This window comes from Garra rufa, chromosome 5 (genome assembly GCF_049309525.1).
Source record: "Garra rufa chromosome 5, GarRuf1.0, whole genome shotgun sequence".
Classification (NCBI taxonomy): Eukaryota; Metazoa; Chordata; class Actinopteri; order Cypriniformes; family Cyprinidae; genus Garra; species Garra rufa.
Window position 1 is genome coordinate 28,627,862 of NC_133365.1, and position 288,358 is coordinate 28,916,219.

At 38.2% G+C, this 288,358-nt stretch overlaps 12 protein-coding genes and 1 non-coding gene across 17 annotated transcripts; 3 read left to right on the plus strand and 10 right to left on the minus strand.

Annotated features, from left to right (window-relative positions):
* Positions 1 to 605: 605 nt before the first annotated feature.
* dlb (deltaB) lies at positions 606 to 5,963 on the minus strand. The gene is made up of 7 exons (XM_073841081.1): positions 5,748 to 5,963; positions 5,352 to 5,591; positions 4,718 to 4,784; positions 4,364 to 4,621; positions 3,513 to 3,874; positions 2,566 to 2,782; positions 606 to 2,118 (listed from the first exon to the last, which is right to left on the minus strand). The coding sequence occupies exons 1-7, from the start codon at positions 5,796 to 5,798 to the stop codon at positions 1,466 to 1,468; spliced, it is 1,848 nt and encodes a 615-aa protein (XP_073697182.1). The 5' UTR covers positions 5,799 to 5,963; the 3' UTR covers positions 606 to 1,465.
* A 13,955-nt stretch (positions 5,964 to 19,918) lies between these two features.
* On the minus strand, positions 19,919 to 27,225 carry LOC141335297 (uncharacterized). The gene is made up of 4 exons (XM_073840718.1): positions 27,148 to 27,225; positions 24,828 to 25,019; positions 24,210 to 24,683; positions 19,919 to 21,914 (listed from the first exon to the last, which is right to left on the minus strand). Exons 2-4 carry the CDS (start codon positions 24,955 to 24,957, stop codon positions 21,472 to 21,474), a joined length of 1,047 nt encoding a protein of 348 aa, XP_073696819.1. The 5' UTR covers positions 24,958 to 25,019; positions 27,148 to 27,225; the 3' UTR covers positions 19,919 to 21,471.
* Positions 27,226 to 27,546: 321 nt separating this feature from the next.
* Positions 27,547 to 36,084, minus strand: capns1a (calpain, small subunit 1 a). The gene is made up of 11 exons (XM_073839812.1): positions 36,004 to 36,084; positions 35,245 to 35,319; positions 34,295 to 34,331; positions 33,334 to 33,426; positions 33,198 to 33,255; positions 33,047 to 33,111; positions 32,512 to 32,580; positions 32,177 to 32,255; positions 29,919 to 30,035; positions 28,108 to 28,166; positions 27,547 to 27,999 (listed from the first exon to the last, which is right to left on the minus strand). Exons 2-11 carry the CDS (start codon positions 35,289 to 35,291, stop codon positions 27,973 to 27,975), a joined length of 651 nt encoding a protein of 216 aa, XP_073695913.1. The 5' UTR covers positions 35,292 to 35,319; positions 36,004 to 36,084; the 3' UTR covers positions 27,547 to 27,972.
* A 198-nt stretch (positions 36,085 to 36,282) lies between these two features.
* alkbh6 (alkB homolog 6) lies at positions 36,283 to 39,484 on the minus strand. The gene is made up of 6 exons (XM_073840939.1): positions 39,211 to 39,484; positions 39,069 to 39,137; positions 38,907 to 38,967; positions 37,101 to 37,252; positions 36,916 to 37,014; positions 36,283 to 36,841 (listed from the first exon to the last, which is right to left on the minus strand). Exons 1-6 carry the CDS (start codon positions 39,271 to 39,273, stop codon positions 36,572 to 36,574), a joined length of 714 nt encoding a protein of 237 aa, XP_073697040.1. The 5' UTR covers positions 39,274 to 39,484; the 3' UTR covers positions 36,283 to 36,571.
* A 10,279-nt stretch (positions 39,485 to 49,763) lies between these two features.
* nova1 (NOVA alternative splicing regulator 1) lies at positions 49,764 to 70,979 on the minus strand. Of its 2 annotated transcripts, none has more exons than XM_073840929.1 (4): positions 70,276 to 70,979; positions 61,465 to 61,608; positions 57,133 to 57,299; positions 49,764 to 56,236 (listed from the first exon to the last, which is right to left on the minus strand). In XM_073840929.1, exons 1-4 carry the CDS (start codon positions 70,430 to 70,432, stop codon positions 55,217 to 55,219), a joined length of 1,488 nt encoding a protein of 495 aa, XP_073697030.1. In that variant the 5' UTR covers positions 70,433 to 70,979; the 3' UTR covers positions 49,764 to 55,216. The 2 variants fall into 2 exon arrangements, with proteins under 2 accessions (XP_073697030.1, XP_073697031.1); XM_073840930.1 differs by lacking the exon at positions 70,276 to 70,979 and adding an exon at positions 66,523 to 66,969.
* A 1,265-nt stretch (positions 70,980 to 72,244) lies between these two features.
* Positions 72,245 to 88,007, minus strand: micu2 (mitochondrial calcium uptake 2). Its single transcript, XM_073841133.1, has 12 exons — positions 87,784 to 88,007; positions 85,455 to 85,590; positions 84,741 to 84,772; positions 84,508 to 84,583; positions 83,398 to 83,445; positions 81,354 to 81,436; positions 80,740 to 80,793; positions 80,495 to 80,589; positions 74,357 to 74,528; positions 73,987 to 74,095; positions 73,691 to 73,848; positions 72,245 to 73,379 (listed from the first exon to the last, which is right to left on the minus strand). The coding sequence occupies exons 1-12, from the start codon at positions 87,976 to 87,978 to the stop codon at positions 73,278 to 73,280; spliced, it is 1,260 nt and encodes a 419-aa protein (XP_073697234.1). The 5' UTR covers positions 87,979 to 88,007; the 3' UTR covers positions 72,245 to 73,277.
* Positions 88,008 to 89,675: 1,668 nt separating this feature from the next.
* Positions 89,676 to 92,848, plus strand: rhogc (ras homolog gene family, member Gc). The gene is made up of 2 exons (XM_073839652.1): positions 89,676 to 90,641; positions 90,945 to 92,848. The coding sequence occupies exon 2, from the start codon at positions 90,968 to 90,970 to the stop codon at positions 91,541 to 91,543; it is 576 nt and encodes a 191-aa protein (XP_073695753.1). The 5' UTR covers positions 89,676 to 90,641; positions 90,945 to 90,967; the 3' UTR covers positions 91,544 to 92,848.
* A 1,952-nt stretch (positions 92,849 to 94,800) lies between these two features.
* taf1 (TAF1 RNA polymerase II, TATA box binding protein (TBP)-associated factor) lies at positions 94,801 to 119,149 on the plus strand. Of its 3 annotated transcripts, XM_073839647.1 has the most exons (42): positions 94,801 to 95,047; positions 95,800 to 95,914; positions 96,755 to 96,878; positions 96,994 to 97,110; positions 97,613 to 97,735; positions 97,814 to 98,055; positions 98,700 to 98,921; positions 99,011 to 99,292; positions 100,561 to 100,753; positions 100,881 to 100,988; positions 101,109 to 101,276; positions 102,085 to 102,212; positions 102,301 to 102,408; positions 102,578 to 102,751; positions 102,877 to 103,050; positions 103,263 to 103,367; positions 103,488 to 103,688; positions 105,048 to 105,189; positions 105,980 to 106,110; positions 106,196 to 106,276; positions 106,378 to 106,527; positions 106,637 to 106,756; positions 106,964 to 107,139; positions 107,539 to 107,765; positions 107,854 to 108,061; positions 108,218 to 108,383; positions 108,486 to 108,697; positions 109,969 to 110,077; positions 110,392 to 110,490; positions 110,572 to 110,749; positions 110,840 to 110,907; positions 110,984 to 111,106; positions 112,029 to 112,121; positions 112,204 to 112,288; positions 112,380 to 112,447; positions 112,535 to 112,651; positions 113,076 to 113,180; positions 114,355 to 114,453; positions 115,411 to 115,621; positions 115,714 to 115,864; positions 117,451 to 118,931; positions 119,050 to 119,149. In XM_073839647.1, exons 2-41 carry the CDS (start codon positions 95,801 to 95,803, stop codon positions 117,686 to 117,688), a joined length of 5,940 nt encoding a protein of 1,979 aa, XP_073695748.1. In that variant the 5' UTR covers positions 94,801 to 95,047; position 95,800; the 3' UTR covers positions 117,689 to 118,931; positions 119,050 to 119,149. The 3 variants fall into 3 exon arrangements, with proteins under 3 accessions (XP_073695748.1, XP_073695749.1, XP_073695750.1); XM_073839648.1 differs by lacking the exon at positions 113,076 to 113,180 and having other exon boundaries at positions 109,969 to 110,083; XM_073839649.1 differs by lacking the exon at positions 113,076 to 113,180.
* A 5,603-nt stretch (positions 119,150 to 124,752) lies between these two features.
* Positions 124,753 to 128,331, minus strand: igbp1 (immunoglobulin (CD79A) binding protein 1). 2 transcript variants are annotated; one of them, XM_073839651.1, is made up of 6 exons: positions 128,098 to 128,331; positions 127,532 to 127,846; positions 126,158 to 126,353; positions 125,914 to 125,990; positions 125,716 to 125,825; positions 124,753 to 125,606 (listed from the first exon to the last, which is right to left on the minus strand). In XM_073839651.1, the coding sequence occupies exons 1-6, from the start codon at positions 128,310 to 128,312 to the stop codon at positions 125,461 to 125,463; spliced, it is 1,059 nt and encodes a 352-aa protein (XP_073695752.1). In that variant the 5' UTR covers positions 128,313 to 128,331; the 3' UTR covers positions 124,753 to 125,460. The 2 variants fall into 2 exon arrangements, with proteins under 2 accessions (XP_073695752.1, XP_073695751.1); XM_073839650.1 differs by having other exon boundaries at positions 124,753 to 125,609.
* Positions 128,332 to 137,377: 9,046 nt separating this feature from the next.
* On the minus strand, positions 137,378 to 139,528 carry wnt11f2 (wnt 11, family member 2). The gene is given in 6 exon segments (XM_073841378.1): positions 137,378 to 137,552; positions 137,805 to 138,097; positions 138,195 to 138,472; positions 138,719 to 138,954; positions 139,318 to 139,484; positions 139,487 to 139,528. Coding segments are annotated over 6 exon segments (1,191 nt in total).
* Positions 139,529 to 140,390: 862 nt separating this feature from the next.
* Positions 140,391 to 140,462, plus strand: trnap-agg (transfer RNA proline (anticodon AGG)). The gene has a single exon. It is a non-coding gene; the product is annotated as a tRNA-Pro (tRNA).
* A 2,471-nt stretch (positions 140,463 to 142,933) lies between these two features.
* On the minus strand, positions 142,934 to 199,435 carry eda (ectodysplasin A). The gene is made up of 8 exons (XM_073840609.1): positions 199,032 to 199,435; positions 154,993 to 155,056; positions 149,681 to 149,716; positions 149,382 to 149,567; positions 148,611 to 148,645; positions 148,434 to 148,485; positions 146,907 to 147,037; positions 142,934 to 146,767 (listed from the first exon to the last, which is right to left on the minus strand). The coding sequence occupies exons 1-8, from the start codon at positions 199,347 to 199,349 to the stop codon at positions 146,507 to 146,509; spliced, it is 1,083 nt and encodes a 360-aa protein (XP_073696710.1). The 5' UTR covers positions 199,350 to 199,435; the 3' UTR covers positions 142,934 to 146,506.
* Positions 199,436 to 215,878: 16,443 nt separating this feature from the next.
* On the minus strand, positions 215,879 to 223,816 carry nalf2 (NALCN channel auxiliary factor 2). Its single transcript, XM_073841272.1, has 3 exons — positions 221,909 to 223,816; positions 221,639 to 221,810; positions 215,879 to 216,578 (listed from the first exon to the last, which is right to left on the minus strand). The coding sequence occupies exons 1-3, from the start codon at positions 222,632 to 222,634 to the stop codon at positions 216,271 to 216,273; spliced, it is 1,206 nt and encodes a 401-aa protein (XP_073697373.1). The 5' UTR covers positions 222,635 to 223,816; the 3' UTR covers positions 215,879 to 216,270.
* Between the last annotated feature and the right edge of the window lie 64,542 nt (positions 223,817 to 288,358).

Consider the following 288,358-nt stretch of genomic DNA (forward strand, 5'->3'; position numbering starts at 1 on the left):
GTTGAGTTTTTTTAATCAGAGGCTTAATAACAGCCTCTAGTAGCTAGCAAAAAAATAACAATTTCCAGGTGACTCACAACCCAGCAATTAAATATTAAAAACAGATTCTGTTGTGTGGACCCTTTTCAATTTTGTATTTTTGATCCAAAACGAAATTTTAAAATATGAAAAACAAGACAATTTTAATTTTTTTTTTTCTGATTCAAAATCAAATAACAAAAAAAAAAAACAATCAGATTTTCATTTTTTGATTTTCATTTATGTTTTTTATGTTTCTATTGTTTGTTTTTTTCAGCAGGGATATGGAGAAAATTCCTAGAATGATTTCCTCAAAAACCTCAATTTCTTTTCGATTGAAGAAAGAAGGACATGAACATCTTGAATGACATTGGGTGAGTAAATTATCAGGAAATTTTCATTCTGTAAGTGAACTAATCCTTTAATCAAACATTGTAAAAGAAAAAAAAAGAGTTGAAAGAATGAGATATTTCTCATATAATTTATTTCTTTCATTAAAGTAACAAATACATGTACAAAATAAATTAACATAAATTTTTTTACAAAGACAAGACAATGATTGAAAGCAAAAGTACAAAAATGCAAAATAGAAACTTAGGCATGAACTTAGAATTAAATTAATAGGAAACATCTGGCAAAGAAATAAACATTCATTAGACATAAACCCCACTGAAGAAAATTAGATTTTATGCAATTTAACATAAGAACCAATGACACATGTCCCCATATCAGTCGAGGAAGAAAACACACTGCTTAATACGCAATACAAAACTGGAGCAAAATCTTACCATTTGGTCTTAAGAACATAGTATAATCATATTCCTGACTGTTGCTTGCTTCCTTTCTATACACATTTTTATTTATTTTTTATTTATTTTTTTTATTTAAAACACCTGTTGCTGGCAACATCCTGGCAAAAAAGAGATATTCTCATCCTTATGAGAGAAAAGTTTTATACAGAGCCCAGAGTTTGACTAGAGAACACCTAATCCTTATGCTCTTCAGTTTAACCTACCTAATTCTCTTTCAATAGAGGTATTTCCTTACTTAGTTCTCTTTGTATAGAGTTATTTTCACTTCTTTATCTTTGTATAAAGATATCAGTTCTCTGCGTATAGATTTCTGCAACCTAAGTTTGTTTCAGCTTTCAGGGCTCCTGTCTGTCTTCATATGGAAACACAGATTCACAAAGCCCAGCACACAACAATGTGCTTGTTTCTTTTAGTTTTTGGTTTACAGAGTCTTCCACCTATACAGATGGCAAAGGTCCAATCCCTTATTCAGTCATTACATACTTAATTCATTCATTCAAGCATTCATTCATATTTTTTAAGACAAAAGCAAGTGCTACATCCAAATTCTTATCCCTGCATGTGAGTTTGTGTGTCTGTGTATATGCTCACTGGTCTACATTAGTGTATGTGTGAGTGTACAAGTGTGTGTTGCCTTATCTAAGTCCTCCTCCAGCACTCCACAGGAAGTCCTGCCCAGCAGGCAGTGTGTGAGAAGCCGCCAGTGAGATTCTGCCCTCAGTGTTGCAGGGTTTCACCTGAGTGAAGTCTCTGTCATAGGGATAGTGCTGCCTGTCTAAATTATTAACCGTCTCCAAATCATTAAACACAGAATCGCACAGCTGCTGTCTGCGCAGTCTATGCCTTCTCCTTCGAAACACCACCAGTCCCACACACACTCCCAAAAACACAGCCAGCACACCTAAGACACATGACACAGCCACTGCTGAAGGTGAGGTCCGTCCAACCCGGGGGGCCATCAGCTCCATACCTCCCTGCACAGGAAACTCGCAGTTTGGACCCATGAACCCAGGCAGACACTGACACACCGGCCCGGAGAAGTGTGTGTAGCACGTTCCTCCGTTGAGGCATGGGTCGGTGAGACAAGCGTCTGCTCGGAGGCTGCAGTTTTTACCGGTGAAACCTAGCGTACAGGTGCAGGTGTACTCGTTAATGCCATCTTGGCAGGTTCCGGCATTTTGACACGGGTAACGGGCACAGTCGTCAATGTTTGTCTCACAGCGAGGCCCGGAGAAACCAGGGCGACAGCGGCACAGAGCACTAGCACCCAGATCTACACACTCACCACCTACAACAGAAGAGAGAAGAGGTTTCATATGAGCAGAGAGGAAGTGTAACAGATACTGTAACAGTAGCATGTATGTTTAGAACAGGAACCACTTAGTGGAAAGTTTAAGATGCTCTTTTAATAGAATCAAACTGAAAGGTGACTACAGTTGTCAAACAATATTTTTAGTGAACTTAAATTGCTTAAATTAAACTATCTTGTATGACTTTGGAAGTGCATGGGTCATGTGTTCTACTTTATGGATTTTTGTCCTTTTTGGAGCTTGAGAGGCTGTGGCCAACCGTTTTTATTGTATGAGCAGTGTAAGGATTCTTTAAAACTTTCACATAAGAAAGGAACCCAACATGAGGATTAGTAAATGATAGAATCTTTGCCTTTGGGTGAACTACCCATTTAAGTAAAATCAATTTTGTTGATGCATTGTCCACAGTCAGCACAAATGCTTACCATTGGCACAAGGTTTGTGGCTGCATCGGTCCAGTCTCTTCTCACAGTTGGATCCGGTAAAGGTTGGGGGGCAGCGGCAGACGTAACCACCAGTGAATTTTTCTTCACATGTCCCTCCGTTAAAGCAGGGGTCATCCGCACACGTCATCGCAATGATCTCACAGTTCTTCCCATAGAATCCCTGAGGACATGTACAGGAGTAATCATTCTCCAAATCCTGCAGGGGTAGAGAAAAATACACATATTAGCAAAGTGTAAACATAATTCCAAGTTTCAAATCATTTTTGATCGGTGCACATTTGAACACATTTACTTAACCTAAATCATGACATATAGTTACATTTTTTTCTTCATTTATTTATTTTGAAATAAAATGCATTAAATTAAACCTGTTGAAATTTATTCCTTTGATTTCAAAGCTGAATTTTAGCATCATAACTCATCAACACTTATATTCTGATTTGCTGCTCAAACAACATTTATTATTATTATTGTGTTGAAAACAGCCAAGTATAATTTTTTTTCTTTACATTCATCAAAGAATCCTGAAACAATGTACTGAGCTGTTTTAAATATTGATGCTAATAATAATAATTAAAAAAATGTTTCTTGAACAGCAAATCACATTAGAATGATTTCTGAAGGATCATGTGACACTGAAGACTGGAGTAATAATGCTGAAAATTCTGGTTTTATTACAGGAATAAATTACATTTTTAATTTTATATCCAAATAGCAGTTTTTGAAATAGTAAAACTATTTCACAGTATTACTGTTTTTGCACTTTAAATTTAAAAAAATGTGTGCTTGGTGAGCAGAAGAGACTTCTTTAAAAAGCAGTAAAAATCCTACTATTCAAAACTTTTGACTGGTAGGGTATACTTTTAACTCATGTCTGTTAAATATGTAAATACTGTTTTATTATTATCATGTGAGCATAGACTTACATTGCAACTACCACCATTCTTGCAGGGGTTGCAGTCGCACTCGTTAATCTCCAGCTCACAGTTTGTGCCCCCATATCCTGGCCGGCAGGTGCAGGTGTAGCTGCCCTGTCCAGTGTTAGTGCAGGTGGCGCCATTAGCACAGGGTTTGTGATTGGTGCAGTAGTTGAGGTCCTGGTTACAGAAGAGGCCTCCCCAGCCCTCCTTGCACACACATTGCCACGGCTGCGAGCAGGTCCCGTGCAGGCATCCCGGGTAATGCACACACTCACTGCAGGATGGCCCCTGCCATCCCAGACGACACTTACATTCACCAGGTGACTCGCAGTAACCGTGCCGCTCACTGCAGTCCGAAGAGCAGATGGCTGTGGGAAGAGACAGAAAGGGGGGTTACATACACCACACACACACACACACACACACACACACACACACACACACACACACCACGCCCCCTGGAGAGGGCAGATGAATGGGTGTGTTAAGTGTTGGGGCCAGCAGCTGGTGAGCTGACAGAGGTAATGCACTCTTTTGTATTTTGAGCTGTGGCAAGCGTGCACACACACACACACACACACACACAGAGTGAGAGAGAGCGAACGACCCTCTAGCATGTATCTGTTGGGTTTCTTTGTTCGGCTGAACAAAAGAAGTGTAGAAGCTCAGCTTCCATCAGACACACATGCACACAAAGATTTGAGAGATAAGGGGATGTATTGCTGCAGCTCAAGTTCCAACACACAAACCACTATCACACTTAAATACAGAGCAATCAGGAAAGGGAGTGGGACTGCTTCTTTTAAGAGTCCCAAACCTCTGATCATCTGAGACACACACATACAGGTGGTACTCACGGTCAGAGCAGTAGTCTCCACGCCATCCCTCCAGGCATTCCCTGTTCCCGTTTTCATCACAGGTGTAGTGTCCCAGCGTGTCGTCACGAGGACGGCAGTAATCCGAACACGCCTCGCCGAAGTAAAACTCATCACAGAAAACATGATACGAGTAACGGAGCTCGCTCTGATCACCAAAATGAACATCCTGAGACCAGTCTTCTCCAATCGCCAAGCGCCTTCGTGTTGCCAAACGACTGATCAGGTTGTTTTGATTCTCTGTTGTGGAAATTAAAGAAAAAATTAAGTTCAAAATACTAATTGAACAAATTGTTAATAAAAATAAAAAAAACTCCACCAAACTGTGTAGCCCACCTGTGTAGTCATGATGCTCTTTGGGGGACTCTGCATACCATGCTTCAATAATAAGAGAAAATGTCCCCTGAAAAGAACAAAATGTTGCTTTAGATCTTAAAAGCAAATGAAAACAGATTTGCTCATACCGAAAAGTAAACATTCTTCATTATCTTCCATTGACTTTCACTTATTTTTGTTTTGAACTGATCATTTCTGACTGCTGGATGGTCGTCTGCATGGTTAAGTGTTTAGGTAAATGTAGGGGCACCTGAATAAATAGGCAGTAACGCAAAATAGTTGTCTTATTCATTATTTACTCAGATCAGCTTACTAAATATGACCCTGGACCACAAAACCAGTAATAAGTAGGCCTAATAAGTAGCATGGGTATGTCAAAATTATTGATTTTTCGTGTTCCATTAAGATATTTTGTAAATTTCCTACCGTAAATACAGGGTATCAAAACTTAATTTGTGATTAGTAATAGCATCGCTAGGAACATTTGGACAACTTTAAAGGCAATTTTCTCAATATTTGGATTTTCAAATAGTTGTATCTCGGCCAAATATTGACTGGTTTTGTGGTCCAGGGTCACAAACACACTATTAAATAATGGAATAGTTTGCACTTAATTTAGTGTAATGAACTTTACCGGCCACTTGAAGTGAAAAGGCACCCGGATGGCTGCGCTGTTGGCTATGGAGCTCTGGTCCGCTCGCAGGACGTTTGTCTGACCGGTTCCGAAGGTGCACGGAGGTTCAGCGGAGATGACGTCTTCCGAATGCTTGAGGCAAATCCTGAAAAAGATGTTGCAGTCTCGCGTCCTCCTGCAGTAGCGGCGTGTGGTGCTGAACGAGTGAACTTTCAATTCAAATACACCCGATGAAGCCACCTGTTCAAGAACAGAAAACCCGTATGTGACTTCTGAATCTTTTTGAAATAATAGGCTAAACAATACTCTACCTAGTTGACAAATATATATACTGTAAACACGAGAAACTTTAAATATGGGTTAAGTATAAGCCATGAACATGAACTGGCTGCTTACCAACTGCAAAAGCGACACCGACAGCAGGCAGTACAAAGACAGATGCGCCATCTCGTTTAGTTAATCCTAAACTTTATTTCAAGACCACACAGGTATCTTCATCCGTTGCTTCTTTCCAAGTTTCAAAGTGTTTGGAGACCAAGAAAAAACAGTTAGATGTCCTGGTACGAAATCCTCAGCAGGTCCATTAAAGTCCACTGTGTCTTCGGAGGAAAAGCGCACTCGTCCTCTTCGTTCTTCAGCGAGTGCGGTTTGTCTTCATTGAGTGTCTTGATGAATGGACACCGTTATATACGTCTTGCCCCCCTGCATGTGACGTCACAGGGGACATATGGCGTAATATTGGCCTGATTAAATTGATCTGCTGCATGTGGCAGTGGTGTTGATGGAGTTAGTTGAAGTTAGCCACACTGCTGCCTGTATCACAACAGGGAATTTTAATTACAGTGATACAGAGCAGATGGGCACAGGAGTTCTCAAGTATGAAAACCTGATGAATCTTAGGTTTTTGTGAGATATTAAAAATAAAATTAGCAAAACAGCAAGTTTTACACTGTTGAATTTCAGAATTAGTTTATTATTCATATGCTTTGCATATACAGTCAAACCAAAAATTATTCTGACACCAGATATAGTAAAATCTGGGAACAAAAATTATTCAGACACTTTGACCTGACCATATTTTGCTGAAGTTTGCTTTTAATTGCTAATGCAACCTTTTTACACCACATACTGAACAAAATTAAGCATTGCTTGATAATTAGTCAACAAAGTATTGATATTTGTGTAAATATTGTCATACTAACAGTTTTCTGAAAATTTGGTTGATTGTAATCCATTGCATTCTATCATTCAAAGCCATCTGACATCATAAAGACGAATTTGTTCTGACACAGTTTAACTGAGCTCTTGTCAAATTTCATTTTCTAAACTATAGTGAATAAACTGTGATATTGTGAGAAATGTTGAAGGTGTCTGACTACTGAAATAATATAGATTAATACTTTTGGATGATCTGTAGTGTTTTAGATTTAGGTTTGTTTTGTTAATTTAACATTTGTCTTCTCTGGAAAATATTCTCCTCTATGGTAAATATTCTCAGCAGGTACAATATGCTTACTATAAATAAAAATAAAGCAAATAGATTTAGAGCTACTTATATTGTCAATCACATCACCTACCTTAAGCTGTTTTTAGTATTTAGGTATTTACATGCTCTTACATCGTTCAGAATTAAATTTGTAATTGTACAGTTAGACTATGTATTATCCTAATGTAAAAGAAGTTTGCAAAGTTTGTTTGAAAATAAAATCTCTGCAACGATTTAGACAAATGTTTTGACACTGAATATTTGTTTTATTATTCATGTTTATATTAACAATTAAATACAACATGTATGTTTTATTAAATTGTTTGTATTATTCAATAAAAAATATATTTCCATCATCATGTTTTCAGTTTTTATGGTTCCTGAGTGGTATACTGTAGGCACGTTTCTGTTTTTAATTATTTCCTCTGTCCCCTAAACACACACACACACACACACACACACACACACTCGGCCATGACTGTGTGGTCGCTGTGGCGCGTGCGGGCAGGGGGAGGCCATACGTTTTTATTTGCAATGTTCTTTGTGTCTGCAGGCACAAGTGTGTGTGTGTGTGTGTGTGTGTGTGTGTGTGTGTGTGTGTGTGTGTGTGTGTCTTTTGTTGAGCAGTATGCAGAGACGCTAAGGCTGTTCTGGAGGATGGGTGGGGAAATATCATGATGACGCTTTTGTGTGGGTCAGCTCCAACAGCTGTATGTTAACAGGCGGCACATGGTCACTTATTGTCCGCCACAAACCGCCCGAACTCGCCCAACCGGCATCTGTTGCAGCCGGTTGCAGCAATTCCACTTATTTATTTTTTTTATAACGTAATTAGGCCTATAGTATTTTCTTACACATAAGAATGTTTACTATTTTTTACCACAGTATTAGGTCTTCGGGATTAATAGAAAATAATGAAATATCGAATAGTTAAGAACAATTGCACCTAAATGCTTATTCAGTGTTCTTAGCTTTTTATAATAATTTATTCGAAAGAATATCATTGTGACGTGTTGTGTTTGTGATCGGTCACGCTGGCTAGAGCTCAGCTGTTGTTATGGTAATAAGTGACGCGTGCCTCAGAACCCTTTCATTAAGCCATAATCACAATGCATCACTTATAATATCTTTTAAAAGACCTCATATATAATGTATCAAAGGCCACAGATACAAGTAAATGAATCTACAAAGTGTGTGAAGACAGAAGTCTGGCAGGGAACATACTCTGACACTGTAAGCAAACAAAATCACTTTATTCAACTACTAATATGATTCTATGCTTAATAAAGTTGATGCTGGGGACAAAGACCAATCAGATGTATTGGTAGAGATAAACCTGTTGTTGTGTGAGGACAGATGAGTTAAAGGGATAGTTCACCCCAAAAATAAAAATTCTGTCTTTAATTACACACCCCTAAGACCTTCGTTCATCTTCAGAACACAAATTAATATATTTTTGATGAAATCCGAGAGCTTCCTGGCCCTCCATAGACACTCCTACCATCTTCAGGGCCCAGAAAGGTACCAAGAACATTGACAAAATGGTCTATTTGAAGTGGTTCAACCATAATTTTATGAACAAAGGTCTTACAGGTTTGGAACGACATGCGGGTGAGTAACAGAACAATGTTTTTTGGTGGTTTAAGGTAAGAACCTTTCAGTGAACAGTTCCTAAAAGAACCATTTTGAAGAACATTTTAAAATCTAAAGAACCTTTTCTGCATTTGAAAGTTTCCATTGATGTTCATGGTTCTTCATGGAACCATCAATGCCAATAAGCAGGGGCGTCGCTGCGTCGTTCTGGGCCCTGTGCACTGACTCAGCTAAGGGGCCCCCGCTGTACTACGTTGATCCTCGGGGGCCCTCCCCACACTTGGGGCCCTGGTAATTTAGTCCCCCTTTTCCCCCAACTACGACGCCCCTGCCAATAAGGAACCTTTATTTTTTTAAGAGTGTATGATTAAAGTTCTGTAGTCAACAAGTAAAGTTCAGGATTAAGTAAAAAAATAAAAATAAAACAACTACAATCAGAACTGAAACAAAAACTGCTGTGACTATGGCATGCAAGACTGTTTAATCCTTAAACGAAAGCTATGGTTGTGTCACAGAGAGGGTCAGACTGAGACGTTCGGATCCATTTGCAGCATTTATTGAGATGTGTCAACAGGCAAGAGTAAACACCAGAAAACAGGAACAACGTAGGTAATCCGGGAAACAGTTCAATACTCAAGCAATGGTCGCAATGGCAGGCAGCAGGAATCAATAACGGGGTACACAGTCCAGAATCATACACGGGAAATCCAACACAGAAAGAAACGCTCAGAATTACGACCATAGGGAAACAATAAGACTTCGCAAGGAAGTGTGTGTGTCTGTGGCTTAAATGCATGTGGGTAAATGTGAAACAGGTGTGTGCAGCAATCAGTTCAGTGGGAAACAAGGAGCAGCTGTGTGCAGTGATTGGTGCAGTGGCTTATGGGGATTGCAGTCCAGAATGTGTGTGCAAGAGTTCATGATGAGAAGACAGACCAGATACATGACAGAGCCCCTCCCCAAGGAGCGGCTTCCAGACGCTCTAACCACATAATACAACCTGGAGGGTGGTGGAGCGGAGGCGGAACAGGGGGAGGGATGGAGGGCCAGGTCCATGTAGGGGTACTGGAACCCCGAACTGAGGCGGAGCCAACGGAGGGAGAAGCCATGGCGGAGGAAGGGTTGGCTCCAGCATGGGGCCGACCGACGGAGGTGGAGCCGGTGGAGCCCGAGGCGGAACCGGAGAGTCGATGGTCCTGGGCGACACAGAGGATCCGGAGGGCCAAGGCGGAACCCAAGGCTCTGGCGACCCCGGCGGAGATGGAGGTCCGGAGGTACGCAGCGGAGCCGGAGTGACAGAGGATCGAGGCTGTGCCCACGGGAGGGAGGAGGTCCACAGAGCCGGCAGGACGGAGTGACGAGGCGCAGCCGGAGGAGTAGAGTCCAGAGGCGAAGGTGGGGCGACGACTGACCGGGGCGGAGCCGGAGAGACGATGGAGCCTGGAGGAGCTGGTGGGCCGACGGCCGACAACGGAGACGAGGGAGCACAGAGCCGGGGTGGAGCCGCAGGGTCGGAGGGCCGAGGTGGAGTCCAGGACTCTGAGACTGGAGGTGATGGTGAGGGGTCCTTCAGTCTGGACACCGATGGAGACTGGCAGTCCCACGGCAAGTCCTCAGCACCGAAGGTGGGATGTGGGTGAGCAGAGGGACTGTCAGGAGACAGAGGTGGCGGGACTGGAGCAGCAGGGAGGGTGGGTGGGAACAGTCCATGCATGAGCTCCGTGACCAGAACCGGGCAGACAGGAATCTCAGGACGACTGGATGGAACCAGCGGAGTCTCTGGAAGGCTGGGCGGAACCAGCGGAGGCTCTGGAAGGCAGGGCTGAACCAGCGGAGTCTCTGGAAGGCAGGGCTGAACCAGCGGAGTCTCTGGAAGACTGGGCGGAACCAGCGGAGTCTCTGGAAGGCTGGGCGGAACCAGCGGAGTCTCTGGAAGGCTGGGCGGAACCAGCGGAGTCTCTGGAAGGCTGGGCGGAACCAGCGGAGTCTCTGGAAGGCTGGGCGGAACCAGCGGAGGCTCTGGAAGGCTGGGCTGAACCAGCGGAGGCTCTGGAAGGCTGGGCTGAACCAGCGGAGGCTCTGGAAGGCAGGGCTGAACCAGCGGAGTCTCTGGAAGGCTGGGCGGAACCAGCGGAGTCTCTGGAAGGCTGGGCGGAACCAGCGGAGTCTCTGGAAGGCTGGGCGGAACCAGCGGAGTCTCTGGAAGGCTGGGCGGAACCAGCGGAGTCTCTGGAAGGCAGGGCTGAACCAGCGGAGTCTCTGGAAGGCAGGGCTGAACCAGCGGAGTCTCTGGAAGGCTGGGCTGAACCAGCGGAGTCTCTGGAAGGCTGTCTTGAGGAGCGGGCTCTGGATGACGCTCTTGTGAAGCGGGCTCTGGACGACGCTCTTGTGAAGCGGGCTCTGGACGACGCTCTTGTGAAGCGGGCTCTGGACAACGCTCTTGAGGAGCGGGCTCTGGAGAACTGGACGACCCCAGCGGAGATTCAGGAGGGCTGGGCGTCTCCAGCGGAGACTCTGGAAGAGCAGGCTCTGAGCGAGCGGTCACTGGAGGGCGCTCTGGCGGCGCAGTCACTGGAGGGCGCTCTGGCGGCGCAGTCACTGGAGGGCGCTCTGGCGGTGGAGACTGTGATTTGACGGTAGCCATCTTGTGCCATGGCTGTGGAAGGGGACCCATCTTGAGAGCAGACTCTGGAAGGGCAGCCATTTTGCGAACAGAGTCTAGAAGGGAGGTCATCTTGTCAAGAGACTCTAGAAGGGAGGCCATCTTGCTTACAGACTCATGCGGGTCCATATTGTGATGCTGGAGAATAAAGCTGCTGGATCCTTGTAGTGGCGAAGTCTTCTGTCACAGAGAGGGTCAGACTGAGACGTTCGGATCCATTTGCAGCATTTATTGAGATGTGTCAACAGGCAAGAGTAAACACCAGAAAACAGGAACAACGTAGGTAATCCGGGAAACAGTTCAATACTCAAGCAATGGTCGCAATGGCAGGCAGAAGGAATCAATAACGGGGTACACAGTCCAGAATCATACACGGGAAATCCAACACAGAAAGAAACGCTCAGAATTACGACCATAGGGAAACAATAAGACTTCGCAAGGAAGTGTGTGTGTCTGTGGCTTAAATGCATGTGGGTAAATGTGAAACAGGTGTGTGCAGCAATCAGTTCAGTGGGAAACAAGGAGCAGCTGTGTGCAGTGATTGGTGCAGTGGCTTATGGGGATTGCAGTCCAGAATGTGTGTGCAAGAGTTCATGATGAGAAGACAGACCAGATACATGACAGGTTGCAAGTTAAGGTTGAGTTGAAAGCAGTTGACACACGGTCTGGGCTAAAGACTAGTAGCAGGATTTAGGCTGTTGAGACCCCTGACATCTGCACAGATGAGAGAAAGAGAAGCACTTATCCAAAGAGAGAATCTCAATATGGCTTTACAAAGGTGCTGAGCTGAAGAGGGTAAACAAGTCAACAAAATAGGAAAAACACTTTCTTTAGAAAATAGTGGAAATGAAGATTTTGTTTACTGTTACAGTTTACAGTTTACAATTCTTAGAGACAATTATTGTTTCTTAAACAATTGACCATTAAATAGGCTAAAAAAAACTTCTATACAGTACAGACCAAAAGTTTGGACTAAGTTTGGTGTTCAAACTTTTGGTCTGTACTGTATATTTTTCTGTGTATTAAAGTTTTTACTCTGATACTCAGTTTTCAGTGGGTTAGTGATATTTTTTAAATATATATAAATTAATAAATAAATATTTTTGAAATGGGTTTTTATAAAAAACTGCTTTTTATGTAAAATTCACTTTATAAAAGACCCACATTTCTAACTTTAATTCGTGGGGATAACATGGATAATTTCACATGGTTTAGTGTAAGATTGTTGCCCATCTTTTGGAAAATCCAGTTTTAAAAGTAAAAAAAACAACAACTACAAATAACTTTTACCAGTAGGTGGCTGCAGAGCTCCACTATTTGCAATTTGCTATTTGACCACCTGAAAGATATTTTTTCACAAGTTTTTTCAGTTGAATTCATATCTACAGTACAGACCAAAAGTTTGGACACACCTGAATGAGAAGGTGTGTCCAAACTTTTGGTCTGTACTGTATAATAATTTACTAATGTTGTTCCAAACTGTATACATTTCTTTTTGTCCATACAATGTGTGGAAGAAAAATTCATTTTACTTATCATATGTGCTTATGAAACAAGTGTCTGCTTTATAAACCTGCTCTGAAGATGACATGAGAGAAAGTTATCAGGGCCCTAAAACATAAAGATTTGAGCCTTGGGAGTATGATATAGTAGAATGTGTTTCTCTGTTTCCTTACTATGTGTGGAAAATTACCGGCTGTTATGAGATGTAACCTTGAAGGCTAGGGAAGAGATATAAACGTGGAGGAAACCCTCCCCTCTTGGTCACACTATGCAGCAACCTGTGTTTCTGTATGACTGTCTGAACTTTCTTGCAAGAAATAAACCTTTGAAAAGACACTAAGAGTGATGCAGTGAGAGTCATTTTATTTTTGCCATTACAAATGGAAGTCAGTGATCACCAAAACTATTACACCAAAATATTTCCTTTTGTGTTCAGCAGGAAAAAAGCCCTACAGGTTTAAACTGACATCAGGCTGAGTAAATTATATGAAATGATAGAATTTTCATTCATGGGTGAATCTCTGAATCTCTCACTTTACTCCACTTGTAGCAGGTGAAATATGGAAAAAGAACTTTCCGAATGTATGACATGATATTACCTGAATTTAACCGTGATAATTTAATTTAATTTAATAAAAACAAATGTGAATAGAAAATATTGAGAACATTTAACTAATAAAACCAAGAGATATGTTTTTCTCATTTTTTAAAGTAAACTTAAATTCTGTCATTAATTACTCACCTTCATGTCGTTCCTAACCTGTAAAACCTTTGTTCATCTTCAGAAACACAAATTAAGATATTTTTGATGAAATCTGAGAGCTTTCAGACAGCAATGGTCCTACCATGTTCAAGGCCCAGAAAGGTACCAAGAACATCGACCAAATAGTAAAAGTAACATCAGCGGATCAACTGTAATTCTATGAATTTACAAGAATACTTTTTGAATGAAAAAAAAGCCAAAAAGAACAACTTTATTCAACAATTACTGTTTACCACCATTATGGAGAATACCACAATGCTTTTTCAGGTCAGAAAGCTCTCGGATTTCATCAAAAGTATAATAATTGTGTTCCAAAGATGAACGAAGTTCTTATGGGTTTGAAACAACATGAGGGTGAGTAAAAACAGAAATTTCATTTTTGGGCGAACTATCCGTTTAAGCAGTTTTGAGGCTTGAATTGAGGAACTGATCAAGCTGATAAAATAAAAAAGGCTACATATTTATTTTAAAAGAACTAGTTTAATCATGCAGTTTTATTTTGCGGTAATTGTTAGCTCCCAGCATGTTTTGCATATGGCCGGATATAGAGAGTAAATTTTAGAGCGTTATTTTATGTATTTTTTGAGTGAAGGGAAACATCTGTTAATGTTCAGTTATGTTTGACATTCGAAAGAGTTTGTGTTATGTTAAAGTTTTAGTTGTAAGTTCAATATTTTTTAACCATTATGTTTCTGTGTTTTTAGTGTTTCTAATCTGAGGACAGGTGGTTTGAGGGATAGTGCATGATAATGCCATTATTCTGATAAAATAATGAGAAATCCAATGAAATGGTAAATGGTGACATTTTAGTGGTCATTTTCAGCATGGAAATTTTTTGTCCATGTCTCAAGAAACAATGATTGGTTAAGCAAAAGTAATCAGAAGATCCTATAGTGGATGCATTTTAATAATATTTCGCAATTATTCCTATTCCTAATCTAATCTAATAAAGCATCTTTTAATCTCATTATTTTAGTAAAAGAGTCATTCTGTGTTTGCATATGTGTGTTTGCATTAAATTAAATTGCATTGTGTGTGTGTGTGTGTGTGTGTGTGTGTGTGTGTGTGTGTGTTTTGACTCATTGTCTGTGTGGTGCAGATGGGCAATGACTGATTTGTGTCTTGTAATGCAGGAGTTGGGGGATGGTGGTCCCTTGAGGTGGGACACAAGCGTGGCAGGAGCATGGGAACCCCAGAACACCCTTCACTCCACATGCATATATCCATATTCATGAACCCACACCCAGACACATCTAATATCACATATGTGCAGCAGAACTGGAAAAAGCCACATCGACAGTCATTTTAGCCATCCTATCCAGTACTTTAAACACCATCATCTCCATTTTAATTAAGATATCATTCAAAATAACATGACTGAAAACCAGTTCATAAACAAAATAAACGTGCACATTCATTTACATAAACAGAGCGATGTCCATTCACAGTCCTCAGACATGAGATATCCGACTTCACGCAGATACAACTTCACACATTCATTCACTCACATCGCCATATCCTCTTTCGAGCCTTTAGATGACACCCGACCCAGGATTTCCACACACGTCATGACATCTGCTCGCCCTGGAGACCAGCTCCCATAGGACACATACACACATACACATAGTTCATCTGCCTACATTAGTGACCCACACTGGACCAGCATCCTGAGGACACACACTCCCTGACTGCATCTGTTGGGCCTTGAGCCCTTTGGGACGACAGACCAGTCCTTTCAGACACACACACACACACACACACACACACATGCGTATACACGCGCGTACAAAATCTGCTGGCCTTGAGGGAAGTACTGACCTTTGCCCGATGATCAAACTATGTAAATGTGTGTAGGATCGGAGCTGCTGTGGGTGTTTATGTATGTGCAGCTGCTACGTTCAAGTAAAAATGACAGGAATAATCTCACAGAAACAGATCTCATATATTCAGACAAGCACACTGTTGAAAACACATTAAGACAGAGCAGTGGTCTTGAGGTCAGTGCGAGTGCTCATGGGAGATTTGAATCTGGCCTGGTACATTTTCTCAGTAGACATCTGCATCCATGAAAAAGAAATTCCAATTCGAACTAATTACTAACATAATTTACTAATTTTGGAGTCTCACAACAGCAAGAACCCTGAAAACATCAACCTAGTTGGTGAAAGTGAAAAACATTAATATGAATATGTATTAGAGGTATTACGTGTCAGAACAGGTGCAGTGAACACACCGCAGCTACACAGCCACACGTCTGGCTCATGCAGCTGAATAGACTGGAATGACATGGGCCCCACCGTGAAGCTCTGAACCTCTGAAGAGGAAAAGAGGGCCTCACAGCAGAGGTAGCGTTGGGTTATTAGAGAACCCAAAGTGACAGATGTAGGATAAAAGAGAGGGCAGGAAAATCAGCAGGGGTGAAAGAGAGAGAAGAAAAGGTGAAGAGGTCAGCAGGCCAACAGAAGAAGGGGAGGAAAGACAGAGATGTACTTGAAAAAGAGAAGGATCGATAAATCTATCCGCTGTTGCTTCACAGTCCGCCTCTTTTGTTCCAGATGGCAGCTGATGTGCAGCAGGTTTGACAGAGAAATCACGTCGAAACACACGTACACTAACATTAGGGGTCAGCAAGTTTTTTTGTTTTTGAAAATCTCTTATGCTCACCAAGACTGCGGTTAATTGATCAAAAATACAGTAAAAACAGTTGTTCAGCTTAATTTTATTGGAAACATGATAATGTTTCAGGATGTTTTGATTATTAAAAGTTCAAAAGAACAGTATTTATTTGAAATACAAATCTTTTCTAACAATATAAATGTCTTTACTGTCACTTTAGATCAATTTCATATGTTGCTGAATAAATGTCTTTAAAAACTCTTATTGTGCACTACCAGTCAAAAGTTTTTGAACAGTAAGATTGTTTATGATTTTTAAAGAAGTCTCTTCTGCTCACCAAGCCTGCTTTTATTTGTTCCAAAGTACAGCAAAACAGTACAATTTAGAAACATTTTTATTATTTAAATAACTGTTTTCTGTTTGAATAATATTTTAAAATGTTATTTATTCCTGTGATTTCAATGCTGAATTTTTAGCATTACTCCAGTCACATGATCCTTCAGAAATCATTATAATATTCTGATTTGCTGCTCAAACAGCTGAGTATTTTTTTTTTTCAAGTTTCTTTGATTAATAGAAAGTTCAGAAGAACAATATTTATCTGAAATAGAAAACTTTGGTAACATTATAAATGTATATAATGTTACAAAAGCTTTTGCTGATCTTTGGATCTTTCTGTTCATCAAATAATCCTGAAAAATGTACTCAACTGTTTAAATAGGGCTGTCCCCGACTAAGAATTTTCATAGTCGAATCAGAATTTTCGAATCTTTCTATAGTCGACCGATAGTCGAATCATCTAGGCTTATGTGTGTGTGTGAATGGGATAGGAGGGACACGACACTATAGTCAGCAGGAGGGTAAAACAATTTTTATTTTATTTTACACACTGCACACAGCAACAACTTTTAATAAAGCGACCAAAACTGCCTGCCTGACTGCAAAACTGACAGACAAACTTATTTAGGTTTAAATAAAAACACAGAACGCGTCTTTTAGTTCTAAGGCCCCGATCACACCGAACACGTCTTTTCGTTCTAAAAACGCGAGGCGCACAGCACTGCCTTGTTTGGTGACTTTTAATAAAAGAGCAGTGTGCTGCGGTTTTTTTATGTTGCTAAGCAACGACCAAAACAGCAGTCCTGTCAGTCAAATCAAAGGATTATAGCGCGAGCGCTCTAAAATCTTAGTTTTTTTGCTGTTAAGTAAACTGTCATATTAGCAGAAACCCTAAATAATACAGCTCCGGGTTACCCACGACAGACACCAAAGGTTTCTCCTCTATTTCTTGCAGTCTCCGGACTTTTTAAGCAACGGTAAACTTTCATCACCACAACAGAAGGCCCGCCTCTCCATTCATTCGATTGGACAATGGAAAAGAACGCGAATGACGTTGGGCGTTTTTCCAAGTATAGGTCTCTGCAGGAAAGTAATGGGAGTTACTAGATCGGGGCGTTTTTAGACCATGGTACCTGATTGGCTGACGTCATAGTGACGGTAGGTTTAGGGGTGGGGTTAGGTAAAGGGAATCATTTCGATATCATGATTTAGAAACACCCAGCAGTTTGAAAACACCCACAAAATTCAGAAACGCCCACGTTTGCTCTGCAGAGACCTCTTCCTCCGTTTTTCCGCTCAGAGTTGATTTTTTTTCAACTTCAGGCGCTCAGAGCGCTTCTGCAAAAACGCGAGGCGCAGCAGGCGGCGAAAACGCGAGGCGCCCGGTGCGCATAAGCGGCGCGCAGAACGCTCACTGCCAACAGAAAACCATTCAAAAGAGGCGCCTCCAACTGCTAAAACGCGTTCGGTGTGATCGCGGCCTAAAAACGCAAGGCGCACAGCACTGCCTTTTTTGCTAAGCAACGACCAAAACAGCTGTCCTGTCAGTCAAATCAAAGGATTATAGCGCGAACGCTCTAAAATCTAGTTTTTTGCTGTTAATTAAACTGTCATGTTAGCAGAAACCCTAAATAATACAGCCCCTGGTTTCCCATGATAGACACCAAAGGTTTCTCCTCTATTTCTTGCAGTCTCCGGACTTTTTAAGCGACGGTAAACTTTCGAAGACCCGAAAGATTGGACAATGGGAAAGAACGCGAATAACGTTGGGCGTTTTTCCGCTCAGAGTTGATATTTTTTTTCAACTTCAGGCGCTCAGAGCGCTCCTGCAAAAACGCGAGGCGCCGGGGACGCATTAACGGAGCGCAGAACGCTCACTGCCAACAGAAAACCATTCAAAAGAGGCGCCTCCAACGGCAAAAACGCGTTCGGTGTGATCGCTGCCTAATCCCTGCAGTCCTCATCTCATCATGGATCAGGGCAAGTGAAAATTAAATCTGTCACAGGGGTGGTTGGATTTGTTCACAAACACGTTAAAATATTTATTGAACGCTTCTTTCTTTTCACTTTTGTTTTTACTGCATTATCATAATCTAAGGCTGTTTATAACTTAATATGTCCGTACAAAATCTAGTAGTTCTGTGTGCAGTTAGACATTGAGCACCCCTATATTGCCAAAATGGTGTGATGCTCGTTTCACCCGCGAAGATTCGACTGTGAGATCGGTGGTCGAATCAGGCTCCGCATATCGATGCATCGAATCTTCGACTATTCGGGGACAGCCCTATAAATATTTATATTAAAAAAAAAAAAATGTTTCTTGAACAGCAAATCAGCATATTAAAGGATTATGTGACACTGAAGACTAGAGTAATGATGCTGAAAATGTAGCTTCTATCACAGGAATAAATTACATTTTTTAAATATATTAAAAATATAAAGCAGTTATTTTAAATAGTAAAAATATTTCACAATATTACTGCTTTTGCTGTATTTTAGATCAAATAAATGCAGGCCTGGTGAGCAGAAGAGTATTCTTTAAAAAAACATTAAAACTCTTACTGTTCAAAACCTTTTGACTGGTAGCGTACATACACAAAAATCCCCAAAACAGTTGGAAAATTGTCTTTTCATTGTTTGTTTGCCTTGAACGAAAAAGGTTTTAAAAACAGCTTCAACATAGACCTGAAAGTTTAGTTACAAGTTACCTATTTAAATTTGCCTAATAACTTAAAATAAAAGCAAGAGAAATAAACCAGTTTCAAAGAACCAAATGTCAAAAAAAAAAAAAAAAAAAGCAGCAGTTTAATGTAACCTAAATAGAAAACAAAACCTATTATTGTGTATCCGGTGGTTCTGTCCATTATAGATGGTTTATGTGATAAATGACCGGTACATTACACAGACATATTCACAATCTGCAGACAGACACAATACAGTACTTTTTTTTCCGTGGAGGTCCCTAACCACACAATAGGGCTACCAGCTGCCGTCTTACACACGCTCAAAGCATTTTTAACCACAGCCCTACATCAGCACACACACGCCCAACACCACTCACCATCAGAAACACACACACACACACACACACACACACACACACACACACACACACACACACACACACACAGCAGCTGTTTAAGCAGAGCTTTTGAGCCCTGGAGAGCTGGAGAACAATGCTCGAGTTCTAATCACATCTCTTTTACTCCTGCCTAAAACTTCCAGTGAGAAGCTGGGTGTCAATGTCAGTATTTCAATACAAGTATAAACACAAAATGTATGTGTGTCCAAAAAGGAACATTAAATAAGTACACACTAAACTTTCGATTCAAACTTTCAATTAAAATTTATCTGGCTCACTTATAGAGCTGATTTCATCCAGAAACCACACACACACAAACTCACACTGCTGGAAAACCCAGTGATTTTGAAGAAACACGTGCAGGAAAAGAATCATTTGAGGACGATTTGTGTAAATGAAACGACACACTGCCCTCTAGTGACAAAACAACAGCATTAACAGATTGAAATATGAAATTCAGTTCCTCAAGATGTACATTTGTCCACTTCCTTAAAATCAACAAACACAAGCATAGGGGAAAAAATAATTTAGAAAGATTTACTGGAAAAGAATGTCCTACAAGACAAAATATGAGAGCTATTTTAATGAGATCCAGATACCTCAAACCTTTACACTGTCCTTAAACACCATTAATGTGACTGCATATAGTGTATATATAGTTTCCTATCTGTGAAAGTTAAGAACATCAAATATAACAGAAGCATCGCTGCTCAAAGAGTTGTAATAAATAGAAGGTTTGCACTTATGTCAAGGATTCACGGCCATATTGGCGATACTCGGATGTAACAACAGGGTTAATGTACTCCTGAATACGTTGATTTGCTGATTTATTGTGTCTAAACCATGGAAAAACATGTGGAAGCTGTTAAATCATATAGAGAAGGACTTAGTAAGCAGAAAAGGGCACAATATTTTGACAAACTAAAGTTAACAGGTGGTAAACATATGTACAAGCAGTATTTAGTGAGAAAATAGGCTAATATTTCACTTTTCCTGACCACTTTCCAGATTCTTGCCCTAGAAATCCTGGTTCGGTTTGGCCAACCACAAACGCCTTTTGTTCCTCAGACAGTTTTTTGACCTCTTCTCCTTGATTTGTTATAACTTTTGGCAGTCTATAGTACTCTAAATATTTCTCCTGGTCCGACCGATTAGTACAGCCCATAACATGACAATAACTGATGATTTTCAGCAGCAATAATCAGCAAAATATGCAAGTTTCATTCAGATCAGTGGCATTGTTTACATCCAGTGTCACCAATATGGACAATTGATGACGTGTTGTGAAAATATGTTTGTGAGTTAATAAAATACATTCCTTGCAGCAGCATTAGGATGATAAACCTGCTACAAAATCTCATTCTCATAACAACCTAGAGATCATCATGACTGATTACAGGACTTTTTTAAACAATGATTTGTAATTCCTTGTCTGTCATCAGAAATGTCTCAGTAATTGTTTTTGTCCATAAAATGTAGATCAATGGTGACCAAAAATATCTTTGAAATATTTTCTTTTGTGTTCCTTAGAACAAAGTAAGTCATACAGGTGTCGAACGACATAAGGGTGAAAAAATGTTCAAAAATGTTTCAAAATTTTGGTGTGTACCATTCATTGAACTTGTTGACAGATACAGTTGCATAAATTTCATAAATCAGGAGTCAAATTTTAAAAGTAGGTCCTGTGAATCTTCCGGCAACTGGTTAATCTCAACAATCGCTGTGTGACGATGTGGTGAATGAAGAAAACAAGTATTATTTTGTAGTAGAAGATGATATTACTATAGACAAAATCCCTTTGCGTTCACACTATTTGTTGATCACTTCACTAAAAACTGTCTGTTCTATTGATAAACAGACATTAGGGACAAATCTTTGCATGTTTGAAAACTACAAAAGCATCTCCTCCGCACTTAATCACAGTATTTTGACATCCTGACATTGCGCCCTCTGATGGTCAGCAAGGTTCCAGTGAGAAGTTGTGTCTGTCTATATCACACAATGTTTGTAGATTGGCAACAATGCGTCACACATTGTGTTGCTTGTTGGTCATCATTTGATTTCTAACCACAAATTTCACAACGCAGGTTTGCCGTTGACCTTCTCTTGCAGTATCGTTAACGCGCCAGAAGCAAAATCTCGCAACACTTGCACAGTGTCCCTCTGTAGCTGCAGTGATTCTCGTGCAAATTCCTGTTGCGTCTCTGCTAGCTGCTGCACTGACTCCGCAAGGAGCTCAAGTGAACGGGAGACAGTACCCAGAAGAGCATTAGTGGTGTGCTGCTCCTGCACGCTAAGGTTTGCGTTGTGCACTAACTGCTCGCGTGGACTGTCGGCCTCCACCCCTGAGAAAGACGAGGGTCTTTTAGTTGCAGCGGTGGCTGTGGAGGAAACATGTCCAGTACTGCCTCTAGGCGCAATTCCGTCCTCTTCAGAGTACGAGTTAGTGACTGACGCCATAGAGGATGATGGGAAGAGGTCACGGTTGTCCTCATCTGAGTCTAAGTGGGATTCGGGATCTGTGATCAAACAAATAAACAGTATTTTTTAAAAGTATTAAGTTACACATCATGTGATCATTTGGCTTTGATACAAACAATTGGGTCAAAAGTTTATATACACCTTGCAGAATCTGCTAAATGTTAATTATTTTGCTTAAATAATAAGGATCTTACGAAATACATTTTATTTTTATATTTAGTACTGACTTGAATAAGATATTTCACATAAAAAAAACATGTTTACATATAGTCCACAAGAGAAAATAGTTGAATTTATAAAAAATTACTGCTCCAAAGTTTACATACTCTTGATTCTTAATTCCGTGTTGTTACCTCGATGATTTTTTTTTTGTTTAGTGATAGTTGTTCATGAGTCTTTTGTTTGTCCTAACCAGTCAAACTGCCCGCTGTTCTTCAGAAAATCCTTCAGGTCCCACAAATTCTTTGGTTTTTCAACATTTTTGTGTATTTGAACCCTTTCCAACAACGACAGTATGATTTTGAGATCCATCTTTTCACACTGAGGACAACTGAGGGACTCATGCAACTATTACAGAAGGCTCAAACGCTCACTGATGCTCCAGAAGGAAACATGACGCATTAAACTTTTTGAACTTGAAGGTAAATTTAACTTATTTTTGTCTTCTGGGAAACATGTAAGGATCTTCCAAAGCTTCTGAAGGGCATTACTCAATTAAAAAATATGATATTTAGGCAAAATTAGAAAAATGTACAAATCTTTATTTTGTTCAAAAGTTTACACCGTTGCGCTTCGGGCGTCCCGTGTTCAAATCCCGACTCGAGGACCTTTCCCGATAACGCCCTCCATCTCTCTCCCACTTCGCTTCCTGTCATGTCTGATCTGTCCTGTCATAATAAAGGCAAAAATGCCAAAAAATAAATCTTAAAAAAAAAAAAAAAAAAAAAAAAAAGTTTACACCCCTGGCTCTTAATGCATTGTGTTTCCTTCTGAGGCATCAGTGAGCATTTGAACCTTCTGTAATAGGTGCATATGAGTCGTGAAAAGATGAATCTCAAAATCATACAGTCATTGATGGAAAGGGTTTAAATACATAAAAATGCTGGAAAACCCCCCAAATTTTTTTTGGCCTGAAAGATTTTTTCTAAAGAACAGCGGGCAGCAGTTTAACTGTTCAGGACTTATGAACAACAACAAAAAAAAAAAGAACACAGCTGTGGATCATTCAGGTAACAACACAGTAAGAATCAAGCATATGCAAACTTTTAAATGGGGTAATTTTTTTAAAAATCCTACTATTATTTTCTCTTGTTGGCTATATGTAAATGTATTTTATGTGAAATATCCTATCAGGTCAGTACTAAATAAAAATAGCATGCATTTTGTATGATCCCTGCTATTTTACTAAAATAATTAACATTTTGCATTCTGCAAGGTATATGTAAACCTTTGACTTCAACTGTATACACACACACAAACATACGTATAGCCTTTTATAGAGTTCATAGAGAAAGATGTGCATCAAAAAAGTCATGTGACATTGTCTGTAATGCTGGAGATATGGCCTGTCATTCAAATGACTGGCTACATTTACCGCCCAGAACTGTATGACATGTTTTTACTATCAGACACAAGGCATCTGCTATTTTGCCTGCTCGCTTTAAAAAAGTAATTTATTACATTTATTAAAAGCAACTGTGGCTTCCCCAGAGGCTACAACTTCCTTTTAGGCCAACTTCTCTAGAAGAGTTTTTTTTTTTTGAACAGATGGGATGAAATCATTGCTTTATATGCAAACTGTTTTACAATATTCAGACAACTTAATGGAAAAATACACTATTGAAATGAATACTTTTATTAAGCAAAGATGCATTAAATTGTTCTTGGAACTATTCATTCATCAAAGAATACCGAGAATTATTAAGTATAACTTTGTTCAATGTTTCTTGAGCACCAAATCAGCCTTTTAGAATTATTCCTGACAGATCATGTGACACTAAAGACTAAAGTAATGGCTGCCATTACTGGAGTAAATTAAATTTTAAAATATATTCAAATAGAAAGCAGTTCTTTGAAATAGTAAAAATATTGTACAATATTACTGTTTTGCTGTGCTTTGGATCAAATAAATGCTTGGTGAGCAGAAGAAACTTCTTTCAAAAACATTTAAAAAAGCCCTACTGAGCCCCAAACTTTAGAACAAAAGTGTAGACTTTAAAAACATGGATAATAGTTTATTATTATGATCAAAGCAAAATATGTGAATACTATAAATTCATGAAGTGAACTTTTACTGGTAACCGATCGCAGTGAACTATTTTGAGTTTGTTTACCTCCAGTTTTGGAGCTGTCATACTGCATCTCACTCGCACCCCCAGATCCACTTGTAGTAGCAGGCATTCCTCCCACATCCATTCCTCTGCTGGGGGAACTATTGACGGACCCTATCCCCACAAACCCTCCATCCTCCTCTTCCTCATCCTCACACGCAGCCTCTTGATCGTCACCGTGACTGCGAGATCTGGACCGCTGAGTAGCTTCCCACGGTCTCTTGTCGAGTTCGAGGATGGATTCCACAATGACTTCCATCGGGGACAGTTCAATATTGGACCGAGACAATCGCTGGGTCACCAAAGCACCGGTCTTCAGGGCAGCCACTTTACGTTTCGTGTCGCATTTTAGGTCAGACCATTTCTTGATCACCTCCATGATCTCTCTGTCACACTCTCCGATCTCATTCACACGCGCCGTGATCTCAGCCCATTTCCTACGCTTCACGTCAGAGGGAACGCCGGCGTTAAACTTACCTATGCACAAACACAGAAAAGCATTGGAACATTTTTTATTTACTGTTTATTGGTTTTATAGGGACAAATAAAATTAATATTTAGTTTACTACAGATTGGTAACTTGCTCAATCAAGTTTTTCTTGTCAAACGGGTAAAACTCACCCACAACAATGTGGCGGTTCTTCCGCACTTCGTCCAGCAGGATGTGCACTTCACTGAAGGAGAAACGTGCCTTTCTCCTCTTGAAGCGCACCATGTTGTCTTGTTTGAGGTAGAGCGAAGGCACAGACATCTTTACAGCAGAATATCACTCTTTCCAGCTAGGGGGAGTCTGTGTTCAGTGAAGAAATGACACTTCAAAAACAAAACAAAACAAAAAAACAATTAGTAATCTTGTTGAATTTAATCAACTAGCTCTCATAAACAAAAAAGAGGCTATTGTTTTAAACCTTATTTATTTATACAGAACCCTGCGCTCCAATTACTTCTACAAACTACTTTGTACAATATTTCAATTTCATTAGACATACAAATAACATTTGCGCCAAACTGCAAATTTTTGCTCACTTTGGGCCTCTTTATAAGAACTGGGTGTTTCGTACTTTTTTTGTTTTGTCTACAGGTTTGATAAACAATTCCATTTTTAAAAACAATATTTTCCAGACTATTATTATCCAGACTATATATATACTATTATTTCATATGTCAAGCTTTACAGGGTTAAACGCATGAACCATTCCACTACCAGTCAAAAGTTTCTGAAAAGTAATATTTTTAATGTTTTTTTTTTAAGTCTCTTCTGCGCAACAAACCTACACTTATTTGATCCAGAGTACAGCAGAAACAGTAACAATATGAAATATTTTTACTATTTAAAATAACTGTTTTCTATTTGAATATATTTTAAAATGTAATTTATTGTGATTTGAAACTAAGGTGAATTTTTAGCATCGTTACTCCAGTCACATGATCCTTCAGAAATCATTATAATATGTTGATTTGCTGCTCAAAAAACATTGATCATAATTATGTTGAAAACAGCTGAGTAGAATTTTTTGAGGTTTCTTTGATGAATAGAACGTTCAGAAGAGCAGCATTTATCTTTAACAGAAATCTTTTGTAACATTATAAATGTCTTTATCATCACTTTTGATTAATTTAAAGCATCCTAAATATAAAAGTATTAATTTCTATAATCTCTTTCCCAAAAAAACTAAAAATTAACTCCAAGCTTTTGAATGGTATAGTGTATAAAGTTACAAAAGTGTCATCAAAGAATCTGAAAAAAAAAATGTACTTAACTGTTTTAAATACTGATAATGATAAATATGCTTCTTGAACAGCAAATCAGCATATTAGATATTAGATATTATATATCATTTCTGAAGACTAAATTATGATGCTGAAATTTAGATTTGATCACAGGAATAAATTACATTTTTAAATATATTCAAATAGAAAGCAGTTCTTAATATTTTACAATATTACTGCTTTTGCTGTATTTGGATAAAATAAATGCAGGCTTGGTGAGCAGAAGAGCCTTCTTTAAAAAAACATAAAAAAATCTTACTGTTCAAAAACTTGACTGGTAGTTTATATACAACAGTTTCTGAACAATTTGAGTTGCATAATTGACTTAACATGACAGTGAACATATAAGCAGTAATCTAAATAAACAGTTTTCATCTAAATAAAACTATAAAGGAGTCCTTAACATTATTTTTTCTATTTATTTACAACTTTTTAATTATTATTATTGTAATACATTCAAGCAATCACTTTTGATTTATGTCAAAGTGGAGACGTTGCCATTTTAAAAACTAATGGCAGGTAAAGTTGAGATATGTTTATATAAATCACGTACAAAACTAAAGATCCGTATCCGGTAAGGTGAGCACGCAGTGAACGTCAGCGTCACCTTGAGAGCGAAATAGTTCACGTGAATTAGTCATGTCAATAATTCATATGATTTCCAACTACAAGATGATCTTAACACATGATGAATGTGCCGGAAGGAAGAGCAACTAAAACACCGGCTCATTCATTCACTCATTGAGTGTAAACGGACTAGCGCATGTTTCAGTCGAGGTGTACCTGGAACTGTAGTTACATAAATACAGCGACATTACGATCACGCGTTCTGTCTTTGTGCCGAGAGGCAGCGCCGTCGTTGTAAAGCAACTGAATTAAACCAAACACAAACATCCCCAAGCAACACTCAACTGTTGTGGAGTGAACATAATTCGTGTTTTTCTACACAGAACATCATTTTTATCAAAACGAAACAAAACGCCTGAATGCGGAAGGACATTTCGCCCTCATTTTCGTATTACCTACATCATCACTGTCTAGCTATTTAAGCTAGCTAGCTATTTTACACGATATGTGGGATCATATTCACTTTGTCGGTCAGTTTGTAAACTCCTAAAACGCTGCAACCATATTAAAGTACTTCAGGACTGCAAAAGCGTGAAATAAATACCTCAAGAGTGGTCAAACGTAATCAAAATTTTGCGTTGCGCCCAGATATCCAGAAACTTCGTAGAAAGCAGCGTATGCGTTGCGCCTGCGCAGTTGCTCGCCTGTTCTCCGTGGCGTAGACGGGTGGGTGCACTTACCAGGTCTGACCGATCCTGTATCAGTGGCGCTGGTGCTCACTAACCCCAACAGGTTCAGCACACACGCTTTAGCTAAAGCTGACGGTAATGGATCATTAGCTAGAAATTTCGCGTTCTTAAGAATACGTTTGTTTTACTTAGAGCTTTTGGAGTTATGCTGGATTTATAGTATATAGAAACACTGACAAAATATTACTGCATCAAAATATACATCACTGATAATCAAATTAATCAATAATCAAACTAATGAAAAAACAGACAAGTTTATCACTTTATCCTTTTTTATTTCATATAAAATTGCATTTGACACCAGTTTATTTGGCTTCATGCAAAAATGGCACCAACTGACATGAATATGTAATACAGTTTTTTGCATATTTGTAGACTCTTCAATTATTTTATACGACACATTTGTTGTAATTTTCTATCTTTGGTTAGTTTTGTGTTGAACAATGCTACTTATGGACTAAACAAGTAAAAAAAAAGGTCAAAGTAAAAGTTATAGAGAAAGAAAATGGCACAGGAAAGTGATCCACATAACCCCAGTGGTTGACCAGCAGGTTTTCTCTGGAATTATTGATTTACTGTGTGGGAAACAATAGAGGGAGCTGTGCAAAGCATAAAGTCATTATTGCATAAGCACTGAACTGATTGTTTCGATCTGAACTGATTGCAGTCCTTCACATCACTCAAGAGTACATTGTCAGCTGCAGCCACTGTGAAGAGACAGAGTTATATTTTATAATTATATATTACAAGCATTTCATCCTAAGTAAATTTGATAATTTTAAGAGAATGTAACGCAAGGATGTCAATTTTCGTACCTCCTGAACATTGACCTTGACTGTGCCATCATTGTCTTTGTCAAGAGTCTTGAAGGCACCTGGAGTCAACATATGACATGAATCAATATTTTTTAACACTTTATTAATGAAAAAATAATTTCATTTATTCTGTATAAATTTACTGACACATAGCTTCATAGTCTTACAATGGCAAAAAAATAAATAAATCACATTTTACACAGCTTTTAAAATATTTTATAAATACACTATGCAAACACAATTTAACTTTCAGATCCAAAGAGAAATCCCACAGTCCAAAACAACCATTTATTAAAACTGTGCTGGAAAACATCTAATTCCAAAATTACTAGATTTTTAGATATAACTTTGATCTTTAATATACATCCTGGAAGAATGAACAAAATGGCTGAAATTTACCAAAAGCCTGCAGGGGGAGCAAGAAGTAATTGTATTGAATAAATTTGATAAAATTCCCCTAAATTCTTCAACAGCTGCCCTTAAAGGATAAGTTCACTTCCAGAATGAAAATTTCCTCATAATTTCCTCAGCCCCATGTTATCCAAGATGTTCATGTCTTTCTTTAGTCGAAAAGAAATTAAGGTTTTTGAGGGTAACATGCATATTAATGGACTTCAATAGGGATCAATAGGTTGAAGGTCCAAATTGGTCCAAGTTTCAATGCAGCTTCAAAGGGCTCTGCGTGATCCCAGTTGATGGATAAGCATCTTTTCAAGTGAAACGACTGCACATTTTCTAAGAAAAAAAAAACAAAAACTTTTTAACCACAAATGCGTGTCTTGCACTAGCTCTGCGATGTGCGTCTATGACTTCACGCATTACATGATCCCATTAGAAAGGTTGGAAAGTTCTTCGTCTGTGTACTCCGGTTCAAAAAGGTAGAATAGGAAGAAAAACACCATCTAATTTTTTCCTCCAACTTCAAAAACAAATTTTTTGACTTTAACACATTCACTTTGTAAACACTGGGTCTGTACCTCCTATCAAGACGAGCATTTGTGGTTAAAAATATAAATTAATTTTTCTTTTTTAAAATGACTAATCGTTTTGTTAGATAAGACCCTTATTCCTCGGCTGGGATCGTGTAGAGCCATTTGAAGCTGCATTGAAACTGCAATTTGGACCTTCAACACGTTAGTTCCCATTGAAGTCTACTACATGGAGAAAAATGGAATGTTTTCCTCAAAAACCTAATTTTCAACTGAAGAAATAATCTTGACCTTGGATGACATGAGGGTGAGCAAATTATCATTTTATTCTGAAAGAAAACGAATCCTTTAAAGATGCATGAAAATGGGTTGACGAACAATGTTTTCTTTATTGTTTTGACACGTTCCAATAGCCTTTAGGTTACACCAGACAGTTTTGACGCTTACTATTGCTGGTCAGAGACATGTGGCATTGGGGGGAGGGGGATTTCTCATTTTAGAAAGCATTTTATTGGACAAACACTTGTAGTGCCTGTGTGTGCAAGCTGAGTCATCACCCAACTCAAGCAGTACACTAACACAAGGCTTCAAAGCAGACATTGACTAAAAGGCACAAATCTTATCTTGAAGTATTTAAGTGTCTTAAAGTGCCTACATGCCATAAGAGCAAACATTATGTTGGCCTTTCAGCCGTCATTTGATTAAATAGCTACTAAACAAGCCATCTTTTAGATTAGGGAAATCAAGACAAGTCAGTGTAAATGTAAATTTCCTTTCCTCACTCTACTTTATATACTCCAGAGCTATTAAACATTGAAAGAAACCAATTCACCCAGCTAAAACTATAAACAAAACAATGCTTTTTCCTCTATTAACACTTACGGCACATGGCATCAAGTCTCACAAGACAGCCGATGTAATTGTCAAAGTCCATGTTTCCACTCTCATCGCTATACCTGCGAATAATCATCTCAAAGAGCTGATCATTCAATGGGAAACCTGTCAGAGGTACAAGAGACAAAATATGATTTAGAGGATGAACACACAGTTCAAATGTAATCACCACAATGCATATAAAGTCAAACCAAAATTTAGACCCCTTCAACATTTCTCACTAATCACAGTTTATAGTTTAGAAAATGGTAATAAAATATGACAAGAACTCAGAGTTACCGTATCAGAACAAATTCATCTTAATAATGTCAGATAACTTTAACAGAAAGGTATGTAATGGACTACAATCAACCAACAATTCCGACAACTGTTAGTATGACAATACTTACACAGCTATCAATACTTTGTTTTACAATTACTAAGCAATGCTTAATTTTGTTTAGTCTGTGGTGTAAAAAGTTCGCATTAGCAATTAAAGAAAAATCACTTAAGCAAAATATGATCAGGTCAAATTGTGCAAATAATTTTTGGTCCCAATTTTTTTTTTTACTGGTAGTCCACTGTAGAATTTTTGGGTGACAGTTTACTTTATGTTGCTATCCTCACTTACATTAGTTATAGTGTCCTGCACCCACTAGTAAAAAAGAAAAAAAAAAAAATATCAAAAAGTATATCTGGTGTCTGAATGAATAATTTTTGGGCTGACTGTATATTACAGAACAAGTTTGCCAATTGTTTACCATCGTTGTATTACTACAATGTCTATATAAATGTGTATATGTAAACAAACAATGTGTATTTTTTTCCCATGTTACTTATACCCAGATCTACTGGTATATTTGTTCTAAAAGTTCCAGGATTGTTGTTAAAACTACATTTTGGTATCACCACTCATTGACAGTCATAGACTGTGCATTGTGGGTGTTGTAGTTTCTCTACCTCTTTGGCAAAAAATAACACCACAGCTCTTTCTCTGTTTTCTCTAATCAAGTTTCATCAATTAAAAAAAAAAGCCTTTCTATGGCATAGACAGCTAAGTTATATTAAAAGTCCATCTTGTCTGCTGTGAATTACCAGCAGGGTTGCCAGGTTTCACAACAAAACCCAACCAATTGCTAAAACTAACCCAATCGTGTTTCGAGGGGAATCCCCCAGTAAATAAACAACAACAAAAAAATTCCGCGGGAAAACCACAGACTTGGCAACACTGATTACCAGCTTTGTTCAGAGAACTCTGGACAAAGCAAAGGACTAAAATTGTCCAAGATTTTTTTTTCCACCAAACAATTGACATGCTATGTCCTCTTAATCTTAAATATTATACATGCGGATCCCCTAAAGAATGCATTAATTGAGATTCATTAAAGGAGAACTCCGGTGTGATTTTGACCTAAAGTGTATTAAATCATGATACCGAGTGTGAACGTACCTTGCATATCTCATCTCGGTTTGTGTCCTGCTGTCCGAAATCTGGGGTCAGTTAGCCGATGCTCACAACAGGTTGTCAATGAGAGTCCATAGGGCATCGAAGAAGCCATGTAAATAAATCACTGTTTTACGCCATTTACGAGGCACAAAGTAGCTCCACACTTCATTGGTAGACTTCCAAGGGCCCTGACATTTAAAACGAGACATTGAGAACTCAGAAAAAGCACCGGTAGTTTATTTACAAGAAGATTTATACAGACAGTACCTGGAAGAGAAAATCCGGTCGCCGCCATCCTGAACTTAGTCACGATAAGTCGAGTGTCGAGCACCAAGGAACTTATCAGGTTATCAACTTATCAGGTTGTAGTTTCCTTCGTGCTCGACACTCGAGTTATCGTGACTAAATTTAAGATGGCGGCGACCAGTCTGTTCCTGGTGGAACATGTCTGTATAAATCTACTTGTAAATAAACTACCGGTGCTTTTTCTGAGTTCTCAATGTCTCGTTTTAAATGTCAGGGCCCTTGGAAGTCTACCAATGAAGTGTGGAGCTACTTTGTGCCTCGTAAATGGCGTAAAACAGTGATTTATTTACATGGCTTCTTCGATGCCCTATTCACTCTCATTGACAACCTGTTGTGAGCATCGGCTAACTGACCCCAGATTTCGGACAGCTGGACACAAACCGAGATGAGATATGCAAGGTACGTTCACACTCGGTATCATGATTCAATACACTTTAGGTCAATATCACACCGGAGTTCTCCTTTAACTCCGCAATTACAGATGGTGATAATGTGATCCATTATGGGTGTTTACCTGCAGCTCTGAAGGCACCTGGAAGCTCATCTGCTCCAATAGTTCCTGAGCGATCCCTGTCATAACTCTTATAAACTCCCTATAAAACAGACAGCTTATTATGTTAACTGGGTTATCTTGATGTTTTTAACATCACTGTTTCAGCCATTAATCTATTTAATCTGAGCACAAAGTTTCTGTTATACAGTCATAGCAAAACATGTAAATCCTAAATCCGTAATATGAATAGATCAAAACAAAGCAACTAACAAATCCAGAGCTTAGTGAATCAAAACTCTATTTGAAAACCACACAAAGGCAAAACTTCCAGCTGTGTTGTTACATCTTCTACTCACCTGCCATTTTTTGATGTTGTTCCAAAGGTGTTTAAACTCATGGAAGCCTAGTTTACCTGTGCTGTCACTCTGGAGCACAGCGTTAAGATCAAACACCATCAAACAATCTCAACATCAGCCCTTAAAGACTTTTCTTATTCATTTTAAATTCATATTGGTTATTAATTTGTTAATTTCTCTTATTTTCCCATTTAATTAGATTGGGTGTCACATAGCAATCAATCAAAACTGTACATTATAATCTTGTGATGCTTAAATTCACGTGTAGCATCTAAAAAAAGTCAAGTCTTCAGACTGACTGGAAATGTCCAGGCCCTTAGACACCTCTGATCTAAAATGACTGATTTTATGTTTTTTATGTAAATTGTACAGCCATTTACAAGTTATCTGCCATGAAAATAATTTTCGCCTCAGTATTTACCAGAATTGTTGTAATAGATTTGCTACTAAAATGACTGTGAAAAATGCTAAATGCAAACTCCCATCTTGTTGGTTTGTATTAGAGCAAGTGTTCAGATCAAATGAGGCAGGATACATCCATGACAGCCACCATACTTCTACAGGACTCGATGGTAAAGCCATCTGTCTTCAGATCACCATCTGCAATAACATAGAGAGCAGAGAATATTAGCATCATATAGCAGCAGGCACCAGGTTCCCCACACATACACACGTATACCACTCACGTTTGGAAATGATTTTGTTGAGGATACTCATCAGTTCGTTGGGGCTTACTTCCATGTCCTGAAACCAAAGGAAATGTTTATGACAACCATTGGACGTATTGGTGTATATATGAATATTTGTTTGTGTAACACTAACTTCGCCAGCGAGCTGCTTGAATACTCTGCGGAACTGCTGCTCTTCGTCAGACTCATTGGCCTCGGCATACGCCATCGGTCTGCGGGGTGGGGGCTGGGCAGAGATGGCCATAGTATTAGCACCTCAAATGCACACATTTCATTTTCTCTCCACACTTAAAAAAATCCACTGACTTCATAAGCACATCCCTAATGCAAATATTCTTAATGTTGCAAGAACTCTCAATCATATTTTGACTAAGCATACCAGTGACTCTCTAGCTGACATAATGGACAGAATGTGCTTTACTCTACAGCATCATCATGATACAGACATTACTTCAACATCAAAAAAATGTAATTAGATTTGAAATAAGATAACCCTAGATGATGTTTCTCTGGCCAATTTTTTTTTGAAAGAACGTACAGCTATATCACTATCTACTTTTTTCTTCAACGCGGAAGAAAGCCCATGTATGAGACTTCAGGTTCATTAGCCGCTGCAGGGAAATAATGAGAAGAATAACAACATACAGTAAATTGTTTGCACTACAAACCAGTGTGCTCATAAATAAGATAATTACATTAACCCCCAGTTTCATAGACAAGGCTTATACCTAGTCCCAGACTAAAATGTAAGTCTAAGCTGTTTCAACTGAAAGAAACTTCCACTGACTGATTTTAACATATATCAGTGCCTTTGTTTTAACTGATTATTTATCAGGTTGTGAATTGTTATGATCAACTATTTACATGCTGATAGAAGATTGCTTGATTGATTTATTGCTTTTCAATTAATTTATCAATCTCAGTTATTTATAAGTTGTTGTTTTTTTACATTGATCCAAATTTAAATTGAGTTCTGCAGCATGAATGCAGATATTTTTATATTGAGGGTTTAAATTGGCTCTTTTTTTTTTTTAGATGTGTCAGAGATGACTGACGACAAGCATCAGACACACTTATGAGCTGCTGTTACTCACAGGATCTGAAGGCACAAATTGGCCAGGGTCGATGTTACTGTGGAAAAAAGCAAAGGCGGCACAATTATGCATTTATATCAACTTGACATACATAAGAAGTCACAGCTGTATAATTCCATTTTGGTTTAGTATTTCCATATCATTAAAAGACACATATAACACCACCATAACAGTACCTATACTCTTAACCTAACTAAGCTCATACTCAAATTCTCCGAAAAGTAAAAACAAGTCAAAATTAAGTGAGTTTAGCTTAAAACATGCAAAATAATCTGCCAATGGGGTAAGAAAAATAATCTTATTTCAAGCAGAAAACTAGATTTTTTTTCTTACCCCATTGTCAGATTATTTTGCATGTTTTAAGCAAAAACTCACTTAATTTTGACTTGTCTAGAAAATCCTTCCTGATTCAAGAATTTTTTTGATATTTTGTCTGGAAACAAGACAAAAAAATCTAAGCAAGAAAAGCAGTTTTTGCAGTGTGAGGCAGAACCTTCTTTTAATGTAGATTTTTCTGTGCATGAACCTATTCTTTCTCAAATGAGTCCCAAAGGGACAAACACATAATCATACACATTCACATGGAAACGTTTCTCCATGAACTGCATCTAAAATTATGCTAAAATGGGTCTCAATGTAACAGTGACCATTCACTTTCCAAAGAGCCTTGTTTTTTTTTTTTTTAGAGATTTTCCAATATAGAGTTTGTAAACCACGAACCAAGCTCTGAGATGATTTCCAACTATACAACATTTGATTTGAAGCAAAAAAAAAAAAAAAAAAAACCACTGTGATGTTAGGATAAAGTTACAAACCTGTTTTCTTAATATCTTTTATGAAAAAATTAACTACAATCCCACAAAGCACACATGAATTAAAATGCCAGTATAATATATACTGTCTTAAATACAGAAGAAAGAGAGTTCGTCTGTAGTGAAATATTGCCCTACCTGACCACATCGATAATGCCCCCAAGGAGTTTTTTGGCTAGAAACATCTTGCGGCACAAATGGTTCAATCACGTCCTAAAAGGAAGAGAGTTAGAATTGTTAAACAACACACACGCATATACATGTCTTCATACGTATTAATAGTAACACAATCAACATTTTAGTCACGTTTGTTTAAAGGTTAATACAAAAATGAGAGTACACAGGGGGTTTGTGAATGTCAATCATCTGAGTGTTGACACAATGCGGACACACCTACTGCAAATATGTCTGCATCCATCCACCACCCACAATAAATAACCGCAAAAAAAAAAAAAAAAAAAAAAAAAAAAACAGTTTCAAAGCGAAGCATGTATAAACTCGCATTTACATACTCTAAACAACCGTTTGCAACAGAGATATTCAACAGTAATTCATGGGCGTTTTCAACTCTTCAGGTCGCTTTAAATACGAACGATACTGCGTAATTATCTTGCTGACAAACGCCAGACAACTGTATTTGTTAGTCCTCTTTAAAAATGGTTAGCATTTATATAATAATCTGGGCAATCAAGTAATCATATATTATTAGATGCTCAGCTAAATTTGGATGCGAGTAAAACATGCTAGCACGCTAAATCAGCTAACTTACCCGACATGACTATGCGTTAAACAAGTAAAAATCGCACGTAACATTAATTTAACGGATACTATTTTTGCTACTACACATGTAAAGATATTTTTATTTCGCTGTTAAGGGGGTAGAAAACTTAAACTCACCAGTTAGTAGCGGAAGGTAATGTAAACTGTCGTTTGTCCACGGCAGTACAGTGCGCATCTGACAGGATACGCGGATTCCACAATAAGTTACGCAAACGGCGCAATGCCAGAGTGAAAACACCAACCCCCACAAGAACGACACGCAAACATCGTAAAGAAAGACCAGCCCATATTTCCAAGAATTTTAGGAGGGGAATACTTAACACCTGAGCAATTGGTTGTAGTTTGCATGTCAGATTATGCAGGATTATACAAATGTATAAAAAAATACTACAACAGTCCATAAATACATCAATTTATTTGTTGCAAAACAGCCATTTGTTTATCTTTTCACTAGAAATGGCCAATGTAGATGTGTTTGTACAGGATTAGACAACTCTGCAGACCTTTCAAAGGCTGCTGCATACATCCAGTAAGGTAACTACAATCAGATAGCCTTACAAACACAAATGCTCTGCATGTACAATAATATATTGTAGACAATTTGCATTTCCACACATTGCTTTGTGGGTGTAAACGTGTATAACCTGTTTGTCTGGTTCACAGTTCAGGCAAGTCTCTGAATATGTCATTTCTTGCCAAGCAATAGATTGGCCCAGATGACTTTAGGAACGTGGCGAATGGTCAGAGAAACTCTTGTGCTGCGGGGCAGCGTGTCGCCCACCTGAGCCCCCGTTGATGAAAGATTCGCCACGTGCTCTGACAAAATATCCTCACAAACTCCATGAATACCGTGCAGATAAATCTTGTACATGTCATCCTGGAGAATCAGCAGACTTCTTCGTTGTACTAACAGTGATAGCATGTAGCGGCTTTCTTCTGTTTGAGGAATTTCAGACTGCAGGGAGAGGAGGAGAACGTTAAGAGATTGGCACGCAGTTTTATAATATGCTTGAGTTTGTCTGCTGCTACCTGAGTCTGACAAATAGGCTTGTAGAAATCCAGAAGTGTATGAGAACCCAGTGTGATAGTTGTTACTGTGGGGTGATACAGTGGTCCGTCCTCATGAGGCTGAGAAAGGGGGAAAGGATAAAATTTAAAAAGGTGGGTTAAAAATTATAACCAGAGGAAATGAAAAGGCAATGCACTCTCTTTACCATAATTCCCTCCCCAGGCTTGTATTCGTTTACAAGCACATGATTAGCTGACTTTCCAGCAAAAGCTCCAAGAGCTGATATTTTCTCTGTGTACTTCAGCAGCCAATCAGGTAGTTTCTCAGCAAGCATTCCTTTGGGATTTGGCAAACCACCTGAAAAAGAAAACTACTTATACTGGACTCTTGTTAAAGTGAGAAGTAGTGACATTTTTTTTTTTAATCTTATTTCATAAATTAATTGTATTCTGAAGAACAGTGTATTGGTGTTAATCTGGCACCTGGTGCTAATTTCCTTAATTATAAAGCAAACCCTATTTCACTGGCAGCATTTCTCCAATTTTGACTGAGATTTCAAGATTGCAGGCTACTCTAAAGTGATTGAAACCCTGCGACAGGAGGCTGTCCAGATGAAGGCCAAAGGGATGACACTTTCTGCCATTGCAAGAGAAGTTGGTCATTCCAAATCTGTGATTTCTCTAATTTTGCAGGCTTACAATGACACAAATTCATTCAAGTCCCCCAAAAAGGCTGGTCCCTCCACGTAAGACAAATGCACAAGAAGACCGGATAATGCAGAGACTCTTAATGGGGAATGGGTTCAACACCACAGCTGGAATTGCTTGCCAGTTCAGTGCTGAACAGGGTAAGGATCTGTCTCTGCATGTTTATGAGAAGTCAGACTGAAAGTACACTGCGGCGACCAAACCTCTCATTAGCAGAAAGAGTCAAAAAGCTAAGCTCACCTTTAGCTGAGGAGCATGTTGTGTGGACAATGGAGAACTGGTCTAAAGTTTACTTTAGTGATGAGAGCAAATTTATTTTATTTGGGTCTGATGGGAAACATTTTGTTCATCAAACTAGGAAAAGACTGAGGCCCAAGTGTGTAAAGAAGTCCGTGAAAGGAGGAGGACGTGGTTTGGGGGACGTTTTCTGCAGCAGGAGTTGGAGTTTATACAGCTACATTGCATGTTGAATGCAAATTTTTAGCAGAACTTCCTTCAGCAACATGCAGTCCATTCCCTGCAAGCATCTCCCAATCAGCCTGCAATTTTTAATGCAAGACAATGCCCCTGTCACACTGCAAAACGGTTAAAGCAGTTCCTTGAAGCTAAGAACACTGAAACAACTAAATGACTGGCCCAGTCCTGATCTAAACCTGATTGAAAATCCTTGGTGACAAAGTTATGGTTAAGAAACCCATTACAGTTACCGAATTGTGGAAGAAGAGTGAACCAAGATCACTCCAGTGCAGTGTGAGAAACTAGTGATGTCCTGTGGCCACAGATGTGCTGAAGTCATTCAAAGCAAGGGTCTCTACACTTCCTACTAATTTCTAACAGCTGTAACCCTCCAAAAAGTTTGATGTAATCATCTTTCATGCTACAGTGCCTACTGTTCTTTAATTTTGATCACTGTGCTTTCCACAAAATAAAGGTTTTTGTTGAAATGCCTTGGTTATTTTAGTGGAACAGTGGTATACCTACAGCTGAATTTCTTGTAAGTTTTGAGCACTTAAGAATAACAATATTTCAGGATATTTTCAGGAAAAAACAAGTATTCTCTGTTCTCTCTAATTTTGATCTCCACTGTAGAGTAAAGCAGGGATCTCTCTTTTTTTTTTTTTTCCGGAGGTGTTATTGCATGGGCTATAAAAGCCTGACACACCAAGCATGATATATTTTTTTATTATTGAACTAAAAGTGAAAAAAGAAAAACCCTGACTATTATTTTATATGTCAGGGTTTGCATTGTTAAGTAAGTATTTGCATTGATTTACTGCTTATGTCAAATCTAGCCTCTTACTGACCCCAGTTCTGTAGTCTCCTCCCTGACAGTTGTGTCCACTTGGGCTTGGGAGCTCTGTATACCTTACAAAAGAGACACAGGCCAGTGTATAAAGCACTGCTGACACGTTATGCAGGTGAAAATATTATCATTACAAACAAAATATGGCATTTAAAAGTCCTACCTGCTGCAGTAGATACTCCTCGTCAGTCTCCGTTATAAAATTTGGAACATAATAAACAGTTGGAGGAGCCTAAGTACAAAACGTTTAATTAACACCAAACATCAAATGACAAAAAATCTAAATGACAAATTTCAAAACCTACCTCCTTCACAATGTACTTTTCCAAGTCAGCAGCAATGTCACATGGATTTGCCATCGTTGTCATTACGTTAATATTTAACCATCACAGATTTAGAGACAATGCAAGAAACTGACAAGTCATGACACGAGTGTCTAATCAACCATTCTACGGCTAAAACTTAATATGCCAAACATAAAAAAGTTTACAGTAATGTTTACAGTAGCGTCTAAGTTTTAAATGACCGAACTGTTGCTGAATGAGCAGGATTGTTCAGTGATGTGTTTGGTTTGGCGTGAAGTGGTTTCGTCGTGTGCTGTAGTGAAACGTACGACTCAACGTCACCGTCTACAGGTTTGGAGCGGAAGTGCACATTTACAGAGGGCGCTGTGACCATTGAAATGATTCGTCAGGAATGTACGCATATAGCATAATTTGTCACAAAAGCAGACTATGATGTGCAGGGAGAACACGAACGAATCAAAATGACTCAAAAAGACAAAACAAACTTTGTTTACCAAATCAAATAAATTTATTTATAAAATTACACAGCTAAAGATGTTTTGCATGTAAGTAAAGTGATCATGAAATACCTGCGTTTGTGGTTACAACTATAGGGGCTACCTTTCTCCACCATTCCAGCTGAAATACCCCCTCCTTCTCTATCTCTTTTTTCTCTCTTTCCCGTCTTTTTCTTCCAACTCCCAATTTGAGCCTGCAGCGCTGCAGCTCTGGTTTCCATGGCAACGCAGAGCAAGAGCCACATCTTGAATCAGCCATGGTTTCCTTCATTAATAGTTATTGATCAGGTGTGATAATGCTAACAACATCAACTCAAGTGCACAGTGCAGGACTGCATATGCCTTCATTGCTTTTGACCACTGCAAGCAGAGAAAGAAACAGACTGGCATGTGAATGTTGATACTGGCCACTGCAGTGTGTGTGTGTGTGTGTGTGTGTGTGTGTGTGTGTGTGTGTGTGTGTGTGTTGCATATACTGAGCAAAACCAACAACTGTGAAACACACCATAAAACGTAAGCATAATAAACAACATGCACCTTTTAATGCATATTTCATGTATTACAAATACAGTGATTTGATGTTTTAACTGAGTGTGTTGCCAGATATGCTGCTCAGCTCTTCATGCATCATTAGAAATGCTTACACTGTGCTACTCTTCTGATACTATGAATCATTCTGACAAAGCAGCTTGAGTGAGTGTTGTAATATGTATTTACCTGGTTGTAGAGTTGCGGTTTTTGGGGAGTTTGGGTTGCCAAGGTTACGCAGAAATAGTGATGAAATCGTGACAGGAATACGCCTGTGTTCTGACACACTCTCCTCAAAGCCATGCTCCACACAAACTTGTCGCCTTGACAACATGATTTAATGATGAGATCCTCCCCTACAACTATCTTTGAAAAACAGACACCTCTATAGGAGAAAGCAGCAAACAGTAATCTCACAGATTACTTCAGTACATCCCTCTCCTATGATTAGACGAGACACTGTTCTGCCATTTCAAAAAGAGAAAGGCTGGATTGTATTGCGCACAAACGGTATTCGTGCAATTCTGATGACCTTGAATGTCAATGAAGGTGACACGGCATGGCATTTCTAACTAAAAATCACATTTATAGCCAAACGGTCTAGAGTGCTCATGCCACTAAAGTTGCAAATTAGTGTAATGCTGTAATTATTTATTATCTGTTATTATTGTGGTCTTGGCACTGTGCTTTACATGTTTACCTGATGTTGCATAAATATATGATTCACAAATATCTAGTACTAAAAAGATTTTGAGATCTTCAGATGCTGTAATGCTGCACTGAGGTTGCTGCTGCAATGTATAAGTTGTGAAATATGACATGTGCCTGAGAAATTATTTATTAACGTTTTGTACTGCTAATAGTCATGTGTTATCTTTATGCAGTGCTGCCAGTATACTGGACTCTCTGTATTTGTGTCTGTGTAAGCATATAAAATGTAGGACAGTAGTGAATGTAAAAGCTGCTACAATGCAGACAGCTCACTGAATGAGAGCGAGAACGAAAGGGCATGGGAAAGTGATCATCCCTATGCCATATTCCCTTCACAGGCATCACCCTTCAGAGCAATTTGCAACAGTGTGTGTGCTGTAAAAAAGACATTAAAAAGACTGGATAAGAAAAGGTTTTCAAAAACAACATATATAGGCCTACATATATATGCAAACTGCTGTCCCACAACCAAAAACACATTTAAAAAGCATTAAGTATTCAAATCTTAGGTCTTTACTAAGATCCTTTTATTATCTATTGAAATCCACAATGGTTTTTAAAATATAAGTAAGCTTAATATATATATAACCATCATTTAGTGGGTACTTGCAATTGGGAGGTGGCTGTCCCGAACCCTAACCCTTAAATTTTAACTTACAAAAATGATATTGAAGTAATTTTTGCATTTTATTCCATTGTTTTCAAAAATATCTTTTAGTATTTTTTGTGAAGTGAAGTTCAAAATAATATTCATTTTATATATTTTTTTGTAAATTATGGAACTTCATGTAAAAAAAAAAAGTGTCATGCATTTTCATGTCTCTACCAAAACAATGTATGTTTTAGTCTTTTGGCTGAGACTGATTTTTATGATCAGGAAATTATTAATTAATGTGTCACTCTCTCTCATAGCTACGCAGACAGGCCCAATCATTTTGAGCTAAATGTGTTCAACAATGTGTCTAATAATCTGTGTGTAACTTAAAGGAATGTCACTACCAAACAACATTTTTCTATAATTAAACACTTTTTTTGGGGAGTTATTCCATAACATTTAGTTTTTATATGTGTACAACTGTTCAGAACTGTGCTAGCTAACCATGTGCTGATTAGCATCTTTGATGTAGGTTCAAAAGTATCTAAAAAGAATCTAATATTGTCACTTTTGGGGGGTTATCCCATATGCCATGACAATTGACAGTGACAAAAGGGACATAATCCTTTATTTGGGGGAAATAAACAAAATTTTAGTTTAGTTTACAGTTATACACATTTTTAGTATTTTAGTATGTTTTAGTATGTGGGTTGAAATAATGTGATGTGGTTGCTACCAAAACGTTACTGTCACTACAGAAAATGTGCAGTCACTACCGAAACATGGGATGCTTTGTCAAAAATAAAGTATACTGAACTATTTAAATCAGTATGATTAACTTTTTGCCTTTTACAAGAAAAATCAGATTCAAAATACAACAAATCTAATAACTTTCACTTGAAATATTGTTAAAAATGTAATTGATTTACCTATATGCATTTTTTTAAATAGCCAAAAAAAAAAAAAAAAAAAAACATTTACAATGTAGATGTAAGCAAAATCTTATAGGCCAATATAATCCTTTTTATTTAATTACTATTACTGTGTTTCGGTAGTGACAAATTTGGGGAGAGGACAAATATTCCAAAACTTTCGGAAAATACAATATGTGAATTAACCGCACAATTACTAGAAATGTGTACCTTGGATATTATACAATTTGCATACATACCAAATTTGTGGAAAAATAATTTTTTTCCCAAACGTTTCCAGTACTTTAAATTGGCCCATTTAACTATTTTTGCTGCTGATTCCAGTATCCAAAATGTATCTTTACATAAAATGTATTTAAAAAAGGGAAACAAATCAGTCTCTTTAGATATGCAGAATTTAAACACACACAGACACATCAGCATCTTGACGCCTAACCAATTAACCATGTTCCAATACAACAGGTGTTGAAATATCAACAAGTTTAAAAATTCATGTCTGTGAAACATTACACTCTCTGGTAGGCCCTTTTTTCTGTCACAGATAGCAGATACCTGATTTATCGGGTGAGTAAGACATGCTTTTAATGAGGTGTTGTGTGCAGAGAAAAGATGTACTTGTCTCCTGTGGGACCTGTGAAGTCATTGTGACCTGTATTAAACAAGACATGGTAAAATAACACATTGGCATTTGTGAGTTTGAGCCCTCACACTCTGCATTAGGCTACCGACCTGTTACATTCATTTTGTCTGCAACGTGGACATTTCTGCATCTAGAAAAAGCTTGACTTACCAGTGCATTTCTTTTCACAAAACACATGCTGCTGTGAGAACGAATGTATCCAAATGCAAAAGTATTAAGTCTTAATTCCTTAAGTTCTAAAGGTTTGGAATCTCTGGGATCCTTAACTAGATATCTTCATAGTAAAATTACCCCCCCCCCCCCCCTTGATCTTTTATTTTCATCAAACATTGGATTTAATAAGTTGTCATGAGCTTTGTGCGGAGAAAATGAGCCCTTGGGTCTGGTATAATGAAATGTGCTGCTACTAAACACCAACAGAAAACAATTGATTTTATGACCCACAGAGTTAGCACCCCCGGGCCTCTAAATTAATTTTAGTTGTCCAGGAAAATTGAAATAAAGCATTTTGTCCCACTGGATGACACCTATTTGGTTAGTGTACCAATAATTAATAATTATTATTATTAAGAATGAAACAAAATAACCAGGCAGAGAGTAAAAGAAAAGGAGAAATAACAGCTCGGTTTTAAAACCCAGTGTTTAATTGTTACTGTACAACCATATAGCCTTTGTGGCTATATACAGTTTAACAGTGTTGAGGAATAATAACTAAAATTAGCGACGCTGCTAGCATACTTTTTAGCTGCGTGTGTTTCAATAACGTCTGAGCTATGGTAGTATACGCGCTCACCTTAGCAGTCCTCTGTCTCTCATCAAGCGCTGGAAAGTTCATCGGTTCGTCCTTAATGATCCTCTTTCTCGTAAGTATCGTTGGGAATTCCAAATTATTCTAGTAATTTCAATTCACTCCTAAATGGTACGCTTACAGGTTCGTTTTAAAATTCGGAAATGATACTAAATTAATTCATAAAAAAAAAAAAAAAAACGATTAACTGAGTCGACTCCCGTCGCTTTTACCTCAGTTATGTACTTAAGGTTGTTTTTTGTTGTATTATTACCCTACCAAAAAATCTGTACAGTATTAATTATTTAATATATTATTGGATAGTTTTATTTTTTATTGATAAATTACGCTTAAATTCGGTTGGCCTCTTTTTGTTTGTACCTGTAAACTTGTAGTGTAGCTAACGCTTTTATCACTACGGATTAGACTTAACGTTAGCTTCTAGCTTGGCCAGGTAACGTTACCATTTCAAAGTAGCTTCTCCAACACTGCAGCTAAGCAATAAGAACAATCAGTCGAGGTATTTCTTCAACATATCAAATAAATATTGTGTATATGTATGTGTATGTGTGTGCAGCAGGCACAAAAGACACTTTACAGTCTAGGCTAAAAGCACTGAGGCCTGGGATGGCATCTTTTGATTCGCTGTTTACAAGCATAATCAAGGAAACATACGTATCAACATCCATACAGAACGCAATTTACAGCAGTCTCACTGCCATGGCAACTGCTGAGGCGGTCCAGAAGTGATCACTTAATTCTTATCTTATGAATATCCCTTCATTATTAAAGAATTGGTGAAAATGGTTGAGAAAATGTTAATAATACTAGACATTTAAATGCTTTCTTTTAATATCATATGTTCTTATGTGTACACTGTCATCCCTTTACAATAATCCCCTTTTTATATTATTTTTTCTCATATCATGTAACACTGCAAAATGAGATAATGATTAATTTTTCAATATCTGCAGATTTACTATTCATTGTTAGCATTTCTAATAACAAGAAAGAAGCTGTAGACATAGTTAAGTTTGGCATTCAGCATTTGCGTGGTAAAAAAGGGTTTGTTAAAGCAGGAAACAGGACAATTGTGGTATGGCTGCCTGCGAGAGGTATCCAAGGCAACCAGGTAACCACTTCAGCTCAGCAGTACAAAGATATATAAATACAAACTTAAATCATTAACATAGTCTCTTCTGCTACTGCTCATTGCCTAAATTTATTAAACTCAGTCTTAACAGCCATACAGCTGTTTTCTGGGCTATAATTTGTGTCAGTGCATTACATAAATGTTGTTTATGCATTTCTCATTGCTTATGAGTCTCACACATACACACACTTTTTGGCTCTTAGCGACCTAACAGCGTCACAGGCAGGCGTTATGATTCATACTGATCTTGCCATTCATCATAATGACACTTCAACCGCGCCGTCAAACTGCAGCACTGCAGGACCGTACCGCTTCCACACAGCATCACCACAACCAACAGTGTGTGTGTGAGAGGGAGAGAGAAGAAAGAGAGCTTTAAAATCAGCTCCTGTTGGCTCTGCTGCACATGCAGTATGCTGTGTGACGCTATTTGGATAAACTGTTTGTTTGCATGTAATGTATTAGTTAAATATACAAACACCTTAAACATCACAAAGACTAAGATGAATTATTGCTACAAAAATAAAAAATCTTATCACAAAAAACAAAAACAAAACATCATAAAGGATCAGTTCACTTCTGAACAAACATTTACAGATAATGTACTCACCCCATTGTCATCCTAGATGTTCATGCCTTTCTTTCTTCAATCGTAAAGAAATTTCGTTTTTTGAGGAAAACATTTCAGGAATTATCTCCAGATAGTGGACTTCAATGGTGCCTGCGAGTTTGAACATCCAAAATGCTGTTTAAAAGCAGCTTCAAAAGGTTCTAAACAATTCCAGCTGAGGAATAAAGTGAAACTATTGGTCATTTCTATAAAAAATAAAAATGTATATACTTTTTAACCTTAAATGCTCGGCTTGTTTAGCTTTGCCATGCACATGCGTACTCTGTGTAATCCGGGTCAATACAGTTGGGGTAGGTCGAAAAAGTCCCATCTCATTTTCAAATTTAGAACCGTCCTACATCGCTGCAGAAATACCGACCCAGTGTTTACAAAGTAAACATGCAAAGAAGGTCAAACACCCTAACTGTATTGACCCAGAATACACAGTAAGCATGCGCATGACATAACTGAACAGGACGAGCATTTGAGGTTTAGCAGTATATACCTTTTTTTTTTGTTTTTGTTTTTTAGAAAATGAACTGGTTTTGCTAGATAAGACCCTTATTGCTCGGCTGGGAGCCCTTTGAAGCTGCATTTAAACTGCATTTTGGACGTTCAAATTCGCGGGCACCATTTAAGTCCACTATATCAAAGCCCCGCCTTCTAAATGAAAGAGCCAATGGTTGATTAGCAAAGTCATCGCGTCACTGCAGCTGCCATTAGAAGCTTCAGTTCCTATAGAAACAGACAGCGTTTGCACACTCGTGTTCAGGACTGCCCATGTGCACTGGCTGCTCTAGCCTGGCAAAATAAGACTTTTTAATGATATTTAAGCATTAGAAACAACAATTATGAGGCAGTTGTTGTCAGATTTCATTGGTGATTTCAAATATGAAGTTTTTTCGTAAGCTTGGTAAACCGTTTTGGAGATGTTTCCCCGTTTAAAAAGATAGGAGCTGCACTTGTATGCCCCAAAGACGTTTCAAAGATGGCCGCCGAGTGAAATGACTTGAAATGAAAGGGACTTTGACTATATGGAGATAATTCTTGAAATGTTTTCCTCAAAAAACATAGTTTCTTTACGACTGAAGAAAAAAAGGTATGAACATCTTGGATGACAAGGGGGTGAGTACATTATCTGTAAATTTGTGTTCTGAAAGTGAACTAATCCTTTAACAAATGTATCTAATTAGATAATATAAATTAATCAGTTATTCCCAAAAATAATAATCTATTTAAAGGCACTATATGTAAGGCTTTTCATGTATTATTCGCTTTTTCAATGTGTGAACAGCTTGTAACCTTCTCAGGTTGTCTAAAGCCTGTAGGCTGCATCCAAAATAGCATACCTGCCTTCTATATAGTAGGCAAAAACAGTATGCAACAAAAGAAGTATGTCCCAATTCACAGTACTCATAAAAAAGTAAGCAAAAAGTAACTGGATGATCTACTATTTCCGGCATGGTTCTGAAGTGTGCATACAATGGACACTTTACTATCCCATGAGGCCATGGGAGAGGATTTATGAATGGCGGTGACGTGACGCAAGTGACGCTGATAGGTCACGTGACAATGACAACATGGTGAATGTAGAGATTACATTCATGTTATTATACTAGTCAATATTTGAAGTGGATCAAAACCTTTTTTCAAAGTTGTCCTAAAACCAAAACAATACCCATTCTTGTCTTAGGACAACTTTGATGAACTTTTTTTGTTCCACTTCAAATGTTGACTACTGTATATAGCATGTACTCTTTCTGTGGTCGTGAAGTAATTGCTTATTTAAAAACAAAAAGTAAATTCAAAAACAAATGTGTATAAATGTTCAGATTAATGCTGAATAGTCTATAGTCTCAGATATACTGTATAATCTATTATAAAAGTGTCATTTTAATTACATTATACATTGACGTGATGCTGGTGCATTCCAGAGCTGGTGCAAACATATGCACTATGATCAGATGCTTACTTAACTGCTGTTTTCTCACCACTGTCATTTCTGTTGTGTGTTTTTTTTGTTGTTGTTATATTTACATATTCATCTAAACAACGCTCTCACCAAGTGTGGATGGCGCCGGGATGGTCGTTACCAGTATATCGCTCCAAAGGTATTTACAACTTCTTTTTACTTAAAAGCAAGAAGATGGTGGTGGTGGGGGTGTTGGGTTACAAGTGGCTGCAGATTAGTTTACTTCCAGAGTAAAAATTTCTCACCCTTTAGTCATCCAAGGTTTTCATGCCTCTCTTTCTTCAGTCGAAAAGGAATGAAAGGGGTCATAAACTGAAAAAAAAAAAATAATTCCCTTTATCTTTTGATATATGACAGTGGTCATTGTACTATAAAAAATATCACGTAAATTTTAGAACTCAAAAGTTTGTTGTTGTCTAAAAAAAAGCTTATATTGAAGACAGTCTGCCAAAACGACAAGTCGACGCTTTTGGAATGTCCTACTCTCTTTAGCCCCGCCCACAGATTCACACATAGTGTTAATGACTGTACACTGTTAGCCAAGTGTCTGTTTATTTCAGAGTCTACAATCCGTCACACCTATTCAAACAGAGTGTTCTGCTGAAGGGAGGCCTATTACTTCTAAAGTATGATGCTTTTTATGTAAAAAATCTTGATAACATTATAAGTGGACCTCAGAGAACAGTACAAAAAAAACAAAACAAAGGCAGTTCATGACCCCTTTAAGGTTTTTGAGGAAAACATTCCAGGATTTTTCTCTATATAGTGGACTTCAATGGGATCCAACGGGCTGAAGGTCCAAACTGTTTCAATGCAGCTTCAAAGGGCTCTACACGATCCCAGCTGAGGAATAAGGGTCTTATCTAACGAAATGATCTGTCGTTTTCTAAAAACTACTGTAGCTCGACTTCACACATTATGTAGTCATGTTGGAATGTGTGACGTTGGTGGAAGTACCAACACAATGTTTACAAAATGAACGTGCAAAGAAAGTCAAGCGCCCTTTACAAAAAAAGTAAAAGAACGATGTCGGACAGTGTTGAATTTGGTCAAACGATGCTGAAGTTTTTCGCCCTACCCTTCCTTTTTGAACCGGAGTACACAGATAAGTATTAACAACTAACTAACTAACTAAAAACTAACTGTGCATGACTGTTTTAATGTGTTGTGTGAAGTCATAGGTGCACATTGCTTAGCTAATGCAAGACAAGGATTTGGGGTTCAAAAGTATATACATTTTTATATTTTATATTTTTATACATTTTAAAATTACCAGTCGTTTCACTATAGAAGACCCTTTTTTCTTGGCTGGGATCATGTAGAACCTTTTGAAGATGCATTGATCATGTGACTTGCCCATCACCATCTGCTTTTGGTGGTTATCAGTGCATTACAAAGGTACAAAACATATTTCAGTACTTCCATAGGTTGGTATATTAACATTATGTCAGTTAATAAAATTACGGTATTTAAATGTAAATTTAAGTTAAATCTGTAAAACCTAAAATGTTGTTACCATATTTTTTATGGCAAAATTCTGACAACCACAGCTGCTAGTTTTACACCTAAATTTTACAGATTTTTTTTTAAAGCGTGGAATGCTTTCCTCAAAAACCTTAATTTGTTTGCGACTGAAGAAAGAAAGACATTAACATCTTGGATGACATGGGGGTGAGTACATTATTAAATTATTTTAAAAAAATTCTGGAAGTGAACTAATCCTTTAAAACGGGCACCGGTGTCGCTAATAACAAGGGTTTCTAATTTCTACAAATAACCCCTGTAATATTAGTACTCTTTTAAAAATAACTTTAATATTAGTATAAAATAACATTTTTCATTCAAAAACAGTATGTGAAATGTGTGCAAGTTTTATAAATTTGGATGACAGAATATATATGCTGCTTGACTGGTCTATTTTTCACCTATTAATTGTTTTTTTATATATATATTTACCTGAATAATATTAAAAAAATGTCTACTTAAAAATGTTTGACAAAAGAAAAAAGAATGTAAGGAAACAAACAGAATATCCATTTTTTGGTGGAGTGTCCCTTAATAAAAAGTTGTTCTTGCAGCCGTGGAGTACATGAGACAGAAAATGTGGGAATTAATTGATAACACAAACTTGTCAGAGGTTTCTGCAATTTATTTTCCATTCCTCTAAACTGAACAGAACGTACAGTTTTAAAAATCAAAAATAACACCTTTCACTTTCAAAGCAGTTCAGCTTCACACAGTTGGCATTTACAATGGTAACAAGAGTGTCTGCGTGTCATTATCTAGACACTCACAAACACACACCCATGCAAACGCTCTCACTCGCGCTCACACACGCACACACACAAGGGAATGTAGCAGGAGAGACAGTGGAATGCAGGACAGATATCACACACACTCTCCTTCTGACCTCTCCTCCCCGAAATGAACAGAAATACAAAAATAAACACACTTTAAAAAAGTACAACTCATTTACAAACACCAAAGAAGGAAAAGAATAAAAACACAACAACAGGAAAAACAACAATATATCTGTCAAAGTTCTCCATGTTAAAAACAGGTTGCTTGGTTCAGTTTTGCATCCAGTAGAAGGTTACACTGTGTGTGTTTGTGATGGGACCTAATGCTCAGTAAAGTGCATTTGATGCATCAGCAGACAGGAAGAGAGAGAAATGAATTTTGGGTGCTAATGTGGCTCTGGGCCTTCCTAACACTGACAGATATGATCGAGCTACATGAACTTTACAACCTCCGCCGTAAACATCACACCTAAAAGACATTTAACATTGAAATAACATTTTGTTTCAGTTTATGCAAATGTAAATACATTCAGAAATTACATGTGGGGTTAGGAGAATCAAGCTGAGAAACTAGAGAAGTCTGAAACTGATGAACGCAACTCCTCGTATGAACAAAACACGATTGTAGCCAAAAAACCCGAACTCAAATGACGTTTTCCATGCATGGGTATTTATCCCCTGAAATTAGAGGCCGAGGGATGGAGTCTCACACGTACGTACACATTCCGCCGTCGTAAACTGGAATCCTCTCGCTTTTATGAATTCCTGATTGACTCCAGTTCCCATGGTTACGCTGCAGTTCTTAGGCCTATGTGTACTGGCCTTTAGAAGACCACACCCATCTGACCGAGAAAAACAGAAGCGGTACAAACCAGAGAAACACAAATGAAGTGGTAGAAAGAAAGAAAGAAAAAAGAGCGCTCCGTTCGCGACACATGCAGAAGTGTGTCCCGGAGCGACGCAAGACGTTTATTTGTTCGTTTTCTTTTTTCATGTTTGTCTGTTTTGATTTCCCACCCCTCAATAATTCACTTGGATATCATGCAATAGAGACGTGCAAAAAGATAACACCTAAATCCACAAAACACACTTTCATAAATGGCTGTGTTATGAATGCGTATAACATGTGTATGCCTACTCCATGCCGACCTACAGAGACAAATATGACTTAAAAGCAGTGCGGAAGCCACAGGTCAAACGAATGCACAGGATGCCTCTACTGAGTGTTTTAAAAAACCATATGGATGCATAAAACAAGTCTTCTCTTAGTCTATGTAGCTATGGGGTCAAAACAATGCTAACATTGCGCTATGTCTCTTTTTTTTTCCTTCGCTGATTATCTTTTCATTGGAACTAAAAGATATTGATTGATTGGCACTTGTTCAATGCTTCTAAATAAGTTATCGATATCTAATGTTTCATCACACACCTACATGTCAAGAAGCTGTGAAGGTCTAGTTTGGCACAGGTTGACTATTATTACTGCGTCTATGTAATTAATATTGATACACCTCGTTTATACCCCTGTCGAAAAACGAGCACAATCCTAATCAACAGACCAGACGTGTGTTTCTTTTTTTTTCTTTTTTCTCAACTAAAATATTTCTGTATATTTCACTTATCAAATAGCAGCATTTTTTAATTTTTTTAAACTTACGGTATTACAAAAAAGTACATGTAAACCTATTCATTCAAAATTTGTAGTAAATCCAAAGGCTCATACAACAGACATAACAAAACACAAAACTTGACAACATGCTACAATATTGCTTCCAATAGTTCTTTACATTTTAAGTCGATCTAAAATTATCAATGACGTAGATATGGACACCAGCACTCCAAAGAGAGCAACTCTAATGCACAAACAAATCGCAAAGCTAATCTTAACCAGGCTTGATTGGCACTTTCATCATCCACACGAGTATAACGGATAATCACACACTGAAACCAACAGCGCAAGACTGCATTTAGACCACAAACTAGAGGAACTACACCAAAGTACACAAAGAACATGAGACGCGACGGATTCCACAGTTTCATTTTTAAAAAAACGAAGGAAAATGCAGAAATGATTTTCGATAGTTCTCAGAGAGAGGAGAGAGAACACAGAGCACAAACGACAGTGACGTCATCGTTTGAGTTTGAGGTGGCTATCACATCCATCTCCCATAGGTTATTGGTTTTTTTTTCGTTTGTTGTTCTTTTTTTTTCTTTTTTTACCCAGAGGTCTTTGCTCTGGGTTTACAAACCTCTACGTTCTCTCAGAGCACAGATTCCCTGTTCTAGCTAGTTTCAGGTAGAATACTGAATCGATCAGGCAGAGAGCACGAGAATCTGATCACATGTATTAATGTTAGACCGTGTGGCGTATTAATCCAGAGGTACGGCGTTCACCACGGGGCGGTATACCCATCGGCCCCCTTGCGGAGACAAGCGCACACCCTCCGTGATAAACACACACACACACAACACATCCGTGGCGACCGGCAGCCTGGAGGGGAAGAAAGCGAAAGTGGAAAGGGGAGACAACAAAAAGCTGGAAAGGTGGTGAGAGAGCAAGACACGAGAGAAGAAAAAGAGGTAGTGCAAAGACAGAGGTAGGACACAGAGAGAGCGAGAGACAGAACTAACCCTAATGTCATGAGCGTCAACAAGCAGTTTTTTCTCCAAATATAAATGACGTCTCCCTTTCTGTTATCGTATTACCCTCATATTGCTGCACCGAGTGCTTGTGCTTCTGAAATCAGGTACACAGTTTGATCTCCAAACAGTATGGAACAATAATTTATACTCTGAGAACCTGATATCTCACGGCTGGTACCGAAACATAGTAAATAGTTCGGGAGTACATTAAGCGCATGGCATATGTTTAAACAGCAATCATGAGAGATGTGAAAATGTTAATATTCCTCACAATTATGTAATGGATATAAATAGGTTACTCTCTCGCCCTCTCTCTCCATCTCTCTCTCTCTTCCCTCCTTTTTCTACGTTTCCGCTTCCCCTCTAGCGAGTAGATTAGAGGGCTGGTAGTTGGAGGGAGATGATGAATGTCTTTTAGAGTGTGTATGTAGGTCAGCAGTAGATTGGGCTGTGCAGTGTTGTTATATATAGAAGTCCAGGGTTCAAATGGAGATCTGCTAATTAATGACATGCCTGGGCGCGGGGCGCGGGGCATGGGGGGGGGGGGAATCGGACCCTCGGCGACCTCTGGTTTTGCGAAAGAGCAAGGTAAACTACAGGTAGACATTCCTACAGCGGAGCCACGCGGCCCGTGTTCTTGTGCTCGCTCGGTTTCATTGCTTTATTCCGTCACGCCGTGTCTCAGTGGGCGCACTCTCGATGGTGTGAAATATGTACAGTACATTCCATAGTTTCGATGGCGTCAGGCCGCTGGATTCACAGTGTGGTTCAGAGACGATCGCTCGCCCTGTACGGGAGCTCCTGCTTACTCTCCATGCAAGAGCCAATTGCTGGCAAGACCGAAAATGCTGTTAGCAGCAAACGTTTTGATGCAGTGTACAACTGTGGAATTAACTAATGAGTAACTATCACCACCAGTCTGTGCAACTGTGATGAGCTGTTGTTGATCAGTGGAAAAGGTGGAGAGCTTGTCAAACTCTCCGGCAATGCTTCAGAACGTTGGGAGCTGTGCGTCTGACGCTACGGCCTGCAGTTTGGTTTCTCAAAGGAAGCAGAATTATGATCGCTTAGCCTGCCAGAGTTCGCCTCGCAGCGAAGTGGAAGGCTGAAGGTCGACAGTCGTTACAGTAGCATCCTCTGGCCTTCGAATGAGTTCAGACAGGTTACAAAAGCTGTGTCGTTTTAGTCTCTCGTTCACTATCTCAACTGCACCTCTGCTGCCAGTCTGACGCAAACAGGGATTAACTGCGACGTGAACGAGGTGGCATCTGTAATGCACCCAAGACTTTGCTGCACTGCATACAAACTGGAAATCTTTCTCCTTCTTCACAAACATGAGGTATGACAACCTGAGCTCCTTTCAAACGAAACAGGCACAGACATTGCCTGGCTCCTCCAATTAGAGGAAGAGGAGGAGTTAAGAGGTACATCTGTCTAAACAGGTCCAATTATTTTTCAAGTTCAGGATTCTAAGGACTTCAATTCCTTGGTAGTGTGTCCAAAGGTTTTCTGTAGTAAGAGTTAAAAGTCAATGAGACGAAACAGCTTTTTTTATGATCCTACCGTTGTGTCTCTGCTCTAGTGGGATCTTTTGAATATCCGCTCGCTCTCAGTCTTGTGAGTAAATCGCAAATCGCCCCCAGTAATTCACGAGGGCTCAGAGAAACTCTCCCATAAATGCTAAAATCAGTAGATATGACAACAAAATCTTTTCAAATGTGTTTTCTTATAGCACCAAAGTGGGATCCCGTGACTAAACTGCACTTGTATGTATGTGTATTACATTCCAGTTCTCTAATGCTGAGTATTTGAACGTTGACGTATGATGTCCGCCTCTGTCTGTCTGTGGCTGAAGGTTAGTTATCTACTCTCGACAGCATCTCAATTTGATACTCTATTTACATATAAAAAACCCCAACAATATCAGGAAGTCTTTATACATTCAGGTCAACCTGGAATTACAGGTTTGAGGAAATCTAAAAGAGACTGACTGTAATGGAGAATCACAGAGATATTAGTAATGTAATGCAGATTGAAAATCTTTCAGCAGGTGTTTGAGATTAAGTCTCAGTCGAAAACAATAAGGGGGGGGGGGTGACCGAGATTACCTATGGAAATGTTTCTTAGGTATCTTCCTTTTCATTTCAGGCCTACACTACAGTTGCGGAGACTGAATTGACTGATATCAAAAGGGGGTCTGCTTCAAACTCCAATCTCCTTGCTCAGGGTGTGGGTCGGGTATGAACTAAACTGTGAGGGTTCTGCAATGGAAGCCAAAAATTGAACATAGAATCCAAAAGACCCTGGCTAAGAGAGAGGAAGTGAGGTTTCATCTCCTCCTCCTCTGAGTGCCCCAGGGCACGATACTCGGACCTACACAACGTAACACAACTTTAAAAATACAGCAGAATTTCAGTCACAAAATATCACATTTCTCCCCAAACAGATTATCTATCCACAGGTCCATCAGATCTTTTGTCGTTTGTTTTGTAATCGTCCTTATTTTGTGTTTAAATATTTGGACATGTTTCTCGCTCCAACCCATCCCGCTCTCCCTCGATTTCATTCATTCAGTCATCTATTCATTCTCTCTGGTTTCCCTCGCTTTCGTCGTTCCCCTCCCCACTCCTGTCCATCCCTAGCCCACCTTCTGAGGGTTGGTGGCACGGACACCTTGCTCGTATGTGATTCGCTGGCTGATGAGATACTGGGCGGCCTGCGTTGCTGCCGGCGACCCTGTGATGGTCACCTTGCGATTGCGTGTGCCTGGAATGAACTCTCCCTTTTTGGAGATCTGAATTCGCGCCCCTGTCAGCTCCTGATACTCCACGAGAGTCTTGCCGCCTTTTCCCAAGATGGCGCCGACCAAGTTCTCCGGCACAGCGATCTCCACTACCTCCTTTCCGCCTTCTGCCAGCTTCTCTGTGCCCAGCAGAGATGATGCCACCAGTGGGGATGAGGGATTAAGGTAACCATTAGACGCCCCTGTGGCGGCCGCTAGGGAGCCCAGCGAGAAGCCCCCTAAGCTAGGTGCGGCAGGGTGACCGCCCCCTCCAGAGGCCTCGCTGGCGTATGTTGCAAGCAGATTGGCCGCGGCTGCTGCCGCCGGATTGGCGCTAGCCGCGACGGCAGCAAGCACCCCGGACGCAGCGGCCGGGTTGAGGCCAAGCCCCAGTGTATTGGTATTGTAGCCATAACTGGCCAGAGTGTTCAGAGCAGATGTAATGGCAAGCAGATCATTACCGGAAAGACTTGACATGGCCGTAGGGAACCCTCCCATGCCCGCGAGACCCGCCTGACCGAGGAGCGTGGAGGCTGTAGCTGCTGCTGCGGCGTTGGGTAACACCTCTGTAGAGTTGGCGAAGGGGGATCCGGTCGGGTTGGAGTTGGCCACGGGGCCGGTGATGTTGGAGTAACTGATATTGAGACAGCTACTGCTCTGTGGGTCCTCCTGGATCTTCTGAACAATGATCTCGACGGCCTTGCGGTTTTGCTCCGGCTCCCCGCTCACTGTCACGACACGCTCCTGCAGATTGATGCCCTCAGGCTTCTGAGAAAGCTGTACCCAGGCTCCCGACTGCTCCATCACAGCCTTAACTGTTGCCCCACCCTTACCGATGATGAGTCCTGCTGTGCTGTTGGGCACGATCAGTTTAGCCTGTGGAGGAGGGGGAGTGTCACTTTGATTGAGGAACAGAATTACATGCATGAGACTGCACACAGCCCCAAAAATAGATGCTGCAATAAGCTCAAGTGCGTCTGTGCTGGTTATGTAGATGTTTGTTTTTTGTCCACACTTACACAGTAAAAAATTGCCATTACATATTTAAAGAGAGCTGCATTTATGATATGTAACCCTGTATGCTTGTGTATGCTTAAGAGTGTATAATAGTGTGTGTGTGTGTGTGTGTGTGTGTGTGTGTGAGTCTGTAAGGTCTGGCTCTTAGGTCAGTGCTTATATCAGCCATTTGTTGATCCCCGGTCTTACATTGCAGCTGCTCTCTCTCTCACTCCCTCTCTGTTTCTCATTCTGCAAGGATCAAGCAGGTAAAAATAACCCACTGCTCTCACACTTTGCTGCCCCTCTCAGCCACTCTTTCCCTGGGGAACAACCACCAGCCTGCCCTGCCCTCTGCCTCCTCTGGGCTGGTATATTTGCCTGTCTTCAGTGTTGCTTATCACTGTCAGATAGCTGACAGTTAGTACGTTCACATGCACTTTAGAAATTGATTTCAGTATGTCTAAAGCAATAATTCACCTTCCTAAAATGTCATGTAAACGCTCATGCACTATGCAAAACTCAATTATACTCAATACTCATTTAAATGCATGTAAATGTACTCACTGTCTGTGCTGTCATTCCATAAACAAACTAATCAAAATATTACAAATATTATGAACTAAGCTGTGCTTTAGGGGAATAACTAATTTGCATGTTTAATTCCTAAACTCCAAAGTCTGATATGTTTAATTCTACATCATTCATTAAATAACTAAGAACTTGTACATCTGGATTTGATGCGGTGTAGTAGTAGATCAACCTCATGAACGAACCTGTTTAACACGGTCAGGGTTAACAGTAGTCTGTGGCTGGAGAATGCTGACTGGTTCGGTCTTCTGACTGCTCTGAGGCATCTCGCGAACTTTTTCAGCGATGAAGTTATGAACTCCATTCAGAGCTTCCACTGTACCCTGAATCAAACAAACGCGCTCTGTCGTACCTGACCAAACACACACAGAAGAAAAAACAACATTAGCATATAGGGTTCACATTTAAAATTTAAATGTAAAAGTAAGTGTAAATGTAAGTTTGGGGTCTGTATGATTTTCTAATGTTTTTATAATAAGTCTCTTATGCTCATAAAGGCAGCATTATATGATGAAAAATAAGTAGATTTATAAAATATTATTACAATTTAAAACAACTGTTTTCTATTTGAATATATTTTAAATAGTTATATTTTAAACTTTCAGCAGCCAGTATTGCAGTCTTAAGCAAGTCTTAAACAAAGTCTTAAACAAGATCCTTCAGAAATCATTATAATATGCTGCTTTGGTGTAGAGCTGCAAAACAATTAGTCGTGATTAATTGATTCATAATAAAAGTTTATGTTTGCATTCTATATGTGTGTGTACTGTGTATATTTATTATGTATATATAAATACAAAAAATATGTTTGATTTAGACTGTTAGATTGTGGAATATTTATATACAGTATAATATAACTATATACTATATATAAGTGTTTTTTAAATATATACATATATGTGTGTGTATTTATATATACATAATAAATATACACAGTACACACATATAGTATGCAAACATAAACTTTTATTTTGAATCGATTAATCACGACTAATAGTTTTGCAGCTCTACTTTGGTGTGCATTTCTTCTTATTATCAACGCTGAAAACAGTTGTGCTGCCTAATTTTTTTCAGGTTTCTTTGATGAATATGAAGTTCAATTTTTGAACAGTAGTAGTATAGTATATTTATTGTATATAAGCAATGCATACATAATATGCATACAGATGTGTTGTTGTATTTAAATTACATTTCTAAATTTGGCAGACAATTTTATCCAAAGCCGTATTCAAGGTGTACATATTATCATTTCATGAATTTTCTGGAAGCTGAACACATGACCTTGGAGCTGTAAGTACCATTTGAAATAGCTTCATACGGTCATGGAAACACACATTACATTTTCAAAAAAGCTATTTCTTTTCAGTATAAATGCATGTATCAGAAATAATGAAAAGGGCTGTTGTAACACAGGGGGAAAAAACAGATGAAGTTGTCTGCATGATGTAATTCAAACTGAATGCACAGAATTCTGAACCTGTCCTCTCTAACCACATCACTCCCATGGGACACGCCACATAAATGTCCAGGACACACACACGCACACAATCTACTAATCTCTGCTATATCACTGTCCTGAAGCGCTTGACCCGTCGAGAATACTGTTGTAACTATGAGAACCCAAAAAGCCCACGCTGGACTGGACCTGTTTGACCATGACTAGCAAAATCTACAATGAATTATTGTTCTGCGTATTGTGTCGACCTGAATTCAAGTTAGGATTTGTTCAGTCTTGTGGTGGAAAGTATCATTCAATGTCCTAAATATACTGTCATGATCATCTTCCATTTCATTTCAGGGAGAGAGATGTGGGAAGCGAAGGCATGTAGGTTGTTGGTAGTGTGTGTGTTTGTTTCCGGGCAACAGTGCGGAGATATAACCGCACATGTGTGTGTTTGCTCCAGCACACATGCATACTTGACCAAGTGTTTGTTCCTCGGCTTTGATTTGTTTTTAAACTAGATCACACTCGTATCTGAAACACAGCACAACACACACACACACCAAAGCCACAAATTCTCCCTCGGTTTCAACATTTGCTCTTCAAGACCTACAAATAAAACATGCTCCAATAAAGCATGTACGAGAGAGAGAGAGAGAGAGTGTGTGTGTGTGTGTGTGTGTGTGTGTGTGTGTGTGTGTGTGTGTGTGTGCTGTGTTAATCTGAGTCCTTCTCTTGTTCAGGACGTGTGGTTTGTGGTAAGAGTCTGCGGTTAAATAAGTTTTAAGAAAAGACTGAATTGTAATTTACATGTGTGACAGACTAGAGTGTGTGTGTGTGGTAAAACACGCTGGCTGGAGTAAAACCGCTCAGCTGTAGGTGAATTCTTTTTATAGCTCTCTTGCGAGCCAGAGAGAGTTTAAATGTTTCCCTTTCACCGTCTCATAAGATAAATGAGGTCTGGAAGAAAAGCTGCTATTATATCAGAGACCAGAATGATTGAGGATGTACTGGTGTTTGTGCCAAGCAGCACTGCTTGTTGTGCTCAGGGTTTGGCAAAATTCTGATTTAAAGAATTAACTTCCTTTTTAAGTTATGAGTTGGAATTTGAATTCAATTAAACTGGTCACAACATTATTCATTATATAAGTAAAATACATTTAACTTAGATAATGCATTCTGGAAAATTACTGTTCTTCCACTTTGGTAAACTATAGTCTATCTTAAGATTAAATATATTACTATATAAACTAAAAAATGGCGTAAAAGGTCAAAAGAAAAAAGCTTTGTCAAGGCAACATGCAAACTTTGCTTTTTATAACAGAGTTATAACACTTATAGCACTTACATGAATTTTCTTGTAAAGATGCAAAATTAAAAATAATTGAAATTCAAATTGCAATTCTGCATCCTGTTTATTACCTCAATTCAAATTAGGATTCATTTTAAATTAAAAACCTCAAATGGAACTTGAAGATATTTTCAATTCTGAATAGTACACAACTCTGGCTAGTTGTACTATATAGTCAAACCAAAATTTATTAAGACACCTTCAACATTTCTCACATTATCACAGTTTTTTTTATAGTTTCAAAAATGGTAATAAAATATGACAAGAACTAAGAGTTAAACTGTGTTAGAACAAATTCCTCTTGATAATGTCAGATAACTTTGATAGAAAGGTATGCAATGTATTACAATCAACTAAAAATTCAGACAACTGTTAGTATGACAGTATTTACACAAATATTAATACTTTGTTAACCAATTACCAAGCAATGCTTAATTTATTTTTCAGTCTGTGGTGAAGCAATTAAAAAAAAACAAGTGTCTGAATAATATTTGTCCCAAATTTTTCCAATGTATAAAGAATGTTTGGGTATATGTCACAGTTTATTTTATTTTGCTATCCTCACTATAATGAACTATAGTGTCCTGCACCCACTAGTAAACAAATATCAAAAAATAATATCTGGTGTCTGAATAATTTTTGGTTTGACTGTATATGTTGTGTGTTACTATGATGTTGTGCGGTTAGGATAAACACACTGAAAATAAATTTTTCAGTTTCTTTGAAATCTCTAAAATAGTTTAAAAATGGTGGAATGATGAAAGGTGAATTTGCAGGATAATGAAACTGCGCAAGCAAGTGAGAAGACGAGCGAGAATGTGTGTTTGTGTGTGTTAGTGCGGTAAGCAAGGGTGAAAGGCAGAACAGGTGGTCTCAGGATAGTTTTAGTTGTAACGGGTGTGTTTAATGAATGAAAACATAGCTATTCACAGACAAATTATGCTCACAATATTCAGCTGTACGCTTCACGGCTGCGACACACACACACACACACACACACACACTTTCTCTCTCTCTTTCTCACATATTTTCTCTCCCTATGGGCACATTTTCCACTGTCATTCTCTGCCGATTTTATTTTTCACGCTACAACATAAAGCAGCTTCCTAATGGCACATGGTGGAAAAGATACTATAGTCAATGACACAAACAGGCCAACATCTGTAAACGGACTCATTCACATTAATTTACCACGGTGTACTCTGTCAGACCTTCTGCATAATATTCAGAAAACTTACAAGCTTGTTTTCTAGTACTATAGATTTTTTACTTGCAAAAATCTACTGGTTTAAAAAAAAGAAAGTTTATCAGTAGGAGTGAAGATTGCACAAAAAATGTACATGTAAAACCTTATTCCTTCATTCCTAAAAATAAACCAAACATATTGATGCCACAGTAGAACCCCAAACATTTTTATCTCTAAAAATCCTTTACAGTGAAAAATAGTTACAGATAAGAAGATGAAAGAAAACCTTTGAATGATCTTTATTTTCAAGAGTGTTTAGTGTGAAAGAGATTTATGCAGGGCACCATTAACTCCACCATATGTTGCACAGTAAATAAAATGATTTAACTGTGAGGATTTATAACAAAGATTTAATAACATCAATTATAAATAGATGGGAACTGTTTAATTCAAAATAAACAAAAAATGACATGTGCTGAGATCTGGAATAAGTTATGTTCATCATTATTAAAGCAAGACAAAAAAAAATGTATTCATACCTGGGTAGAAGTCTTTAGATTTGGACAGTTTGATGGTGGCTCCAGTCTCTTTCTGAAGCTGGACGATGGTTTGCCCCCCTTTACCGATGATTGAACCAGCTGCATAGCTGGGAATCAACACCTTCAGGAAATATTCACCCTCCTCTGCAACACGCACACAAGAAACAAACACAAAGTTAGATGTGAAATGAAAACTTCTCAATTCTAATATTTTTAACAAATCAGATGTATGTCATATGGTATCCCATTGTGGTACAATGAAAAAAATAACAGCATCGCAGAAAGGTCTGAGGTGTTTAATTCTCTGTACCTAACAGTTAATAATTATAATTTTTATTTTACAGTTGTGTTCTACATGTACATACTAGGTACTTATTATAGTGATTACATTAACTGGGTAATAACTAGGTACTAACCCTGAACCTAACTTAGTTACCTTATATTTATATATGACCCTGGACCACAAAACCATAAGAGTCATAAGAGTAATTTTTTTTTACAATTGAGATTTATACAGCAATAAATTTGATTTAAACCTGAATAAATACGTTTTTTTATTGATGTAGGATAGGACAATATTTGGTTGAGATACGACTATTTAAAAAAATTGGAATCTGAAGGTGCAAAAAAATTCAAATACTGAGAAAATCACCTTTAAAGATGGTTCTTAGCATATTTCCAATCAAAAATTAAGTTTTGATATATTTATGGTAGGAAATTTACAAAATATCTTCATGGAACATGATCTTTACTTAATATCCTAACGATTTTTGGCATAATTTTGACCAATACCATGTATTTTTGGTTATTGCTGCAGATATACCTGTGCTACTTAAAGGAGTAGTTCACTTTCAGAACAGAAGTTTACAGATAATGTACTCACCCCCTTGTCATCCAAGATGTTTATGTTTTTCTTTCTTCAGTTGTAAAGAAATGGTGTTTTTTGAGGAAAACATTTCAGGATCTCTCTCCATATAATGGACTTCTATGGTGCCCCCGAGTTTGAACTTCCAAAATGCAGCTTCAAAGAGCTCTAAACGATCACAGCCGAGGAAGAAGGGTCTTATCTAGTGAAATGATCGGTTATTTTCTAAAACTTACATACTTTTTAATCTCAAATGCTTGTCTTGCCGAGCTAGAGCCCTTTGAAGCTGCATTTTGGAAGTTCAAACTCAGGGGCACCATAGAAGTCCATTATATGGAGAGAAATCCTGAAATGTTTTAGTCAAAAAACATAATTTCTTTACGACTGAAGAAAGAAAGACATGAACATCTTGGATGACAAGGAGGTTAGTACATTATCTGTAAATTTTTGTTCTGAAAGTGAACTACTCCTTTAAGACTGGTTTTGTGGTCCAGGGTCACATATTACGATACTTTCTTAGTTAAGTACATTGATTGTACGTACAAGTACACATACTGTAAAATAAAGTGCAGTTGAAATATAATTGAATATTTCTTTTTGTTTTCTGTAGTCATATTTAATTCAGAGGACTTTTGGGATGTGTTACACATTTCTGTAAAACCGTAGTAAGATTATATAACAGTCTGAAAACCTTATAAAGCCAACCAGAGGCCACACGAGCGCACCATCATTACCTCATTACGGCTCCTCCTTTTGAAACAATACACAAACTAAACATGAAAATACCGTCTGGTTTTTTTGTTCACTTCCTCTCCTTTTTCATTTCTCTGTATTTCTTTCTTCACTTTTTCTTGCTCTCTTTCTTTCCCTGATGAGTTCCTACTGATTCTGCCTCTGTCCCACTTTTTCCCCATGCAGAGATAAAGTGACCTGCTTTGGGTTGGTAGAGGTCTAAATTTAACCAAACTATCTCTGTGTTTTGTGTCCTTCACTATCTTCTTCGCCATCTCCCTCCCTCGCTCACACACACAAACGGCCGACCAGCCGACAAACCGCTCAGATGCTCAGCGTGGAGGTTCAGTGTCACAGTCAGAAGTTGAGGTTTAAGTGCGAGTGTGTGGCGGGTGGTGTGTAGGCAGTCTGTAGCGCTTCACTATACTGAGGCCGTGGGCTTGTGGGTAATTGCCTGGAAGGCTGTTCAGGCAGGAGCATATGGATGCTAAATCCTCAGATTTGTCCTGAAGAACCCAGCCAACAGCGCATAAGTCACTCAGAGGTTCCCGGGGGGACGAGGCTTCCCTCTCCAACCACAATATTACACATCCTAAACACAACATATGGCCCAGAGTCCATTGCTAAAGCAAGGGAAGAACCAGAAGGTGATTTCAACACATCAATTTTTTTTTTTTTTTTTACATTGGAGTCATCGAACTCCCTTACCACTAAACATGCAGTCACATTGACATCATACTGCTCAAGTCAATGTTACTGTTGGCATAGCTAAAACGAATCAATGACTATTTTAAATGGGTTTGCAGTTAAGACGGTGTTTCTTATTTTCAGTGCATTAGTGTATTATGTGACAAAATGGAAGAAGGTACAAAAATACATCGTGTTTGTGTACTACATCAGTGTCTTTCAGCGACTGTAGTAAAGCTGAGAGATAAGATGGGTTTCGCAGACTCAAATGCCCCCAGTCTCCAGCAGCTGACCCTTTACCACTGCAGAGAGGAGGAGAGAGAGTCAGAGATACAAGGAGAGAGAGAAAGACTGCAGGATAAGCGCAAAACACGCTAATAATAAATAAAAAACATGCAAAGGATGAGAAAAACATGGAAGGAAGAAAGAAAGGAATATTCGACCGACTGTTCCAGAGAGTGGTAGAGGAAAACAGCGACTAGGAGGGGAGAGGACAGATGAGGAGAAGAGGAGAGGGGAGGGGCGGCAGGGAGAAGGTGAAAATATTATGGTCTCTAAGCAACTCTGATTGACTCTCCTGTGGGAACGTTTGATACATTCAAAATAACAGCAAAGTCCACTACATGTCGTACACGTCACCGCGTTCACCTGTGAACTAATGCTGGCGTGAATCATTCAGCGTGGAGCGACGTGTGCAGTTCTTCCAGAAATGCAGCACACACTCTGACAACTGGAAGGCCAGTCCAGTCAATACATGATCAATCGTCCTATCCAGACAATCCCATTAATACCAGAAAACTGGGGAATCTGGGAAATCCAGAGAAATATAATTGTCAGCCCAGGCATATATAATCAAGCCAAGAGTGGGAGGGCCAGTTAGTAGATGGCATCAGGATCAAAGCGAACATTAGCTTCAGTTGTAATACATTATCTAGTCTAACAGGAAGACAAAAAAAAAAAAAAACAGGGAAGAAAGGAAAGAAAAAAGAAAGAAGCAAGCTCACACGCAGTATAAGTCGCTTAAGCGCAGCTGAACGTGCAGTGCACAGTTAGAAAGATACCCAAGCAGAATTTAAATTGAAAAGACAATTCGATAGAAACATAGAAGAGCCATACGTTCCAAAGGTTCCTACAGAAATGCGTGCAACTCCAGGAAAGGGGAATGAAAACTGCATTCCCGTCTCTGTTATACAGATCTAAAAGCTGTTATCTGCAGCACTGCTATTCTTTTGTTCATCCCTCTCTTTTCTCTCTCCCTGACTGACTGGCTTTGCTCTGTGCTCAGTCACTCCAGAGAAAATCATTTGTTAAATGAATATGTGCAAATGTCAGAGGGTGAGAGAATTATTATTCTCTGCACCGGGACTGACCTCAGGGTTTCTCGATAAAACACACGCAGCATACCAAAATACTTCATCTTGCGACGACGTCATACACAAGGACACTAGCTCCCTTCGTAGGGCCCTGGAGAGGGGCTAGTGGATACAACCGATATCTGGACGGAGCTTTGCAGAGAGGTTCAATCTGTACCTGTCCTCTGCAGCGCTCCAGGTGCGCAGTGGGATACGCATTACATCATTGCCTCACCCGACTCAATGCTCCCTGCCACACACACTCTCACACACACACACACACACACACACACACATGACTGACTGACTGACAGGTAATGATAGGATTCCAGTCCACGATGCTCGCTGCAGCCGAGCAAACACACACACTCGCACACACAGCTGGGCAGATCCCGATCTTATCAATGACCGGTCTGTTAAAGGGGAGGGTGCGAGTGTGAATGGAATGAATGCAGACACTGTTAGAGGGACCGTTTAATGAGGGCAGTTTGCAGTGAACGGAGGAAGAGGACAGGACGCAGTGGACACACGCTCAGGAATCCATGATGGAGGTTTTTGAAGAGCGCAGCCGGAGGGGAGATAAGGAAAGAGTGAGCGCGTTTGTACGAACGGAAAAGATAGAGAAAGGGCAATCAGGGCTCTTGCAATCACTGAAGTATGGCGCGCCAAAGCGTCGCAGGAAAGCGAACCTCCGGCAGCCGTTTTTTATTGAGAGGCGGCGTGGGGACCGTTTGACCTTGGCCGACGAGGAATGGAAAACTTCACTCTCTCCGCTGCAGCCGCCTCGCAATTGTTTCCGAGACGACTTGGAGGTGACATTCGGAAGGCGTGAAGAGCCAACGGGAAGGTCTGCTGCCGCTTACCTGTTGTTAAAAGGAAAACCTAGGGCACATTCTCATGCAGCAGTGATTTGAGAATGGCGAGCGCTTTGGGAGCACTCCTCACCCGTGCGCTCCTGCTTGCGGCGATGATGTAAGGAAAGCTGGTGTAACAGGTTTTCAGCAGTGAGTGTCTGAGTAAATAATACAATCTGTTGCTGCTGTTTGCCAGTGAGCCATACTTACACAGCCGCTAACGCAGTCAGACGGTTACGGGCTCAAACCTATGATTACACACAGCACATAGAGTGTGAACAGAGTGTCATGCAAACACACAGAGGGAGTGGGTCAAGAGGGATTGCATTGTTAAAACCCCCCACCCCCATGCAACACACACACACACACACTCTGCATGTGAAAAGGAGGGCCTGTCCTAGGCACACTGCAAGGACAAGCAAGCCTCTCCTTCCCACAGAATGAATGAAGAGACGCCAACTGAGGTACGGGAAAAGAAAGGGCGAAAGAACGAAAGACGCAAAGCGAAACGGTCAACTCGTCCGCACGCGCATTCAACAAGTCAACAAAAGGGGACAGAATCTCTTACCCATTCTGCTGTAGCGTGCTGGAGGTGGGGTTCAGATAGCCATGGACGCCGAGAGGCTGGACCGGTGAGCGATGCCCGATTGCAGGCTGATCATAGGAGCTCTGCCGCCGTCAAGGAATGTGGCCAGTCAACCTTTTTCCCCAGGTTCGTATCCGAGAGGGGGACAACGTCAGCGCATCCTCCCCTCCATACCCGCAGTCAGCCCCCGTCTCTCTCTCTTGCTCTCTCTCCCTCAATTTCCCTCTCTCTCTCTTTCTCTGATTGTGTGTGATGGCAATGCAATTGCCGTGTGGTGTGCGTGTATGTGTGTGCGCGTGCGTGTGTGTATGTGTGTGAGTGAGTGTTTGAAGCGGAGAGGCTTGGTATTGTTCAGGCAGAGGCGGACTGACGGGGGGAATCTTCCTACTGCATCACCCTCTGCTTTCCTTCTCATCCATATTCAGCGAGAGCTCCAGCCCTGTGCTGCATTCTACAGAGAGGCACCTAGCGTGTCCAATCACCCCGCACCCCTCCCCAGCGTCACACACACACACACGCGCACACACACATACACACCAAGGCTTTCTTTCTCACCCCCCCCCACCCTCGCCACTTTGACGCAGCACTATAAAAGACGTAGCGCCTCGCTCATGTTTGGGTGAAATATGAAAAGGTAGGATGGAGGGAGGCTGCGGAGGAAACGAAAGAGAAATAAGTGAAAGAAAGTGCGAGGGAGTGACCTTGCGTGAACGGAGAGGAGGTATAGAGCGAAAGCGGGGAGGCGGTGGGCTCCTCGGACGGCCATGTTGGAAACACAGCGAGAGAGAGAGATTTCTGAAAATGGCAGAAAGGATCTGCCGCAGAGCGCCAAGGGGCCGGCCAACTAAATTACTGCCTATAAATCCAAAGACGCTATACCCAACCAGCGCGTGCGGGCGCGCGCCGTACGTGGCAGGGGGAGGGCGCACGAGCTCGGTCCCAGGGTCATACTTCATTTGCATAGTAGCTCTTTTCAGCTGAACTTGATAAATTCTCTACATATCCATACTAGCTATATCAACGCGCTCTGCTGGGTGTCTCGGATGCAGCATGCAGAAGTACGGATGCTTCTGCTCAGGCAAACCGATCACGTTCAACACATCCACTGGACATTCTAGAATACATGAGCCCTCTCTCTCTTTCTAGCCCCTCCTTTCTCCACCACCTGCCCAATTCACAGTCAACTCACGTCACCACACACTGCAAGGGCACCTGTGTCCTTCTCTCGCTCGCTTTCGCTCTCTCTCGCTCGCACCTTTTGATCTAATACGGAACCACACAAAAAACACCAACATAAATAGCTCTGCCAAAACCTCCATTAGCAACATTAACATGCCATTTCAATTGCGACGGGTAAGAGGCCACACACGCACACACGCGCACACAGACACATGCTAAGTAACTAACTGTGTGCGCACTGGTGAAATTAGCATCAGCAATCAATGGCTGTTTACAAAAGGGAGGGCATAAAGAGGAGCTCAATCACTGACCGTCCTCTTCGTCGCTGTCTTTGGGTCAAAGGTCATGCAAGGGGGAAGGGTTCATTCATTGATAGGATTATGCTTTAATTAACAAAGCTAGATAGGTGAACACAATGAACGGTGGTCTGAACTGCTAATGAACAAAGAAATAAACTTGCTGACTACATAAATGACTGATCTCTAAACTGTGTTGAATGACATGCTTTGACAAAAGCTGTCATACACACTAGTAAAAAAAAATTTCCCTCCAATTAATAACGGCCACAATCTTTTCTCTAATTTCTCAATTTTTAAACTCAAATATGAGTTTTCAGAGTTTCGGCTTGATTTTATGCATCAGTAGTGGTTGAATTTAAAGTAGTTTAATAATGCAGTGAACGTATCAGGTTAGGTTGTAAGCGCTGCAGTGATTTGTGACCATGGACCACAAAACCAGTCATAAGGGTAATTTTTTTTAAATTGAGATTTACACATCATCTAAAAGCTGAATAAGCTTTCCATTGATGTATGGTTTGTTAGGATAGGACAATATTTGGTCGAGATACAACTATTTGAAAATCTGGAATCTGAAGGTGCAAAAAAAATCTAAATATTGAGGAAAATAAAATTTGCCTTTAAAGTTGTCCAGATAAAGTTCTTAGCAATGGATATTACTAATCAAAAATGACATTTTAATATATTTACAGTAGGAAATTTACAAAATATCTTCATGGAAAATGATTTTACCTTAATATCCTAATGATTTTTGCATAAACAAATTTATAATTTTGACCCATACAATGTGTTTTTAGCTATTGCTACAAATATATCCGTCCCGTCAGGGTCACATTTGAATTTACTTCACTGATTTAATTTTTTGTTTTGTGTATAACAGGACTTTAGCTAGCTAGCCTTCAGTTTATAAAGGTTTAGTAACAATAAACTAAAAAGCTAAACACTATACAGTCCTTACAAAGTTTGTATAAATTATTTTAAAATTACATAATTTGCCACATTATTTAGCCTAATACTACCACTGCTTCTACTAGTACTATTACTAACATGTTATTAATAACACTGCATTTATAAAAAGCATATAGTGAGTACTAATTAGTAAAAAAAAAAAAAAAACATTGGCCTATAGTTCAACTGTCTGTTCAAAAGGATTTAAAGTCAAGGCCTCAACGAATTAAACACATAAATTTCCCTAAACACAACCCTATATATAACACACTTGGTTCACCTCATTAGTTCTGAACAACGACAGACATAAACTGTGCATAGGCCTAATCTATAAGACGAGCGCGGCAGTGTGTGTCCCTACACCGTACTGCGGGGTGATAAAACAGTCGGTGGACAGCTGCACCGGGGCTCCACAGCGGGAACTGCCGCTCCGTGAGCAAAACTCACAGACATGTTCATGCATAACGTTACTAAAACGTTCTTTTCGCTTTTCTCCAATCCTAAATATCCAAACACGCACGTATGCAGTAAAAGAAGCGCTCTAGAACATAACTTTGCGTTTATCACGTGACCTTCTTCTTCGCTATTATTTAAAGAGCAATGACTCAGACCACCGTCTGAAGAAGAAATATGGATCCGAATCTGAACCGGCCACAAAATCCTGCCTAGAAATTGATTATACTATGTCTATTAAAATGACTTAGTATGTAAAGAAAACTAATGGCCGTTTTGCTTTGCGCACAAGTGATTTGCATGATCAGAAACACCTCAAGGAAACTTTTTTTTTAAAATCAAGATGGACTCTAATGCTCTTTTGGATATGTATTAAGAGCTCCACACGACGCTATAGAGAGGGATTCAATCTTTTGTTTCCACTGGAGTCTGTTACTGCATATGAATAGGGATTAAACTACAGCAGCATGTGCGCTTTCTCCCTTTCATTCATTTTCTGCTCAATTTAGCTTGAGTCCCAGAGGGACGGCCACCGCCACACTGCACATCACCCCACCGGGTCATTTAGGGTCAGGCTGGACAGATGCGACTCGTTTTAATTGTCTGTAACACTGCTGTAGCATTTAATTTCACAGGTGCTTAAAACGGCCACTTTACAAACTAAAAAAATATGGACGAATCTGTCAAAACCGTCTGAACCTCCGCAGAGTCAAACAGCAGTTATTTAATGTTAGATAAACACTCGTAAAACTGGAGTAGACACGCGACTCAAGCATACTGAAGTGTGTCGTTTTGACTTGACTTATTTGGAGCAGCAGGCCCGAGCGCTGCCTAAACCCCCGCGAACTGTCGATCTTACCTCCGGTGTTAGAGCGCTTGGTGTTGCTCGCTTCAGTCGGTGTTTCCAGGGGTCTCTTTCGGGAATCGGAGAGATCCGCGTCCATGTGTGGCGATAGTGAGAGGTGCTGAGGAGTAGAGAAGATCCCGTTCTGCTGAACTGCCCCGCCAGCCATCATTTTGTCATCGGCTGGAGTTTACGTCGCGTTTAGCGCACCGAAAGCACATAAAAACCGGTCAGCGTCTCCTGTCCGAGCTGTCCGTTTGATTCTTGAAGCTTTAAATGTCATAAAAATGCCATTCTGCTGGGTCTCTGCGCGCGTCCGTCTCTGCCTCGCTGTCCACTATTTCCCGTTGGGAGAAGAGGCGCATTAACGCTCTAAATATAAAAATCCATTCAGTGAAGTCTATTCATTAGCGCGCACCCGACACTTGAGACGTCTGTGTGTTTAACGAGCCCTCACGCACACGCGCAGCGCCCTCTCCAAAAAGATTCTCGCGACCATTGCCTGACAAACTACGAAAAGATAAACAAATCAACATTCACTCTCAGAAAACAAAAAGACAGTTCAAAACAACACTGCTTCGCTGGCTCCTTTTCGGTCTCCGCTCAGCGGCGCCGGGGTTTGGAAATATTGTATCGCTGTTGATGGTGTCAGTCCGTTTGTTTTGGAGTGTAAAGGAGATTTTGTTTCAGAGATGCGAGAGTCTTGGCCAGCGCGCGGCAGCGGCTGCTCGGGTGACAGAGCTCTCGCGCAGCATCCCTGGACCAATTGTGAGCCAGAGCGCCAGAGCCTCTCCTGACGTCACGAGCCGCAGCTTCCAAAAGAGCTTTTCGACTGCATCAAGTTTCAGACTCACTAGTTTAACAACTTGTATTTCAACTAAATACTGCAATTACAAATGCGAGAATAACAACATAATGTTATGTATAAGGGTTGTTAAATAAAGAGCAGCTTTTGGGTGCTACAATGTGGAATAAATTGCATACATCGAATTCCTGAGGCAACACTGCAGATTATTAACGATTACAGCAAAACAACGAAAACATTTAAAATCCTACCAGTCAAGTTTTTGAACAGTAAGATTTTAAATGTTTTTTAAGAAGTCTCTTCTACTCACCAAACCTGCATTTATTTGATCCAAAGTACAGCAAAAACAGTAACATTTTAATATTTTTACGATTTGAAATAACTGTTTTCTATTTCAATATATTTTAAAATGTAATTTCTGTTATCAAAGCTAAAATTTTTAGCATCATTACTAGTCTTTAGTGTCACATGATCCTTCAGAAATCATTCTAATATGCTGGTTTGCTGTAACATTTTATTATTATTATTATTATCAATATTTAAAACAGTTGAGTAGTTCTTTTTCTGGATTCTTTGATGAATAGAAATATCAAAAGATCAGCATTTATTTGAAATCAAAAAGTTTTGTAACATTATACACTATACTGTTTCAAAGCTTGGAGTAGGTATGGATTTTTATTTAAGATAAATGCTGTTCTTCTGAACTTTCTAAAAATCTGAAAAAAAAAATCTACTCAGATGTTTTCAACATAATAATAATGTTTATATAATAATAATAATAATAATAATAATAATATTTATATAATAATAATAATAATAATAATAATAATGTTTTTGAGCAGCAAATCAGAATATTAGAATGATTTTTGAAGGATCATATGACTGGAGTAATGATGCTAAAAATTAAGCTTTGAAATCACAGGAATAAATTAAATTTCAAAATATATTCAAAGAGAAAGCAGTTATTTTAAATAGTAAAAATCTTTCATAATTTTACTGTATTTGCTCTACTTTGGATCAAATAAATGCAGGCTTTGTGAGCAGAATAGACATTAAAAATCTTACTGTTTACAAGATTTCAACTGGTAGTGTGTGAAACTGTACACTTAATGTCCTGAATATATTTTGCATGTTTTAATTTAATCACTGTCATATTTTAAGTAACTTATAGTCATCATATGATTTCTGTTTCTTTTATTAAAGGGAAATTAATGCATTACTAGCATTTTCTAGCACTGTGTAGTATTTTTTAATATTTAAAAGTGCCCCAGAAATAAAAATAACATGTATACAATACACCAGCTACCAAAAATAACTGAAGAAAACAAAATGCACAGATTGTCCTCACAAATACCACATACAATTGCATTTCACAAGTGAAACTTAAAAAGGACAAAACTCTTAATAAAAAAAATCCCAATGAGCTTACTAAAAATGGAACTGCTAATTTCTTTAGTCACAAAACAGTCCAAAAAGCAACTGAATCCAGTCTAAAAGTGGTCTGTACTGGAGATTTGGGGTGGTAACTACATAATTCATAAAATCTGCATTACATGCAGAAAATCCACAGGGTAATGTGTTATGAACTAACATAACAGCAAAGGTTCACATACAGAGTACATGTAAACAACACCACACCCAAGTCAAATTAAGGATATATATATATATATATATATATATATACAGTAGTCAACATTCGAAGTGGATCAAAACCTTTCATCAAATTTGTCCTAAAACCAAAAAGAATACCCGTTCTTATCTTAGGACAACTTTTGATTAACTTTTTTGATCCACTTCGAATGTTGACTACTGTATATATATATATATATATATATATATATATATATATATATACGAAAAATGTGTTTCTTATTAAACAGTTATTCACACCAAAAAAAAAAAAAAAAATCATGAACTGACAGTGTAAATTTGTTGGACTGTTCACAGGCCATTTCGCAAATTCAAGGCTGAAAAACATATCACAGATTTTCAATAAAACTCATAACCATGAAATAACCCATTTTTATAATAACATTGTTTCTGGGCCATCAGCAATACCATTTCAAAAGCAATATTTTCCTTGGACCATGTAAACATTTTCAAGCAAAGGTTCACTGACAGTACAACTAACCCCTGGTGCAATGTACCATTCTCCTCCATAGAAATATATGGAATCGCAAGTATTACCACATCTGACCGTCCTCTTCCTGTGTCAGACAGGGCTGCCGGTTTCACGGAGAGCCTCTTGAGCTCCTTGCAGTGTTTCTCTTTTCACACATTTCCAAAAACCAGAAATACCATGCTGGGGCTGAACCTACACACAAAACACACAGGTGCAATCTACAGTAAGTCTACTGTCTACTAGTTACTGCACTGAGCCACTTGCACAAAATCATAAAGATTAATAACTACTGTCACAAGTTTTAGTTATAATTGCTCTTTTATTTTAATTAATGTCTATGTGCATTGTTGATGGCATAGACATTAGCATTTATGTCAGATTTTAGTATCAATAACACTAATGATATTTATGAAATGATTAATAGCATAACATTGCAAATTTACTAAATGAAACCATGGGAATTAATAAATAATTATCAATTAAAGGGCTAAATGCTTTCTCACCCGGAGTCCACGGAGTACTCTGTCTTTCATCACAGCGAGGAACTCTTTATGGCTCAGACAGTTGTCCCCGTCCAGGTCAAAGATCTTAAAAACTGTGTCCAGGACGTTCTCTGAAAGTTCATGACCTGTCGCTATCTTCACTGCTCGCTTAAACTCAGCTATGGAGCAAAAATTGAGGGAGAGTGCTATGCATTTTAGTTAATCAATACAATTTTGACCTGTCAAGAAATGCATTGAGGATGATCAATTATTTATTATTAAAAGTTAATAACTAGTGGCATCCAGATCAATCTTACCCATTCCTATTGGCCTGTTGGCATCATTAATCATTTTGACTGAGAAGGAAAAGTCCTCCAGATGGTTGGTAAAGAGACAGAATACTTTAAATTCATCAAAGGTGATGCTCTGACAAATAAATATTTTAAAAAACAAAAGTCAGAAACTTTAAAATATAAAAATGGAATTATAACACTGCCACAAGATGCTATGAATGTGCAATTTTAAACAACATTTCTTTATACTTTATTTGTGGCCCTTTAGAATCTATTCCTCTCAAACTAGAAATAATGACCTAAGATCAGTCTTTGTCCAAGCGGGTTTGTGTTAAACATCAGAAATGCTAATAATATTCAGGATATCAGTTCAGGACTGTTTAAAACATGTTACCTGTCCGGTAGGGATCCTCTTTCTCACGTTGTCCCAGTATGCCTCATTGTTCTGTTCATTGGTGTAGTGAAGCAGCCAATCAGCAAAGTCCTCACGCCTCATGGTCTTCATCCCTTTAGAAAATCGCAGGAACTCAACTTCTTGCACTTCTGCCTGCAGGTCTTCCATAAACCTACACAAAACCAAAAAAAATGTCTTTGCTTTACATCTCTCAAGGCTAAACAAAGTTAAAACACAGGATAGTGTCCTATCAGTTGTACTTAGAGAGACAGTTTACTTTGAAAAATGTTCATACAAGTATGTGCCAAAAAAAGAGGGAAAGTCCATTTATTTTAATTGTTTCAAAAAGTGAAACTTGTATATTATTAGTTCACTACACACAAAGTGAAATATGTCAAGCCTTTATTTGTTTCAATTTTGATTATGGATTAAAGACAAAAAAAATCAAATCCAGTATTTCACAAAATTAGAATATTTCATGTGACCAATAAAAAAAGGATCTTAAACACATGTTGGCCTTCCGAAAAGTGTGTTAATGTACTGTATTATGTCCTCAGTAATTTGTTGGGCCTCCTTTTGCAGTAATTACAGCATCAAGGCCTTTGACACAGCTGAGGTGTTATGGTAGCCCAAGTTGCTTTGATATTGGCCTTCAGCTTGTCTGCATTTTGGGGTCTCTGTTCCCTCATCTTCCTTTTGACAATACCCCATAGATTTTCAATGGGGTTTAAGTCAGGCAAGTTTTTGCCGGCCAATCAAGTGCAGTTATTCCATGGCTATTAAACCAGGTACTGGTAGTTTTGGCTTTGTGGGCAGGTGCCAAATCCTGCTGGAAAATAAAATCATCATCTCCAAAAAGCTTGTCGGCAGCAGGAAGCATGAAGTGTTCTAAAATTTCCTGGTAGACAGCTGCGTTGACTGTGGACTGTGGACACCAGCAGATGACATGGCTCCCCAAACCATCACTGACTGTGGAAACTTCACACTGGACTTTAAGCAGCTTGACTTTTGTGACTCTCCAGTCTTCGTGGCTTGACACATGGAATTCTCCAGCTGTAGCCCATGTAATGCAGACGTCTGTATGTGGTGGTTGTTGATGCACTTACACCAGCCTCAGTCCACTCCTTATGAAGCTCCCCCAGATTTCTGAACCGCTCTTGCTTGACAATCCTCTCAAGGCTACGGTCATCCCTGTCACTTGTGCACCTTTTCCGGCCACATTTTTCCCTTCCTTTTAACACTCTGTTAATATACTTTGATACTGCGCTCTGTGAGCATCCAGCTTCTTTTGCAGTTGCCTTTTGAGACTTTTCCTCCTTATGGAGGGTGTCAGTGATGGTCTTCTGCACAACCGTCAAGTTAGCAGTCTTTCCCCTAATTCTGAAGCCTACTAAGCCAGACTGAGACAATTTAAAGGCTGAGGAAACCTTTGCAGGTGTTTTGCGTTAATTAGCTGACTAGATTGGGACACAGGGAGCCTACAATGACTACGTTTACATGGACACCAGTAATCTAATTAATGACCTTATTCTGAATAAGACAATAATATGATTAAGCTGTTTACTAGCCTGGCTATCACCAGACCACGTTATGACTTCGTCATGATTCGTGGTCTGGGAACCACATGTTCATTTTCTCGTATTTGAGGCGTGGTTTACGAATGCCCAGAGCCGTTTATTGGGCGATACGAATGTCTATCAAATGCGCCTGTGCGTAGCTCATAGCCAATCGTTTCAATTATACCGGATGACGTATGTAGAGCGAACGCCAAAAGTTGCTCTTTTTTCAAAATAAACTTGCGTTCTAATGTCATTTGTCGCGCCGCTCGCGTCCAGTGTAGACCATGTTGTAGACACGAAAGATAACTTTGCGTCTGCTGCCATGCTGGATCCTTCGGTGAGTCGCATAGAAGGCGTCATCGTCTTGCTGCTCCCTCCCCGTTCTGTGATTGGTTCCCTATCTTAGGTGAAAATTAGGTCCATGGTTTCCAGACTGACTAGAAGCGTGAATAAAATCGCGCTGCGCAAGGCAGTATGGGGACACCCAGGCTAGCTGTTTACATGAGTTGCTTTTAGAATATTCCTTTCATGTTCCCGTTTTACATGTTATAGTACATAGATCGATTAATGACACACATCATTGCGTCCACACGCGACGCTATCAGTTCATCTTCCTTATAGACTTTTGGATGTTTGGGTTTTAATTTTACAAAAGCTTGAAGTGGCACTGGACATATGCAACAAATATTTTAGAATGTGTGAGTTAAAATTTGCCGTGGTCGCATTTGTGCGAGTGCGTGCTGTGCTGCTCCAAAGCGTCTGATCCATACAGCGAGCGTTTCAGAGCCAGTCAGTTTTTAGGACAAAAAAAAAAAAAACACGCAAGCACAGTCACCGAAAGCCAGTTTAGTTTTACTTTTTTTGTTTGTTTTCATTTTGAAAACCCTGTTATCTTTGCCGTTTACCTCACATTACGCTTTGGAGGCTTTCTTTTATTTTATTTTTTATTAATTATTTTGATTGCTCAGTGTTTGCGCGCCCTGTAATAAATTGTTTAGTCGGCATATAACAGCATGTGATGGAGTCCATGCCTCGTCTTATTAGTTTTTGTTAATAAATGCTATATAAGCTAGTTTTAATTTATTTTTGTTATGCTGTTTAATTAAAAATAACAAATCCATCTTTTAAGAATTTGTTTTAATCTTAAAATTGATAGGTGTAGCCTTATATATGCAAGCAAAACCAAGATCATGAATTCGATAGTAAAAGTAAAAAGCATCCTAAGACATTCCAATAGCGGAAATCCCGTTCACAAAATTAAAATAAATACTTACAAATTATACTAATGAAAAAGGGGGTTGAATGTTAAAAACGTTTCCATAAAACTAAAAATTATGATAACAAACTAGGCTATTTATCAGCAATGAGCATTGATTAAGCCCATGTTGTAGCAAAATATAAATAAATAAAAATGAAACCAAAGCGCAACCAACTGAGAGCGTTATGCCGCGTTCCAGACAACCCGTTACCCGTGTTTTTTCAAACTTCTACCCGTGAAAGTGCACTGGAACGGCACTCAAACCCGTGAATTCCCACCCGTGAACTCGTACTAGATCGACGACGTACTCCCAGTTCCGAGTTCTGACGTGACATAGCCCGAGAAACAACAATAAAGCTTCTAGGGGTGCGGTGTTCAGTGGCACACGGTGGAAAAATTGAGTTTAGGACAATATAACGTTGCAATCAAATTATTAATACTATAAAAATAATAAATGCTTGGCGTGACTTGCCTGGAACGCTACAAAGTCCTGAGTCGTGGTTTGAACACGTGATTTACGAGCTCAAAAACCTGCCTGGAACGCAGCATTAGTGTGTATCCTGTCACAAAATGTGGCGAAAAGTCCTACACAAGGGGAATAGTCTGATTAAGGTGTGTACATGTCTTCCATAATGCGACTAAAATAGGAATACTCCACCTGTCTTAATTCGATTTGTGTTTACTCCGATTATGACTTTAGTCGGATTAAATTAATCAAAAATCTCAGTTTACATGGTTGCTTCTTAATCAGAGTATTGTCTTAATCGCGTTAAAATCGGAATATTGTTGTCCATGTAAACGTACTCAATGTTGAACTTTGTCATGATATTCTAATTTTGTGAAAAACTGGATTTGTTTTTTTTTTTTATATCTTTAATCCATAATCATTAAAACTGAAACAATTAAAGGCTTGAAATATTTCACTTTTGTGTGTAGTGAACTAATATGACATACAAGTTTCACTTTTTGAAACAAATTACTGAAATAAATGGACTTTCCCCTCGATTTTTTTGTCATATACCTGTATGTTCTGTTGGGGCTGAGTACAAAAATATTGATTCCTTTATTTTAATTGATTCTCATTTTTACGAAACAATATTGATTCTTAAATCCCAAGAATCGATTAGTCTACCTTGTTTTCGGTTAATGAACAGAATATTGTATAGGGATGGGACGATACACCTACCTCCCGATTCGATACGATTCCGATACTTGGGTGCTGATACGATATCTATTGCGATTTTTTTAAGAATTCCGATTCTACAAGTATTGCGATTCGACATTGTAATGTGTTGCGATTTTGTTTTTTTCTCTCTAGACCATATGGAAAAATGTGAATAGTACACAATATATACACAATAAAAAAAAAACATTTTAGCATTTTTCCTGTTTTATTTCAGTTTATAACAAACTAAATATTTCAGCAGAAACAAACAGCCACTAAATGTCCAACAGAACAATACTTCTTGAAATAAAATTCCTTTTAATAAAGTGCTCAAACTAGAAACATTAATAAAATAAAATGAAGAGTCCATAATAGCTTTCTTAGACATAAACTTTAACTTGTAAGCCATTCTGTTAAACTCTGGACTTCAATAAATAAAATATATAATAGAAATAATAACAAAAATGCTTCTTTCTGTCATTCTCTACAACGGCATACGGTCGAATGTCTTTGCATATAAACATAGCAATTGACTGATTGAGTGATCCGCCTTGCCTTTTCTGAAACGCTGGGTAACTTATACAATGTCTCATTTAGAGTTCGTTGGCTTGCAGACGCTTCTGCTTTCTCAGGTTGCTTGGCGTTTAACTCTGGATGATGTCGAGCAAGATGCGCGCTCATGTTAGTATTACCACAGTAGGTTACCAGTATTCGACAGAGTTTGCACACTGCTTTAGACATGTCTAGCTGTTCATTCCCTGGTAATTTGTGAAATTCAAAGTGTTTCCACACTTTGGATTTAAAGTGTGATGGTGCAGGCTGTATATCTCTTGCTGTCCTTCCTTCCGCCATTTTCAATTTTTCGTGTTTGCTAGTAAGAGATGTGACATCACGTAACCGATACAACACATCGCCCTCTGCTGAAATAAAAGACGTAACTTTCGTCCGCCTCGTTTATAAGTGCTAAAATAAAGCAATGTATTTAATATGAATTAATATCGATTCTGGTGTAAAAAACTCTATTTTAAAATCGTAAATAAAAAAAATCGCGATAGTTAGGTGAATCGATTTTTTGTCCCATCCCTAATATTGTAGTGCACCTTTCATCCAATAAATTGCGATAAGCTTTGTTACTTTTGATATAAAAGTCTTAGATTTCAAATTCTGTCAATTTTAGTGCAGTATTCAAACAATAAATGCAGAATGCAGATATGTTGCTGTTTAATATGAAGTGACAGTTCGCTGTAGCACCTCCGTTGAAGAGAAACGGCGGCGCAGACTGATTATCTCCTCCGATTTTAATACCAGTTTTAGCATGGAATAAATAACCAAAGGAGTACAACATAAGGAGTACACCTTACAGAAATGCATTTCTTGTCTCATGTAATCACTCAATCAGTGTTTCAACCGTGGAAAGACGTCAATATAACAGCTTGTAAGCAATGTCACGTAACGTCACATTTAACTAAAAAAAAAAATAAAAAAAATCTTTGACCATATACTGGTTAGTCAGCTAGAAAAATTTACTCTAGAGAGGAGCATTTTGCTAAATATATGCAGCATATAGCATATTCATCTTATTTTTTACTATTCGTCAATGTTTAATTTATGTTTGAATAAATCTCTCAAGTTATGACAGCCACAAATTAAATGTTTATATTTCAAAAAACAAACTGGAGTAGAAATGTAATTATGTAATTGCAACTTTATTAGGCTATTATACAAACTTAATTGAATGTAATTTAAGCGTTTGTATATGGTTAGGTTAAGTTAATTTAACCTTCAATATTAAAGTAATGCAGTACCAGCTGCCTCTCATGTATATTTTACAGCATTAGCTGAGAGATTTTTTCCTTGAGAAAATGTGGCATGTACTGTATCTTATATACATTCAAATAATCTATATCAAATCAAATCGGAAAATCGAATTGAAAGCTTGTGAATCAGAATCTAATCAAATCATGAAATTTGTGTCAAAACACCCCCCTATATTCTATAGATTTATTTCTTATTATTGGTCTAAAGTACTTGTTGCTGTATTCTGCTAATCTCTAATATATTTTTATAGTATACATGATGAAAATTTATATCATAGTTTATATCACACAGAAACTAACATACACAGTTAGTGTGAATTTGGGATAAAGTTATTTTACCTGCAGAAATCTTTGTATTGTAGTTTATCTTTGCCATTTTTCCCAAAAAAGAACACCTGCAGTGTAGTGTTGACCTCATCAACACTGTCTGAAAGCTGTAAAGAAACAGACAAAGCTATTCAATACAACAACAAAAATCATTAATACAGCAGAACTTAGATATTAAACAAACCCAACTAGGCATAATTTCTATAAATATAAAAACATCATATTCTACAGTTCCACATTACATGCAAAGTTGCTACCTCTGTCCCACTCTGTCTTAGAAGCTCTTTCCTCGGTCGAATTACTTTCTTCAGCTTTAAAAAAACAGAACAAAGTTAGTAGACTGCTAGTAGAAGAAGTCACATTCAAATAACTGACTCTTATTTACTCTTACTCTCTTGTGTTTATGCATGTTTGTGTGTTAAGGTACAGTGGGATGTATAACTGCTCTGAAGAAAATGACGAGTCTATTCAAATATCTTTTTCAGCTTTAGTAAATCTTCTAGACTTCAACCATTTGGCACACTGATACATGTAAATAGACTCAACATTGAAATCCAACTAAATTCTAAATAAATCAATGCATTTTTCTGATGCTCCTATCATGCACCAATCATGCATCAACCACTCCCCACATACCTGTTGCACATCGGTCTCATCTCATGCCAGCATTAAAAGAAACACAAAGCAGATACACCCTAATGACCACATTACTTACATTCCAGAACATTTAAAATCCAGCCAGGAGAACTTTCTTAGTTCTGCACATATCGTCATATAATTATACGCATTTACAAGGGTTTTTGAACAACATTTGCATGAGTGTGAAAGAAACATGGTGTCATGTAATCCAATGTGAAAAGACGTTCCATACCTTCTGAAATTCCTTCTTGTCCACATGCTCATTGCCATCAATATCAAGCATTTTGAAAGCAATATGAAATCCTGTTTGAGGTTCTGGAATCATAGTGCAGTTAAATTGAGTAAAGCAATGGATCGCTTTCTGGAATAATCTGTGACCCCTCAACTGAGCAAAACAGACCTCCCCCATCACACACACAAAACGTGTCACGACGAGGTGAAAACTGATGAGTATAAAATAAATTAATGAGATGGATTGGGTGTATTGCAAATCAATGTCAGTCAATATGACTAATTATACAATACCGGTTTTTGAACAATAAGATTTTTAATGTTTCTTAAAGAAGCCTCTTCTGCTCACCAAGCCTGCATTTATTTGAGCAAAAACAGTAAAATTGTGAAATATTTTTACTATTTAAAAGAATCGTTTTCTATTTGAATATATTTTAAAATGTTATTTATTCCTGTGATCAAAGCTACATTTTCAGCATCATTACTCCAGTCTTCAGTGTCACATGATCCTTCAGAAATCAACATGCTGATTTGCTGTTCAAGATTTTTTATATATATATTTTAAAACAGTTGAGTAATTTTTTTCAGGATTCTTTGATGAATACAAAGATCTAAAGATCAGCATTTATCTGAAATAAATGCTTTTGTAACATTATATACTATACCATTCAAAAGCTTGGAGTCAGTATAATCTTTTGAGTGGGGGTAAAAATATAGAAATCAATACTTTTATTTAGCAAGAATGCTTTAAATTGATCAAAAGTGATAAGCACATTTATAAATGTTACAAAAGATTTCTATTTCAGATAAATGCTTTTCTTCTGAACTTTCTATTAACCTAAAAAAAATTCTACTGAGCTGTTTACAACATAATAAAAATGTTTTTTGAGCAGCAAATCAGAATATTAGAATGATTCTGAAGGATCATGTGACTGGAGTAATGATGAAAAAAATTCAGCTTTGAAATCACAGGAATAAATAACATTTTAAACTATATTCGAATAGAAAACAGTTATTTTAAATAGTAAAAATATTTCAAAATTTTACTGTTTTTGCTGTACTTTAGATCAAATAAATGCAGCCTTGGTGAGCAGAAGTGTCTTCTTTAAAAAAAACATTAAAAATCTTCCTGTTCAAAAACTTCTGATTGGTTTTGTAACTGTGATGTTATGGTTACTCCAGTATAGTTTCATAGCAAGCACTAAGCAAACATGCACATGAACAGGATGGAATATATTTAGATTTGTCACTAAATTAGGAAAACTTTATAACAAAAACAAACATAGAGCTCTAAGCATGCCTAAATTGATCGGAACTGCCATTATTGTACAGTTTGTCTTTTTGAGTACAGTTCTATTCCAGTACAGACCAATTATAATCGTTGATTGTATTCAAGCATTTAAAGAACAATAATATGTGCTGCTGAAACTTCAGTGATTCAACTGTGAGTCAATTTTCTTCCTACCGGTCTGCTGTGAATTGTTGGGACCAGGAATGAGAATCATAAGGACATATTCTGATTTCTATTCTGCTTAATGGTTCTGTTTGTCACAAAACAAGTCATCAAATCTCTAATTTAAACTAGATTATATGCTCATGCTGTATCTTTAATACCGCATGCAACCAGTGAATACAATGATGCACTGACCATTTATAGTGTTTGTTTTTGTATTATTTCACAGCAGTCAGTCACTCTCTTATCACACTACAATTCAGACTGCAATCTCAGCCAAAAATGATTTTTTCATGATGCTGTTGATTCAGTAGTGGTGCAGCACAGTGCAAAAGTAATTTGATACAGTATCAAAGTATTAGAAATTAGAAATGTCACAAACACAAAAAAGCCCAAATTGTGAAGTGCAGAACAAGCCCTGTTTACAATAAAGTAACTTTGTGTCCATTTTTGTCTACAAATGACTATGACTAAACATGTGTGTCCATCTGATTATCAAGAAGCTAAAAGCACAGAAGTCTAAGTAGTGACATAGAGACTCTAGACTGGCACTTATAGGACACTTTGTATGACAAGGTTAGGAAATACTTACTTGTAAGAATAGTGAGGAGAAACAGGTACTCTGTGTAAGAGATCAGCCCTGAAACAATGGTTCAGGAGATGTATTAATATTCAATATTCAAAACACTCGATTATGTAAAAAGAAACGTTTTTAAAAACCATACAATTAAAAAAAGCATTAATTATAGCACTTGCTTAAAGGATTAGTTCACTTCCAGAATAAAACTTTCCTGATAATTTACTCACCCCCATGTCATCCAAGATTTTCATGAAATTGCTTTCCTTAATTGCTTTATACAGTCGCAAAGCAATTAAGAAAAAAATTCCAGGAATTGTGGACTTCAATGGTGGCCAATGGGTTGAAGGTCCAAATTGCAGTTTCGATGCAGCTTCAAAGGGCTCTATGTGATCCCAGCTGAGGAATAAGGGTCTTATCTTGCAAAACAATCGGTCATTTTCTTAAAACAATAATAAATGATATACTTTTTAACCACAAATGCTCGTCTTGCACTAGCCCGACCTCACGCATTATTGTAATACTGTTGTAAAAGGTCACGTGTGACGCAGACACAGTGTTTACAAAGCGAACGTGTAAAGAAAGTCAAACGCCCTTCACACAAAAAGGTAAAACAACAATGTCGGACAATTTCTAAGTTGGAGGAGAAGATGAGATGAAGTTTTTCCACCCTACCTTTTTGAACTAAAGCACATAGACAACTACCCACATTGCACAGCTAGTGCAAGATGAGCATCTGTGGTTAAAAAGTATATAAATATTAATCTTTTAAAGAAAATGCCAGATCGTTTCACTAGATAAGACCGTTATTGCTGGGCTGGGATCGTGTAGAGCCTTCTGAAGCTGTGTTGAAACTGCAATTTGGACAATCAAACCGTTGGCCACCATAGAAGTCCACTATATGGAGAAAAAACCTGGAATGTTTTTCTCAAAAAACTTAATTTCTTCGCAACTGAAGAAAAACACGAGCATCTTAGATGACATGGCGGTGAATAAATTATCAGGAACTTTTTATTCTGGAAGTGAACTACTTCTTTAATGATAGGAAGTTAGATGAAACACAGGTACTTTACTAAGGCATGTGAACTCCGGCATATATGAGGCATGTGTTTGCTTAACATTTACCTTTGTCTCCGATCCCTCTGAAAAAGTTATTTCCTGCCTCAGCCCTGGAAGCCACTCTTATCATATCGTCCACATCCTGTCCATGGACCAATCAGATATTAGAAAAGCTTTGACTGTGTCAGTGAGATTTCCAGCAGAATCACACATCATACATGACCTTTTAATAAAAGTATTCATTTAGAACAAATGTTGTTTTGGATTAACATTCATGTAAACTAACAAACTGCACTTACTGCTTTAGTCAGCATCTTTTTCTCTAGTTTGCCTGTAAGAGAGAAAGACTAAGGACTGCTATAACAATATTATGCTGCATAGTGAAAATCAACAGAAAAAAAATGAGGTCTGTAGTGGTGTTTGAAGAGATTTCGGATTACATTACGCCCACTTTATGAATACAAGGACTAACATGTAGAGGTGATTACTTCCAGAGAAACAGTATTTTCACCCAGATGCACGCTCACCAGAAACACCCTTATATAAGTGAGAATGTAAGTGAGAAGAACGTACATGTCAGCATTATAGGGTCTTTGAGTTCTGTGGTCTCTCGCTGTAAAATTGCTTTGATAAGATGCATGTTATGAGAATTTAGTTGATAACAGCTCTTATAAAGAGTTAACATTTTATCAAATGTGGGTACATTTACTTAAAATCTAATGTGGTTAACACTTTATTTTACAGTGTCCTTGTTACACATGTTCCATGTACTTCCTATGGTAATAATAGTACATTATGCATAATTACATGCAACTCTAAACCAAACCCTAACCATGTAATTGTGTAATTACACTATCAGAAGGACACCTTAAAATAAAATGTAACCCAAATGTCAAACAGAATAAGAATGCAAGCTCAATATCATAAAATAATTTATCCATAATACTACCTCCCTAGTGTATGTATGTTTGTTTTTGAGTGTTCACACATCCATATGGTGGCATGTCACTTACGGTCCACCTTCTCCATCAGGACTGAATGGAGAAAGTCTCTGGGTGTCATGTATGGCTCCTCTTCATAGATCATGGAGGCAAACTGGTTAAACCGCAGACGTCTCGTGGAAACTGTTGGTACTGTGATTTCCTCTTTCTTTACAGATATACAAAAATGGAGAGAAAGATCAGATGTTTTATTAATGAGAAGTGCAACTTTATTTAGAGCTGGTTTAAATTGAAATAATGTAAACTGGAAAGTTCAGCGTCATTTTGAACAAAGAATCTGTGACAATTCTATGACTTTAAGCAAGAAGGACAGCAGTGTTGTTATTGATAAAAAATGAGACAAAAATATTTAAAATTAGAAAATTAGAAAACAGCCAAAATAATACAAAAGATAAATATTAGATGACAGACTTTTAAATGTTGCATTGACAAAAATCTAAAATAATTAAGATGAAAACTAAAGTTTCAATTTTAAACTAATTTTAAACTTAAAGTTAAGTTTATTTGAAATATTAAAAACTAATAAAAAGACAAATGCACATAACAAAATTCTAAAACCGAAAATTAAAATGTAAATATACAAGTAAAAACTAATTTGAAATATTAATAAATACTATAATAGTATACAGTCAAAGTCAAACGTTTACATATGCCTTGCAGAATCTGCAAAAATTTTACCAAAATAAAAGGGATTGTAAAAAATGCATGTTATTTTTTTTTTTTTTTTTTACCACTGACCTGAATAAGATATTTCACATAAAAAACAATTACATATAGTCCACAAGAGAAAACAATAGTTAAGTTTATAAAAATGACCCTGTTCAAAAGTATAATTTATTCTTAATACTGTGTTGTTACCTGAACAATCCACAGCTGTTTTTTTTTTTTTTTTAGTGATAGTTGTTCATGAGTCCTGAACAGTTAAACTGCCTGCTGTTCTTCAAAAAAATTACTTCAGGTCCCACAAATTCTTTGGTTTGTCAGCATTTTTGTGTATTTGAACCCTGTCCAACAATGATTTTGAGATCTTTTCACACTGAGGACAACTGAGGGACTCATGCAACTATTACAGAAGGTTTAAATGCTCTCTGATGCTCCAGAAAGAACCACAATGCCAGGGGTGTAAACTTTTGAACGGAATGAAGATGTGTACATTTTTCTTATTGTGCTCAATATCATTTGTTTTCATTTAGTACTGCCCTTCAGAAGTTACAGAAGATACTAACATGTTTCCCAGAGAACAAAATTTTTTAAAAAAGTTAAATATACCCTGACCCTGAAGGTTTTTTCTGAAGAACAGCGGGCTTTTTAACTGTTCAGGACAAACAAGGGACTCAAGAACAACTATCACTAAACAAAACAAAACAAACAAACAGCTGTGGATCATTCAGGTATAACAACACTATTAAAAATCAAGTGTTTGTAAACTTTTGAATGGGGCCTTTTTTTCCATTCAACTATTATTTTCTCTTGTGGACTATTTAACAACTTTTGTGTGAAATCTTATTCAGGTCAGTACTAAATAAAAAATAACCTGCATTTTGTTTGATCCCTCTTATTTTGGTAAAATAATTAAAATTTAGCAGATCCTGCAATATGTATGTAAACTTTTGACTTCAGCTGTATAAATGCTAAAATAATAGTGCAGGAGAGCCAAACGTAGTCAAGATTTCATACTTCTCTTACATTGTTTTGCACAACAATTATGAAACAAAAAGATTTATAATGAATAAAACACCTGTTATCATAAGATTACCTCAAAACAGTTTAAGCTGTTTTTTTTTATAGTTCCAGTAATACGTGGTCATGGATATTTACTTCAATGACACACTCCTGGCTCTGATTGTAACATCTTACTTTCATCAATTTTCCAGATTTTAATCACATAATTAACATACATTAATTATTTAACCTAATTTACACATAGTAGCTACAGTTACTATTGACAGTTTGCTATGACACTACACAGACAGAGCTCCACCTACAAAGTGATGGCAACAGTGTTAGTATCTAAACTATCTAAAATATGCGTACATTAACAAACATTTGCAACAAAAGACATATTAGGATGTACTATGACTCCACATAGGCTACAGTTTAGACACACTTTAACAAAACACGTTTAATAACCCGTTTATTAAATGTAAACATCGGTTGGTCGCACTTTAATATTTAAACTTTAACAGATGACTGCATCAACATAAAGTTAGTAGTAACTCTATGAACAAACAGACGACACGACAGTGCGTCTGTTAAGTCTTTAACTTCACAAGCAACATGACATTCGAAGTAGTTGAGAAGTCATTTGAAAAGTTTTCTCTGATTAGAGAAGTTTGTTTACCTTCGCGTCCTCCGCGTACACGATGTATGGCCAGAGTCTCCATCGCGGTTCATTTTTATAATGAATAAATCCGCTTGCTACAACAGAGCCTAGAAGTCCCGCTCCAACAGCACGACCATACCCTATATTTCTGAGAGGCCAGAAACGTCTGATTGTATCCCGCAAACTAACGCCTAACCTGGCCCAAGTCGCCATTATTCTACGGGAAGTTTTTATCAGTCTACTTTGGTCGATAGTGAAGTTACAGTGATAAGACGCTGTGATTTGGCGCCCCCATCAGACCGATAGAATATCTACACTGCTCATGACAGTTCATTGTAATGGATGTCTCACTAGTTTGTACAGGTAAATTAAACATTGCTGATGCTTTAGTCATTTTTAATCATAGTCATTTGTTGCCACGCCGTGTATATTCATCGTCAGTTTACTCTTAGCAAAGTGATATTAGAAATATTATTTATATACCTATGACAGACATAGTCTTGCAGCTAATAGAGTGCATTTTTTATGTTTAAGCTTGATTGTACTGTCCTCAAAGGGTTTATACTTTCAAAGCATAAAAATGGTTCTTCAGTAAAGGGCCTCTATTTCTCTTTATTTAAAAAAACAGTTTTGGTGGATGCAGTATGACACTGGTGGGTGTGGCCACACCTCAAAGGAAGACTGTCATGGTGAACGTTTGACATAAGATTTTTACTAAATGTAAACAAACCAATTCAATACTACCATCTATATAATGCGAAAATTAAATGCCAAGAATAAAATTGTTTAAAAAAAAAATCTTGTAAGGTTTTCAAACATTGCTGGCCAACTTTGGCTGAATGTGTAAGATAAAGTGGGCCAGGATTCAGGTAAAGTGGGCTGAGCTTTATCCTTAAGTAATTATACGCAAATTCATTAAATAAATCGACATTCACTGGTACACTGGTTATTTTATAGTTGACATGTATACTTTACTTTAGAAAACAGAAATGAAACTGCAATCAGGAAATTCAAATCATAGATGGAAGAAAAGGAAAGAAAGAATAGCAAGAAAGTCGAGCCATAAAGTTAAGTCTGTGGAGTTAAGAAAGAATGAGAGAACAAACACATTGCTTTAAAATATGGACACAACAAAAAATCGTTTTAAGTGTTTAGAGAGAACAGACGGAAAAAATTCTTTTTTTAGCCTATTTGTTGTTGCTTGTGTTATAGTTACATCTTTAATATATTGCAGAGTTCATTATTTTTATCAGTATTCTGATTTCCGAATATTCGGATTTCATCAAATTCAGTGTCAACAAAACATGTTCTTTCAGTTGTTTGGAATTTCACACATGAATGAGATTTGGATTTACACATGATTTATTTTACTTATAACCTGTAGGATTTTTTATGTTGTTAAATATGTTTGTCTGATCATATGTGTTAATAAATCATGAGTTTTTAATTAAGATGCAGAATCATTTTTGATGAATAAGTGATGGCCCACTTTACCAGACCTTTACCTAAATAGAAATTTGTCTGGAGTACATGACCTCAAAATTTTTATTGGTATATATCTTGCAAATAATACTTTATATGAACTGTATTCAAATTGAAATATTATAGCTGGAAGTTAACAAAAGTAATAAAAAAAGAAAAGTTCACCCTACAAATCAACTTTAATTAAAAAATAAAGACAACGTGCTTAATTGTTTAGCATTTATTTAAAATAGTTTCAGTAAAATGCTTTTTGTGGCTTATGGCACAAGTAAAACATTGGTCTGTAAGACTGTGGGAGTTTATGGCTGTACAACTGATAGTCCATGATGAAAAGGAGAAAAGGATGGGGGTAAAGTCCACATTCTGAAACACAGAACAGCAGCTTATAGGTGAGAGAGCAGGTAAAGAGCTTTTATTCACCTATGACAGCACATAGTAGTACATGCCACATCAAAATACAAAATATGATATTCTCTTTTAAGTACTTAATTTGTATGTAAAATTTATATAAAATACAATGATCGAAGAAGTAGCCTATACTTGGGTGAAAATTCATAATGTTTAGGCCTACTGCCTATTTTGTCTAATCACTTTCTAAACTGAACCTTAAATTGGTAAAATTACACGCTGTTCTTGGTGTAATACTTTTAAATAGTACTTTTAAAATTGCGGTTTAGTTGATTCACAGCATAAGTCAGCATGAAAGACCAAGCATGCATCGATGATTTTGTAATTTTTACTGCGAAATTAATGTTACATTACATTTCCCACCGGCCTTGTGTTAAAAAGCGAGCGTAAAGGAATGAGATTCACAATATTTTAATTACATATTAGACCTACATTAAATGTATATATGTGGAAAATGTCATAAAAAGACACCTAGAATATATTCTCATTGTCGTGCTAAACCCATATAAAAGATAATACATCTAGTAAATTAATAGCGCCATACCTGTGTTAATATTAATATTTCATTAATTTGTGACTACATAAATGTAATTACAAACATTTGTAGTTCTCACTCTGAAACTATACTGCGTTTCCCACAGGCCTTTGCGACATGGGCGTGTTCCCCAATGTCGTCTCCGTTACCCGTAAGTTGAAGAATGAGCCAGTGAGAGAAAAGGTCTGCGAATCCCATAGAAGAATTTGTTTTAATTACCTCAAAGGATGTTCATTTGAAAGTATTTCGAGACTTTGTGCGTGCGTTCAGCTTTTGTACGGTTGTTACGCGTAGTTACAGACCTCCGGGAGTTGTTTGTGTATGTTTAATAACTGATTAATGTGAGGCTCATCCGCTAGTCGGTTAGCAAAGCGCCTTTGCCGCTGCGATGATGGAAACTTGAGCAGCTCAAAGCAAACACTCATCCAGCTCTCCAGACCATCCAAACACAGTGAGTTTTACTTTTAAAACTATACTTTTAGCCACGGCGATGTGATGCTGCCTTACTAAATCGCACAAATGCCTGTTTTCGTTAGCGGACCAGCTGCTAACGTACTAGCTTGAACAGATTTATTACTCTGTTTTGGGTCTTTGTTATTTGCAAAGGTCTCTCATTTAAAAATAACTAATATGCTTTCGATTTACATGTACTATACTGTTGTACAGTAGTCTTAACTGTTGTTTTTCTGTCTGGGCTGTTGTCTGCAAAGTCTGGTACATGTATAGTGAGTTATGAAATCTCTCTCTTTCTCAGGGACCCCTGTGCCAGGCAACAAAATGCAGACCATAAAGTGTGTTGTTGTTGGTGATGGTGCAGTGGGAAAGACCTGCCTGTTGATCTCCTACACTACTAATGCCTTCCCAGATGAGTACATTCCTACGGTTTTCGACAACTACAGCACTCAGACCTGTGTGGATGGCCGTGCCGTCAGCCTCAACCTGTGGGACACGGCCGGTCAGGAGGAGTACGACCGCCTGCGAACCCTCTCCTACCCGCAGACGCACGTCTTCATCATCTGTTTCTCTGTGGCCAGCCCTTCCTCTCACGCCAACGTCCGGCATAAATGGCACCCGGAGGTGTGCCACCACTGTCCTGGCGTGCCTGTGTTGCTGGTAGGCACAAAGAGAGACCTGCGGGGGGACAAGGAGACCCTGGAGAAGCTGAAAGAGCAGGGGATGAGTCCAACAACTCCGCAGCAGGGCAGCGCGTTGGCCCGGAGCATCGGTGCGGTGCGATATCTGGAGTGCTCGGCCCTTCTGCAGGAGGGGGTCAGAGAGGTCTTCAACGAAGCAGTTAGGGCCGTTCTCTACCCCAATGCCAAGAAGCACACCAAGAAATGTGTGCTGTTATAACTACGTGAGGGTGTGTGCGTGAGAGAGATTTTATGAAGGGTGGAATGTAAGTTAGTCATGTGATCGTCTCTGCAAATGTGTGTTTGCTACCACTTTTTGTTCGTATCTCTACACTACAGTTAGCAATAGGTGCACAGACTGTTAATGAGAAAGAGTGAGACTGTGTGTGCTTGTGTATTTGTGTTTCAACTTTATGTACATATCACCTAAGACATAAATACGGCGTTGTAATCTAAAGTCGGGCGGACCGAGACCAAGTGGATTTGCCTGAAGGACTACAGGCATCGACGACTTCTGCCTTCCAATAAGGCCTTAAAAACCCCAGCATATTTTTAGGAATCACTCAGAGGATATTTCATGCACCAAAGTGTAAATTCAGTCTGAATTCAGACTGGATGTCTTATGAAGGTGCTGTCTTTCCCGTGCCGCATCATTAACACAATCCACCTGATGTGCATGGTATTTTAATGTGAGACCCTAAGGCTTGATGACCTACGCTTACCACAGCATGCCATTTTCTCTGTATTGTTGCCTTTGTAGGGTTGATTGACTTTTAAATCAGGAAGTGCTGTGGAATCCCAGCGTGCCTTTTAGTGTTTGGCCCCTTCTCTGACATCTCATAAACTCCTTCCTCTCTGCTCATTTCATGTAGGGTGCTACTTTGGGTGCCAGTTTGACATTTATTGCTGGAAAGGGCTGCTGAAAGTTTACAGAGAGCTGTTGTAGCTCACTTGCCTTCTAAAAGAGCTGTAAATGAAGGGATATAGTGCTGTTTTATAACACTCTTGAGGTAGAAATGAAGATCTTTGTATTTGGCCCATTGTGCCTGAATCCTCACGATTTACAAACCTGTTTTTGAAACTGAAGTGCCACTAATATTTGTATTATTTGTATTATACCGTGAATGTTGATCCACTCCAATGAAGTGCCCTATTAAGAACTGATGGAGGAGATAAACACTTTTTCATCTCCGTTATACAATGAAACATCCAGACTGTAGTTAATGTGCACAAACACTAAGAAAATTCAGGTTTAGGCTTCATTTGGGTCCACATTTACATTTTATATATTGAATGTCTCCTTTTTATATGATAAACATCAGCTGTTTTCTTTTTCTTTTCAATTTTTTTTTAGCCAAAGGCTGTTTTCTCAACCGTTTTGTTTTTAGGACGTCAATAACACACCAAAAAATTGGCTCTTTTTTTTTTTTTTAATTAAAGCTGTTTTTATTTCTTGAAACTGTCATTATTTTAAGAATATACCTCCACTTGCATGAGAAAATAAACCAGTTTTAAGTAAAACAGAATGGTTGGCTCCTGTTCTTTGACCTCAGATTTGTTCACGATGCTTTGCATAAACACAGACAGAAAGAGGGAATGAGAAAGAACAAGTGGGAGAAAGAAAGAACAGCTGCATCTCTCTGACATTCTTTACAATGCTTTTACAGATAAACAAATCCGTCAGCTGTGTATGTGTGATTTGTGTTGAGGCATTGTTCTTAGAGTAATGATCTAATGTTTAGGTCTGAATGCTTAACATTTGTTTTAGGACAGGATGTCTTTTACAAATAAGTAGGGGCTGGTTGGCACAGAGTTAATTTCTCCTTAATGGATTATGTCATATTTTAGTGTCTGGTCTCAAACTACTACAAGATTAAAACAAAAAATCCTGTGAAATTATTTTAGAGATTTTTTATTTTAATATATTTTTATTGTTGTTAATTAATAAGGATGGAAACCACTTGTATTTTCATATAGTTGATATACGAGTTGAACGTAAAACATGCCACTATTGTTCATTGAAAAAAAGAAGGTGGTTAAGTGGTAAATGTTTATTAAAAAGATAATTAATAAATCTTGAATTTGTGTCATTAAAAGATGTAGAAAGTAGAAATGTAGAAAGTGATAAAATTATTCAGAATTATATCATTTATGTAAATTTACATTTTTTTAAATATTTTGATTATTTATTAATAACTTATGATCATATAAATGTAAACTAAACAATACAATTTGAAATATGAACTGCATAACATACACAAGTCAGATGAACAGTAAGATGTTTAATGTTTTTTAAATAAGTCTCTTCTGCTCACTAAGCCTGCATTTATTTGATCCAAAGTACAGCAAAAACAAAAAAAATTGAAATATTTAAAATAACTGTTTTCTATTTGAATATATATTCAAATGTTTTTTTATTCCTGTGACTTCAAAACTGAATTTTTAGCATCAATACTCCAGTCACATGATTCTTCAGAAATCACTCTAATATGCTAATTTGATGTTCAAAAAAACTATTATTATTATTATTATTATGTTGAAAACAGCTGCGTAGTTTTTTCAGGTTTCTTTGATGAATAAAACAGCATTTATCTAAAATAGAAATCTTTTGTAACATTATAATATCTTTATCATCTCTTTCAATCAATTTAAAGCATCCTTACTGAATAAAAGTATTATTATGTTAAAAAAGCGTTCTATTTCAGATAAATGCTGATCTTTGGATCTTTCTATTCATCAAAGAATCCTGAAAAAATGTACTCAACTGATTTAAATATTGATAATAAAAATAATAAAAGGTTTCTTGAACAGCAAATCGGCATATTAGAATAATTTCTGAAGGATCGTGTGACTGGAGTAATGATGCTGAAAATTTAGCTTTGATCACAGGAATAAATTGCATTTTAAAATAATTTCAAATAGAAAGCAGCTATTTTAAATAGTAAAAATATTTCACAATATTACTGCTTTTGCTGTATTTTAGATCAAATAAATGCAGGCTTGGTGAGCAGAAGAAACTTCTTTAAAAACAAAAAATCTTGCTGTTCAAAAACCTTTAACTGGTAGTGTAACTTTAGTCATTAAAAAAATGTACTTACATTCACATTGTTCCAAATCTGTATGACTGACATAAAACATTTTGAGATATGTCTCTTTCTTTTTAAATGTTTGTTAGTTGTTTGTCCATACAGCGGAATGCTTTTGCCTAAGAACCTGAAGGTATTCAAGAATGAAAACTGTTACAGCCAACATTCTGCTTCAGCTTTGGCATTACCAAAATAACCTTAACTGGGCGAATTGCTCCCTTTGCAGATTAAAATGAACAGAGAAAATGCAGTGAAGTAATATGCCATCTATTCTCCTTTACGTGGCTGTCTCTTTAGACCTGCAGGGGGAGCCAAACAAACGGGAACAGCTCGAACACACAACAAACAGAAACGAAACATACACACAGACGCTGCTAACCGCGCATGCAGCTGCAACAGCCCATTCATTGCAAAAGCAGTATGACTTATTTATATTTAACTGTTACACATTGAATTATAAAAGCTTGCGTTTAATATACTTGAATGTTTAGCGCGCATGCTTTCACGCGTCTCCTTTTCGATATCTGTTAACAGCTAATCGACCGGGCTCAGGGAGTTCCTCCTTCGGGCAGATTCTCACTTGAGCCCGAGGATCGAGAGGCCTAACAGCAAGCCGGATAACAGCAACAGAGGACCAGGTACGTACTTTTAAAGAATATAATGCTGGATTCATAACAGTGTCTTAAAATGTCTGTAAAAGTAAAATAATACAAAAGTGGGAGGCGTGTGTGAGAGAGAAAATGTAAACACCGTATCTTTCTCTGTTGCTACATCTCAAATCTCTTGTGTTGTCACCAGAAAATTAAGTATACTCTAGTAATTTCTAGTAGTGTAACCTGTGAAGCAGTGGTGTACTGTTAAAAAAATAATAATTTGCTTTATACCTAGACTGTTTCATAATAGCTTAAATGGTAGCACTTTACAATAAGGTTAATTAGTTAGCATTAGTTAACATGATCTTGGAATGAACAATGAACATTATCCTTAATTAATGTTAATTTCAGCGTTTACTAATGTATTATTGAAATCACAAGTTGTGTTATTTAACCTTAGTTAATGCACTGTGAACTAACATGAGCAATAATAAACAACTGCTTCTATTAACTAACATTAACATTAATAATTAATAAGCAGTGTAATAAATGTATTGTTCATGTTAGTCAAACATTAACTAATGTTAACAAATGACACCTTATTGTAAAGTGTTACCTGTTTGAATCATCTAAGAGTGTTGGGGTAAGGAACTCAAATCTAAAAGGTTGTAGGTTTAAATCCCAAAAGGAGAATTTAGATAAGAGTGACTGCTAAATGACTTGACTGTACCAGAATCATAATATCCATGAAGTCTGATTTGCTGGGCTGATATTATATGTTGTTTTTGTTTGTGTAGAATGTCAGACTCAGACAGTGATGAGGACCAGGACCGGCCCTTCCACCTAACAGGGTTTCTGTTTGGAAACATCAATGAGAATGGACAGCTGGAAGATGACAGTGTGCTGGATACGGTAAGAGAATAAATCCCTGCTTTAGATGCAAAATCAGTTGCCATGAAATGGAAATTCACCATATCTATTTATAAATGCATGTTTTTAAAGGGTTAGAATTTTTTCAAAAATGAAAATTCTGTCATTAAGTACTCTCCCTCATGCTGTTCTGAACCCGTAAGACCTTTGTTCCTCTTTGGAACAAATTAAGAAACTTTTTTTTTTTTTTTTTTTTTTTTTTTTTTTGGTGAAACTGAGAGCTCTCTGACCCTCTATAGACAGCAAGGGTTGTTGCAGAATGGAGGGTCAAAAACAACGTAATTTGAAAGGAGGTGATGGAGGCCAAGTATGGTGAGCTATACTCGTAATTTGTGCTCTGAATTTAACCCATCCAAGTGCACACACAGTAGTGAACACACACACACCCAGAGGAGTGGGCAGCCACTCTGCTGCGGCGCGCAGGGATTCGGACTCACCTCAGCCGTGGTATTGAGGGTGGAGAGAGTGCTGTACATTCACTCCCCCCCACCTACAATCCCTGCCGGACATGAGACTCGAACCTGCAACTTTTGGGTTACAAGTCTGACTCTCTAACCATTAGGTCACGGCTGCCCCTGTGTTCCGAAGATAAACGAAGGTCTTACGGGTTTAATTACAGAATTTAAATTTTTGGGTGAACCTATCTTATTGTGGATGATTCATTCATGCATGTGTTTCATTTTGAGCTTTTTATTTGAATTATTAATCAAAATGTCATAACAATCTTCCAGTGAAACCACAGACTTCTTTCCCTGAACGCCTTTAGTGGAGAGAGGCTAGAAAAGAATTTATGCTTATCAAGTCTCTCTTTCTCTCTATCAGGAGTCAAAGAAGCACCTGGCTGGTCTGGGCTCTCTGGGTTTGGGTTCACTTATTACCGAAATCACAGCCAGTGAGGAGGACACAGCTGAGCAAGAGCAAGACCAGAGCAACACTGACGCAGAGGGTCTGTCTGTATTTCTGTAAATTGAAAACTTCTCTCCATGTGCCAGATTTGTGCATTTAGAAGAGAGATGTGATAAAATAACCTAACTTTGTGAGCTATTTGTGTGTGAATGTAGGATGGGTAAGGAGCACAGATGACGCAGTTGATTACTCTGATATCAGTGAAGTTGCCGAAGATGAAACCCGCAAATACAGACAGGCCATGGGCAACCTGCAGCCATCACGGAGAACAGGTACACACAGACACAACTGGTGCAGAACACACTGACATATGTGACCCTGGACCACAAAACCAGTCATAAGGTTAAATTTTACAAAACTGAGATGTATACATCACATGAAAACTCAATAAATAAGCTTTCTATTGATATATGGTTTGTTAGGATAGGACAATATTTGGTCGAGATACATCTATTTGAAAATCTGGAATCTGAGGGTGCAAAAAATCACCTTTAAAGTTCTCCAAATTAAGTTCTTAACAATGCATATTACTAATCAAAAATTACATTTTGATATATTTATAGTAGGAATTTTACAAAAAAATCTTCATGGAACATGATCTTTACTTAATTTCCTAATGATTTTTGGCATAAAAGAAAAATCAATAATTTTGACCCATACCATGTATTTTTGGCTATTGCTACAAATATACCCCAGCGACTTAAGACTGGTTTTGTGGTCCAGGGTCACATATATACACATCTTCATTGCTGACATGAGTATTTTGGTGTGCAGATGAAGAGGAAGATTATGATGCTGATTGTGAGGACGTTGATGCCAAACTCATGCCACCTCCCCCTCCACCTAGTCTGCCAACCCCTGCCAAGAAAGAAGACATGCCTACTCAGAACAGCAGTGGTAAATAAGACTTGTGATTGATCAGGAATCATGAATTTAGTTTGTGTTGTTCTTATTTCATTTTTTTTTTATTTTTAGTGACCGATGAAGGTGATGGCATTATTCTACCGTCGATTATCGCTCCTTCATCTGTGGGCGATAAGGTTGATTTCAGCAGCTCATCAGACAGCGAGAGTGAGAGCGATCGCCCGTCTCAGGGTTCAGGGACAGGAGGACAGTCAGGGTGTCTTACCCTCCCTCTTGCGGGCATCATGCAGAAAGATGCTGCTAAAGCGCTGCCTGGAGTCACGGAGCTGTTCCCTGAGTTTAGACCAGGAAGGGTGAGTGTTACACAATATCTCTTAAAGGGTTAGTTCACCCAAAAAAATTTAATTCTGTCATTAATTACTCACCCTTATGTTGTTCCAAACCAAGTCTTCAAAACAATTTACGATATTTTTGATTAAATCCACAAGCTCTCTGACCCTCCCATAGGCAGCAAGGGCACTACCACATTCAAGGCCAAGAAAAGTACCAAGATGGTTGACAAATTTGCCAAATGCATGTATTGTGGTACTCTCACGAATGCATGTTCACAAGTGACGCAGTAGAGACAAAAATGTGGAATAAAGTCAGTATTTTTATTTTCTTTGCCAAAAGAAGTATACTTGTAGCTTTGTAAAGTTACAGTTGAACCCCTGATGTCACATGGACTATTTTGTGGATCATCTTGGTACTTCTCTGGGCGTACCCTTGCTCTCTATGGAGGGTCAGAGAGCTCTCAGATTTCATCAAAAATATCTTAATTCGTGTTCCGAAGATGAAAGAATGTCTTACGAGTTTGGAACGACTTAAAGGTGAGTAATTAATGACAGAATTTTCATTTTTGGGTGAATGAACTCTTTAATAATACAAAGTTTGCGTTGAACTTTTAGTTTGTTTGCAGCGCTTCATATAGTAATTGTTAATGTTTGGGATCTACCAGGTGTTGCGCTTCTTGCGGTTGTTTGGTCCTGGTAAGAACATGCCATCTGTATGGCGAAGTGCTCGCAGGAAACGGAAACGGAAGCAGAGAGAGCCACAATCAGACACGGGCACAGGTGACAACGAATCACAGCCAACTGAGCCAGGGGCTAAGAAAAAGTCAGGATGGGACTATGAGCATGCGCCACCTCCACCACCGGAGCAGTGTCTATCTGATGACGAGGTACACCAGACATAAGTGGACATGTCCACTTGGCCGCTTCAGAAAGTAGGCCTATACACTTTGTTTTTTCTGTGTCTGTCTCTCTGTAGATCACCATGATGGCTCCGGTGGAGTCTAAGTTCCTGCAAGTGTCTGGTGAAGGTGATAAGGTCTCTGAGGTGAGGCCAAAGGTGGCCGAGTGGCGTTATGGTCCAGCACAGCTTTGGTACGACATGCTTAGTGTCGCAGAAGATGGCAGTGGCTTTCATTATGGGTTTAAGCTCAAAGATGACCAAAAGCAGGAAAGTACTGATACAGCGGCTAAAACTGCAAACCCTCCAACTGCTGAACCAGTCAGTGAGCAGGAACCACCCCAAGAAGAACATGCAGAGGTGAGTACTGTTTTTGATGAAACTACGTTTGTTAAAAATCATTTTCATGACTTAAAATAAAGCTGAAATAAAGTCTAAATATTAGATGAAACATTTAAATGAAAATTAGAAACATGGTCTTGGCAAGTACCTGAAAAATTAATAAACTAAAATACATTAAAGCTAAATAGAAAAAAACACTAATAAAAACTTAAATATAAAATATAAAAAAAATAAAAAGCAAATTCTAAATATTATTAGTTACAATTATAATATTTAATGTTACCAAAAATAACATTGTTTGATGTCTGTCTTTAGAACTTTTTATCAACCTTATTTTTAACATTACATCAACACAGCCATTTGTAACTTAAATGTGCAAAGGTTTCATTCACTTTTTTTACCTGCTTGAAATTACAAATGGGTATTTGTCAGCATGTCTTTGAAATTTATTATCATAATCTTAAACACGATGGTTTTGTGTGTTTACACTACCAGTTGAAAGTTTTTGAAACAGTAGGGTTTTTAATGTTTTATTTTTAAAGAAATTCCATGCCTGCATTAATTTGATCTAAAGTACAGCAAAACATTTAAAATTTTAAAATTTCAAAGCTGAATATTTAGCATCATTACTTTCGTCACATAATCCTTCAGAAATCATTCTAATAGTCTGACTAGCTGCTCAAAATTATTTATTATAATTATGTTGAAAACAGCTGAGTAGATTTTTTCAGGTTTCTTTGATGAATAGAAAGTTCAGAAGACCAGCATTTATTGGAAATATAAGTTTTGTAACACTATTAATGTCTTTATCATCACTTTTGATCAACCTAAAGTGTCCTTGCTAAATAAAAATATTTATTTCTGTGATTTCTTTCCCCCCCCAAAAATTATGCTGACTCCAAGCTTTTGAATAGTATTGTGTATAATGTTACAAAAGCCTTTTATTTCAGATAAATGCTGATCTTTGAATATTTCTTTTCATCAAAGAATCCTGAAAAAATGTACTTAACCATTTAAAATATTGATAATAATAATAATAATGTTTCCTGAACAGCAAATCAGCACAATATAATGATTTCTAAAGGATCATGTGAAACTAAGACTGAAGTAATGATGCTGATAATTTAGCTTTGATCACAGAAATAAAATCAAAAACTTTTGACTGGTAGTGTACTTGTGCAAATTAAGGTTGATAGAAACATATAGTTTTTTCTTTCTCACTAAAATTAAAAGTAAAGTAAATTGATCATAAAAACTCAAATTGAAAATTTCTCCGTGTGTGTTAGGAGGAGGAGGAGGAGGCATCTCCGGTGCAGGATGAGTTGTTTTTAATGGTGACCCAGCTGAAGTGGGAGGATGACATCATCTGGAATGGAGATGATGTGAAACACAAGGGCACTAAAACTCAGCGTGCCAGTCTGGCTGGGTGGCTGCCTACTAGCATGACCCGCAATGCTAATGCTTACAACGCTCAGCAGGGTGAGAAAACAAAGCTGTAATGTAACAAACAAACAGAATGTTACACTGACAGTGCATCACATAAAAAAACACATATTCATAGACATCCCCTGACTGGTCTGTAAATGAATGTACGTATGTTTTCCAGGTTTAAGTCGCAGTAATTCTCAGTTGGTTCCCCCAACCCCGCCTCCGTTGGCCAAAACTCCATCCATATCAGGCTCTAAGAGGGACAAACATAATCATGATCATCAAGGTACTGTCCTGTTTGTTCTGTGGTCATGTTTAGATTATGACAGATGCTGTGAGGTTAATATGAATGTATCCACTTCTTGGGGCTCAGAACACAATCAACTGAATTTGTATCTTCTTACAGTCTCTCATGAGGATGACACCCCGTGGTTCTCCATATTCCCGATTGATAACGAGGAGCTTGTCTATGGACGTTGGGAAGACAACATAATCTGGGATGACCAGAACATGGACCGCCTCCCTTCTCCTCCCATTCTTACTCTCAACCCCAATGACGAAAACATTGTACTCGGTATTATTTGTAACATTTTAAACTTACTTCAGTTCTGTCTTTACAACATTGGTTCTGAATCTTTTAGTATCCAATGCCTCCTACTGTTTACAAAAATATTTTGCTTTTTGGAGTTTTGCTGGATAAGAATTATGGATAAAGATTTAAAAAAATATTTTTTACATGCAATTCCTTCCGCATAAAAAAATTATCAAATATTAAAAAAAAAAACTCACAAAATCACACTTTAGACAAATTAGGTTCATAAATTAGGCTAACTCATATATCCAAGTTTTCCAAGAACACTGGAACACCTGGTTCTTTAAAGAAAAAAAAACAAGTAAAGTGAAATTTGATTTGTCTTCATTTTTAATTGTTTTGGTTCATTTTAATGCTTGTTTTATCTTTATTTTAAAGGAAGAGTTTGCCCAAAAATGAAAACTCTGTCATCATTTACTCAACCTTAAAATTTTCCAAACCTTTGAGTTTTTTCTTCTGTTGAGCACAAAAGCAGATATTCAAGAATGTTGGTAACCAAACAGTTGACAATAACCGTAGTAATTCAAAATATCATCTTTTGTGCTCACCAGAAGAAAGAAACGTATACAGGTTTAGAGCAATTTGAGGGTGAGTAAATGATGACTTTTCATGTTTGGTCATCTTAAGGCCCCCAGGTAGAGAACCAATAATTTAGTTAAAGGTTATGTTTGGTTAAAATTAAAGGGCCATTAAAGAACCTTGAGGAGCCTCTCTTTCCTCTTTTACACTAAAAATCTGTTTTCATAAGTGTACATGCCACCTAACATTTGACTTTGATGTGTGTTTACAGAGATCCCAGATGAAAAAGAGGAGAGAGCCTCTCATTCACCCTCCAAAGAAAACAAAAAAGAGACAGCATTGAAAAAAAGTCGGATTCTTTTGGGAAAGACTGGTGTCATCAAAGACGAACCGCAACAGGTAAGAAGAAGGAGAAGATGTGGAGTGAAAGAGCAATTATGTGGAAAGTGGATAATGTTTGTCATGTCTCTTTCTCATTCTTCTCTAGAATATGTCACAACCGGAGATTAAAGATCCTTGGAATCTATCCAATGATGAGTTCTACTACCCCAAACAGCAGGGGCTCAGGGGTTCCTTTGGAGGAAACATTATACAGGTAGGACATACACTCTAGGGATGTGAATGGGGACCCGGGATCAAGTCTGTTCCTTGTTCAGTCCTTTTTATGTCCTGGGCTTGTGCATAGCTCACTGTAATATGCCTTTCCTAATTTTGCTTGGCCTATTCTCTCTTATTTTGCTTTTTGTCAACATTTCTATCCTCAGCACTCCATTCCTTCTGTTGAGTTGAGGCAGCCATTCTTTCCCACTCACATGGGACCAATGAAACTACGGCAGTTCCATCGTCCCTCCCTTAAGAAGTACTCATTTGGAGCACTGTCGCAGCCTGGCCCACACCCAGCCCAGCCTCTCCTCAAACACATCAAGAAGAAGGCTAAGGTAGACTGACACAGATAATTCATTTGTGTGTTTGTGAGCGACAGTGAGTGTTTGTTTGTTTAATATACATTGACTTATTAAAGTTCATGCTTGTCTATATTTAAAAAATGTTTTTTATCTCTCAGATGCGAGAGCAGGAACGTCAGGCATCAGGTGGAGGAGACATGTTTTTTATGCGCACGGCTCAGGATCTGACAGGCAAAGACGGAGACCTGATTTTGGCTGAATATAGCGAGGAATATCCTCCACTTCTCATGCAAGTTGGCATGGCGACCAAAATCAAGAACTACTACAAAAGAGTAAGTACAGACTTACAGACTTACTGACTTGTCATAGCACAGGATGGTCAATACTTTGAATGCGTGTGACATGAATAAGGCATTGATCTAGCTCTGGGTCTCGTTAATCTGTTGAATAGTCTAAGTCTCGATCATTTGAAGACTTGTTCTGGATCTGGGTGTCCAAGTTGGGTCACCCTTGATAATGGCATTGTTCATGTTTCTGTTTGTAGAAACCAGGTAAAGACCCAGGAGCACCTGACTGTAAGTACGGAGAGACTGTGTACTGTCACACATCACCATTCCTGGGATCATTGCACCCTGGACAACTACTGCAGGTAACGTACAAACACTTTTCTCACAATTCTGTCAAATGCATGTTTTCTTAATCGTATCATACTGAAGTCTTCATATTGTCATTCCTTATGAATTATGTTGTACTTTTGTGTGCATCACAGGCCTTTGAAAATAACTTGTTCAGAGCTCCCATCTACCTACATAAGATGCCTGAGACTGATTTCCTGATTATCCGCACAAGACAAGGCTACTTCATCCGAGAGCTTGTGGACATAATCGTTGTGGGTCAGGAGTGCCCTCTCTATGAGGTGCCAGGACCCAACTCTAAACGAGCCAACACACACATTCGAGATTTCCTACAGGTATCACTCACACTCATAACTGCCTTCCTAGTTTATTCTGGTTGTGTGTTAACAAGTGATAAGATGTAATGTATTGGAAAAAGTGCAATTGAAAATGTAAAGGCTCATTATGTAGGACACCAGTAATATTAGCTGACTATTTGGTGTATTTAATAGGGATGTGTCAGTGTTATCATTATCACAGTATCGCGATAGCAATATCTCAGTATCATCGTGGTCACATGACGATATAAAATGATGTCTTCCGGACAAAAAGTGTCATTTTTAAAATTTATTTAAACTTCTTATTCTAACATAAAAGGTGTTTAAAGTTGTGTTTTGGTCATTTATAGTTTGGCACAGTATCTGTCAAACAAACTAAAAACTAAAGGAATATGGCTTAATCCCTTTATCAAGTCTGTTTTCGCTGCGTCAAAGCAAAGCGCACACTTTGTTCAGGCGATCAGCTCTTGATCCACTGTTTTTCATGCCTCAGAATGGCACAGTTCAAAGTAAATGATGTGAGTTAAGTGTGTTTGGGAATGAAACGGCCAGCAGTTATGCTTTATTTTTGCGGCAGATGATTACAGCATTTGACACATTTTTTTTTAAGCTTGTTTCCTGTTTTTCCCATCTAAATAAAAGCTCTACTGCCATTTCCGTAAAAATAAAAGCTTAAAAGTGCTGTATGAATTGCTGACAGCTAGTGGTTTAAATGGGTAATGTTACTGCAGTCCAAAATCAAAGTATCTGTCAAGTGTAGAAATTAGGAAAGAAGTATTGTAATTTCCCTACTGTAGTGTAAAGCAAAAATAATATACCTAGGAAATATTCATATTCATTTATTGTACAGTGCAATTGTTTTACAATATATGACTATTGCTGTCATAGGAATAACCATAATATAAATTTGTTGTTAGTGTTGTTATTATATTCTAATTTGTTTGGCTTCCTAAAAAAACAGTGGGAATGTAATTTACATTAAGACAGTATACCACAAATAAAAGGAGGATTGAGTCTCTTTGAAGTTCAGGTACAAGTCAAGACTGACTTAAGTTTGCTTTGTTAAGAACATGGGTTGGAGCTCTTACTTTTTGAAATCAAAGTGCATTAGATAAAATTATTGAAGTCTTCATGTGTCATTTTTAAATTATTGCAATAAATATTGTATCGTGGACTTCATATTGAGATATTGTAAGATTTTATCGTTACATCCCTAGTATTTAACATCTTCAGTTGTATGTGTAAGTAACACAATTATGACTTTGTTAGGCCCAACATCAAGTCTCGTGGGACACCTATAGACATTTGAAATCCTGATCTTGTTTGAAATGCCTCTCGTGTTTTTGGAGTGTATTTATGGAATTTCTCTTTCTGTAGGTGTTCATCTATCGTCTGTTTTGGAAGAGTAAAGATCGTCCTCGTCGTATACGCATGGAGGACATAAAGAAAGCTTTTCCTTCTCACTCTGAGAGCAGCATCCGCAAACGCCTCAAACTCTGTGCTGACTTCAAACGCACAGGTGAACTTACACTCTCTATCATGCATGCACATTTATTTAAAGTTCACCTATTGGCCTTCTTATTAAGAATTGTTTTTAAATGGACAAAGAATATAACAGGAAGACAAACTCAGAGAAATGAAGGATGTTTTCAGTCACTGTGTGTGTCCGATGTTGACAGATGCAGGAAGTACTTTTCCTGGTACTGGGAAGGTAGAACAGAAACAGACAATTCTGATAAGGAAGTGCACCAGATCAATTCTTCCTTATCCTTGTTTTTTACGTATACTTGCACCCATTGGTCCTCACAGAATAACAGGGATCCAAACATCCAAACTGTCTGTGCTGTAAATCTATCTAGTTGATTTTATCCACAGTTTGGGTTGAATTTTGTGTAAGATGTGTGTAAATGTGGTGTAAATCAGATTTGAGGCACATGTATTTATTTCAATTACACATTCCCAATTATCATTTTATAGCTATTATTCAAGGAAGTTTATTGTAGTATCCCAGAAATTACTGTTGTTGTTTTAGAGCTGCAGGTTTGTTATGCAGTATAAACACTTGAGTGTAAAAACAGATGCATAACGGATGCAGTTTGTGTAAAACAGGCATTATACAGAATGCCACAAAAAAGAAATGAGAAACTTTTCACATTTTGCATTTTTCAAAAAGAAACCTCCCACAATTAAAATAAAATCATCAGGGTTTGACCATAGATATTTGTTATTACTGATAAAACAATATAGACGTCCTGTTACACTTCTCTCCTGTGTCTTGTACTGAAGCTGTTTCATGTGCAATCTTTCAGGCATGGATTCTAACTGGTGGGTGCTAAAACCTGATTTCCGGCTTCCTACCGAAGAGGAGATCAGAGCGATGGTCTCTCCAGAGCAGTGTTGTGCATACTACAGTATGCTGGTGGCTGAGCAGAGACTAAAGGTTTGCACATGCAAACTTCATATTTCATGTGCATGTGCATGTTTTTTCGGATCCACAAGCTAATGTACACTGTTCTCTCTTCCAGGATGCTGGTTATGGTGAGAAGTCTTTTTTTGCACCGGAAGAAGAGAATGAGGAGGAATTCCAGATGAAGATTGATGATGAGGTCAGAGTTTAAATGAGTGCATTTGAATATTGTGTTTATGATGGATTTAGTCAGTTTTTTTTTTATGATTTTTGATGATATTCATGTGTTGGTATGATCAGGTACGCACTGCCCCATGGAACACAACTCGGGCGTTCATTGCAGCCATGAAGGGGAAGTGTCTCCTCGAGGTCACAGGAGTCGCTGACCCCACTGGTTGTGGAGAAGGATTCTCATACGTTAAAGTCCCCAACAAACCCACACAGCAGAAGGTAAGTGCTTTCTGACCATTTAGCACAGCTCCAGGCAGTTAAATGTTTCAAATGCATGAGGAAATTCCAATCACCTTCATTTCAAACACATTTCCTGTTTTTTCCTCAGGATGATCGAGAGCCCCAGCCAGTGAAAAAGACAGTCACAGGAACTGATGCGGATCTGAGACGCTTGTCACTCAAAAATGCCAAACAGTTGCTCCGCAAATTTGGAGTTCCTGAGGAAGAGGTGACACTAAACTTATCAAACAAACAAACTAATAAAAGATATTGCTGCTAAAAAAGCTAATCACATTATAGTTATCTTTGAATAAAGGTGCTGTGAATTTTGTTTGTTTGTTTTTTGGATCTCTAATGATATGAATGTTTGTTAGTGATAGTTGTGTAGTCTCCTACCTCTGTATGCACTAATTTGTGTATGTATGTGTGTATTTAGATAAAGAAACTTTCCCGTTGGGAGGTAATCGACGTCGTGAGGACCATGTCTACTGAACAGGCTCGTTCAGGAGAAGGGCCTATGAGTAAATTTGCTCGTGGGTCTCGATTCTCTGTGGCAGAACATCAGGAACGTTATAAAGAGGAGTGCCAGAGGATCTTTGACCTTCAGAACAAGTGAGAATTGAGAGAAATGAGCAGCACAGCTGCACGACCAAAAAATTATTTGTAGTAGCTTTGGTTAGGTTAGGTTATCAAAGTTAGGTTATCAAAATAGTTACATTCAAACTGCAGTCCTTAACATTTGGTGCTCTAGTGGTTAATAAACAGAACTGCATGCATCTTGCAGAAGAACATTGTACCTGCACTTCTCTCTGTTTATGTCTATTACGAATCACACAGGTACTGAACTACTCCGCACAGGTTCCTACCAGAACCAAGATGAATATAATATTATTATAGGTGTACCTTAGTTATTTAGGATAAGCCAACTATACTCCTATAGGATAAGGATAGGCATGCTCCTTTATTCTTGTGTATGTAAAATGAGTCAATGTGTGTGTTTTTGTGTTTTAGAGTGTTGGAGTCCACAGAGGTGTTATCGACGGACACTGACAGCAGCTCAGCCGAGGACAGTGATTTTGAGGAGATGGGAAAGAACATTGAGAACATGCTGCAGAATAAGAAGACCAGCTCTCAGCTGAGCAGAGAGAGAGAAGAACAAGAGAGAAAAGAACTGCAGCGGATGCTGATGGGAGAGGACAACGATAGAGAGAGAGGCCGCAAAGAACGACGCAAAGGCTGTACGTGTGTGTGCAATTGAGCTTGTCAGTGCCCAGATTTTTGTCTGTCTCTGTACCTAATGACTTGTCATCTGTTTATGCATTGTAGCAAGTGCCATGTCCACCAGCTCACACAAAGATGATGACGCTTCCTCCGTCACTAGCCTGAACTCTTCAGCAACAGGGCGAAGGCTGAAAATTTATCGCACCTTCTGTGATGAGGACGGCAAAGAATATGTGCGCTGTGAGACTGTACGCAAACCGGCTGTTATTGACGCTTACTTGCGTATACGCACCACTAAGGATGATGAGTTCATGTAAGTGTCTAGTTGCATACTGATACCATAGAGTTATTGTGATACCATAAGTTCAATAGTTGATACTAGCACACCAATAATAATTATAGTATTAAACACTATTTTATAAAAAAAAAAAGTTAAACACAAACAAAAGTAATGTCTGTGTGTCTGCAGTCGCAAGTTTGCACTGTTTGATGAGCAGCACAGGGAGGAGATGAGAAAAGAACGACGAAGAATTCAAGAGCAGCTGCGGCGCCTCAAACGAAATCAAGAGAAAGACAAATTTAAAGGTCCACCTGAGAAAAAGACAAAGAAGGCCAAAGAACGACCAGATTTGAAGGTACAAAATTAGAAATGCCCTCCTAATCATCACTGATCCTTGTTTCTCATGTCTTCTGAAAGTGTCTGCACAGACTGATTCTAATGTTTTTGGTGTCCACAGTTAAAATGTGGAGCTTGTGGTGCTATTGGCCACATGAGGACCAATAAGTTTTGTCCATTATACTACCAAACCAATGCTCCACCATCTAATCCGGTGGCAATGACAGAGGAGCAGGAAGAGGAGCTTGAGAAGACTGTGATCCACAATGACAATGAAGAACTTATTAAAGTAGAAGGAACCAAGATCGTGCTTGGGAAGCAGCTCATTGAGAGGTAAAACAAACAGCTAAAAGGTCCACTACCAGTCAAAAGTTTTTGAACAGTAAGATTTTTTATGTTTTTAAAAAAGCCTCTTCTGCTCACCAAGCCTGTATTTATTTAATCCAAAGTACAGCAAAAACAGTAATATTGTAAAATATTGCATTCTATTTGAATATATTTTAAAATGTAATTTGTTCCTGTGATCAAACCTAAATTTTCAGCATCATTACTTCAGTCTTCAGTGTCACATGATCCTTCAGAAATCATTATAATATGCTAATTTGCTGTTCACGAAACAGTTGTTTTTTTATTATTATTATTATCATCAATATTTAAAACAGCTAAGTACATTTTGTTCAGGAATCTTTGATTAGAACGATCCAAACATTAGCATTTATCTGAAATAAAAAGCTTTTGTAACATTATACACTATACCATTCAAAAGCTTGAAGTTAATTAATACTTTTATTTAGCAAGGATGCTTTAAATTGGTCAAAAGTGAGAATAAAGACATTTATAATGTTACAAAATATTTCTATTTCAGATAAATGCTGTTCTTCTGAACTTTCTTCTCATCAAAGAAATCTGAAAAAATTCTAATTGTTTTCAACATAGTAATAATTTTTTTTGAGCGGCAAATCAGAATTGTAGAATGATTACTGAAGGATCATGTGACTGGAGTAATGATGCTAAAAATTCAGCTTTGAAATCACAGGAATAAATTACATTTTTAAATATATTCAAATAGAAAACAGTTTTTTTAAATAGTAAAAATATTTAAAAATTGAACTGTTTTTTTTGATCAAATAAATGCAGGCTTTGGTGAGCGGAAGAGACTCTTCCTGCTGTTCAAAAACATTTGACTGGTAGTGTATATATTTATATATACCTAATAAAATAATGTATTTATAACTCATAAAAATGGCAAAAGCAATTAATGAATGCCTCAAATTAAAATGAAAACTCATTTAAAATATTAAAACATACTATAATAGTGTGTAAATAACACAAAAATAATACTTGTGGTGTGACGAATGAATTTACAATTTATTTGATCTAGATTCTCAATTAATATGCTTTATGCATTATAACATTTAAAAGAATGACCAAAATACTGTACAAGATGGTTGTAGATAATGTTGGGCATGTCACGTCGCAAGTCACCTTTCCAAATGTTTTGTGAACTGCTGAAATAATTTGAATGCTTATTTGTTTTAGTATTTTTAGCATTATTATGAATATTAATCCATTGGTGATATGTTTGTATGTTAATATGTTTACAGTGCTGATGAAGTGCGAAGGAAATCTCTGGTTCTGAAGTTCCCCAAGCAGCAGCTTCCTCCCAAGAAGAAGAGACGTGTGGGGACGACGGTGCACTGTGACTACCTCAATGTAAGAGTATGTTTTAAGTGTTTTTTTTTTGTACAGCAGTCATTTACAGGTCACTATAGACCAGGGATCCTCCAATCTGGCCCTCGAGACCCACTTTCCTGCAGAGTTTAGCTCTAGCCCTAATCAAACACAACTATCATTAGAAAATCACAGAAAGGTGACTTTGATCAGGGTTGGAGCTAAACTCTCCAGCACATTGGCCCTCTAGGGCAAGATTTGAGTAGCCCTGCTATAGACCCTGTATAAGTAATCAGCATATATCAGCTTCTTGGTGTGCCATCGTCCTTCATTTTCCTTCTCTTCCTTGCTCTCAGCGTCCACATAAGTCCATCCATCGCAGAAGGACAGACCCCATGGTCACACTCTCTTCAGTGCTGGAGAGCATCATTAATGACATGAGGGACCTTCCTAATGTAAGACACATTCATCTTTTTTTATACTTGATATAGACACATGCTGTGAAAAACTGAGTGAATATGGTGTTTTTCTTTCAGACATACCCGTTTCACACTCCTGTGAACGGCAAGGTGGTTAAGGATTATTACAAGATCATCACACGGCCAATGGACCTGCAGACGTTACGTGAAAATGTTCGCAAACGCATGTACCCTTCACGAGAAGAGTTCAGAGAGAGTGTCGAACTCATCTTCAAAAACAGTGCTACGTACAATGGTATTTTCACATGTAACTGATGGAGGAATTTTTGAAATATCTGTACTCAGGTTAGACATACTCATGATCTGATTTTGTGTCTGCTTTCAGGAGCAAAGCATCCTTTAACTCTTGTCAGTCAAGCAATGCTGAATCTGTGTGATGAGAAAATCAAAGAGGTAGATGTCAATCCTTTACTAGGACTCAGACATGCTTGCAGAGAGATTAAGAACTAATTCTTGTCACTCTTTGCAGAAAGAGGAGCGTTTGGTTCGTTTGGAAAAAGCTATTAATCCCCTTCTGGATGATGATGATCAAGTCGCTTTCTCCTTCATCCTTGACAACATTGTCACACAGAAGATGATGGCTGTACCAGACGTGAGTAATGCTATTTCCTGTTTTAGGCTTATATATTTTGTATTTACTGTTATTTAAAGGGTTCCCCAGGTGTTAAGACTTGTATGGCTTAATATGATATAAATGATGTCTCTTACTGAAATATGTAGTAGGAAACCCATTAAAGATTTACGTTATTTAAAAAATCCATGTTGTTTGCTACATATTTTGAACTATGGAGGGTGCCATTATTTTGATGACGTGAAATGGTTGCACTCGGTGAGCTACTGCCGCTATCTGTTGCTATTTTAACCGCAAGACAACACGGAAAATAAAATGCTGATACAATGCCACATTGTGCGGTTTTTGGTTGTAATTTTCAGTCGAAGCACAACAAGAGAAGCGATGTAAGTCTTCATGGCTTTCCTAGCGATAAGAAGAGAAAAGAATGGAAAGATGCCTGTGGACAAATAAAACTTTATAAAAACATGTGTGTTTGTTCTCTCCACTTTAGCCCTGATGCCTTTAAGGCTTTTAGTAGACCACAGCTACTGAAAAAGCTTACAAATGGCACAATAATACTTAATTAATTAATTATTTAAAATTAATTAAAATGAATTTTAAACAAATATACAAAGGGATGGGATGTGAGTGCGCAGCTTAACTGTTTATAGAGTGAGCCAATATCCTTTCCTTCCTCCTTTTCAATATGTTATCCATTAACCTTATCTTATCAAAGGTCTTTAGGCAGCCTGTGAGAGACTTTTTTTTCAAGCTTTATACAAGTAAACACCTAGTAAATTAACATATCAAATGTATTTTGATTTTGACAATAAATTGTCAAAATGTTATGACATCAAAAATCTGGTTTAACAGCTTTAACACTGAAACTGGGGAGGACCAGCTAATCTGTCAGTTAGCAAAAATAAGTGATTTGCTCTTATATCTCTCTTTCTCTCTGTAGTCCTGGCCCTTCCATCATCCTGTTAACAAGAAATTTGTTCCTGATTATTACAAAGTCATCATCAACCCCATGGATCTGGACACACTCCGTAAGGTGAGGAAGATCAGTGTGTGGATGCAAGTAACTTCAGTTAAAATGTGATTTACTTAAGAATCTCTGAACTGTTTGTGTGTAGAACATCTCCAAACACAAGTATCAGAACCGAGAGGTGTTTCTTTCTGATGTCGGGCTCATTCACACCAACAGTGTCAAGTACAATGGTAAGAAACATAATTGTTTTAGTTATGAAAATACAGTTTTGTCTTGACTAAAATTGTGACTTGACTTTTGTATGCATTCTTACTGTTTTAGGGCCTGATAGTCCTTATACCAAAACAGCTCTGGAAATTGTAAATGTCTGCAAGCAGACTTTAGCAGAGGTACGTCTGTGTGCAAGTGGGCTCTTTAAGGTTTTCATGTGCTTTGTTTGACTTGTTTGAGATGTTAAATGTGTATCTGTTTGTTAGTATGACGAACACCTGACTCAACTGGAAAAAGACATCTCTACTGCTAAAGAAGCTGCTCTGGATGCTGCAGACCTCGAGTGCTTAGACCCCTTGACCCCTGGACCGTATACACCGCAGGTACAGACACAGATCGCACTGAGGGCATGATCTCAGATGTCTTAAGCATGTCAGCATAAGAGATTCTGCCAGAAATAGAACAAAAGGCTTGTTTCTCTCTCTCTCTCTCTCTCTCTCTCTCTCTCTCTCTCTCTCTCTCTCTCTCTCTCTCTCTCTCTCTCTCTCTCTCTCTCTCTCTCTTTTGTGCATAATCCAAATGTTATGTACTGCACAGCTGTTTGATTCACATTTCCTCACTGTTCCTGTCTTTTCCCCCTCCCTTTATGACAACCTGTTTGTCATTCTGTGTCTGGGCCTTTTTGTTTTTATTATTTACTTCTTTTTTTATGATCTTTTCTATCCTTTTCTTTTCATTTGTTTCCCTTTTCTTTCTTTCTTTCTTTCTTTCTTTCTTTTTCTTTTTCTTTTTCTTTCTTTCTTTCAGCCTGATGTGTGTGAGAACAGTGTGTCTGTGAGTTTGCAGGGAGATTCTAGTCTGTTAGCTGAGGCTACGCTAATCCCTCCCACCCCTGAGAAAAGAGGGGGGCAGGTATTCCTTTCTCCCTCTCTGCATTCATCTATTCCTCTGTCCATCCATCTCTTCATTCATTTAATTGGCTGGCTTGCTTTACCCCTTTAGATATGTGCTCCCACCCCACCATCCATCCAAGTGGTCACCCACCAATGTACTGTGATGGTTTCTGTGTGCTGCTTGGTTTGCTTTCTACTACATCTCTATTAAAGAATGTCTAGAGTGCATTTTAAGTTGGTCTTTAGCGAGCTAAATCCAATATGTTTCTTTCAAATTAAAGGAACACTCCACTTTTTTTGGAAATAGGCTCATTCTCCAACTCCGCCTAGTTAATAAGTTGAGTTTTACCGTTTTGAAATCCATTCAGCTGTTCTCGTGTTCTGGCGATATCACTTTTAGCATAGCTTAGCATAGATCATTGAATCCTATTAGACCAATAGCATCGCATTCAAAAATGACCAACGAGTTTCCATATTTGTTGTATTTAAAACTTTACTCTTCTGTAGTTATATCGTGTACTAAGACCGGTGTAAATGCAAAGCTGCGAGTTTCTAGGCTGATAAGATTAGGAACTACACTTCCATTCCGGCGTAATAGTCAAGGAAGTTTGCTGCTTCAGCCTTATTACGGCAGCAAACTTCCTTGACTATTACGCCGGAATGGAAGTGTAGTTCCTAATCTTATCAGCCTAGAAACTCGCAGCTTTGCATTTCCACCGGTCTTCGTACACAATATAACTACAGAAGAGTAAAGTTTTAAATACAACAAATATGGAAACTCGTTGGTCATTTTTGAATGCGATGCTATTGGTCTAATAGGATTCAATGATCTATGCTAAGCTATGCTAAAAGTGATATCGCCAGAACAGCTGAATGGATTTCAAAACGGTAAAACTCAACTTATTAACTAGGCGGGAGTTGGAGAATGAGCCTATTTCCAAAAAAAGTGGAGTGTTCCTTTAAGACTCTTACCAGCCAAAAACAAAATTATGCAAGGAATGTAGCTGAAATGCTGTTTTCAGGGACCAATCTGTAGTGGTTTCTGTGTCTCAACCATTAATTGTTCATTTAATCTAAAACTGGTTCCCTCCCTCCATCTGTCCATCCTTTGCTGCATGCATTTCCTAAATGGTCCTCTCTTTCTGTGTGCCACTACACTTTTCTTAATTGTTTTTTGTGTGTACTTTCTTAAGGGTCGTCACGGCAGAGGTCGACTGGGCGAGGAGGAGTCTGATGTGGACATAGAAGGATTTGAGGAAGATGATGATGGCAAACCTAAAACACCTGCTCCGGTAATAATCTGTGAACAAAATGAACATGCATTAAAGGGATAGTTCACACAAAAATTAAAATGACCCTGCATAGACAGCAAGGCTCCTACGGTCAAGTTACAGAAAAGTAAGGACACTGTTAAAATAGTCCATGTGACTTCAGTAGTTCATTTGTAATTTTACGAAGCTATGAGAATACTTGGGTGAGTAATTAAAGGAGTAGTTCACTTTCAGAACAAGAATTTACAGGTAATGTTACTCACCCCCTTGTCATCCAAGATGTTCATGTTTTTCTTTCTTCAGTCATAAAGAAATTGTGTTTTTTGAGGAAAACATTTCAGGATTTATCTTCATATAATGTACTTCTATGGTGCCCCCGAATTTGAACTTCCAAAATGCAGTTTATATGCAGCTTCAAAGGGCTCTAAATGATCCCAGCCGAGGAAGAAGGGTCTTATCTAGCAAAACGATGGGTTATTTTCTAAAAACATTTACAACTTACATACTTTTTAATCTCAAACGCCCATCTTACTGAGCTAGACAAGACAAGCATTTGAGGTTAAAAAGTATATAAATTTACTTTTTTTAATTTTTTTTTTAAATAATCCATCGTTTTGCTAGATAAGACCCTTCTTTCTTCGGCTGGGATCATTTAGAGCCCTTTGAAGCTGCATTTTGGAAGTTCAAACTTGGGGGCACCATAGAAGTCTGTTATATGGAGAGAAATCCTGAAATGTTTTACTCAAAAAACATAATTTCCTTACGACTGAAGAAAGAAAGAAATTAACATCTTAGATGAAAAGGGGGGGGGTGAGTACATTATCTGTAAATTCTTGTTCTGAAAGTGAACTACTTTAATGCCAGAATCTTAATTTTGGGTGAACTATCCCTTTAAGCAATTATACAGCAAAAGTTAAAAAGCTGTAGTATAGCAGAATGTTTCAGTGTCAGAGATTTGAGTGTTGTATGTACTTCTAGGCTGATGAGGGAGATCTGGATGATGAAGACGAGGAGGATGATGACGATGAGCTCCTCATGCGGCCACTGAGGCATATGCATAGGAATGACGAGGAGGAGGATGATGAAAGTTCTAGCCGGCCAGCACAGGCCAGTGTCCTCTACCAGGATCTGCTGATGTCAGATGCAGAGGACGATGCCAGTGAGGAGGAAGGCGATAATCCATTCTCTTGTGAGTTTGTGTGTGTAGTCATGTGTATACAAGTGTTTGTGGGGTATTTTAGCTGTGTATGTAACATTAACTCTCTCTGCTCTCCATTGAAGCTATCCAACTGTCAGAGAGCGGCAGTGACAGTGATGCTGACCTTGGGCATCAGGAGAGCACCCGGATTGGACTAGAGCAGGAAGAGAGTATGATGTCTTATGAGGGAGAGGGACCTGATGGGGTAACACACATGGAGGACAGCAATGTCAGGTCAGAATGCATGCAAAAAAGCATATTCTTGTTTGAGTAAAGCTGATTTTGTATCACTGTTATAGATATGCTGCTGTTCTTCAGTAACTGCAGAATGCCAGAGTCATTATTGTTTGGTAGCCCACTAAATGAGTTAATACTTGTGATTATTTTATTTTACATTATGTACATGATTTACAGTACTAATATGCAGTTCTGTGTTATTCTCTGGGGCATTTTGATAATGCCCTCCGTCATGATCTACAATTGAAGTCAAAAGTTTACATACACCTTGCCCTTGCAGATTCTGCAAGGTGTATGCAAACTTTTGAATTCAATTTATACTGTTCTACGTGAATTGGCAAATATTATTTTGTTTCTAAAGCAAGTCATAGCAACAGTAAAACCAAAATCAGGTCAATTAAGGTTAAACCATTCTAGCTGTTCAAAAGTTTGGGGTCAGTAATATGTGATCCTTTCAGAAGAATCAGGTGACACTGTAGACTGAAAAAAAAATACATTTTAACATATATTTAAATTGTAATAATATTTTAAAATATTACTGGTTTTACTGTATTTTTAATCAAATAAATGCAGCCTGGGTGAGCATAGGAGCTTTTAAAATAAATTGGATATTCTTACAGACCCAAAACGTTTAAATGGTAGTGTACATATGTGACCCTGGACCACAAAACCAGTCATAAGGTTAAATTTAAATTTTACAAAACTGAGATGTATATATAATATGAAAGCTCAGTAAATAAGCTTTCTATTGATGTATGGTTTGTTAGGATAGGACAATATTTGGCCGAGATACATCTATTTGAAAATCAGGAATCTGAGGGTGCAAAAAAATCAAAATCCTGAGAAAATCACCTTTAAAGTTGTCCAAATTAGGTTCTTAACAATGCATATTATTAATCAAAAATTACATTTTGATACATTTACAGTAGGAATTTTACAAAAAATCTTCATGGAACATGATCTTTACTTAATTTCCTAATGATTTTTGGCATAAAAGAAAAATCAATAATTTTGACCCATGCAATGTATTTTTGGCTATTGCTACAAACATACCCCAGCGACTTAAGACTGGTTTTGTGGTCCAGGGTCACATATGTGAAGTAGGGCTGGCTACTGGCACAGATTTCAGATTTGTTTTATGTCTGATTCACATGCTGTCAGTTTGATTTTAGTCTTTCTACCTCTAACTTTTCAGCCTATTAATGCCATACTAGGTTAATACAACACTACGAAACAGTTGACAGCATCTCTGTAAACTGTAACTAATATAAAAAACTATTAACTACACACTACAAAGTGTTTGTCATAAACACACTTTGCTGTGATTGAGAGCTTAAAGGGATAGTTCCTCCCAAAAATGATTTAATTACCCACCCTCATGTCATTACCAACCTGTAAGACCTGTTCATCTTCGAAACACAAGTTAAGATATTTTTTGATGAAATCAGAGAGCTTTCTGACCCTGCATAGACAGCAATGCAACTACCACATTCAAGGCCCAGAAAGGTAGTAAAGATATGCCATGTCTTTTCATAAAATCTAAAATCATAGGCTCTTTCAGTAACACTACCTGTGTGTTACAGCTACGGCAGCTATGATGATGGAGACAGTCAGATGCAAAGGCATATGTCCAGCCCCAGGACAGGAGAACGGGATGGAGAGGAGGTGTATGGGATAAGTGAAGAGGAAGAAGAGGAGGAGGAGGATGAGCGGAGGAGAGGGCCTAGTGTTCTCACACAGGCACAGCTCAGTGAGGATGAGGAGGACAGTGAAGAATTCAGATCCGTTGGCGGAGACAGTGACATGGATTCTGACAACTAACACATACTTACTCCTTTTCTGAGTGGACATATGTTAAGTGTGTAACTCTCCTGGTGGTCATGGTGTTGCACATAAACTGTATATTTCGTCCTGTTCTGATAGTTGTGTTTTAAATGTTATTTTTATATGACTTATTGAGCCTGTTTAAGATTCTGACAACATTTGTGATGAATAATGTGAGAAATAAATTTTTATGTAACTAAAATGAGTACATTGTGATATTTGTAAACCTAAACCGAGATTTATATGTACATTTTTTTAAACTGTAATCCATTTTTCTGAAACACTTTGAACTCAAGCTTTGGTCTAAGTTCCTATTGGCAGCTGACATTGGCAATTTTAAGTAGTTTCAAGTAAATTGTGAAAACTGTCATGTGATGTGACTGTTGTCATTATGAAAGACGATGACAAAACAGAAATGCATCAAAATGTTTGTTAAATAAAAATATAATTTAAATATATAGAAAATCCATTTTATTTTTTCCCAAATTTCTTTTTTTTTTTCATTTTCATTTTTATAGACTCTGTTTTAATGGGTAAATCTTATTATGATTAATTTAAATCATAAAGCATGTCTAATTGATTAAAACAATGAAACTTACAATATTAAACAGTGATTTATTAATAGTTCTTTCCTTTCATTTCATTTCCAGAACCAAATTTACAGATTATTTAATCACCCCTTTTGTTATCCAAGATGTTTGTGTTTTTCTTTCAGTTTTAAAGAAATAATGTTTTTGACGAAAACATTAAAAAATTTCTCTCTGTATAGTATAGAATATTATTCTATGGTGCCCCCAAGTTTGAACTTCCAAAATGCAGCTTCAAAGGGCTCTACACAATCCCAGCTGAGAAAGAAGTGTCTTATCTAGCGAAATTATTGTTTTTGTTTTTATTGACAATTTATATAATTTTTAACCTTTCTAATTTTTTTTTTGAAAATAACTGATCGTCTTAAACTGATCGCAGCCGTGGCCTAATGGTTCGAGAAGGTTGCGGTTTTGAGTCTCAGGTCCGGCAGGGATTGTTTGAGTGTTAGCGGTTTTGCGCATGCTTCAGCTCTCACTGTTGGGTGTGTGTGTGTAACTCTATAAATAACCCCGTCAGGTGCAAAAGTCCTTATTATACAAGTACCGCTGGTGGAACTCTGATGTGCATATGTGGAAACTAAAGATGAAGATCTTATTGTACCTGTGTTTCATTTTATTTGTTACTGATGAGGCAACTGGACAGACACCAGACCGTAAGTGTGTGCTCAAAAGAAGGTTCAGAAATGTTGAAATGGTTATGTAGTATCTGTTTTACAAATATTAAATAAAGACTAATAATCTTACTAAAGTTTCTGTATGTATGTTCTTCAGCTTTCTGTGCAGGTGTTGCTGACTTTGGCCAATGTTCGTTTATTGAAAACTGTAATGAAAAAAGCAAATGTACCTGTTTTGATGGAAAACCGTTCTGTCGGTAATCTGCTCTTATTAGATGACTTTTTTTTGTGATAATGTACATTGTAGTCTACACACAAGTTGGTGTAGAGGTTCACTGCTTTCCTCTGTTTCAAGTGTAGGTGCAACAGCAAACAAGGTGAGTTTTACCTTGATGAAGCCTGCACTCAGAAATGGACAGTAGTGACCTTTGCCCTGGTGGCATCTCTGCCTGGTCTCACACTCGCTGTGTTCGTGGGGGTGATTGTCTACGTGATTATGTTGTCATCAAACAAGAATCACAAAGGGTGAGAATGGCAAACACAACACAAGAAGTAGTTTGAATAGCATCAGATGTATCTTTGTGTCTTAAATAGTCTGGCTTTATGAGGGTGATTAAAATATAAAACTTACAGCAAATGATGTTCATCACGTCATTGTGTTTTACAAGTAACTGTCTTACAAGTCTAAAGTCTAACAAGTAATTCATTTTGTTTTTGTGTATTTGTTTGTGTAGAAAAACTATAGAAACGACAACACCAAAGACAGACTCTAAAGAGCAGGACTTGTTCCCTGGAATTGCTTTTGCTTCTGATATGAATGTGAGTCAACGTAATATCTTGTCTGTAAAAATAGTTAATGATTCATAGCAGCAGCACATGGCTGCCATTATCTTAATCAAAAATGTGGAAATACCTTTGGAAGTCATAAAAACACATGCAATAATTCATAAACAGATCATAGGACTTTCTCAAGCCTGACAGGTGTACCAATGTTAGCTTCTCTAGTGATCTGCCAACTATTAAAATTCACATGGTCTCAAGATACTTTAATTTTTTTTTCTGCCTTTTGTCTTGCTTTCAAAGGGTCGACCTCCCCCTAACATGAGACCTGGACAACAAGACCATGTTCCCATGAAAGTCGTTCCCAACCGCCCGTTCAGGTGATTTTTGTTTTATTATTATTTTTAAGGCAACACAGTACAGGTAAAACCATAGTTTTTTCATGCACTGGTCAATATTGTCATTTGGGACTATTTTTATGCCATCAGACTAGTGGCATGAAAACATCCAAATTACACTTTATCTATTTGCATCTGTAGATTTTATTTACAGTATATATCTTTAAAATCTCCATGAAATCTCCATTAACAAAACATTTTGTTCTTAAAAACACTGTGAAATGTCTTTTTTCTGTATGTTGGAAGTATTTTCTGATTTTATGGAGCGATATCCAAAAAGAGATCCACTCTGTAAAATCCGTTCACAATGTTCTGATATTTGTTCTGAAAATCTATGCAATGTTATGTAACATTTATGAATATTTAATTATATACTACTTCATTTGCATATTTGAACATTGCGTTACAGAAAACTTGTAATACAAAATAATTGCACCTAATTAACTGATATCTTTTTGTCTCTTTATGCACATACATTTTTGTGGCATTTAGATTTCCATAGAATTATCTTTTTTTTTTCTTTTTTTTTTTTTTAGAGTTAATGAATGTATGTGAATGTAATTTTGACTGTTGTTGGTTTTTAACTTTTTTGTTGAAGAATTGAAATGTCTGACTGTATTTTATTTGCTTTTTATCTGCAGCATACATAGTGAGACGCGTGATCATCAAATTGGAGGTCCTGTTCGGCCCTATGGGTACATAGTTACATAAATTATTGAATAGCCTGGATGAGTCATAGAATCAACCTGGTTAGCTGTCCCTAATAAATATATTTAGATCTCACTACAGCTAGCACTGTCATAATGTTATCTGTATATATCTATAACAGGCCTACTAATAATAATTGAAATATAATGAAATTTATCCTGAATGTGTTTGAACCACTGATCACTGTAGTGGTTGGATTGTAATATTGTTTATGTACTTAATTTGCTGTATAATTATGTATTTTATTATTTAATTATCTGCATCACTTATCAGTCCATCCAGTGGTATGCGTTCATCTGTTGACAGGATGAGCGAAGGACGACCTCGTGAGCCAAACAGGTATGTGGGCAGTATGACATATCATGGTAGATCAATTAAACAATGCATTTTTAAGTGTTAACTAAATTCTTCATTTCTCTCCACTGACAAAACACTATCAGACATGTGATTAATTAGCATGTACAGCTGATATCAAAAGTTTACATTAACCTTGCAGAATCTGCAAAATGTTTATTACTTTACCAAAATAAGAGGGATGAACAAGATATTTCGCATAAAAGTTATTTACATATAGTCCACAAGAGAACATAATAGTTAAATTTATAAAAAAATAATCCCATTCTGAGTTTACATAGGCTTGATTCTTAATACTGAATACTTAATACTGAATGATCCACAACTGTTTTTTTTGTTTGTTTAGTGATAATTGTTCATGAGTCCCTTGTTTGTCCTGAAAAGTTAAACTGCCCACTGTTCTTTAGAAAAATCCTTCACATCCCACAAATGATGTGGGTTTTCAGCATTTTTGTATATTTGAACCCTTTCCAACAATGACTGTATGATTTTAAGATCCATCTTTTCAAACTGAGGACAACTGAGGGACTCATACGCAGCTATTACAGAAGGTTCAAACACTCACTGATGCTTCAGAGGGAAGAGAAGCACAATGCATTAAGAGCTGGGGGTGAAAACTTTTGAAAATGTGTAAATTTTTCTTATTTTGCCTAAATATAATTCATTTTATATCTTTTTTTTTTTTACAGAAGATACTTACATGTTTCCCAGAAGACAAAATAAGTTAAATTTACCCTGATCTTCAAATTTAAAAAGTTTTCATCAACCGGCTCTTACTGCATGTTTCCTTCTGAAGCATCAGTGAGCGTTTGAACTTTCTGTAATAGTTGCGTATGAGTCCCTCAGTTGTCCTCTGTGTGAAAAGATAGATCTCAAAATCATACAGTCATTGTTGGAAAGGGTTGACACAAAAATGCAGAAAAACAAACAAACTAAGAATTATGTAAATGTTTGAATTTTTATAAATTCAGCTGTTGTTTTCTCTTGTGGATTATTTGTAAACTTTTTGTATGTGAAATATCTTATTCCTGTCAGTACTACATAAAAAATAACATGTATAATCCTTCCTATTTTGGTCAAATAATTAACATTTTGCACATTCTGCAACTTTTTGACACTATCATCTTTTTAGAGAATTTGATTTGTCTTCATATTTGAGTTTCCATAATTGATTCTGCTGTTTTTCTGCAAACTGTATTGTATCCACCTTATTTTTCAACTCAGAAGCAACTTAAGACTTAAGCTTTCTGGAATGTGCAAGACTTCTGCTTTATTAGCCACAGTAGGGAAATAATTTAAAAAAAAATAAGATGACATGTAAAAATAATATGGTGAGACACACCAGTTTGCAATAACAAGCAGCAAAACGAGCTAAAAATTGCTAAAAGAGAGAAGCCAGGCAAATGGCCCACTCTTATGGGAAAAATATGGTGGATAAAACACTTTAGAAATAAAGGTGACTTTATTTAAATATTTGTTAAATCATGTAGAATCTGTCTCTTACATGTCCCTTTGATTGTCTTCACAGCATGTATACTGGGATGCGTGACCCTCCTATGGGAGGTCCTGCGCAGCCCTACAGGTAGTTCATAATTCTACATAAAATAATAAAATAAGAGTGCATACGATTTTACTACAGATTCCCTGGCAAAATATATTGTCTGTATGTATATTTATACCAATATCAAAAGTGAAAATCGTGGTCTCCATGTTTTGTATTCTATGTCAGTGATTTTTGTGTTGTGCATTTGTGTGATTGTAGCAATGGTGGAGTTCGGGCTCATGTTGTTAGCAACCCTTATGCAAGAGATTCATCCAGCCGAAACCCCTATGAAGACCACAGCCCTTCTGCAGACTACCACAGTGATTACAGATCGCATGCCCCTTCACACACATATGATGACCTGGTATGGTTCAAATGTATTTATACATTTCAGTTTCAGGATTAGAGTAGTAAACGTTTATGAATTTATTTGTTTTTTCCATGGCGTCAGAGAGCACTGGGGATATTATGGTACTATATACAGCAATTGAGCAATTTAGCGGCAGTGTTCAGATAAGACTCAGGATATGAGCTTATGGGTGGCCAAAGGTCTTCTCTTCTGATAAATCATCCTTCTGCTCTTTATCACTCCAACAGAAACATAACGGGTCCTACTCTCCTGCACCAGCATACGGTTCCTCAGAGCATGGATTTCCACGACCTCAATTAAGTCTACGATACTAGAATTTTTTTGTTTTGTTTACATCTTAAATGTTCATTATTAAATGTTAAAGGTTGTATCAGCGATTCTAGGCTGAAAAATAAAGTGTCAAATTCAGCTGACCTTTCTTCATGATCCGCTCGCTTCCAACCAATCACCGTCAGGGGGTTGGTGTTGTGGACTTTCCTACTGGTGCAGGGATGTGAGGGAGGCAGAGCAAAAGTCCACAACACCAAACCCCTGACGGTGATTGGTTGGAACACTGTTTGTTTTTCTGTGGAATCGTTGGTAGCGCCGATTGTTTTTTTGGCATATCTCGGACCCTAGGCTGACCACAGAGACGCGTTTTTTTTACAGCCAATTTATGGGGCAGGCAGCGAGCGGATCGTGAAGAAAGGTCAGCTAAATTTGACACTTTATGTTTCGGGCTTGAAATCACTGATAACAACCTTTAATGATTCATTTTGTAATTATTTGATCGGTTAAAATATATTTTGTTGCTCAAGTATTTGTGACCCTGGACCACAAAATCAGTCTTAAGTAGCATGGGTATATTTGTATTTGTATGGGTCAAAATTAGCGATTTTTCTTTTATGTCCAAAATCATTAGGATATTAAGTAAAGATCATGTTCCATGAAGATATTTTCTAAATTTCCTACCGTAAATATATCAACACTTAATTTTTGATTAGTAATATGCATTGCGAAGACCTTCATTTGGACAATTTTAATAGCGATTTTCTCAATATTTAGTTTTTATTGCACAAATAGATGTGTATCTCGGCCAAATATTGTCCTATCCTAACAAGCCATACATCAAGCCATGACTGGTTTTGTGTTCCAGGGTGACATTTCAGTTATCCTAAATGTTGCTAATTTGTGCCAAATCATTGTTTATTATAATAGTCAAGTGGTATTTATGTTTCTATGTCCTGTAATTTAAGAACTTGTAAGAAAAAGAAAACCTTAGACATTCAGTTATCTTTTTTTAGGATTTTGAACAAGAAGTTATACAAAAAAACGTTCACTATTATCAACTGTAAGCATGTTTAAGGATAATTAATGTATGCACTGTAAAAAGTTTAATTCTTTCCTATATTAAATACAAATGCAATTCTGCACCCTGTTTGTCACCTTATTTAAAATTCAGGAATTTAGAAAGGCATTCCCAATTTAATTATGAATGGCATTTAAAAAAAAAAAAAAAAGTTTTCATTTTGGACCAATTTTTGCACTTGTGAAGTCGATTGCTGTTTTTAAATCAAGAGAACACACCAAATGATCATAAATATAGTTCATTTTTCAATTCAGTGTCTCTCAAATTATGCTGATAATAAATTTTAAAATGTTTTATATTAAATCACAAAACCTCAGATTGCATGTAACATTCAGATATAAAGAAATGGGCATGATAGGTGATTTCTCTTTATGTTTACTGAAGAACTGGAAGTTGAGCTCACAAAGAGTTTTCCAAAAGAAAAGTTGCCAGATAATAAATACATTTCAGAATACAAAGGCAGTCTTGACAGTTTGTTTCAATGTCCCACATAGTTTCTTTAGCAATTCTGAACCACAGTGTCAGATTCATTCAAGTGCTGAACCGTTTCCACTGAAGTATCTCATCTGAAACACAGACAAACGAGGCCTAGCAATATCGGCTAATACTTAAACATGCAGTCTTAACTGGCTTCATATCAAACAGCACATGAGGTTTAATTATGTGGGTGACAATGTCCTTGTGAGTCAGCTGATTTTGACTCTAAAAGCTGACACTAGAGGAAACGTTTCTGTTGAAATGCTGCACTCAAAACAACATCCACAAAAAGGCAAACTTTTAATCATGTAGGAAAGAGGATGTGGAGTGATGCAAAAAAGCCTAAACATCTATCTCCATAGATGCTCAGGTGTCTCATTTAAGCTCACCAAGATTTAAGATTTATATAGAGACATATAAAAGAATATCGAATACACAAACTCGCTTTAGAAAACAAAGTAACCAAATTAACTACTACAGCGCCACTCTCTGTTGTGTCCATGTCACATTGGCAGCATTGGAAGGTTTATTTGTGGGAACTGAAGGGATGAGCATACGTGTGCATGTGTGTGTGTTTGAGTGAAATCAGATCAGCCCATGTTCTTGCGGTTGCCATATCCTCTCCGGTGTGTGTCCTTCCAGTCATCCCAGTCACGTGCCTTCTGCAGTGCCTCTTCATCATCGTTCTCCTCCTTCCTCTCTCTTTCCGCTCTCTCATCTTCCTCTGCATCACCATCTGCTGTGGAGGAAAAAAACTACGTTGAAGTCAGACTGCAGAACATAATCATTTAAAACATTCTAAACAATTTATGTTGTGCAAAAGCACTCAATAGGCATGTAAGCACCTGTACTGCGAGGTATGCCCTGGTCAGGTAAACACCCTTTCCGCCGGTGCTGCTCATACCAATCGTCCACTGTCATGGTGGCAAGGCTGGGATACCCTGCACCAAACACTCTGCAATACATTCAGAGAAAAAAAAAAGATGACAAAAACAAATTCGGTAGCACTGAACTTCACAGACACACTCCAAATGCACACATACTTTGCCTGCACAGCATCCTTAGTCAGGATAAATGGCTTCATGGGTGGTCTTTTAGGTGGAGATGGCTGGGGGGCACTCTACAGAAACAAACAGTTATCAATAATATTATTTAAATGATGATTAATCACTTTTTTTTGCAGTAAATCAGAGGTAGATGTAGGTAGAGCTGTATATATGCAATCACACTGTTTGCACAAAAAAAAACACACAGATGTAATTGATGTGGTAATCGGCAATCAAATACCTGTTTGAAAAGCTCCATCTGTTTCAGAATCTCTATCTCCTGGTTGATAGAGTCGATCTCCTCAAGTGCTACTGTGACCCACCTGCGCACATTTAGCAGGTAAAAATCTCTCACCACCTCTTCATCGGCTGAACCAGACTCAACTAGCCCCCTGATCTCACTCAGCTTGGCTTCTGTCTCCTTACGCTGGTTAAACCTGGAAACAACTTACAGAGTAAATATGCCACATATGATCGTTACACAAACATTAGCACAGCTAATGTAAAAGACAAATATTTTACAAATATTACACTACAAGTCAAAAGTTTTTTAACAGTAAGATTTGTAATGTTTTTTAAAGAATTCTCTTCTGCTCACTAAGCCTGCATTTATTTGATCCAAAATACAGCAAAAGCAGCAATATTGTGAAATATTTTTACTATTTAAAATAACTGCTTTGTGCTTTCTCCAGTCTTCAGTGTCATGATCATGGATGGAAATCATGCTGATTTGCTGTTCAAGAAACATTTTATAATTAACAGTTAAGTAAATACTTTCAGGATTCTTTGATGAATAGAAAGATCAGCATTTATCTGAAAAAAAAGTTTTTGCAACATTATACACTGTATCATTCAAAAGCTTGGAGTCACTATTTATTTATTGGGAAGGAAGTTAAAGAAATTAATACTTGAATCTTTAAAGTGATCAAGAGTGATGATTTATATTGTTACAAAAGACTTCTATTTCAGATACTGTTTTTCTGAACTCTCTATTCTTTAGAGAAACCTGAAAAAACTCTACTCAGCTGTTTTCCACATGGTAATAAAGGTTTTTGAGCAGCAAATCAGAATATTAGAATGATTTCTGAAGGATCATGTAAATGGAGTAATGACGCAAGAAAATTCACCTCTGAAATCACAGGAATAAATGACATTTTAAAATATATTTAAATATAAAACGGTCATTTCAATTAGTAAAAGTTTTTGCTGTACTCAAATAAATGAATGCTTGGTGATCAGAAGAGACTTCTTTAAAAACATTTTCTGTTCAATTGCATACAATTGTATATGCACATAAAAAAATTGACCCCACTGAAAAATTTATCTCACTGGATTATTACAATTAATAGCAAAATTAATGTTTGGAAATGTAAACTGATATTTCCTACTGATACACAACAGCAAAAGACAGAAATAACTGACTTTAAAACATTTTTTGTTGGTGAAAATACTAGTAGCCTAAGACTTTTTCACAGTACTGTATTTCAAAAATCTTATCCCAGTGTATATATAAAATAATTGAAAAGTATATTTCATAAAGTTTCATTGGTGTACCCTTAGACACTGGATGATGGATAGATACAGGCATGATACCAAATATTCAGTGCCAACCCACCTCTCTATTTTGGCTTGTCTTTGTGTTGCCATGGCGATGAGGTCTGGCTGTGACACTGGCATGGGGACTGATGGATCTGTCTGCTCCTCAGTAGGAGTATCTGCTGTGTTCTCACTAACTCTGGGCAGCTGAAAACTACATACGTCATAGTCCTTGCACCTCCGGAGGAAGTCCATGAAGTAGACGCGGGCCGCCTGCACATGCTCCAGCCGCTTGCTGGGGTTCACCTGTTTCATGGTAAGTGCTCCCAGAAGAGCCGGCAACAGTAGGTACTTCAGGTCAGCCGTGGTGATTTCCTCCAATGCCTCATTACGACTACAAAAAAGAAGGAAATTAATATGCATTAATAAGTATGACCTTTACAGTACGTTACTGTCTTAAACATTAACTGTTTCAAATGGCTGATGACTAGACAAAACATAAAGTTCTCATCGTTATCAACGCGTCGCTCGCTCGCAGTGTTTTGACAGCTACGTTGATTATAACAGAAGGGGTTTAATGTGTCGCCTTGTTTGCAGCCGGTGTGTTTTGTTTAGTCTGAGTGTGTGTACATGTGTTCCTCTGACCTGAAAAGATTCAGCTGATTGACCATCCTCGTCGCCTCCTCCAGCTGCATGATACCGCGCTTCACTTTCACCTGCACTGGATTGGAGCTGCTCGGCTCGTTTGTGGTGTCCACCTCTTCATACAGCTTCCAGCCCCGGTCCAGTAAATCCGATAATTTCGGAGCCTCTGAACCACTGGGGTTTTGTGTACTGTTTGTGTCTTCAACAGCCGCCATTTCTCAACGCGTATTTAAGATCCAGTTCGGCTTCCGTTTGTTCCGTTTCTGTGTTTCCGGTCGGTGCGCAGTTGCAGTTCTGACGTCTCACTGTAGGTGTCAACAGAGATCATTGCACCAGTGTCCTTTTCTTTAGCTATAATGTGGCGTTAAAAAACCTTTATTAAACCTCTTTAAATAACAAACAGGCATCGTCATCATTAAAAGAGGAGGCAAGTAGGTAAGTAAGTAAACAAACAAACTATAAGAAACAAACAAATATACTTACAAATAAAAAATACCGAATTTTAAAAAATACCGACTTTAAGTTTTGAAATAAAAAATGTAAATCATTTTTAAATCATTCACAAAACTTGGAGTAACTTTAACAAATACATTTTGTGTAAATAAAGCTATAATCAAAATATTTTTAGACAAAATCTCTTAGTTTTGAATAAAAACACCAAATTTAAGAATGTGATATCTATGTAACTAGCTACTCAGTCATTCTTGAGAAGTTGGACAAAACAGGGTGCAAAACTGAAAAAATAAAACTTTTTTACTAAGACAATGGAAACTACATTTATATAGCCTATCATATATGGAGCTATGCTTTGATACAACTTTTTTTTTTAACTTGTGTTTTTTAACTTGGACTGTGTAATATAATTTTAACTTTATCTTTAACAGCTTTCTAGATGTTTTTAACATTTCAACACACATTCTCATGTTAGTAGACAGATTACACTTTTACATGTGACCAACAGTTCCACAAGAAATATAAAATATCATAATGAAATATCCTCAAAATATTCATCTGACGGAGGTGACACATCTGATGGTGGTGACCAAAACCTGAATTTGTAGTCATTTTAACTATCAAATTGTATCAATTAGTTACTGTATTAAAACAACCACAACAAACAGTGAGTATGTTAGTGTTTATGAAGCTTCTTTTCAAGAGTCACATTTAAGTATTTTAATTTATCATTGTAACAAAATATTACGGTGGTGACATCTGACAGTGTTTTGCCATTTCTTTCACAAAACAAATGGAGTTCATGTAGTAGACTTTTTTTTTCTGTTGATGCTAGAGGCTAATATAACCTGCTTCAGGAAAATAAAATCTAAATATTTCAAATAATTTCTTCAGAAATTGGAAGATGGTGACATATCATGGTTGTGACACAGGAAATATTAACATTAGAATTAAAATATTCTAAAACTATAAAACTTAGAGCCTGTGTGACATGGATGTTCTCTGCAGAAGAGGACTGTGGCAAGGGGGTCCTTTAGAGTGACAGCTGCCCATTATATTCCCTGATTTTATTACATTTTAATTAATGTCTGACGGTGTTGACAAAAAGTGAGGACACAACTTCGAAACCTAACTGAAAACAACCTTGCTTTGATATGAGATATTAAGTGTTGTTTTTGATGAAACAAGGTCATCATTTTCATCATTTAAAACACTTTTTTTTTATCCATTTTATAGCATATGAATGAATAAACCCTTCTCTGTGGACACACTTTTTTAGATGTAGTGAGAAGACAATAAGTGTCATAGATTTCACATAATAATGATAGAATTAATTTGAAGGGGATAATTGTGTTAAATACATTCTATTATTAATCCCCATAACATTTACAACTAATTGAACTAATTAAACTAATAGCAGTTATAATTGCTGGACATGTTTTGTCTCATGTCTCAAGAATGACTGTACTAATAGACAGAGGTTTTTTTTTTTTTTTTTTTTTTTAACAAAACAGAAAAGATGTTCCTAAGAGCTTTTTGACAAAATGTACAAGGGTCATTCGTGGAATTCGGTAACATTTCAGCTTAGAATATACATAGGATTCTTTTTCTAAATATCCCACATATCAGACCTCCAAAAAATCATATTTTCTCACCTCAGGCATTTACAACCTTTTATTGTTTTCAGTTTTTTTTTTTTTTCAGATTTAGAGACCTTTTTTTCTCAATCCATAACAGACAAAATGGGATTGGTTTACACAGAACTTGTTATAAAACAAACATCTGCTCATGTGTCCCTGATTTAGTATGTGTCCCTAAACAATTTAATGATAACAAATGTAACATTTATCATAAATTTAAAATGTTTACAGGACTGAAGCTAAAAATACACAAATTGTGTGTCTATGGTCTTTTTATTTTTGTAAAAATTTGTTTTAATTCATTTAATAGTTTAACTAAAACCACAATTTGAATGTTTTACTCCCTAACATGTCAGATAGTAATTAGCAAGAAATGCTTTCATTCTTATTTGTCTTCCCTATGTTTTTTCAAAAATATTAATGTGACAAGGTGTGCCAGGGGGTTGAAGTCTGTAACACATTTAAAGAGATACAATGCCTTCAGTTTTGATTTTCGGTTTTCATATTGCCCCCTTATTTCTAAGTCAACATATCTGCATGGCCAACACTGTCTTTCTGCTGCAAATGTGGGTGCAATGTCTGATGTAGGATGCTTGTCAAAGTTTAAGTGGACATATTACATCAAAAATTCTATTCATAACAAAAATGTGAGTTGTCATGATTTTGGTAAGTAAATATTTGCTTTTTCATTAAAATGATTAATAAATGAAGTAAATAACTCAACCCAGTTGCAAGTTTACAACCAGACAATGAGAAATGCATATATTTTTGAAGGGTTTGATGTTTTTCTCTTACAATGGCTACTGCTCTTCATGTAGTTTGAAAAGTAGACCAAATATGGAAGTGATAAAATAAGTACATTGTATATACTTTTTGTATATCCATTGATATGGATCAAAATAAAATAATTTTCTATCTTATTTTTATGTGACAGGGTTGAGTTGTTAAGCTTGACAGTACCCTCCCTGACTATAATATTCCTTTAAAAATATAAATAAATGTATGATACTACTAACCATTTTCTGAACCACTATTAAAAAGACCTGAATGATGTAATTCCTGGTAAATTATGTCACATATGAGCAGAGTCTAAATTATTATGGGTATAGAATGGTTAATGTGACACGGTTGAGTTCATACAGAGTTTTTTAGAAAGATATATTTCACAAGAGAAGAACACAAATAAATGCTTATTGTTTATTTATTAATTATTGCCAAAAATCACAGACACATATGCACATTTTGTTAATAATTTTCTAAATACAAATTCTGTGAAGTGCCTCAGGGACATGAAAAAAATGCTTGGTTTAAGATCGATATAAAACATTATTTTATACAAAATTTTTTTTAAATGCCATCATTATTTTTATTCATTATAATGGGCATACCAAAGTACTGTAAAAAGCTTTGAACAATTAATTTTGGTTAATCACCACTTTAGAAACTCTGGTGGACCTCATCTGAAGGTTAAATTGTCATTAAACACTTACATTTTAACTGTTCTTCGCTGTTGCATCTCTAATCATGTTCTTGAGTGTACCAGTGTACTATTTATTATAGCATATAAAGGTAAAACATGTATGTATTTACAAATATTTTAAAAACCAAGACAGCTATGCTTAATTGATTAATGTTTATATATATATATATATATTTACAAATACTTTAAATACCAGGCTTAATACTAAGACAAGCATTTGTGGTTAAAAAGTATACAAATTTATTTATTTATTTATTTATTTTTAGAAAATGACTGATTGTTTTGCTGGATAGGACCCTTGAAGCTGCATTGAAACTGCAATTTGGACCTTCAACCCATTGGCCACCACGGAAGTCCACTATATGGAGAAAATTCCATGAATGTTTACCTCTAAAACCTTAATTTCTTTTTAAATGAAGAAAGAAAGACATGAACATCTTAAATGACATTGGGGTGAGTAAATGATCAGGAAATGTTTATTCTGGAAGTGAGCTAATCCCCTAATAACCAATGTGTTTAAAAAAAAAAAAGATTTATGCTTAAAACAAAAAAAAAATTTTTTTGGAATTGTTCTTATATCTTAAAAATGTCAAAGCCATATTATCTTCTATCTAATAGAATATGTGCTTTCCTACTCTGAATTTCTGTCTCTTGTCTTTCACTGGACAGTATATGTTGACACGGTATGAGTTCCCACACCATGCGTATATAATTTTGCCTTTTTTATCCTTCAAAAGGCTAACTTTACACAGTGAAAATACTCAGAGAAGCTTTGCCTCTCAGTTTGTGCATACAACTGTTTTGCATGTAAAACTCCTGCTCTTTTTCTGTCAACATGGCCATTCCAAACTATATTTTAAAAAATTCAAAGCAGGAAAACCAAGAACCTTTAAAACACAGATCTCCCACAGGTCTACTCAGTTTTCATTTTAAAAAGCTTTACACCCAGTATAAACACAGATCTGTGACAGCATTAGCATTCAGAAACCATTTGTCTCAGCGGTCTCAGTCACTTCATGCATTACAGTGTGCTGGATTATTTGTTTGTGTGAGTGTATAAAGGCAATTTAGCACGTTTGGCTAATATTAATGATTTTGCCTGGAGTAAATGAGTCTGGGAGTGTTTAACCGAATCATTCATACTGTGCAGGACAAATAAACTTTATGAAGTAACATAGTCCAGGGCTGCTTTAACACCAAAGACTGAGCCTTTGTTAGGACAAAGCGGAAACTCGACTCGTTTTCCCATGGTGTTGTATCACTGAACCTCTGGCATGATCAGCTTTTGAGAAACCATGACACACTAGAGCTGTTACAGTGATAGACGAGAACTCTCTCTAGGCTAAAGCAAATGTGTTTATTCAGTTCACTGATCCTGATGCAGTCTTTTCTTAATCTGATGCTTAGCCACACATTTGAGTTTCTGTCTGCAGCTAAAGGCCATTGAGCAGGTGTGAGATCATGTCTACTCTCTAATATGTGTGTTAAAGATACTATTCTTTAATCAGTTTAATGGGCTCTGAGTTATTTTGTCTTTCCGGCCACGAAAAGAAAATTCCCCTCATAGTAGAGGACTAACCCTAACCCAGTCATGACCTTTAACCCTGATCTCTACCCTTGGAACATACAACATACATCAACTGTCACCCTATAGAATAACAGCCAACACAGACAAACCACATTCAAATAAACACCAGCAGACGCCACGATCTGAAGAGAACTGAAAAAAAAAAAAACACAGCAAGCATTTCCACCCAGTTTTACTACATGTTGTGTAGCTTAAAAGATTTTTAGGTCTATTTTTGTCACGCCAGGCTGTTGATTCTTCACATATTTGGAGTCACTTGCAGATCTATTCTCAGTATGTGTGTGTGCATGTGTGTGTCCAGCTATGTTGTGAGATTTACAACCTTTTGTGCCCTTTGCTTTGTCATTTGCAATATGGGGGGCAGAAATGACAGGTGCCACACACACTCAAATACACGACCCAAAAAACCCAAATGGAAACCTCAAATAGCAAATGGACTACGTCCCTGCCATGAGGAGAAGGGCTTAATAAAGAGACTCATTTTTTTAATTAATGGAGACCAATTGTGCCCCTATTTTGAGTAGAAGCACGCTGTTTTCATGCATGACTCTTTAAATGCAAATGAGCTTCTGCTCCCCGCCCCCTTTTCCAGAATAGTACTGTGCCTTTACAGCTCGTACCTCAGATACTATGACAAAAAACATCTGTTTGGTTTTGATTATCATGTCTATCACGCTGAAATCAGGCGTTTTATACCATTTTAGTTTAAACTTCTTATATAAGGTTTTCTGAGCACACACATCCGAAGCGCCAGCACAGAAAGTGGCTGTCACACAGCATGTTTTCTTTCAAGTCTTATTGTGCCTGAACTGTCAAATACACAAAGTTTATGTTAAAAACACACAAGTTACAAAAACAGTCATTTATTTCTGTGAGGTAAACAGCTGGGAAAGAAATTGCATGTTTATATTAGATCTGTGTGGCAGCAGTGTAATATACAATAAATAAACCAATAAATCCACTGCTCAGTTGTCTCCTCTGAGGCTGGGACTCTAAGGGTGTGTTCACACTTGTTGCTCAGTTCATTTGGTTCATTTGGTCCAAAAAGGAAAATGATACATTAGGCCCTGGTCTGCTTAGCGTTCACACTCGCATTTTTTTTACAGCGAACCTAAAGATACTGAACCTATAGGCATAGTGATACATTCACAATTTGATTGTTCGTATATTTTATTACCGAACTCACTGAACACCCCAAACAAAGGTGTGTTCGACTGTTGCTGCACAGACCGATTGGTGTACTTATTCACTGATCGGTCTACTCAGCACTGCTTTAGGTCAAATTCACCTTATGCCGTCTGCTGGACTACTTTACAGGTTGGATATCCAACTTCAAACGGTGTTCCAGACGGGTTTTTTTCAAGTAGGAGGTGGGACAAATCCTAATTTCGAGTTGTCTGGAACACAGCATAAGCATGCTAATTGTTGCGTGTACATTAGATTTTATTTTCACCACCTGCAAACTCACGAAGAGCTCATAAAATGCACTTTACCTCCTCATTGCTCCACATTTGCCATCTGCTCATTTTGTTTTGGATTCACCGCTTGTTTTCTTCATAAAATCATGTCACCTAGCGCCACATCTTGTCATTACATACTGTTTTTGGTTCGTTTAGAAGTATTCGGTCCTTGTTGCATTCATATTTCATTCGAACCGCACCAGAATTTGTTAGGAAGCCTACCGAAACCCATCTTATTAGCGGACTCAGTCTGCTTGCTTGCTGCACACCAGGGTTCGGATGGCAGTGTTCACACTTACTCAAATGAACTGCACTAACAGAGCAATTGCACCAAAGTTTGTTTTAATCGAACCAAACATGACAAGTGTAAACATACCCTAAATAGTGTTCTGTGCTTGTCTGTGCAGCGAGCGACAGAAAAGTTAGCATGCTTTGCTTGAACTTTCGACATGACGTTAGAACTGATACACCATTGTCGCTTACAAAAACAAAATGGCGGCACCGTGGGTGAAAACGTGCATATTAAGTCGGTAATATTAATCCCCTTTTAATGTCACTATGAAATATGACATACTCGTTTTTTTTTTTTTTTTCAATGCTTGCAGAAAAAGGCTTACCAAAAAGTTACTGGGTTGTCCTTTTTTAGGTTTTCTGGGCTGGTAGATACATTGAAGACCCGATTATAGCACTTGGATGCAGAAAAAGTTTTTCATGATACATCAACCAAAACATTTTTGAAAAGGGAAGGTTTATGGCCTAGGTCGATGTTTAAAAAAAGATTTTGTCTGTGTGTGGCTCAAGCTGATAGTAAGAACTGAAGCCACCTACATTGTGAAGACCATCCGAAGGTCACCATAAGAAAAAACAATTCATCATCTGAGTATGAAACCGACAGAAGTCAATATAAAGTTCCCACTGTGACCGAAAAACAAATGTGTGTGTGAAAAAGAGGTTTGGATGAGTCTGTCAGCAGAGATCGGCGGGATTGTCCTGCATCTGTTTTCACAAACAGTCACTCAGCAAACAGCCACGCACTAATAAACTCTTCCTCAGACTGTGTGTGTAAATACTCATTGTGTGGGAGTGTGGTGTTATACTCTCAGTAAACAATACACGGCACCCGGTTGAATGAAGAGCCGCATTCCACAGAGATTCACACTAGGTGCACAGTCAACAAGGAAGAAGAGAGCATAATCTCATGTCGGAAAGACAGATCGATATTTTTAGACAGAGCAAGAAGTGGCATTATACTACTTCAGATATCAAAAGCAGCTCACACGCCTTTCTGCTGTCTATTGCTTCCTGTGGCTGATAAAATCCTTGTGATTAAAGTCTTCTGATAACCTTTCGTAAAATATCACTTAACATTTTTCTCTGTCAGTGTGTGTTTTATATTAACAAGGATCTTTAATATAAAATTTAAAGAGTGTTAAGTATAAGCTGTTGAGCAAACCTAAACCCCCTCCGAGGCTCAGCCCGGTCCTGTAATGAGCCCAGAAGTCTGTGTGTGCCTTTGTCTTTCTGTAACAATGCCCAGATAAAAATCAGGCAAATCAAAGGACAAAAGGAACTGCAGAACAGGTTAGCCCTCTGTCTCTTTCTCCCATCGCATCTGTTGAATGCACACTATCTGGGTTTTAAATCTCTCTATAGCACTGATATCCTGAAAATGTCTCTGATGTGGAGGAATGTTGATGTGGAGGAATGTTGATGAGAGATCAGAGAAAACATGCTCACGTTCACATATGGAACTGCTATAAAATGCGGATCAGATTCTGATTCTTCTCAAATCTGCTTTAGACTGACTGGAAGCAAAAAGTTTACAAAAAAAAAAAATTTAATTTCTGTCATTATATACACTCACAGTCATATTGTTCCAAACTGGTATGACTTTCTTTTTTGTGGAGCATAAAGGAAGATATTTTGAGAAATGTCTGTGTTTCTTATCTATACAGTGGAAGTCGATAGGTGCCAATACTGTTTGTTTACCAACATTCTACAGAATATCAGAAAATGGACCATTTTTGGGCCAACTAATCCTTAAACTGTTAAATGATGAAAAATAAATACAAATTTCACATTAAATATTTTTAATAAAATAAATACAAATTTCAATTTTTACAGAAAATGTACAAGTTTTCCCAGGATGAAAGGCATGGCCTTCATCTTTCGTTTCATGAATACAATTGCGTCATCAAACTCTTCATAATCAATACTGAGTGCATAAAACTTCTGAAGTCAACCAAACTAAAAGTTTGATTTGCATCTCTTGCTACTGTTTAACCTATGAAATTCATCTGACCAAAACAGATCTGAACAGAGTAAAGTAACTCTTTCCCAGCACAGTTCTACCCTCCCCCAAGTCTCTTTCTCTGTCCCGGAGCTGAGGAGTTTTGCTGTGAGCGGCCACTACTTATCACTCTGCTTTTCCACAGGGTGCCTTGAGGGCCTCACCGCAGGGTTCTTTGTTTACAGCCATTCATTATCTCTTTCACCATCCCGTATTCCTCAACTCCGGCTCTTCTTTCTTCACTTTCATGCCATCCTTACAGCACTCCAAGAGGATTATCCACTCACTTATGGCTCTAAAAAGATCATACGCATTCACTCAGCACTGCACCGTGCCTCTCTGTCGCCGAAGAGTCCATAAGGTGTTTTGTCACTTGCAGACGTATCTCTCAACAGTGCGATGGCAAGTTTTGCAGGACACGTAACAGCACCAGTGATATTTACACTGGCAGCGCTCCACCACTACCTCCGTATAGGCATTATACCCTCTTCCACAACACATGAGTCCACAGCTCTCACTGCCCGTCGCAGTCTTGTTACATTGCCTGCAGAGACGAAACAGAAAATTATTCACATATAATGTATTTTAATACTGGCAAATAACTTTGTGAGAATCAGTATTTGTGTCTCTGTGTGTGATAATGTTTAACCAGTTCTATTCATGTGCTTCTTCTCTTTGTGCTCTGTCCCATCTGTCAGATCTGTGATAGTCTCTCATTCATTACAGTGACTGTGAACTGATTGCTCCTTCTCAACTCATCAGTGATCAATAATCTGACTGACGATGCGTATCTCACCTGTCTATGGTTCCGAATGACCCCTGCTTGGCGTTCTGCAAGCAGTAATCGGACGAGCTGACCAGATAGACAAGTTCATTCTCTCCGACCGGCCTGACCTCCATCTCACGGGGGACTAGCTGTCGGCGGGTGCCGATCTGGCGTGGAATGACCTTGGTGGCAGACAGGTATTTAGACTTGAGGTCGGCTGAGATGCTGTTTATGTCTTGAAGACCCTTCCAGCAGGTCTTCACAGAGCATGAGCCAGAAACACCGTGACATTTGCACTTCATCTCTAGAGCATCCATGAGTGCCTATGCAAAAAACAACAAAACAAAGTTTATTTGTACAGATATTTTCACCATAGATTGGTAATTGCTAAATGAAAATTGAGCATGTAGCTGAGGTTACCTGTCTTCCCACTGCAGTGTTGTGTAACTGCATGAGTCTAAAGGCCTGAGGTCCTGAGCGCCGGTTCCTCATGGGTGCGTCTGAGAAAGCCGAGCCCATTTGCAGGCCGTAGCGAACGTTATCTCCGCACCCACCCCAGCGGAAGTCTGGGGCCGCCTGCTCTGAGGGCGCCGGCGCACAGGAACAACTGGGGAGCTCTCCGGAAGCACAGGCACGGGCAATGGCATGACTGACCACTGCAGCGGCCAGAGAGAACACAAACGCTGCCTCACGGGTCCCTGCGCAGAGATATCACTGTTAGAACGCCCAGAGTTTGCAAATGTATACCATTCTTTAAAAATAAAATTAATCACTGTTTTTTACACAGCTGATACTATCTAAAAAGTAGGGTGGATGTTGGCCAATCCAACTTTTTCTTTAATGCATAAGTAAGACTATGGGTGAGACTTCTGTTCATTATCCACTATAACGAGAAGAAACAGCGAGCAGGCTATATATTACAGGTTGTCTATATATGTATTCACCTTTGGCCAGGTCCGGGGTGAAGTGAGGGGCGCTCTCGATGGACGTGCAGTTCCAGCGCATGTCGCTGAAGGTGCTCTGGCACGCGCTTTTGGTGAGTTTGGCCGCGTGCACGATGCTGTGCATGAGCTCGAGATTCCGTTTGCAGAGCTGAAGCTGATCTGGCACGAGTCCGTCCAGGAGTTTACAGTGATAGGTCTGATTCCACCCGACCGAGCTTCCGTTTATCGTTAAACCACTGTGAACACAAACACCCTAGTTGAGCCAGTCTGTCGCAAATATCCCAAACATACATCTAACTTAATTTTATTCAATAACGCTAAATTACTAACATGACTCGGAATGTTTTCAACAAGGTAATCGACAAAAATCTGTTAAAATAATTGATCATGTTCCACTGAATGTAACTTTTCAAAGTTAAACCGAACTAAATAATTCATAATGATTAATCCAGAATCGAATCGAGCTTTTTCGGTTCTCGAATCAATGTGACATTCAGAGCTAGAATAAATTAGCTGATTTTCTTTTGTGAAACCTCACAAAAACTTAATTTAGTTTATCCCATTGGTCCATATTGCTACCCATATAAATGAATACTTACAGCCATGATATTCCTGTGCATGGATAAATCATGCTCGAAGACATGACGAAAAACAGCAGAAAATTCCCGTATGCTGTCATTTTGTTCTTATGCCGTTTAGAAATCCTAGTGAATTCCGGTTTGATGTCTTTCCCAGCGTTTAAGATGCGCACCGAACTACCTGATGAGCTCAAAATGTGTCGGAGTCACAGTGAAGCTCTCTCTCTTTCATAGTTCAGCTATGGGGCTCGACCCGCCCCTTCGCATGTGGGCGGTCTTTAAGATTCATATTCAAGAAGCCCGCGGAGAGATTACCTACTACAGCATACACCAAGTCTTTGCAGCTAATTTAAAGTGTATCAAAGCTTACTAAAGTGTTGCTAATAAAGCAGATCAAAACAATCAGCCATGTTCTTATCTAACGTTACTCTTGCCAGTCGACCAAGCAAACACTGTTTTTATTAATTCTCATGAGAGACTTAATGGTTTGTTTGTTGTTATTTTCCTTTGCGCATGTATCCTGGTGAGCAAACAACGTTTTAACAGATTTGTCCAGGTTGAGGGTATAAAAGCCATTAGCAACAGACTCATCCGTGAAGCTCAGCTTTTCAGGGTGTGCGCCTTCCCAAAGGAAACAATTGGGGTTTAGCCTTTTGAAGATTTCTGTCCAAACGGGATCAACAACCCGTTCATTTACATTAAAATCTGTTTGATTCGGCTTTTCCCCAAAGATAAGCCGGATTTCTCGTTCCTCAAGCCCTACAAGCGCAAACATCTCAAAACAGCAGTAGGTCACACTGTGGCAAAAGCTGCCGAAGGCAGTAAAAGACAATGATCCAAAATTCAGCTTTATTCTAAGCAAAATTTACCAGTACTAAGTTACAGTATTCCCAATGCTCAGATATCGGCTGTTTGGGGATTAACAAAGCCCACAATTTTACACTGTTGCACCGCTTTAAACGAAACCTGCGTCAAATAGTAATTTGTTAAGTTTATATATTAAAAAGAAGACTAAGATCAATCTAAACACAGCGTTTCTTACTTGTGGTCTGTGGCCATTAAATACGTGTTTTCCCGCCACATGAAAACAGCGCGGCTCGTTGGTCTAGGGGTATGATTCTCGCTTAGGGTGCGAGAGGTCCCGGGTTCAAATCCCGGACGAGCCCTTCTTTTTCATTTTTCAAAACAAAGCTTGATTTGATTGTTTACTATTGAGTGAATACATATACACGCACTAAATAGTGTAAATTGACTAAAACTGCTCAATAAACACACATATATATTTAATCGTATGATCAACCGATGCTTATTCAGTTGAGCTGAATGTGCCTCAGTGGCGGAATGCAGCCTGGCGCATGTGAATGGCGGCACGGAGACAGTGCTAATCACTCTAGTCTGATCATCACATAGGTGTGAACATTCACAGGTTCCAAAGCGGGCATACTCACCGAGACAATCAGAAATAACATGTCCCTCACCTTTGCGAGCAGGCAGCTCGGCCACTCTACGAAAAGGCGAGAAAAGCTTCTCTTTGATACGACTCGTCCTTGAATACAGTCCGCTGAAATGTGTCGGGACAAACCAGAATCACGAATAGACTGCTTATTGATCTAGCAATGGGCCATCAGCCGCCGAAACTGCATCTGGAATTTTAATTGATGTGCAGGCGAGTGCATGAATTAGTTGGGATTAGGATCAAACAAACCAGTTCTCCTTTCTTTAATGGAGTCCGAATAATACAAATGCCTTGCAGGGCTGCTAATCCGATCAACAAATCCTGCCATAATCGGAGGCCTAATCATCAGGTTTTATGAGCATTGTGTGCTGTAAATAAGCGACACCATTGCATCAATAAACAAACCAACGAACCAAGTTCTCTAAGGTTCATAAGTAAACGAAACGCGTGTGTATATTTCTTCGCTGTAGTGCACTGGGCTGTGCTTTTTAAAGAGACTGGGAGATAGACATAGACACTTTCAGTTAAATCTGACCTTTAGTTGACCTGTTGAGATCCCAGATTTTCAGTACAATACATGCATACATTTACACACTCTCAGAAAAAAAGGGTGCAAAATCTGTCACAGTGATAGTATCTTTTAGACACTAATATGTAGGTACTAATAATCACGGTTTGGTCAGTTACCCAGATGCACAGCCATATTGGTGATACTCGAATGTAAGCAACAGCATGGATTGTACGGTTACTGAATACCCGCTGTCTAAACCATGTTGAAGCTGCTAAATCATATAGAGGAGGACTTACTAAGTAAGAAAGGCCACAGTAGTTTGACAAACTAAAGTTAATAGGTGTTAAAGATAAATGCGAGCAGTATTCATTGTTATATTAGCCTAATATTTCACCTACCTGACCTGTGGCCAATCACAAACACCTTCTGTTTCTCAGTTTTTTGCACTCTTCTCCTTGATTTGTTATAACTTTTGCCAGTCTATAGTACTTCAAATGTTTTCCAGGTCCGACTGATTAATACAGCCTAAAACATGACAATAATTGAACATTTTCAGCAGCAAAACATGTTTCGTTTGGTTCAGTGGCATTGTTTATGTTCCGTGCCACCAATATGGTGGACTGATGTACCTTTAAGATACCAGTATTGAATTTTTAGGTACAAATGTGTACCTTCTGAAGAGGTACCACCTCAGTGACTGCTTTTGTACCTTTTTTTTTCCTGAATATGCCAGAATAAACTTACAGCATTAAATTCACATTATGAAACGTGATGAGAAACCAACAACCATATGGTTTGAGGAAGATGTTCCCTCCCAAATGCCATTTAATCACTTAATATTTTTGAATGTATTGTTATTTAAGAATTGTTATGGTATGTTCTCCACATTTCTATAGAGGTTTAGAAATCTAGTATGAGACATGAGAGAAGAGAGCCTGGTTAGCAATAGCAAATCATATTCATCATATACAGGACTTTAGCAATCTTTTGTCGCGAGGAATAACAGAAACATGAAAGAGCTGCGGACGGTGAGGTGTGAGATGCAGGATGGAGTCTCACCTAGAAACCCTTCTGTATAGAGGTCACCTGTTTGAAGCCTTCAGGGGGTCTGTAATGGACGAGCCCTTTGCTTTCTGTTTCGTGCTCTTTGACGTAATTGTCCTGAGATTTTAGACAAAAGCTTAGCACCAAGAGTGTATCCTGTCTTTTGCATTTGTTTGTGTGTACAATGTAGACAGTAAGACAGAGGAATGTGGAAACAGAGGTGACGAAACCTTCATGTTTGTGAAAGAATGACATTGTAAGGTGTTATTAGCCATTACGCCACCCTCCAGACCACTTAACACTGAATACACACAGGCAGAAAGGACGGTTCTGTTCTAGACAGTGTGGAACAGCAATGAAGCCGATGTATGTTTAGTGAAACTGGTTTGGTTTCTCCACTGAGAGCTTGAATCAACATGTCAGCCACATATGTGTGCAAATACAGTCATAGTTTTTAGATCTGATTAAATTAGGCCACAAGAATCTATATATGAGTACAATCATATGCTGAGGATCATATTTGAATTATATGTCTGAGTTTTTTATTATTATTATTATTGAACACTAGGTGGCAGTGCACACCAACTGCAGTTCGCACTGTGAGAACACATGAAACTGAAGCACACTTTAAAAACAAAATTTAATAGGACATTAAAAAAACTTTACAAAAGAGCAAAATATCTTATGTACATATATACAGTCCCTGTATAGTTTACAAATATACATTATCTTCAGTAAAACAGGACTACATACAGTATACAATTCACTTACCTACAAAGACACTCGTATCTAAAAACGCATACACACACCAGAAACAAAACACTAAAACAAGCTGTCGTCGGATGTGATGTTTAAGAGAAGAAAAAGAGATATAAACAGCAAATCTATCAGGACACAATGACATTCAGACTCTTCTGTTTTTTTACATTTCCGTGTGGAGACAGAGGGAACATGCAGAGGAAACCTGAGGCCAGATTACCAGCTCTCTTCAGAAGGTTCCAGATAATTCCCATGGTTCTGTTTATTCCAAGACCTTTGAACACACAATAACGCAGTTTGTTCTCACTGTGAGGATCTGGGATCTGATTCCTATTAACTGAACTACACGCATAATTCAGTTTTTCTCTAAAACCCATTCAGATCCACAATCCTGAGCTGTCAGTCAGGCGCTGGAGAAATCTCAAGGGCTGATTCATGATGCTGTGATTTACATCAGTATGTGTTGGAGTGAAATACAGGCTCAAATGTTTGGAAACAAATACTAGCTTACTGTATACTATGCAGTATATACTGAATACTGCCTACTGTTTTTAAAACGGGTATATGCAACAGAATAGACAAAGAAATGCTGTGTTTCAGTAGTATTCTACATTGTACTTCAAGTTGCATGCTCAATTCAGTGAGTTATATGTTTAATAGGATTTTTAAAAATCAAATTTTGTGTAGAACTGTCTGTAGTTATGAGGAAATCTGTGAAATTTGCATTGTGGGATATAGTATTCAACATATGCGCTACTGTTCAAAAGTTTGGGGTCTTCTGCTCACCAAGGCTGCTGATTTAATCAAAATACAGTACAAAACAGTATTTTAAAAATATATTTTCATTTTAAATAACTATTTCCTAGTTGACTATATTTAAAAAATGTAATTTATTCAAAGCTGAATTTTGACACCAGTCTCCAGTGTCAAATGATTCTAACAGGCTGAAAATCAGTTGGTGCCCAAAAATACTTATAATCAATGTATTGAATATTAAGATATTCTTGATTAAAAATTTGAGAGCTTTCTGACCCTGCATAGACAACAATGCAACTGAGCTGTTCCTAGATGTGCTTCATAAATCATTAAATGTCACATGGACTATTTTAACGATGTTCTTACAACCTTTCTGGGCCTTGAACATGTCAGTTGTGTTGCTGTCTATGCAGGGTCAGAAAGCTCTCAAATTTGATCGAAAATATCTTAATTTGTGTTCTGAAGATAAATGAACCACATGAGGGTGAGTAATTAATGACAGAATTTTCATTTTTGGGTGAACTATCCTACAAAATCTTACTGACCCAAACTTCTAAACAGTAGTGTAATCAACAGTATATACAGTTGATGTCAAAAGTTTACATACACCTTGCGAAATGTTAATTATTTTCGTACAAAATGCATTTACATATAGACGTTTACATATAGTCCACAAGAGAAAATAATAGTTGAATTTATAAAAAATGACCCTGTTCAAAAGTTTACATACACTTGATTCTTAATACTGTATTGTTACCCGAATGATCCACAGCTGTTTTTTGTTTGTTTCGTTTAGTGACAGTTTATAAGTCGCTTGTTTATCCCAAACAGTTAAACTGCCTGCTTTTCTTCAGAAAAATCCTTCAGGTCCCACAAATTCTTTGGTTTTTCAGCATTTTTGTGTATTTGAACCCTTTCCAACAATGACTGCATGATTTTGAGATTCTTCTTTTCACACTGAGAACAACTGAGGGACTCAAATGCAACTATTACAGAAGGTTCAAACGCTCACTGATGCTCCAGAAGGAAACACAATGCATTAAGAGCCGGGGGTGAAAATGTTTTAATTTAAAGATCAGGGTAAATTTAACATATTTTGTCTTCTGGGAAACATGTAAGCATCTTCTGTAGCTTCTGAAGAGCAGTACTAAATGAAAAAATATGATAAGAAAAATGTACACATCTTCATTCTTTTCAAAAGTTTTCATCCCTGGCTCTTAATGCATTGCAGTTTCCTTCTGGAGCATCAGTGAGTGTCTGAACTTTCTGTAGTAGTTGTCCCTCAGTTGTTCTCAGTGTGAAAAGATGGATCGCAAAATCATACAGTCATTGTTGGAAAGGGTTCAAATACATAAAAATGCTGAAAAACCAACAAATTTGTAGGACCTGAATGATTTTTTCTGAAGAACAGAGGCAGTTTAACTGTTCAGGACAAACATGGGACTCATAAACAACTATTACTAAACAAAAAAACAGCTGTGGATCATTGAGGTAACAACAGTATTTAAAATCAAGCGTATGCAAACTTCTGAATGGGGTCATTTTTATAAATTCAACTATTATTTGAACTATATGTAAATGTCTTTTATATTCAGGTCAGTACTAAAAAAAATAACATGCATTCTGAATGATCCGACTTATTTTGGTAAAATAATTAACATTTTGCAGACTCTGCAAGGTGTATGTAAACTTTTGACCTTAACTATATATATATATACACTAGTAATACACGAGTATACAGCATGCATACTATATATTGCAGTAAAAATAACAGTAGTACAGTATTCTATTCCAAACACAGCCAGACTCCTCTGATCAAAATTGTCAGTGCTACATTTGCTATAGAAGTGCACTACTGTCCCCTACAGGAGGCATATGGTATTGTATTGCATATTCAGGGTGATGTTAAAGAGGACACTAAAAAACATGGAATAACATCAATTTCAGTGCCTGAACTACTGCCATCATATGCATACACTAGGTTTTCCCCACAGGTAAACACCATAAAACTGTACATTTCATGACTTCATATTAGAAATGGGTATCTTGACTGCATTAGAGATAACTGAACATAGATATTCTGTTTTATACATTGCCATTATCAGTGCTTAATAGAATAGTACACAGGTTCACTATTTACGTGGTGTTGAATCTATTGTAGTGAGTGTCTGTTATGGATTGAGCAGGTTGCTACCGGTGCATTGAATGAATAGAGTATCTCACTCCTTTTGCAGTTCCAGTCACTGCAATCATTGCAGGTGCACGTCCTCCCTGTGCCACGTGTGCCGGATACCACATACACACAGCAGCTGTAAGGGCGCTGAGCTCATCCAGTCGCACAAACCAGAACTGCTAGAATGGCTGAAACACAATGCATCTTGGTTATTCACCAGGAAGCCAGTCTGTTGATTTAATTTGTGTGATATGATGAATGTTGTTGCTAATGTTTGAAGAATTATGGAGGCTGTTTCAGTGCTCAGAGAGAATTGGATCATTTTGTCAGTGTTGGTGATGCTACATAGTCACATTTGCCCGACACTCGGCAGATATGTAGACGAGCCCGTTCGTTCATTCGTGTCCTTGGGGCGGGGCTAATGAGACATACTGGCTCAGTTGAGTTCAGTGGGCGTGGTCTGTGAGCTCATCAGCGTGATCTGTGTGTCTGATCGGGTCCATCTGCATGCTCAGGTGTGTCCAGCAGCCGGGGCGTCCCCTAGACGGATGCTGCCGAGGAAGGTGGTGTGGTTGCTCATGGAGATGGAGGTGTCCTCGTACACCATGCGGATGGAGATCCTCTGGCGGGCTCGCAACAAACAAACGCCGGCGGTGTAACAGGTGTTGAACTTACGCTGGCCGGTCTCGATGCTTCGCGTGCAGCGCAAGAATGGAGTCTTATCCACCATCACCTCGTAACTCGCTATGTCCGTGAAGTTCAGGTAATATACCTGTTGAACACACAGACACACACAGAAAGCAAATTACGTTTTCTAATATTGTTAAAATATGTTTTATTGTATTTGTATGAAATGTATATTGTATTTGTTTGTGTATAAGCAGTAGAGTTAGTCCAGGGACTGTACTCACTTCTACCTGACTATATATAAAGTATGTTCCGTCAAGTAGGACTTCCAGCTCTCCAGAGCGCGAGTGCATTTTAAACACTCTCTGGTGGATTGAGATCATTCTCCAATTTTTCAACACACCTTCTGACAAATCTCACAAACAGACACCAGTAAATACTCAATCATCTGTTATGATAGCAGCGATACATAGTTAAAACACACACAGCAGGGCTCAAATATAAGGAGGTTTTTTTCCCATTTCTACTTGCCTTGTCAACACTTTCACTGACCCTTACACTAATAAATTATATATTTCTCACTGATCATTTGTGACCCTCAACCACAAAACCAGTCATAAGTCACACAGGTATATTTGTAGCAATAGCCAACAATACATTGTGTGCCAAAAATCATTAGGATCATGTTCCATGAAGATATTTAGTAAATTCTATCGTAAATATATCAAAACGTAAATTTCAGATTTCAAATTTTCAAATAGTTTTATCTCTGCCAAACACTGTCCTATCATACAATTTAAAATAATGTTTTTATTTTAAAATGTAATTTATTCCTGTGATTGTAAGGTGAAATTTCAGCAGCCATTAGTCCAGTCTTCAGTAACACATGATCCCTTAGAAATCTTTCTAATATGCTGATTAGATGCTTAAGAAACAGTTTTTTTATTATCAACATTGAAAATATTTGTCCTGTGTAATATTTTGTATTTTTTCAGAATTATGTGGTGAATAGAAATATGAAAATAACAGCATTTATTTAAAATAACATTAAAATTAGATTAAATAACATTAAAATCTCTGCATTTTTTTATTCATCAAATGTTACTTTTATTTACTTTTTATTTTTATTTTAATTTTTTTTTACAAATAAGGTTTACAATAGCCAGTGGGCCATCCTTATATTTGAGTCCTTTATACAACCTCTAACAAATGAAAGGGATAGTTCACCCAAAAATAAAAATTCTGTCATTAATTACTCACCTTCATGTTCTAAACCTGTAAGACATTCTTCTTACCTCCAGAACACAACTTTATGATATTTTTAATGAAATCCCAGAGCTTTCTGACCCTCTGTAGAAAGGTTCAAGGCCCAGAAAGGTAGTAAGGAGATCGATAAAATAGTCCATGTGACATCAGCGGTCAGAAAACTTTTTGTGCGGCAACTGACCCAAAAGAGAAGAAATTGTTAAATAAATTCATTATTTTTGTTTTCTTTGCGCACAAAAAGTATTCTCGCAGCTTCATAACATTATGGTTGAACCACTGATGTCACATGGACTATTTCAACGGTGTCCTTAAACGTGTGTATGCAGGGTCAGAAAGCTCTTGGATTTCATCAAAAATATCTTAATTTGTGTTCCAAAAATGTGCTTGTGGGTCTGGAACGACATGAGGGTGAATAATTAATGACAGAATTTTTATTTTTTGGTGAACTAACCCTTTAAAGTCATTCCAACACACAATATCAATAAGCATTATGAAACATATGTATGCAGTTGTGTGTATGCGGGGGATCATTATTTAACTCTTACCTTCTTTCACTTGGATAGTAGTTTCCTGACCTTGAAGATGCACCACAGCTGGCTACAGAAACAAACACAAATCCAAAATAATGGACTCATTAGCATGTTCAAACTACATATTAAGCATCCTCTTGTTTACTGAGAGAATATAACGTGTGGCAGTGGAGATCAGGAGATGGTGCTTACCTGTGTCTCTCTGTGTCTGGCTTTCTCTCCTCCACCTGTTGACACACAGAGGGAAAGAAATTATTGGCTGTACACACGAAACCGCGAGGGTGTCGTTTTCAGATTTATCCACTTTGGGACCCGGTTTCAAAAAATAGCGGATTCAGTCTCCTAAAACGCCGGATCCGTGTGGATGAAACGCCAATACGATAAAAAATTTATACGTATACAGCGAAACGCGTCTCCGTGTGGACAGGCCCTTAGTTGCTTTTGGTCAATTATTAGTTGCTTATGATCAGCAGTGAATGTTTGCCACACATGTTTGCAGCAACAAGCCTTTCAATTTAAACAATAAATTTGTATGGATTGCAAAAACTTGCACAGCAATGAAGCTTAATTTCAGTTGATTTTGTTTTTCATTGAATTGTGTTGTGTTGCCGTTGCATGGATCTTGATGTAGGCAGGCCTTTAATTGGCATAATATGAAAGTAACGTTTTTTTCTTTCCTATATAAGAGTGAGTAGCTTCTCGAAATGTAGGACAGGACCTGATTTTGTCCACTGGGAACTGATTGGATCACTGTCGTTTGCTATTGCTGTGATCTCATGTAAGTGACAGTTTGCTGAAGGCAAGAGTTTATTGTCAAAAAAAAAACATGTTGTTGCAAAGTTTTGATTCAATTTTAATTAAAGATCATGAGGGCACTCCATTAACAAGATTTGTCCATTTTGAATTCATGATAACCTTAAAGGTCTACTGAAGTGCCTTGAAACGAAAAGTGTCTGTATTAACCTGAAGGTCCCTGTGGTCCAGGTGGACCTTGTGGTCCTGGTGGCCCTGCGGGTCCAGGAGGTCCAGGTGGGCCAGAGGGACCCATTGCGTTACTGCCTGGGATTCCTGGGATCCCTGGTATTCCAGGTGGACCTTGTGGACCAGGTGGGCCTGGAGGTCCAGGAGCGCCAGGGGGTCCTTTCTTGCCTGATAAAAAAAAAAGAGAGAGAGAGGAATGCAACGTCAGTCTGACACTAAACTAAAACATTAAAACACTAGAAACAATACACTTTAAATAAGTGTGAAAATAATATAATTACCCTTTTTCCGCTCTCCCTTCTTTTTTCCGTTAGCTTCTGTAAGAGAAATAAGCAGCAAGAAAAGACAATCAGAACTGTATCATTTTGCATTCACAATCACAAATGCAAAAAATGTTCCTCCTGGGCTTCTGGTTTTTGCTTCAATCAGACTTGTTTATTTGTTTCAAAGCAGCTAAACCGATAATGACACTCACATGACCACAGAAAAACAAATAAAATGTAATTTGAAGGACAATTGCTTCTGCTGGTGTCTATAAATAACACTCACACATCTCATCACACACAAATCTGTAATACTAAAGCAACAAACCTAGACACAAGAGTCAAATGATATCCAATAAGAGTGTATTTGTGTGTGTGTAATAAATCCAGCACATCCGTAATAAACAAGTCTGACAAAATCCACTGTTTTATAGTTTAAAGTCTAGCCTAAACACACACACACACTAACTCTCAGGAGACAGATCTGTGTTTCTAAGGCCTGAGGTCACTCTTGTGTTTGTGTTGGCTAGCATTTGGGGGTCTTTTTTTCGCAATGAAACTACTTCAAGTCATTTGTAAATGACTGCTGCTTTCGCTGTGTTGTCCGGTGGGCTTCGCACGCGATATCTCTTTTTCTCAAAACACAGAATATCAAAAGTGAAAAGAAACAACTTGCTGCCTTTAATCTTCCCCTTTAATCTTCCCTTTTTTCTCATTATATGAAAAACAACAGAAGAGGGGGGAGGAGGGCAGCATGCACATACATAAAATCAAGCAAGCGCAACAAAAACCAAACATGACACACATAATAAGCATGCAAAGAACTTGACCTGCCTTCAGTACCTCCCTGCAGATGTCCCTGTCTTTTTTACAAAACAATCAGGGATGAACTCACCAAATAGTTGTTTATTTCAGCCAAAACCATGCATCTTTTTCACATTCCACTTTAAATTAACACATTGGCTTTAGAAAGCAGATGGATAAAATGCTTAAAGAATTTATTTTAAGATGTTTGTGTACATTTTCAAGTGATTTGCGACTGTGCTAACAAGACAGTACTGGCACAATTGCCCATAAAAATGCATTTTTTCTGAAACTGTCAGGGGCTTCACACATCAAATGTTTAATATTTAAATCATATTATTTTATTACTTAAGTGTATTTAAGTTGCGGGCTTTCAAAACTAAACATGAAAATAAAGAAAACATGCAAATGCGCCATTTTCGGTGAATTCTGCTCTCAGTATGCACAAATCATCCAGACCACTTCACAAAGCCTTGGTTTGTTTTGTAAAACCTTTATTATCGACATAGTCTTTACTTCTATTCCCAGAAATCTCTTAATCAGAAAATGTTTACCAGATTACCACATGTAATGTTTGTTTTATAAATGCCTTTCACATTTATTTATTTAAACAAAGCCTTGCAAACTGTCCAAGCAGCTTTGGCTAATCCACTCACCTGATTTACAAAATATTTGCTAAACATAATGAAAATATCATAATTTTATTAATCTCAGCTTTCGTGAAATTCTCAGACCAGTGAATGAACTCTCTCTGGTTGTGACGGTAAGCCTCGGGAAAAGGTGCCATTTATACTGCAGTTGAAACGACTCATAAGCATCATTGATAAGCGTAAGTGCTTTCAAATGTTGAAATATAAATAAAATGTAAATATAAAAAACGGTCTGCATGTGTGCACACGCGTCTGTGTACATGCATGTATGTCAAAAGAACTCTGAGGGAGGGTTACTTGACATTGGGTATGTCTGTGTTTGTTTTAAAAGGGAGAAAAAAAAGAAAGAGTGTTAAAAGTCTTTAATGAATGGAACAAATTAGCATCAAAGACAGACAATATTGGAACCATATTTCACACCAAACATGCAGCTGCGCACACAAACACACCGAACACCAGCTGTACGTTCACAAAGTGCATGTTTATGAGGCCACAAAGTGAGCGAGTTTGTGTATGTCCATGTGCAAGTGCTTTGACCCATGAATCTGAAAATTGGGTAGAAGACAGCATGACTTTTGATCACAGGAATGGATTAAAAATGGCTTCCTTATTGAATCATGCATGTACCCACAGATACACACAGACAGATTGACACTAGATGGAGTCACCTAACACAATCTGATGCTTGCATTTTATTTTGTTGTCAACATTTCATGGAAATTTAGTTTAACAGAATTACAAGTAAGCCATAAAAATCAGCTACAACTTGAGTTATGTGTGTGGACGCTGTTCAAAATGAGCTCACAGCGATGAGTGAGGTCTATAGTTTCAAACACACACATTGAGCTGTATGCAATATCCTATATGTCTACATAACAGTATGTAAGGGATTTATTAACATCCATACACTGCTGTCAAATAGACAGAGATTTACAGCTCAGCATATTACAGGCACTGTTTCCACCAGAGTCCATCTGCAACACACCTGAGTGTGCCACTCTAAAAAGAATTTAGTGCACAGGACTCCCACACACAGACAACAATAATGTGAGAAATACTGGGTCACTCATTCACTAAATAAATCATTTCACTAATTTATTCTCAATACCAGCTGAAACACATTAATTGCCTTTTGTGTTTTAATTGATAAGTGCATTTGACCGTTCACACACAGTCACATTACAAGAAGTGAATATAATGTAGTTCCGTTCATGACAATTTATGGGGGTAAAACATTACAAACTGCTCTCAGGCTCTCTGGTGATGTCTGCTGACTTTTGCACCACAAAATCACAATTTTCATTTTCATTTGATCTCAGAAAAAGATGATGAGATTGCAGCGAAAACAGTTAGTAGTTGTGACATTCTTCACCAAAAGCCATCTATTTTAAGCTAATAATAACCATAATAGTAGTAGTGGTAGCAACAGTAATAACAATAATAATTTACTAGTACTACACTAAAAATTTTATATTTCCTCTTCTTATTATATATATATATATATATATATTCAGGTTGGCTTAAAGTTTGAATGAAGTACAATAAGACTAAAGTGGACCAAAGAAAGCAATGTCTTAAAGGGATAGTTCACCCAAAAATTAAAATGACCCCATGATTTGACTATGATATGTGCCTTTTTTTCAGATGAATACAATCGGAGTTATATTAAAAAAAGTCCTAGCTCTTCGAAGCTTTATAATGGCAGTGAACGGCTGTTGAGATTTTGAAACAAAATAAAGTGGATTAATCCATCATAAGAAGAGCTCCACACGCCTCCAGGTGTTAATAAAGGCCTTTTGAAGTGAAAGGATTGTGTTTATGTAAGAAAAATATGCATATTTAAAACTTGATAAACCATAATCTCTAGCTTCCGCTAACTGTCGTACAAATGTTCACAAGAGAATGGTGTTCTAGCGGATGACATAGGACGTTGGTGAACGTGGTGACGAACAAAAACAAGGATTTGTAAAGAAAAATTCTGCCAAAAGTAGACTGCACTGTAAAAAGTTTTCACCAGTTTCAACTTAAAAACTTAAGTTTAGCAGCTGCCTTAAGATTGTAAGTTAAATCAACTTAAGTCATTTAAACTCACAAGTTACATCAACTCATTTTCATTGTAATAAGTTAAAATGACTTGTAGTTTTAAGCTGATTTAACTTAAAAACTTAAGGCAGCTGCTGAACCTAAGGTTTTAAATTGAATCTGGTGAAAACTTTTTACAGTGTGGGTTTCCTTTGCTGTAAACAATACTTGGTTCTCGCGAGACTATCATATTATCACTGGAGCTTATGCTACGCATTCATCCTACGTCATCTGGAATGTCACTCTCTCATGAACACGTACAACAGTTAGTGGAAGCTATAGATTATGGTTTATAAAGTTTAAATATGGATATTTTTACTTACACAAATGCATCAAATCACTTCAGAAGGCATTTATTAACCCTAAAGGCATCCTAGGTGTATATGACTTCCTTCTTTTAGACAAATCCATTCGGAGTTATATTAAAAATTGTTCTGGCTCTCCCATGCATTATCATGGTAGTGGGTTAGAACAATGTCCATATTTAAAATGTAAGAATCACTTTAATCTAGCTTGCACTAACAGTTGCTCAGAACTGACGAATGTGGACGCGTAGCGGAGAGACCGGAACAAAACAGTGGTCACAAATTAGAAGTACAAAACGAGGATTTGTAAAAAAAAAAAAAAAAAAGGTGGAGGATTTCGATATAAGCCAAGAGGAGACTTGCTAAAGTCAAAAAGTCAAAAGTCAAACTTTGCTTCCTTTGCTTCTGTAAACAAACAAAGGATTTCCTCGAGACTCAACACCGGAACACTGACGTCTTACGTCATCCGCCCAGATGTATGACTGTTAGTGCAAGCTAGAATAAAGCGATTATTATATTGCAAATATGGATATTTTACTCACAAAAATGCATTGATTCGCTACAGGAGACCTTTATTCACTTCCCCCGGAGCCATGTAAGACACTTTTTTATTATGGATGGATGCACTTTATTAGACTTGTTTTGGACTGATCAAGCACCCACCCACTGCCATTATAAAGCTTGGGAGAGCCAGAACAAGTTTTCTGATTGGATTCGTCTGAAAGAAGGAAGTCATTTACACCTAGGATGCCTGGAAGGTGAGTAAATAATGGGTGAACTAATTTTCATTTATTTCCATACTTATCGACTGACACATCTACAGAAGTACATCTCGTTTGTTTACATTAAGCTGCACTATATCATCTACTTTACATGTATCATCATCAGTAACCTCTCTCTCCAAACATCTGCTTCAGCATCGTTTGAGATGGCATGCATGTGTAGTATGCGTGCAGATTATCTGTGTTGTATCGGTATTTGTTTTGGCACATGACGCACACAGGTGCAAAAGCTGAAACAGTAGAACTCCCGATCAGAGCCAGTGACTGCACAGCCATAATCAAAGCCAAAACCACCTGCCAATCAAACCGCTGCCAACTGGAGCCAATCACGGCTGTGGAAAGAGGAGTAGGTAACCAAAGCAAGAGTCGGCCAACGAGAAAGAGCGAGAGAGGAGCAATATAAGTTTGTTAGAAGCTACCAGAATGGAAAAAGGATAGGGATTTCACGTATAAACTACTGGTGCGCGCAGCATAGCCCAGTAATGAGTAAGATGGAAGGAATGAACGAGGGGGAGAGAGAGAGTGAGAGGTAGCATGATCAAATGAAGGAAATGCATCTCGTTCTGAACTCTAAACCACATCAAAGCGAAATTGTTGGCAATCTCACGGGCTTTATACTCACGTATACACACACACACACACACACACACACACACACACACACAAATTTCATGAATACCAACACACACAAAAGTTTTTTTTTTTACCTGAACGTTTGGTACGATGAATGACTCTCTCCAGCCCTCTTGTGTGTTCATCTCTCCATCTGCTCTGTGAAGATGAAGGAATAAGGTTTTTTTTAAATACAGTGCAGAAGAATACAATTAATTCATGGTGTTGTTTCAAAGCATTTTACATTTTAACTCCAAATTGACTTTGAGCCAGACATGATCAATGAAACAAATCAATTTCTTTATAAAATAAATGTCACCACATAAACTCAAACTACACATGCACGCACACACACCTCTGCTGAAAGACAACTCTGAACATAATGAACATAATGTGTGTGTGTGTTTAGAAACCCTGTGGCTTTACAGCAGTAAGACATTCCAATGGGATGATCAAGCACACAAACACACACAAAATCACATTAACTTAATGAATTATTTAGAAAGGAAATACCTTTCTTATCATTATCTCACATATGAACAGGGTAATAGCGCTGCAAGCCTTAAACACACACGTTGGGTTTCAATGTTTTATGAGGACATTCCATGGTCATGGTTCTTTAATACTGTACAAACTGTATTTTCTACCCCCTTACCCTAAACCTTTCCGTCACACAAAACTTTCAGCATTTTTAGATTTTCAGAAAACTTAATTCTGTATGATTTATAAGCATGTTTCCTCATGTGGACCAATAATGTCCACACAAAGACAAGGGTTTTGAATATTGCAATCTTTGTAAAGATATTCTGTCCCCATAACATAGGGTATACATGACCAATTCATACGTATTTTACGAGGTGACTAATTTGTACGAATTCGTACAACCTCACGGTTTGTGTATGTATTCCTACAACCTCACCTACAGTTTTGTACGTTTTCTGTAAAGGGTAGGTTTAGGGGTGGGATTAGGGGTGGTCATTCGTACAAATTCCTACGAATTAGCCACCTCATAAAACATGTGCGAATTGCTGTGAGATCGGGTTGGAACCTAGGGCTGAACGATTAATCGAAAAGTATTCGAAACCAAAATTCAGAACCTTTAACTGACATAATTTCCCCAGTTATTTATTTATTTTTTGTCCTGTTAATACTTTCCTATTAAAAACATACTACCGCATGTGTAGTCGGCGCTATACAGACGTGTATGACCAATGTTCTTGTCTCTTTTGCAGCGCCTTGTACGTGAGTAGCGCGTTAAAATAGGCATGTCAAGTTAACAGAATTTTAACTTTTACATGCACGCAGCACCGCTCATCAACAGCAATGTCACGCTACATTTACACTACTGTGTTTTCGTTTTAAAACGCATAACTTTTGCTATGGTTAAGCCTATCGTTTATACTACTCTGGCATTTTCGACCCCCGCAAATGGAGACTTTAGAAAACGCTGCAGATCCCGTTTTACTTTGAAAACTCTGGGGTTGCGTTTCAGAGTAAACGGACCAAAACATAGACTTTTGAATACAATGGTGTTGCTGCCCACATTCGCTCTGTGTATCCTTGATGACTATGTAAATAATAACATCATGGTCATTTTTTATTTTTTTTTACACCCCAAGGAAAAACAGTCAATTTTATTATGGTTACTATAGGTGTGCAGACCAACGGCTGTGCAGGATTGTGGCATTTCGAATATTCAGTCATTACTATGGTGAACGTCTAGTTGACCATTACAATATGGCAGACAGTTTACGTATAGCGACTCATAGAAACAGTCACTAATAAGGCATCTACGTATATATCTATGACATGTGTTTTCGGTTGTAGACAGAGATCATTTCTGAAACGCAGTGAAAACGCCAGTGTTGGTGAGAATCATTTTTATTTCAAAACACCATTTTAAAATGAAAACGCACTAGTGTAAACAGGGCCTCAGTTCCAAAACAGTGTACCAATCGGATGACTACGGAGATAGGGCAAGCGTTGCAAGCTTTTGTTCAGAGTAGCAGGTTGGCCTGGCCAACCTTTGTATATGACGCCATTATTTAGGATTTCTGCTCTGCGCTTTTTTTAAAACCATTCCTGAGCACGGTGTCTCGCGTTTTAGATACGAAGATGTGTTCTTTCTGAATGGCCAGTAAGAAACCTAGAGTAAATACTTGAGTGTATAGAGTGACAGGACAAGATCAATCATGAGTCAGATTCACATCTTTGAGGACAAAAAACAAACAAAAATAATAATAAAATATAGCTGCAAGCAGCAATTATGGAGCCAAGCACTAGGTAAGGGAAGCATCAGAACAAGTGCAGCAATGAGTAATTAAAGTTGAAAATTGATCATTTTAAGGTGATTTTAGCCAAAATGGGTGAAAAATCATAAAAACAACCACTAGTAATACAATATAATCGGTTGTCACTTTTGACCACAAGGTGGCACTGTTTCAAAACGTTTTTAATACTTTCAGGTCATGGTCTCGATAATATATACAAAGTGTTATAATGGTACACCACTGCATTCGTAAAATGTAGCATTTTCTATCATAATACTCTATTGAAGTCAATGGCAATTTCATGTTTTGTTTAATTATAGCACCACCGAGAGGCACAATCCCACCAAATTATGTATGTGTGCTTAGAGTGTGCCCATACATATGTGTGTCAAATTTGGTGAAAATGTCTCATTTTGTTTTGGAGTTATAGACTTTTTTTGCCACTTACTATCAAAATTTTGGCAATTGGGCATTAGTGTATAGCCGGCACGCTATGTTTCCGAATTTCCTACGGTGGTTTTGTGTCTATAAGAGTTTCTGAGATATTGGCAAATGTTAGCAATTTACTACAAACTTAAATATGGCCGATGCCCAAAATGGCTATGATGGTTTGACGGTGTGATGCACCAAATCTATAGAGATTTTTTGTGATTTTTGGCCAAACCAAAAAGTTATAAGCAAAAAAAGCCATTTTTCGTATCTCCTGACCACTAGGTGGCAGTGTCTCGAAACACTGCAGGTAGCCTCAGGTCTTGCCTGTTATAACACACACCAAGTTTGGTCTCAATATGCCAAACCGTTGCGGAGATATGGCCTCACATCCATTTTTGTGTGCTTTTCATAAAATTCGTTTAGGCGTTATTTCGAAAACGGTTCGACTAATCAACTTGAAATCCATAACTTTTTGCCAGCATGTTCTGAAGATGATCTGAGCCAATTTTGGTGAAAATCAGACAAACCATCTAGCACGTGTTCGAAAAAGTAGGTTTTATGAACTATTAAAAATAGAAAGAAAAAAACGAAACCTTACGATTTTTGAATTTTGGACTTCATTCGACTCGGCATGACCCAAGGATTCTGAGAAAAAAAATATTTTTAATTCTGTACCTTATGGTTCGAAAGTTATTAGCACAAACATGAGTGAAACTTTGGACAAGTGGTGGCGCTAGAGAGTTTGAGTTAGAGACTACAAATTTGCTCTGATTAATGTTGACACTGTCCTCTATTAGTGTGCACAACTTTTACAACTTTCCCGCAAGCGGTTCTATGGGCTGCCATAGACTTAAGAGCGGAAGAAGAAGAAGAAGAAGGAATTTGGATTTTGATTTTAGGTCATATCATCCAGCCCTAGTAAAACCACACATACATACACTCATAGAGGAAGAGATGTTTACTAAATTGATGTGGTTGTGAGAGTACAAACTCTCTTTGTTTGCTCTTTTCATTTATCTTTTATTTTATTTTAATTCTTTATTCTTTCTTTTTTTTCTTTTTCTTTTCATTCTTTAATTTCATTTTCCTTTCTTTCTTCCTTCCCTTTTTCTCCCATAGTTCCATTTTCTTCCTTTCATTTTTTCCCCTTCCTTATTTTTTTCACATTTCTTTCTTCATTCTTCCCATTTTTATTATCTTTTCCCTTCCATACATTTTCACCTTATTTCTATCACCTTATTTTCCCTTACATTTCTTCCTTCCTTTCCTTCTGCATTTCTTCAGTTCTTTATTCTTTGTACGTGTATAAAATACTCCTATTGTAACGGTGACCCTTTGAGATTGCAATAAAAGGACATTTTAGGCAGACGGTGGACACACACACACACACACACACACACACACACACACACACACACACACACACACATCATTATCATCTTATATTCAGGGATAACTATCAGGTCAGGACACTTCAGGTCTGGAGTTTCCATGCATGTTTATACACAGTGAATGAAAAGGTTGAGAAAAGAGTAACTCTGGGTCAGTTGCAGTAGCACATATCTGTGTCTGTGTCAGTAAGACAGAGAACATGACCCTGCTATTCTTCACAGTAGAATCACATTACAAGACCTAGACTGCCATTGTCATCTTCATAGCTTGTCTTTTTTTTTGATTGCAGGATTGTTAAAGGGAAAAAAAATCTGAATTCTCACACCCTCACTCTCACACACACACACACACACACACACACACACACACACACACACACACACACACACACACACACACACGCGCGCGCGCGCACAGACTCATACAGCAGGGTTAGTGGGGTCATGCAGCTGTGTCTGGGTAAAATTCAAGTTATTTATGTGATTAGAGAAGCCACTAAATCACAAAGTTCAGCCCAGAGTGCACTGGGTGTCATGTGTATTCATGTATCCATGTAAAACATTGACGCGTGAGTGTGAACGCGAGTATCTGTGTGTTTTAACCGGTAAGATGACACTTTTAGATCTGTAAACACCTTGCTGTGTCATACTTTTGTTTTTTAATCCACTGTGTGTTTGAAATCAGACACTGTAGGGCTGTCTTCCTGCCAGAGGATGTTCCAGCTTTTGGACATGATGTTCTGGCTCCGAGTCTGTATGTGTGTAAGAGAGAGATAGAAAGCACTGAAAAAAATTTCTTCAAGCTTACTGATCTGCTCATTTACAATTATGATAAGCAACAAAAGAAAGCGAGTATGCAGGTTTAATTACATGTACTTCAGGGACCAAACGGGGCCTAGAAGTTAGCCAAATCTGACAAAAATGGCCTTTGGGGACATCTGAGTCGCCATCAGACGTAAAAGGGATTTATAAATAAGGCAAATAATGTGTTTCTAATAATAAACATGCAAAAGGTTTTCTTCTAGATGTATGGTTTGGGTTAGTCCGCAGTAATTATAATTAGCTTTAAATATAAACAATAGAGGTCTACGGTTATGTCCTCATTTAGCAAGACGTGTGTGTGTGTGTGTGTGTGTGTGTGAGAAACAGCTCTGTGCAGTCTAGACCTTGTAACTCGACTCTAGTGTGAGACATCTCATCTGTCTCTCTTTTACACACACTAAACAAAACACTACCTTTTTCATCTGTACACCAATCTCTTTCTTTCTTAAAGGTCATTGCAAACTTTGTCTTACTGTAGTATCACAAGAGATGTACAGTAGGATTATATGCAGTTCGTTGACATTAGTTATCACGGACTAACACTGAACAATACGTTCAGTAGACATTTTTGAAATTATGAAATAATGAATCAGCAAGGATTCATTACACTGATCAAGTGTTACAGTAAAGACATTTTAAAGACTATTTTAAATAAATGCTGTTATTTTGAACTTTCTATTCATTATATAATATGGTTTCCACAACATTGATAATATAAAAATGTTTCTTGAGTATAGCAAATCAGCATGATTTCTGAAGGATCACGTGACACATGCCTGATAAAAATTCAGCTTTGACATCACAGGAATAAATTACATTTGAAAATATATTAAAATAGAACAGTTATTTTAAATTGTAATAATATTTCACAATTTTACAGCACTATACTTTTTTTTTGAAACATGGAAAAACCTTAAACTTTTGAATGATTATGTACCAAACGCATATGATCAAACTGAACCTTACTGTAAAGTCTTGCCAAAACACACAAGAGGACACAAGTTATAGTGAGAGAGAACTGTCTTTCTTTAGACCACCCACAACCTGATTGGTCAAATGCTCCATCAAGCTAAAATTGCTTTGCTCAAACGTGTGTCCGCATGTGTGTACATTTCTTTCATGCTTGTAAAACAAGAGATTGTGAACAGATAAACGCTGCTGCATGATGAATACGTTCGTGTGATTAGTTTTGTCAGTTGTCACCGAGGACAGATACACTCACACCCTCATACGTACACGTGTGTAGACTCACACATACACATGTGTTGCTCTGAAACAATATTTATAGTAAGGGTACGCGCTGTATGAGGCCTAATTTATTTCTGTTTGAATTGTATGACATTGCGTGTTGAAGAAGTTGTGTATGTGTGTGGTCTGAGCTAACGGTAGCATCTATTCCACTCATACTTATTTTGACATTTTCCATTCTTTCCGCTGACAGCCGGAGAAAAACGACCGTTTTAATCAGACTGACCACACACACATAATCGCAACACAAACACAGCGCAACACAAGAAAGCGTGTGTGTTTCACATTAATACACTACACTTCATTTACATTATTCTTGTTTTTCTGAAACATTAGGGGCAATTCTTTCTGCAAACTTTCCCTCTCCACAAACAGCTTTAACCTGTTGTTGACCTGTTTTGACACACGCACGCACGCACGCACGCACACACACACACACACACACAAAACACCTAATTTCTAAAAACTTCTCTCAAAATTTAATGTGTTTTTTATTGTGTATTTTGTGTGTGGGTCCAAACTGGAGTTCACTTCCACCCTTCTTCTTTGCCCCCGCTGGTCACTTTTCACTGTGGGTTATTAACTAGGTTTGAAATGCTTTAAGTTTGCATCATCAACATGACTACCACTGCTAGCACTCTGGAGCAGAAGATGTGTTTTTTGTGTCAAAAGTTTAATTAAATGATTCATACAGGCATATTTTGGTTGAAATGTCCATTTTGCTTACATATGAAAGAAATTCTCTTTCATCTAATAATGTAGGCTAAATGGGCAATTCTACAGAATTGCTTCACAGTCAGAGTTGGAAACATCTGGAAAAATTTGTCTTTTTCCACAAATTTTGTATGTATGCAAATTGTATAATATCCAAGGTTACATTTCTAGTAAGTGTACAGTTAATTCTCATATTATATTTTACAGAACGTTTTAGAATATTTGTCCTCTCCTCAAATTTGGCACTACTGAAACACAGTAATATATAATTTAATAAGAAGGATTATATTGATAAAGATTTTGCTTACATCTCCCCGTACATATATTTTTTACATACATTTATATTTTATTAAACAATATTTCAAGTGTGATATATGAGGTTTTTTGTATTTTAAATCCAGTTTTTCTTCGTTAAAAGGCAACAAGTTGATCATACTGATTTCAAACTTAAGGATTCATTGGTTCAATATACATTGAACCAAACACTATCATAACATCTTAGTTGATAATTCAGTATACTTTATTTTTAACAAAACATCCCATGCTTCGGTAATGAAAGTAATGTTTTGTTAGCGACCACATCACATTATAGAATTTTAACCCACACAGTAAAAAAAAACAAAAAAACAAAACAAAAAAAAAACTACTAAAACGTACTAAAATACTAAAAATTGGCATAACTGTACTAAAATTGTGTTTATTTCCCCCAAATAATGGATTATGTGTTCCTTTTTGTCACTACTGAAACAATGATGACTAATACAGCAGTCACTATTATATGGAATAACACCCCACCCCCCTCAAAAAAACAAACATAATGTCACTTTGACAATTTCAGATACTTTTGAACCTCAAAGATACCAACTAATAGCTAGCACAGTTCTGTACATTTGTACACATATAAAAACTAAATGTTATTAAAATAACTCCCAAAAAAGTGTGTTTAATTATAGAAAAATGGTGTTCGGTAGACATTGTTAAACACAGATTTTCAATACTTTTGAACACATTTACCTCAAAATGATGGGGCCTATCTATTCACCATGTAGATATGAGTAAAATTGAAGTTGAAGTTAAAATTCAGGGGTTAGAGTTCAGGACAACCACCTCCCAATTGCAAGTACCCAATAAATGATAATTTTATATATATTAAGCATACTGATATTTCAAACATTATTGTGGATTTCAGATAATAAAATCTTAGTAAACATCTAAGATTTGAATACTGCTTTTTAAATGTGTTTTTTGGTTGTGGGACCGCAGTTTGCACCAATTTTGTAGCCCATAAAGGAACCATTCTAATTTGGTACATTCTAAAAATATTAGTATCAGCATTTATTCAACTTCTATTAAATCAGCACAGTCCAAAAACGCTCTGTAGATATCAACTGATGTAATTACTTTCCTAACTGTTATGTGTAAATTACTAAATTCTAAACTCATGAACACTTCAATCATAAACCCTCATGAAAGAGTATGAAGTTTTATCCTATTGAATGATAATGAATGAACTTGTTTGAATGAACAGTTTAATAAGAGTCATTTGATTGTGAAGCAGATTACACATTATGTACTGATGTATGATGTATTTCATTTACGAAAAACTAATTGTTACTTAAAATATAGTTTCTTTCGAGCTTTGGGATTAAAGGGATAGTTTACCCAAAAATGAAAATTTGTTTATGTTTATCTGCTTACCTCCAGGGCATCCAAGATGTAGGTGACTTTGTTTCTTCAGTAGAACACAAACAAAGATTTTTAACTCAAACTGTTGCAGTCTGTCAGTCATATAATTGCAAGACTTTGTTTCTTCAGTAGAACACAAAGATTTTTAACTCAAACTGTTGCAGTCTGTCAGTCATATAATTGCAAGACTGTTTCTTCAGTAGAACACAAAGATTTTTAACTCAAACTGTTGCAGTCTGTCAGTCATATAATTGCAAGACTTTGTTTCTTCAGTAGAACACAAAGATTTTTAACTCAAACTGTTGCAGTCTGTCAGTCATATAATTGCAAGACTTTGTTTCTTCAGTAGAACACAAAGATTTTTAACTCAAACTGTTGCAGTCTGTCAGTCATATAATTGCAAGACTGTTTCTTCAGTAGAACACAAAGATTTTTAACTCAAACTGTTGCAGTCTGTCAGTCATATAATTGCAAGACTTTGTTTCTTCAGTAGAACACAACGATTTTTAACTCAAACTGTTGCAGTCTGTCAGTCATATAATTGCAAGACTTTGTTTCTTCAGTAGAACACAAAGATTTTTAACTCAAACTGTTGCAGTCTGTCAGTCATATAATTGCAAGACTTTGTTTCTTCAGTAGAACACAAAGATTTTTAACTCAAACTGTTGCAGTCTGTCAGTCATATAATTGCAAGACTTTGTTTCTTCAGTAGAACACAAAGATTTTTAACTCAAACTGTTGCAGTCTGTCAGTCATATAATTGCAAGACTTTGTTTCTTCAGTAGAACACAAAGATTTTTAACTCAAACTGTTGCAGTCTGTCAGTCATATAATTGCAAGACTTTGTTTCTTCAGTAGAACACAAAGATTTTTAACTCAAACTGTTGCAGTCTGTCAGTCATATAATTGCAAGACTTTGTTTCTTCAGTAGAACACAAAGATTTTTAACTCAAACTGTTGCAGTCTGTCAGTCATATAATTGCAAGACTTTGTTTCTTCAGTAGAACACAAAGATTTTTAACTCAAACTGTTGCAGTCTGTCAGTCATATAATTGCAAGACTTTGTTTCTTCAGTAGAACACAAAGATTTTTAACTCAAACTGTTGCAGTCTGTCAGTCATATAATTGCAATGGATGGGCACCAAACATTTGAAAGTAAAAAAAAAAAACATGCACAGACAAATCCAAATTAAACCCTGCAGCTCGTGACCATACATTGATGTCCTAAGACACGAAACGATCAGTTTTTGCGAGAAACTGAACAGTATTTATATCATTATTTACCTCTGATACACAGCAATATCCAGCTGTTCTGGCCGTGTGCTCAGTATCCGGTGCGTTACCTTGTGTACACGCTCTGGCGTAGTATACCCAAACGCCGGACGCAATCTGTCGCGTGTATATGACACTCATTGTTTACACAGTGCAAAGAGATTGTGGGTATAGCGGCTATTCAAAATAGTAATTACTTGCGCTTATCCTGATTGTTCAAACTGATTTAAAGCTGAAAGATTACATTTGCTTGCGCAAAATTGTTGACTGTTCACCGATTCCCAACTTCTGAGCCTGATCGCTTGGAGTTATGGTTGCTTGCTCTTCGGCTGGATATCAACACGCCCATACACTTAGTAAAAGTGTGGAGGGTCTGCGGCGGTCATTTTTCCCCTTCAGGTGTTTGCGTATACTACGCCAGAGCGCGTACACAGGTAACATGCCGGATGCTAAGCAAGCGCCCAGGACAGCTGGATATTGCTGTGTATCAGAGGTAAATAATTATATAAATACTGTTCAGTTTCTCACAAAAAAATTATTGTTTTGTGCCTTAGGACATCAATGTATTGTCACGAGTCGCAGGGTGTAATTTGGATTTGTCTGTGCATGTTTTTTTTACTTTAAAATGTTTGGTGCCCATCCACTGCCATTAAATGACTAACAGACTGCAACGGTTTGAGTTAAAAATCTTTGTTTGTGTTCTACTGAAGTCACCTACATCTTGGATGCCCTGGGGGTAAGCAGATAAACATCAAATTTTTATTTTTGGGTGAACTATCCCTTTAATTTCAGGGTGGTCTGCAAGAATTTTAGCTTGTATATGAACAAATTTTGTGAAAGAAAAATCACGCATTTAAGTTTAGAAAACTGCTCCAACCAAACAGACTAAACTCTGATGTCAAATGTACTCAGATGCGCACAAAAGATCTATTATGAAAGCACACAATGATTGTGTTTTTAGCAGTACGAGTTTGTTTTTTTGCAAACCATGTAATTATCACTTCAGGGATGAAACCCTCAAAGATCAAATGGTCAACCGCCACAAGATACCAGATGTACAATAAACGACTCTAAAATATTTCAATAAACCATCCACGTATTGTTGAATGTCCATTAACATAAATTAAACGCCGATGGGTAGAGATCTGGTGACAGAATGGTGTGATAAATCCTGAACGTTCTAGAAGAAGAAGGGGAATAATGTCAGGATGGATTAAAATGCTTGATAGTTTGACATTATGACCCAATCACAGAGCAAGACAACACTCGCTTTGAGCAGATGTTCTCATTGTTGAGAATGACCGCAGTCCTCTAGGACCAATGAAGCTCACTTGACATCATACAATTAAACTCCTACTGAGAGATACAATCCTCTAGAGACTCACACATAAGTGTGTGTATGAAAGTGCGGCGCTGAATCTGCATGTAATCGATAAACACTGCACATGAAGACATTTCACTGACGTGGGAAGAAAGGACATATGCCTAGAATCAAGTGGAGAATCTGATGAACTGCAGTGGTAGTTTAGTGGTTAAAGATCTGGGCCTCTAGCTAAACGAATGGAAGATATATTCCAGGAAATTGAGAGTTTCTGAGATCACAGCCAGCTCTATCACCATTACAATGTTGTGAGAGGCAGTTAATCCTACGCTGCTCCAGAGGGACCATCTCTACAAACGGTCAATCATAAATCTCACGTCATCACCATCATTAGACAATCATTTGCAGCTATTTAAGCCAAGAGTTTAATAATAAAAATTACATAGCTGGAACCCTTAAGTAATATTGATAACTAAGTTGTTTTCTCTCCTTTTCAAAGGGCACAAAATCTTTCAGCACTTTAGGACATTTTTATGTACAAAGAACAGAGCACAAGATAGGTTCTTCATATATCACACCAAGCACTGTAATCTGAAAGCATGTAAGAAAAGGCTGAATTCGGGTAAATCAAGGCACATTTTGACAGGCATCTCAAAAACTGTCTCAATTTACCAGAAATTACCTGAAAACAACGAGAGGCTGAATTTTCAATAGTTAAAGATGGTTGTGAAGTATTCTAGGTTGGTAAGAGGGTCAATGATGTGATGCTCAATTTTTATTAAAAACCAGAGGTGGGCGATATACCGGTAGACATGATTAACCGGTTGAAATTTGATTTTGGACTATTGTCTTTATTGTGGTTACAGCTCACATGACGACACTGTGCAGAAAACTTATTGTTTGCACGCATTTTTAAGGATTGTGGTTTAAAAACAAGTGTTTTTAAGCAGTTGAGACGCAATCAGCAGTGAAAGAGAAGGCATTTCGCTATATGTGCACACTGTCTGAGAGACGAGAAGACGGTACTCGTAGAGCGTGGGAGTTATTTTCACTGCTTTATAGGCCTTAAACGGTTAAATACACACACGCTTGTATTTGTCAAAATGCCTCTCTTTGGAAGTATTCTTGTAAACACAATAATTTAGGTCTTAAGTGAAAGCAAACAGCTGAGAAAGAAAACATGTGTAACAAAATATTGGATCCGGGCAGCTATTAAAGTGACTTTTGTAACTTGAAAAGAAGAAGAAATATATATTTAATTTACACATTGAAGAATATGCACTGTTTTTATACATTTGATTACTTTGTATAATGCATGTAGCATTTCTTTTTTTTTTCTCTTGTAGTTTTTTTGTCCTATTGCTTGTAATTTGTTTCTTATTCTTGTTTACTTGTCTTCAGTGAGCTTGAGTTTATTTAGGCTAGTATTAGTTTTTGTGATACTGACACTGGTGACATGAATACTGAAGTTTCTATGGTATCAAAAATGTTTATTATTTAAAAAGAAAATACTACACTGTATTGTGATACATACTGTTACCGTGAACTAAAATTACTTATATCATGACATAAGATTTGGACCACAAAACCAGTCATAAGGTAAATTTTTTACATTTTTTAAATTAAGGTATGCTGTATTAGATTACGCTGAATAAATAAGCTTTGTACTGATGTATGGTTTGTCAGGATTAGACAATATTTGGCCGAGATACAACTTTTTGAATATCTGGAATCTGAGGGTACAAAAAAAAAAAGAAAATCACCTTTAAAGTTGTCCAAATAAAGTTCTTAGCAATGCATATTCCATATTATTCTTAATGTCCGGTGGGTAATATATACAAAATATCTTAATAAAACATGATCTTTAACTAATACCCTAATAATTTGTGGCATAAAAGGAAAATTTATAATGTATTTTTGGCTATTGCTACAAATCGACCCAGGTTACGTATGTAACCCAGGTTCCCTGAGGGAACGAAAGCTGCGTCAAGCGCTATGGGGAACGCCAATTGCCAGAACAAGAGGGAAAATTGTCTCTGTCTAGATTAGGACGAGAGGACAGAAGAACCATGAGTAACCCTGAGGTCAAGGTCGTAAAACCTGACGAAGGTGAGAGGTGTGGACCATCCCGCAGCTTTGCAGATGTCCTGAATCGGGACACCTGCCAGAAGGGCCTTCGAGGCAGCCATGCCTCGAGTTGAGTGAGCCTTAACCCCCAAGGGTGAAGGGAGGCCAGAGGACTCTTAGGCAGTAGAAATGGCATCTACGATCCATCTACTGATAGTTGGTTTAGAAGCAGGGCACCCCCTCTTGGGGGCCATAACAGACAAGGAGTTGCTCCGTCTTACGCCACAAAGCAGCTCTGTGGACGTATGTGTCCAGTACAGTTATACTTCTGCTGGTCAGGCTCCAGAAATGGAGGAGGATAGAAGGCCTGGAGTACGATGGGGTGTGGTGTAGAGGAAGGGACCTTAGGAACATACTCCGCACAGGGGTACAGAAACGCTTTGGCCATTCCGGGCGCAAAGTCTAAATAAGAGGTTGCCACTGAAAGGGCCTGAAGGTCACCAACTCTCTTTAGAGAAGCAAGGGCAAGTAGCAACACAATCTTGATTGTGAGCATGCGATCAGAGATTTCCTCTATAGGTTCGAATGGAGGTCTACAGAGGGCTTCAAGCACCACAGCGAGGTCCCAGGTAGTTACCCGAGGACGTACTCGAGGTCTCAACCTCTGCGCACCGCGGAGGAAACGTATTACTAATGGGTCTTTTCCCACAGAAAGTCCACCAAGAGAGGCGTGGTAGGCCGAAATTGCCGCCACATAAACCCTGCAGGAACTCCAGGACTGTACCAACCGGGCAGATCACTGGGTCTAGCTGGCGGTCTCTACACCATGAAGTGAAGAGTTTCCACTTCAGGGCGTAAAGTTTCCTCGTGGAGGGAGCCCAGGACTGAAGAATGGTCTCAACAACCTCAGTTGAGAGACCTGACACCCACAGTTTCCATATTTCTGGACGGAGGTGCAGGATGGAGCCCCCCGCTTGAGAGAGAAGGTCCTTCCTGATCGGTCCTTCCTGCTCCCACATTGAGATGGCCAGGAATGTGCAATGCTCTTAGTGAGTGTATTTTCCCCTGGCACCACAAGAGGAGCTGGTACGCCAGTTTGTACAGAGGACGCGAGCGCAGACCCCCTTGGTGGTTGATATAGTAAACAACCGCTTTGCTGTCGGTGCGCACTAGCACATGACGGTTCCGTAGGTCTGGGAGGAAGTGTTTTAAGGCTTGAAACACGACCAGCATCTCTAGGCAGTTGATGTGCCACAGTAGATGGCGGCCTGTCCACAGACCGTGGGCTGAGCGGCCACTCATGACCGCCCCCCAGCCAGTGAGGGATGCAACTGTCGCTAGCGTTATGCGGCGGCAAGGAGCTCCCAGCACTGGGCCTTGGGAAAGGAACCAAGGTTTCTTCCACATTTCTAAAGCACGTAGGCAATGCCGCGTGACCCTGATTGTGCGGAATGGATTTCCCCTCGGGGAAAAACCCTTGGTTTTGAGCCACCATTGTAAGGGCCTCATGTGCAGTAGTCCAAGAGGTATTACGTTGGATGCTGGACTCGATCCGAGCAGGTGACATTCGTCCCTGCATCATGGTCGAGTCCCACACCACGCCTAGATAAGTGGTTCCCTTCCGGAGGGAACTCTACGCTGCGTCCTGGTTCAGGACACTATGGGAACTGCCTTCAGCGTGACCGGTTCTGAAGCTCTTATAAAACAACGGCAATGAACTTGACATTGACCGGCGCCAGCCCATGACGTCATTAACAAGGCGCCTACTAGTATAAAAGGGCGCTTGTGAATACATCAACCATCTTTTTGTTCTTCAGATCACCTTGTTCTAAGCGTGAGTATGATGGCAATGCCCGGAGTTAAAAAATATAGCAAGTGTGCTGATCCGTGTCCGCGGAGTCTGACACCGGATGATTCACACAGTTTGTGCGTCATATGTTTGGGTGAAGAGCACGCGCGCTCTGTCCTTGCGTTCATTGTGAGGGCTTTTCTATCAAAAAGCTCCGCTCTCGTTTGTCCCTTTTCTCGAGGGGATCGGGACATCCACCTGCCCCACGCGGTTCTGGTCCCGCGGCAGCCGAGGCTGCCCGGCGGCTGAGATCGTGGGGTTCGCAGGTGGAGCTCGCTGACGAGTTTGAGAGAGGTGTGTGTCTCTCGCGCTCGCCAGCGGGAGACGAGGGCGCGCTGCTGGAAGAGGATGTGTTATCGCTCACATCCTCAGATCCAGCGGCGAGTGCTCTGTTGGCTGCCAGCCAGGGCGAGCAGGAAGAGGTTGAGATGGGCGAAGATGAGTCTTTTGAGCCCGTCCAGCCCTCCTGAGGCCGTATGAGGAGTTGATGGACGTCATGGGGCGTGCCGCCGCGAGATTAGATCTGCCGTGGCGGCGCGCGCAGGAAGAGGTCCTTCACGGCAGGCTCGATGAGAGATATCTTCCTGGCCATGTCAGGCCACCTCCTTTGAGCCTCCCATTCCTTTCCGACCTCCATACTGAGGTCGAGAAGGCATGGGATAAACCTTACTCGGCCCGCATTAACAGGCATCAGCATGTTAACTATGCTGATGTCCAGGGAATGCGCGAGCACGGGTACGTGTCGATGCCCCCGGTGGAGGATACCCTGGCGGCGTATCTTTCATCGGGAGCGACGTCGACACTCACGGCTCCAACCCTGCCGAACAAGCCGCTTAAAGAAACATCGCGGCTGAACGGCAGGGCATACGCGGCAGTGGGTCAGGCCGGTGCCGCCCTGCACACTGTAGCGGTGTTGCAGGCGTACCAGGCCGATCTACTTAAAGATCTGGACCAGGGCCTGGGGCTTTCCCCAGAGGAGGTGACTGAGCTGCGCCGCACCACTGATCTCTCTCTGAGGGCCACCAGACAGACAGCGACCGCGGTTGGTCGCGCTATGTCTGCTTTGGTGGCCACAGAGAGACATCTGTGGGTGAACCTGACGGACATCGGGGAGAAAGAGAAGCGCTTTCTCCTCGATGCCCCGGTTTCGCCTTCCGAGCTCTTCGGCACGTCTATAGAGACGGTGGTCGAGAAGTTCAGGGAGGCGAAGGCGCGCTCAGCGGCATTCAAGTCGTTCATCCCTCGCCGGTCCGCGCCCGCACCCAAACGCCATGGACAGCCTGGCACGTCCCGGTCCGAGGACCGGAGACAGGGCCAGGTGGCTAGTGTGGCCACTCGAGGCCCCCCACCACCAAGGAGTAGGTCTCAGAGGAGGCGTGACGCGCGGCATAGGAAGCAGGATCTCAGGGAAACGATCCAGCGTAGGCGTCAAAGCAGGCGGGAATCGGATACCTGAGGTCCCCTCCTTCTGCCCCTCGCGCTCGCTCGGCCGCCTGCCTTCCTGTCCTCTTAAACTCCGGGGCCGGGCCTATGATGAAGTTACTAACGCACTCTGACGGCCCGGTATACGAACTGACATATATGGGTGTTATGTGTGTATGTACATGTTTGTCTACCAGCTCCGCTTGGGTGAGACTTAGTTTGGGCTCCTTAATCTGAGCCCCTCTGTTCTCGAGTGTTAAGTGTAGCCAGGTCTCCCCTCATTCTGAGATAGTGTCTAGACCTCCACTTCTGTTAACTCCTGTGGGGTTAAAAGCGTTGTTAGGCTCCCTCTCACGAGTGAGAGTGTTTCTCGCCTGGAGCCTCCGCCGTTGGAGCTCGATGTGGCAACCTGCATACGCATGTTCACCCACCCGCTGGGTGCGGCAGTCTACCCCGTCCCGTGGTAAGAGTCCCTCTAGACTCCGCTCGTCTGAGTGTGAAGACCGGGAGATTTGGGTAGGTTCCCCACTCTCTTTTTAAGAAGATAGGAGCAACCTAGGGTTGAGCGCATGGGCTGCCTCTCTTTGTGAGTCAGTGCACTGAAGGCCCCGCTCCCCAGGGCCCTGTCTAAAAGGAAAGAAGTTTCTTTAGTGAGAGAGGAAAGTTTAGAACCCCCCCCCCCCCAAGCGTGAGGATTTTTTTTTTTCAGGCCTCCTCTCTCTGAGAGTCGCGCTGACGAGATTCCCCTCTTGGAGGTTCTTGTCTAGGCTGATTTCGCACAGTTCTATCAGATTTGGGCAGCTCTGGTAGCTGGTAGGCTCTCGTGAGCCTCGCTCTCCACCGAAGCGTACAGTGTTAGGTCCTCCTTGGCGGAAGCCCTGGTTTGGACCTCCAGGTTTCACCTTTGAACCCTGTATAGATGCTTACAGCTCTGTCCAGATAGCATTTAGTTCTGGGGTTGAGTGTAGTAGGTCTCCCCTCATTATTAATGAGCTCTGTTGGTTAGCACCTCCACTCCTAGATTTTCCTGCCACGGTGAGCGTTGTCAGGGTGCTGCAGGCTTCCTCTCGATTGAGAGTCCTTCTGTAGGATCCTCCGCTCTTCGCTGCTGCTGTTCAGACCTCCTTTCGCCTAGTGGCGTCATGATGTAGGTCGGGTGACTGGTCTTCCCCATGGTTTAGACTTAGAACGGTTAGATGTGTTCTCCTGCATGAGAACCGTCCAGTTGCAGCCTTCGCTCCCCTCAGTGCTCCGCTTACAAGTACATACTCGTGGTATTTAGCTGGTAGGCCTGCTTAGGCCTCGCTAACTGCTGTGCTCTGTGCTTTGAGCCCTCTGCCAAAGCTGAGTATTGTTAAGGCTCTCTCTTTCCAGACTTGAAGCCTCCACTCTACAGAATCCTGTGATGTGGGTTCATGTACTTGTAGCATTGAGTGTAGCCAGGTCTCCCCTCAGTGGGATTTTCGTTAAGACCTCCACTCTCGAGCATCTCTCGCTAGGGACTATTAGAATACCGCTCACCCAGACCGAGTGTTGTCAGGCTTTTTCTCTCTGTGAGATTCGTTTCAAAGCCTCCACTCTACAGGGCCCTGCTCTCAGCATTTGGGCCCTGCTGTGAGTCCCGGTATTCTCTAAGCGTTGAGTGTAGCTAGGTCTCCCCTCACTAAAATATTTGGGAGAGATCTCCACTCCATAGAGCTAGGAGATTGAGTGTTGCTAGGCTTCTTCTCATCCGAGGGTCTCTGTGAAGCCTCCGTTCCCCTGAAGCTCCGCTTCTGGTACTTTCAGACGTGAGTGTAGCTAGATCTCCCCTCTCTGAATATTTGGTGTGAGATCTCCACTCTTTAGAGCTGGGAGGTTGAGCGTCGTCAGGTTTTCCTCTCATTCTGAGAGTCTCTGTGAAGGCCTCCGTTCCCCAGAAGCTCCGTTTTTAGTACCTCCAAGCGTGAGTGTAGCCAGGTCTCTCCTCACTTAGAGTATTGAGGCCTCCACTCGTAAAGAGCTGGCGGATTGAGCGTGGTTGGGCTTCCCCTTTGGTGAGGCCCCCGTTCTCCAGAAGCTCCGCTTCCAGTCTTTCCACCTCCAGGCGTGAGTGTAGCCAGGTCTCCCCTCACTGAAGGGTTATTTGAGACCTCCACTCCTAAGAGCTAGTGGATTGAACGTTGTCAGGTTTCCTCTCTTTCAGAGAGTCTTCTGTGAAGCCTCCGTTCTCCAGAAGCTCCGCTTCCAGTACTTCTAGGCGTGAGTGTAGCCAGGTCTCCCCTCACTGAAGGGTTATTTGAGACCTCCACTCCTAAGAGCTAGTGGATTGAACGTTGTCAGTTTTCCTCTCTTTTTAGAGAGTCTTCTGTGAAGCCTCCGTTCTCCAGAAGCTCCGCTTCCAGTACTTTCAAGCGTGAGTGTAGCCAGGTCTCCACTCACCAAGAGGGTTTGTGTTTGAGACCTCCACTCTTACAGAGCTCCGAAGCTCCGCTACCAGGCTTTGCTGTCGCCTGTGATAATGATATGGTGATTCCCTCACTACGCTCTGGGCACCTCCTCAAATCCACAATAGTGGTGAGTACTCACGTGAAGCTTTGAGCACTCCCTAAAACCCACACGAAGTGGTAAGTGCACACGCAAGTCTTTGGGCACTTTCTGAAATCCACATGAGTGGTAAAGATTACCCCCCGAAGGTTGGGTTCTTTTCTAAAATCCTATATGGTATGGGTTACGCAGTATTTCTCCGTTCCCATTCTAGAGTTGGTTCTAAAAACCCCTGGGTTTTTCCAACCCCACTGCAGACAGCACTACTTATAGGATCGAGTGTCGCTAGGCTTCCTCTCATCTAGAGAGTCTTCTTGCAGAAGCCTCCACTCTCCTGAGAAACTCCACTTAGGTGGTTCTATTGCTTAGGCTCTTGGAGCCTCATGAATCACCTCCAGTGTTGAGTGTAGTTAGGTCTCTGACCTCCACTCCCAGAGTTCCCCGCAAGCACAGAGTGTTGCCAGGCTTCCTCTCGTCTAGAGAGTCTGTTTGGAGCCTCCGCTCTTCAGAACCCCCGCTTAGTATGAAGACTTAAGGGTAAGCTTCACTAGCGGTGAGTGTAGTTAGGCCTACTCTCGCTTAGAAGTTTCAGGCCTCCACTCATAGGAGTCCGGTGCTTGGGTAGCCGAGCTAGCTGTGACGTCGGCCCAAGCGATTCTCGCCGGTAGTGGGGAGTGATGTTCCTTCTTGACTCCTCAATCAGTCAGTTGTTCACTTACTCCTCAGCATGGCAGAGTTGGTATATCGTTCCCATAGTGTCCTGAACCAGGACGCAGCGTAGAGTTCCCTCCGGAAGGGAACGTCTAGGTTACGTATGTAACCCCTGTTCCCTGAGGACAGGGAACGAGACGCTGCATCTCGTAGCCATGCTTCGGGCCCCACTTACGTCTCCATCAGACAAAAAGATGATTGATGTATTCACAAGCGCCCTTTTATACTAGTAGGCGCCATGTTAATGACGTCATGGGCTGGCGCCGGTCAATGTCAAGTTCATTGCCGTTGTTTTATAAGAGCTTCAGAACCGGTCATGCTGAAGGCAGTTCCCATAGTGTCCTGAACCAGGACGCAGCGTCTCGTTCCCTGTCCTCAGGGAACAGGGGTTACATACGTAACCTAGACGTTCTCTGTAATGGAGATAGCACACTTTCTTGGCATTTAGTCTCAACCCCAAGTTTTTCATGTGAGCAAGAAAAACATCTCGTTTTTTGGGCTACAATGTCAGTAATGTCAGCGAGATGTAATTGTCTTAAAATAATAAAGAAGAAAAAAAAGGAAAAATGTTTTACTATCATTTAAAAATGTATTAAATGTAAAAACTTTCTCTGCCAATGTCATAAGGACATATTAAATTCAAACTTTTGTTGAAAATGATGTAAGTGCTGTCAAAACCATATGAAATCAACATGCATACAGTAATACGCTGGGTTTTTATGATTTAAGATTTTCTTTGTCCTTATCATAGACCCTGTCATCGGTCGTTAGCACAATAACGACACGCATACTTTTTTGTGATTATGTTATATCCAGAGCATTTAGATAATGTTACGGTTCATTTACAGAGCACAGAGCACACGGCTTTAACCAACTTAGCTGACTTTCTAAAAGGGTTTAAAAGAAAAGCCTGGTAGAGTTTGAGCAAAGCATGTCAAGGTTGTCGAACGGTTTGTGTCAGGTTGCGAATGAGAGTGAGAGACCTTCACAACAGTTAATGATGTCACTCCCTCAGAGGAGGGATCTTTTTACCGTGGCAATCTGATTACAGCTCTGCTTGCTTTGGCTAAAGAGCACATCAGAAATCAAATGTTCTCTGGCAAGAGTTATATTTTCTCAAACACACACACAAAAAAGTGCGTTTCCGAGCACACAATACTGACTAGCAGGTCAGAGCGGTGTTTGACCTGATAGGAATGCAGACTTGAGTTTGGTACAAGACAATTTATAAAGAAAAGCACACACATCCGTTGTATAAGATTGTATAACCGCAACGCTGCGGTGGTGGTTAAAACGGCTGGTAGTACTGTAAAACACACGCACACATAAAGAAGAGCACCAGACCTTATGTGACAGTGGTCTCAACATGTTCTCACCTCATAAGTGGTGAGTTTCTCCAGTTAGAGGGCAGTGTGACACACACAGCACGGACAGCTGGATGTGTGGTTTTTACTTATACAGCTGGAGCCCATCTGGGACCAACACTGGATGAGATGTGCATACACGCTCACAAACACAGACACACAAGATGCAAACTGTGATAAACTCTAACTGGCCTCTTCATCAATACACCTCTTTCTTCTCTCCTGTTATATCTACATATCCTCACATCACCTTGTCTTCCACCAGGAGGAATGCTCGTATTGTTATGAAGATAAAATAACCAGATAGACTATTACTATGATTTTATTCATAGGTTTTAAATCCAAACTATGAGCTAACCTTTAGAGAAATCTGGATTAAAGAACAAAAATGGAAACACAAGACAACCTTCTGATGACCTACTTGCTCTTCGGTCTGCAGATTTCAGTGTTGAAGCTGATCAAAGCATGTGTTCCTGCTTTGATACTGCTGTTAGTGTTGGATTCATTTCCCTCTGTCTTTTCATCTATTATTGCTCTATTTCATGTTACATCCCATGGGAGAAAAAAGGCATTATATCATCATTCCAACATGCAAACAATAAAATAAAATAGAAAAAAAACATTAATCCCCAATGCAAGCTGATCACTATAAATGTGTCACGGACATGGCAATAATAGCTTGACACAAATCAAAAGTTGGCGAGATACTATCAGATCAAATCAGAATGTTGACTGAGAGTGGCTCTTTCTGTACTTTCTGTAATTTTTATGAAAATCATTTTTATTACTACAACAATAGGCTCCTCCTTTTCCCTCTAAATATAAATTCTGCTCATTTTGAGGGCTGCGTAACAATACAAATTTCCAATGCAATTGGGATTCACAAGTTCTCGATTGGATTAGATTCGAATGTAGAGGGGGATTTGTCAGACTAACCGAAACAGAATTGTTCATTAAGTTCATGTTGTTCATTGTTTGTTCAATAAGTAGACTCCACTGTTCATGCTGTATGATTCTGATTCACTAAAAAGAATCAGTTCCTAAGAGTCATTTGTGTGTAAATCGATTACACCAGTTTTTACATTGTTAATTACTGTATGCGGCTGGCAAGGAAACCTAAAACAGAACAACTTAAGTAAGATGCATTTTCTTGACATTTTGCAGCACATAAAATAAAAACCGAACAACTGTTCAGGCACATGACCTGTTTGTCTCAAAAATACGCTCTGTTTTCACTTAAAATGTAATTTCTGCTCATTTTAAAATTAATTACTATATTTGGCTGGCAAGGTCAAGGAAAACTAAAACGGAACAACTTAAACAAAAAAGATGCGTTTTCTTGACATTTTGCACCACATGCCCTGTTCATCTCAAAAATATGCTCCATTTTCCCTTAAAATACAAATTCCGCTGATTTTAAAGTTAAATACATTTTAGGGCTGGGTATCCAAAGTAGAGAGGGATTTGTCAAATTAACTGAAACAATAAATCACAATTTAGTGGTCATTCTGAATGATTCATTAAGACGATCAGTTCAAAAGAGTCATTTGTTCATGAAGTAGACTTCACTGGTTGTGCTGTATTTTTCTGATTCACTAATCAAAAATAGGGGTTTAAAATTGTACCTTTTGGGGTACAGTAGCTAGTCGCTGGAGCAGTGCCCTTAAAAAGGACATCTTTGTACCTTTTTTACCCCTAATAGGTACATATTAGTACCTAAAGGGTGCGTATTACTACTCTAAAGGTACTAATATGTACCCTATAGGGGTAAAAAAGGTACAAAGATGTGCTTTTAAGGGTACTGCTCCAGTAACAAGCTGTTGTACCTCAAAAGGTAAAAATGTACACCCATATTTTTCTGTGTGTAAGAGTCATTTGTGTGTGAATCAATTACACCAGTTTTTTCACTGGTAAGGTCAAGTAAAAAAACTAAAACAGAACAATTTAAAAAAGAAAGATGCATTTTCTTCACATTTTTGCCCTGTTTCTTTCATAAATATACATTTTAAAGATTTTAAAGTTAAATATATTTTAGGGCTGGGTATCCAAAGTAGAGAGGGATTTGTCAAATTAATTGAAACAATAAATCATAATTTATTGAGTCATTCTGAATAATTCTTTACAAAGATTGGCTCAAAGGAGTCATTAAGTAGACTTCACTGTTTGTGCTGTATGGTTCTGATTCACTCAAAAGAATCAGAACCAGAACCAAAGTCATTTGTGTGTGAATCAATTACACCAATTTTTACTGTATGCGGCTGGCAAGGAACAGCTTAAACAAGAATTATGTGTTTTTCAGCACATTCCCTTTTTGTCTAATCACAGTCACGGTGGAATGCAAAATAAATCTTAAAATATGATTTTTTTTGCCATGTTAGCTAAAACCAGTGAGGGAAATGCTGGCATAAGTAAAAGAATGCTCTTAGAGTGGATCTCCAGAGGATCCTGTAGCTTCACTGTCTTACACACAGTTCAGTAAACATTCACAAATGAGCTAAAAAGCAGGCTTTCCCATCCTAAACATTTAACAACACACCTACATGTGACCAACACAATGCTTAATATAGACAGTATGCTTCTAAAGTGAATGACTTTGGCTCACTATCTGTGGCCTGGGCAGAAGATCAGTCTGTTTCCCTTCTGACAAGACAAAACACCAAATGAATTCAACAAAAGCTCTAAAAAACACACAACCCCAATTAGAGCTTTGTTCAGCAGCAGCAAATGATTCAGCCGTTAGATTTCAGGGGACAGATGCAAGAAGAAGAGAGCTAAAAATTGAGAAAAAAATCTGTTTTGAAGATGTAGTCAACAAACTGACAGAGCTGCCATTTCTGAAAAACACCCATCTTACTCAAATTCACACGCACACAAACACGAGAAGACAGATGCTTCGGGTTCCACTGATATTGTTGGTTATAAATATACATTTACTCACATTACCCAATCTCACAGTGCATTCTCGCACAGTACGGCAGCGAAACACACCACATTAAAGATTTATCACTGGGCTGCATATTTGTGGGCAACCAAACATAAGAGTTCATAACACAGTAACAAAGGAATGAGAGGAACAGCCATTATGCCCTGTATGACAGTAAACAGACCAATATCCAATTTGAAGAAGTCTGTTTTCTAAAAAAAAATACCACTCGGCAGAAATTTGTGGTTCTGCAAATACAGTTAGAAAGCAAAATAAAGCTGATTGAGAACTAATTATTTTTCCTCATTTAACAACCCATATCCAGAATTGATAATTCTGAACAATTAGAGTCACTAAAACAATTGCCCCGTCATCATTTTACATTGTTGCCTGGACCAAATTCACTCTATTGGTCGAGCCAGAAGTTGACACATTAGACCACTTAAACAAACAGAGCAATGTTTGAATATGCCAAAGATTCAAGTGTTTACACATTTCGGGAAGTCATCCTCGGAGTTGTCTCTGCATATTATCCTGGGACAGCAGAAAGTATGTTAACAGAAAAAAAAAAGAAAAAAAAATACACAGCAGCTTGAACTAGCGATGAAAGAAATACTAAAAATATATTTATAGCTTCTGCACTGAACCAAGCAAGCAGCAAAACTGCAAAGTCTAAATCGTAATTTTTACCTAATTGCCATATGAGCTGGCTTGCACAAAACTTTTACTCCCAATCCAATCAACCAACACAGTTTCAAATCAATACAGGAAATGCGTGGCGACATCAGTGAACAAATGTGATTAATGCATTCCATATTAATGCAAAACAAACTACAGATGTGTGTCAATAACCTATTGGTTCCAGTGTATCAGACACACGCTCTTCACTCTCTCTTTCATATCATATTGCGTATCGCTTGCAGTTTGATTGTTTGACCACATCGTGCAGAACTGTTGTTTATTCACACACATGTATGTTATTTTGCTGAATGTCCTTTCCATAGGTGAATAAAAGTTAAGCTCCAAAAAGAAAAAAAAAACTGTAAAAGCAGTCCATATGACTAAATGGTCAAACCAAAAAGTAATTAGACCCCAGATATAATTTTGGATATTTTTTACTAGTGGGTGCAGCAGGACCCTATAGCTCACTTATGTAAGTGAGGATAGCAATAAACTTAATTAATAAACTAAAATTTGGGACCAAAAATTATTCAGACACTTTGACCTGATCAGTGTTTTTTTCTTTAATTGCTAATGCAAACTTTTTACACCACAGACTGAACAAAATTAAGCATTGCTTGGTATTGATAGTTATGTAAATATTGTCATATAACATTGTTCTGAATTTTTGGTTAATTTTTAATCCATTACATTTAATACACACATGAACAAATGATATTGTGTAATGTGAGAAACTCAAGAAAATCTTAGTATATATCTCATAAAAATGCCAGATTTGAGGTTTGACAGCTATCATAGCATCAGAGGACCTAGCATATGAATAATACAGACTACATTTATGGTAATATTTTATCTTTCTGGAGCATGACAAACTCAGTTTGTATTCACTTTTTCAATTATGTTTTTAGACATTACGTTAAATTTCTGTTTATATGATTTGAAGAACAGTATAAACATGAGCTGGTTGAGAGTACAGTCTGCTTTGGTCCCTCATGAGGGTGGATTTTGGTAAATCTAATATGTATAGTAGTAGGTTTGGGCGATGTCTACCAAATTGGCATCAGACGATGTTTACAGTGAAACATTGTGATGGATGATGGAATCAGGCTGGGGGATTGGACAAGGAGTGTGGATTTGGAATTTGGAAAAAGGCACGGAAAATGAATAACCCCTTCTTCAGAGCCACTAAAGGGACATGGTTAGATGCTTGCTAGTGGTAGCCTGTTACATTACAGTACATAAAGTTTCACTTGCCACATAAACAGAGTAAGAAGAGATGACTTATAGGACGATGATGAATGATTCGCAGATCCTGAGCAGCACTGACAAACATCTATTCTTGTAGAATGTGTGCAAAGTAAAAAGCAAGCGCACATTCAAAAGCAATTTCAATGCCCCGCATAAAGTGAAGAAAAAGTTATCAATTGATTTGTATTTTAATGAGTGAAATATGTATTTGATCCCCTAAGAATCAGCAAGATTTGTCTTTTATACAGGTCACTCTCTTAAAGGGAGAACCCAGAGGAGAACTGGGTGAAATTGTTGTGGTCAGATGAGATCAAAATTGAGCTCTTTGGCATCAACTTAACTCGCCATGTTTGGAGGAGGAGGAATGCTGGCTATGACCGCATGCCTAATGAGAAGTGTATTTTTGATTTATTAGGAAGTTAACAATTAATAGGAAACACTGATTTCTTGAGTCAAGACTACCCACACTATACTGGTGTGTTTTTGTATTAAAATGTCCAGTGTGCACAAAGAAAATTGATGAAAAATCGGTAATCATAAAAATAAAAACCCCAGAAATCGAAATAAATTCCCAGTAAATCTGGTAAAATAAGTAAAAGCAGCACATCTGACTACACTCTGAACCCGGATGAGTTGAATTTACTTAAAAAACTGGTTGCCCTAAAAAATGTAAGTAATGTGAACTTAAAAAAATCTGTTTATTTACCTTAAAATGTTTAGTCATATTAATTACAAAGTTCAGTTCATTTAACTTAAAATATTTTGTAATATCAATTTGCAGTTAGTATAGCTACTAGGGGTGCAACGGTTCTCGGTAAAAACCGGAACCGTCCCGTTCTTCTCCCACGGTTCGGTGCGCACCAGGACCGCGGTTCAACTTGAAACTGACAACGCATCTGTAATATGTTTTAAATAGCAACAAGTAAAACAAACAGGGTTCGGCTAATGCATGTTTCTGTTGATGGATGGGCATTCTGGCTTCCCAATACGTTACAACAACAGCGATTAAATAAAAAACGTGGACAAACTATTCTTGTTCAATGCGAGTGTCGCATGCTGTAATATGAGCAGCCCGTTGTCTCCCGGGTGCTGATAGCGCTCGTGTGCAGGGGAGACCTGAACAGCACACATTGCTATCTGGATTTAAACTAAACTCATTTAAGCTTTGCCAGTTTCAACATTTAAGAGACATATTACATAACACGCAAACCCGCGCGCGCAGTGAGAAGTGAGAAGATCTGTGTGTGCGCTCAACCGAAGAGCGCAAACCCGCAAATATTACTCCCGCAGAAATATATGTTATTTCGTCCTGCTCCCGCCCGCAACATTTATGTTTTGCCCCACTCCCGCCCGCAAAAACTGCATAAAACTATAGCTATAATACTAAAACTAAAACTATAATACTAAAATACTGCATAAAAGTAACCTATACCCCCGCGGGAAAACAGGTCTCTACTTCATCTCTCATCTTCAATTTGCGCGTAATGTATAACACTCTTGTATATCGGAGTCTAGGCACGCATAAGTCCACTATTGATTCACAAACTATTCATGCTTTCGGGGCTCTGATCCATAGTATTTTTGCGTGAAATTTTAAAGTATTTTCATAGATGTCAAAATGAATGTCCTGTGAGTGTTTTATAATGAATGCTTAAATGCTTAAAAATACTCTGAAGTTGTAAAGAATCTCTGAATTAAAGAATTCAGGAGATTGAAATCTGTATATATGTTAAAAAGTTAGAACTGAGCAGAACTGAGGGTTTTCTTTTAAATTCAAAAGTATAGTTTTAATTTAAAGTTTGTTTGTTTGTTTGAGATTTTTTATAACATGCATTAGAAGAATAAAAAGACAAAACAAATGTTTTGCTTAATAAAAAAGGTTTAAAAATAAACACCTTTAGAGGAAATGTCAGGCGTAGGGGGGACTTGCAAAATTGACCCGAGAAGGATGTGGGCACAGTTTCTGTACCTAAAAACTAATGTTAGACCTACCTAAAAAAACCCCGAAAAATCAGTTTATTTTATTGTATCTTTACTCTATTGTATTTATTTGTGCTGTTGCTTCTAGTTAGTTAGTTCGTATTTCTTTACTTTTAAATTTTTTTCCCTAAACATAGCACATGTACCGAAACGTATCGAAATCGTGACTCTAAAACCGCGATACAAACCGAACCGTGAGTAAGTAGAACTGTTGCACCCCTAATAGCTACTCACTGACTCCCAGAGTGCATTGCGGCATGAATAAATTATGCAATTGCTTTTTTTTACTTTTGTTTTTTTTTTTGCCAATTTTATTTGCAGTCTTCTGTCAGTAGCACAACAAAAAGATCATATCAAATGGTTGTTGTTACAAATAATCAAATAAACAAAAGTGAATTGTTAGCACTGTTGTGATTCACGTGCTGATGGTTAAAGTCTGTGTGTGACTCGAGCATATTATTACAAATGTTAAAGGGCTGTATCAACCCAATTAAAAGTTTTTTCAAGGTGTTTATAAAGAACTTTAAATTAGTAAAGACTCATTATTATTATTATTATTATTATTATTGATTTCATGATACATTTCTGCATCAATAGAAAGAAAGTTATAACAAAATAAACAAAGTTCCAAGTCCCCAAACAAAGGGAACACTAATCACTATAATAGTAAGTTTATTTATTTTTATTTTTTAAACAACCAATATATGAAGTCAGCTTATGTGATGTTCCCTCAAATATTTCAGTTGTATTGAAACTTCAACATTCAAGATGACTTTGGGAAACTAGTAAAGGAAAGATAACTGCAAAAGTCTATTAAGAATTGCCCCACCTCAAAAACCTTTCTTTTCTTCTTTTTCTGTTGTTATTTTGCACAGTACCAACATATTAGTGCACTGCTGCCTCTCACTGGTTTATTAATGTTGCTGGTTCCTTTGTGGCTACTTGAATATTTTAAGTAAGCTTTACTCAAAGCTGCAAGTAAATTGTTTTGCTTGTCTTGAAAGTAGCTGTAACTCAATGAAACCTAGTAAGTATAGCAACTAAGTAAAGATAACTAACTCTAAGTAAGGTAAACTATTGGGTTTTACAGTGTAAGTGAAGATAACTAACTATGTCCAAGTAAGGTAAACTATTGGGTTTTACAGTGTAGTGTAATATATTTCAAGTCCTTTGAAGCAACACAAGTTTGTGTGAAGTGAGAAACACTTCCAGATTATGCAATCGAAGAAAATCGTACATAGGGCAGATTTGAGGTTTGACAGCTATCACATAGCTTCAGATGACTTTGCGTGTAAATCATAAAGACTACATTTATGGTACTTTCTGATCTTTCTAAAGCTTTTTTTTTAGACATTAAGTTAAATTTCTGTTTACAAGAACAGTATGAACCTCTATGAGAGTACAGTCTTCATAAAATGCTGTGGTCCCTTCTGAGGGTGGATCTTGATAAATCAAATAGGCATAGAAGTACATATCTGGCTAACTTGTCCATATAAAACTGAGTTCAATATGAGAGCTCAAATCTTTTTGACAAATGCACTGAAGAAGCAGCCATCCCAGCTCCTGCTGCTATATACAGAGCTCAGAATGGAATCCTCCGAGACCTCCGCTAAACTTGAGCAACATCTAAAAGCTGTTACACCCTCCCATGAATACTGCCAAATGAGAGCAGAATGTGCTCCAGAGGTTGCAATCAGATCAGGCCATGACATTAGACTGAGTTATTGGATTCTCAAAGGAGCGAGCCAGTGAGGGTTATGTGTGAACACCGTAAAACATCAGATCACGAGCATTCCCAGAATAAAGACAGAATCTAAATATGAATCTAGAAATGTGACAGGGTCAACTGGCAGCCTTACGCACATTCTCAAATTGGGTTAGTTTGTCCTGACATCGATCACAGCTTGTCTGAATAAATGCCATGGAAATGGCTCAAATTTGTTCTTCTCCTCAGTTTTGGCACATTACTTTGATATCTAGAAGATGGCAAGTGATCAACAGTTCAACAAAACCGCAAACGAGTGTGTGTGTGTGTGTGTGTAGTCACAAATCCATTCGTCCTATTAAACTTTGTCTCATCCGTGCGCAGTCAAGCTATTTCTGCCTGTCATCACTGTAGCTAAGCGACAACTGCTCCAGAACCAGCACAAGTGTGTGCATGCGAGTTTGTATGTGCTTGCATACAAGTATTTGCCCTCTTAACTAAAACCAGATCCCGGGCTCCATTTCCTCTCTATCTCTCTTTCTCTCTCACAAACACACACTCCAAAGGGTCGTGTGTCTGGTGCCATAAGTGGTTTGTAAAGTGAGGCGTTCCCGTTTGTCTGAAGGATCCTGAGTGTTTGGAAGGATTAATACCAGCTGATGAACAGAATACAGCAGAAAAAATGAACAGCTGCAAAGAGAAAATCAAGGACAACTCAAAGAAGTCGGTTCTGTCATCTGTTAGTCTTCACCTCCGAGCCTCATCAAAACCTCTCTGGGTACACAGTCTGCTTCTTTACAAGCTAAATCAATAACATACCACAAAATTAGACACACCACAGTATACAAACATGCACACATGTTAATACAGACATGTCACACATGTACACACACATGCGCACCAGTGTACACTAACTACTATAACAGATTTGTTCTCAACTAACCACTTAACCATAGTCACCCTCGCTTTCACCTGTAACAAATGACAAGAAACAGTGTTTCGTTAGTGTGACCAGAGGCTACTTTTGCATTTTCTTCAGCATTTTTTGGGGGTAAAAACAACAAGAATACTACACTCACACTGGTAGCTGAACGCATAATCATATTATCCAAAATATTTAAGTAACAAACATGCAAGGGGTGGGAATGTGTCAAGCTTTTGTGGAAATCTGCTGAGCTTTCTGTGTAGTTTTGTGCGTGCACAGATCCCATGTGGGCCTGGTCATCGGTAACAAACTCTTGCGGCTTGGACAACACACACAGACTTGTACGCATACATCACAAATATTTATCCCGAACTTAAGACGAGAAACATGTAAGCAAGAGATCACAGAGGCCTCCACATATTTCTGAAGGATTACACGTCTCAGCGTGTGTGTTGTATGCAAACCGTGACAGCTTCAAACAAAAGCCTTGGCTCATCAAGTACACAGAAGAATGAATGTCCCTCTTTCTCGCTCCTATTTTTGTTTTTCCTCAATCCTTCGCTCATTATTTCTCTTCTCCGATACTTTTTCCTGAATATTCATCCTTCTCATTCTCATGTTTGTGGCGTGAGTCACTAGAGCTGGCTTTAAACTAGAGAAAATTAACCTTTGTGTAACACTGAAATCCCAGTATACATACACACACACGAGGTCTCGTAATGAATTCATGAGTAATGCATAAAATCATGAGTAATGGCTGTAATACAATAGTACCAACAGATATGGCAACAATACTGTACAGAGCAAATAATTTTGATTATACTTCACTTCAACTTTCTATACAATGTTATTTTATTACAATCCATCCACGGCCATTTCGATCCCGAGGTTCTATGCAGGTTTCATTTTAAACACATTTTCTTTGTCTTTGGAGATTTGACAGCAGGCTTATGACTGAATGCAGAGCACCAGCCTAAATAAAAAAAAGTCAAGACACAAATGCTTTACTCAGTACCTAATGCTGGCGAAAAGAAGGAAAGAAAAAGAAAGAATGGTTGAAGGAAAGAAGGTAGAAAGAAAGAATGTGGCTGGATGGATGGACAGACAAAAGTGGTACAATGTTGATCTTTGATTTGTGAATAAATTGTAACCCTGGACCACAAAACCAGTCTTAAGTAGCACGGGTATATTTGTAGCAATATCCAGCAATGTATTTTATGGGTCAAAATTAGCGATTTTTCTTTTGTGACAAAAATCATTAGGATATTAAGATCATGTTCCATGAAGATACTTTTTAAATTTCCTACCATAAACATATCAAAACCTAATTTTTGGTTAGTAAAATGGACTGCCAAGAACTACATTTGGACAACTTTTTTTTCTTAATATTTGCACCCTCAGATTCTAGTTGTTCAAATAGTTTATCAATAGTTTCTCAGCCAAATATTCTAACAAATATCCTATCTTAACAAACCATATATCAATGTAAAGCCTATTTATTCTGCTTTCAGATGATGTAAAAATCTCAATTTCAAAATATTTACCCTTATAACTGGTTTTGTCTTCCAGGGTCTAAATGATTCTATTTCTAGAATTTTGATAATACAATGATCCAGTCACAGTAATAAGCTGCTTGTACGAGGGGAAGATAATTAAGGCTACTATATAATCCATATAATAATAATAGGGCTGGGTTTTGACACAAATTTCATAATTCAATTAGATTCTGATTCACAAACTTGCGATTCTATTTGATTTCTGATTCAATTCGATATAAATTATATTATATATATGTTAGGTACAGTACATGCCAAATTTTCTCAGGAAAAAAAAATTCTCTCAACTAATGCTGCAAAATATATATGAGTCAGTTGGTACTACATTAATACTGAAGGTTAAAATTAACGGATTTGTATAAAACACTTAAATTACACTCAAAGTTTTTATAATAATAAAGTTACAATTACACAATTATATTTCTACTCCAATTTATTTTGGAAATATAAACATTTAAATGCTGTCATAAAAATGAACCAGATTTACTCAAACATAAATTAACCATTGAAGCACAGTAAAAAAAAAAATGAATATGTTATATGGTGCATATAGCAAAATGCAACTCTTTAATTTATAGTCATCCAATGTGTTTTTTTCTGAGGTAAATGGGATGTTAATTGTTTACAAGCTGTTATATTGACATCTTTCCATGGTGGAAACACTCAATGAGTGATTACATGAGACAGGATACAGATTTCGGTAAGTTGTACTCTTCTTTTATTATACCTTTGGATGTTTTTTCATGTTTATTTTGTGCAGAAACTGGTATTAAAGAGGAGGAGACCTGAACTGAGACGCTACAGCGATCTCTCACTCCACATTAAACAGCACCAAAACAGCATTTATTGTTTGAATACTGTAATAAAATTTTAAATTAGAGACTTTGTTTCATATCAAAAGTAACAAAAGCACAAAGCTCATTGTGATTTAGTGCATGGGCGGTGCGCTATAGTGTTTCATTTATTAACTGAAAACAGGCAAGACTAAACAACTCATGGAATTTAAGAACTAATATCGTTTCGTAAAAATGAGAATCGATTAAAATCAAGAAACCAATCATTTTACCCAGCCCTAGTTTCTCAAACAAAATTATCGTATGGGACACAATATAGGACATGCCATAAATACCAACCAGGACCGTCCTCAGAATTTCTTCTGTGTTCCACTGAAGAAAAATAGCTTTATGGAACAAACTGTTTAGGAACGAATCTGGGTGAGTAATGACAGAATGTTAATTTTTGGGTGAATTATTCCTTTAAAGGGAGACAAAGACTGATATTGCCACATATAAAAGTATGTCTCAGCAGCAAACCCACTTTTTATTTATGAATGTATAATTTTAGAGATGTCATTTGGTTCTCTGAGATTCTTTTTAAACATGCCAGATGATTTTTGCGCCAAACACCCACCCACCAACATGCACGCACACACACACACACACACACACACACACACACACACACACACACACACACAAACACACACACACACACACACACACACACACACGCAAGCTTTGGCTATCATAATCACTCATACATTCACACCATCATCAGTCTGGCTTTTTAGAACAAACATTAAATTAACATGTGATCTAGTGCCTTTCAAGAAAAACGTGTGCATACGATCACGCACATACGCACGCACACATGTGCCTGGAACGTGTTCAACATCTTGTTCAATGCTGGAGCCGCTGCTCCACCTTTTCAATAGATTTTGTGTTGTTAATGCCAGACTTTAATGGCTTCATTAAAACACCTTAAAAAAAAGAAAGAAACATTCTTTACTCTTGAGACATAGTGGGACATGGGAGACCTCAGGATAATGCTTTAAAGTTTCATATTAGACATCAAACTTGAAAGAAAACGTCCAAAAGGCATCACTTCACTAACCAACTGTAACGAGAGAAAAAAAAACACAAAATCAACCATTAACAGGCATTTCCTTGTTCGTCCTCCAATTAGAGAGTTGCCACTCTGACCCCTGACCTGAATGGGCAGATGATGCCATTGCGGTCTTGTCAGGTGGTCAGAAAGAGCAGCGCTGATCAAGTGGTTAGTATTTTATGTGCGTGCACAGCGAGTGTATGGTGACTGTCGAGTGCTTGGTGTCGAGTGCTTGGTGTCGAGGCTGGGCCGCACCTGTCTGCAATTTGGCACATACTCTTCTCCACCTGCTCTCTTGATTTATTCTCTCTCTCACTGGCTTTGTTCCCCCCTCCTTTGCTTTGCCTGGTGTAAAGGGCTCTGTGTTGTGGCTTTTAAACAATTCCAATTTGGGACAAACCACAAACCACATGAAACAGAGAGAGCAAGAGATAGAGAGGCTAGTGAGAGAGAGAGAGAAAGAGAGAGAGACATCTGCTCAACAGCTTGACGCACACTCAAACGAACATACAGCTTTTGGACAGAAGAGAAGGAGAGAAAGAAAGAAGGTGAGAAGGAGAGAAAGAAAGAACGAGATGAGGGGAGACATACGTATTTGTGTGCACGTATGAGTGCATTTATAAAAATCACTGATGGTTTTTTTTTTTAACCATTGATCAATCATGACGTCATGATTCCTTTATCAAATGGATCTCACTAACACAATCACTTCATAGGCTCTACATATTTATACACCAGAGAAACTTCCTTATATAAACAAATCCATTTTAATTTCTGTAGCCTTGCTAGATATATGACGCAGGCCATCGGTCTAACCAGAAAAACATGAACAATCATCTAATCCGTCATAAGTCAATGATACAATCCCAAAGGGCACACCGTATTCAGATTCATATCATTACTGTCAGCCTCACTCAAATGTCACCATATGTAAAACAGCATACTGTTCAACAAAACCGATTCATGGACATGTCCGTGAGGCCCCTTGCAAAGTACATAGTGTTTTTATAGCAAAAGGTCAACCATTACATTTACACTAATTTCCTTAAGCTATGCCAAAATGACCATCACAGAAGGTGGTCTTTAGAGAGTTTGTTTTAGAGAGCAGGGTGAGAGCACTGCATTTAATTCAACTTTATTTATTTTACATAATAGTTACTAAAATATTAGGATATTTAGGATTCTTTATTCTGTTTTCCAATTAGGGCACTTTTCAAAAATTAAATTTACACTGATTAAAAGAAAGTAAACAGTAACCAACAGTGCACTTAGTACACTTTTAAGCACTATGTGCATTGGGAATCAAACAGTCTTGAATACTGACTAAGCAACACTAATTTAATTTTAGATACAGTACACAATGAATGACATAAATAAAACATGGCAGTAAACTAGATATAGTGAAGAATAGTTTGAAGTTGCTCGCTCATGGGTGCCTCCAAAGACAGCCAAACTCTCCCGTTGACATTCATTTCACATGGCTTCAATCATACACAAATTTCACATGGACTAACCATCAGGCATAAAGTACACACATTTTTAAACAGGATACAATGCACACTTTAGGAGATCTAACAGCTGGATTGTCAAAGTTTGAGAGATTTGTGGAATTAAATGTTTGTTAAAGGGATAGTTCACCCAAAAATTAAATTAAATTAAAAATTAATTGTGTCATTAATTACTCACCCCCATGTTGTTCCAAACCTGTAAGACCTTTTATTATAAGACAAATTATCATATTTTTGATGAAATCCGAGAGCTTTCTGACGCTGCATAGACAGCAACATAGCTAAATTGTTCCCAGGCCCAGAAACATAGTAAAGAAATCGATAAAACAGTGTGACATCAGTGGTTCAACCATAATTTTTGAAGCTACGAGAATAATTTTTACACCAGGAACACAATGCATGTGTGCATCTCTCGATAATGGCGGAAGACGGTGACTTGGAGGAGAAGAATTGGTAGCAATTTACTTTAAAGTCCTGTTCCTTATGTACATACAATGTACTTATTCGAGTATTTTCAATAACTAGATACTAACCCTGAACCTACCCCTAAACCTAACTCCACCCCATGTAGTTACTTTATATTACCAGTACTTTCTTAGATAAGTCCACTTTAATTACACTGTAAGTACACATACTGTAAAATAAAGTGCATCTGAAGAATTGTTAAATAAAGTTGTTATTTTGTGCTTTGTGCACAAAAAGTTGACCGTAGCTTCGTAAATTTATGGTTGAACCACTGATGTCCTTAGTTTCCAGGCCTGGGAACATTTTAGTTACGTTGCTGTCTACATGGGTCAGAAAGCTCTCAGTTTTTATCAAAAATATCTTAATTTGTGTTCCAAAGATGAACAAAGGCCTTACAGGTTTGGAACGACACGAGGGTGAGTAATTAATGACAGAATTTTCATTTTTGGGTATATTATTAAACATTATAGCATTTACTGTTGTATTATTAGAAAGAACGGTTAAACAAAGACAATAAACTAATGAAGAGAGAGAATAGGAAATCTGGTCAGTGTTGCCAAGTCCACGGTTTTCCTCCCAGAATTGGCTTGTTTTTCATGTTCGACCCCAATAACGTGACATTTGGCCCCTGGAATGCTAATTTTACCTAGGGAATCCCACAAAAAAAAATGCAACTCTTGACCCCCTGGAACGTGATTTTTACTAGTCATTTTGAGTAGCAGTTGGGTGGGTTTTGTTATGAAAACCCTGGCTCTAGTGCATCTGCACTCAAGTGCTGTGTTCTCAGCGCTATCAAAATAAAAGTCCCACTTACCAAATTTATTGGCCAGACTGCAAAAAATTACCTGCTAATCCAATGATTTTAAACAATGCTGAATGTCAACCAATATAATGGCTTTAACAGTCAACCACTACAAAAGTGAACCAAAACATATCATTTCACTTCAAAGAAGTCAGAATTGGAACTAGAACCTGCATATCTGAATCAATCCACGATAAAAATACACCTTTCACTGATTATTAATGAGACATGCAAGATATTAACCTTTAATAAGAAAACATGTTAGGCTACTGAATTAAAAATGTGCACAATATGGAATATTAATCTGGAATTTTAAGTGAATCTTGACATTATAGTCTATTCAGAAACAAAGAAGCTCTGAGCAAGAAATTAGAAATAAGGTTACAAGAGCATAGAAATAAAGTAATCTATGTATGATTGTGAATGTCACCTTCATCACTCTTACTCCAGCCTCATCTGGATCAGTCTCTTTTCAAACACACCCCATACAGATGTGCACGTCCACACACACAGATTAGAACAGGTTTAGATTATGAGCATGTTATCACATATGGATTACATTATTGAGAACAACATTTCATACGATTCTCAAAGGACCATCAAGAATATGCTGGTAATGACTCCAAAAACAACACAAGCCTCTGCTCTCATCTCAAACCACAGGGAGGTTCACATATCACAGACAGCGAGATAGATTGTCCTGTTTAGTCAGGCTTTCACTCATCTTCCCTTCTTTTTTCCCTACCTCTCCAAATGGACGGAGGTTTGGTCAAAGGCAACAAATGATCAAATACACCCACGCAGCTGTGCTCAAATTAATTTAACATACAACATCTAAACTGCTTTTATTCAGAGGAGTCATTTCAGCAGAGTGATAACAGGAGGCCTTGCCAAAATATACACACGCTCACGCATGACCTTTCGACCTCTACGCTTAATGACAGATCATAGCCTGGTCACAGACAATGATGTTTGTCTGGAACTCTCTCAGTCGGTGAACCTCAGGGCGAACCAAACTCATTTAGGAACAGAGGGAATTACATTCCCGTGTAAAGAAACACACACACACACACACACACACACACTCACACAGATGTCAACAAGGACGGAAACCACCAGGAAACACAAACCGCTGCAAAAAGTTTAAATCACCACAACAGAGACAAAATACAATATTAACAGATACAGACACATACACGCATACACACACCACAACAGAAGGACAAAGCATTCTTCACAAATACCAAGCAGGACCAGAATAATGGGTGTTATTATATGTACAATGTCAAACATCACATACAAACTCTTACAGACAGACTGATATGCACACACAAACAGACAGGCAGCAGACACACACACTGGGTTACTTGGGGACAGCCATGCTACAAATAGGGCAGTGTGTTCAAGACTCCAGTCACAACCAATATAAACTCACATTAATCAAAAAGAAACCTTTTTAAATTTCAAAAGCTTTATTTATTGACGGAGGCCATTGAACTGTTTCTAGTTGTTTTTGAGGTGGCAGGACTTGTGTGAAGGGTCAAAGGTCATGGGTCAGTTAGCATCTTCCTTGGGTATCCAAGTCACAGTGAATATAATAAAAACAGGAAGTAAAGTCACACCCACCAGAAGTAATGCGAGGAACAGGACAGTGACTATCTACTGATTTATTCATTGTTTCCACCACTGAATAAAAAAAGTAATTGCGAGTTTGTATCTTACAATTTTTTTTTCCTCTGAATTGCGTAATACAAACTCACAATCCTAACATTTTTTCTCAGAATTGTGAGATATTAACTCGCAATTGCAAGTTATAGTCTGAATTTTGAGATATAAACTCACAATTCAGACTTTCTTAGAACTCGCAATCGCAAGATATTAATATGATATGAATTTCGAGAATTAAGGTTTAAGACTTTTTTTCTCGCAAATGTGAGTTTGTATCTTGCAATTCTGCCTATTTTTTCTTTGCAATTTATATCTCACACTTCTGACTTTTTTCTCAGAATTGCGTGAATTAAACTTGCAATTGTGAGTTATAAAGCCAGAATTGCAAGATATGAACTTATAAAAAAGCAAGAAATAAAGTTATGCAAGTTTGTATCTCACAATTCTGCCTTTTTTCCTCACAATTCTAAGTTTATATCTCACAATTTTGACTTTTTTTCTTATAATTCTGACATTTTTCTCTAAACTGCATGATATAAACTTGTAATTATGAGTGATAAAGCCAGACTGAGTTTATATAAAGAAGACTTTTTTCTTGCAAATGTGAATTTGTAGCTCATAATTTTGACTTTTTTCCTCACAATTCTGTCAATTTCTCACAATTCTTTCTCAGAATTGCATGATATAAACTTGCAATGGGCAGTTATAAAGCCAGAATTGCGAGATATAAATTCACAATTGCTAGAAAAAAAGTACTTTTTTTCTCGCAAATGTGAGTTTGTATCTCACAATTCTGCCTTTTTTCATGCAATTCCGAGTATATATCTTACAATTCTAACTTTTTTCCTCACAATTCTAACAATTTCTTACATTTTTTTCTTAGAATTGCATGATATAAACTTGCAGTTGTGAGTTATAAAGCAAAAATTCCGAGATAAACTTGCAATTGCAAGAAATAAAGCAAATGCAAGTTTGCATCTCGCAATTCTGACTTCTTTCTCTGAATTGCACGTTATAAACTTGCAATTATGACTTATAAAGCCAGTTACATACATTTTTACATACATATACATATTTACCACAGATTTATGTATACATTAAATACAAATAAATAAAAAAATAGCATAATTTATATAACAAGGTCAAAATGTTTTAAAGTCTCTAACTATATTTTATTTTGTACAATTATTTTAGACCGTCTACAATTATAAAATACGATGTGTAATGTTGTGTGGGCATCAAAATGAGGGCCGTGTTTCAATGACTTGAAATTGTTCCAATCAAACTGATTCATTAAAATGATTTCAATTTCTAAGTCTATACTGAAAAAAAACGATACTGTTATACTGAAAAGAGTTGAGCTACTCTCACACCACAGAAAACTGAAGTCACATTGCTTTAGATCTATCTAGCTTGTAAAAATAATAATGTGCCTGTCTGATCTGACCCTTAAAATGACCTATTGTAGTCAGGTAGATTCAGTCCAATCCAACCAGCCAGCCATCCATTCATCCAATCATCATGCCGCTCTAAAGTGTAATTTTAAAGCTTTGGTTCCCAAACTTACACACACATCTGTGTGTTGGCTGTTGTCTGAGACTCCTTAAATAGTTCCAGCTGTTTAAAGTAAAGCCATTAAAGTCATGCAAACATTCTGTTTCTTCAGAGCACAGCTCTCTAACACCTGTTTGGCTGAGGTGAACCCGCTCTTAGATCCCTCATTAGCACACACATACACACACTTTTGTAATCAGTCAGACAGAGCAGCGCTCTGGGATATATGGCTAACACTATATCAGATCTAAGATGCTGATCAACAAGCGCATTCCTTACTGCTAACTCCTCACTGCTAACTCAAAGGACAAAGGACTCGGGCTAACACACCGAGTGCATGTGAGAAACTTGTGTGTGTATTAGTTACAGCGGTAAATACTTGAATGGAGAGTAATTAGAGTGTGGCTGACTCCATCCATTAATGTAATATCCTGTCGAGGAGGAATCCCATACCTACAAAGCTTAATAAGGAATAGTGTGTGTGTGCATTAGAGGGCTCACACTGCGATCTGGCCACTTGCCATAATGCCTGAGAGAGAAAGAGAGAGAGGTTGATGGGGAAAGTATTCCCTTCGTTTTCCCATACTCTCTCTCACACACAAACTCGAACAAAGGAAAGCTCTGATCTACACTGTAAAAGAAAAGCAGGTATGACTTTCACTGAAACACAAACTGGATGTGCTATAACAAGACATCAATAGCATCTTCACAGCTGATACAGAGTATTTCATGTATGGACTTACAAAGAGATTGTGCTATTGTGTAATTGATAATATTGGTAATATCAACCAAGCCAATATGGTACCATTATATTGTGGCCTACACTTACATCAAGACTGGTGATACCATGATGCTTCAGTTTTGTAAAAAAAAAAAAACTACCGCAACCATGCAACACACCAAAACAAAATAAAAATAACTTTGGTTGCTTTTGTTTTCTTAAGTAAACTATATTTTACACGACAGCATGTTGCACACACACTTTCTCTCGCTCTGTGGCTTCAGTGCATGTCATTTTTACTCTGACAGACTAACCACGCTCACGCCTCCGTCCATCAATCAGAGTCGTCATGGTTACACGTCTCTTTTTGACATGCATCAGTGCAAAACTCACAAACACGCATATATGCACGCACATGCACACAACACCTCCACCACACACACATATTTAACCTAAGGCAGAAAATTTGTTATGTCAAGGAGTTTTGGATGTTTATATTACACCATGCCTAGCAACAATATCACTATATTTGGTGGAAACACTGATGCACAAAATAGTTAACAAGGTCAAGGATCACAGGTTTGAGCCTTACACTCAAAATTTGACCCTGGACCACAAAACGTGCAGGTCGTAAGTAGCACTGGTATATTTGTAGCAATAGCCAACAATACATTGTATAGATCAAAATGATCCATTTCTTTTTTTATGCCAAAAAATTACGTAAAAAACAAGTTCTACCAGAAAGACTCGGGAGAATTTATACTATACCGATTACATTTATGTAGAAGCTCAGCAAGCAATCCGGTTCTTTGGCGTAGGCCCCGTTCGTAACTCGCATTCCGAGGGTACGGAAACAGCGAGTCCCGCCTGAAGACGAAGGCGGGGGCGCCGCTAACCCCCCCGCGGAGTCAGGAAAGGGGCCAACTGGTGATGGTGAGGATTGAGGAAGACAATCTGAGGTCTTCGTGAAGAAGGGGATAGCCTGATTGATGGATGTGGTAATAGAGGGATGACCCAGCTTGGTAGAATAGAGGAGATGGAGGAGAGATTCCATCTTGGGGGAGGTGGGGAGGATGGAGGTGCTGGAGCAACAGCATCTGCGAACTCAGACATGGTAAGCGCTACCCTTTAAAGCTACAGTAATGATATGATTGGAAGATGAGGAGGTAATTAGTGACGCGAACGATTGAGTCTTCCTGCCAGAACTTGCGCTAGCTTCATTTCCATGAAGATATTTTGTAAATTTCCTACTGTAAATATATCAAAATTTGAATTTTGATTAGTAATATGAATTGCTAAACTTCATTTGGACAAATTTAAAGGCTATTTTCTCTACATTTTGATTTTTTGCACCCTCAGATTCCAGATTTTCAAATAATTGAATCACGGTCAAACCTGTCCTGTCAAACCATACATCAATGGAAAGTTCATTTAATCAGCTTTCACTTGACCCTTATGACTGGTTTTGTGGTCCAGGGTCACATTTTTAAGTGCCCTTAAAGATGAGAAGGAACAGGTGGCTTATTTTGCATTTTAAGCTTTTGCATCTGTTTATGACAAATTCTTTATCTGAGTTGAGGCAACTCTGAGTGCCTAAAAATTAGTAAGATGACTGTGACTGTGTGTACACAGCAAGCAAGCAGAACAATTACTACAGCCTTTTCCACTAACTTTTACTGTACCATTTGTTCGCACCAGGGATGAGATGTCTTCGCACCCTCATATTCACTTCAGAAAGGCCACAGTCATATGCTAGATTCATTCATTCATTCATTCATTCATTGTAGGACTTTGTCTGTGTGTGTAATTCTACCTCCAGAATTCACCTCTAGTTATGTCTAATAAAACGCATCCATAAGCCAAGCGTCCTGGATCCAGCACTAACGCACTGCCCGCGGGGTGAACATCAGGAAATGCTGCGACGAGCCTGGCCTTTTGCCAAAGGAATTAAACACGAGTCCGGGCCAAACCGCAGCAAAGGCTAAATAAACAGCGACCTGTGCCGCCTGACAGTAAAAGTGCGTCTGATGAAGAGAGCTCGTAAAAAGGACAGATGTTGTTTAAACAGAACAAATGTACCCCGCAGGTGAACGATTCACAGTTACGAGAAGCGCGTCACTCACGGGCTTTTGACGCACAATGTAAGCAGGAAGAGACAATGCTCACCTAAATCAATGACTGATGCAACCCAGGTAGGTTTCTGTCATGCCTAGGGGTTAAAGAGTTATAGATCCTCACAGGAAACTTAATGGTTGCAGGTTCAAACTCTTGCAAAGAGCGATTCATCAGCAAAATTGAAATCTGTGCTTGCTTTATGTGACCCTGGACCACAAAACCAGTCATAAGGGCCAATTTTTTGAAATTGAGATTTATACATTATCTGAAAGCTGAATAAATAAGATTTCCATTGATATATGTTTGTTAGGATAGGACAATATTTGGCCGAGATACAACTATTTGAAAGTTGTGCATATGAAGTTCTTAGCAATGCATATTACTTAAGTAAATACAATTTAAGTTTTGATATATTTATGGTAGGAAATTTACAAAATATCTTAATGAAACATGATCTTTACTTAATATCCTAATGATTTTTGGCACAAAAGAAAACTTTATAATTTTGACTCATACAATGTATTTTTGGCTAAATTGTTACAATATACCCATGCAACCTGAGACTGATTTTGTGTTCCAGGGTCACATATGTGGAAAATTAATTAAATGCTACTATTAATTACAGTAAATAACATACAGATAACACATCTGTTAAATACTGATTGCTTTTTGTACCTGAATGTGCATATTATATGCATATTAACATAATAATAACAACAGTTAAAAACTACCTTTGTGTGAAACATTTTTGTTTTCATTACTATAGCACAAAAAAATATGTAATTACCCTGAATTTTCAATATTCCAGCTTAATTTTTTTCATTGGCAATGTAAAAAAAGTGCAATGACATAATTGTGGAGACTGTAACTTCTGCACCACTTTGATTGTATTTAAAGAATGAAACTTTATTAGCTGCTTTAAAGTTTTATTTTAGTGGAGTGATGGAAATTTTGTATTGTATCCTGGTCTCAAAGACCAAAGCACACCTGATATAGACCATCATCTCATTAGTAGAGGCTCCAAGACCTGAACTGGGTGTGTCAAATAAGGGAGACCTCCAAAATGAGCAGCACTGGGGTACTTCAGGGTCAGGCTTGAGAGGCATTGATCTAAAGGAAGTGAACTCTAACAAAAGGTCTCCAACAAAACAAACACACACACACACACACACACACACACACACGCAATCAATAGCCAGGGAGGCAAGACAATAAGAAATTCTCTTCTCAATAAGCTGAAGCCAAGTGAGCAGGAAGGAGGTTTCTGCCCTTTGTGTAGAACAACAGATAACTCAGTTTACCTGGTCGTCTTTTGTTGGGTGGTCGGTGTCCGGTAACCGGAGCACTGGCTCTGTGGCTTCATAGTGCGGTACTGGCCCCGTTGATGACACCTCATCTTTGTTCTTCTGGGATATTTCTCGTTTGAGCTCCGAGCGCAGGTCCAGGTAGCAGAAGAGCGTGACGAGGTGCAGAGAGAGCGAGAGGATGAACAAACTCAGGAAGATTTTGCAGTTGTTGCATTGGCTTTGGCACTCACACGCTGCCTGCGTGCGCTCTCGCTCCTCCAACTTTACCGGTTCGCGCTTCGGTACCATGGCTGCGTGCAGGTCGGTCATCATTGCTTCTGCATGCCGAACTTCCTCGTCCTCTCAGCGACTTTTGGCTTGGACTGGTCGCGGTGAGCAAGCGCTTCTCTGCGGGCTCATCTGGCTTCCTGACCCCGGACTGCGAGGATTCAGGCTGATAACCTACTACGGCCAGTTCCAGAGACCGACCCCTAGCCGCTGATTGGCTGCCCGGCGTGACGTCATCTCATTGAAAATCCTCCCGCGGAAAAGCGCGGCACTGTGACATTCATCAAGGCGCAAACAAACATTAATCACTGCAGCGCTAACAATAGCGTCAGACGTTCGCTGCCGATTACACAATATTTCCTATTTCGTAAGCCCTGAAAGGAAGAGTCTGTAAATAAGTTGGTGAAGTCAAGAGAGTTTCCTAATTCGTTTTGCTTCGTCTTCACATCAGGGTTTTTCAAACCTCACACACCTACTGCACACCTACACTTGTATATAACTGGCATCATCCATTATTTAGAACATTAGACATAAGTTACTAGATATGAACATCACAAAACTCCTGTCTGGAGATCCTTAGGAGACCCACAAGGACCCCTAGAAAACCCGTCTTTCTTGTCAAACTTTCCCTGCCCACATGCTTGTACATTAGACTTGGTGTGTGCATATGTGAACGTGCAAGTGTGTGAAGTTCCACATCTTTAAAGTGTTAGAACAGAGGACTGGTAGTGTAATTGTGGCATATGTTGAGAATCAGAGCAGACTGAGTGTTAAAAGCGAGACAGGACTGCCAATCAAATAAAAACATCAAATGACACACACATGCACAAAAACACACATGAGCACACACTGCTTTTCAAACAACACAATTATACACATACATGCACTCCAGCTTACACACATTTATCATACTGTCAAAGTGCCAAAGCGCACACACCATATAAATTTAACTCTAAAATACACAGTTATTTATTACTATGACACAACTATTTTGCTTTGTGTTGTGTGAGGTTTCTATGGAAACCACTAATTGATAATATTTGGGTAGTCTTTTTTCTTTTTTTTTCTGGCAGATTTTGCAGTACTGTCACTCTCATCCAATACTGTGAAAAACAGTGAAAGGGAGGAAACAGATAGATTAGTAGAAAAAGAAGAATTACTAGGAAATCAACAGGGCTGGAACTTCTGTTTTTCTAAATAAACATTGTGCAGTATCATAACCTGAGTCGGCTTTACTGCATACTCGTAGTCTATAAGTAGCTATAGTGGTGGCCAAAATTATTAGAACACTGGTATTTTCACCAGCTAAAAATGTTAAGTCAGTTTTTTCTATGTTTTGCTGTAGTGTGTCAGTAGAAAATATCAGTCTGCATTTCCAAACATTCATTTTGCCATTAATTGTAATAATCCAGTGAGATTTTTGTTTGCACAAGGAGCCTGACAACAACCAGTGCTCCACACAGAGATCTGATCTCATGATCTTCCAGTCTGTCTAAAATGACACAAAGAAACAGAACAAACTGAGACAGACTAAATCCAGAAGAACTGTGGGAATGTCTCCAAGATGCTTCAAAAAATGCTACAAAACTGTTAAAAGTTTCAGGCACTTGTGTAAAAATGCTGTAAAATGAGGATGCTGTCAAAAATAATGTCATAAATAGATTTTCTTTTTTGTGCCACAGCAATTTGGCTGCCCACTGCTCTCTGTGCGGAGCACTGGCTGTTGGCAGACTCCTTGTGCAAACAAAAATCTTAATGTTTACAAATGTAAACTGATATTTCCTAGTGACACACTACAGCAAAAGATAGAAACAACTGACTTAAAACTATTTTTAGCTGGTGAAAATGCCAGTGTTCCTAACATTTTGGCCACCACTGTATGTAATTCAGAGAAAAATCTAGCCCAAGATGTTTGATGGATGCTATCTGACCCCTCTCCGTTGCTTTTTCTCTCTCGTTCTCTTCCTCTGTTCTCGCTCCACTCACAGCTGTGCTCTGTGTACTGCAGATCCTCTGTGACCTCATAAAGCTGAGCCTCTTTAATATGGTTTTATATTAAATCTGTGCCGCTTTTATTCGGCTCCAGACTCTTTAATCTTAAATCACTTAAATATTCACAGCTACACTGCTGCTGAATCGATTCAGCGCCACACACACACATGCACACGGTCTAGCAGTCTCACACTCAGACAATGTCCTCTGACAGTTCATGATAGATCTCTAAACACAGACATCACTAAATAATGTAATAAAAGCATCATTACAATAGCTAAACCCACCCAGAACGTCTGGAAAGAGTTCTAAAAACACGCACGCAAACGCATTCAAGCACACGCATGAACAAACAAGCGCATGAGAACGCGCAACAAAAACATTTGCCAAACCACTCGAAGGCGTGCACAAACACACAAATGCACCAAACCAAAAAAGCAACGCTGCAATGCATAGACAGGTATGGTCTGAGGCCCTTGGGCAGTTGAAATTAAATTATACAAATTAACTTAACAGAAAATCCAGCCCATGCGGAGCCCAGAGAGGCTGGAATCAGAGTGCTAAGAGTTTAAGAAAACAGTAATTACACACACACACACACACACACACACACACACACACACACACACACACACACACACACACACACACACACACACACACGTTTGTTTTTGTGAATTGTGGGGACATTCCATAGACGTAATGGTTTTTATACTGTACAAACGATATTTGCTATCACCCTACACCTTCCCTACACCTAAACCTAGCCCTCACAGGAGACTGTGCATATCTTTACATTCTCAAAAAAACGTATTCTGTATGATTTATAAGCCTTTTGAAAAGTGGGGACATGGGCAATGTCCTCATAAGTCACCCTCTCCTTGTAATACCTATGTCATACCCATGTTATTACACCAATTTGTGTCCTGATATGTTACAAAAACAAGGTACACACACACACACACACACACACACACACACAAAAATTGAATGTAGCTTGTACAAAAATCAGGAAACAATAATAATATGGCAATAAAACAATATGATAATAACAAACGGCAATAAAAACATTGATTAAAACATTGATTAAATTGATTATTTTAGTGAGCTGTTAAACGCAATTTTACGGGTAAGAGGATTAACTAATGATCAAATTATACACTGTTTCCATTAGTCATCCTTTTAAAATGTGTTTTTTGAGCTTTTTGGAAGAAAAGACACTTGTCAGAAGGCAGGGAAGTGGGTCAGTGATATTGATAAATCTGCAAGATACAAGCTACCGACATTCAACACACTCACACTGAGAAAACACTGCCTCCTACTGGCTAAAATCGTGTCACACAGGCCTATTAAGGATATGCACCAATATAGTTGAAGGGTAAATAATGTAATAGGAAAATGATATTCATATCTTATTGGCATGCTACAGTACAGTCTTAAAGTCTGTACACGAAGAACTGGCATCAAAATCAGACAGATTTAAGTCTGTGCTCATGCAGAACATCCCGGCAGGAGTTTAGATGGTGCAGGAGTTAATCTCAGGCGGAAAAGGCCAAAATGAGCACAGAAGCAGCGATCCAGTGACTCAGCTCAAAGACTTTATCTCTCAGACTCCAACACATCACTCACCCGCTCACAGAAAACGGATGAAGCCACTGAGATGAGCTGCTAAACGGCTTCATCTAATGGATAAACAAGCCCAGCTGCTGTTGAGTAAATTCTATCTGACATTTAACAATAAACACTCACATGAGTAGAGGAAATAGTTTTGATATGTTGGTTGTCTTTTTAGACTACCAAAAATAAATTAAAATAAAACAGTATGCTCATCATGGTCTCTGAAGTAGCGTCTGACAGCTGCTGTCCCTGTTTAACTGCTGTAGTTACTAGGCCCAGTCACAATCGAAAGTGTGTTCATTCATGGCCTTGAAACAAATTTTACAAAAGTTTGATAGAAGCATGTCAATCCTGTCAATCACAAAACAATGTTTACCTCACTCATATGACAAATTTCTGTGCATCTGTTGTGTTTGTATTTCTTTGTATGATGTATTTAAGATTGCCATGCAGAGCGATGTTGTTTCGTTAATCTCAGCTGTGCTCATATAAATCCTGGGTAGGGATTTCTAAATAAATCAGAGTTTCTGTACGAATTGGTTCAGTAAATGATTCAACAAATAATTCCTAAAAACAGTCACTTTGAACAAACTGGTTGAATTAATTTTTCAATGAGTAACTCAAATAGACAAGTTCCCGGCTAAGAATTACAACTACAGTTGAAGTCAAAAGTTTACATACACCTTGCAGAATCTGCTAAATGTTAATTATTTTACAAAAATAAAAGGTATCATACAAATGCATTTTATTTTTCATTTAGTACTGACCTGAATAAGATATAAAATACGTGCATATATAGTCCACAAGAGAAAATAATAGTTGAATTTATATAAACGACCAAATGTTTTAGTAAATGTTGAAATTAACATTAACAAAGATTAATAAATGCTGTATAAGTGCAGTTCATTATTAGTTCATGTTAACTAATGTGGTTAACTAATGTTAACTAAGGAACGTCTTGGTTACGTATGTAACCCTCGTTTCCTGAAGGAGGGAACGGAGACGTCACGTCGGAGACCGACGAACTGGGATATCGCTTTAGAGATACCAATCCTCTTCGTGTGTAAACTAAACGAGCCAATGGACATTGGCATGCATGATTGCATCCAGCTGTCGCTGATCACAGCGTGAGCATAAATACACAGCAGGTGCAATGCATAGACAGGATTTCGCTGAGGAGCCGAGCTTGGGTCCGGCAGCGGTGGTACAGCAGCTGAGGCGACGGGACGTGACGTCTCCGTTCCCTCCTTCAGGGAACGAGGGTTACATACGTAACCAAGACGTTCCCTCTCAGTCGGTCTCTTCGACGTCACGTCGGAGACCGACGAATTGGGATCCCTAGCAAAGCGCCGCAGCTGCTGCCCCCCCCCTCCAGTGTCCTGAGCAAGCCTCCTGGCCTCCAATTTTTGCTTAGGCCAAGGGCGGATCAGAAAAGACCAGTCATTGTATAACATAGCACTACCTACTTAAGTCTCTCATGTATCCTGAGCCTTCTATCGGTTCTAAAGATTCATCGAGAGAGGCCTGGCGCCTAGACGCTCCGCTACGTCTGGAGCCGAGGAAGGAGGAACTCGACAGGGTCTACATGGACACTCTGGAGAAGATAGCAAGCCGACCTGAGCCAGTGCCTCTCAGTGTTTCTACCCGATTGAGGTGAGAACACAGGAGGAGACAGGCTCTACACAAAGGCTATAAAACCTAACGAACGTGTTGGGGGTCGCCCAGCCCGCAGCTCTACAAATGTCAGATAGCGAGGCGCCACGAGCCAGCGCCCAGGAGGATGCAACACTTCTAGTAGAGTGAGCTCGCAACCTGAGCGGGCAGGGCATGCCCCTGGTACGTGGCCCCCCAACCGGTGGTGGAGGCATCCGTGTGTACCACAGCGTGCCTGGAGACCTGTTCTAAGGGGACTCCTGCCCGAAGAAAAGCTAGGTCTGACCACGGGATGAAGGTTAGGCGACAGGCCGAGGTTACTTTGACCTGGAGAGTGCCGCGCTGCCACGCTCTCCTCGGGACTCGGCCATGAAGCCAGTGCTGAAGTGGTCTCATATGGAGCAGTCCAAGCGGTATAACTGCCGTAGCCGCTGCCATATGCCCCAGGAGCCTCTGAAATTGTTTCAGTGGGACCACTCTGGTCCCTGTGTTCGCATAACTGCTCTCGAGAGTGTGCTAGTATCAGCCAGTCGTCGAGGTAGTTGAGGATACGAACGCCCTGTTCTTTGAGGGGAACAAGGGCCACCTCCGCGACTTTCGTGAAGACACGGGGCGAGAGGGACAGCCCGAAGGGCAGGACCTTGTACTGATATGCTCTGCCTTCGAACGCAAACCGCAGAAATGGTCTGTGGCGCGGAAGGATCGAAACATGAAAGTACGCGTCCTTCAGGTCGATCGCTGCGAACCAATCCTGGGGACGAACACATCGGAGCATGTGTTTTTGTGTGAGCATCTTGAAAGGTAGCTTGTGAAGAGCTCGATTCAAGACGCGCAGGTCCAGGATCGGTCGTAATCCACCGCTTTTCTTGGGTACTATGAAGTAAGGACTGTAAAATCCTGTCTTCATATCGGCTGGAGGGACCGGCTCTATTGCTTCCTTCGCCAGCAAGGTAGCAATCTCTGCACGCAGGACAGGGGCATCTGCTACTTTCACTGTAGTGAAGTGGTTGCCCCTGAACCGGGGAGGACGCCGGGCGAACTGAATCACGTAGCCGAGTCTGATGGTTCGGAGGAGCCAGCAAGACGGATTGGGAAGCCCTCTCCAGGCTCCCAACCAACGTACAAGAGGAACCAGCGAGACCACCGACGTACCCGCGGGGGGGGGGGGGGGGCAGCGAAGTGGAACGCAGGGACCCCGCTCGGGCGTCTCTCTGTGCCAGTCCGAAGCGGGGTCAGAGTGTCTGTGTGTGGTGTGTGCGAGACATTTACCTGCGTTCTGGCAGCTGGTGCGTGAGTAGTCCATTCTACAGCACTCTCCAACCGCTCAGTGCCGTTTGCTGGCGGGAGGGGAGAGGGGGTGAAGCCCGGGGATGACCCGTGCAACACCCGCTGTCCCCTCTGGGGACCCAGAGATAGTGGAAATTGCTCTTTTATTGAAAATTTGGGAGTCACCGGCCGTGAGGCCGATGATGGGTTTCTTAAAAGAAACAAAGGGAACAAAAGATTCTCCGCCCGGCCCTCCTCCGGGGGAGGGAGTGGTGCGTTCACCATCTCCCGAAGAGCAGCTTCCTCCATCTCTGGATCGCCCGTCTCAGGGACGCTTGTTCTTGCGTTTCCCACTGGTCTTGGTGGGAGCCTGGACGGGCGGGGCGGCCGCCCTGCGATCGGCTCCACGGCGCCACTATGAAGGCTGCTGCGCTGGCTGCTGTGGAGCGGGGGCGGAAGCAGGGGGCCGCCCTCGGCGACGAGCAGACCGAGGTGGGTGGAGGCAGCAGCGGGAGCACGCCGGGGCAGGATGTGACTGATAGCCTCAGTCTGCTTCTGGGCGGCCGAAAACTGCTGGGCGAAGTTTTCTTTTTTTTTTTTTCAATATTGATTTTTATTGGTTTTATTACAACAACAACATACCAACGAGAAACAAAACAAAACAAAAACAAACAAAACATACACACCCACACAAAAAAGGGCCAGAGTACATTGCAAATGACATAAGTGCCTAACATAATTACGAAGGAGAAAGATCAAACACACAAAAAAGGGGAGATAAAAATCAGCGTAGAAATTACAGTGTTATAAATGCGTCAAAGTCCATTACATACTACTGTTATTAAGTTGTTGGAGGAAGGGACCCCAGATCTTAGAAAACTTATTAAGAGACTTTGCTTCATTAAACCTCATTTTCTCAAGATGAATGACAGCAGCCATTTCAGCAAGCCATCTCTGAAAACATAAGGGAAGAGTGGATTTCCACTCCCTCAATATAATTCTCTTAGCCACCACCATACCCAGCATTAATGCCAATTGCACATAATAAGGAAACGATGAAACTGTGCCAGAGTAGCCAAAGATGGCCAATTCTACTTCAGGCAAAACAGCCAGTTTATATGCCGCAGAGTACCACGAAAATATATCCTGCCAATACCTATGGAGTTTTGGACAGAGCCAAAAAGAATGAGATAAAGTTCCCTCTGCGCCCTGACATCGATCACAAACTGGAGACACTTCTGGGTAGATCTTGTGGAGTTTGACTTTAGAATAGTGCAGTCTATGTACAATTTTGAACTGAATTAACTGAAGTCTTGCATTAACAGAACAGCTGTGTATTCGCTGTAAGATTTCAGACCAGAGGTTGTCAGATATGTTGATTTCAGCATCCTTTTCCCAAGCTACCTTAAGATAATCAGAAGAAATGTTTAATTGTGAAGAGAAGAGAGAAACAAATTGCGAAACCATATGCCTAGATTCAGGTGCTTGTCGCACTAGGTTAAAGAAGCGGTGTTCTTCCTGATGGGTCCTATAATCACAAAATGCTTGCTGAGCATAATGCCGAATCTGCAAGTATCGATAGAAATGAGAATGAGAAAGACTATATCTACCAAGAAGGTGATCAAAAGAGGCAAAGCGACCATCTGTGTATAGATCATTAAATGTGGAGAGACCCTTGTTATTCCACAATTGAAAAATTCTATCGCTCAGACCAGGTGTAAAATTATGATTCTTACAAATGGGAGAATGTACGGAAGGCCGTGTGATACCAAGAAATTTCTTAATTTGTTTCAATATTCTCAAAGAGCTATGTACTACAAAATTATTAGTAATAATCTTTAAAGGAGTATTTAAATTAGAAAGTAATAAAGCAGGAAGAGAGCTCTTGATTACAGAATGAGATTCCATGTGAATCCAGGTAGGAAAATCATCAGTCTCATTACAACATAGCGAATCTTTACTCCAATACATCAAGGCTCTTACATTTGCAGCCCAATAATAATGTTGAAAGACTGGCATCGCCAGTCCCCCAATCTCTTTAGATTTTTCCAAGTGTGCCTTCGAGATACGATGAGTCTTAAAACTCCAAATGAACGGGAAAATAATAGAGTCTAGATTTTTAAAAAACGATTTAGTAAGATAAATGGGTAGGTTCTGAAACAAATATAAAAACCTTGGAAGGACCATCATCTTTATAGCATTAACACGGCCTATCAATGATAAAGGTAAAAGCCTCCATTTTTCAATGTTGGATTTAAGGCTCTTTATTGCAGCAATAAAATTAAGTTTAAATATATCTTTGGGATCTAGGGGAATAACCAATCCTAAATACGTGAAATGATCACGAACAATTTTAAAAGGGAGGGACTCAAAAAAATTGGTTGAAAAATTATTTCCAAGGGGAACAAATAAACTTTTATTCCAGTTGATAGAATACCCAGAAAAAGAACCAAAATGCTTTATCAAATCCATTATTGGAGGTAAAGAGTCAACAGCATCCTTTAAGAATATAAGTAAATCGTCTGCGTATAGAGAGAGCCTAGTCTCTATTGGCCCAATTTTAATGCCACTAATAGAAAAATGATGTCGAATACTTATAGCCAAAGGCTCCAAAGCCAAATTAAACAGTAAGGGACTGAGGCAACATCCCTGCCTAGTCCCACGGTAAAGTGGAACATAGTCAGATTTGTCTAAATTAGTGACTACCGCAGATTTTGGGTTTGCGTAAAGCATCTCAATGTATGTACGAAAATTTTTACCAAACCCAAACTTATCTAATACTGAGTATAGATATTGCCACTCGATCTGATCGAAGGCCTTCTCGGCATCTAAAGAGATAACAGCTGCCTTAGTCCACTGAGGATCTACATTATACATAACATTTAACAAGCGACGAACATTTGAAAAAGAAAATCTACCTAAAATAAAACCAGTCTGATCATGGTGGATTAATGAAGCCATGTGTTTACTCAAACGAAAGGCCAACACCTTTGCAACAATCTTCTGGTCACAATTTAGCAAGCTTAATGGTCTATAGCTAGAAGGATCAGTGTCATCCCTATCTTTTTTTAATAACAAGCAAATATTTGCTTCATAAAGAGAACGAGGAAGTTGTTTATTTTCAAAAGAATGATTTATCATTCTCAGCAATAGTGGAGCAATAATATCTGAATGAGCTTTATAGAGTTCAATACAAAACCCATCGGGCCCTGAAGCCTTACCATTCGGAAAAGACTTAATAGCCTTCAAGATTTCATCTAATGTGAACTCTTTATCTAGATCACTTTTAGCCTTCTCACTAAGCTTCGGAGTGTCTATTGTATCAAGAAAATCAGAAATATCTGAAATGGGCACATTACACTTAGAAGTAAAAAGATGTTTATAAAATTCCAAAAAACGAGAATTAATTTCTTTTGGATTGGTTAATATTACACCAGAGTCTGATTTAATTTGAAAAATAGCTCTATTGGCCTGTATTCCTCTTAACTGCCGAGAGAGTAATCTTTCAGGTTTGTCACCCAGCTCAAATTGCTTACGTTTTATCTTAAGCATCATATTACTGACTTGTTCACTCAAGATATTATTATACTCGTACTTCAGTTTTAGCATTGCATTAAGATCTGACTGAGATTTAGTTAGTCTATAGGCATGTTCCATAGTTGGAAGCAAGGTTTCAATTTCAGCAAGCCGTTTACGTTTTGCCTTTTTCCTGCTCGATTCATAAGCAATTATATTACCTCGCAACACTACCTTAAAGGTCTCCCAAAGAGTGGAATCAGACACATCACCTTTATCATTAAAATCAAGAAACTGCTTGATGTGAGAAGAGATGTATGCGTGAAAATTCTCCTGCAATAGTAAACAAGGATTTAAACGCCAATTGTACTTTGACTGAGACATAGAAAGGTTAAACACCATCGAAAGCGGACTATGGTCAGAAATTATAATATTGTTATATTTGGTCTGTATTACGTTCGAAATAAGTTTAGAATCAATAAGAAAATAATCTATTCTAGAATATGATTTGTGCACAGGAGAAAAGAAGGAGTAGTCTCTGTCGGATGGGTGTTGTAGTCTCCAAATATCGACTATATTAAAAGACTTACATAAATTATTTAAAGTACCAACTGAACGTAAAATGTGAGGAACCTGCGTGGAGGAGCGATCCAAATAAGCATCAAGATAGCAGTTAAAATCACCACCAATTATTACATTTGTAGTACTGGGGTCAGGAAGCAAATCAAAAATCTTTTTAAAGAAATTAGGATCGTCAAAATTTGGACCGTAAATATTTACACATGAAATTGGGAATGAATTTATATGACCAGATACTAAAATATACCTTCCCGAAGGATCAGAGATGACAGCAGACAAACGAAATGGGACAGATTTTCTAAATAGGATAGCAACACCCCTGGCCTTTGAGGAAAATGAAGACTGATAAACTTGCGAGATCCAGTTAGATCTAAGGCGTCTCTGATCTGTTGGTCTGATGTGAGTCTCTTGCAAAAAAATAATGTCAGCAGAGAGGGACTTAAGATGTGCAAATACTTTGCCTCTTTTAATCTGGTGTCCCATACCTCTAACATTCCAAGATACAAATGTGACGTTGGTCCCCCCAAAAGAACTATTTGCATCAACCTTCGTCATCGAACTTGAATATCACCGATAAAGGAACAAAGAAGGCAGTAAACACTGTACTATAAATAGCCCAAAACACCCCATTACAACTTACCCCCCTCCCAAAACCGTTTCCCCAACTGAAACAGTAAAACACACCCATTACCAGGAAGGTAGCGGAGCAAAGGGAGAGAAAACAACAAAACAAGGGACTTACTCAGTAAGCTGTAGAGAAAAAAAAATATCACTCGTTCTCCCCTGCCGCTGACAAAATACCAAATATAGACAAAAGTGCCGTCAAAACAGAAAGACTCAGGAAGAATTTAAAATTAACAATCCGCCCTAATCAAGCCATTGCATCAGCACCATAAATCAAAATCAGTAAAGAGAAGTCATTTGTTAGATAGAGAGTCCGCATATTTCCGTGCTTCTTCTGGTGAATCGAAAATCGATATGGAGTCTTTGTACTTAACTCGCAACTTTGCAGGAAAACGAAGAGAGCAGGAAACCCCAGCTTCCTTCAAAGCTTTCACCACCGATCCGAATGCACGACGTTTGGAGGCCACCTCCGCTGTATAGTCCGGGAAAATATGCACCTGTTTCCCCATGTAATGCAGCGGCGCGTTGTCACGGCTCAGCCGGAGGATCAGGTCCTTGTCACGGTCATGATGCAGCTTCGCAATAATCGGACGCGGCCTCTCGTCTTCTGTAGGCTTAGGTTGCAGCGATCTATGGGCGCGATCCACTTTGACAGGTTTCGAAAACTTGTCTTGGCCGAACAGCGTAGAGATAAGCTCAGTAACAAACTCCGTAGGATGACCTTGCTCCGCTCCTTCTTTTACTCCCACAAATTTCAAGTTTAGCCGACGTGAGCGGCCCTCCAGATCATTTACTTTAGCACGTAGAAATCTGTTATCCGAACGCAGTTCGTCACAGATTCTCTCCACTTCGTTCAGACGTGAATCGCAACCGGTCATGGCTAATTCCAAATCTTCAACTTTTTTCTTAACACCTGACTGTTCGGACTGTAGATTGGCCAGCACTGCATCCAACGCGTCAAGGCGAGTGTTGATAGACAACTTCGTGTCCTCAATGAGCCGTTTTAAATCTTTGCCTTGCGTCTCAATGGCTGCAAGTATAGTGTTGGCGGTGGCTGAGGAGAGGGAATCACTCATGGCGTCGCCATCCTTACTCTGCTGCGCGGCCTTCGAAAGCTTCTTGGAAGTCATTACTTCGTTAACTGTAGCAAGAAATTTAGCTTTGGACACACTGGTGCAATCAGCAACAATTGAGATAGAGGCTGTAACATAAAACTTTGAGCTAACTGATATAATGACGGATATATTAAACAAAAACAGGAGTCAGCTTGAGGAGACTTAAAAAGAACGTCTACTCCATTCGCCGCGCGCTAGCGCCCCCTGGGCGAAGTTTTCTACCGTAGCGATACGGAGTTCACGTAGAACTTCCGGGTCATGACCACCCTCGTACAGGTCCTTCAGTGCCTGGGCCTGATGGACCTGTAATAACGCCATAGCGTGTAGGGCGGAGCCAGCAGCCCCACAATCAGCCCCCGATCAGAGCCGACGAGTGCCTACAGGCCCGGGAGGGGAGCAACGGGTTGCCCCGCCAAGTGGAAGCGGCGCCGGGACACAATTGCATCGCCACCGCACGCTCCACCAGCGGGACAGCCGCGTACCCCCGCGCTGGTCCGCCATCAAGGGTGGTGAGGGAGGACGTGCCACTGGAGAGGTTTCTGGCAGTAAAAGGTTCCATTCAAGCCCTACCTTCTCGGCGGCCCGGGCAAGCATAGCCATCATCTCGGGGTCGGTATCCGGCACCGCTGACCACCCAGCGGACGGCAGCGATCCAGAATCGTCCTCCCCTGAGAAGTCTGGATCACCCCCCGATGCAGTGATTGACATCTGGTCGTCAGGGGGAGCCCCAAAAGTAATGAGCGGTTCCTCACAAGGAGGACCAGAACACTCTTCTGGGAGCTCCAGATGGAACGGACTGTCGGTGGAAGTCTGGTCCGCAGCTTCGTGATGGACATGCCGCCGCAATGACGGCATGACTCATCCACAAACGCCGCCCGAGCGTGCTCAATACCCAGACACGTCAGACAGCGATCGTGACCATCACCTGGCGTCAGGTAATGACCGCATCCAGAAACACACGGGTGAAACGGCATTGTTTCAAACATCTCGTCTTTAAAAATACGCTCACCCGTGGCACTCTTTTAGAACTGCTCTTAGTGCTGAAGCGCAGAGGGGAGATGGCCGCTGCGACACAGAAGGTAGTGCAATCCTTGACTGCGTGCTTTTCCACCCACAGGAGACCACCACCGCTGACTCGCCGTGCCGCCAACACTGCAGTGAAGAGTTCAGGAATGATACAAAAATGGCTCGTTCCGTCTTTCCAAGAGAAGATCGGCTCCGATGCGAAATGCTGTCTATGCATTGCACCTGCTGTGTATTTATGCTCACGCTGTGATCAGCGACAGCTGGATGCAATCATGCATGCCAATGTCCATTGGCTCGTTTAGTTTACACACAAAGAGGATTGGTATCTCTAAAGCGATATCCCAATTCGTCGGTCTCCGACGTGACGTCGAAGAGACCGACTGAGAGGGAAACCTTATTGTAAAGTGTTATCGGAAAAACAATGCATTAAGAGGCGGGGGTGGTCAGGATAAATTTAACTTATTTTGTCTTCTGGGGAACATGTAAGTATCTTCTGTAGCTTCTGAAGGGCAGTACTAAATGAAAACAATATAATATTTAGGCAAAATAAGAAAAATGTACTCATCCTCATTCCGTTCAAAAGTTTTCACACCCCAGCTCTTAATGCATCGTGTTTCCTTCTGAAGCATCAGTGAGCGTTGAACCTTCTGTAATAGTTGCATATGATTCCCTCAGTTGTCATCAGCGTGAAAAGATGGATCTCAAAATCATACAGTCATTGTTGGAAAGGGTTTAAATACACAAAAATGCTGAAAAATCAAAAAATTTGTGGGACCTGAAGGATTTTTTTGAAGAACAGCAGGCAGTTCAGGTCAAACAAGGGACTATCACTAAACAAAAAAACTGTGGACCGTTCAGGTAACAGCACAGTATTAAAGGAGTATTTACAGATAATGTACCCCTTGTCATCCAAGATGTTCATGTCTTTCTTTCTTCAGTCGTAAAGAAATGTTGTTTTTGGAGGAAAACATTTCAGGATTTCTCTCCATATAATGGACTTCTATGGTGCCCCGAGTTTGAACTTCCAAAATGCAGTTTAAATGCAACTTCAAACGGCTCTAAATGATCCTAGCCGAGGAAGAAGGGTCTTACCTAGCGAAACGATCGGTTATTTTCTAAAAACATTTAGAATTGATATACTTTTTAATGTCTACACAGAGTACACACAGAGTAGTCAAGATGAGCATTTGAGGTTAAAAAGTATATAAATTGTAATTTTTTTTAAGAAAACAACCGATCGTTTTGCTAGATAAGACCCTTCTTTCCTCGGCTGTAATCGTTTAGAGCCATTTGAAGCTGCATTTTGGAAGTTCAAACTAGGGGGCACCATAGAAGTCTGTTATATGGAGAGAAATCCTGAAATGTTTTCCTCAAAAAAAAATAATTTCCTTACGACTGAAGAAAGAAAGGCATGAACATCTTGGATGACAAGGGGGTGAGTACATTATCTGTAAATTTTTGTTCTAAAAGTGAACTACTCCTTTAAGAATCAAGGGGATGTAAACTTTTCTCCTGTGTACTATATGTAGTATAGTCAGTACTAAAAAAAAATAACATGCATTTTGTATTATTTTGATAAAATAATTAACATTTTGCAGATTCTGCAAGGTGTATGTATACTTTTGACGTGTCCAAGACCGCAGGGGAATCATCTGAAATGTTTTGTCTGCTTTGGCTTCAGTATATCCCCCTCTTTCTTCAAAGTGGAAGTAAGCATATAGGTGAGACTTGCAGTTCATTACCTGCTATAGGGAAATAAGCAGAAGAATAACAACAACGTGAAATGGTAAAACTGTTTGCACTACAAACCAGTGTGTTTATAATTAAGATAATACATTAAAATAATATGGTAAGACATCAATTTGCAATATCAAGCTGTTTTTTACAGCTTAAAATAGCTGGACGTGGATGAGAGCGAAAGCCACACTCATAAAATTTACAAATGGCATTGCCCACTCTTACAGGAAAAATAAGGTGGATTGCATAAATGCACAAAGGCCAGGCACCAATAGGCCAGGTGCTCTTCTGAAAACGCTTGAGACTCTTTGGTTGCTATGATCCACGACAGTAATGTATTACTGTAGCTCATTTTTAAGAATATTACTGAATATAAAAAATGAAGCAACCACCAATATTAACTATTCTATTGTTGTTCGGTTGTTGTACAAGATGGTAGTGTTTGGGCGGTATAGTATTTTTTCCCGCCCCTCCTCCACTGATTGGATAGCTGGGTAAAAAGTTACATTGACGAGCACTGCATTTTACCAAAAAAGGTGAACAGTGACACAGTATTAAATATTAATATATTATTATAAAATTCAATGTCATCAGTTTGCCAAAAAACTAAATGTATTACACACCTTGTACACGTGGTGGGGAGCAGGTGTACATTTTTTCGTACTGTCTAAGATTTTGAATATACGAACATTTCAATGAATTTGAAAGTGTATGTCAGAGCAGCTTTACGAACAATTTACACAAAATTGCTGAAATACTGAATGTCATAAAGACTTGAATCATTCGAACGAATGATTCAGTGGCTCACCCATAAAGCCAGTCACTAGATTCGTTTCTGAATGCATCAGTGTTTTGAACAAATCATTTCACTGTCAGTCTGTCTGGAACACTTAAACACAGCTTATTTTTCTCCCACCACTGCTTCTGAGTCTGTCAGCTAGAGCAGAATGAAATATATATCCACTTACTATGAAAGTGGATATCACTGACCATTATGTAAATCCTATGTGCCTGAAACGTCCCTGTCTGAATGATGTAATAATTTTAAACTCATTTTCATGTTGTGATTGGGGAGTTCGTAGATCTGTGACAGACCACATGGAGTAAATTTGTAATGTTTCCGAAGCTTTTCCCACAGTATTTTTTCAATTAGTGCACTGTGAGTTGTTTTGGAAGAAAAGCATCTGCTAAATGGTAACTACCAAAAGCCCCCTTAACAGCCCCCAAACATCAAGACCAACATAAAACCCATGAGTAAATGTGAGAGGCGTTAATAGGCTTTGGCTAAGGCAGTGTGTGGAAGCCTTTTAAAAGAGAAAGAGAGAGAAACAGTCATGAAGGGAGCATAAAAAGAAAATAATACTGAAGGAAGTACAAAAGAACACGTCATTGAAAATACCAGCAGCAACCAACCTAAATTCAAATGCAATCTTAAAAATGAAAAACGTCTCCAATAGTGTTGGTTTTATTAGAGGAGAAATGTAACAATGTCATCCGTTCATTCTTCATACATTCATTTTGCTTCCAAGAACGTTGTCTAAAACAAAATAAGATTGTCATTCATGAACCGTGTTTTAACATGTGCAATTAGTCCTGATAAAAGAAACAAAACACTGAAAAACAGTCCAAAACATTCACTCCCTCGCACAAACACACAGATACATGCACGCTCATATCAAGCCAGATGTTCCAACTCTCAAAAGACAGGCACAGATGCTTCAGCGGTGGTGAGACTTCCTGTGTTTTCCAGGCATTTGGTAAGGTTCGTCTCATGCACGGCAGACAAAAAACACTTTCACAGCACGTGCGTCTTCCAATAAAGAGGGAAATGTTCCAGTCTCTTACTCCTCCCTCATGGGAACGTCTTCTAGAGGTACTATTGCCTCCAAAGAGCCCGTGCTGCAATGCTGCAATGTTGTTATGGAGATAACAGTGTGTAGTAAGAAGAGAACAAGCACACACAGTTTCAATTTACTGCCATGAAGTCGATTTGTACATGACACCGCTCCTGATGATAACCTCCTATGCAAAGAGAAGGAGCCCGGGAGGCGTGTCAGAGCACATGCAGCGCCTACAGTGGAGTCGCACCCGCTCCATCTGACATCACAGCAGTCTGGACCCGGACTGCTCAGATACTCCTCTTGAAACCCTGATGACAAAGAGGCAAACACTGGGTTAACACAGGACAGAACTCTGTACACAGTGCGTCGACTCATTTCAGTGAATCAAAACACTTACGGATAAGTGGAGCACAGTGTCATTAATTTCATCAAGTCCAACTCTATTTTAGTATTATTTACAGTCAAAAAAGTTTATTCAGACACCTTAAACATTTCTCACATTATTAGAGAGTTTATTCGCTACAGTTTAGAAAATGGTAATAAAATATGACAAGAACTCAGAGTTAAACTGTGTCAGAACAAATTCATCATGATAATGTCAGATTTGTCAGATTCAACTTTGATAGAAAGAGAAGTAATAGATTACAATCTACCAAAAATTCAGGCGACTGTTGGTATGACAATATTTACACAACTATCAATACTTTGTTGACCAATTACCAAGCAATGCTTAATTTGGTGTAAAAAGGTAGCATTAGCAATAAAAGAAAAAACACAAGCCAAAAAAAAGTGTCTGAATACTTTTGGTCCCAAATTTGTAGCAATTTTATTGGTAGTTGACTGTATGAAGATTTTTTGGGTATAATATGGCTACAGTTTACTTTATTTTGCTATCCTCACTTGCATAAATTAACTATAGTGCCCTGCACCCACTAAAATATCAAATATCAAAAATTATATCTGGTGTCTGAATATTTTTGGTTCCGACTGTATACCCTATTATAGTATTTATACATATTTTAAATTAGCTGTTATTTTTATAATTTTAGTTTTCATTTTAATTTTGAGTTTTGATTATGTAAAGGTGCTTTATGGTTTTTATTGGTTCTTGCTTTCTATTTAGCGTTATTTTAGTTTTAGTAATTTTAGTATTTTAGCTTAAACTATTTCAATTAGTTGCTAAGCCCACATTTCTATTTTTCATGTAAACTTTAGTAATAACTAATATTTCTTAAAACAATATTTATATTTAAATAAAATAAGTTTTATTTTAATTAACAAATGTTATTTTTAATGATTTTTAATAGTTTTAGTTAAAGGAGTAGTCCACTTTCAGAACAACAATTTACAGATAATTTACTCACCCCCCTGTCATCCAAGATATTTACAGGTCCTTCTCAAAAAATTAGCATATTGTGATAAAGTTCATTATTTTCTGTAATGTACTGATAAACATTAGACTTTCATATATTTTAGATTCATTAAAACACAACTGAAGTAGTTCAAGCCTTTTATTGTTTTAATATTGATGATTTTGGCATACAGCTCATGAAAACCCAAAATTCCTATCTCAAAAAATTAGCATATCATGAAAAGGTTCTCTAAACGAGCTATTAACCTAATCATCTGAATCAACTAATTAACTCTAAACACCTGCAAAAGATTCCCGAGGCTCAAAACCGCAATCATGGGTAAGACTGCCGACCTGACTGCTGTCCAGAAGGCCATCATTGACACCCTCAAGCAAGAGGGTAAGACACAGAAAGAAATTTCTGAACGAATAGGCTGTTCCCAGAGTGCTGTATCAAGGCACCTCAGTGGGAAGTCTGTGGGAAGGAAAAAGTGTGGCAGAAAACACTGCACAACGAGAAGAGGTGACGGGACCCTGAGGAAGATTGTGGAGAAGGACCGATTCCAGACCTTGGGGGACCTGCGGAAGCAGTGGACTGAGTCTGGAGTAGAAACATCCAGAGCCACCGTGTACAGGCGCCAGGTCAAGCCACTTTTGAACCAGAAACAGCGGCAGAAGCGCCTGACCTGGGCTACAGAGAAGCAGCACTGCTTGTCATGCATGTCATTCAAAAATCAAGGTGCCAGAGTCTGGAGGAAGACTGGGGAGAGGGAAATGTCAAAATGCCTGAAGTCCAGTGTCAAGTACCCACAGTCAGTGATGGTCTGGGGTGCCATGTCAGCTGCTGGTGTTGGTCCACTGTGTTTTATCAAGGGCAGGGTCAATGCAGCTAGCTATCAGGAGATTTTGGAGCACTTCATGCTTCCATCTGCTGAAAAGCTTTATGGAGATGAAGATTTCATTTTTCAGCACGACCTGGCACCTGCTCACAGTGCCAAAACCACTGGTAAATGGTTTACTGACCATGGTATTACTGTGCTCAATTGGCCTGCCAACTCTCCTGACCTGAACCCCATAGAGAATCTGTGAGATATTGTGAAGAGAAAGTTGAGAGACGCAAGACCCAACACTCTGGATGAGCTTAAGGCCGCTATCGAAGCATCCTGGGCCTCCATAACACCTCAGCAGTGCCACAGGCTGATTGCCTCCATGCCACGCCACATTGAAGCAGTCATTTCTGCAAAAGGATTCCCGACCAAGTATTGAGTGCATAACTGAACATAATTATTTGAAGGTTGACTTTTTTGTATTAAAAACACTTTTCTTTTATTGGTCGGATGAAATATGCTAATTTTTTGGGATAGGAATTTTGGGTTTTCATGAGCTGTATGCCAAAATAAAAGGCTTGAACTACTTCAGTTGTGTTTTAATGAATCTAAAATATATGAAAGTCTAATGTTTATCAGTACATTACAGAAAATAATGAACTTTATCACAATATGCAATTTTTTTGAGAAGGACCTGTATGTCTTTTTTTCTTCAGTCGTCAAGAAATTATGTTTTTTGAGATAAACATTTCTGGAAATTTCTCCATATAATGGACTTAAATGGTGCCCCGATTTTTGAATCTTCAAAATGCAGTTTAAATGCAGCTTCAAATGGCTGTAAACGATCCCAGCTGACGAAGAAGGGTCTTGTCTACGGAAACGTTCGGTCATTTTCTTAGAAAAATATATTTTTACATACCTTTTAAGCACTGAAACTCGTCCAGCACTAGGGCTTGTAGTGCGCGTTCCCGACTTTACGTACTGCGTCCACCGTGCTCTGCAACGCAGCGAATGCTTGAAGCAGTCCCATCACCTGACTCGCCGATTGTTTGTAACATTGGAACAGATGTGGTCCAGTCGTGACAGCACTGAGATTCCTGCTCCGTTGGAAATGGCTGGCATTTTCCACACTTGCACCACCATCTCGTCTCGTTTGAACGCGGTCTGCCCGAGGCTTGTGTCGCCGCCACGGCTGTCGCAGTTTTCTCTCTTTGACAGAGTTCATCGTCTGTGTATTCCGGCTCAAAAAGGTAGGAAACGGTGAAAAACACCATCTCATGTGCTCCTCCAGCTTCAAAGTCGTCCGACATCATTGTACTTTATGTTGTACCTTGTTGCTAAAGAATGTTTGATTGCGTTGCACTTCTCTCTTCTCAAGTTCGCTTTGTAAACACTGGGTCTGTAGTTTCGCATACGTCACGCGTGACCTTTCGACGTGAGTACGTAAAGTCGCGAACGCGCACTACAAGCCTTAGTGCTGGACGAGTTTCAGTGCTTAAAATGTATATAAAAATATATTTTTCTAAGAAAATGACCGAACGTTTCGGTTGACAAGACCCTTCTTCGTCGGCTGGGATTGTTTACAGCCATTTGAAGCTGCATTTAAACTGCATTTAAACGGCATTTTGAAGATTCAAAAATCGGAGCACCATTTAAGTCCATTATATGGAGAAATTTCCAGAAATGTTTATCTCAAAAAACATAATTTCTTGACGACTGAAGAAAAAAAGACATAAACATCTTGGATGACAAGGGGGTGAGTAAATTATCTGTAAATTGTTGTTCTGAAAGTGAACTACTCCTTTAACAATATAAACCCTGCATTAATTAATAAATGATATTGAAAACTTTGGTGACTGAAATCAGCGTAGTTACTAACTAATTGTTCATATGACAATGTTTAGTCAGCAACACATATTATGAATTGTAACAGTTAATTGTCTAATAATAATAATGTCTAATAATACTCTAGACTCTAAAAATGCTGGGTTAAAAACTACCCAGCGCTGGGTGAAATATAGACAAACCTAATGACTGGGTTGTTTTGACCCAGTGGATGGATTAAATGCTCAACCCAGGCTTCTGGGTAGTTTTATTTAACTCAACTATTGCTTAAAAATAACTGTTTCCAGCTAAAAATGTACCCAAATTAGGTTGGAAATTAACATTTATTAATATGTTCAATAAATGAACATTCATTAATAAGTTGAACAAACAATAATTACAGTAAATAATAAACATTTTTTTTAACTGCTAATTAATAAATGTTCACCTTTTGATTACTGCTGATGCCTCTAGTAATTATGTGCCTGGTTTTTAATTTACCTTTTTTTTAAGCCAGCTATACAGTAATTTTTAAACAATAGCTGAGTTAAATGTGACCCTGGACCACAAATCAGTCATAAGGGATAATTTTTAAAAATTGAGATTTATACATCACCTGAAAGCTGCACAAATAAGCTTACTATTTATGTAATATTTGGACGAGATACAACTATCTGAAAATCTGGAATCTGAGGGTGCAAAAAAACTAAATATTGAGAAAATCGCCTCTAAAGTTGTCCAAATGAAGTTCTTAGCAATGCATATTACTAATAAAAAATTACGTTTTGATATATTTATGGTAGGAAATTTACTAAGTATCTTCATGGAACATGATCTTTACCTAATATCCTAATGATTTTTGACATAAAAGAAAAATCACAAATGTTGACCCATACCGTATATTTTGGCTATTGCTACAAATAAACCTGTGCTATAAATAAACCTGTGAATGGTTTTGTGGTCCAGGGTCACAAATAAAACTAGCCAGAAGGTTGGTTTAAACATTTAACCCAACTGCTGGGTCAAAACAACCCAATCGCTGGGGTCTGTCCATATTTAACCCAGCATTTTTTAAAGCATATATAGCCAAATATATGTGTAATTCCAGTCATTTCTGTGGGGATAAATGTTCTTAAGAACTGTACTTTCAACAGTCTGAAGAATTTCCTCTTTTATTTCAGGATAGCAATGAGCCTGTGCACACAGCAAGTCTGAACACCTTTGGGATGAACTCTATGTTCCAATTCATCCCAAAGGTGTTCAGTGAGATTTGTGCAGGTCAGACTGTTGCAACAAAGTTGGAAGCACCCAACCTGATGATTAGAAGGGGGTGCATATACACGTTGGGCCATTTAGTGTGATTTACCTGCACAGAGAAAGCTTGGCAGACCGGCATACAGCAGACGGTCATTGTCAGGTAGGATGAAGGGGCAGCTGGCTGTGACCTCACCACAGTAGCGCCTGCATGGGAGCCACCGCACACACTGCCGCTGAGGAACTGGAAAATATTCTGCACAAAGCCAGGCTTTATACACTACCTGAAAAAGAAATATTACCACAGTCTTATTCAGATTTATGCTGAATGTTGTACTCAAGCTCGAGGATGTTTAGCATTACTACTAAAAGATCTTCTCACCTGACACAGGTGTGTTTCTGAGCGCACTGAGTAGTCATCCGCCATGTATTTGCGCGTAAGGATTTGAAACTCGTCATATTTTTCCTGAGCGTGTTGGTCGAGTCGGATGTACGCGTGAACACAAGCGCTGCACAGGTCCCCGTCCTCCGGTCCGCCGCTGAACAGGTCACGAATGACACGCGTCAGACTGCAGTTGAGCCCGTCAGGACTGCTCATGCTCTCCAGTAGGTCCGCTATTGTGAGCGCGTCGCAAAAGGACAAGCTGAAGTTCCGGAAGTACTCCAAAAACGCGTGTGGCGACACCGTGGGCACCGGCACGGAATAGGAGGAGCTCACCAAGCTGCTCTTTTGCCGGTACAGCGTAGAACACGCGGACTCCAGTGGCGCGCGGCGCCGCGCGTCAGCCTCCACGCACTCCGGCCCGTTTTCTGTCAGATTGCTCAAGAGGACCCCGCAGTCCTCATCGCGAAGGCCCGTCTGGGCGTCGTGACTCGCGTTGCTCCACGTCCTCCGTTGAGTCCGGTCTCTCGAACGGAGCTTGCCTCCCGCGCAGAGCCAGAGGTGATCGGACAGTAGCGCCGTGAAAAAGAGCAGCGACGCCAGGCTCATGCGCCATCTCTGCACCTTCTCCGGCTCCGCGCACGGCTTGTCGATGGGTTCGGTCACGCGGCAGATCTCTAATTTGGCGTCAAGTTTCCTTCCACACCGCCAGGCGCCCGTGATCATATTTTAGAGGGGGAGACAAAGAGCGAGCTCACACGGGCGGGTCTCCTCCGCAAGATTCCCCACCGCGCGACGTTTACATGATGGCTCGAAGCATCCCTTTCACCTGCTGCTCAAAATTAAGCTGCACTGCAAACACCTGCGTCTGAATTAGCGAGACAGTGCATGATAAAGCACATGCCGCGAGACTCCATCACCTACCCCGCATCTCCTTGACAACACATCGTACGCAGCCGAGTCTTACTCATTCACGGGCATCTCTGAGGCGGCGGGGTGAAGAGCTCGTGCGTGTTCGTCTGTCTGTAGGGGGCTTGTCATCTTTCCGTGGTCTCCTTCACTCTGTCGCCATCTTCGCTCGCACTCAGACGAACCCTGAGATGTTTTAATTGAAGGCGGGGGTGTGGCGCGTGCGCTGTCGCGCGCATCCGTGCCTCCTCCATTGAAACTTCATTCACTATGCGCTCACCATTCAACAGCGCGCATTGTTGCCCACCCCACCCCTCGAGGAATCACCCCGCGCGCCGTCCTCGGGCACACACCGGTTACGAGCGTAGAGCATCACTGAGGCAATGTGTGTGAGAAAATATATAGACTATAAACATTTAAGCCGTTTATCGTCTTCTGGTCATTTTGATCCGTTTTCGGTATAAAGAATGCGCTATAAATACCACATCGTTTTAGCAGTGGAACCAGGCTCTGTGACATGTCAAAATAATTGACAAAAAATTACATATCTATCTAGTAACCGATTACATGCAATCTGGATTACAAAAAATGAATACTTGCAATTAGAATAAATTATTATTTTTTAAAATTTAAATTAAATTATTTTTTAAATACTCGTAATTAGACTGCAGTTACTTTTTATGGATTACATGATTACATATTATTTACACAATGATTTTCCCTAATTCCTCTTTTTCATCTTTCAAATTTTCCTTTCTAAAATAGCCTATATACATTCACAAAGTCTTTAAGTTTTTTGGACATTCACACAAAGATCAGTCATTATTCAGGTGGCAACACAGCATTTGACCACTGCAAAAATCATTTCAGGTTTAAGAAGCGTTTTGACTTTGCATCAAATTTGAATTATCACTCTGTATTTGGAAGGCTTTTGTCTTTCAAACACATTAAAATGCACAAGTTCACAAACTTTTGTCATCTAGTCAATCTATATTTTACTTGAAGTAACCGTGAGATTTTAATATAATTTTTTTTATTAAATATCACATTTGAATGGTCAATGGTGGTTCTGTGACGTTGGTTATGGCCACATGACATGCAGGTAAACTTAAATTATTTAATTTTATATATATATATATATATATATATGTATTTGATGATTTAAGTAATTATTAGTTTTATTTAACTAATGAACCCCCTGCACAAAAACCAGTTCTATCTATCATCTATCTATATTTAAATATAATTTATTATATTAAAAGGGGTAATGACATAGATTTTTAAAATTATTTTAATATGTTCCTTGAGGTTTACTTATTTTAAAGTTTTTGCACGAAATAAACAATAAATATGTGGAAAAATTATTTTCAACTCTCATTCTGACCCTCTAAAATGACCTGTTTTAAAGGGGCATGCCCTTTAAGGCTTGTCAGGAATCTGCCACTGTTATCAACAGTATCAATGCCCCGACCCCCCTCACTATTGCATGTGAGTGTTTTGACAAGATGATCAAAATACAACTCATTTACAGACAAAGCATTATGAAATCATTTACTTATGGTTTGTGATGCAGCTTCATTCACTATGCGCTCACCATTCAACAGCACGCATTGTTGCCCACCCCACCCCTCGAGAAATCATCCCGTGCGCCGTCCTCAGGCACACACACACACACACACACACACACACACACACACACACACACACACACACACACACACACACACACACACACACACACACACACACACACACACGGATCATGGTTACGAGCGTCGAGCATCACTGAGGCAATGTGTGTGAGAAAATATATAAAGTAAAAATGTTTAAGCCGTTTATCGTCTTCTGGTCAGATCTAGTACACTAAAAAAATGTTATGTTGAATTTACTTAATTTTATTACGTCAAGGGGTTGCACGAAATAAATTTATCTAAATCCAGATATATTTTTTAAGTTGAGTGAATTTATATTTTATAAGTTGAGTTTACTTATATTTTATAAATTGGTTGTACTTATATTTTATACATTGAGTTTATTAATCTCTTTCAGTAATTTCAGATTAATTATATTCATAATTTCAGCTAAACTATTTTGAGTAGAATTTACAAACATGATTGTGCATTAGTGATAAACACCTGCTGTTATCGAGAATTACAGAGGATCAAATGTTGATGTTTTATTGGTTAAGATGATGCTACCATCATGGAGATCAGTGTTGGCTTTAGTTGGGCTCTTGACCCTTGACTTATTATCCGGTAGTGGCCTGATTATATGTAGAGTAACTACTATTGTGTTCAAGTTTAGGTGTTGAATGGTTAGTTCTGTGAAGCTTGACATGTAATTAAAGCTTTGATCTGATAGTTCAAAATTAAAACTTCTGCTATATGTAGGACATACAAATAACTTCAGCTCTTGTGCTATTTAGACACATGCAGACATCAAGAACCAGCATATGAATCTCAACAATGGTGACAATCAACTAAATTCTTCATGCTGCAATGCATGCTGGGTAACACCATAGTAAAAACTCCCATCATGCACTACAGCATGAAGAATTATTGTCACCACTGTTGAGGATGGTATGATAAGTGTTTATGTCTAAAAGCCTGAGCTGCTGTAAGTCTCCCCTCAATATTTAAGCATTACAGTGGCATTTTTAATAAGACTTTTTCTCCAGCTGTTTCATAGTTGAATGTCAGTCTATAAACCAAAGATTAACCATTACATGATATTCACTCACATGATTTAAAAGCAAAACATGTTAACTGGATTGCTACCACAAGTTTCTGATTCAGTAATGTGCAAAAACTTGCTGTAAAAACAATATTGCAACTGCTTAAAAGCAATTTACTTTGAATTATTAAAAGGGTCAAAAGCCCAACTAAAGCAAACACTGATCTCCATGATGGTAGCATCATCTTAACCAATAAAACATCAACATTTGATCCTCTGTAATTCTCGATAACAGCAGGTGTTTATCACTAATGCACAATCATGTTTGTAAATTTTACTCAAAATAGTTTAGCTAAAATTATTAATATAATTAATCTGAAATTACTGAAAGAGATTAATAAACTCAATTTATAAAATATAAATTCACTCAACTTAAAAAATATATCTGGATTTAGATAAATTTATTTCGTGCAACCCCTTGACGTAATAAAATTAAGTAAATTCAACATAACATTTTTTTCAGTGTGGAAATTAAATGAAACTTATTTTTTTCTAATTACTTTTAATTGAATGAAATTAACTTGTTTTAAACAAGGGCAGTGAATTTGAAAATTAATAATAAAAAATAAGTCAGATTAAATAACACATTAAAATCAGTGAAATTAACCAGATAAAAACATGTAACATTTACAAGGGGTCAGAATCATTTTTTTCAGTGTACCGCTTCATCTTTCAACAAATATTTCTTTGTGAACTCTCCATAACACTGTGCCTCATCTACAAAATAACACGCTCTGAAGTCCGAACAATCCTCTGACACGATTCGGGATGCCATTACAAATAAACCATCCACCTTCTGATATCTGTACAAAGACCCGACCAAGCTGCTCAAACAAACGCATCAAACGTTCTTTCACTCCATTTGTCCTATTGACCAGAATCAAGCATGTGGACTGTGTCAGAAAGCGAACATGAATCTAAATACTGTATCCAGTGTAGATAAGATAGCGGCAGTGATTGTAATTTCTATTTGCTTTTGACACAACGTAAAAGCATTCAGCATACACAAGTGTCAGCCCGTTAAGCGACTAAACGGCAGTTATTCGTCGATGTCTTGCACTGGAGGCAGTGTTTATGCCAACAACTGCTCCCAGGTGACGTCACCTCGCACTTTGGATCCAAACAAGCCGTTTTCTGAGGGTTAATACATAAATAATTTTTTATTGATGATGAGGATATTTAAAGTTATGAAACTTACAGGTTGTATTAAAAATACAAAGACCTCTTCTATGTCAAAAGATCAAGGGAAATTTGGTTTCTCATGTCATGATCCCTTTAAATTCATCACTTTCATCTAAATAGCCCCCCACACTACTGCTCTGAATTGAAATAAAAGGCCACCTGAGGTAAAAGACCCCTTGCAATTTTGAATGTCATTTTCTTCTGAAACACTACATAGAAATAAAAACGACCACAGCACTTTCTCAAAAACCTACAGTACCGTAACAAATTGTTTGGCAGTACTGAGGATGAATGGATTTGTTGCAAGGGATGTGCAAAGTGGGTATTGATTGCTCCAGTCACAAAGAAAATGTATTTGTAAAATATGCATTAACTAACTATTGTAGCTCCAAGATGTACATCATTTATTTAATGAAAGCAATTTTTCATATTGTGTGAAATATACAAAATGGATTCTAAATAACCAGGGAAAAGTCTCAATGTTATTTACCTATTATTCTTACTTCAGTATTTTCTATCATGATTTACTGTACAATGTTAAAAATAAAGGTGCTTTAAAAGGTTCTTCACAGCAATGCCATAGAAGAACCATTTCTTTAAAGAACCATCTCTTTCTTACCTTTTTTTAATCTGAAGAATCTTCTTTCGCCACAAGGTACCTTTAGTGAGACAGAAAGGTTCTTCAGATGTTCTTCATGGAACCATTTAGACAAAAAAGGTTTTTCTACGGCATCGTGAAGCACCTTTATTTTTAAGAGTGTAGGGGGTCGATGATAGATGTTTACATGAGTGAGTGAGTAGACATATGAGACAAGTCTCTTCTCTTCACACTAGATGGCGCTACAAACCCAATCAAACTGCAGTGCCAAACTTGGCAGCAGTAGCTGAGAAAACAATGTGGACTAAGGGGCTCTGTTGAGTGTTGAGAGAAGAGGGTGGGATTTATCATCTGGACTTTTGATCCTGTGCTATAATAAGCCTTGAGGGACTAGGTGTGTTTCCGGGCCGAGCTCTGTCCAGATCTTTTACTGGTTTAAAATAAACTCTAGAGCATTTGCAAGCCCTGCAGGACTTATAAAAGAGTTAGTATTCTCCTCAAACAGCATGAGTTTTGAGTGCTTTTGTGAGAGAGAGATGACTGGGGCTCGTCTTACGATTTCTTATTCGGAAATCAGTGTTGATGTTTGTGGTCATGTTAGTTAGTAGCGGAAGCTAAATTCCAGACTTTATCCAGAGCGAAATACAGAACACTAATTACAGAGAGAATCCTCATATTGCAACTTTTTTACTTATTTTAGATCACATCTTTTTGGTGCAGTGGCTCTCAAACTTAGTCTTTTCCACAAACAAGCAAGTACATGTCTTTCATGACATCTACATGCAAATTTAATGTCTCTCTTCTTCATTGTGGTACAGTTGGCTGAATTTTAAGCGGAACTGTGTTCGAGCATGTTTGTAATGGTACATCAAGACTCGACAGGGAAATGCTGCTTTCTTGCAAATGTCACAATCTAGCCCACATGGGATCTGGGTGCGCTGAATTCCACTGAAATCTGCTGAACCTTCTGTGGAATTCAGTGTGTCCATATTTTCTGTGGGTCTGCTTATGGTATCACAGTTGTGTGATTTTAAAATTAATTATTCATGTTTATTCATATGAACTTCTTATTCATGATCCATATTATATACAAGCAAGCACATAAGCCCATATTATGGATGCACTTAATAAAGCTATATTAGCATTTTCATTACATTTCATTATGCATATTTGTATAAAAAAACATAATGTGTAATTTAGCGAGCTGCGATTATATTCTGGACTCATCTGCTTGCCTGTATATATTACACTACCAGTTAAATGTTTTTAATGTTTTTAAAGAAGGCTCTTCTGCTCACCAAGCCTGCATTTAATTTGATTTAAAGTAACTGCTTTCTTTTTGAGTACATTTTGAAATGTAATTCATTCCTGTGATCAAAACTAAAATTTACTCCAGTCTTTAGTGTCACACGATCGTTCAGAAATCATTCTAACATGCTGATTTGCTGTTCAAGAAACATTTATTATTATTTTTATTATATTTATTTAAAATAGTTGAGTATTTTTTGTCAGGTTTTTTTTGATGCAGAAAGATCCAAAGATCAGCATTTATCTGAAATAAAAAGTTTGTGTAACATTATACAAACCTATAATTATTTATTTAAAGAAATTATAGAAATGAATACTTGGAATGCTTTAAACTGATCAAAAGTAATGATAAAGACATTTATAATGTTACAAATTATTTCTATTTCAGCTAAATGCTGTTCTTCTGAAAAATTATACACAGCTGTTTTTAACATAATAATAATAAATGTTTTTTGAGCAGCAAATCAGAATATTAGAATGATTTCTGAAGGATCAGCTTCGAAATCACAGGAATAAATTACATTTGAAAACTTTCAAATAGAAATCAGTTATTGTAAATAGTAAATATATTTCAAAATTTTAATGTTTTCGCTGTTCGTTAGATCAAATAAATGCAGGCTTGGTGAGCAAAAGAGACTTTAAAATATATTAAAAATCTTACTGTTCAAAAATGTTCGATGGGTAATTTTAATACTTTTATTCAGAAAGAATGTGTTAAATTGATAAAAAGTGATAGTAAAGACTTACATTGTTAGAAAAGAGATCTATTTAAAATAAATGCTGTACTTTTAAACTTTTTATTCATCAAAGAATCCTGAAAAAGTATCACAGGTTCCAAAAAATATTAAGCAGCACAACGGTTTCCAACACTGATATTAATAAATCAGCATATTAGAATGATTTCTGAAGGATCATGTGACAAAGAAGACTGGAGTAATGATGCTGAAAATTCAGCTTTGCATCACAGAAATAAATTATATTTTAAAGTATATTATAATACAAAACAGGTATTCTAAATTCTAATAATATGCCATAATATTAATGTTTTTTTTCTGTATTTTTGATCAAATAATACTGGCCTTAAGACAAAAAAAGAACAATTTACCCTCTACAATTATCATCATTCAAATGTTTTCTTGCCACTGTATCTTTTTCACATGCTCTTTAACTTTGTGCTGTGCTGTTGAGAGCACTGAGAGAACTTTTGTGCGTATGTTCATTTTGTGAATGAATTACCCGACCTCTCCGCAGCTTTATCCAACATGGGGTCACAGTTGAGAGGGCACAAGTCAAACTTCAAAGATGAGATAGAGATCAAATGAAACACACACCAACTAGGAACACACATGCTGGCATCTACTTACAAATGGATGCAGAAACACTTAGTTTCACATCATCACATACACATTTTTTAAGAGACGAGAGAGTGTTCTATTAAACTCACATATGACAGATTAAAAATCTCATTCAAATATCCTGATTTTGTAGGAGGACATTAATTGGTTTTACACTGTTGTGCCTTTGATTAGAGGTTTAAGTGTATGTAAGTGCCCCCCTCAGCCACATCACTGAGTTACTCATCATGATCCTTGACATCTGACCCCTGATAGATAAAGGTCAACTTGGGAATGTGCTGAGGTGTGCTAAGAACACCACTTATCAAAAAGACACGACTCAATCTGTCTTTATAAGTGTCATTCTCAAAAAGTGAATGTATACTGTGAAAAAAAGTATCTTTGTATATGAAGCAGTGAAATTAATCCTGCATTGTGCACGTTTGTGCATTAAAGGAACACTCCACTTTTTTTGGAAATAGGCTCATTCTCCAACTCCCCCCGAGTTAATAAGTTGATTTTTACCGTTTTGAAATCCATTCAGCCGTTCTCCTGTTCTGGTGATATCACTTTTAGCATAGCTTAGCATAGATCATTGAATCCTATTAGACCAATAGCATTGCATTAAAAAACAACAACAATGAGTTTCGGTATTTGTCCTATTTAAAACTTGACTCTTCTGTAGTTATATCGTGTACTAAGACCGGCGGAAAATGTAAAGATGTGATTTTCTAAGCTGATAAACTTAGAAAAGTTTCTAATCTTAAATAGTTCCTATTTAAGATTAGGAACTACACTCCGATTCCAGTGTAATAGTCAAGGAAGTTTGCTGCCATAACATGGACGCAGCAGGCGCAGCAATATCAGGCAGCACCTGATATTAGTTCCCAGCTAGGTAACTTCCAATGAGGAACGCTCCCTGTGCATGCAGTTTAGGGTTGCCACCCGTCCCTTAAAATACGGAATCGTCCCGTATTTGAGAATGAAATTGCGCGTCCCGTTTTGAATCAATACGGGACGGGTTTTGTCCCGTATTTTTTATAATTTTTTTTGAAAGCAGCGTCTCATGCAAATACTCACTGCGGTAAAGCCAGCCGCGGTTCAGAAAAACACGGTCAAGCCAGCCGCGATTGATTTTAAGTGTGCGCGCATATTACAGTGATTACGGTAGTTTCAGAAACAACACAGAGAGAACGCGCTTGCAGAGCGCTTTTCATTTAGACGCCCAGGACTGAGAGATAATACTACAAAATGAATTTTTACTTACTTATTTATTTGCATTTCTGCTTTAATATCCGTTTTATTTATTGGTGTACTTGACGGTTCTTTTCCGAGAAATGGGACATTATTAGACTTTAGAGTCTAATAAGTAGAAAAAAAACAATGATCAGTTCTTATTCAGGACGGCCCATATTATATGCAAAACTCATATGAAACCTTTTTACTGCAGCATTTTTGAGATATGGGACATGATTACATTTTAACGGGGTATATAGACCCCATTTCTAAAAAGTAGAAATGCGAATGCGTCCCTTATTTTTGGGTATTAAAAGTTGTAACCCTAATGCAGTTGGTCACGATGTGCTGCGTGATATTACTGCGCCTGCTTCGGCCATGTTACGGCAGCAAACTTCCTTGACTATTACGCCGGAATGGAAGTGTAGTTCCTAATCTTATCGGCCTAGAAAATCGCATATTTACATTTTCCGCAGGTCTTAGTACACAATATAACTGCAGAAGAGTCAAATTTTAAATAGGACAAATACTGAAACTCGTTGGTCATTTTTGAACGTGATGCTATTGGTCTAATAGGATTCAATGATCTATGTTAAGCTATGCTAAAAGTGATATTGCCAGAACAGGAGAACGGCTGAATGGATTTCAAAACGGTAAAAATCAACTTATTAACTCGGGGGGAGTTGGAGAATGAGCCTATTTCAAAAAAAGTGGACTGTTCCTTTAAAGAGAGTTGCAAGACTGCAGTTTGTCAGAGTGACAGAAGAGGGCAGCAGAATCTGCATTACATACCTCTGTGTGGAATGTATGTGTGTGTGTGTGCATAATGAAATGTGCTGATTGATTTTGTGCTTCGGAATTCACAGAAATACAACCCACTGCTTCATAAGGAGCCATAGAAACCGCAAATCTGCACCAAAAACACACATAAGTCAAAGCCCTTCAGTTAAACAGTTTTTTATAACAGCATTCAGGTTCCCTTCAGGCAGAATTGATCTCGGTCTGCTCTGTTAACACTTACAGCACACACAGGAACGTATTCGATTTTATTGTTTTGACTTCTCATATTAAAAGGACTACAACTGGACCGCCACCACTTTTGCTTAGCATATGTGAAGAAATGAAGAAAGTTACTGTGACCTTTCTCTTTCTTCTAGAAACCTTTAGTAATCCTCTCTTCAGGGTTGTCTTTCTATAGACTCAGAGATACATTTGTTTGTATCCTTGTTAAACACGATTAGTTAAACTCCAGTGATGTTTATCTTTGGATAAAAAGTCTGCTTGTGAAATTAATGAGATAAATCAAACTCAATGTGTGAATTAGAAATAGCTTTTCTAATGTCAGGGCTCCTCATATTTTTAGCACGTTGTGTGAGTCTGTTTCAGATCCTGACAATTTAAATGCATATATCTGTAATTCAAAAAAGTTTTGCGTTTTAGAATCATATAAATTTGGGGTCAATAAGTCCCCCCCCCCCCCTCTAAAAGAAATGTTACAATAAGGTTTAATTTTAATGTCAACATTAGTTAAATACATTAATTAGTATTGAGAAGGTTACTTTGGAAATATAATATGTTACCCTATTTGAAATGTATTTAATAAATGTACTTTATTAAGTAATGTAACTGATTACATTTCTAACTTTAATGAATGTTTTCAACCGTTATTTGTTTTCAAACACTTACAGTAGTATTAAACGCTGATAACTTATATTATAAAAATTACATTTTAAAGCACAGTCACCACAAAACCAGGTTTTAGAACCTCTTTTTACTTTGAGATTATTCTGAGGTTAAATACTGATTTAAAATCATAACAAGATATAGTTTAATAGCTATGATACTGTTTTTAAACATTTAACAATGCCTTGGAAAAAAAAAATAATCTTAAAAAATCAAGCATACATAAGCTCAAATAGAAAAATAAAACAGTTATTAAATAAGTATGTATCCTAAACTCCTAAAACCTTGGTGTTTCATATTTTAGAGCAGTCAATGCAATTTCGGAAAGAAATCAATTAAATCTGTATGTGTGTGTGTGTACCGCCAGTTGTAATCATTAACATTTTCATGAGTAACTAATTTAACTATACGTTCTCAGTAACTGTAACAGATTACAGTTATATTTACTTTGTAATTAAATGATGTAACTCTGTTGCATGTAACTAGTTACTCCCTAAAAATGACATTAACATGAACTAACAATACTTACACAGCATTTATTAGCTAAGTGTTGCGAATTAATCTTAACATTTACTAATACATTTTTAAGATGAAAATCTGTTAACATTACACTGTAAACAAAATCTGTAGAAATTACAGTATTACTGGCAGCTGGTTGCCAGTAACTTACTGTAGATTTAAATTTATGCTATTTACTGGCAACAGTTTGTTCAAAGTTAATTGAACATTAAACATTAACAAGTATTTATCTTTACAGAATAAAACTAAAATAACAGCCTCATGCAAAGCATTCTGGGAACCAAAATCTGAAGGAAAAAAACAGAAAAAGGTTGATGAAGGTTTCTGGTTCCCAGAATGCTTTGCAGTAGGTTGTTATTTTATAGTTTTATTCTGTAAAGACAAAGACTTGTTAATGTTTAATGTTCATTTAACTTTGAACAAACTGTTGCCAGTAAATAACATAAATTAAAAATCTACAGTAAGTTACTGGCAACCAGCTGCAGAACTACAGCAAATTTTTTACAGTGTAGGTAATGCAACTAACGTGACCATGATGTTTTATTAAACAAGTATACTGTAAAAACATATTGTTCATTGTTAGTTCAGGCTAGTTAATGTTAACAAATGGGTTTTCATTGTAAAGTGTTACACTTTTATTCATGAAGGGCACATTAAATAGTTCAAAAGTGACAGTAAAGGCATTTATAATGTTGCAAAAGATTTATATTTCAAATAAACGCTGTTCTTTCTACATATCACAAAAACATTAAACAGCACAGCTGGATCATGTGCACTCTTAAAAATAAAGGTGCTTTGAAAGGTTATTTACAGCTATGCTATAGAAGAACCATTTTTGGTTCCACAAAGAACCATTCAGTGAAAGGTTCTTTAAAGAACCATCACATTCTTACCGTTATATAGTCTGAAGAACCTTCTTTCACCACAAAGAACCTTTTGTGAAACAAAAAGGTTCTTCACATGTTAAAGGTCCTTTATGGAACCATTTAGACAAAAAGGATTCTTCTATTGCTTTGTGAGGCACCTTTATTTTTAAAAGTGTGGACCATACTGGAGTAATGATGCTGAAAATTCAGCTTTTTTGCAAAATATATTTGCTTGTATCTGAGTGGCCAGGATGTTTTAATAGTAAAAACTTCATCCATCTACTGCCATATATGTTATCCATAAAGACAAGTGAGCAGGGCCAGTAGAAGCCCCCCATGTCCAAGCCTTGAGACCCCACACTGTGATTCACAGATGGAGTTGAGTGATGGCCTGTCACAGTTTCTCCCCAGGCTCTCTCAGTACCAGCCATATTCATTTCATTAGTCTTTTAGTATTGAATTAGCTCTAGATTTTAGATGCACTAAAAGTGTTCCTAGGTCTGATGTGTGGAGTATCACTGTTTGTCTAATAAAATAATTTCAAAATGTTCACACTCACACAAACAGAAGCGACACCTGCAGTTAGTAAGTTGGACGCGAGACCTGTGGGACCTGTGTCTGTGTGTTTGTATGAATGAATGACAATGGTGTGTGTGCTTCTCCTGAGGACTGCTGTTCTGAGTTGAAGTTTGGAGAGCCTGCATCCGCTCAGCTATACAAACACTGACTCACAATTATATTACAGCCTGTGCGTATGAGCGTGCATCTGAATGTGTGGTCCACGGCCCTGTACACCTTCCCCAATGACAGAAAAATGGTCCTCTTTGCCAAGTTACATTAGTGTCAGTGCAAAGAGGAGGTGAGGTAAAGCATGCACGATCACATGGTAGATCAGATTCAGTGTGAGTGTTTGTGTGTGTGTGTAGGTGTGTGATGGAGAAAGATAAAGTACTTTACAACACAGTATCAGGAAAATTACCACTTCATCCTGTCTCTCTACATCTAAGGAGGTCTGTAATATCTGGAGAAATCTGTTAACATTCCCATTCATCTCAATGGCAGTTGCTGGCATAGAACCTTGTGGAAGTAATCAGTCGGCAAGTTGCCATCTTTTCTTCAGGTCAATCACCTGAGCTGTAAATGCCATTTGACTAATCCATTCTTGAGTTAATTGGCTGATGGCACCACAAGAGAGAGCACTGTCCAAAAACCAATGAGTAGTATGGAAGCCCATTTCCACCACTGAATAAGAAATAAAAAAGGTTATTGTGAATTTTTATCTCACTTCCTGACTTTTTTTTCTCAAACATGTGTGATATAAACTCACAATTCTGACTTTTTTTCTCACAATTGCGAGTTATAAAGTCAGAAATGCATGATATAAACTCACATTTTTTTTTTTTTTTAAATATTTATTTTTCTGCATTTTTGCCTTTTATTGTGATACGACAGATCAGAAGTGACAGAAAGTGAAGTGGGAGAGAGATAGGGGCGGGGGCAGGAAAGGTCCACGAGTCAGGAATTCAAACACGATAAGATAAAAACTCACATTTCTGACTTTTTTCTCAGAATTACGTGATATAAACTCACAATTGTAAGATATAAGGTCAGAATTGCGACAGAAACTCACAATTCTGACTTTTTTTTTCTCAGAATTGCGTGATATAAACTCACAATTCTGACTTTTTGTCTAAGAATTGCGTGATATAAACTCACAATTCTGATTTTAGATATAAACTCACAATTGCTAGTTATAAAGTCAGAATCGCATGATATAAACTCACTATTCTGACTTTTTTTCTCAGAATTGCGTCATATAAACTCACAATTGTGAGAAAAAAGTCAGAATGGTGAGATAAAAACTCGCAATTTGGAATTTTTTCTCTCGCAATTGTGAGTCAGAAAAAGTCAGAATTGTTTGATATAAACTCATCGTTCCGACTTTTTCCTCAGAACTGATAGAGATAAAAACTCACATTACTGACTTTTTTCTCGCAATTTTTTATTTCTCAGAATTGCGAGTTCATGTCTCACAATTCTGACATTATAACTCGCAACTGTGAGTTTATATCTCACAATTCTGACTCTATTACTACTCTTTATTCAGTGGCAAAACGGGCTTTCACAGAGCGCATTTAGGCTAGAATTGTATTGACTTTTTCTATTGCGGGAAGCTGACTCCTTGTCATTTCTGACTTATAACAAAAAACAGAACAAAGCTGCTATTAAACAAGGTGTACAGTAAACTACGTTTTTATAAGCTGTCAACCCAAAAAACAAGTGTTTAAGGACACAAGTAGTTGAAGATATCAGGGTATTTCATGTTGGGCCATTCAGTTGGATCATTTCTCCAACAAATGGAAGGTAGGGAAAAGGAGCACTGACATAGACCAAATGTTGTTTATCATTATATCTCCTCCATTCAGGGTGGTGAAATAATCTTTTGACATGGTTAAAAATAACAAATGAATGAGTCGCCTTTACATTTCCCTCCAGCAGGGGTAGTTCTCAGAGTAATAGGAAACATTGCACTGTATTTTTGTGTCCTTAAACGTTCGTTTTTTTTAATCGACAGCTCATAAAAACGTAGTTCTGTGTTTTTTTAGCTTGTTTACTGCACACTTTATGACATAGCAGCTTTTAGACATTGTTCTGATTTTTGTTATAAGTCAGAAATGTGAGGAGGCAGCTTCCCGCATTACAAAGACATTGGAGAACGTGGGCGTGGTTTTCAGATTGTGACGTGTGTCACTCTGTCTCTTTACTAAGTCCATTTCACACTTTTAGAAAAATAAATAAATACATACAGTCAAGCCCGAAATTATTCACCCCTGGCAAATTCTGATTATTTGACTGGAAATGACTCAGGCTTCTCCCAAAAGATAATAAGATGATGTACAAGAGGCATCATTGTGGGTAAAAATTTATTTACATTTGAACAAAAAGTGTCCAAAATTATTCATACCCTTCTCAATAATCAATAGAAAAGTCTTTATTGGCTAGTACAGCAATCAAACGCTTCCTATAATTGCTGACCAGCTTTTTGCATGTCTCCACTGGTATTTTTGCCTATTCATTTTTAGCGATGTGCTCCAACTCTTTCACGTTGGAGGGTCTCCTTGCCATCACCCTGATCTTTACCTCCCTCCACAGATTCTCAATTGGATTTAAGTCAGGACTCTGGCTGGGCCACTGCAAAACATTAATGTTTTTGTCTGCTAACCATTTCTTCACCACTTTTGCTTTGTGTTTTGGGTCGTTGTCGTGCTGAAATGTCCACTGGTGCCCAAGGCCAAGTTTCTCTGCAGACTGCCTGATGATGTTGTTGAGAATTTTGATGTATTGCTCCTTTTTCATGGTGCTGTTTACTGTGATTAGGTTCCCTGGTCAACCGGCTAAAAAAAACTCCCAAAACATTAGGTTCCCACCACCATGTTTGACAGTGGGAATGTTGTTCATAGGATTGAAGGCTTCTCCTTTTTTACGCCAAATGAAGGCTACATCATTGTGGCCAAACAATTCAATTTTTGTTTCATCTGACCAAAAAAAAACAGAAGACCAGAAGTCTTCTTCTTTGTCCAGATGAGCATTTGCAAAGGCCAAGCGGGCTTTTGTGTGCCTTATCTGGAGAAGTGGTGTCCTCCTTGGTCTGCGTCCGTGGAACCCAGCGGTGTGCAGTGTCCGTTGGACTGTCCGCCTTGAGATGTTGCCACCAGCAGAGCCCAGATTCATCAGGATGGCCTTGGTGGTGATTCTTGGATTCTTTTTTTTTACCTCTCTCACTATCCTCCTGGCCAGCACAGGTGTCACTTTTGGCTTCCGTCCTCTGAGATTTTTCACAGTGCGGAACGTCTTGTATTTTCTAATAATACTTTGCACTGTAGCCACTGGAACTTCAAAACATTTAGATATGGTCTTATAGCCCTTTCCTGACTTGTGAGCAGCCACAATGCGCAGCCACGGGTCCTAAGTGAGCTCCTTTGTCTTAGCCATGACTGTCCACAAACCAACAGCAGAGAGCTTCTGTTTTTCACCTGTTGAGTTGATTAAAACAACTGTTCCCAATGAATCAGGGTAATTAGGATGCTTTAGAACAGCTTGGACTATTTGGAATGGTATAGAACAGGGTTCCCCAAATCTTACCCTGGAGGTCCAATGCGCTGCAGAGTTTAGCTCCAACCCTGATCACACTCACCTACCTGTTATTCTCTAATGATCCTGAAGACCTTGTTTAGCATGCTCAGGTGTGTTTGATTAGGGTAAGAGCTAAACTCTGCAGGAAAATGGATCTCGAGGTCCAGATTTGGTGATCCCTGGTATAGAACTTTGGATTTTCCCATAGACTGTGACAGTTTGCAAAGGGTATGAATAATTTTGGACATGCCACTTTTTGTTCAAATGTAAATAAAACCTGAGAAATATTTTTTTCCACAATGATGCCTCTTGTACATCTTATTATCTTTTGGGAGAAGAATGTGTCATTTCCAGTCCAAAAAAAAAACTTGCTGGTTGAATAAAAGTAACTTTAAGTCAGAATTTGCCAGGGGTATGAATAATTTTGGGCTTGACTGTATATAAATAAATAAATTATGTACACTATTGCTCCATTGTTTAAAAGTTTGGGGCTGTACGATTTACCCAAAAATTATAAATGTTTGACTAGAATTTTTGCATTGCTTTATTAAAAAATACAGTTAACCAGTAATACTGTAAAATATAAATACAATTTAATCAATGTTATCTATCTATCTATCTATCTATCTATCTATCTATCTATCTATCTATCTATCTATCTATCTATCTATCTATCTATCTATCTATCTATCTATCTATCTATAATGAAATGTAGTTACAGCATCTAGTGACAGATTCTAACTGTTCAGGCAAACCAGCCAACACTTGAACTCTCGTCTTTGTGACCCTTTGAAATACACTTACTACTATAAATCACTCACACACACACACACACACACACACACACACACACACACACACACACACACACACACACACACACACACACACACACACACACACACACACACACACACACACACACACACACACACACACACACACAACCTCAGACAAAAGCAAGTGGTGTATTTAGACAGTGTGAATAGTAAGATACGCTCATGTGAAGAAATGACATTCAATGACACATTCAATGTGTGTGTTTTGTTTTGAACTGGATGGTGTTTGAATTTACACTTGTCAATGAAATGACATTTTTTTGCCATCTTACTTAGTCCTGAACTGTCACATATATCACAGATCTGGCAATTTGCTAAAGATGAAAGGAGGAGAGAGACGGAGAGCTACGCTGGCTGCGTAAATTACTTTTTTAGCACAAACTACAGAAAAATACGCAGCACAGACACCGCAGACTTATTTTCATCAACGTTTCTTGGGGTTGACGCACAAACCAATGCAGCATTTTCATGGAATACCATAAAAAAATGTGGTTTGAATAAGTGAATAAATGAGCGTGTGTTATTCTAAAGACACGCCACAGAGCGCCATCTCAGAGAACACACACACACCGCTGTATCCTTTACCACGTGTCTTTCCCTTTGACCCCTCGGTGCTGACGGATTCATCGTAAGCGGTTGCCTTCCTGCTAAGAAAACTTTTAACACCTTCTATTTGTACAGATGTAGGCATGCAATGCTCACTTTCACACACACAGCTAATCATCTTACTATTCGTCTTCTGTAGTTGTGCCTTGACTTTCACAACAGAGAGATGTATGTTACCCTAGATACCTAAATGGACCACAGCTAAATATTTAAGATATTTAATACTGAATCATATGATTTGGACAGCGCCCAGATTTAGGCTCTGCTTTACATATCCAAAAGCGATCAAGTGTGTCTATGTATGTGTGTGTGTGTGTGTGTGTGTGTGTGTGTTGTTTTGATGGGAAATCAGGCTGTTTTTGTAATCTGGGGTTGCAGTTCTGACCATATTCTTTCGCAATGAGTCCACGAGACTGGGGAGAAAAGATGTGAAAAGAGAGAAGAGTGGGAGGACAAAAAGACATTGTTATGTGAAACACAGTTGATAAAAAGCACGGTGGTTTGTGCAAGAGCGTGTGAGCATGTCTGTATCATCACTGTCTGCTCCCAAGAAATGTTATGAAAGGATCAACCTCAGAGGCTCTACACTCTGAAAATCTGAGGGACTTCAAATCCCATGGTGCCCCACTGAAAAAACAAAGGAAAGAGATGATGAACTGGTCCAACATGGAAAAAAAACTCCTATAGATGAATATATTAGAAAGACATAAAAGCTGTCTCATCTGTTCTAATCCTGGAATAGAAAAAAAAAATGCTATCTGGTAACTTAAAGTTTAAGGCCTAGTTTTTTTGTGTAACATATATTTGAATGGCCTTTATTAAAAAATAAAGTCAAATGTTGTTAAAATTATATTTATATACAAATAAGTACTTTATTTTGTAATATCAAAAATAGTAAAGTCACAATGAAATGGAAGATCAAAATTAAAAAATGATTCTGTGGTGATGTAAACACTACAGAAAAACAATTGTAGTTTTTACATGAAAAAGTTGGTTCAGGCAACAAATAAAAAAACAAAACGTAAATTCTATAGTACTCAATTCAAGTCTGTAGATAAATAAAGCATAAACATGAAATTAAGTAAAACCTACTTAACTTTTTTTGATACAGGTGTCTAAATAAATGCACTGGGGCCTGAATAATTAAAAAGGTTGATTTTTTTTTTTTTGCTGTATTTACATTGTTGGTTGCTACCTGATCTCATGATCTCATCTCAAAATGTACCTGTGGGAACTTTTTTTGCAAAACACGAAATACTTACCAAAAAGTACATATCACTGCAGTTTCCAACAGAAATGAACACTGTTTCTGTAAACAGTTATGATTACAACTCCATATGTTTTGCTTTCCGGACAAAACAAGCTTGCTCGGTAGCTCAGCCGGCATGGCTTAGGATGTGGAATCCTTGGGTATGAATCGTGAAAAACATGACTCACGATGACAAAGCTGAAATATGAGAGATCGAAAAACAAGATAAAATGGCTTGATGGTTGCAGATGGTTATTTTAAAACATCATGCAGAATTAGAATTATAGCACCACTCAACGGACATTTCAAGTCAGAACTGCGATGACACGTACAAAATCAGTGAACACTTTTAGCACCACTCAGCGGACTTTTCACATTGAATATGTCACGAAACGTACATGAAGGTTTTCCACATAACATCAGGTTGGTTTTATCAATGCTTTTGTTGTTAGGTTTAGTAACTTGTGATTTTGTTACATCTGAATTTCATTTTCTAGTCAAAATGACATTCATACTCAAAAACAATCATTTTGTACTGTTTTGCGTATTAAAGTCTCTGTGTTCACATTACTAATTATAAATAATTGGTGTCTACGTGATATCTATTTTATTATTTATTTAGATGTTTTTGAGTAATGAATAGATTTTAAAAGCATCGTTTAATTCCGTGCTACACTAAGTAAAATCAAAGTATTGCCAAGTCAGCTTTGACTAAGTAAAATTACTCAAGCTTTTCAGAAGTTCTTATTTTCTTTGTTAAATTTATTTAACTTAGGTAAGTAGATTTTACTTTCAATAGTAAGCAGATTTTACTCAGCAATAACAGGTAAACTGTACAGAGCAGTACAAGTAAAATTTACTTCAAAGTGCAAATTGTTACGAAGATTTTATTTTTTAAGTGTAGTGACAGATTTTCTTCTGTTTTGTGACGTACAGTCAAACCAAAAATTTTTCAGACACCAGATATCATTTTTGATATTTTTTTACTAGTGGGTGCAGGACACTATAGCTCATTTGTATAGAAAAATAAAGTAAACTGTGACATCTTATACCCAAATATTCTTCATACAGTGGACTACCAGTAAAACTGATAAACATTTGGAACCAAAAATTTTACTGACCATGTTTTGTTACATAACTTTCTATTAAAGGGGTCATCGGATGCCCATTTTCCACAAGTTCATATGATTCTTTAGGGTCTTAATGAAAAGTCTCTAATATACTTTATTAAGAAACATTATTAAGAAAGGCCATTTGCAAAGATGCATAAAAAACCCCTTATACTCACTTGTGCTGTGGGTGAAGCTGCATCACGAACGATTTGCACGAACATAGACGCATATGTAGATTGGGATCTGCGCTTTCCTTTTAAAAACGAAAGTAACGCTGTCCTCTGCCTCTTAAGCGGCTCAGATGTCGGGAGTAAATGACGACTGCTATGTTCATTATTACACCAACAACAGAACACCTCAATCGCTCACTTAGGCCCAATCCCAATTCTATTTTCTACCCCTTCGCCTACCCCTCGCCCCTTCCCCTTGTCCCTTGAAACAAAGTGTAAAGGGGAAGGGCTAAAATATTTCCCCTAAGAAATGGGACACCACTACAACACTGTTATACGTCATCATAGGTTGTTGCTAGTTCCTAATGTTAAGTCAGAGGACATGCGCAGATGTTTATCACTCATTCCAAGATGTCAAAATGTTGTCATGTTGCAAAAAGTACAAAAGTACGGTGTACGCACCGTTCATTCACATGTGGCCGTAAGCAAAACAAACAAATTGCTAATCAGTGTAGTGGTGCCTGGAGAAGTATAGTATATGCTTCATTTGTGAATTTCGTTTTGAACTTTCTATTTGAACGCATTCGTTTTCTGGATCCTTGGACTAAAATGTTTACAGGGGTTCACTGGTTTAAGAAATTTCTGATCGTAAAAATCAGCTTCTTTTTATTTGTAAGGTATTGTTTTTATTATTATGTACTGATTTAAATTAGCCTACTGGTGCGGTGAGCGGGCGCAGGTGCATTAGGCGCAATCATTAAATACATTTCAAAGCAAGCCGGCTCCACGGTCCTGACTGCATCATCACTGCCTTTATTGGGTGTTTTTAGCGAATATTTACATTTATTCACATGACTGGATGTGGTGGACTGCCATGATTTTGGCGAATGCAGGACACTACTGAATAATGCGCATCAGAGGGGATTTAAAAAGTGGAAGTGTGTATACACCGTATACCTGCGTACACCATCCACTACACCACCGTTGCAAATTGCCGTGCCACTGGTCTTTCATGTTTCTAACATGCAGTCAAGTGTATATGACATAAAAATATATTTTGTAATATCGTGCAATCAGTGCTATCTGCTAGCAAACTTTAGCGATTTTTTTGCAAACGTTTATTTACAAAACAACACCATAAACACAAACACAAGATTGAAGGTAATATACATATAATGAAACATTGTCATGAAAATCCTTATTAAAGGCAAAAATTACTTATATTTACGAGTCTGCTTGCTCGAGTGAGCAGCCATGTTGGAAATTTCTCTTAGCCCTTCGTTTGAAGTGAGGTCCTGAAAAATCTTCGTTTGGAGGGCTATCTGGCCCTTCCCCTTACCCCTGCCCCTCCAACCAAAAGAGAAATGAGACACCCCTACCCCTTCACTTGAACGCGCCAAACGGAGGGGTAGGGCTAAGTGTAGGGGTAAGGGGTAGAATTGGGATTGAGCCTTAGAGTCTTCCTCTGCACCTGAGTCGACACAATAGCGATCATATTCGGACTGTTTCAGCTCGGTGAGGGCGGGTCTAAGGTAAGGCGCTCATGTCAATCAACTGTGTTTCATCACAACGACAAGAAGCTGAGAATGACCTGATTTAAAAAAGGGGATATTACGTTAAAAGATTAAAAAAATACCACTGGGTGGATTTTTATCAGTGTAGGGTGGTTGTGTACACAAACTGCCAACACATATTAATCTTCAAACAACATGTAAAAGTTAGTTCTGCATCCGATGACCCCTTTAAAGTTATCTGACATTATCAAGATGAATTTATTCTGACACAGTTTAACTCTTGAGTTCTTGTCATATTTTATTACCGTTTTCTAAACTATAGCAAATAAACTGTGATAATGTAAGAAATGTTGAAAGTGTCTGAATAAATGTTGGTTTAACTGTATATCAGAGTAAAAAAGAATGAGGGCTCAATTGTCATTGCTAACTTTAAAAAGTAAACAAAGTAAATATTTGATATAATAGTTAAAATGTATAACGTTATAAATGTTATTAAATTATAAAGTATTTAATTAAATTATATATATATATATATATATATATATATATATATATAGTGCCTTGCAAAAGTATTCATACCCCTTCATTTTTGTCATATTTTGTTTTGTTGCAGCATTATGTTAAACTGCTTTAAATTAGTTTTCCCCACATTAATTTACACTCCATACACCATAATAATGACAAAGCAAAAACCAGATTTGCAAGTTTTACAAATTTATTAAAAATAAAACACTGAAATAAGTACATTGCATAAGTATTCATACCCTTAACTCATAGTTAAGCACCTTTACAGCCTCACGTCTTTTCGGGTATGATGTGACAAGTTTTGCACATCTGCATTTGGCAATTATCTGCCATTCTTTGCCTCACCTTTTCACCTCTCAAGCTCTGTCAGCTTGGATGGGGGCTGGCAGACATTTTCTAGAGTCCTAGTTGTTCCAATCGTCTTCCATTATGGATAATGCTTCTGTGAACCTTCAATGCAGCAGATTTGAACTCTTCCCTAGATCATTGCCTTAATGCAAGTCTGTCACTGAGCTCTACAGGCAGTTATCTTGACCTCAGGACTTGGTTTTTGCTCTGATATGCATTTTCAGCTGTTAGACCTTTTCTGAGAGGTGTGTGCCTTTCTAAATCATACTCATTCAAATGAATTTGCCACAGTTTAACTCCACTCCAAGTGTAGTAACATCTAGAAGCAATATGAATGCTCCTGAGCTAAATTTCGAGTGTCCCAGAAAAGGGTATGAATACTTATGCAACGGGATCTTTTCAGTTTTTTATTTTTAATAAATTTGCACAAATGTTAAAAACCTATTTTTTGCTTTGTCATTATGGAGTAGGGAGTGTAGATTGATGTGGGAAAAAAAGTAATTTAAAGTAGTTTAACATACGGCAGCAACATAACAAAATAACAAAATGTGAAAAAAATGAAGGGGTATGAATAATTTTGCAAGGCACTGTATATATATATATATATATATATATATATATATATATATATATATATATATATATATATATATACACACACACACACACATATATATATATATAAATTAAAACAAGTTTTTTTGTATTTATAAAATACACTCAAATATTTATTTAATATGACTGAATCAACCTGACTATTTTTGGTTACATTGGATTACATCAAAATCAGTTTTTAAGAGTCAGATTAGGTAGAAATAACTACTAACAACTGGACATATCCCCAGTTTACAGTGCAATATAATAGCATGTGATCTCTTCATGAGAAACGTCTAAATCAACATTATAGCCTTGCTTCGCCTGCAACATATTCAAAAACTCTCTCTTTCTCTCTCTCTCTCACACACACACACACACACACACACACACACACACACACACACACACACACACACACACACACACACACACACACACACACACACACACACACACACAGGCTATGTAAAATAAATATACTGTGACTGATCTAATATCAAAGCACTTCTCATGAAGCGTAAGCTTAGGAAATCTTTCTGTTTCTTTCTCTGTTTCACTCTTTTCTCCATTTTTGTCTGACACATTCCTTTGCATGTCTCAGTCTCTCTCTCTCTCTTTCTGTCTGCCTCACTTGGCCCTTCTGTGTATGAATGTGTGAGACAGAGTCCCTTTTTGTGTTTCTTTGTTTGTCCTGCTTTGTTAACTCTCTCTTTTTCCTCTCACATTCACACACGCATAAAGCAAAGAATCGTGTAGCTCCAGCTGACCCGCGGAAAAGTCAAAGACGGAATTAGAGGAGACTTCAGGAAGCAGCCGCTTACTTGGGATGCACAAACGCAGTGAAGCCAAAACCCCCTATTCTGGTCAAAACATCCAATTTACTCATCAAAGTGTTTAGGCGGCTGCTGCCGCTGATGGCTGTGACAAGGCCAGAGAGGAAGATGACAGTGTTGTGCTTTGACTTCAGCAGTGAAGAAGGGTGAGGCTTCATGGCTGGAATAACACAGTCGGGCCCGCAGCAGAGCTCTAATAATGGCAACACGCAGTCTTGACACCGCAAGCGAGCGGCTTGATGTGATATGACTAAACCAGAATGCTTAACGCAATGGTGTCACATCAAGACTAAATACAGAAAATACATTACGTAAATACGCCCTCTGACCTGTTAATTGGGGCGTAAATCCTTCAGAATTAGCTAGTTTAAAATGCCAAAAAAATGTAAATGATACAGTGCAAAGCAATGATTGCAATAATTGATGGATTATACTTTCATTTTTCCATACATTTTTAAGTTGTTGACACATGCAGAGGGTGTTTTCCTACTAAATCACCACAGAACATAAGCCGTACTTCTAAAAAGCAAATTCAGATTAAAAGCAAACTAGCACTCCCTCTTTCTCATAGCTGGCGGTGTATATTCGCGGTCCAGGACAAACAATGATCTTAATCCTCGGCTGGTTTTAGGCATGTTTATAGAAGTGAACTGCAGTGGTCTCTCTGCGGTTTGCGAAATGAAGCCTCTCCCTGCACAGGCGAACGCGTTCTGCCGTGAAATCTCTTCTCTTAATAAACCACAGACAACAAGAGAGGAGGGCCGCAAATAATAGTACACGCTGAGCACTGCAAAAACAAACATCCTGTCTGTGGAGGACGCACATTCCTCTGTCCCTCATATCTTCCTATTTCTCTTCATCTCTGTCACTATTTATTTGTCCTGAGACAGTAGAGGCGATGCCGTTTCATCTCTTGTTCTCAGCATGTGCAGATTCAGCCCTTACTGTGCCATTAAAGGTTCAGTCTATAATGTAGCATTAGAGGGTGGAGCATTACCAGTAGCAACCCCTAGTGACATAAAAGACCTCAGAAAGCCCCTCTTTTTTGCTTAACTGTTTATTTTGCATAACAAAACGTATTAGGAAAGGGGGAAGCTCTGTTCTGGGCCTCCATACTGGGTTTTAGTAATGCAGCCCACTTTGAGGAATGGTAGTATTTGGTTAAACACTAAAGGCGACTTCATTAATGTTCAAACCAATGAAAGTAGTGCTCCTGTTTGAAGAAATCATGTAATCAACACAGTACAACAGCACAAACATACAATACGGACATATTTAAAGGCATAGTTCACCCAAAAATGAAAATTCTGTTATTAATTACTCTGCATGTCGTTCCAAACTCATAAGACCTTTGTTTATCTTAAACACAAATTAAGATATTTTTAATGAAATCTGAGAGCTTCCGGACCCAGCATAGACAGCAAAGCAACTGAAACATTTAAATGGCCCAAAAAGGTAGTACAGACATCGTTAAAATAGTCCATGTGATTAAGTGGTTGAACCCTAATTTTATAAAGCTACGAGAATACTTTTTGTGCACAAAGGAAACAAAAATAATTACTTTATTTAACATTTTTTTCTCTTCCGTGTTAGTCTTTGATGCACGTTCCGGAGTTGAACCACTGATGTAACATGGACGATTTGTGTCATAAGGGTCATAATTATTTTTTTTTTAATTTAATTATGATTTATTATATACTGAATAAATGAGTTTTCCATTGATGTATTGTTTGTTAGGATAGGACAATATTTGGCTGAGATACAACTTTTTGAAAATCTGGAACCAGAGGGTACAAAAAATAAAAATATTGAGAAAATTGCTTTTAAAATTGTCCAAATGAAGCTTTTAGGAATGCATATTACTAATTAACAATTAAGTATTGATATATGTACGGTAGGAAATTTACTAAATATCTTCATGGAACATTATCTTTACTTGATATCCAATTGTTTTTGGCATTAAAAGAAAAAAAATATAATTTTGACCCATACAATGTATTTTTGGCTGTTGCTACAAATATACCTGTGCTACTTGATACTGGTTTTGTGGTTCAGGGTCACATTTTAAGGATGTCTTTACTACCTCTCTGGGCTTTGAGCATGTCAGTTGCTTTACTGTCTATGCAGGGTCAGAAAGCTTTCGGATTTCATCTTAATATGTGTTCCAAAGATTTGGAATGACATAAGGGTGAGTAATTAATGAAAGAAATTTCATTTTTGGGTCAACTCTTCCTTCAACAGCATCTAAAAGTATTCACATATGCACAGCTATAGATGCAAATCATTTTGAGCCCCAAACCGTAACAGCTTTATAACAATATAAAAAATGTAATTAGCAGATACATGTGGAGTGACAATGATTTTAGTTACAATACTATTATATAGATATATTATTTTCAGGTTCCCAGTGTTTAAAAGAATGCAACACTTGAGTATGATGGAGAATGAGTATGATTATACATAAAGAGTTTATGGCCTTTTTCTTTTGCTGTGCTATCATATGGTTTCTGACAACTTGGAATATAGTGCACAAGTATATAGATCAAATTTATGGTCGTTTTATGGTGTGTTTGTCATTTTTATAGCCACAGCTGTCTCATAGAAAACAAAATGATTATTCAGTGACGATTAAATCACGAAAGATTTTCCATTCATTATCACATTTTAAAATTGAGGCTCATGTGCAGGGATAAAATCCTTCTAAATGACTTGAATATGGCACCAGAAATGACACAAAACGGAATGAAACTTACACTGTGATATTAAATTAGGTATATATGATGGCACTGAATATATTTAATTAATGTCATAGATTAAAAACCTAAAAAGCAACTAAAAGTATTGCTCATATAGATTCTGACAATATATTAAAGAGTTCACCCAAAAATTAAAATTCTGTTGTTAATTCTCACCCTCATGTCATTCCAAACCCGTAAGACCGCGCCGTTCATCTTTGGAACAAAAATAAGATATTTTTGATGAAATCTGAAAGCTTTCTGAGTCTGACCCTCCACAGACAGCAAGGGTCCTACCAAAGGTACACTGTAAAACCCGACAAGTTACGGTAACTCAAACCGTTTGAGGAAACCAATAAATATGAGTACTATAAACTCATCTACATTGAGTTAAATTAACTTAACTCAATGTAGATGAGTTAATAGTACTCGTATTCATTGGTTTCCTCAAACGGTTTGAGTTACTGTAACTTGTCGGGTTTTACAGTTTAGTAAGAATATTGTTAAAATAGTCCACGTGACATCAGTGGTTCAACCGTAATGTTACGAGAATACTTTTTGTGTACCCAGAAAACAAAAATAACAACTTTATTCAACAATTTCTTCTCTTCTGCCGCCATTCATTTCTGGGCCTGGGAACATTTCAGTTGCATTGCTGTCTATGCAGAGTCAGAAAGCTCTCGGATTTCATCAAAAACATCTTAAAGGAATAGTTCACTTTCAGAACAAAAATTTACAGATAATGTACTCACCCCCTTGTCATCCAAGATGTTCATGTCTTTCTTTCTTCAGGCATAAAGAAATGGTGTTCCCTTCCGAAGGGAACTCTCACTGCGTCCTCTAGAGGGCGCTTTTGGGGAACGCTGCAGCGTGCCTCGAGTCTGAAGAATGCATAGAAAAACTACATGAAATGGCCGGCGCCAGCGTATGACGTCACCGCGGCGCGTCAGTCGCTGCCGTTGCGTCACTACCGGGCGACCATAACATAAAGAGGCGCCCGTGCAACACAATACATCTTCGCTGTCTTCAGCTTTCCCGGTTTGGATGTGCATGGGAAGAAACGGTAAGAATCCTTTCTTTGAACTACTATCATGGCAAGCACTAGCAAGTCGTTTAAACGGTGTGTTCATCCGTGTCCGCGTTATTTGACACCTGATGACACACATGATCTTTGCGATATTCTGTTTGGGCTAAGAGCACACACGCGATGTCCTTGAGGGGGCATTGTGTATACATTATGAGCGCTTCTCTATGAAGAAGCTCCGGTCTCGTCTGTCTCTCTTTCTGAGGAAAGATGAGCGTCCACTTGCCCCTCGCGGTTCAGGTCCTGCCGTTGCCGAGGCACGGAGGAAACTGAGCTCGTGGGGCTCGCAAGTGGAACTGGCTGACGATCTTGAGAGGGGTCTCTCTCTCTCGCCAGCCGGAGACGACGACAGGCTCCTAGCTGATGATGGTGCGTTATCGCTGACGTCATCAGATCCAGGAGCAAGTGCTCTTTTGGGTTCCACCCAAGAAGAGCAGGAAATGCTAGAGATGGATGAAGACGCTGAGGCTGAATCCTCTCTACCTTCCTGCCCTGCATACGAAGAGCTGCCAGAGGTTATGGACCGCACCACGGCCAGGCTTGTCCTGCTGTGGAAGCGGGCTAGAAAGATAGCGCCGCGGGGTCGCCTTGACGAGCGATATCTTTTCAGGCCATAACCATCCAGTTCTGGTGAGTCTCCCATTCCTCCCCGATCTTCATACTGAAATCGAGAGGGTCTGGAAAAAGCCGTACGCGGCGCGCATTCATAGTTCGTCCATTGCGAACTATGCTAGTATCGAGGGTTTGCGCGACCACGGCTATGAGAGGACGCCCCTTGTGGAAGAGATGCTATCTCTCCACAGGGCGGGCTTTCTCTCTCAAGACTCCCTCTCTGCCTTCTCCGGCCCTGCTGAACGGCAGAGCGTATGCAGCAGCAGGTCAGGCGGTGGGTGCACTGCACACCATGGCAGTGCTCCAAGCCTACCCAGCCGATCTGCTGAAAAATCCTTTATCCCTCGAAGGTCCAGGTCTCAGCCCGAACACCACAGGGGTCCTGCTCCGCCTCCTTCTGAGGAACGGAGGTAGGTGCAGAAGGCTAGTGTTGCATCCCGCGCTCCTCCCCCGCCTGCAAGCAGGTCTAGGAGGTGACGCGGATCGAGAGGTGACAGACAGGATTTCAGGGAAGTCATCCAAGCGAGACAAAATTCTCGCAGGGGTCAGAGTAATACCTCTCCTTCCCTCGGTCCAGTCGGGTCGCCATATTAATTCCCCTGTCTCCATTTAAGCTTCCTGCACTCCCCGGACCCATGATGTCCCTTGGGGGTTCTACCTGTATAGAACCCTAATTTTCGGACGGTCTGGAATCAGGCGGTCTCTAAAAAAAAAAAAAAAACCCCGCCTCTTTCTATGAAACAGGATGCTTTTAAATGGGTGAGTATGATCCATTTTTTACGTGAAGGAACTTCATACTGTCTCAGACCTGTGTATGTTTTTCTCTATTCACAGAAGAAATACGACGAGTCTACGGCAGACGCCCCCTCTGATCCTATGGATTAAGGTTACGGCAGTGTTTGCCCTCTCCACTCCACAGGCTGTGCGGTAAACCAACCCTTACAGCATATATTACACATAGGACCTCTGTCCTCTTCAAGGTAAGCTCCCTAAGTTTTTCTTAGGTTTGCCCTTGGTATGGTATGCCCTGTTGAGACAGGAGCATAACTCCCTAGTTACGCCCCCCTTATGGCTGGATAGGCGTGTTGCCTGCAGGGTTTGGGTTGCGTGTTGTGTTTTTCCCTCAGAAAAGTAATGTGGAAACATCTCAACGGAGCACCCCTCCCTTCCGGTTGTATGGTGGTGTCCGTCTACACAACACTCGTTCCAGCACAATCGGGCTTCCCCCTTCAGTGGTTAAACGAGCAAAAGGAAATTTTTCCTTTCTCCCTAGGTAAGCATCTTAAGATATTTATATTTAAGATTGCACTAGTATGTTTAACTCTGTTGCAGACGGCCTGCGTGCGAGGATCCGCTTCGTGTCCTCTCCTAAATATGGTTTCTATGGAAACTGAGTGTCTACACCTGTTGAGACAGGTGTTCACTTACATAGGAGTACCAGCAGTCCGGAGTGCTCGCTGCGGACTCGGAGCAGGTTTGGTTGCTCCCTTTTCTGCGGAAAAGGGTTTTTTTATTTGAGCACCACCTGGTGACACGCTTTCCAGCTGGGGTCTTGATTCTCGGTGTGCGCTCCCCTTTCTGAGGAAAGGGTTTTTATCTGAGCGCTACTTTGAGACTCTCTTCAAGTCGCCTCATTCTAAGCCTGAGGGCTGAAGCAGCACTTGATGTAGGATCTACACCCAGGCTGTCGAATGTCTCCCCTACAGAGGGTTTGAGCATCCTTCGGTGTTTAACACCTTAGAAAGCCGTCACTTTAGGATCGATTCTCGCTCCCCAGGCCTAGTTCCACTTCCCTTTCTGAGGAAAGGTTTACGAAGTGTCTGAACTAGGAAGCTGCCCTTATTCATTTCGGAGCTTCCCAGAAACTTTCAAGGCAAACAGTGCTCCCCTTTCTGAGGAATGGGTTTGTTAAGGTTAAGAGCTCACGTTCCTCCCTGTGCGCAGGATTGCTGGAACGGACCTGAGCTCCCCTAATCCAGGGTTTTCTTCAGAGCAACTTCCCAGGACTGAGTGCTCCCCCTTCTGAGGAATGGGTTTGTTAAGGTTAAGAGCTCACGTTCCTCCCTGTGCGCAGGATTGCTGGAACGGACCTGAGCTCCCCTAATCCAGGGTTTCCTTCAGAGCAACTTCCCAGGACTGAGTGCTCCCCCTTCTGAGGAATGGGTTTGTTAAGGTTAAGAGCTCACGTTCCTCCCTGTGCGCAGGATTGCTGGAACGGACCTGAGCTCCCCTAATCCAGGGTTTCCTTCAGAGCAACTTCCCAGGACTGAATGCTTCCTCCCTCCTGAGGGTAGGAATCTACCAGGGACAGACCTTTGAGAGTTATGGACCTGCTACAAGGATGTTGGCGTGCCCCCTTTCCAGGGTTCACTTATAAGAGCACCACTCCTTGGTGGCCAAGTTCTCCTCCCTGTTTCTCAGGGTAGGAGCTTGACCTTCATGCTTCAGGTTTCTACTCTCCAGCCTTTATTCTGGATGTATGCTCCCCTCTATGAAGGGTAACAGTGAGAGCATTCGCTCCTGTTCGGTTGTGCAGCTCCCCTTCTGGGAAGGGTCTTCTATGAGCGCCAACCCACCTTCGTGAGATTGCCAGACCTTCATACAGGTCGCGTGGACCGGGCTGTGCACGCTTCCCCTTTTCATTAAGGGTTCCCTAAAAGACAGCAGTGCCCCCTTCTGGAGAAGCGATCCTCCCTGTGGATCAGGGTCAGGATTTTTGTCCTCTACTGTCGTCCACTATTGCAGGATGGTCTCAGCTCCATGTTCTTCTCTGTTGACAGATAGCTTGCGAGCTTCTGTCCAGGGGAGGGTTAGTGTGGCAATCCCCTCACCTTCAGGGTTATCCCCTTTCCGTCTCTTCAGACGGCATGGAGCTGATAGTGAAACCCTCTGGGAAAACACTCTCCTTAAATCCGATCATGTCGGTAAGCGTCCCACGCTATGCCTGGGCGTCTTCCAGTTAAAACCACAAGTGTGGTAAGTGCACACACACCTGGGGCACTTCTATAAAATCCACGTGTTGGTAGGTTCCCACCAAGTTTGGGTTCCTCTTTTAAATCCTTTTTTGGTATGGGTCACATGTTTTGCCTTGTTCCCATCTATTGGAGTCGGCTCACAACCCCGGTTCCCTGGGTTCGACTCCTTTGATATCTTAGCTGATGTCTGCTGACCATCCACTATTAGGGCGCGCCACTACTAGTGGCCCTTTGAACGGACCCAGGACAGGTTTCTGCCCTCATATGGGAGCCAGTTCCTGAGGGAACTAGGCCCTATGTTGCGGTAGTTTCTGGTTCTGACAAGTCTAAGTTTCCATCGAAGCTTAGCCGTTTCCCTCAGAAGGAATTACTATAATTCCAAGCCTGAGCTGTGCCCTGGGTTCTACCCAGTCTGGTAAGTGGGTAACAGGTCAGGCCTCTGGCCGGGAGGGGTAACGTTTTGACAGCCGTCACCACGTCCTAGTAGGGGCAATTCCTCTCAGAATTGTTGCTTAGTGCTCGCTGGCTTAGCATGCACTCCCCTCAGCATGGCAGTGTTGGTATACCGTTCCCCAAAAGCGCCCTCTAGAGGACGCAGTGAGAGTTCCCTTCGGAAGGGAACGTCTCAGGTTACGTATGTAACCCTAGTTCCCTGAGAATAGGGAACGAGACACTGCGTCCTCTAGGCTTCTTCGCCATGCTTCGGACGATAAAGCTTCAGACTTTGAAGATGTATTGTGTTGCACGGGCGCCTCTTTATGTTATGGTCGCCCGGTAGTGACGCAACGGCAGCGACTGACGCGCCGCGGTGACGTCATACGCTGGCGCCGGCCATTTCATGTAGTTTTTCTATGCATTCTTCAGACTCGAGGCACGCTGCAGCGTTCCCCAAAAGCACCCTCTAGAGGACGCAGTGTCTCGTTCCCTATTCTCAGGGAACTAGGGTTACATACGTAACCTGAGACGTTTTTTGAGGAAAACATTCAGGATTTCTCTCCATATAATAGACCTCTATGGTGCCCCCGAGTTTGAACTTCCAAAATGCTGTTTAAATGTAGCTTTAAAGGGCTCTAAATGATCCCAGCCGAGGAAGAAGGGTCTTATCTAGCGAAACGATCGGTTATTTTCTAAAAACATTTACAACTTATATACTTTTTAACACTTTTTTAACACTTTTTAAACACTCGTCTTGCCAAGCATTTGAGGTTAAAAAGTATATAAATTGTAATTTTTTTTTAGCAAATAACCCATCGTTTTGCTATATAAGACCCTTTTTTACTCGACTGTGATCGTTTAGAGCCCTTTGAAGCTGCATTTTGGAAGTTCAAACTCGGGGACACCATAGAAGTCCATTATATGGAGAGAAATCATGAAATGTTTTACTCAAAAAACATCATTTCCGACTGAAGAAACAAAGACATTAACATCTTGGATGAAAAGGGGGTAAGTACATTATCTGTAAATTTGAACTACTCCTTTAAGTTGCGTTCAGAAGATGAACAAAGGTCTTACGGGTTTGGAACGACAAACGATAGGATGAGTATTTTATGATAGAATTTAGATTTTTGGGGTGAAATAACCCTTTAATAATGTACACTACTGTTCAAAAGTTGCAGTCAGTAAGATTTTTTAAAGGAATTAATACTTTTATTTGGTAAGGATGCATTAAATTGATCAAAAATGACAGTAAAGGCATTTAGAATGTCACAAACGATTTCAGATTTAAATAAATACTGTTCTTTTGAACGTAAAAGAATCCTAAAAAAGTTATGGTTTCTATAATAATATTTATCAGTACAACTGAAATGTTACTTGAGCACAAAATCAACATATTAAAATGATTTAGGAAGGATCATGTGAGACTGAAGACTGGAGTAATGGCCATCACAGAAATGCATTTCCTTTTTTAATATTTATTAAACTAGAAAACAGTAATTTTAAATTGTAGTAATATTTTACAGCATTACTGTGTTTACTGTATTTTTGATTAAATAAAGACAGGCTCGGTAAGCAAAAAAATGTTTAAATACATTTAAAAATTCTTACCAGCCCCAAATCTTTGAACAGTAGTGTACATTTCAGCGTGTATGTAAACTTGTTCACTCTGAACAATGTTTCAACAGGAGCAGGTATACTAATAGACTAGCATGAGATATCTTGAATTAATCCAGTGCTAATGCAACAGCCAAACATTTCAGCAGAGAGTACAGCCAGACATGAAGCCAGAGACCATAGCCAACAGAATTGGGAGCCAAAGCGAGGCCGGGCCGAGCCCTGTTGCAAACCCACACTCAAAGAGCTGGCTTACAATTCCCTGCGCTGTCAAGTCCCTGTTGGACGGGGGAAAAAGAGGCTCGGTGACAGCGAGACAGCAGCACATGTACGCAAGTGAGAATGGGTATGCTGTGAGAAATATCATTTAATTTCCAAAGCTAACAGCCTTCAAGTTCACATACAAGGCAACACCCACACACATACACAAAACACAAAGACAGAGAACTATCTGCGGCCACAAAAACAATATGGTCAAGTATATAATGTGGTTAGCTGATTGAAGGCCTTTTTGTGTGTCCTTTCACTGTTCGCTCAACTGTAAAATGATTTGAAATAAATAGAAAGCTATCCTTTTTTGCGGTTATTTGGATTCACACAAACAAACTGCTTTTCTCTTTCTGTTTCTGTCCCTCTTGTGTGAAGCTCCAGCTAAAGAGACAGAAGAAGGGTGTGTGAGTCTTTCCCGGAAGTGGTTGGCCGCTGGGTTGTGTCTCTGATTCCAACCCCAAGGAACAATCAGCGGGAACTTTTACACAGACACAGGAAATGAAGGGGTCAGGCGACACACACACATAACATGTCATGCTGTACTGCATGCAGCTGTTTGTAATTCACACTCTTGGATAAATAAAAAGGTTGGTTTTGGGATGTTTGGGAAATCTAAAGGAGCAGCTGTATCCTCTCAATATGAACAGAGGAATAAAGGTGCACACACACACACACACACACACACACACACACACATACACAGCTTTCTGGGTAATGAATATGAGAGACGTGAAGAATGAAAATGTGTATGTTGCTCCTTTGATGAAAGAACTGAGAAAAACCACCAGATGAAGGAAATGTCCAGCAATGTGTTTTCTTTCTAAATGATCTATTTCATCCGAGCTCTCTTAATGAAGGTCTGAAATATGATTTCATCAGCCACGATAAAGAGAGAGCATTTAGAAATGAGTACACTATGTGTGTGTGTGTGTGTGTGTGTGTGTGTGGTTATATGAGATGTTCGGCGTGCACGCTGCTCTTGTCTCAGAGCCACTTAGCTCTGAAAACGGAGAAGAAAATCTATCCGCCCCTTTCTTCTCCTGCAACCCTGAAATCAATCTTTTGTGCACTGAGAAATTTGCATTTATTTGCTTGGTTACCTTCACTAAACAAGTCATAGGAAAACATGGGATACTGATCATGCAAATGCTGGAAGTGTCAACATAAAACACACATCATGTTGATACACTGCATGCAAACAGACATTTGGTCACACACTCTAATTCTGAGGTTTCAGAGAGAATGAAAGGCAATAACAGAGTGGTCAGTTCTTGTAATCAGACGAACAAATCGAGAGGCTTATTTATTTTCGGAGCAAAATTCCCAATACAACACATGCCACATTTTGTGAAACACTATAGCTATAACAATGTGTACATTTTCAGATGCTAAATACTCAGTGTTGAAGTCAACATGAAACAGTATTCACAACCTATTTAAGACAACAATGTGATATACACTAATGTTAAAAGATTTTATTTTTGAAACATTAATGTTGTGAAATATTACAATTTTCAATATCTCCTTTGATTTTAAAAATACTTTGTAATGTAATGTAATCCAAAAATGCAATGCATTTATGTAATAGGAAAGCTGACTCTTTTGCATCATTAATGTGGTAACTATCACTAACTATACTTTTCAAAAAACAAAAACAAACAAAACAAATCCAAACCCAAACTTTTGAATGGTAGTGATTTTCTAAATACACTAAAACTGTACTAAACATTCAGTGAGGAAAAAGGGAAGATTTTCTCAAAAGGGGACTTTATATAGCAAGATATTGCCAGACATGAATTTGAATACAGTTTAAATCACACCTTGCAGAATCTGCAAAATGTTAATCAAACAAAATGCATGTTATTTTTTATTTAGTACTGAGCTGAATAAGATATTTTACATAAAAAAATGTTTACATATAGTCCACAAGAGAAAATAATAGCTGAATTTATGAAAATGACCCTGTTTAAAAGCTTACATATACGTTTTAATTTTTAATACTGTGTTGTTACCTGAATGATCCACAGCTCTGTTTTTTTGTTCACTGATAGTTCATGAGTCCCTTGTTTGTTCTGAACAGTTAAACTGCCTGCTGTTCTTTGGAAAGTCCTTCTGGTCCCACAGATTCTTTGGTTTTTCAGCGTTTTTGTGTATTTGAACTCTTTCCAACAATGACTGTATGATTTTGAGATCCATCTTTTCACACTGGGGACAACTGAGGGACTCTTAAGCAACTATTTCAGAAGGTTCAAATGCTCACTGATACTTCAGAAGGAAAACAATATATTAAGAGCCAGGGGTTAAAACTTTTGAATGGAATGAAGATACAATGTACAAGTTTAAATTTTTCTTATTTTGCCTAAATATCATCTTTTTTTTATTTAGTACTGTCCTTTAGTAGCTACAGAAGATACTTACATCTTACAAAACCAAAGAATTTGTGGGACCTGAAGGATTTTTATGAAGAACAGTGGGCAGTTTAACTGTTCAGGGCAAACAAGGGACTCATGAACAACTATCACTAAACAAACAAACAAACAAAATTCAGGTTATTCAGGTTAAACACATTATTAAGAATCAAGTGTGTGTAAACTTTTGAACAGGGTCATTTTTTAAATTCAACCATTATTTTCTTTTGTGGATATATATGTAATTCTCTTTCATGTGAAATATCTTATTCAGGTCAGTACTAATTAAAAAATAACATGCATTTTGTAAAATAATTAACAGTTTGCAGATTCTGCAAGGTGTATGTAAACTTTTGACTTAAGGGATCATAGTTAATATTTAGCTTTTATATGCATTAGTTTTAATGATCATACTTAAGAAGCATCTAAAATGTTCATTTAAAATGATCAAGAACTTGGAGGAAAGCAGCATCAGCTGCATTTACACTGTATTAGCTAATGTGTCTGCTGCTTTTTGATTCTCTTGCACAGGCAACAGAAAACAAGGCACAAGCTGAATGCAGTGACATTCGTAAAGCCTATGGCACCGAGGAGCCATTTCATTTACACAGAATCACTTCAGAACTTTTAAAAGCCACAAAAACAAGAGGAAACAGCTTAACGTTCACAAAACGTACAGTGCTTGGTCTCAGCATGACTGCGCACTTGTACTAAAATAAAAAATGGTCTAAAAATGAATCAAAAGAAGAACAACCTTTTATAACAGAACGAAAAGTGATCTGCTGTTGCCTTACAGACACTGCGATTTCATACGTGTCCATCTTTGTCATCAGTATCAGTGTCTGTACTGCCATTACACACCATATGGCCTGTGGGACGTCCTCTCCCACACACACACAGGTCAAATTATTTCACCATGTGATGAGTGCTCGATGACTACTAGAACAAAATTTAAATGTGAATTTTATAGTCGACTATTTCAGTACATTTTTACTTTAAAGGATTAGTTATCTTCCTGAATAGCAATTTCCTGGTAATTTACTCATCCCTGTGTCATCCAAGATGTTCATGTCTTTCTTTCTTCAGTTGAAAAGAAATTTAGGTTTTTGAGGCAAACTTTCAATTTTCTCCATACAGTGGACTTCAATGGGGACCAATGGGTTGATGGTCAAAACTGCAGTTTCAATGCAGCTTCAAAGGGCTCTACATGATCACAGCTAAAGAATTAGGATCTTATCTAGCTTATCTATCTTATCTATTAGCCATTTACTAAAAAAAAAAAAAAAATTATACACTTTTTATTTTACCACAAATGCTTATCTTGCACTAGCTTTGAAGCTGCACTAAAACTGCAATTTGGACCTTTAACCTGCTGATCCTCACTGACATCCACTATATGGAGAAAAATTCTGTAATGTTTTCCTTAAAAACCTTGATTCCTTTTCCCCCGAAGAAAGAAAGACATGACCATCTTGAATGACAATTGGGGTAAGAAAATTATCAGGAAATTTTAATTCTGGAGTAAACTAATCATTTAAGCTTTCATGTAGTATGTTAGTTGACTTAATTTTTTAAAATATACTATGATAAAACACAACTATCCATTTACAGGTACACCAAATGGTGAAATGAAACTCCATGGCTTATTTTTCTAGAATATGATACCATAGCTGTCTCTACATGACTTCATCGATCTTATCAGTGCCTCATCACTCGTCTAAGTGCATAAATTGCAACAGACATGTGACAGACAATGTTTAGTAACGCAGCAAATTCCACTGAAAGACTTATCTGAGAGAGATCATAAGAGTATGTTATGTCTCAAGACAGTTAAGTCAAAACTAATTTGAGGTGGGAAGGACTAGGAGGGATATTTACGATCACATGAAATAAACTTAACAGCCTTTCCTCTCTAGATACAGTACAACCCTCAGTCAGCCTGTTTGGGCATGGCTTGATGTTCACTCTCATGGCAGACACAAATGGAGCAGATGTCAAACAATATCTGAAATCACACATGAGTATGCAGGCAACAAATTCAAAATGTTTAACAGGGCTGAGGCTTGTAAGTCATCTCCAGTCTAAGAAACAACATGTACAGACACAGCACACACACATAATAAAGAACTCCTGTAACCCAGTCAAATTGTGTGTCAGGGTAATGATGAAATAACCTCTGTTAAAAAAAACTAAAATACAAATACATTCTATAATGTAAACTATAAAAATTCAGATTCTTTTATATGCTCTTCTGACCTAGTCGAACACAGAAAACACATATTACTGATCTTTTATCACTCTGTTTTTTACCACAGTAGGCTTGAAGTAGACTTGTTGAAGAACACAATAAAAGACATCACAGCGAAGCACTGGAAGGAGTGTGCTTTTACAGTGTGTGCAACAATCTGTGCATGGGAAAATTCGTCACGGTTGCTTCTTCATCTTTTTATACGGTCTTTAAGACTCTTTTCAAGGAGGATGTTAAAAGCATGATAGCAAGTTGAAATTTACTGTATAATCAGTTCTCCTAAGGTTAGAAAAAAAGCATCAAGTCTCAACCTGACACTTCAATGCTGAGCGTATTTTAAGCTACTAAAAGGCCCCATAGGGATCTCTCAGACTCCGAAGAGAAAACGAAGGTTTAGCGGTTTCACAGAAACAATGAAAAGTTTTGTGTTACGCTATACTTCCTAATAACGTTCATAATCCTTCTAGCTGGCTGATATCATCACATCTACTGAAATGAAAAGGATCCTGGCGAGTGAATGAGAAGTTATCACTGATCAAATTAATTTAGGCATATATTGTATATAGTAAAACTTCTCTAAAGCCAAAAGATCTGGAGATCCTTGAATTATGTATATATAAATATGTTTTTAAAGTAAACAGCACAGGAACCTGAACTGCATGAGAATTTAATCATTGTGCCAACACCAGTCATACTTCAGACGGAAAAACATGTCTGTTTTTCAGCTAAATATGATCTATTTTGATTAAAAACGGATTTTGATTCCAGATGTGTGTGAGTTCCACTTCACATGCCAGTGCGTCCCATTGGCTTGTTGGGAAATTTTCTTAGTAGTTAGTGTCAGACGAATTAGCCTGTCTCATGATATCTGGCTTCGAACTGTAGTGTTTGGAGAGTTGCCCTAAGTAAGAGTATAATGTGTATGAAATATACTGAACAAGCAGACTGTTAATATAGGGAAAGGATAAATGCTAAATATGTGACTATATAACTTACAACTTTTTTTATACAACAAAAACAAACAAAAAAACAAAAAAATTAAAGCTGCGGAACACTAAATTTATAATTACTTTTTACAGTTGAGACCAAAAGTTTACATACACCTTGAGAATCTACAAAATGTTGATTTTATTTGACCAAAATATGAGGAATCCTACAAAATGCATGTTATTTTGCATAAAATAAGAAAATAATAGTTGAATTTATAAAAATGACTTAATTCTTAATACTGTGTTGTTACCTGAATGATCCACAGCTGTGTTTTTTGTTTAGTGATAGTTCTTCATGAGTCTCTTGTTTGTCCTGAACAGTTAAACTATCCGCTGTTCTTTAGAAAAATCCTTCAGGTACCAATTCTTTAGTTTTTCTGAATTTTTGTGTATTTAATCCTTTTCCAACAATGACTGTATGATTTTGAGATGCATCTTTTCACACTGAGGACAACTGAGGGACTCATATACAACTATTGCAAAAGGTTCAAACACTCACTGATGTTTCAGAAGGAAAACGATGCATTAAGAGCAAGGAGTGAAAACTTTTGAACAGAATGAAGATGTGTACATTTTTCTTATTTTGCCTAAATATCATTTTTCCATGTAGTACTGCCCTTCAGATGCTACAGAAAATACTTAAACATTTCCCAGAAGACAAAATAAGTTACATTTACCCTGATCTTCAAATTCAAAAAGTTTTCACCCCCAGGCCCTTAATGCATTGTGTTTAAACCTAAAATCATTTGACCTCAACTGTATAATTTGTGATGTATTAAAAACAGAAACCCTAGAGTGTGACATCAGTGTGACCACCAGCTGTGCCCAGTCGCCCCTTACTGATGTCTGATGGGATAGACAGCTGCTGGACTGCTACTGAACCTGTGTTTTTATTTACAGACATTTTATGTCTTTTCTATGTCTTTAATGGACAGAACAGGACACAGACAGGAAAGTAAAAAGAAAGAATGGAGGAAATGGGATCAGGAAATGACACAGACTTGTGTCCCCAATGAACGCCACGTGCCACAAACGTGCCATCGTTTGCTATCACTGTACCAAGGTTTTGAATCTGAAAAGAGCCTATATAAAATGTTAATAGAATGAAATGACATTACAGGTGGAAAAAAAAACAAAAAACAGAATATACAAAACCCTTTCCCCGAAGTCCTGCCATGGAAAGGTTAAAAAGCACTGATTTATCCCAGGCGTGGATAAATCAAGTTGTTTATCCTAGTTTACTAGTTGGGTTTCACTCTTATGTGACATTTATTCCACTGCTGGCTTTCGGATGTTTATTTATTTGTATATCAGACATGAAACTCTGTAATCAACCCAAATCAAATGGATAACGGCTTACAGAAGCCGAGCGAGGCAAGTCTGTACATGTGCGTGCATGTTTGCATTTGGCTTTCCTATTCAATGTGTTTTTATGTATGCGTGAGGTTAGTTAATCAGTAACGCTTCATACGCAGATAAGCTTCCACCCTCGGGATCTTAATCTACTTCTGCACCTTTCACACAGGGAACAGTTACACTCTCTCTATCTCTCAACATCCCTCCAATCACATCTGCCATCCCACTGTGTTATTTAAGTCTTTACATTACGTCAGAGATTCGAAAATGCAGAAAACGTCCAACTTAAACAGCACAGAGCCAGACAGATGTGTGCGAGCCACAGAACGTGCGGTATTTACCGTTTTCGTACATAATGAGCTTGTCCAAAAGCAAATGTTGCTGTCTATGTGAAAAGGCTTGTTGATTTTTGAAAACATGATTAAAGAGAAGAAGAATTTGGCAGTAAAAATGATCTTTTTATCTCTCTCCTCTGTTTCCCTCCCTCGCTATCTCGCTCTCTCTAATGTTCAGTTATAAATCAAAGCTCATTTGGTTTGATAACGGTTCTAAATACATTTAGACATTACATTACCCTAACAGGTAAATAATAATATTTTTGAGTAGTTAAAATCTAAATTATTTAATCTGATAAATTTAATATTAATAGTGAAATGTGCTAATTTATTTTAAGTTGATTCTCAAAAGTCTGTGATTTTGAGTTTGTATTTGACTTTGAGTTATCTTGTGTGGTTAAAAGACTGTATACAGCTAGACAGCTCAAGTAGGAAAAAACTTGTAACTGCACTGGTGTTAGCAAAGCTACTGCTCATTGAACAAAGGATCATGTCTCATAGTGTTAGTACATGCAGTTCTAACACAACCTAACCATAAGCTTTACTCTTCCGCACAATGGAAACAACAGAAACTTCAACATAACAGAAACTCGTTCAAATGTCAAACATAACTTAACATTAACAGATGTTTCCCTTCACTCAAAAACATATAAAATAGCACTTAATTTCAATATTTGTTCTCCATATCCAGCCAAATGCAAAGAATGCTGGGAACTAACAATCACTGCCAAAACAAAACTGCATAATTGAATTAATTCTCTTAAAATAAATAGGTAGCCTTTCTTTCTTAATTTGATCAACTTAATAGGTTCCTCAATTCAAGCCTCAAATTCTCACTGCCCTTTAAAAAACAAGCCTTAAAACATATATCGTTATCATATTATTATTAATATTTTCTATACAACACTGAACCACAATTTCTTTAATAAAATATATACACATTTTTTATTATCACCTTTATTTTTTAAATTAAAAATACAAGACTCATGATTCATTTTTATGCGGCATTTCTTTATACACTGATGAAGCAGATATTAAAGCAGTCTCTGGCCTTTGTGAGTGTTTGTGTTGTTAGTAGACTGTAAGTGTTAAGTCCTGATGACAGCAGCAGCCACTTTTTATCACTGCATGACGCTAGTTTCTGTACTGTGAAGTTGCTTGTGGGCGTTTTTAGTGCTGTTGCTCTAATGTTATTGGTAGAATGCATGTCTGTGCAATCACGGATTATATATACTGCTGGAAAGCTAAGATATCATTCTAGTTTGACTAGGATTTTTTCTCGCTAAAATCTAAGCTAAATAAATAAGCTTTCCGTTGATGCATGGTTTGTTAGGATAGGACAATATTTGGCAGAGATACAACTATATGGAAATCTGATATCTGAGGGTGCAAAAAAATCTAAAAATTGAGAAAATCGCCTTTACATTTGTCCAATGAAGTTCTATGCAATGCATACTATTAATCAAAAATTAAGTTTTGATATATTTACGGTAGGAAATTTACAAAATATCTTCATCGAACATGATCTTTACTTAATATCTTAATGATTTATGGCATAAAAGAAAAATCTATAATTTTGACCCATACAATGTATTTTGGCTATTGCTACAAATATACCCATGCTACTTATGACTGGTTTTGTGGTCCAGGGTCACATATATAAATAATTCCCATAGCATATATGATCACCCTCTAGGAGATCTATGCAGGTGGAGCTGGGGAAGGTGGAAGGTTTCTAAAGTGAGAGAACCAATCAGCTGTGCCATTTGATAATGATAACATTATGTCAGATTGTGCCATTTACAGTTTCATTCCAGAACATTGCATTGCATTAAATCACTAACAAGATGAACAATATACTAGCCTGGCTATCACCAGACCACGTTATGACTTCGTCATGATTCGTGGTCTGGGAACCACATGTTCATTTTCTCGTATTTGAGGCGTGGTTTACGAATGCCCAGAGCCTTTTATTGGGCGATACGAATGTCTATCAAATGCGCCTGTGCGTAGCTCATAGCCAATCGTTTCAATTATACCGGATGACGTATGTAGAGCGAACGCCAAAAGTTGCTCTTTATTCAAAATAAACTTGCGTTCTAAACAACTTAGAACACTATACACCGTGTCTACACCGGACGCGACAGTTGCCGTGCCGCAACAGCTAAAGTATAATAGCTCAAAATCGTTCTAAGGCCCAGCATATTAGCGTTAGCCGCTTATGCTAACGATTAACTACATTACAATCCGATATTCAAATTAAAATATGCAATGTTCTTAACAGAAGCTCTAAATATGAAATTAAATTGAAACATACCTTACTTGAACTCTTTCATTTGATCCCGCAGTCAGTCTACACTGGACGCGACAAGGCGACCGTTGCAAATCATTTAAACTTTGTGTGAGCACGTCATAAATAGAATGCGGCAGCAGATCACTGTCGGGGATTTGCCACTCCGCGCTGCATCCAGTGTAGACAGCATAATAGGTTCTAACGTCATTTGTCGCGTCGCATCGCGCCACTCGCGTCCGGTGTAGACAAGGTGTAAGGCTGCATCGAAAGATAACTTCGCGTCTGCTGCCATGCTGGATCCATAGTTAATAACCAACTGCTAAGGTGAGTCGCATAGAAGGCGTCATCGTCTTGCTGCTCCCTCCCCGTTCTGTGATTGGTTCCCTATCTTAGGTGAAAATTAGGTCCATGGTTTCCAGACTAGACTAGAAGCGTGAATAAAATCGCGCTGCGCAAGGCAGTATGGGGACACCCAGGCTAACAATATACTAAAATGCCATTAAAATTTCCAAAATGTCATTCAAATTTGACAAAAATTCTATTATCTTGTTTCTAATAAGGAACATTGTGCTGAGGATGCTCATTGCATCATATAATCACAAAAAAACTATCAATGTATAAACCTAGTATTGCTGATGCTTTCCTTTTGGCACATCATTTTATTACATCCATGTATGTGTTTACAGATAAATCACACAGATGAGTCTTGTATAGATTCCTGTCTTGCCTGCACTCGAGGCGGCTGACATTTGAACTCCACTGACACTGTCTTCATTCTTAGTTGTCATTCCCGCAAGTTGTTCTTCATTTACATAAAGTTAAACAATTCTCAACTTTCTCAAGTGGCTGGGAACGCCTACGGCCACGACAAAAGTCAACAGCTCACCAATGAAATGAATGGGATCATGGTGCTTTGTCGCTGTGTGCCGCAGGCGGTGTGAATGGGGTTTAAAGATAGTTTGTGCATGTGAATATTAAAAATTAGTGAAGCCATGATATCTAACTAAGAACATTATTTAAAAAAATATACACCAGATACAAAAACAATGACCTATTGCCCTGAAAAATGCTGTGTGAAATAAAAGAAAGAAAGAAAGAAAGAAAGAAAGAAAGAAAGAAAGAAAGAAAGAAAGAAAGAAAGAAAGAAAGAAAATATAAAAAATTATATGGAAATAAGATTAATTAAAAAAAAAACATTTGGAATAAAACAAAAAACTAAATACAGAAAAATAAAAAGAGCAATAAAAAACAATAATAAATAAATGTGTAAAAAATAAACAAGCAAGTATATAAATAAGTAAAAACAGAAATATCAGATTTAGCCCTGGCTGCCAGATCCTGTCAAAAAATATCCGTTTTGTCCAGTAAAAAAAACAACTAGCCAGTAAAATGATGTAATACCCAAGACCCAAGTCTTGTCTGGTACCCAAAACTGTATTAACAGTATTCATTAGCCAAGAAGTTGACTGAGCAAAGCCAGACAAGAGCAGAAGGAGAAGAAGTGATGGTGATAAAAAAGGAGCTTTTGGAGTTTATTGTTAATTGAATTGTCTGCGTATGTTAATGCTCAGACTTTGTCTGGCAAACAGAAATCTAACAAGTAGTGTTACACCAAACCGCTTCACAACAACATCCCATAAACCCTGAATCTCTATAAACATTCCTTCTTATCTCTTATTCATAAAGACAAACAGCCCTTGAAACATCATAAGTCATAAAACTAAACAACAATGGAAAAAGAATTAAATCCAGCTACTTTTAGCTCTACAAAACAGCTCATTTTGCTGCTTGATATTGCAAATTGGTGTGTCTTACCATATTATTTTAATATATTACCTTATCTTAATTATGAACAGTTTGTACCGTTAACTGCACATTGTTATTCTTCTTGTTATTTCCCTACAGCAGATAATGAACCATAAGTCTCACCAAATGGGTTTCACATTGAAGATAAAAGTGGATAAATGAAAGAAAGAAAGTAAAACAACAAATGTATGGTTGGTCTATTGTTTGCATTTGAGGATCCTTAGATCCTTTAAAATCGCTAACGAATCAATAAATTATAAAACAATATAGCAAAGAAAGAAAGAAAGAAAAAGAAAGAAAGATGTGTATCTGTATGAGATTAAATGCAGAATAATGAAATGCTTCCCAAACTGATCTACTGCAGACAGATCAAAGTTCTGCTCTTCTCTCTCTCTCTCCTCCAGAACAAATGGAATATTGCAGACGGTTTATCATTCCAGTGATGAAAGCTAACCTAAACTCACACAACGACCCTAGACCGACGAGGTGTATATCACTCTGTTTCTCTTCCCCTCTGGAGAGGAGAGTCATGCTGCGTGCTTTTGGGTCTCCTCCTCGCTGATATCACTCCCCCACCCCCATCATCACCCCTAAACACACACAGCCAGGTTGTTCTCTCATCTCCTGCCAGGTTTTCGTAATAATCCTGCTATTCAAATTTTTTGGATGATAGTCTGTGTGTGTGTTCAAGTGTGTGTATGTGAGGCTTTGCAACATTAAAAGAACTCTCCAGAGGAACAAGACTAAGATAAGATCATCAGAGATTCAGGAGAGGAACTTTTAGTGCATTAGTAAATACAACATACATAAATCATAAGACAAATTTGACACCGCTGTGATGGACTATAATGTCTCGTGACACACGCTTGCGCAGATAAATAAGGAGATGACAAAGTACCTCTTCTAAATGACAGCTGAAATTGGGCTTGAGAGCTGAACTGGTGCAGGAAATGAGAAACAAACTGTCTCTATTCAGTGTGGGGGCTATGAAATACTGTCCCATTACGGAGTCTCTGTCTATAGAACACAGGCTCTAATCACTGTCACTCCCTCCTCAACGTCTTAATAAACTGGAGACAGACAGAGAGAGAGGGTCTGCTGGGATCTAACTGAATTCGAAACCTCTCATAAAATATGAAACATCAGCGCTCACAGCTTCCACTGCAAAACGGGACCCGGCAATTGCAGAAGCTAAAGAAACAAATAGAAGAAGAGAACATTGATAACATAAGGAAAGAAAAGGAAGAATGCTTCTCAGAGAGCATGCTGGGAGCTCTCAGTGGGGGGGTGGGACTTTAAGAGGGGTGGGGGATGGGCTTGTTTAATTGATGGATGCTTTGTCAGGAGCTATGTGCATGATAATGAAGTCAGTTTTCGCAGACCATGTCATGTTGAGGCCTTTATTAAACAGGATATTTACGGAAAAGTTACTGATTTTCATTATTACAAGAAATAACTGTGTGAATTCCACAACTCTAATTAGGAAATGTCTCTCTAGCAACTTATCCTGCACCAAACATCATTCCTGCTACATATATAAAAAAGTAACTGGTGTTCGCCTGTCTACTTGAACGAGGTCTTTTAGTAAGGCGGCAGGCATTCAGTGTGTGTGTGTGTGTGTGTGTGTGTTTCTGCATTTTTGCTTGGAGGTCTAGGAGCCGCTTATTTTGGCTTCTTTTAGTGAGGCCACTTGCTTATTTTGGGCTTGTTTTGTCAGACTAGGTCGCTAGCTTTTTCTAGAGAGACCTGGTAACATTGTCCACGGAATACAAAAGGACCTCATTTTAAAATTTGAAGTAGATTTGACTGTTTTCTGTGAAAATTCACTTTTAAAATATTCTTTAGCTACTACTCGCTACTAAAACTATAATGCTAAATCATGAACAAAGAGTGAAATAATCACAAAACATTTTAATTGTATATGATTTTTACACTACTCTTCAGTGTTTTGGGGTAAGATTATATTTTTTTTGTTTAAAAATAAAAAAAAGATCAAAAGTGACAGTAAAGACATTTAGGTAACAGTTTACAATAAGGTTCACTAGTTATCATTAGTTAACTACTTTAGTTAATGTGAACTAAGAATGAACAATACTTCGGCAGTATTTATTAATCTTAGTTAATGTTAATATCAACCCAGTGTTTACTTGCTTGGAGACGAAAGACCGTTCCAGAGTTATTGCGTGTGGAATGACACAAATTTAATTTGGTCCAGTCGTGACAGCACTGAGATTCCTGCTCCGTTGGAAATGTAGGCATTTTCCACATTTGCACCACCATCTCGTCTGGTTTGAACGCGGTCTGCCCGAGGCTTGTGTCGCCGCCGCAGTATTCTCTCTCTGACTGAGTTCATCGTCTGTGTCATAGATATATATACGTAGATGCCTCATTGGACCATTCCAAGCAAGTAGATGTGTCCGCCATATTGGAACGGCCCATAGAAACAGTCGCTAATGAGGCATCTACGTATATATATATATATCTATGGTCTGTGTATTCCGGCTCAAAAAGGTAGGAAACGGTGAAAAACTCCATCTCATGTGATCCTCTAGCTTCAAAGTCGTCCGACATCGTTGTACTTTATGTTGTACCTTGTTGCTAAAGAATGTTTGATTGCGTTGCACTTCTCTCTTCTCAAGTTTGCTTTGTAAACACTGGGTCTGTAGTTTCGCATACGTCACGCGTGACCTTTCGACGTGATTACATAGAACGTATAGACACGAACGCGCATTAGCCCTAGTGCTAGATGAGTTTCAGTGCTTAAAAGGTATATAAAAATATTTTTTTCTAAAAAAATGACCGAACGTTTCGGTTGACAAGACTCTTCTTCGTTGGCTGGGATCGTTTACAGCCATTTGAAGCCGCATTTAAACTGCATTTTGAAGGTTCAAAAATTGGAGCACCATTTAAGTACCCTGGAATTCCAGAGGTCTCGCGAGAGCACAATTTGAATTGTCTCTGCAAGACACTCTGGCATCGAGCAATGATGCAGGTTACTGCAATACGTAAGCAATTGTGGGAACCAATCAAATCGGTGTATCTGATGTAGGCGGGCCAGAGGCGAGCTAAGCTGATGATGACAGCACTGCGACGTCCGAATCATATAGTAAACTTTGAAAGATCGCTGTCGCTACAGATGAACAACAAGTTGTTTGAAACGGCTTTGGCCGCTACAATGAACGAGTTAGACTTGGCTTTCCATATAAAAGAGGAACAGAAAAACGAAAACTCGAATCGTTCCTTTGCAAGAAGGACATTTTTGCTGTTTTGCCAACTGGATACGGCAAGAGTTTAATCTATCAGTTCACGAGTTCACGCTTACATATAATTAGCCGGAGAATAGTAGTGCATGTTTGGCGTGCTGTCCGGTGAAGGGCTCCGAGCTCGGGAGCGGCCCGAACCCAGAGTACGTTACCCCCCAATAGGAGTAGCGAGAACTTGGAGTGATGAGATGGGGTGGTGGAGGTTTACTGATAAACCATCGAGTGAATTGAGGTGAGTCAGCTGTATTTAAACCTATGGCGCTGATTGACTTGTGATGTTTACGCTAGCATCTGACGCGCTTCTCCCGAACTTTGTTAATGAAACATCATTTAGCTCTGCTGGTAGCTAAGCGTGTATTGTTGCGATTGGTCGTGGCGTTATCCAATTGCATGCAGTTAGAGTTTCAAATGCATGCTTGGTGCCGCCCCTCGAGTTAGGCAGTTTTCATTGCTCGATCCCAGACCCTTAATCTTAATAGATTAGGGTCTGGATTTTTCCAGGCTACCATTTAAGTCCATTATATGGAGAAATTTCCAGAAATGTTTATCTCAAAAAAACATAATTTCTTGACGACTGAAGAAAAAATGACAAACATCTTGGATCACAAGGGGGTGAGTAAATTATCTGTAAATTGTTGTTCTGAAAGTGAACTACTCCTTTAAGTAATGACTGCTGACATAAAGTAATTTTAAAACATATTACAATATCAGAAATCCAACAGCTGTTTCACCATTTGTAATCGTATCACGCGATACTTCTTACAGCAAGTGTCATGGCGGACACCCAAATCCACTGTAATTTTATAAATAATACTGTTTTTGTCTCATGGAATGTAGTTTTAGGCTTTAAGCCGAGAATGTACATGTTTATAGTTCAAATATGCAGTTTGTTAATAAAGATATCGTCTCTTTGAAAATTTGTGTAGATGTTTTCGGGCATGAGAGCTCCAGGGCATCAGTGACCGTTCAGCGCTCATGAATCCACCCCAGAGCTGTCTCACCCCGGCCAGATCTTCTGGAATTTACCACTGGCTCTAATGTCTCTATAGTGGTTAAACATGAGATATAATTTGTTTTGGGTAAATCCAACAAGTAGTCTTTGGTCTCATTAATCTATTATTTGTTCCAGAGCAAATAGTTTGGGCAAAATCTCATCATGTTTATGTAAATGATATGCTGTATATCAGGGCGAAGTCTTTATAAGTTTGGGTTATGGGTTATCAATGTTCTCTTCTTCTATTTGTTTCTTTAGCTTCTGCAATTGCCAGGTCCCGTTTTGCAGTGGAAGCTGTGACCGCTGATGTTTCATATTTTATGAGAGGTTTCGTTTTTATGTTGTGTTCGTGATGGTGATTTTAGTTACATTGTTCCACCATTAGATGGCAAAAAGAGACTGTTTTTATGAGTCAGCAGTAAAGACTTTTATACTGAAAAGTTAATGCTAAAAACTGAAGATATTTTTAGTTTTAACAACAGCTTGACACAGCGAACAAATGCACTGAGCAGCAAAATCACCCTTAACAGATGAAAGGATATTAACGTTACGACCATAGACTTTAAAAAATATGGACCGTGTCCGTGACATCACCTGTAGGTTTCTGAAGAGAGTTTTTGAAGCTCATAGTGGGCGGGAGTTGGCCGTCACCATCTTGGAATCGCGTCATCATGCTTCACTCCCGCATAGTCGAAAATGGGCAAAGAGGCGGGACGTGGGTGGAGCTGGTTGCTAAAACCACACCCGCCTAGCGTGACAGTGGTGACAGCAGCGGCAATCCATCTGTCACTCAAGTGACCACGCCCTTAATTATGCAGAACTTTAAGGCTTAATATAACTTAAACTGATGAGTTTTAAAAACTTCACCTCCTTCACAGTTGACAGGAAGGGCAAAATTAGCTATACAGACCAAAACCACTTTTTGTACCAGGCTGTAATTTTTTTTTTTCTGCTGTAAAGTTGGGCATTTTAACATAGGGAGTCCACGGGATTGACTTCCTTTTTTCAGCCAGTCTCTAGCGGCCAGTTGATTAATTGCAGTTTAAGTCACTTCCGTATTGGTTTCAATAGAGAGAGCTGGAGGTTGCCGCTTGGTTACGACAAAGATAACGCTTTCCTCAGCAGATATTCGAACTAACGTTTATATTGAATACGAGACCGATTTGAAGAATGAATGCTGGATCAGATGCAGGTAATCACACCTGCCTAGTCCATCTCTCTCTCATAACACTCTACATAATACAATGAGCTTTTAATATAGTAATACATTAGCTTACAATTAAGCAACTCAACGTTCCTTTGTTGCTAATTCTAAAGTGATGTATTTAAATTAGTAACGGAGGGCTCAGCTGTTAAACTGTCAACTTTAGATTTGAATATTACACGAATAAACTTGACGTAGCGAACAAATTCACTGATATTGCTCATCTATCTCAGGGTCGAAAATTAACAAGGGCTTGGGCAAAAATGCCACCAAAATAAACAAAAATGGCCCATAACCTCGAGACGAAAAGTGTAAATTCACGGAATTACATTTAGAATTGCTCACACTACATCAGATTGCTTTTACACGCTGCTTAGATTAGATTAGCACTGAAAATGCCGGAGCTGTGATGAGTGCGCACACATGTGAATTCTCTCATTATGAACAACACAGTGCAGATACAATGTAATATTAAAAATATTAAATATTAATTTTGCAGTTTCAGTGATTATAACGGGTGTTTGCATTAACTGGTGCTAGACTAGACTAACATTATGGACTAAAATGTTTGTCTGTGAAGCCAGAATGTGATGTCCTCAAAATGTAGACAAAATAAAAATATTTTTATATTTTTTTTATATCGATATTAAAAATCATTAAGAGCAATAATATATAATAATATTGCAGCCATGAGCTGTTTTTTACATGTATAATTTAGATTTTACTAAATTACAATTTTAAACAGTCAAAAGTTTAAAATATTCATTAAAGTAACTGGGAAAATGTAAGTATTTGACATTAAAGACAACATAGTATGGTTATTATAATAATAAGGTGATTATAAAAATTGCCCTTACGAATGTAAAAAATGCCCCTGGAAATTAATTCCAAAGGACAAATATTGCCTTTTAATGGAAAAGTACAATTCTGACACCTAATATTTATATAAATGGTAATAATATGTTTACAGTGTTAATGCTTTACTGATTTTTGGATTAAATAAATGTAGCCTTTGTGCATTTGGTCTTTCTCTACCAATCCTAAACTTTTGAACTACAGCGTACATGTATGATTTCTTCAGTCATTTTCACCACAACATAAATTTGTAACTAATAATGTAAGTCAGTAAAAATGATCCCCTTAGAAACAAGAATGACACTATGGTATGAATTTTCATTACTTCAGAAAAAAATGACAAAAATTCATTTGACCTAGAACAAAATGCCCATATCTGAAGACAAAAAAAAAACAGTAAAACACATTTCTGCATTTTGCATCATTAAAACACTAGCTATTCTTAAAGTGACGCTAGAGTGATGTTTCCCCCCCAAACTTTGGCTCAATTCTGATTTACTTGTTTGCCATTTTTACAATACCAATAGTCTAAAATCAGTTCAGAAAGCGTGACAGTGGCAAGGAAAAACTCCCTGAGAGCAGGGAAGAGACATGTCTGTTATGCTCCAAAGCCACAAATAGTCATTGTTTATGGTCACCTGTCAGAACGCACCCTGTCCAAAGTGCTTGTGTGAATGCCAGTGTCTATGGGGGAACATGGGGCTAGAAGAAGGTTAGAAGTGTTTAAACTCATGTTTCACTTTGTGTGTAATCTTGTGTGTGAGAAGTGGCTGCATATTTATAAAGCTGTGCTGATTTAGTGCACTGAGAATGTGTACATGTGTGCATGTATGTATGATTTAGTAGTCAGGTCATGGACAGGTGAGACCCTACTCTGAGTAAGACGAGCCAGACAGGTGCAGTTTGTATAGAGCTGTTGTCTTTGACACAGCAGGGTGTGTGAGTGTGTGTGTGTGCGAGAAACAGAGGAATGTGTTTTGATAAAGATAGCTGTAAACAGAGAAAACCTGTCACTTGCCTATCTACATACACACACACACACACACACACACACACACACACACACACACACACACACATCTGGAATGTTTGGACTTAACCATGTAAATTACATTACAAGGCAAACTAAAATTACACGTTCAGCTTAGATATATTTTCAGAAGCTTGACATTAACGTAATTATTCCCACATCTCCTGCAGCACATGCAGTACATACACTTGCCCTGCTGGGAGCGTTAGACGGATTGAAGTTATTTTTGAGGTTCATTACGTTGCAGCTGCGAGATGACCTTGGTATGTTTTTTTCAATGTGCATTTGTGTTCTGATTTTAAATCAGTTTATAATGGCATAATGACATAATGACATAATGGAGGTCATACGTTTCCACTGAACAGCCAAGTGACAACAGCCAATGCCAGAATCCGCTGCACTCAATTAGCGGTAAACACTTAAGAATGAACGCAATTAAACCGCATCGTATGAGATTTAGACTTTAGACTACTGTAACTCTACACAAACACATCCACGCTCATCTACACACACTCACATCTGAACAAACACACAAAAATATCCGCACCTGCAAACACACACACACATACATTCAAGAATTTGGGGGTCTTTTTTCAGGCATGCTAACCTTTTCCCTGACCTTCAAGGCTAAATTTGGATGTCTGGACATTGTCCTTCCTTTACAAGACTTTAATAACAGAAAGCCTAATGGCTCTTACAAACACACACTCACCTATACTGACACAATTATACACACACACACACACACACACACACACACACACACACACACACACACACACACACACACACACACACACACATGTTGGGTTTACATGTTTTATGGGGACATTCCATAGGCGTAATGGTTTTTATACTGTACAAACCGTACTTTCTATCACCCTACACCTACCCTACACCTAAACCTAGCCCTCACAGGAGATTGTGCATACTTTTACTTACTCAAAAAAACTCATTGTGCATGATTTATAAGCCTGTTTCCTCATGGGGACCTAAGAAATGTCCCCACAAGGTCAAAATCTACTGGTATTACTATGCTTGTGGGGACATTTGGTCCCCATAACGTGATGAATACCAGGTACACACACACACACACACACACACACACACACACACACACACACACACACACACACACACACACACACACACACACACACACACACACACACACACTCAAGAAGGCAAGATGTTTTATTTTTCTGTTTTGGTTGCTTGACATTAGCTACACTGCACTTTTGTGTCAGCATGTTGGAAAGATATGCCCATTTTCACAAAAAAACACTTTTTAACCTCACGGTTCCCACGGTCATGAACAACTTGTGATTTCAAGAGCCGGAAAAGTGATAATAAATTGTTCCAGCTCAGCTCATTGTTTTGGTTATACTCAATATGTGACCCTGGATCACAAAACCAGTCTTATGTAGCACGGATATATTTGTAGCAATAGCCAAAAACACAAAATTATCTACAAATGAATTATTTTTCTTTTATGCCAAAAATCATTAGGATATTAAGTTATTTTGTAAATTTCCTACCATAAATATATCAAAACTTAATTTTTGATTTGTAATATGCATTGTTAAGAACTTCATTTGGACAACTTTAAAGGGGATTTTCTTAATATTTAGATTTTTTTGCACCGTCACATTCCATATTTTTTAAAATAGTTGTATCTCTGCCAAATATACTATCCTATCCTAATAAATCATACATGAATGGAACGCTTATTTATTCAGCTGTCAGATGATGTATAAATCCCAATTTCAAAAAAATTGCCCCTTATGACTGATTTATGACAAAACCAGTCATAAAGGTCAATTTTTTTAAATTAAGATATATACATCATCTGAAAGCTGAGCTAAGCTTTCCATTGGTATATGGTTCATTAGTATAGGCTGAAATATAACTATTTGAAAATCTGGAATTTGAGGGTGCAAAAAAAAATCCAAATATTGAGAAAATTGCCTTTAAAGTTGTCCAAATGTTGTCCAAAATTACATTTTGATAAATTTACCGTAGGAAATTTACAAAATATCTTTGTGGAACATTACGTGGAACTTAATATTCTAATGATTTTTGTCATGAAAGAAAATTTAATCATTTTGACCCATACAATGTGTTTTTGGCTATTGCTAAAAATATACCCGTGCTACTTAAGACTGGGTTTGTGGTCCAGGTTCACATATATCAGCTACAAATGCATAGATGAACTAATCCTTACATGTAACCCTTTAAAGGATTAGTCCACTTCTAGAATAAATATGTCATCCTAGATTTTCATGTCTTTCTTTCTTCAGTCATAAAGAAATTAAGGTTTCTGAGGAAAACATTCCTGGATTTTTTCCATATAGTGGACTTTTAAGTAAACAGAAGCCAGTGGACTGAAGATTCAAATTAAAGTTTCAATGCAGCTTCAAAGGAATAAGGGTCTTGTCTAGCGAAACTATTGCCGTTTTCTACTATTTTTTTTTAATTTATATACTTTTGTAACTACAAATGCCCAGCTTGCACTAACTCGACTTCACGCATTGGTTTGTTCTTTGTCTGTATACTCTGGTTCAAAAAGGTAGGGTAGGAAAACTTTTCATTTTCTTTGTACATTCGCTTTGTAAACACTGGGTTGGTACTTCCGTCTACATCATGCATGACCTTTTCAAAGTGATTACCTAATGCATTTGTGGTTAAAAAGTATGATTGTGTAGAGCCCTTTGAAGCTGCACTGAAACTGCAATTTGGATCTTCAACCTGTGGATCCCCATTGAAGTCCACAATACATGAAGAAAAATGCTGAAATGTTTTCCTCAAAAACCTGAATTTCTTTTCGACTGAAGAAAGACATGAACATCTTGGATGACATGGGGGGGTAATAGTAAATTTTCAGGAATCTTTATTCTGCAAGTAAACTAACTTTAATTTTCATCAGGTCTCATCAAGGCTACATTTAATTTGAGATTTTTATCATTTAAAAGAACAGTTTTCTATTTTATATTTTTAAATATAATTTTTTTGTGATGGCAAACCTACATTTTTAGTAGTCATTACTTTAGTCTTCAGTGTCGTATAATTAATATTTCTGTTGGATACATTTTCAGAATTTCTTGATGAATAGAAAATTGCACAAAACTGTATTTTTTAGAATCCTTTGTAACAAATTACAATTTTAATTTCGTTAAAATCTTACTTACTCCACACTTTTGATATATACATAGACACACACACACACACACACACACACACACACACACACACACACGTTGGGTTTACATGTTTTATGGGGACATTCCATAGGCGTAATGGTTTTCATACTGTACAAACAATGCAAGCACAGTTCTTATCTATCACTGTCAGGCACACACAGATGGAGTGAAGTTTGATGAAGTCATCACTCAAACACTTAGATAGTTTACCAGCTAATTCAGGATTAGTATTCAAATGTCAGTCAGAGTAATGAGAGAAACAGCTTAGCACGGCGACATCATTAGGCTTACCAACTCCATTCACTTCACTCTCTCTTTCTCTCTCACAAACACACCAGTGTAGAGGAGCCAGTCAGAGGTTGAATGCCAATTCACACTATTCTACTCTATTCTACTTCACACTAAAGGTACATTCTTCATGAAGAAAGATACAGGAAAGTGCATAGTTTTAGTAAGTAGTAAAAACCAAACCTTCACCAAAATTCTTGGTGTTTTGTCGCCTACTGCATGTTTACATGTTAGTATAAATTCTTTACTTTAAAATGCATCATTCATTCATTATTTCATTTTTAGGTTCATTTAGCCTTTTATTCCCTGTATTTTTTCTGCCCTTTTCTCTTGCACAAATGGGTTGAGGACAATATTACCCCTAAAACTGTATAGTGATCTAGGATGTTCCAACCCTAATCTTGTCTACCATATAGAATAGCATGCAAATTGTTCATCACTGAGAGTCTGATTTACCATGTCCACATTTTAACCCTGTGAGTAACTAAAACCTACTAACTAAAGCTTCTTAGCAAGCCAAAAACAAAGCCTTTACTATGAGTTACTGTGCACATCGGTAATACATCTGTCCAGACAGAGACAGAACGAGAGAGGGCCGGTGATTAATTCGACTGTAGTTGTCATAGTAAGGTTGAGTAAGATACCACAGGTCATGAGTGGGTCCATATCATACCCTCTCACTCCCTTTTCTCCGGTGTCCTCCTCCTATTTCAGTGATCCACCTTTCCACATCCTCCTCCTCCTCCAACCCTCCCTCTCTCTGTCCTTGGTGAGCACTGAGGCGTGACACTGTGTGTTTGACCTCAACAGAAGTATATTCGAAGTATAATAATTCAAACTTCAATCTATCCTCCTACATGCACCGCCCAACATTCATTACTCTGATTTAATAATTACATTACAAAGTCAAAGAGTAAACGATGATAAACTCGCATTAAAGGGAGGAGGCGAATGAAACTTAGCTGGGCTTGTTTTAAGAAGACAGCTGACCATTGTACATTACAAACATACGTCTACATTAACCATTAACCATGAAAATGACTAAATTAACTATTAACTGTACATTACAAACTTGACTCTACATTTAATGATCAACTGCAACATTGTAGACATCCACAACATTACATCTACACTATTGTTCAAAAACATCGGAGGCAGCTATTTTTTTTAAGGAATTAAAGGACTGTAAAGACACTTATAATGTTACAAAGCTTTCTAGTTACAATGATAAGCAATGTTTCTTAAACCAACATTATTCAATATTACTGTATTACTGTATTACTAAATAAATGCAGCCTTGGAAAGCATAAGAGATTTGAAAAAATGAAAAGTAGTTATCGGTACTGTGTATGTAACTCTATACAACTGAAATATATCTGTGCAACAAATACTGAATTAAATTACTAGGCTAAAGATAATGAATCCACTATAATAAATCCCTCTGAAAGAAATCTGGCTGCCATAATGGCTCCTCCACGGGAAGGAAACCAGTCAGATTGCTGCTTTCCTTTAACTTTCCGCTACCATTGATTGGATGGATATAAATACCCATATGTCCTTAGAATCGCCCTTTGCAGGTCAAACACACCATCCAACATATCTTAAGTGGGAAGATGAAAGCCACAAAGCCAAAAAACTGACAACAAAGCTTTTTATGACATCTATGAGAAATGACATTTTCATATTGTCTCTTTGATAACTGGCATTACTTAAAAGTAGATTGTTAACATCCGTAGTTGCCTGAAGCGGTCTGTTAACCTCTCCCAGCAGTCACTGGGCACTTTATTTAAAGACTAACACAACTTCAAAGTGACTTTTGCTCAAAATATGTTTACATGACATTCATATGTAATAGCTTTTAATCTGTGGAAGACTGTTTAACTGTATACACAACTGAAAATTTTAAAAATTGCTTTATTTTGTCAGTTACGCAAGTGACAAATTTATGGGTTTTCAGATAAAAAGTATTCATGACCTACAATTTCTGAATATAATAAAATTATAAATATAAGTCAGTGTTTGTCTAATTTTATCATAGCTAATGGATGAGCAAATGCATTTTAACATACACTACCAGTCAAAAGTTTTTGAATAGTAAGATTTTTCATGTTTTTTAAAGAAGTCTCTTCTTCTCACTAAGCCTAGATTTATTTGATCCAAAATACAGCAAAAGCAGTAATATTGTGATTTTTTTTTACTATTTATAATAACTGCTTTCTATTTGAATATTTTAAAATGTAATTTATAACTGAATATATGCTGAATATTCAGCATCATTACTCCAGTCTTCAGTGTCACATGATCCTTTAGAAATCATTCTAATATGCTGATTTGCTTTTTAAGAAACATTACATAGTATTATTAATATTTAAACAGTTGAGTACATTTTTGTCAGGATTCTTTGATGAATAGAAATCCAAAGATCAGCATTTATCTGAAATAAAACACTTTTCAACATTATACACTACACCATTGAAAAGTTTGCAGTCAGGAAGAAATAATAGAAATTAATACTTTTATTTAGCATGGATGTTTTAAATTTATCAAAAGAGATGATAAAGACATTTATGATGTTACAAAATTCTATTTCAGATCAATGCTGTTATTCTGAACTTTATATTCATCAAAGAAACCTAAAAAAATATACTTAGCTGTTTTCAACAGCAAGACTATTTAGTATGATTTCTGAAGGATCATGTGACTGGAGTAACGATGCTACAAATTCAGCTTTGAAATCACAGGAATAAATTAAATTTAAAAATATATTTAAATAGAAAACAGTTATTTTAAATAGTAAAAATATTTCAAAATTTTTACAGTTTTTGCTGTACTTTGGATCAAATAAATGCAGGCTTTTGACTAGTAGTGTTGACTTAAAAACACGATACCCAGGTACGAAAAAGAGACAAACGGATGGTACTTTAAAAAAGAATGAGGGAGAGAGAAGGACAATTTTGTCCTCTTTAAAAGAAGGAGTGTGTGCGGGGATGGGCAGTAGTAAATAATGTCTGACCAGGCAGACAGCAGCAGATAAAGTGCCTTTATCTGGACAGAGGAATTCTTGTGTTTGAACACACACTAACACACACTATACATGTTCCCACAATGTCACACACACTCCTACCTGTCACTCAGAATGATTGATGTGTACTCCAGCACTCCCAGGCCTTTGATAGGGAGGGGAAGAGGCGGAGCAGAGGAAGGGGGGCCGGCTCAATCGGTGACATCTGTCCCCTACTTCTGAAGAACAAGAGAAAAACACACATGCACAGTCCGAAAATTTACACATTCGGTCTTTATATTCTTGCTAAAAAGAGTAACCTGTGTTAAAAATGTGTAAATGTGGCTTGGGAGCTTCTTCGCTGGGTACACACACATCTCACTGGCAAAATTACACCGACAAAGCAGTTCACTTTGAAAGGGCGAACTACTTTTTTCACCCTTTCTCACAAAAAACATACGCTCTCACACACACGCACCTAAATCCACAGCTGAGAGGCAGTTCAGCTCCATTTACTTACACACTGTGCCACTTAGACACGCTTTACTGCACCCACTAATGAACACATAGAGGCTCACACACACACACACACACCACGAACAGAGTGGGGTTAATGAACGACAGGGTCCTTTGCTTGCTTGGCACCTTTAAGCTTGTGAACATAATTGGCTTGTATTGTATTTCAGTCTCGTTAGAACAGAAATCTCAGACACAATATGATTTCAGCGCACTCACGAAATTCAGAGCAGGTTCTTGGAAGTTGTGTTCAACAGAATTTTTATTCCACGCAGTTTACGCTTCTGTGTCCGTATCTATGTAGTCAGAGAGTCTAGACATTTCTAAATAAGGTATGGCGTATTTCTGTACTGTTCATTATGTTTAAATTCTCAATATTATTACAGACATTAGAAAACACGGTTTTGCTGAAAAGGAGATGCAGGGTTTATTTTTAACCTCACCAAATCTTTCGGTAAGCGGTGGACTTTCAAAACACGACTGTGCGTGCGAATGTTGAGTGAGTGATGTTAGTCCGTTCTTATGGATATAGAAGTTTTGTTCACTGTCATCTTGTGTGCACACACAAAAAACCATTTGAGGAGTTCACGGCCGGTATGGTGGGGTCAAAAATGAATGACAGGTGCTAAAGAAACAGGACAGTCGTTAGAGCTCAAGTTACTGAAGACACACACATGCTCATTTGTACAGACACGCACTCAAAATCATACACTCATTAAAACATATACACGAACACACACGTGCACACCAAAAAAATTCTTTCACACAAGCTGTGAAATCGTCTCTGGCGTGAAACCATACACATAAAACATCACAGTTATCAGTAATGCGAAAAGAGAGGGTGATGTAATTCACAAGGCTCCTCTCAAAACAGCCGTTCGCAATCACATCAGATTCTTTCATGATAATATCTTATCTATCACAGACTATAGCTGCAGGCAACACTACAGAAACAGAACAGAGAGACAAAAGAAGAGACTGATATCTGTGACCGGACATCTCGGTGCCAACGTATTGGACTGTATACAACCAGATACATTCACACACACACACACACACACACACACACACACACACACACACACACACACACACACACACACACACACACACACACACACACACACACACACACACACACACACACACACACACACACACACAGTTACAGCATAATTACATCAGACGTCTAAACTAATATGTGCTGGCTGATGTGTGACGGTCTTTAAAAAGGGTACAAAATGACACGCAATAGGATTTTCCTACATTTTTCTCCTTACAAAGAGCAAGAGATACAAGGAGAGAGAGAGGAAGCGAGAGAGAGACAGAGAAATATATTAAATTACAAAGGAATGCTGGATAATTGTGTGTTGAGAGCAGTGTTCCGCTTTCTGTCCTCTGTGTGAGTGTGTGTGTGTGTGTGTATTCATTTGTTTATTCATGAACAGCGCAGTCAGTCTGCCGTGGTTTGAGTAGCTATAAAACTAATAGATTTATAATGATCAGTGAAGAGCATTTCATCATGCACTCTCATTAAGCATGAAACACATGTTCATCTATCTTATTCTTGTATTTCTCCAGATAGACAAGTAGATATATGTGGAAATAGCTTGAGTAAACAATGAAACGCACATACGTTCAGTAAACCAACAGAGTACAAAAAATAACACTCTGTCTGTTTCTCAATACTGCATTCTTGACTGATTATGAAATTACATTGTAAAATCCATTTCAAACTAGGTCTGTATTGAGTTTTTACATTATGTTTGAGTATGGAAATTGTAAAACTTTTTAGCATAATCACAGCTAATACAGTTTTAATTTGTAGTTTTCATTTTCAGTTTTTAGTTAAAATGTACAGTGCCTTGCGAAATTATTCATACCCCTTCATTTTTTTCACATTTTGTTATGTTGCTGCCTTATGTTAAACTACTTTAAATGACTTTTTAGTTAGTTAAGTTAAGGGTATGAATACTTATGGAATGTACTTATTTCAATGTTTTATTTTTAATAAATTTGTAAAATTTGCAAATCTGGTTTTTGCTTTGTCATTATTATGGTGTATGGAGTGTAAATTTTACAAATTTATCTTGACCTCAGGACTTGGTTTTTCTAAATCATACTCATTCAAATGAATTTGCCACAGTTTAACTCCACTCGAAGTGTAGTAACATCTAGAAGCAATATGAATGCTCCTGAGCTAAATTTCGAGTGTCCCAGAACAGGGTATGAATACTTATGCAACGGGATCTTTTCATTTTTTTATATTTAATACATTTGCACAAACGTTAAAAACCTATTTTTTGCTTTGTCATTATGGAGTAGGGAGTGTAGATTGATGTGGGAAAAAAAAAGTAATTTAAAGTAGTTTAACATAAGGCAGCAACATAACAAAATGTGAAAAAAAATGAAGGGGTATGAATAATTTCGCAAGGCACTGTACGTTTAAAATTACAATGAAAGTTGTGCTCAACAAATGTTTGTATTCTGTAAAACAGGTTCCAAGTTCAGCTCTTTTTGTATGCGCTTCATTAAATATAGAGCTGCTTGACTCAAGATGCCTTCAAAGGAGATACCAAAGATGATCTTAACTAATATTTATCACACTAGCAGATATTTATATATTTAAAAGTCTTATATTAAATTGAATAAAAACCAACAATAAAGACCTTGATTACCATAAAAATTCAAAGATAGTTCAGTTAAAACTGCTGGATTCAATGAGACCTATTTTCTGGTTTGGTCAGGTGACATTTAACATAAAAACCATTAAAGAACATCTGGTAACATTTTACAATAAGGTTCCATTAACGTTAATGTATTAACTAACAAGAACAAACAATGAACAATACATTTATTACACTATTTATTCATCTTTATTAATGTTAGTTAAAGAAAATGCAGTTATTCACTGTTAGTTTATGTTAATTCACAGTGCATTAAATGTTAACAAGCACAACTTAATAATACATTAGTAAATGTTGAAATTAACACTAAGATTAATAAAGCCCATAGAAGTATTGTGCATTCTTAGTTTATGTTAACTAATGGACCTTATTATAAAGTGTATCCAAAAATAAAAAAAGTATATACACTACCGGTCAAAAGTTTGGGGTCAGTATAAGTTGTAATGTTTTTAAAGAAAGTCTCTTATGCTCATCAGTGCTGCATTTATTTAATAAAAAATATAGAAAAAAAAACTGTAATATTGCAAAATGTTATTACAATAGAAAATAATGGTTTCTATTGTAATATACTTTAAAATTTAATTTATTCCTGTGATGCAAAGCTGAATTTTCATCAGCCATTACTTCAGTCTTAAGTGTCACATGAGCCTTCAGAAATCATTCTAATATACTGATTTATTATTAGAATGATCTATATTGGATCTATATTGGATTATATATTGCAACAGTTGCCCTGCAAAGTATTTATTTAGAAATTGTGATATTTTTTCGGGATTCTTTGATGAATAAAAAGCTCAAAAGAACAGCATTTATTCAAAATATAAATATTTTCTAACAATGTAAGTATTTGCTATCACTTTTTATCAATTTAACACACCCTTGGTGAATAAAAGTATTAATTTCTTAAAAAAAAAAATAAAAAAAAAGAAGAAGAAAAATTTACTGACCCCAAACTTTTGACCGGTAGTGTATATGTCAGTCATAAGGGTAAATATTTTAAATTGAGATTTATAAACCATCTGAAAGCAGAATAAATAAGCTTTCCATTGATGTTAGGATAGGACAATATTTGATTTAAAAATCCAGAATCTGAGGGTGCAAAAAAATCTAAAAAATCAAAATACTGAGAAAATCAACTCTAAAGTTGTAGATTAGTCATCATAAATTAAGTTTTGATATATTTACGGTAAGAAATTTACAAAATATCTTCACAAAACATAATCTTTACTTAATATCCTAATGATTTTTTGGCATAAAAGAAAAATGGATATTTTTGACCCATACAATATGTTGTTAGCTATTGCTACAAATATGTGCCACTTACAACTGGTTTTGTGGTCCAGGGTCACATATTTCGTTTTGCAGTTTGTTAAATTCTCACAGTTTTCATGCCATGCACACTGAAACTATAATGTTACTGTTAATGTAATTCAATCAGATACAGTCCCTTAACCTTTCTCTTATTTATCTTTCTTATGAACATATTTTCCCTCTGTGTAAATATTTGAATGGCATAATTATATCCTAAAACATCCCCTTATATGCCAAAACCTGATCTTGACAGACTGCTTTGCCGACAGCATTTCAAAAGAAACCACAAATAAAGCTAATTATGCTAAAACTGAGGACAGAATGAGTGGAAGGTCTGCGTGTAGGTTTAGCCATGACACAATGCAACAAAAATCTCCCTGTTGAGACGTGAAACAACAACCCGGCCGACTCCGTGTCTGAACCGAATGCAGATCAGTGGTTAAGAGTAACCTGCGCACCGACCGGGGTTAAAGGTTATTGATCGGCGATTGATCGGAATCCTGTCACGTTTAAATGGAGTATGTAAGTGCAGCTTGGAGTCCATTAGAAATACATTATTAAAGAGTCAGGAAAGACGATCAAACCTGAGACGCAAACACTCGTACAATGACATGAAATCAATACTGGATCCATTTGCCGAACATAATGGGTTTCTTAAACAATCATTAAGGCCACTTAACACGACTTTTATTTAGTACTTGATACATGCGAGCACACGGATGCACACACACATTTTTCTTCTTTTCCAACCTGTTGTATAAGAACAAAGGTAGTAATGTGTGTGTGTGAGCACCACTGTCAGAGTGGAAATGAAGATCCGTCACAGTCGCCACCACAATTTCACGCCAAGTTTACCGGTTCAGACACGCACGCACACACTTATTCACGCATAGTGACACACACAAGTTTTCTGAGCCCATTGCTCACCGTGACAACCAGATCATCTGCCCGTGGCTGCTTTCCCAGATACACATACTCATAGAGGACTGGCACACCGCATACGAGTCCATGTGCGCGTGTAGGTGTCTAGTTTTGCCTGCTTTTTTCACTCTGTGCCTGTGTAGGTGTGTGTCTCTTTTTGGCCCAAGCAAATGTTTTTGTTGTAATACTGTGTTCTCAGTGTGCTGAGCCGGGCCTATCGGGGGCTTTCTGGGTGGGGCAGTGTTGGATTGTCATTCATGATTCCCTACTGACTGAGTGTGGGAGAGAGAGAATAAGACAGAGAAGTGTGTGCTGGGGCGGGGGGTGTGTGTGAAATTGGTCTATTATCTGCTTGAATATTCCATCAACACCCTCCTGAGTTCCTCCATTGCAGTCATTCCACCTCCTTGTCTCTCACACACACATTCACCTTCTTCAGCGAAACTATTCCCAAACATTGTTTAGTTAATCTACTGTATTTTGGACCAAAACCAAATCCAACAATGTAAGGCGTTCGCTCACATACGTGCACAAACATATGCACCTTTCTGCACATGCAGACATCAATATTAACTTAGCTTAAACAACAATGGTGTCAATTAGTAAAATCAGGCACATATGAGAAGGAAACGGAAGAGTTTATTAGGGCAGGGTCAAGTTAAGCCAGCATCACCACCCAGTCGACTTTATATGAGCTTTGGGCTGCCTGGTAACAAATGCCCAGACATTAACACTTGAGCATGTGTGAACAGGAAAAACAGGGTGTATATAGGTTGACGATGTATGTATGTGATCTAAATGATCATGAAATATTAAAGAAATTGAAAAATAAACTATATTTAAGTATACACATATATTAAAAAGTTTGGGGTCTGTTTTTTATATTAATATTTATATTTAGGAAAGATGCACTGATCAAAAATATATTTATATTTCAAATAAATCCTGTTCTTTCTGTTAATCAATCCTGAAATAATCACATGGTTTCCACAAAAATATCAAGCAGCACAACTATTTTCAAAATAATAATAATAAGATAATAATAAGAAATGTATTTAAGCACCAAATCAGCATGTTAAAATGATTTCTGAAGGATCATGTGACACTGAAGACTGGATCACAAGAATAATTACATGTATTAAAATATAAAACAGTTATTTAAAATTTTTTCAGCAATAAAAATAAATAAATAAATAAATAAATAGTAAGCATAAAAGACTTATTTCAAAAACATTTAGAAATCTTACCGAACCCAAACTTTTGAAATGTAGTGCATTTATAAGTATGCACATGCTTTTTATCAACTTTTTATGCAAAGTTCAAAGTGCTTATAGTGAATGTGTGGGTCTGTGTGTCCATGTGTGCTTTTGGTTTATTAGTAACTGTGTGCAGACCGCAGTGTGGACATATTAGTGAATAGCTGCTGACAAATGCACTCTGGTAATTTCTTTCTGGGTGTGTGTGGTTTTGCTCTCTCCGAGCTTGTTGCAACGAATATTTTCAGTTCAGACTCGAGGTACTAAACGTCGGATCACCTCAGATACAGAAAGAGCAGCTTAAAGAATAGAGGAGAGGAAAAAGAGGGCGTGTGACTGACTGAAAGGTGGAGGGGCTATATTTAGCTCAGAGTACTGGAGAAATAAGAAAAGGTCATATATTTGTACTTATGCAAAAGGACATGTAAACATCACACAGAAAACACCAAAACGTACCTCTGCTAAC

Bases quoted from the DNA above. Each gene is read 5' to 3' on its own strand.
- taf1 (XM_073839647.1), top strand. From the start codon at position 95,801: ATGTCAGACTCAGACAGTGATGAGGACCAGGACCGGCCCTTCCACCTA. The intron at 98,056-98,699 runs GTGAGTGTTACA...GGGATCTACCAG, and splicing joins CTGAGTTTAGACCAGGAAGG to GTGTTGCGCTTCTTGCGGTT. The intron at 111,107-112,028 runs GTGAGTAATGCT...TTCTCTCTGTAG, and splicing joins AGATGATGGCTGTACCAGAC to TCCTGGCCCTTCCATCATCC.
- eda (XM_073840609.1), bottom strand. From the start codon at position 199,349: ATGATGACCGACCTGCACGCAGCCATGGTACCGAAGCGCGAACCGGTA. The intron at 149,717-154,992 runs GTAAAAAAAAAA...TTTCTCTTACAG, and splicing joins TCATCGTACCAAACGTTCAG to AAGCTAACGGAAAAAAGAAG. The intron at 147,038-148,433 runs GTAAGAGTTAAA...TCTGTTTGTGAG, and splicing joins TACTATCCAAGTGAAAGAAG to ATTTGTCAGAAGGTGTGTTG.
- capns1a (XM_073839812.1), bottom strand. From the start codon at position 35,291: ATGTTTCTAGCCAAAAAACTCCTTGGGGGCATTATCGATGTGGTCAG. The intron at 32,581-33,046 runs GTATCCTGCCTC...GCTGTGCTCCAG, and splicing joins GTATGGTGGCTGTCATGGAT to AGTGACAGCACAGGTAAACT. The intron at 30,036-32,176 runs GTAAACACCCAT...TACCTCTGACAG, and splicing joins AGGTGCCTTCAGAGCTGCAG to GTTTCCCATTGAATGATCAG.
- LOC141335297 (XM_073840718.1), bottom strand. From the start codon at position 24,957: ATGTCTGTGCCTTCGCTCTACCTCAAACAAGACAACATGGTGCGCTTC. The intron at 24,684-24,827 runs GTGAGTTTTACC...GTTTGTGCATAG, and splicing joins GAACCGCCACATTGTTGTGG to GTAAGTTTAACGCCGGCGTT. The intron at 21,915-24,209 runs GTAAACAAACTC...GTTTGATCACAG, and splicing joins TGACAGCTCCAAAACTGGAG to ATCCCGAATCCCACTTAGAC.
- alkbh6 (XM_073840939.1), bottom strand. From the start codon at position 39,273: ATGACAACGATGGCAAATCCATGTGACATTGCTGCTGACTTGGAAAAG. The intron at 38,968-39,068 runs GTAGGACTTTTA...CTCTTTTGTAAG, and splicing joins AGGAGTATCTACTGCAGCAG to GTATACAGAGCTCCCAAGCC. The intron at 37,253-38,906 runs GTCAGTAAGAGG...TTTCTTTTTCAG, and splicing joins GAGGAGACTACAGAACTGGG to GTGGTTTGCCAAATCCCAAA.
- nalf2 (XM_073841272.1), bottom strand. From the start codon at position 222,634: ATGATCACGGGCGCCTGGCGGTGTGGAAGGAAACTTGACGCCAAATTA. The intron at 221,811-221,908 runs GTGAGAAGATCT...TTTCTTTTTCAG, and splicing joins CAGAAACACACCTGTGTCAG to GTAGTGTATAAAGCCTGGCT. The intron at 216,579-221,638 runs GTAAATCACACT...CTTTGTCATCAG, and splicing joins GCCAAGCTTTCTCTGTGCAG to GGTTTCAAGAGGAGTATCTG.
- nova1 (XM_073840929.1), bottom strand. From the start codon at position 70,432: ATGATGGCTGGCGGGGCAGTTCAGCAGAACGGGATCTTCTCTACTCCT. The intron at 61,609-70,275 runs GTAAGATCGACA...TGCGTGTTGCAG, and splicing joins CAAGCGCTCTAACACCGGAG to AGGAGGGTGAATATTTCCTG. The intron at 56,237-57,132 runs GTTCGTTCATGA...CCTCCTCCACAG, and splicing joins ACCCTGACCGTGTTAAACAG to GCTAAACTGATCGTGCCCAA.
- micu2 (XM_073841133.1), bottom strand. From the start codon at position 87,978: ATGGCGACTTGGGCCAGGTTAGGCGTTAGTTTGCGGGATACAATCAGA. The intron at 85,591-87,783 runs GTAAACAAACTT...ATATCTGTAAAG, and splicing joins TGTACGCGGAGGACGCGAAG to AAAGAGGAAATCACAGTACC. The intron at 84,584-84,740 runs GTAAGTGCAGTT...GTCCATGGACAG, and splicing joins AAAAGATGCTGACTAAAGCA to GATGTGGACGATATGATAAG.
- igbp1 (XM_073839650.1), bottom strand. From the start codon at position 128,312: ATGGCGGCTGTTGAAGACACAAACAGTACACAAAACCCCAGTGGTTCA. The intron at 127,847-128,097 runs GTCAGAGGAACA...TCTTTTTTGTAG, and splicing joins AATCAGCTGAATCTTTTCAG to TCGTAATGAGGCATTGGAGG. The intron at 125,826-125,913 runs GTATGTGTGCAT...AATGTATTGCAG, and splicing joins AAGGATGCTGTGCAGGCAAA to AGTGTTTGGTGCAGGGTATC.
- rhogc (XM_073839652.1), top strand. From the start codon at position 90,968: ATGCAGACCATAAAGTGTGTTGTTGTTGGTGATGGTGCAGTGGGAAAG.
- dlb (XM_073841081.1), bottom strand. From the start codon at position 5,798: ATGGCGCATCTGTCTTTGTACTGCCTGCTGTCGGTGTCGCTTTTGCAG. The intron at 4,622-4,717 runs GTGGGCTACACA...TTTCCACAACAG, and splicing joins AGAGCATCATGACTACACAG to AGAATCAAAACAACCTGATC. The intron at 3,875-4,363 runs GTGAGTACCACC...CTCTTCCCACAG, and splicing joins TGGAGACTACTGCTCTGACC to CCATCTGCTCTTCGGACTGC.